The following is a 288,358-nucleotide window of genomic DNA, read 5'->3' on the forward strand; positions in this document are numbered from 1 at the left end:
ATAATAGTATAAATACAGGGGCCTTAAGCCCACCAGTTCAGTTTAGTTCCAACTGACTAAGTGGATACATATCTGCATTTTTTGAGATGGCATCAAGAGGCTGCAAGCATCTGGCAGACGCATTTTGCTATGTCTGCGGCCAATTTATCAAGACAAGAGCGAAAAAGTACTCTGTGGAAGCATCTGCTAAGATGTGTGAGGCCTACAAGGCATATTTTGGCATGCCTGTCAGGGATGAAGACAAATCCTGGGCACCTCATTTCACCTGTGAGCAATGCAAAAAAACTTTGTAGTGTAAGATGGACAATTGTTGCTCGGAATTTTATGTTATAAATGTTACTTAAAATTGTAAAAATGTTTAATTAAATTTTTTTTACAGTTTTAAATGTTATGGAAACAATATATCATAAATGAAAAGTGTTGCGATAATCTCTTACACTTTAGTCATGGGTGAAATAAATGTATTTTTGTAGGATGGTACAGAGGGGAAAAGAGAGCCATGACGTTTGCTATCACAATCATTTGGTGGGAACCCACTGACCATTCAAGCAACTGCTATTTCTGCATGGTGGACCCTTTCAAACGTCGGGACTGGCAAGAATGCACCTGCATTCACATATCCGGACCTTCCTTCATCCATCGCCCCAGTGACACACTGCCATGAGCTCCCCGTACCTACTCCTCGGGAGAGAGAGAAACCGTCTTTAGAAGAGAGCAGCAAGTCAGAGAGTGAGGAAGACGTTTTCAGAGGTGGAGCTGAGGAAAGAAACTCATATTACTCCAACCAAAAAAACCTCAAAGACTTGATCAGAGATCTTGGTCTCAACAAGTCCAATGCCGAGCTTTTGACGTCTAGGCTTAAGCAGTGGAACTTGTTGGATGAAAGTGTGCAAGTCGCAGATCAGAGGAAGCGTCACCAACCTTTTTGCAGCTTCTTCACCCGTCAAGATGGGCTCTGCTTCTGCCACAATGTAACCAGTCTGTTCGAGGCAATCGGAATTGCCTGTAACCAGAATGAGTGGCACCTCTTCATTGACAGCTCATCCAGGAGCCTCAAAGCCGTGTTGCTCCATAATGGTAACAAGTACCTGTCTCTTCCCCTGGCTCACTCGGTGCACCTCAAAGAGGATTACAACAGCATCAAGATCTTGCTGGATGCCTTGAAGTATGATGAGTACGGCTGGGAGGTCATCGGAGACTTCAAAATGGTGGCATTCCTGATGGGTCTCCAATGCGGTTTTACCAAGTTTCCCTGCTATATTTGCCTTTGGGACAGCAGGGACACCAAGGCGCACTACCACAGGCGGAACTTGCCACTGCGGACTGAGTTCTCTGTGGGGAGGAACAACCTCAAGTGGGAGCCACTGGTGGACCCCCAGAAGGTGCTGATGCCACCACTGCACATCAAATTGGGCGAAAACGTATGTGGAGCTGATTGAGACTCTGGTGAAAAACTACGACACAATGGGCTGTAGTCTGTCCCTCAAAGTCCATATGCTTGATGCTCATCTTAATAAATTCAATGAGAACATGGGAGCCTACTCGGAGCAGCAACGCGAGCACTTCAACCGGGATATACTGGACTTTGAACACCACTACCAAGGACAGTATAACGAGAACATGATGGGAGACTACATTTCAGGGCTGATTTGTGAAAGTGATTTACAGTATAATCGTAAATCTCGAAAAACTACTCACTTCTAAATCTTTCGTAGTAAAATTTGCGTTACTTTAGTATAAATCCGTGTTAATTTTGATTAATATTTTTTTCTGACTTTATGTGAACGAAAAGGCACAAAATTGTTTTGTCATTGAAAATAGGTAAATTTCTAAATATCAATGTCCTGGTCACAAAAGCAAAGCTTGTGGGGAATAATAGCCATTTTCTGTACTTTTGAGGCATAAGCAATTAGGAAATAATACTTACTACTCAGGAACAAAAATTGTGTTACATAGTGGGAAATTCACCATGCTCGTCAGTGTAGATTGGTGAAGTTGGAGGTCATAACCAGTTCAGATATCACTGGTCATTGATGTTAACCCTCGTCAGGATTCAAACTCAGGTCGCTGGATTCATAGCACACTGTGCTAACCACTGCGCCAATTTTCCACCCAAACCTACTTGAATATAAAGGTGCAGCCCTGAAATCTTTTGTTCAAGCCACTGCTGGTATGAGCTCGAGAGAGAGTCCCACTCCAGTGTGTGTTCGGCCTGTTCTTCCGCGTAATCTAGATTCCTTGGAAGAAGTAGGAGTACCCACAATTTACTCCACCACACATGATCTTCCGATCAACTAAATCTAGTATACTCATACTCCTGAGTGGACTTAGGTGGGGGGATTTAAGGAACTTGCACCATTGTTCCAACGGCTGCGCCGAGAGATCAAACTGGCAACCACTGGACTGCAAGTGCTGTGTGGAAACATTCTTCTGTGACAGCAATACCAATGCGTACACATTGGTCACAAACCCACTTGCCATTCTGCCATCTCCTGGTCAAACTCACAACTCATTCGGACTCTCACACACATGATGACCTCTGCGTGAGCCACCAACTTCATCTTCAAAGCGCTGGATTTAAATTGTGTGCATCACCACGGCTGCTGCAATTTGGTTGTCAAGTCACGGATTTACTCGGATCGTCAAGGTCACTCAACTCAAACGTGAATAAAACGTAATTAGAATGAACAAAATTAACTAGTCATCACTCATTTATGCTATTGTTTCTGAAGGGTGCTTTATATATTTTCCACAATAGCATTACTTGGAATTCTAAATAGATTACCATTGTTGTCATGTAATTGTTTGTAATATAAACAATATATAAACATACAGTGACCTATTACATTTGTTTCCTACATTGTATAACAAACAATCAAGAGCTTTTACTCAGAATCAGTTGAAATTAGTGGTGGCAATTGTGATTTAACTTCATGGAATTCAGTTGAAAAATTGTCAGGGTTGATTATTTCATTGTGCTGTGTTTTTTGTTTTTGTTTTTATAATTTTGCAATACGACACAATGAGTTTTAAATGTTTGTATGAGTCACGTTACATCACTGTATATGTATAGTGGGTTTACGGAAGGCGGAGACGAATCCTTTAGAAGCAATACGTTTATTCAATAACGTTAACGGTACAGCAGAGTCTTTCAAAAGGGCAACGGGCCCTTTCTGGCTACCGCCTGGGGAGGTACGGCCTCCGGACTCGTGTGCCCTATCATGGGGCTACGGGCTCTCAGTCCTCCAGCTAAGAGTGACATAGGGGAGGATACACTGACCCGACCCAGCCAAGGTACGGGTACCACTGGCCCACTCGAACCCAACACTTACAAGGACGTCGGGCCGGGGTTTCCCAGGATCTCACCACTGACCCACGGAGTCCCGGCCCTTACAAGGACAGCAGGGCTAGGGGTCCCAGGGTTCTAAGCTAGCTGGTCTTCTGGCTTCGGTCTTGGACTGGCCCTGGATCCTTCCAGAGGTCCGGCTTTTATACACCTCCCAGGTGTGTCAGCCCCTGGCCACGCCTCCCTTCCAGAGAGTTCCAAGGGGGTCTAGGGGATCCTAGGACACCCCGCAGCCTCATCCTATTGGGAGGGGTCTCGGAGGATCCGAGAACACCCCGCAGCCCTCTGCTGCTTTGGAGCTGGGGAATATCGCAACCCACATGCAAGTTACTGCCCCTGATGGGCCGTGTCTGGTACTGCAAGTAAGATCACGCAGCCAATTTACAGCGCTACATATGTAATATTATAGTCTTTAAATTTAACAATTTACTTGCGTGGTGAAGTATTGTCAAATAAATCTTGTGGCTGACCTGGCAACAGTAAACCTTAATTTAGCATTGGTCTGAGAGAGAGGTGTAATACATATATGCAGTGGCGGCTCCTGCAAAATCTCTCAGGGGGGGCAAATGTCTGGATAATTGATAAGGATAAGGTCCACCCATGCAATGGATAAATTAACAGCTTAAGCATGTAAAGGCAACTTCACTACTTTAATATTAATGAAAAATAAAGTGACTCTTAAATACATCTCCTTGTTTGTGTCTATACTCACTATTATTACAATCCACTCAGTTTCTTTTATTAAAGATTCCACTAGGTGGCGACAAATAATATTGTTGGATGAAACGTGCTTACGTATGATTACGCAAGCACGTTAGTGCGAGCCCTCCCGGAAGCCATAGAGAATGCATTGCAGCGCCCGCCGTTCGAAAAAAAAACATCTTTGAATGTAAGTCTATGGGAACACTCTGGGCGATTCTCAGCCAGAGTGAAATCGCCCAAAAAGAGGCGGTACTCCACAGAACGTGACATGACGCTGATTGGACTATATCCAGAGGCACAGTGACGGCTAGCGTGACTCTGTGGTTGAATGACATTGGTGGTGCGTCGCCCAATCGCCCTAATGAAGAAACCGCCCCTGCATATATGTATTATACTGAGGAAAATTCTTAAAACAAATAACTGCAATAGCATTCACAATGTATCACGAAAATTAAACATCACATCTGTCTCTCTGCTCAAACAAATATAAGACAATGCTCACCTTGTTTGGTGGTCCAACTCCACATGTACATGGCAGGAGCCAATCGTTCTACATTTCAAAGACGACTCACTTCTCACAAAATGGAACGTCATTAATAATTTATATTCACCGGACGGATATTTGATTTGCTTGTAATCGTATTTCATTTTACCTTGAATGGCAATGTGTGTTACATTCCGCTCAACGACATGGACTCGGGGAAGCAGAGGGGGGCGGTGGAAGGGGGGTGAGATGGTGGGAAGGGAGCATTACAAAAATTCCAAGCTTTTAAAATACGTCCATACAATAAAAAAAAATCTACATATTGTCTCTGGTTAATAACAATATAACACCACATTTTAACCTATCAATGAGGGTTGTAATTGCCCCCATCGCAGGGAAGGATGGGGAGCTTGGCAGAGTGACATTGAGTTTCCTGGCTATGCCTGGGGCATAAGACAGGTGTGACGTTGAGGCAAGAAAAATGGGTTCATTTTGATTCATACACCGTATACGGTTGAGAAAACTCAGTTGCTAGTCCAGAGGCCAAAAACACGCCAAGCGTCCAGCTGCGAACAGCACAATTGAAGGTGTAAGCGATAACAGTGAAAACGTTTCTTAAATCGTGTTTGGTTGTCAGAATTTGGGAGGAGCATTCGCAAGTAAGGCAGTGTGAGGACAGGAGAAGAAGAAGAGAAGTGTCCTGCAGTGCGGTGCCTGAACAGTGAGGGTGAGATGGAGCCGTCGTTTTTGTGGACAGCGTGCTCCACATGGGCGGAGAAATCATTGACTGCTGCTCTGTGATTCACGTGCTTTTGCATGGCCTAATATTTTAGAATGTATTATGCATAAATAAAAAAGAAAGCCCTATATGCTGTTGAGGCAAGTGCTTTCAGAAATCACCGAGGCTTTTACAGTAAACGAGGAGTTTGGTAACCTCATTTGCCAGTAAAAATATGATCATTGGTTTTTTTTAGCGTCATCTGGTCCAACCCATGTGAGACTAGGCTCTTAGGAAAGCTGTCTCGGGTGTGGAACAATCAACTTCAATGACAGTGCACATTATCAGAGTTATGTCTTTTGTTTGTATTATGACTGCAGGTATTGCGGTCTATACAAACATGACTCCTTGTAAAAAGGTGTCAGTTTTGTTGCCAGATAGAAGGGTAAAAAAAACAATTATCGAGGAGTTTGGTGTTGAGAAGACCGCACCCAGCCGCCTACCACGTTGAATATTACCACACTGTTTTAGGCAGTTGCTTTAGGCTCACATGCAGGAGACTGGGTTTCGTTGATGTCTTGTAATGGGGCGAATTTATAGAAATCAAGACTATGTGGCAATAATTGTAACACAAGTGAAAAAAGGCACCCCCACCGATGTTGCATGTTTGTATTATACATACGGTTGGATGCCTTGTGCCTGGTAACTGCATCGCAGATGTGATTTTTATCGTGTTAAACATTGGCTGAATGGGACTGTTGAGCAGTGTGCACCAGTGTATTCTTCAGAGTGGAGAAGGTGCACATTACACTGAAAATGTTCTGTCCCGAGATACCTTTATTCCAAGAAACGTGGATTACCCCCGCGGCATTCTAAATAAACTTTGGTGCATTCGTCAAAGGCATTTCAACTGTTGAGTCGACGTGCCTTCCAGCTCACATGAGCACTAGGTGGTTGCCCGCCTCTTTTGCAAGCCCTAGCATTTCCGTGGAAATAGCACCATTTACATAGTGGGGGCCAGTCTTTCCATTGAAAAAAAAAAAAACGGATAATTTTTTCAACGTGATATTTGGTTTTATCAAGCCAGACGGAGGAAAAGATTCGTCAATATAAGGGGGACAACCAGCTAAGTCAAATGTGAGTTCAGCATTCTAACTCGACATTGCAATTCTGTATTTACAATATGAACTTTATTATTTTTAATGGAAGCATCCAATTACTTTGCTGAGTAGACACAGCAAAGTACATACTTGCTCAATTGCACGAGACACAAAACCAACTCTTTGTACTCTTATTTTTTTAAGGATCACATTCGGAATGACTGCTAACAACATCGCTATTTGTAATAATTAAGCTCTTAATGCCCATACTCTTTGGTTATTTCGGTAAAGTAACGTAGAAAAATAATAATAGATCACGACGTTTAAATCGCCACACAAGCGGTCGTCCTCAGGTGGCTGAAGGCACTCCCCATCAGGTGTTCTGCATCCTTCACTCGTGTTTGTGCCACATCAATTGTGTTGCAGCCTCCAGCTGAACAAAAAAATCAATGCTCTACCCCCCCCCAAAGAGAGTATTGTAGGAGCATAATAATAATAAAACCCACCACAGAGCCCCTGTGAGAATCTTGCATGTTTTGTCTTCATAGGAGGCTTGCTGCCAGGAAGATGAATCTGCCGTGAACAAACGCGAGGCCTTCTGACAAATGAAATCTGCGAGGCTTCACCTGCCGCCCAGTATCGTGCAGACACCAGGATACCGCGCAAAGGCTAAAGGTAAAGCGCAGGTGGGAGGGCTGGCAGGCCAGCTGGAGATGGTGTGGTCGGAGCAATGGAAGCTATCCTCACGTGATTCTCTTTCTCTTTGTTGGACACTTCATACCGAGTAGTGTCGCCAGAAATGCACTACTTCCTCTCTCTCTGTTTGTATCTGCACTTGATTTCAACGTTTGCTATTGGAGAACGTGGCTTGGTGGTTTAGAGGTCTCGAAGCTGGTATCTCTGAGATACTGGGTACAAATCTGGGCAACTGCCCATGACTCAACCTCAGGCCAGACTGCAGTAACTAAGCAACAAAAATAATCATTTTAGTTTTCACTTAAATCGGCTTATCCCAGCTCTGAGAATAAAACATATTGGTTTGACAACATTGTAACAGAAATCTCTCTGTAGTGGTGCATGTGAGAATGTTTCACCCCATCCTGTGTGGAATCTCAGACACAATGCTATGAATGCTCCTTCCGCGGTCTGTTTTCTAAAAAAACACATGTGGCAACGTACTGCTCTGTTAGCACACCAAACGAATAAGTTGCCGGTAGCTGTTGGGATCTGTAGTTCCCATTGATTAATGTGATTTCATTTGGCAGTGGTGTATGTGTAACGACTCTAATGACGATATAATAAGAGCCACTTTATTACAACACAGCCACAATATGGGATCCTAGGCTTTGATCTTGTCTTCAGCTTGTACCTTCTTTAGAACGTCCCCACTCCTCGTGCTTTCCCCTTTTATACTCAAGCCCCCGTTATGGAACCTTCTGTCACTGTTTTTACCCGAGCTAATCCCGTCCTTCCCCTCTAATGGATCCCAACCATCGCCTCTGGGATCCTCTCTGTTTCCCGCCTAATCTCGTTTAAATCTTATTTATCCAATCCATATTCTTTGGGTCTTTTGGTAAAGTCACGTGAATAGGTTCAAATTAATGAAAATAAAATAAACAAAAAACTACGACGTTTCGATCACAACACAAGCAATCGTCATCAGAAGGAAAACAGAGGGGGAAAGCTGCCAAAAGCAAACTGTTTTAAAGGTTTAAAATGGGTGTAGCCCAGGGGTCATAAACAACATGGGCGGGGCTAGTGATGTTAATGTGAGAAATTAGCATGTGAATGTCAGTTCGGCGAGCGGCCTCCATGCCGAGCGCGCTGAGGAGGCTATATTAATGTGAGAGATTAGCATGTGAATGTAAGATCGCAGAGCCGTCGCCGCATCGAGGTCGGCGAGCGGAGGTGGTTGTGTTGGTGTGAGAAATGTACTTGTTAATGTAAAATCGGAGAGCCGAAGCCACGGGGAAAATAACAACTAACATCGGAAGGTGGCAGGATGGGAACCTCACAGCCAGTGATGACTTAAACTGGTTGATAACGTCCTTCCAATGATTGCTAAGTTTGTACCCATCTTCTCGTTTGAAATTGTGTTGTGTCTGTATATATGGATGGCTTCATGAACGAATCTTTGTTGATAGCCAGTTGGCTTACAAAGTACCTTTGTCTTCGAGAAATCAGTTTTGCGTGAACCAACTGCACTAAAACAATGATCAGCCACGGCTGACGTGTTGGTCCTACCATGTTTCAAATCTGCCTTATGTTCACAAACACGGTCCGAGTTTTCCCAATGTAACTACTGCTGCAAACACAGCTTAGTTTGTAGACACCAGGGTTTTGCATATTGGAGATCCTATCCTTCACAGATGGGATCAGATCGCAAATGTTACATACTGTGTTAAATCGAGCCTGGATCTTGTGTTTGCTCAAGATTTTGAAAATCTGTTTGGTGACCCCTACTATGTATGGTAAGGTGATAGTTTTGATTGGGTACTCAGATGTTATTACCCAACGGTTGGGGTGATAGCTTTCCGGATTGTGTGGTCCGAATATCCATTCATCTTGAGAACTTGGTGCATGTGTTTCAGTTCGCTGGCTACGTGATGATGGTCGGAGATACATCGAGCTCTATGGTATAGAGTTTTGATGAGGGAATTCTTCTGGAATGGATGGTGGTGGGAGTTAGAATTTGGTAGGCATACGTATGAGTTGCTTTCCTGTAGACAGTGTCCCACTGAGCCATCTGGTCTCTTTTCAATTAGAACATCCAAAAATGGTAGCTTGTCATCCTTTTCCACCTCCATGGTGAATTTGATGGCTCGGTGTATGGAATTAATGTGGTTGAGGAATTGGTTCAGAGCTGGTCGGCAATGTGGCCAGATGACAAACGTGTCATCTATGTACCTTTCCATAAGGACGGACATAGAGTGGATGCCTGGATGGCGTCTGTCTCAATAATTTTCAAGAAAACAATGACTACAACCAGAAATAATGGAGAACCCATTGGGGTGCCTTCAACTTGTTTGCAAAATGTTCCATTCCAGGTGAAGTATATATTGGTGAGGCAGTGTCTAACCAGGGCCGGTACATCAGCATGCAATCCTTTTTGGACTAAATATTCAATTATTGCAATGGTGTCAGGCACAGGAACTTTAATGAACAAAGAAACTACATCGAAACTAACGAGCAAATCACTTGGCCTTAGTGAGATGTCCTTAATTAAGGATACCAAGTGAGCCTAGTTAAGTACAGATGAGATGGTCTTACCAGTGAATGGTTGCAAGGTCTCAGACAGAAAGACCCAAAGACCATAAATTCCTGCAGTCACGAAAGCATTATGTCAAGATTCTCAAAGTCTGCCTCCCAACCAATCACCGTGGAGGCCTCTTTCTACCAATAGGAGACCTTGTTGATATTTGAACCGTCTTTAGGCTGGACATTTGCTTGGGGTGAGTGGTCATTACACATGCGCACCAGAGTCTATGTGCCATCCTATGGGATGGGAATAAAAGACAGGCGGAATTTGGACAACCACACTATGCTATTGCCTGCATCAGCTCATCAACTCTCCGGGGTCAATTAAAGTAAGGCCAGTTAGACCCACCCTTGCCATACGAACGTGGAAATTCTACAACTGGCATAGGACTATAAATGGGAATAATGCACATCTTCAATGCTTATGTGAGCAGAAAATTACTTTTACTTTAAATACGGGTGAGACATGAAAACATCCCATGTGTAGATATTGAACGTGCGTGGATATAGTATATCCATTTGCTCTTCATGTCCAAGCTGAAGTACGTTTGCACACAGGCCAAGATGTCCTTTATAATTCAACAGCTTTACACGGGTGGATTATGCACGTGATAACACAAAAGAAAGCGGTTTAAAAATCTATATTTTACCTGCTACGTGTTGATTTATATTAACAGTGCCGCAGCAGAGTGCTTAACTCACAGTTGGGAGGTTGTGAGCTCAAATCTCAGTTGGGGTCGACTTAACCCCTTAATCCCTTTGAGGTCAATGATATGAGTACTGCTTTGTTGGAAGTGAACAGCAGTTGTGTTTTTTATAACCTCGCCCCCACGACGTGTGCCTCAGCAGAAAGAAGCTGCTGGGTTCTAATCCTGATTCGGGTACCTTTCTGAGTGAATGTTGCATGTTCTCCCCCTGTCTTCCATGGGTTTTTCTAGGTTCTTTGGTTTCCTTCCATAGTAAAAAAAAACATAGAATGGAACTGGTATCGGTCAAAACATCCTAATGCTGAAATATTACCTGCAAATTACTCGATTGGGATTGCACATACCAATGCCACTACGACTGCAGAGACTTGGCAGGACCTTCCTGAAATATAGTCTTGAGACTCAATGAGGCTTTTTCTTGGTAACAAGTGTAATATAAATATATTGCCATGGAGAAAATCAGCTACTGGCTCAGAACCAAAAGCATATTTGAGTAGCTCCTTGTGATTACTGGGCAGAGAGGTACAGTAAATCATATATGCATTCATGTCGTTATATTGTTAGGGAGGTAGCAGGGGTGAGTTTCAGATTTTAACTTTTCAGATTTTGTATTTGAGACCTTTCAATTCCATATCTAGGCCTGATAGTTCACATTCATCCAAACATTGGAAACACATCCCGAGTAGGTAGGTGGATGTGTTCTTAGACAGCATGGCAGGTAAATGGGTAGGTGGGCAGATACATGGGTAACTATGTAGATGTGCTGTTCGGTAGGAGGCATGGAAATCGGTCGATGGGTAGGTAAGGGGCTAAGTGGGCAGATAAGTGGGTATTGATGCAGTTTAGTGGGTGGGTAGTTAGCTATGTGAATAGTTGGCCAGGTAAATGCAAAAGTGGGTATATAAGTGGGTAGTCAGGCAAGTGGGTAAGTGGACAGATAAGTGGTTATTTGGACATGTAAGTGGGTAGATAAACAGGTAAATTGGTATAAAGTCAGTTGAGTAGGTAGGTAAGTGGGAAGTTAGGGAGGGGAGTGGATATGTAGGGATGTAAGTGGGTAACTATAGATATAAGCGGGTAGGTGGGCAGACATTCAGGCATGTGGAAGGGTAAGTGGGTTGGTTGGCAGGTACATGGATATGTGGGTCGGTAGGTTTTGACTTAAAACTTTTGTGACTGCAGGAATTCATATTCTTGGTTATTTCGGTAAAGTCATGTAGATAGAAAATACTAATTTATTTTTTAATAAAATAAAAAAATAGTAAATAAAAAATAATAAAGGCAATAATTCGCTTGTGTTGCGATAGCAACGTCGTAGGGTTTTTGCTTTTATTATTTTTAATTTATTATGAGTATTTTTAATTATGTATTTGTTATTGTTATTATTATCTACCTGACTTTACTGAAAGAACCACGAATGTTTGTGGGTAGGCTTTAATTCCATTCAGGATTACTTATTTTGCTCAAAATAAAGTATATTAAAACAAAACTCCTGTAAAAGTTTGTTTTGCGACAGAAAATGATGACGTAATTCAAGCGTGTATAAAATAGGTCAGAAGGCAAAAAAATTGTGGGTTAAGGGTGCTCCGAAAATAACTGCAGAGTTATGGGTGCCATTAACAAGGCATTTATCATATAAAGAGCAGATTGTAGTGTGATGAATGAAACTGCCAAAGATCATCTCCAGGAAGCTTACTCACACATCCATCATCCTGCAAGACAGGTGGCTCAGAGGCCTTGCCTATGCTAGTGCCTTCATATGTTGGTAAAGTAAATCGGCTGATAAAAATGTTGTTGTTTTTTCTCTCTCTTTGAAACAATCTGTCACATGCGCTTTGTTGTATTTCATTGATTCAACCACATTAGTCAACATTTGAATTCCAGTTGTTGTCCTTTAGAGACACCCCTGTCATAGGAATGTGGAATTTCAGCCATAAGCTCTGGGCCACCAAAAGAGATACTTTGCCTTGCCTTGTTAGATAAAACTTACTTGTCCTATAGCCTACACGTTTATTTGGGAGCATTGCGTATACTCTTTGGAAAATGTCACTCAAGAGAAAACCGAAGGTTAACCTGATCTGTGTAAAGTATAGCTTCAGTCAGATATTATCTATATCTGATTGATGCCATGCTAAGCCCTAGCTCAGCCTTGCCATACAACTGGTTATCATTAAAGTAACTGGGCTCTGGAAACATGTCATCCACGATTGCTATATGTGCGATTCAGTGAAATACTGGCATTCCTCTATGTTGTAAACACGCCGCTTTGTCTGCTGTGAAATTTGTGGTTTTCATGAGAGACGGGTGGATGCTGTCCTTACTAACAGGAGTCAACCTTCTCCTCATGAATGATTGTGTCAATGGACCAAGATGATATCTGAAGGAAACGTGCGATGTCACCGTGATTCCCATGCCCTAGGTCGCGGTAAAGGTCACTTTCAAGGATCCCTGTGCTGAACTTAAAGCGTTGCATTCTTCTCGCGTTGACAATGCCACATTTTCATGCAAAGAATTCAACTTTTCACATCGCATTGACTTTCCGCAAATATACGACTACATATCTGTTTACAGTCATGCACTATAGCTCTCTGGAATATTCGGGTTGTTTCGTGTGTTGTCATGACGTCCGAAGTTTCACTCCATGCGCTGGAAGCTCCCAGCATGTGGAGTAATATGTTGTACCTTGTGCCGAATGATATGCGGTGATACGCATTCAATGCACCGTCATGATATTAATTATTGTTACATGTGTATCAGAAACATGGCCACTGGCAATATTTGTGATGGAATGACAGCGAAGGCAGGGAACATACCTCAGAGGATGCCCATCGTGGAGACGGGACGATAAAATCATCTCATGTGAGCGAGCAAGATGGATTGTGCCAATGGTGATAGATGGGGATGACTTTCTCCAGCAGTGGATAAAGCTAATCATGACAATAATGATGATGGGCTGAATTGCACTCTGACTTACGAGTTGAGTGCTCTCTACCTGTAGTGCCACCTGTGAGTCAGGGCTCATGATTGCTTCCTCTCACATGGAGGAAGGATTGCATATAGGATTACAGGGTAGGTCTGGACATGAAGCCTTACCACACCAGTCCATTGTTACATCACGTGTGCTCCTAACTTACGATAATGATTGTGTCAAAATTATGTGGGTTATGTTGGCGTGGAAGCAATTGTGGTGACTCTAATAGGGGCCGTGACCGTAATGCATTTCAATGCGTATTTATGAGTGGCATGAATATCACATGAACCCCACAATGGCATCGGAAATTGACACCCGAAGTTTATCTTGGCAGCGTTGGATTTTGTATTTAATTTAATGAATATAATACGCCATTCCGATTTTGGATCGTTGACATAATGAAAAGACTTTTTCATGAATCGCTTGCTTTCATTCGGTTGACATCAGCAGAAATATAATAATTCCGACTTCAAGCCGTTGTGCGATATGGGTGTAACCAGCTGTGTGCCAAGCGGTTGTTTCGTGGGTTATGTCATTTGTCAATGATTGTAGTCGTAAAGCAACATCCCACCCTTGATTTTACACATTCCTCTTTTACAGATAAACAGATTGAGGTAAACCCAGGACGTATCAAGTAACATGTTCACAAGTGATGGCTGTTTTTATAAATAGGCTTGTTCTATCAATAGTAGCATTCAACGCTACCGATAATTGTTGATGTGTATGCTTTTAGACCAATATTACTATTCATAATTAGTAACATTTTTGGGTTTTAGATCATCGTGTAGGAATAATGTCACTTTTTTAATATCACCATCCACCACCTGACAGAGTCAATCAAATCAAGTTGTCACGTGGGCAAACGTGGCAATTGATTAGATTTTTCAGTGAACCGGAGGAATGTCGAAAAGTGAATACATTTTACAAAATTGTCAAAAAAATGTATTTTTATCATTAAAAAAAGTAATCATATTAACTTTGATTTGTCATTTAAATCGGCTCAAATTTGAACACTGATGATTACAAAAAGATCGTATTCACTGCAATGTGATGAACATGTCTCTGCATGAGGGCACGTGTTAAACTGACCCTCATGTGTGGATAAAAAATGTCACTAGACAGGATCTCAGAAGTAGTTCTGTGATATCTCCTACCACAGCCTGTTCTCTAACACATGCGGTGATGCACTTCTCTGTGAGTGTAGCAAAAGGATTCTTCATTACTTGATACCGGTCAAGTGGGTCAGGGGTAAAGTTGGTAGCTCACAATTGGAAGACAGCGAGTTTTAATCCTAGTTGAGGGATTGATTCAGCCCATCATCCTTATTGGGTCGATACAATAAGTGCCACTTTGTCGGTTAGTCAGAAGTGGTTGTCCTATGGAGAGACTCACTGATACCATATGAGTGGGACATTTTCACCACTGGCTCAGGGATATAAAAATGAGGCACGCACTGCCCCAGTGCAGGAAATAACTTTGACTTTTTACTCTGTATCGTCGGAGCAAGATATTCTCTTACATTACATATGATACTCTACTTGTGAAGGATTCTGCGATGACATTTCATCTATTGACACGATTCAAATATCACAGTTGGAATCTAATAACCGGTAGCACAAAAAAACCCAGTAATAAATATCCCGGTATTCATGATAGTTATCCATCAAAACATGTATAAGCTTTTACAGATAGCGGCCAAGGACGTTTTTGTGAATTGAGTGCACAGCGTAACACATGCTCTTCCAGTCTATGTTCATAAAGTGTGGCTGGATTATGCTTTGATTAAACTGCAGACGTCCTTTGTGCAAGTGTCCTTACACTGATTCTCTTGAGAACATTGTGTAATTATGGGTAATAAAGTTTGGCATGACACAGACTTCACACTCGTGTACTTGAAAGTTGCAACCAATTCAATTCACCTTCACTCATCTCCCCGTGCCTCGTGGTCCCGTTCACTTTTTATGTGTTTACATTGGTCTTCAAATTCAGATGACGAATAATACATTTGAAACAACATTGAGCGGATTCTGGTGTTCGATATTTCAGCGATTGTAATGGGATTTTAGTGCCTATCAATAGCAGCCTCGAGTCTTATTGCTTGCACACACAACTGTTTGCAAATGCATTGTAATTACACCTCTTAAAATGATCACATTACAGTCGGTTGCCAGAATAAAACTAACTAAAGTGTGTTGTTCGTTCACACCTCAATTATGCTAAAATAGTTCATCATTATTATCATCATCAACAGCCATTATTAGTCCACTGCTGGATGCCATTGTGTTCCGTGATCCAAAGATGCAACAATCCACCCAGAAAGGCATTGAAGAATACTGTACACGGATTAAGATACATTATGCAGGTTAACCACATCATTGAAACTGTTAAGACCTGTAAGTGGTCTTGGCGAGGACACGTCACTTGAACAGCAGACAAGGAATGGAACAATGTCTGAGAAGACTTCTGAAAGGAGAGGGGGCAATGAAACCAGCCCGTGTGCAACATAGTCATTCATTAGAAATTTAGCCAATTGGAATTTTACGTATGAGAGTCATATTGTTATTACTACTACTACAAAAATGACAAGTTTAAGTGCCTCAGCGCCGCACAAGCATGTGGTGGCACTTATTTCCTACTGTGGCCCTGAGCCTGCCATGAACATTTTATATTTGCATGATTACTACCTTTGACCTCTCGCATAAAATAATAATGTTCAGCCCTTTCTCAATCCCTTATCAATCCAATGCTCGAGTAAAGCCTCCACATGCCGTGGCAGTCACGGGGATTGTTTTACAGCCTTGGAATCTCCAGGCACCACGTGTTAGATACCTATCACCGCAATTCATCTTCCTATGAATTTTTTTTGGAGCCCAAAAATTGAGTTGTAACTTCAAGCAGAACTTTGTTTTATCTCTCTTTCAACAAAAAAGACGTACGTCAAGTTTAATTTCCTACATCACATTGCCGCAATATCTTAATTTTCTTTTTTCTCAGATGGCCCTGGACACTTTAATTAATCAGGCAACTCTCGGTGGGAGTTTGGAGTCACCAAAGGCTCCAGTGCTGAAGCGTAATTAAGCAGGCGGCACCTGTTCTGTTCGAAAGGCGTTCTTGTGTGAAGCAGGGGACATATGTGGTGCCACTCATGGGGGAACGCAAACGCGTCGCAAAGCCTTTTAAACGGCATGCGGTCACTCCTTTGACAGAACTTATTAAACAGCGGCTCCGCTGCCCCTTAAGCATTTTCATTATCGGTTCGTACTTTGCGTGCAATTCCATAAAGGTGAACGTCACAGCAATGTACATGTAGCAAGATACATTGAAAACGCCACTTCCAAATGCATTTGACACATATCCTCGTCTTTTTACACCTTAGTATAATAGCCACTTTATTTCTGTTTAATGTTTCTGTAATCTAATTGTCCTCTGATCAGTCTAAAATGTATCTGCCCGAGCCGACTTACACAACAGAAATTTTACTATTAAATACAGATTTTTTTAATTGTGGAGTATTTTTTATTTCTCATACGTGTTTGCGCTAATTTATGTTTGCTTCATTATTACTATACTATATTTGTTTTGCGTTGGTCACTTTCATAATCAACGTTTTTGGGTTTAGATCGCGTTATTTATAAATGTGTCGTAACCCTCCACCACCCGACACGGCCAATCAGTAAAAAAGTGTCACGTTGACAAAGGACAAATAGTTCACTGCTTTAGCCCACCGGTGTGTTGAAGCGTGAAACCACAACATTTACAATTTGAGTACGACGTTTCGCTGGTAATTGCATCCAGCATCATCGGGCAATTCGCCACTTTAGTAACCCAGGTCAATCTTGCAAATGAAACTCACGTGGTGAAATAAAAAAAGAGTGGTGGCAAAGGGAACGATACCAGACCAGATGAAATAACTGTGGATGTCGTCAAAGAAAGTGTGGTACTAGCTGTTGCATTAACATGAGCAAAAGTATTACATTCGATTCCAAATTAGATTTACTGACGACATGGTCATTATAACGTCCAATGAATATAAACGGCAGAAAATGTGAGAAAAACTCAATGCAAAAGGGTGCAAAGTTGGGCTCAGATTATATTTTTTTAAAAAGTTTGTTAAACAGTTAAATATGTCTGTTAAAGAGACACAACTGGTTGTCTGATCATACTTCACCACTCTGGTTAGTTTAGGTTGGCTATGGGATAAAGGGGATGGGAACACGACTGCTTTAGACCTGACTCATCACACGGATGTTAGTCCTGACTTGGAATTGAATTCAAGTTACTAGTATCATTGCGTATCATGCTATCAGAATTAGAATCATAATATTGATTAATACTGGAGTTTAAGTAAACACAGATGCCCAGTAGGGGCAGGTCAGAACGTTACAACAAGAAACAATACAAACACACCATAGGAGTGAAAAGTATAGGAAAGGTAAGCAAATCACTTTAATAAACATATAAAAATACAACTAAACTATATAAATATTTTTATCTTACAAGGCAAAGCCCAGTGAGCTATTAGCTTCTTTTTCAAAAATGATCTGGCCACAAACGATAGCTCAACGAAGTGGCTTACTACGTGGACATTTATACATGTTTCTCAATGAATCTAGTAACTTGAATTTAAGACTGATTCATACACTGTTTAAAAAAAATAGTTTGTTTAAAATAAGAAAACCATATAGCTGCTTTAAAATGTGGTTTAATCGCTGCCAGCGAAGGTGTTAATGCGCATGTCAGTGAGGTATTAACTCTGTTATTTAAAAATAATCTCTTTAAACAATTCAGAAATCCAATATGAGACCCCTCTACACCCCCGTATGGTAATTGTAATATGATCATAATTATTACAGAGCAGAGGTAATTTGTTTGTTGCTGAAGTAGTGTGCAATGTAATAGCAGGTTGCAGGAGTGTTACTGTCTAATTTCCATTGGATAATCTATGAAATTGACCATCTGGAAGTGGCACATTTTATATGTTCATTTAACCTGAGGTTTGCATGCTTAATATTTCTAGATTGTATTTTAATAATGTTATGCAAATTGGTTTAATTATGTATTCCCTTCTATTTTTGTCTGTGAGGTTGAATGCTGATACAGTTCGCTTTAGTTTTTTTTTCGAAAGCTAATATTATTACAGGGGTGCCACGGTGGTAAGATGTTAACTCTGCCGCTTGGTATGCAGGAGGTCGTGGGTTCGATCCCGACTGTTATGTCTGTATATTTTGAATTTGCGTGGTCTCCCCATCATCGCGTGGAATTTTTCCCAGGTTCCCCGGTTTTCCCCCCCACATTTAGAAACGTGCATTTAGAGCATTTGGCTGCCAGACATTCCCACGTGATAAGCCACTTCGTTGAGCTATCATGTGTGGCCAGGTCGCTTCTGAAAAAGAGCGATATAGTTCAGTGGACCTTACCTGGTAAATAACAAAAAAAGTTTAAATTCGCATCAAATTGAAGACATTCGTAGACTTAAATACGATTTTAGGTTTGATCGCGTGATCGACAAAACTGTTAATTTTGGGGTGGGTCGGAGCTGGGGGATAAGAAGGGTGGCAGGGCCCAATGATGTCGGCTATGATAAACCTACCATTGAATCGTGTAGCGGATGCCTATGCGTTACGTTTCAGTGGTGATTCTGGTCAGTAACGGCCAATTGGTATTGAAATTGACGACGAGGACGACAGCAGCGACGATTAGCGAGGTCACCGCAATTACAATCAGAACCAACGAGACTGCTGGTGGGACTGCCAAGACTACAAATTGGAACCTCTGGGGCCACCGTTGGGACCACCACAAGGACAAGCGTGGCCATCGAAACTACCAACTGGGCCACTGCGACTGCTACTCATATCACCGGGACTACCAAGTAATTCGATTTGTTGTACTTATGGTGATTTGCTTACCTTCCCCACATTTTGCACTCTTATCGATTTTGTTTTACTGTTTGTCATTGTAACTTTCTGACCCGTCCCACTGGACATCTGTGAAAAAGAGCTTCATAGCTCACCGGATTTCTCCAGGCTAAATCAAAAATATGATTCTGGATTCTCACTCACTCATTCACTCACAAACGGATGCACGCACTGGCAGAACAATGCCCACCTGCGGGCCAGTGCTGTTTTCACCTTGTGCCATGCAGGGACAGTTGCTGTTAGGGGTTCCCCGAGGCTGAAAACTAGGATCAAAGACGTTTAATTTGATTATGTTATAAGCGCAATATAAATGCATGTATTATATAATATTTCTGAGTGAGTAGGTGAGTAGGTAAATTATTAGGTGAGTCAGTAGATAAGTGAGTCCGTGAGGAGTAGGGTGCCACTCAATAAAAATCAAGTCAGAGTATTAGATGCATAGACACAGAGGGGGGGATTATGAGCAACCTCTAAATATGAACGCAGTACAATTAAATTTTCAGGCCTTGACTTTTACACCAAAAGTAGTAAATTCAGAGGAGGGTATGATCCACAAAAACTGAAACTTATTTTTTCCATACGCATATTGAGTGGCACCCGACTGTGCATTCCATATTAAAATAGGAATCATGCACAGAGGAAAGCACGATATTTCCAGGCTGGAAACATCGAAATCAAATGTGATTCCTGCTGAAATTTCCCAGAAGTAATTTCCACTCAACAATGCAACGCATGGCAACAGGATTTCATTAACATGCATTAGAAACAATTTTCATATCAAATAAAAAGCAGATGTTACGTAGAAAAACACACCCAGAATGATTTTTTTTTTATGATCATATTTAAATTATCAATGATGTTTAAGAAAGTGCACTTGACATGCACAGCCGAATGGTGTTTTTCGAAATGTCTCCAAGTGTGGAAAGGCCATTCTGATGAGGTTCGTGAGAATTAGCGCAAACAAATGATTTCCCCAACGTTGCTGTCAGTCAGAATTTGCCCTGCAAACAAGATCAGGTGCTCGGCCTATGCATAGAGAAAACATACTCAATCACGAACACGCATGGACGCACACACGTAATTATGCACTCCCACTTGCTCCCCAGAGTGCGGTAAGACACGAATGTACTGTTTGTGTGTGTGACCTTTAGCGAGGAACCATAGGCTGTTCTCAGTGTTTGTTCATGGGTAAAGGTGCGGCCCTGCAAAATGGCTTGCCGACGCCATTGGTGGCAGGAGGGCGTCCCCTGGAGTGAGCTCTAGAGAACCCCTTTGGAAATAATTTTGGCCTCATATTTCATGCCTGAAATCTGATGACAGTAATGCTGCACTAGTATGGTAATGCAGTGCTCTCAGATTGTTGTGTAACATGGAAATGTGTATTGGTCAAAATGGATTCGCCTCCATCTTAACGCAACCTTACATAATCCAAAATTGGGTCTACTTTGAAGTAAACACGTTGAGGTCTAACGAAGAGAAGACAAGACATTGTGTTCTGCTGGCTGCACTTTGAATGTTTGACTTGAAAAATAAGGTTATTACCATCCTGTTTAGGTTTAATAGCGTCTTGGGGAGTTTCGCGAGTTCTCGCGGCTTGGTGATTGCATCACATTTGCGAGTGTGCTAGTGTTGGTGTACATTCGGCACACCAATAAACTGCACAGCTGTCTTAAATAGGTCAACCCAGGTGGAAACATTGATTGTGAATGAGTAAGGGGAAGGATTGCAATAATGCTCTATTGGCTGTGTACATGTTTAGCGAATATTCCTCCCCGGGTTTACAACACAGAGCACTGTGACAAATGATTGCTACGGAATCGGAAAAGGCGCCGGGTATGCTACACATCATCAGCGGCTTTGCTTTATTTTTTCTTGTTGTGGTTATGAACGTTTTGTGATTCAAGAGACGGGACCCTCGCGGAGAGGAAAATGGACTTTGAGGCACCTTGTCATCATAGAACAGCCGATCCATATTAAATTACCCACCGCCTTGTCTTGTAAATAGTGACAAATGAAATGCGGACAGCAGAATGCAGTTTAGAACGCGTTCAAAACAGCATGATTTATGGCAAGCTGCAAGTAGTCATTGTCTTCATTATATTACTTTTTGTCATTGATTAATATTGCACGTGGCACATGCACACACGCACGCACGTCTGTCTCCCTGTGTGTATGAATATGTATCCAGAGAGAAGCAAAATTGTCTTACAATGGATGCGCAATGTAAGTGATTAATGCAAGCCGACTTTGAATATTTGTGGATTTGCACCAATTTATATTGGACATCTGTCATTGAATGACAGTGTCAAGAAGAATGGTTGTATTGTGTGTTATTTATATATATATAAAGTATTTGAATAAAACAGTGTCTTTGTTTGCGTGTTCTATCGCCTCTGAAGAGCTGTCAACTAAATATATATATTTAAGTTTGTTGAAAAAAAAAGTTTCCAATTACGTTTTCAGAAGCGCGGCTTTCAACTCTTTTTGCACTCTCTTAAGCCCTTTCTTAATAGATGTGTGAAATAAAGATTCGTTTTAATTGTATCAGTTGATAATAACTTCTTCATAGAGCCCAATAACTAGTCTGCTTGAGTGCAGAACGTACAAAATGAATTGCAGACTTTTCTTTGAATCAACGACGCCTTTAATACCCATCCATTACAGCCAAACAGGATATGGATCTATACATCATTATCTGCATGGTATTAAGATGAATACACTTGGATCATTACTAGATTGAGGGCAAACTCCGTCATTATTCTTTATGAGAGATACATTTTTTTGGGTATATACAGTAGATGTAGTGGTTTAACGCGCGCCAAGGGCGGTAATTGTAAACACGTGCGGGTTGGGAACAGTGGGGTCGTATCTTGAAATGCTGGTGTTGCTGGGGGACAACGAGTGAGACGGAGACGGCCCGTTAGGCAATAATGGATGCAGGGCAGTGATTGGCCGGTTGTTATTGTCAGGGACATGGTGGCGCCTTTAAGTCTGAGAATGGGGACAGGTGGCGGCGGGGGCCGGGGGCGCGGGGTGTTGGGGGGACGCCAGTTAATTAATTGGAAATTAATAGGGATGGGGATAAATACGTGAGCGTCAGAGGGAGACAGGGAGTTGTGCTGGGAGCTGGACGGAGACGGTCAGAGCAGAAGAAGAAGATACGAGAAGTATAGAGTAGCAGTGGAGTAGAAGAAGAAGTACAGGGTAGCAGCGGAGTAGAAGAAGTATAAGGTAGCAGTAGACATGGAGACGAGGAAGATATGAGAGGTAGAATAGGGTATCGGTGGAGCAGGGGAAAAAGAGGTGACGAGAGGACGGATAGGCTAGCAGTGGAACGGGAACGAGAGAGACAGTCGGAGTGAGAGGGAGAAGCCGAGAGAGAGCGACGGCTGAAGTGGGACGGAGACGCCGAGAGGGGAGTCGGGAGAAACGGAGAGAGAGAGGGAGGATCGGAGCGAGTGAGGACGGCGGAGCGCGGCGAGCGAGCGGAGTGCGCCTTTTGGCGTCATCTGGTCCAACCCATATGAGACTAGGCTCGAAGGAAAGCTGTCTCGGGTGTGGACCAATCAACTTCAGGGACAGTGCACATTATCAGAGTTATGTTCTTTTGTTTGTATTATGACTGCAGGTATTGCGGTCTATGCAAACATGACTCCTTGCAAAAAGGTGTCAGTTTTGTTGCCAGATAGAAGGGTAAAGAACCAATTATCATCGCAGTAGGCAGTTGACAAGGGATGCAGAACGAATAGGGTTGTTGCATACTGAGACGTCTACATTTCCAATTCGCCCGCTGAATAAATACATATATGTACATGTACGTCTATGCACGAAGTGCATAAAATAAAGAATGATGCGGGCTAGCTGGGAGGGAAGCCTCCCATCGTAACCTTTTGACCCTATGTCAGTGAATACAGGGCTTGCTGACAAGATAGCTGGTTCACGGTTTTTTTCCAGCACAGGATGCTGAATGTGGGTAGTACGTTTTTGACACTGAGGTAAAAAAACTACACGTGGCCACATACCCCAGCTTGTGTTTTGTTAACTTTGGAGAACAAAAAAAACCAGTTTTACGACGTGCAACGTACAAAATGTTGCATTTCTCATGAAAAATGGCAGCTCGGAACCGTTCCTTTTTGAATAAAAAGTGCATGGTTTTTCGTCATTTATCTTAAAGTCTTAAAGTCTTAAAGTCACTTTATTGTCAAGTGTGTTGCATGCATGACATACAACACAGATGAAATTACAGTCCTCTCTCTTGATCCCACGGTGCAACCAAGCAATTAAAAAATTAATCACAATTAACAGACATAAATAAACAATTGGCGATCAACACAAGATAAATAATCAAAAATGTAATAAACTTAAAATAAACAACAGTCAAGAATTTTTAAAATGTAAAATATTATTTAAATAAAGTATTTAATGAAATAAGATCTATGCCACAGCTTCCGTGAACAATATATCGCATGACTATATCATACATTGCCACCGTTTTTATGTACGTATTTCAGCAAAAGATTGCATGACCGGGAACATTGACGAACAAATGACAACAATATCCACACGATTCCGTCTTGCAGTTTTTTTTGCTGTTCAATGGCTGCAGCTTCCATTCTGTTGCAAAGTCTGCATGAGTTGCAACAGTTGCCAGGGCAACCTTGAAGCAGTGCTGCTTAAGTGTGATGTGAGCGTTCACACTGCGCTATCTCTCACTGTCGGAGCAGTCGGCTTCGTCTCATTTTGGCAGTAAAAAACTCCGCTCACCGGAATTTGCGAGGATGCAATAATACGTCCAAATAATTTAAAACTTATAAACATCAAGGTGGCTAACATATCAGCCCTGATATTCTTACTCAGATAGGTGGGGGACAGCATTTAATAATGGCTTGCCTTGAAAACACTGTGAAAAAAAACATTTTTGGTTGTTTTATATATGCCAATCATAATTGCCCCTCTGATGCAGAAGGCCAATTAAAGTTTGGTTTATTTCCTCGATGTAAACTAGTGTAGCTTTGTTCAGTTAACGTCTCATCGACAAAGGTAGTTGCAGGGTTTAGTATATTCGCTTCCACACAGCCTTCCTTATTCAGGGACGGGTAGACGCGCACTGTTGCCTGTGGTCTCCCAAATACACTCAGCTGAGGTGTTCGTCTAAAACTGTGCACGCATGACCTAGATTTCGTTGGGTAGGTCAAACGCGACGGTGTGGGTCATGGAGATTATATTCGCAAGCTGCATGGTGAGCCACCCTTGTCTCTTTTTTGGTATGGTGGCTCCCCCAATCAACACCACTGGTCCCTGTGCCTGCCCCCACCTCCTGCCCCTGTTCAACCACAAAAAAACACAACCAAAGTTACGAAGGCCGCAATGCGGAGATCACATGTGCTCGTCTCTAATCAACACGGTTGTGGCATTGTGCAGAGATGATATCCTGGCTGTGTGTGTCCTCATTACATTGCGGGTGTTTAAAAAATAAATAAAATCATTACTATTGTACCTCCACAATCCTTTGCAAGGAAATAAAATATTTCATATTTTAACTACATATCCATTTAAAACCATCACAAGTGTTAGGAAATATATTTTCTAAACAGAACATGTATGTGTCTACAGAGGAAATTTTTTTTTAAATCTGTTCTATAGGATGACGCAAACTGGTACCATACAGTTTTAAATGTTTGTGTCCATTAAAGAAAATCATGTCCATGTCTTTCGATATCTATATTTTGTTGATATTATTTTGAACATCACATGATTAGCACAAAGAAATGCGGATTAAAGAAGGAGAGCATATATGGGCTAGATTCCCCATAAGCATGTGGTTGGAACTGTTTGGACAATGTTGGCCAAACGTCCCATGTTTACTCGGGTATAAAAGAAACATTAGCAAAATCACAAATCGCATCTTGTTAAGGCCACATCCGTGCCGCTAATTACGAGGATAATGAATTAGACCTTGTCCTCAATTGTTCTAAATTGCCATTCGCTCAGTTGTTACGGTGTGCCGCATACCAAATGGCCTGTTTTGTTTGTTCCTGGGACACTTATGGATGAACTGGTACCCCTATATTAAAGAGAGGGTCTTTGCCTACTGATTCAAGCAAGCCTGACTTTGCTGATGAGACAGTTTAGGTCGAAACTGGGCCAGATTTTGAACTATGTGAAATTGTTTTCTCCCAGAGGGCCAATGGGTTGTGTAAGAAATACTTTTATTTTTTATTTGGAGATACAGATATAGGAAGGAGACATGTTATACGTGTATCTATTTTGCTATTTATATTCGTCACGATGCTAATGATTAATTCCTGATAGATATTGAGGTCGTTAGTCTGCCTGTGATAGTTGGAGGAATCACAAGATCTGCCCTCTGCAGTAAAATTTATAGAGAGTCAGCCTATGGAAGGTCCAAACCATATCTACATTTTAGGTGCTACTGATGTTGCACATGGCCAGGATCCAAACCTGGCTTCTCTTTATCGTACTGTGGTGCATCAACCGCTATGCCAAAATGTATCCTCTTAAGTGTATATACTTTATTTTTCCACCAAAACTTCCTGATTCTAGAGTTCATGTATGTGTATTCATTTAGAGCGATGCATTTGGATGTTTGGCTAAATAAATGAATGGCAGTTTTGCAAGTGGGAGTAAGCTGGAGCATAGCACTTAAAGAAACGTGATTACTATGAAAGTCATGCACAGATGAATTCAAAATTCATTTGCTGTCTGCAATCCCCTGACCACCTCACAATTTGGTAGGTTTGGCAGTTTCACCAATCTGCGTAATGCACCAAACCTCGCCCTCAATGTATCTATTAAAAGTGCATGCCAATACCCCACTAATACGAAGACACTCGCTCACATGTTCTTTACACAGTGCATTGCAGACTTAAAAATGTCCTTGCGACCTACGCTATTCTACTTTGTTCAATGTGAAACTTATAAAGAGGATGTCTTTTTAAAGACACCCAAATGTGTAGGCCTGAAACTGCCTTAAAATAATATTCATATAAATATATAGAAGGGTTCACACATATATTCTCACTTAACTGAAATAAATCTCAACCTCCCATCAAGGCAGCTCACATGCAATGTGAAAGAAATATTATAGTGATGTGCATATTTGATGAAGGTAAATTTTGCAAGACCAGCTTTTGTAAAAAAATTCACATTGCGATTCACATGTTGACAGTCGGTAGGGCACACAGGTATGTGGCTGCTGTCGCCACAACATCAGATATCGGCACGGAACTGTTAAGCCTCTCATTTGCATACCCCTGAATGTTCAGAAACGACCTTTAGTCTTATTTTTATTTTGAGCCAGAAATGTGCAAGGCTTCTGTATTGCTCATCACGTGATGTTTGAGTTGGTTAAATCAAATTACATCATTAATGGCGTCGGTCGCAAGGACTTTTTTTTATTGTAAATCTTTACACAATGAAACACAATCCTGACCCCAGCATTGAACTATTTTTTTTCTCTTTCCATTGCAGGATTAAAAATAATGTTGAATGGTAACATCTGCTCACGTACGTCTTAGTTGTTATTCATCTGGAATGATCTATTTCACACATAATACCCTTTATATCATCTTGGCAGTCCTTATCTAAGATGTTTTCCTATCTTATCAGGCTCTTATTTGCTCTTCAATCATGCGTGATTTTTTTCACTTTTCACATTATTTATAAAAGTTGAGAATCAAATGTTTTTGGATATTCTGCATGAACATCTGTTATTTATGGTTTTGGAAGACAGCTTATGAAGTCTAATTGTAAAGCTCCATTTAAAAATATATAATGTTTTCCAAAGCTTCCTCATCCCTTGTTGTTTTTCCTTTTGATTTACTTTAATTGCAAATAAGTTTTTCACATTTTATTGTAAGAACCCTTTAGTTTAAAAATGTCAAGACAATCCATGCGAATGCTTTTTGTTTTGAATATAAGCATGTTTCAATTTTCTCAGAAATAACTGATGGAATTTATTGATTCATATTTAATTCAATGAAAATACCGTAATATAAATTCTGTTCACATGTGAAAATATCAAACATTTGCACTACTTTATCCTCTGAAATTTGCAAAGCACAACTTCAAGGATTTACGCATTCCTTTGTACTCTCGTTGACATCACAAATATCTGGCTGTTACTTCTGGAATCTGCTTAGTGCGATATATAAAGCAGTCCCAACCATTAAATACGACATCACCGAATTCAAATATTCCAGGAATTCGGACGGTGTGTGCTTGCCAAAGTCTCATGAACATGAAAATGCTTGACAGCGTGTCTCTACATTCATAGCTCAATGTATTATTATGAACCAAAATAGAGAGATATTTTCATGAAACGGATTACTATTTATGAAATATTCATTTATTATTAGAAACCAAGAGATGCATATCTGTTTCGCAGAATGAAAATACTCAGAGCGATGCAGTTCAGATGCCAAATTTACAACATCCCGTAAAATACATTAAAATACAAAATATAAGATGCCAAAATTGTCTCGTAACATGAAAAAAATACAAAAAATATAGAGTAATGATTTGTTTTTAAATAAGTAGCATTGCTAGAATTAGTAGAAATATATAACTAAAATCAAACACTGTTTATTTTCCTATCAACTATTAGATTTCATACTCGTTTAAAAAATCATACATCACATTGACAATTTTTCGATTTAAAGCTTTCGTGACTGCAGAGATTCATCTTCTTGGTTCTTTCGGTAAAGTCACGTATATTATATTATTTTATTATGTTTTATTTTTATTGTTTTATTACTTCCCTTCTACGTGACTTTACCGAAAGAACCAAGAAGATTGACAATTTTCACAACTCATATTGTATTCAAAGTAGTATTTTTTTACATGGCAATACAGTACTATTCTGTATGCATAGTACTTTTTACAAACAAAACAAGACCCTGCGGGGTCATTGGAGGTGCAGGCTATCCCAAAAATATTTTACACGTGTGACATGTCATAACTAGTTGTATGTTTTCATGGTAGGACTATCCACTATGCAACACTTACCTTTGACTAAAGCACTGCTTAAAAAGCACTCACACTAAAATTGCACATGTTAACACGTTTTTAATTATTCGAATTGTTTGTACAATGAAACGACAATGATTGAAGTGGCCGCACTGTTTACCGTAATACTTTCAGTGGCTTAACAAGTGTCTACCAGACGCGGAATCATAATTGCTGAGTCCCTTAGGCCGCTGCTATTAGCTGAGCACTATACGGTCGCGACCATGAGCTTTGTTTCAAACTCCCAATGGCTTTGATGCCAGGAGGCAATGGCGTTACCGTAGTGCCGCTATTGTCTGCGCAGTGTGCAATCTACCAGTGCTAAAACTGTACAGGGGTAACTACCGGTCCAGTAGCTGTAATATGATGAGGTCGAATGCCGGTAAGCCTAACAGTACGCTTACTTACCAGTTATGTGTTGCTTAATTATTGTATATTTACTTTTGTTACTTATTTACTGTTTTAAGTTCACTCGTTTCTGGTTAGTTTGGTTTATTTGTGCACGTTATGATTGTAATGTTAACAATTGATAGTGGAATGTATTACAAATATAAACTTTGTATTAATATGATGGAATTAAGCTGTCGTAACGACGTTAAATATATGAATGCATGCGGGGTATATGGAGGTGCGGGCTATCTGACATTTGTTTTACACAAAACGCTATTTTTGCGGGTTATATGCGTATGCAGGCTATATGCGGGAAAATACGGTAACATTAATAAAGATACTGAATTCCCTTTAAATTACTTAGGCAATGAATCAAATCCTGCACCTGTCCATCATGCACTCCAAGTGCCCACGATCAAAGCCGCATGCACCATGAGTCTCCGTCCATCATAAGTGTGTACAGTCGATGGACACCTGTTGCATGAAACACAACAGGGCACATCCATAAAAAAACATTCTCACCGAGCACGTGTTTTTATGATTTCATGTGTGCACAGAACTTCCTGTGATGAAACATGTCGTTGAACTTTCCAGGACATAATTTTCAAGGACATCAAATATATTTAAAGTATTTTATTATCATTTAAATTGTGTTCAATTAATGCATTCGTGCTAACAACAGTGGCATCACATGATCATGACACCACGGTGACACTACTTTTGAAAGCGATGTAATGTGGAATTATCAAAAACATTAGTTTTTTTTGGAACATCTGAAATTTATTTTATTTACGAGAATAGGTTTTCCCCTTTTTTCTGGCAACAAAACAGGTGTTGAAATGTTAAAACACCAAACTGAAACCTTTTACTAGGAATCATTTCTGCATTAACCACAATACTTGTGGTCAGAATGCAAACAAAAAGCATACTCTGATAATATATGCATTGACACCAAAAGGCGTCCTCTGGTCTAACACCGCTTGGGAAAAGGCTCAAAAGAAAGCTGTCTCTGGTATTGACCAATCAGTTTTAAAAAAAACAATGCATATATTATCAGAGTATTTTTTTTTGCATTCTGACCACAAGTATTGTGGTTAATGGAGACGTTATTCTTTGTATAAGGTTTCAGTTTGGTGTTTTAACATCTCAACATCTGATTTGAAGTTTTCGTGACTGCAGGAACCCATACACTTTGGATTTTTTTTTGTAAAGTCACGTAGGTAGAAAAATAAATAATAAATCACAACGTTTCGATTGCAACACAAGCAATTGTCATCAGGTGGAAAGATACAGCAGTAGAACTGCTGAACAAGAAAGGGCTGCTGCAACAAGAGGTTACATATAGGTTTGAGGTGGGTGTCACCCAAGGGTAAGTAGGCGGGGTCAGAGATGGAAAGGAGTCCCGTTGCCGCACGCACGCACAGCAGCTGTGTTAAAGGGAAAAATTGGCATGTCAATGTAAGCGAGTTTATTGGGAAGATGGCAAAGAGTATCTCAACACCTGTTTTGTTGCCAGAAAAAAGGAGAAAACCTATTCTCGTATTTTTGTACTGGCAAAGGAGGTCCCATTATTGTTTTATTTAGGCTCGATTTTTTTAATTTTTCTGATTAATCCTAAAACCGCAAACACATCATTAAAATATAGTCCCTTTTATTACGTACTAATCTTCACCACGTGGTGGTTTGGTGGCTGCTAAGAAAGCCACTGAGACGTAGCTGCTCCTTTCCCATTGTGGATGATATTTGTCTGCCATAGCCTCTCATCTGCTTTACGTTGTTGTAACGATCTAAAGCCAGTTTGCAGGAAATTACAAGGGGAGATTTTGAAGGTTGCTTTTTTGATAGCGCAATTGCTAGCAAAAGGTAAGGAACTGATCGCGAGGCGCGGTGACATTAATGGCATTGTCTATGATTGGTCATTATTCAACCAAATATATTTTTTTCCTGTAGATGTCTGGGAGACAGCCGAGCGCTACCATCACATTAAGGCTAAACTAGTATGGCGTGCGACGGAGCTCCGATTCAACTTTGCATGAATCAACACTCCGCATCTGGTTTCCTTGGAACTCTGCTTTTGTTGCCATAGTGATCAAATTGGACACTGCGGTGCTTAGTGAGTCTTTGAAGGCTTCATTATACATACAAGAGAGAAAGCTTGGTGGTTTACAGAGAGCACTCCATCCCACGTGACGCGCTTAGCAATTGGCGCTGTCACGTGGAACACAGACAGCTTAATTTAAATCTGCTCTATTAACCAATGTTGATGATTTCAACGATATGTTATATTATCTTACAGCTAAAGGTAACATTTGTTTTCACAATAGTACTATAATGATAGTGACATAACAGTTAAATACACTTATATTATAAAATTTTGTATAACAGAGGTGGCCAAACTCCCTGACCCTGTCAACCCAGTTTCCTGTGCTGCTTAAGCTTCCACGGAATTCTCCTGTTTCAAATGAAGTTGTATTGTGCTCTTGAATTCCTCGGGAGCCACATGCGGCTCGGAGTCCGTGTTATGTCCGTTTTGGAATGTAATATTGTTAAAGCTGACCTCCAGTGAATAAAAAAATGGCTTATGCAGCATTGTTATAGCTTTGTGAGCATGCACTTTGGTAAACCCCGAGGTTGGATATAACTCGAGTGGCGAGTGCTACGCTCCCCCGTGTTATATGGATAATCATTTCGCATTCACCAGCAATGGTGAAATTTTGGTCACACATTTTCCTGCAATAGTAGCACAGTCTGAACCACCACCCTCATTCACCTATAAATATCTGTTTTTTTCACGCATGATGTCAGCAGGGTAGGGGGCAGGAGGTTTGTAAGCATCAACGGGTATGGACAGGACACCTTGATTTCATCCCTCGTATAGCCTTAACAGACTGTTGGGGCAAGTGCTGTTAGAGAGCACCTATGAAGGCCGGCACGACACACGAGGGGGTGGGTGGTCAGCACCACGCCCATCCGCCTTTGTCTCCCCTGTGGCGATGTTTACACACCACACCAAATATTAATTTGAGGCTGAGTCGACATAGGAGGGGCTCAGGATCGGTTGAGATAAAATCGTCACTGGTGTTGGCCGTGAGTGGGAAGGGAACGCGGGTCGCCGGGTTCGTAGCGCAGTGCGCTAACTGCTACACCACCGCTCCCCAACAACAACACACGTCCACACGTAGCCGCACACATCTTATTCTGTCCACTCTTTTGAGGACTTGATGATGAATCATTAACGTTCAAGTGATGGCGTGAGTGCCGCCGAGTTGGCAGAGTAATGAAGACGGGGGTTTTGTGTTGAGATGAAATAGAAAAATAGTGTACACACACAAGAAATGGAGAGCGACTCGGCATCCTTTAGGAAAATAGCAAGGGTGGAAATCATGTATAATGAATTAATTTCTGACCCAGGAACGCAACCCTTATTCCCCATATTAACTACTATAATGAGCCAAGAATGTCTGTGTGTCCCACGCGTGACGTCAGTCCACGTCAACCAGCCCCCCTCATTAATAAGCATGATCAGGTTATGTCATCCACATGGACCCCCCCCCCCATTCATAATAATTAGCGAGTGACGTCACTCCACATGGGAGGGGTGAGGTGCCTCCTCCCCGCTCCTCAGCGTCAACTTACAACCCTCACTACAAAAGCAGAATCCTCATGTCACGCGATCTCCATAACGCTATTGAAACATCGAAGTAAAAAGGACGTCGTTATGAACAAGGGATCATAACCTTTAAGTGAAATAAGTCTGTGTCACCGACGCCTTACAAATTGCACACGAATGGATGCAATGAATATATCATGTCGTGGTCTGCTTTTCACTTGCACATTTCAGATTTGCTGCTTACATCCATCCTTGGACGGGCAAAACGCTAGTTGTATATTATTTGTCGAAAGCGGTTTTGGCCAAACCGACATTTCCCAGGAACATAACCCCTGAGTTTATAAGGTCTTCCTATACTGCATTAAATGTGTCGATTATATCTGAAGAATCGTGCCTCGTCTCACTGGAGACCAAAAAATAATTGACCTAAAATAAAATGAGACATCGTTGCCCCCAGTGGGATTACGTCATCGCGAGAGTTTAATTATGGGGCAGTGGAATTCTGGGAATGAAACACCAGATTTGCAAAAGTAATTGGCTATGTTGGGTGGTGGAGGGTTATGACACATTTATACTTACGCAATCTAACCCAAAAACCTTTATTATGAATTATATTGGTCGCGAAAGTTTACACGTTAAACCGACATCTGGTCGTATTGCCCATAAAACGTTGAAGCTAAAACCACTCCAAATTTATACTCCAGCAACGAGCCATGGTGATGAAGTCGACCAAATGTATATATCAATTAATTTCTCATTGAGGGTAAAAACACAGGAGAACTTTGTGATGTATGGAGTGAGAAATACGTGACGTCGAGCATCAACTGGAGTTAACAGCCAGCAGTAACGTCAATTCATGAGCACCGCACCTTGTTTAAAAAACGGAAACTCGGCGTCGGTTGTGGAGGAGCCCACATTTAATCTAACGGACATATACCCCACATTGCAGGAGACGTCTGTTCTCAAATAATATCAACACAGGAAGTGATCACAGGCTTGGGAGATGCAAGCTGCTCTTCAACATAGCCACAGAGGGCAAACCTTACATCAAACACTGAGGTCAGCAGGTAGTTGATTTTAGACTAATAGATTAAAATGCCTAGAGGAGGAAAGTGATTAACTGGATGTCGCCAATTTACATAATGCTTTCATAATAGTGCCGGGTAAAGTTGATTATGTTTATTAGTTTAAATATGCAAGGCAATATGCACGGAAGTAGTTAAGCATAAATCACGTAAAATTGAAACTATTTAATGAGAAGCATTAGAAATTAAGTGCAATTGCAGGTTTCCGAGCGGGTTGATAAGGCTTAGTTTCGTACAAATATTGTCAATCAGTGCCTTCACCGAAACACTTTTGAGAACCAGTTTAAATTCAATAACACTTGAATTTAGATGCTTCATAACTTAAAATGTGTACCATAAGTTGGCATGTATTTGCAGGATAAATATTAGTAACTGTAAAGCAAAGGAAGATCTGTGTTTATGGATGGATTTTGCCCATCCAATCAGTTTACTCTGCTAACAAAACTGATGGAAGTCAAAACGCGTCCAGCGTTTTGACATGTTCGAAGTAGCCACTACTATAATACATTGATCCATAGGTACCACTGTGTTCTGATAATAATGCCATGTTTTCAGCAATCAAACACTCTGTATATTATAAACAAGCTTTGCAATCATGAGTGGGGGCTGGTACTCATCTCAATGTCTTGCCATGGTGCCAGAGCAGGGTGGCCTGGTGGTAACATGTGTGCCTCACAGCAATAAGGGCCTGGGTTCGATCCCTGACTTGAATGCCTTTTTGTGTAGAGTCTGCGTGTTTTGCATGGATTTCTAGAAGACAAACACCGGAGGAATCTCATAGCTAAAAACACACACACAATGTAACTGGTATGGGCCAAACAATTCCAAATGCTGCAAAATTACCTGCATTTACTCAATTGGGGTTACACATACCAACATCAGTCCCAACCACGGAAATGTGTCAGGACGTGAGACCCGGCGAGGCTTGTATGAGTAAACAACTGTAAAACAATAATAATAATAATTGTTGTATGTGGGGAGCGGTAGTGTCGCGGTGAGCGTGCTGCGCTAAGAGCTCGATGACCCGGGTTCGATTACCACTCATGGTCAACACTAGTGACGAATATCTGCACCGGTCCTGGTCCTCCCTTAGGTTGACTCAGCCTCAAATTACTACATTTCTGAGACAAAGGCAGCCGGACGTGATATTTGCGACCCACCCTCTCGTGTGCAAACTGCTCCGACAGTTTGATAAGATTAAACGGAGGATCTTTGTTATATAATCTATATCTATTCTTTCCAGAGACACCTGTAAAATATAGTTGATGGTTGAAATCACACTGATTGTTTAGAACACATGTATATTCACCCAAATGTAGGTAGACATCAACACATTTGTTTTCAGACTTAGGATACTACCATAAAAAATAGATCTCAAAAGCCAGATGTTATCAGTGACCATTGCTCATGAGATGCTGAAACTGGTATCTTATGGTGTCTTTTGCAGTAAAAAAAAACATCAAAGATGCCAGAATCCTTTAAAACATAGTTTTGCCTTGTTAATGTTTTGCAATTTGTTGACATAATTTCATTTTGTAAATCAATGAACCTAAATTATATAACTGGACAGAATAATTTTTGTATTCATATGCATCATTTTGAAATTCTGTGGACTGGTTTATGTTTTGTTTGTATTGTGTTATTTATTCTGAGAGAGATGATAACGGATCAGAATTTAGTCAGAGTTAAACGTGCAGGAAACCACACCTGTTTCAGATTTGACGAAGTGCATCATCAGTGGTTGAACGGAAGAGCAGTCAAATGGCAATGCACAGCAGGTCGTATGGCTACGTGATGGGATAAAGCCCGGGTACTCTCCCACCTATTCCTAGATGTCTGGCCAGCACGTGGGTGAAATACCTTAGGAGGGGGTTTCTGGAGCTCCCTCCAGTGGGGGCTGCACTCTAAGAATTAGAAATGACGAACCAAAAAATACTCGTGTGTGCGGTGTCAACCAGTTCTGCAAAAGTCACACTTTGGGAAACAAAAACCGCTAATAAAATATCCTGAGACACAAACAAAAAGGTTGAGAGTCCCCACCGTAAGTCACGATGGCACAACTGACACAGCTCCGCTTCGGAATAGGTCAAAGCGTTAACACTGAAGCATCGCCACATAGAAGGGAACCCGCATCACAGCGAAGCTACATTTGTGGACAAGCAAGCCACTCATGTATGTGTAGGGCTGTTACAGAGGGTCTGTTTGTGTAGGGCTGTTTACATAGGGGCTAATGGAAAACAGACACAGTGGGCGGGGTCTCCGTGAGCACACGGGGTGGTGCCCGCAACGACGTCCGTACTGGACGGCGTGAGGGGGGTTTCGATCCTCTAACGGGGTATAAAAAGGGTTGAGCCAGAGAGCTCGGGGCTCAGTCTTAGAGTAGTTAAGAGAAGAGAGAAGACCAGCCAGATAGGCCCTGGACTCCCCCTGGGACGCCGCCCTTGTAAGGGCAGTGCAGGCTGGAGCCAGTGGCGTGGTTCCGGAACCAGAGTCAGACCTCTGGGATTCCGGGTACCGTAGCCCGACTAACCAGTGTCGGGCCAGACAGCCTCCCCTAGCCCGTTAGCGGAGGACTCAGCTAGGAAGGCTAGCTAGGGGTGAATTCCCAGTTGTACGGGTGAGGGGGCCGATACATCCCTCTAGTACTGTAAGCCCTTTGTGTAAATAAATACGTGTGCCTTACCCCGTTGTCCACGCGTCTTCAACAACACTTCATCTGGCGTCAGAAGAACCAAGAACATGGACACGCGCCAAACAGCTCGAGCCAGGGAACAGCGGGCGGAGGACGCCGCCGAAATTGCCGAGCCCGAGATGGCTCTACTAGACGACGTGCAGCCGGGGCCGGATGCGGGCTTACCGGAGCATCGCCATGAAGAGGAGCAGCGGGGAGACGACCTGAGGCTGGCTCATGAGAGGCTGGCGGAACTGCTCTACGCCGCTGCCGCTGCGCTGGGGGACATCACACGGCTGGCGGCTGGTGGTCCACCGCGGGGCGAGAGGAACCGGCGTGTGGAGCGCCTTCCCGCCATTTCTGAAGATTTAAATTTTGAAATTCCCGCCATCGACGCAGCGACCGCTAGGGGCGTGGCCAACCTCAACCTGGGGTCCGACATCGGCCGCGCTGGGGCTGCTGCATCAACGACGGAGGAGGGCGCGTCATCAAAGCTGCGACAGGCGATGCCATCTGCCATTCGCGCCGAGACGCAGCCGAGTCGGGGAGGCAGCAGTCCACGGGACTCCACGGCAGCCGCTGCGCTACACCAAAGGCTGCCCCCGCTTAAAGAATTCGTGGGCGCAGAGGGCGACTGGAGCGGCTTTCAAAGACGCTTCCTCGCCCACCAGGAGATGGCTAAATGGACGGACGAAGAAGCTCTCAGCGCCCTGCCGGCGCTCCTGGACGGCGACGCGCTTGCCGCCCTAACATCGGCACCAAAGGAAAGGCGCTCCACGTTACCGATGGCGCTGCAGCTGCTGGGAGGGGTCTACGGACCGTCGGCGGAATGCAGACAAGAGTTCTATGACCGCAAGCGGGGAGAGAAGGAGTCGCCCTTAGCGTACCGAACGAGCCTCCTGGCGATGGCCAAGTCGGCCTTCCCCCGGATGGATGACGACGGCATCGACGCTATGGTAACGGAGAAGATACTCCTCCTGGCCGACGATCTAGACATCGCTGTCGTCGCACAGGAGGACGCGGAAATGACATCGCTCCAGGCGGCGCGGCTCCTCCACGTAAACCTCCTGTCGCTTCGACGCAAAGCCAGCAGGGCATCGGCGGGGCGTGCGGTGGCTGCAGCCACCCTTCCGACGGAGGAACTCTACGCCGTCGACCACCGACGGCAACAGGCGGCGAGTGCACGGCCGGGCCAGGACGGGTCAGGCCGTTCCGACCACTCGTCACCTCCGACGTCGCTCCCGCGGTGTTATAACTGCGGCGTCCGGGGCCACGTCGCCTCGGGGTGCCGCTCTCCTCGTCAGCGCGGGACGACACCTCACCGGGACGACGGGCCTCATCCCAAGCTCCACCGTCAAAAACCGGCGAGTCGCGGCACCCCACACGTTTGGCCCACACACACACCCGTCACGCACTCAAACACCGCGACGAGAGGGGGGCCGGTATCACGCACCATCGCACCATCACGCACCACTCCGGGTACCCATATCGAACCCGGCCAGTGGTCCGTGCTGGCCGATCGTGTGGTTGCCGCATCGTCGGGGTCGTCGGCCGTTGTAGGATATATCGACGGGGTGGAAGTGCGCATCCTGGTCGATACGGGGGCATCGGCGACTATTATTTCGGAATTAATTTACAATATTCTCCCTGTCCGGAGCCGTCCTTTGATGCCTGTTAACGTACCATTCTATGCGGCTAACGGGGGCTCACTTGGCATCATCGGACAAATTCGTGCCCAAATTTGTATTGGGGAAATTAAATTGTCTGGGCCGATTTTTGTTTCGTCCTCGCTGGCGGTTCCGTGCCTGCTGGGGACGGACTTCCTGGCCAAAATGCCGATTGTAATTTTGATCGACCAGGGGTGCATAGAACTTCCATCGGGCAGACGCATGGCGTTCCTGCCATCACCAGTTGCGACTCGGACGGCGTTCGCGACGGTGCCGGCGTTCGTGGAGAGAACGGTACGCGTTCCTCCGGGAACGCAAATGTTGGTGCCCTTGAAGCTTCGGCGGCCCCTCGTTAAGGGTGCCGGGGCGCAAGGGGTACTGTTGGGACCGTCTAGGGCCGGGGTTAGTGGACCTGATTTACTACCGGCCCAGACCATAGTGAGAGGGGATAGTGAACCCTTCATCGCGGTCCTAAACGTGGGCTCGCGGACGGTGGTGCTCCCACAGGGGACCGTGCTTGCTCACGCAACGCCGGTGCCGTGTGAGGAGCCCGCCGTCAATTCCGTCAACACTGTCCCTGCGTCGCGACCGCGTTCGGACAGCGATGAAGGGTGGCTCGAGGCGCTTTGTGCGGGATCGACGGACCTGTCCGATTCAGAGCGTCAACAACTTAAAACGCTATTGCGAGAATTTTCCGACGTTTTTAGTCGAGATAAATATGATTTGGGCTGCACTCACTTGCTGCGTCACCATATTGACACGGGTGACAGCGCGCCAATTCGCCAAAATCCGTTTCGGTTGAGTCCCGCCGAAAAGGAACATGTCAAATCGGCTGTTGATGACATGTTAGCCGCGGACATCATTTCTCCTTCCACCAGCCCTTGGGGAGCGCCGATCGTCCTGGTTAAAAAACAGGACGGTTCGTTGCGGTTTTGCGTTGACTTCCGGCGTCTTAATAAAATTTCGGTTGCCGACGCATACCCGCTCCCTCGGATGGATGAATCGCTTGACGCTTTGGCGGGAGCGCGATTCTTTTCCACACTCGATTTACTTTCGGGATTCTGGCAGCTTCCTCTGGATGATGAGTCTAAGTCTAAAACTGCTTTTCGTACACCGCACGGCTTGTTTCAATTCAACAGGTTGCCGATGGGCTTGCACTCAGCGCCGGCAACTTTCCAGCGGTTGATGGAATTGGTTTTGGCTGGACTGCAATGGGAGTCGTGCCTCATTTATTTGGATGACGTTATCGTCTTTAGTAAAACTTTTGATGACCATCTCCAGAGGTTGCTCCACGCGTCTTCAACAACACTTCATATGAAAGAAGCATTTCATGTCTGTGAGTCACACGGATAATTTATATTTGTTCAAATGGAGCTATGTAATTTCAAGAAGTATGCTCTCACGTGGCAGACTTCAGGTCAGATTCAGTTGTTGTTGGAACAGATTTATTGCAAATAATGATGAGTCCCGAGGTGCCTCATCTTTCCGCGGTCCAAGAGACGTCTCTCAAGACGTTCTTTTTCGTCATTCACAACGTGCAGACGACTTTCGCAATCGGGCTCCCTGTCAGTCCACGGTAGAGGTACAGCCCCGCAGTTTCTCGCTCATGCTACTGCTGGCAGAAGTTTCCTCGACTAGACGGAGTTTTGGAGAGTACCATTATCAGAACCGACCACAAATCCAGCAGCCGGGCAAGCGCATGGAAGCCATCCCACTTACTTCGCTTTTTTGAGCAACCATGAAACGTCTTCTTCTTGGTTCTTTCGGTAAAGTCACGTAGAAGGGAAGTAATAAAATAATAAAAATAAAACATAGTATAATATAAATTTGTATTACTTCCCTTCTACGCGACTTTACCGAAAGAACCAAGAAAATGAATCCCTGCAGTCATGAAAGCTTTAAATCCAAATTCAACCATGAAACTCTTCATACTAAAAGCATATGAGTATACTTTTTTTTTTACAGATGCCATCCCAGTGGTGGATCCGGTTGGGAGAGGGGGGTGGGGGGGATTTTCTCTCCCTTTAGACCGAAAACTGTATAAAGTAGTTCATCGATATTTACCAGTGAGAACATATTTTGAATTAGTAATGATGTAGGTCCCTATTTCAAAAGCTTGGAATATTCAGACGACGCCCCCCAACTACGAAGTTTATAGATCCACCGCTGCACCATCCACACCAGAGCTGAGAACGAAATCCTTTCAGCTATCTGTCTGAAGTCTTCTTTCACAGTCGGGTATACCATACCCTCCAGTTTAAACAATGCGTCCGATATTATGACGCGTTCCTAACTTTTGGGTAATTAAAAAAACACATTTACACCGTACCCATAAATACCTCGTGGGTAAATGTCCAGCATGATCGCACGTGGGCGGTGCCCCATACGAAATATGGCGCTCGCCATAGTACAGTCTTCCCTGTGGTGCACAGCGCTAGACGCTAGTGTCAACACCATCACAGTTATCGGGAAAAATGTATCAGCAAAAACTTTTTATAGAAAACATATCACAGTTTGGAGTGGGCATATCGTTTGATAATCAAGGGGAAGACCTAAAGTTGAATGGAGCAATACTTTAAGAGCAGCATCGAAGGTCAAGGGTCAACTGTGCAATATTTTCCAGATCAAGCAGATGGAAGGAAGCTATATAGTGAGGGATGATGACATCTGGCATATTGCCTGTGATAATAAGCTATTGATGTTTGTGGCACTCATGCAGGCAATTGGAATGCACTGTGTATAAACGAAAATGAATAAAAACACGTGAATAACCGAAAACAAATCACAGCAAAAATAACATGAAGTGCGGCTCGACAGAAATCACATTTTGGCTTTTCAAAAAATCCAGCTGCACTTGATGCGAAGAGCCCTCTGGTTGGTTGTAGTAAAACAACAACATGCCCTTAGCTGTTCCAGGAACCCTCATCGACATTCCAGGCACAGAGTATGAACAAAACCTGCACTTGCGTGTTTTGTGCACAAGCCTCGTGGATTTCTCCGTGGTGAGCTTTCCCCCGGAGCGAGAGGCTTGTGCATGCCGTGAAGGATGCGCTATTTATTTTGAATCACGGCCCTTTGCCACACGGATTTGCTTTGAAAAACACGGCGTGCTTGAAGATGTGTGGCGCAAACAAGGCTCAAGGGCGATGACATGTGCGCTCGCCACGCTTGGCACACATCAGGACGTGCTGGATTGCGAGCATCCCTCACCTTGAAGGGAAATGTGCAACTCAGCGCACATCCCTGTGCATATCCTTTGGCACTTTCCGTGATACATAAACGTCGCGCACCTCCTGTTAGCACGGTTGGCTATGCACGGTGCAAAAAAAAGTTCAACACAATGTGCATACATACAAATAAAGTGTTATATATGTATTACAAAACAAATAATCTGTGCAAATTTTTACTTGCTCCGTTTATTGTTTTGGGTTTAAGTATAAATGCAGAATTTGTCATTGTACATTCTTTGCCTTGCCTTCAACGAGCTCTCCAGCTCTAAATTACGCTCGTGTGTCTGTGTAAACCCTAATGGCTAAGTTTTAAATAAATGTTATTTATTCAGATTTGTATTTTTCTATATTTTTCAACAGTTTTTAGCTCGTCCAATTAAGATGTTTTTTTTCAGATGGTGTCCACAGAATCAACGATATAAAGCAAAAACATGCGCTAATGTAGTCATAACAAACAAATACCAGGTGTGGTAGTAGTAATAGTAATCTGGGTGACAGTGCTGATTTAGCCCTTGATTCACAATTGAAAAGCTCTGAGTTAATTTCCCTGTCAGGAGTTAAGTCAGCCCATCCATCATCTCCTTGAGCCTGATAAATTCAGTACTCCTTTGTGAGATGTCAGCAATAGTTGTCTTATGGAGGTGTGGAGGTTCAGTAGCTCACTGGCCTAGGGCCACCAACAGAGGTGAGTTCTGCAGTATTGGTCCTTTACACATCAAACACTTTGGCCCGACTGAGTCATTTTACATTTGTGCTAAAATTGAAATGACGTGCAATGGATAATGTCACCTTATGCAATGCATTACTGCAGCAATCCAATAGTTTGTGGCACACTGCAGATGTTGGTGCCATAATCCACACATTTAAATGCACCCTGGCGCGGTGTGCAATTCAAAAGCAAATCACATGACAAGCGGCTCTATTCATCTGGAATAAACTCACTGATTATAAGGTCAAATATCTTTTAAAGCCCAAATGGACCAAATCTGCCACATGGGTATGTGTTAAAGGATTGTTTAGGCATGGATATCGAGTAAAATAAATGCAAATAAACACTAGCATAGCGAGTCTGTGATGATTTCAAACTAAAAAAAATGCATTTCATCTCAACAACTCGCTGAGGTGGTGAGGAGATATTATTTCCCTTTAACACGTAGGCTTTCACGACCAATGTTATTCATAATCAACGTTTTTGGGTTTAGATCGCGTTATTTATAAATGTGTCGTAACCCTCCACCGCCCGACACGGCCAATCAGTAAAAAAAGTGTCACGTTGACAAAAGACAAATAGTTCACTGCTTTAGCCCACCGGTGTGTTGAAGCGTGAAACCACAACATTTACAATTTGAGTACGATTGGCCGTGTCGGGTGGTGGAGGGTTACGACACATTTATAAATAACGCGATCTAAACCCAAAAACGTTGATTATGGATTATTTCCCTTGCTATGCAATAGGGCATGGGTTCGATCCCGACCCTAACAACGCCTGTTGTATATATGGAGTTTGCCTGATATCTCTCCCCGTGGCCGTGCAGATTTTTCTCTGGGTCCTCCGGCCTTGCCCTTCACATTTAGAAACATGCATTTAGAGTATTTGGCTGCTACTATAAATTCCCACATACGATGACAAGCCACTTCAACGAGTTATCATGTGTGGCCAGGTCGCCTGTGAAAAAGAACTCCAGTGGGCTTAATGATTTTTTTAGCTTCTATTTGCAGCTCCACTATTCAAACACTGTACAGAGTTCACATTGCAAAAGAAGCCCGGGGCGTCTTTGCAGGCTGCAGCACTTAAAAAAACGAATAAAATTACAATTAAAAAAATATAATTTTAAATATGTTTTTTTTTTTTGGTGTGCTGCAGACTATGGAATGCACTAGGTTTAGAAATCAGATTTTTCTCGGATTTCAGGATCAACGGTCCTGTGGATTGCGGTAATCTGCATATTTTTGAGATTTGTAGATTAAAGAGCAGATTTTTGGAGTTCTGCTGTGTATCATACTCAAGAACAGTGGCACTGTTTGATACAAATTAAAGACAATATCCCATGTTCAGCCTTTAACAGACTGTTGAGGTAAGTGTTGTTCGCGAGCCCCCATGAAGTTCAGCATGGCACACAAAGGGCTGGTGGTCGCAAACACCGCGCCTGGCCGCCTCTGCCCCCCAATTACTAAATATTTACACATTGAACTCTGTTCATTTGATGTTGAGACTATCTTCGGGGAGGCCAATGACCTGTTCAGATGATCACCCACTGATTTTTAACCATGTCCAGAAATCGAACTTGACCCTGCCCCACCGGGTTTATTGCACGGTGTTCTTACCACTACGCCACCACTACGCACATTTATTGTTTTATTGACTGCCCTTATCACAAATGCACGCTTAGTAACATGCACTTTTTCAATTGAGATATGCCATCAACAGCATTCCTCTTCCACTTCAACTGCCACATCTCCCACAGGCTGTGCTGAATGTTTTAATGTTAATAGAAAATACTCCACGCATCCTCAAAACGTATGGCGGCAATAGTTTGCCTAATTTGGTTTTACAGGCACTGCCATCAATAACTAAGACAAGGATAATGCATGAAATAATAATAGTAACCTTTAGCAATGATTGTAATTTATGAATGTGTACAGTGTATACTACGTGTAAGCTTGTTATTTGTGGAATATATTTGAGTATGTGTAAATATGTATTTTCAAAAAGAATGGTGATACCCCGTTGCCAGTGGTGCAAATACACGAATAACAAACACTCTAATATTCATTCATCAAGAACACTGCACTCATTGGACACAACATACACATATATAATATAATACATTATGGGCAATGAGCCTTCTATTTGCCATTGCCCATGCTGTCTCCTGTTATATATATATAGTATAATATTATTATAGGGCAGTGTTATTGACAAATGTTTTGAATATATATGCTTTATACAATACATCAAATATCTATACATTTTATAGATGTTTGGTTGCACATCGTATGGTACATGTCCATGGGTAAATTAACGTTGCTAAAATGTGCACCACTTAGTCCTGGGTTCGACTCCGGGTCTTAGCCACCCGTGATTAAACATGGTTCTCAAGCATAGCAAGTTCATGGTTTAAGCCCATTTATTTAAAAAATACTGAAATAAAATTATTTATTTTTTATTTAAAAAAATATGTACATATCTAAAATGCATAATTTAGCTTATCCCAGGCCTGATGCTTAAACAATTGTCTTTGATTAAAATGTGGCAAACAAAAATGGTCTAAAAATGTGAGCCCAAAGTATATGCAGGCCAATTGAATTGTCTTCAGATGTAGTTCTGTGATTCCATCTTTCAGGGTATATCTCTGACACAGGGTGATGCATTGTTAACCGCAGAGCCCTGAATGGAAATGTATTGGTCTCATTGTATGCTGCCGATAGCAAAATTGTAAACTACTTGGGCGAGTAAATCTTAACATCTTAACACCTTATTGGCTGTGTCGGGTGGTTGCGGGTTTTAACGACACATTTATATATTTACGCGATATCACCCAAAAACCTCTATTATGGAGTCTTTTTACACGTAAAATTGCTTAAAACAAAAATAGGATTAAGAATATAGTCATATAAGCCTCAACACAAATAAAATTACTGCATCTGAACCACATGTAAGATTACCTCCTGAGATATACTTTAAGAACAGGTTTACCCTTTTTTTATTGCCATAAAGGATAAAACCTATTATTATATTTTGATACTGGCAAGGGAGGTCCCATGATACCTCATGATAGTTATTAATTTTGATTATCCTGCTTATTTATAAATTCTTTAAAAGGATGCACACCATTAAGGATTTGGCTCCATGAACTGGTGATCAATAGGTCAATTAGATTAACACTTTCATTTATTTTTACTGAACTCAGCAAAATAAGCATTCGTAACGCAATATGTAACGCTTTAGCCAAAAATACTCAGAACAGCATTCTCGTAAAAAAAAGGCTTGGTGAGGCTTTCCTGAGTAAATACATCACTATTGTTACTCATTCTTAATCAATATATCCCAGGGACTCAATGTATATTTTTAAAAATTGTATTGTTCAGTAAATACGTTGGTAATAGTAGACTGATTCACTGCAGTCACTCGCTCATGAGCGATCAATCATCTCCTTACCATGCTTACATCCCTCCTAGCACCTCTGATTAGCATGGCTGGCTTACGTATGGTGCGAAAAAAGTTTAACATATATACATGGCTACTATTCCCGCCTGATTGTTTCATCCACACTCTATTCAACCTGCAGGTCATGCTGCTCCACTTTGTAAATCCCTTCCATTGTCTCTTATCCCAAAATCTTATAGCAGTGGCTTAGTGACTACATGATCACCTCAGGGGGTTTCGCATGGTCGCACCTAGTCTGGATACGGTGGCTCTTGCTGCCTATTCACATCATTATGCTCACCGTCTCGAACATTTAACGCTGTGGGAGTGCTCCGTCTTTGCAAATCAGCTTTATTCTTTTACACTGTTGTTTAAAACACATCTCATGGTGGTTGTCAAGGGGGCCCCAACTCGTCACTTTGGAAACCAGAGGGGGGGCACTTTAGTTATGCTTATAACCTTGCTTAAGAAATGTATTAACTATAATCTACTACCAGCTTAATAGTTACAGACTGCTATGCATTTTGGGCCATTGAGCTTGTGCTCAGCAACCAAGGTTCAAAAAAAGAAAAAAAAGTGCTATTGTGCTATACACTGACTGTGGTCTTCATATATACGGCGACCCAAGTTCGATTCCCGCTCATGGCCACCACCGGTGACGATTATTTGAACCGGTCCTGCGCCTCCCCTAGGTCGACTCAGCCTCAAACGAGTAATTGGTGTGGTGTGTGAACATCGACACTGGGGAGGCAAAGGCGGCCGGGCCTGGTGAATCCAAATCCCGGGCGAGGCCGGGTAGTAAAGCGAGTTTATATTTATATATACGAGTGTAAGGTTGAACGATGAGGTAGGACTCAACAAAATAGATCTTGTTTAAACTTAACACATACATTTTCGCAGCCAATAGTATGATTCGTAATCGATTTTGGGTTGGACCACGAGTAATGAATGACCTGGTTCAATTTCTGTGGTAAGATGCCTCCTCCACTTTACACAGCCAGACAGATTACAAGCGCTTAACACAAATGATTCTTGTCTCAGCTTCCCTCAAAAGGTAGGTTTGAAGAACAATTCTGTCAACCAAATATATCAATTACAAATATATGACACTTCGCTTGAAACTACGCCAAGCACCTTCAGGAAAAAAAGATCCAGGAATTGAGAATAACACTGTCACTTGACCCTGTTTCTAAACAGGTGCCATGACATCAAAAGATCAACACATAAAATGTTCACCAGATTTCAACCATTCAAAATGAATTCATTATTATTTTATTCTAATTTACTTGGGCCAATTATTCATAGCATATGCATTACTCATTACAACTACTGCTGAATATACTAGCCTTGTAGCAGGATAATGTAGAGAATAATGTTTTATCGATGGGCTACACTGACTTTGGCACACACACGTATATATACGCGCACACATAAATATGTACAGAAGCAAGCTGAGGTGTGAAGGAGCACGCGCTCAAGAATGCAGCCCCCGTGCAGTTCAATTGAATGGAGCAATGACAAATGACTGTCCACTCAGGTCTCAGCCTAGTTAGAGTAGGGGTGAGAGGCTGCTGAGAAAGAGGAGGAGGGCGGCAAAGGTAATGAGAGGCGACGGGAGAATTCCAAGGGCGAAAAGGCATTAGGAGAGGATGCGTCTAGCAAGCTTGGGCCAGCACTGTGCGAGGAGAGCGGTGACAATCGGGAATTAATTGGAGCAGAGGCATAAGTGCTTGGGCATGAGAGAAGAAAGGACCTTGGAATTTTGAATGCAAGCCACGGGTAATTTTGAATGTTATGAGAGGCCAATGCAACTGCACTACTGGGGCGCACAGCGCGCATAACGCAAGATCACCCCGCATACAGGCTTCATGGGGAAGTTTTGAAGCCCTGCCTCTTCGTGTAAGATTACTTGGCGAGCTAGTATTGAACATTCACGGTTCGTGGCTGTTAGACTAACAGGGTGCAAATGAACAAGCTTCGCTTCAAAGGAGGAACTGTAATATGCTGCCGAGGTTTGAATTTGTGGTCAAAGGATGTCGAAATTTATCATTAATCGTACAACACTTACTGCAGAGGTATTTATTTATGCATAATAAAATTGTTATTAGGAAGTCGTGAAGGTGACATGGGGTGATCGACTGTCAGTAATGTTTTCACAGTGATGATTGTGTGCGTTTTTTTTTCTGTGGAAGTCCAGTAAATGTTGTTTAACCTAAATGTAAATTTGTTCAGCTATCACTCAGCCTAAAATGAATAATTTTCGCATTATGACCCGGGCGACCTGTGGCCAATCAATAATCAAATTTTTTGCATACTCTTATTTGATGCATTTTCCCAAGGGTATCAAAGGAGAATCATACGTCCTTCAAATATTTATCTTAAAATGTAAATGTTTTGCACTCTGTCTTGCTGCAGTGTATTAATTATTTTACATTATATGTACTGAACTTGGACGATTAACTAAAGAGGTGGATTAAAGTATTTTTGAAACCTGAATTTAATCTCGAAGCAATATATCAATGGACATAAAGAAGAAAGTTTTCCATTACTGTATGTTACCTGCGATGACATACAGATTAGAAAGTCGGACATTTATAAAGAAGCATGCATAGGTATATGCTTAGAATCACACTGAGAGACATCAAGAGGAAGCCGTGGATTAGAGAACACACACAAGACAACATATTGACTGTTAAGGAAAGTAATTGGGCTTGTGCAGGACATGTCGTTGGAAGGGATATGAGCCATGGTTGAAACTAATGGCAGCGTAGCAGCTAAAGGAGGAAACACGCTGGGGAGTACATCCACTGTAGAGATGGAGCAATGAAATCAACTCTTGTGCAGGATGAATCGTTTCATCATGAGACCATGACCAATTAGACAATGCTTAGGGAGACCTTTGTCCAGCAGTGGAGAGATCACGGCTGCTGCTGATGATGGTTCACTAAATAATGCAGTCCAACCAACCATTGTCGGCCTAGGAATTCAAGATGCATACTTTATGACATTTCTCTACTGTAAGTGTTGTTTGCCTAATACCCATGAAAGGTTCTCTGCTAGAAACATCATCTTATCATTTGACCTAAATATTTACATACATGAATTGCATTGTGTATTAAAATTTATACAAATTATGTATCAATTAAAAACGTTTCACAGCGTCTCAGTGATTGAATACACATGAATTAGTGCGCATTTCATTATAATTCCTAAACCTGTTGTGAAAACTCCACGTTTCTATGACAGGGGCAAGTTCACTCTTAAGTCAACCACTGCTTAATTGAGGTAGTGCTCATATTGGTGACTAAATGAACGATGGGCTGATGGAACTCCATACCAAGATGCATTACTTCATACACGGTACAAAGTGTACATTTATGCAGCTGTTCGTTTAATTATCTGACAGTTCACGTAGTCGCACTCAATTTTTTTTATCGGAATTCAGATTAGTGCGTTGAGATTATTGCATTTGGGTTTCTATTTAATTGACATAAGCTCGTGCAGAGGGGAGAGCTGGATTGTTGGATCGCAAGACCATGAGACATGACACCTGTTTGGGGAGGAATCCTTCAGCCAGCAGCGGAGAGCTCAGGGCTGATATTTTATCGTCGTTTTACCAATAATGTGAGCAGAGAGAAGGCTTCGTAGAAAACTAAGAGACAGATGGCAGAGGTGGGTGGGGGTTTTTGGCGTAGAGAACGCTGCTGTTGGGTTGGTAAGGCCACTTAACTGAAACTTGAAATCTCGATGGACGCTCGATTCCTCAACTGTTGAGAAGAGTGAAACCTTCTTGAACTATCTGCTGAGGTCACGTGACCCTTACGGGCTTGCTAAAAAAAGGGGGGAAGTGTTGGATGGGCCATGAATAGGTGCTGTGCTTTAAATTGAATGATGAATAGTGGTGCTGCTGCTGCTTGTGGCAAAACCTATAATGGGTAAAGCAGAGATGGATGGGTGGCATTGGTGGGATACATTTGATGGGTGGGTAAGGCTATTTTGGTTTGTTTAATTTCTAAGAGATGTATTATTGCATTTTTTAATGCGTCATCCAATAGCGGAGGGTAATTTTTGAGCTGCCCTTAAGAGCACTTCATGCAAAAAAAACAATTATTAACCAGGCATGAATCAAGCCCTTCACAAATCTAACCTTTCCTGGCACAGCTGTTTCACATTACATTGCAAATGCATTCATTCTACAGTGATGTCTATTATTCAAAGTGCGGTGGCCTTATTTATTTTATTTAAGACCTTTTAAAATTGTATTCTTATCACATTTCACATTTGACTCTCAGTTCTGCTCTTCACAACTCCTGACAGCTGTCTTCAGATGTGACATTTGGCTGGGAAACATGCAGACTCCTATGCTTCCCCATTCCCAAAACTCACTGATGCAAAGTCGGCCTCTCTGCACTGTTATTTTTTTTCTCAGATGCTTTCACTGGCAGGGGAATTCAATTTAGAGGCAAACAAGTACACCGAAGCCCTCCTCGGACTTCATTACTTGCCAAAGACATGACCTGTAACTGTCCCACAAGGAAGAAACCACAACTATATTCGTGATATGAAAAGTGCATTTTTTATTTTGACCGTTACTATATCGACGTATTATTACTTCGTTTCATTCTTTATTTGTGTGTATATACTTATTGTTACACTTTCGCATTACTCGTCAGAGGTCAGCGATGGCTGTGTTTTGCCTGATTTTGTATTACAGCAATGATGAAATTCGTTTCAAGCAAAGCCGTAAAAGTAAAAAAAAAGTTTTTAAGCAGACAGTTGCCTCTATTATTAAAGTGAATGTCAACGTTTGTGAATCTCTATAATGCAACAATTATGCAGCATTGATTGAGGTTTTGCCATCACTCCAAGGCAAGCCCCTGGCACTTGTTTTTGTATGATTTCTAATTTAAATATAAATACTTAATGCTGACACATCAGTCAAACAGTTGCCTTTCATAAATAACGTGTCATGTATTAATACGCACGTCCAGGAAACGATGTATGCACATTTAGCTTTGTGTGTAAAATAGTTTCTGGTTAAAAAGGCCAAGTGCAAACGTATTTATGGATATGTAGATAAGGTAGATCAATGTAAAAGAAAAGCATTCTCTAGAAAAGCATTCTGGATGCAAGCTTCTGGGTTTTTAAGTGGATTCAAAACGATCCCAAACTTACACTCTACGACAGCGGTCCATAACCTTTTTGGCACCAGGGACAGGATTCGTGGAAGACAATTTTTTTTATGAACCGGGGGGGGGGGGGGGGTTCATCATTGGGTCTTTCCTCCTTTTCAAAGAAGCTCTTCAGCGACGTTTGTTAAATCCTTTATATTAAGTTCGCTTGCTTGCTTAGGACCGTGCAAATCTTTCGGTCGTTTTTTAACCCACTTCCCGTGATCCAATCGAGCTGACATTTTGCACACAGACTCGTTGTGCGAGACAATGAATTTTCGTGGAAAAAAAAATTCCAAAATTTTACACTGTTTAGGGAAAAAAATTTAAATATGTATTTACCAATTGGTTAATGCTGGCACACAATCTGACCCATAGGTGGCAGCCACCTCAAGCCAGAGGACGAGAGGACTCTAGCCGCCCCGATGCCACGCATATAAAGGATTTATAGTGAAAAACTTTGTTTTTACGGGTTACATTTTTTTTTACTCATTTTGGCTACTAGGGGTTAGCTTGTGGCCTCACCAACACTGTGACTTGAGACAAGTGCGCAGTGCGGGAAAGAGGCGCGGACGTAAGTGTTAAATAATAAAATAATGGGGGCAGGCCACACCCGGACTCACCGCTCACCTCCTACTGTGCATCCCGGTTCCTAACAGGCCACGGACCGGTAATCGGTCTGCGGCCCGGGGGTTAGGGACTACTGCTCTAGGACACTGAAAATGTGTGACTGTTAAGCTTTCAAAGTGTCAAGGAGAGACGGTTTCGTTTTCGATAATTGCAAAGATTGTATGCTTTCAAGACCATTATTAAATAAGAATTGCCATTACCACATCGAGTTTTAGACTGGCGTTAGGCATCCAGATGCTTATTACATACCATCAACACATTATTTCAAAAGCAATTGCTATGGCTAGTATTCAGACATAAATTGACATGTTTTTTTGTGCAAGTCTTTCAAATGTAATATTGTATGTTTCTTTTTACAAATGAGGGCTGTGAACACGTAGGGATACAATTCTAGTTTCATAATTGATTATATATCAGTTTGACTTTCGTAAACAAAAAAAAAGCTATTTGCAAAATCAATTTATATATATATGATTGGGCTGTGCTGGGATTAGCCTACATGACAAAACCATCAAAAGAAGGGTGTGACTTAAAATCCTGGCTGGGTATCAACTTGAAAATAGTAACAGCTTGGATGCTATTCCATTGACCAGAGCAGATATTGGCACCACTGTAGGTGGATAAGCTTTAGCCCGGCCGATTTATTTATGCAGAAAATAAGAGTCATTTACTTGATAAATCACTAATTTTAAGTGGTTATGACAAGATTCACTGTTATTGGCCACGTACATTAATTGGAATAATTAAAGTTATACCATCTCAGCTGGTACCGACAAGTGAGATATTTTATGTGGGCTCAAGGAGTATTTCAATTATGCTTGTACATAACGAATGTCTCAGAGAACAAACGTCTCAGCCCATCATCTCCCTGGGTTTCAAGAGTTCTGAGTGGATTCGCCGTATGACATCCTGCCAGTCACACAAATGGAATGAATTTGTACAAAAAGGACAAAAATAATTTAAATGTGCAGGTGTTCAATTCTTCTTACTCTGTCTGATTTAATTGTACAGGCTTAGGTTTTATCTGCTGTAAAACAGAGTTACTAAAAACGGTGTTCTGTTTAAGTTGTGATTTTAATTGGGGTGGACTTTTTCCTGTGATGACATTGCTAAAGCTGTGCAACAAATCACGCACGTTTACTTACCTACCTGAACATGAAATCAAAACAAAAAGCCATATACAGTTTGGGAAAAAAGTATTTGATCCCCTGCTGATTTTGTACGTTAGCCAATGGTGGAAACTCAACCAGAGGATGGCCATACAGTACACGTACAGCCTGTTTTTTTCTGTTTTCATCTACTGCTGGATTATGGCATCTTCACACCTTTTGGACCGTGAGGGTTCGTGAGGGTTGTCGCCATGCTGGTCAGTCTGAATTTGTGAATGTTGGAGAGTGAATTTTGCTGCACTGCCCTCTACTACCCACGACACCTCCTACACCTGTCTGTTGTGCATGGACATTATCAATAGAAACACTAACTAGCTACTACTGACCAAGACTAATTAAATAATCTATCGAAATTGAAATAAATAAAATAACTTTAACCATTCAGATAGCTACCGCCTTAGTGCTGTGTGGAAGCGAATAATCAAGTAATACATTATTTAAATGGGTGCCGACAAAGAGCAGCATACTTCAATAGGGATTGCTGTTGGTACTGCTATTTTAATACGTACAATAGACAGGAAGGATTAGTTCATAGGGCTCGCATAATGCACATGCATAATGTACGTTGCCTCAGTAATCCCCCCTCCCCCCCCACATTGCGCAACAGCGCAGAAGGGTGGTCACCACATCTGCGCCTCTATATAAGGAACGAAACAGTTAGACTTCTTCACAAATCTGGCTGTCGCCTGATGAAGCTATTTGTAATTACTGGCGAAACGTCGTACTCCAATGGTAAATGTTATGGGTTGGTCCTCCAACACACCGGTGTGCTGTACTAGTGACCAATTGGCATGTTGTATTTACGTGACAACCCTTACTAGTTGGCTGTGTCGGGTGGTTGCGGGTTTTAACAACATATTTATATATTTACGCGATCTAACCGAAAAAAACCTCTATTATGAAAGAGTGCCTTATAAACAGTACGAACATAACCTCACCCATCATCTCCAGTGTAGTCACAACTATCAGTAGGCTGTTTGGGTAATGCTCACTATCCGTGATTCTCAAGAAATATTGTGTTTCGTGTTGTATTTTGGTGTGTTTTGTGTTAGTAAGGTTTTTGTTTCATGTTATGTATGGGTGCGTTTTGTGTGATGCATTTTTTTCCACGCTGTGTACCAGTGTGTTTCGTGTAAGTAGGGCTTACGTCATGCTGTGTATCAGTGTGTTTTGGCCGCTGTTACTCCCCGCGAAGACATTCTAAATTCCTCCTGCACGTTATCCATGCCGCAGCATCTACCTCCACTGAAAGGCGTTCACCCCCCCCCCCCCTTTCCCAGGGGGTGCTCTCCTCCTATGCTTTGAACACCGCTGAACTATATCTTGCCTTCCTCTCCGTGGCTGAAAAGAACACGATCCTTATTTTGCATTTTACGTGCCATTTATTGTGCAGGTTCACTGAACGTGGTCGATTATTGCGAATTGGCGTATTGAGTCTGGGCTACTCCTAGGCCGTATCGGTGTGATTACATTGCAATGGCAGCACAGCATGGTGGCTGCATAGATAACGTGCGCTCAGATGACAAGAGATTTGGCAAGGCCGATGGAGTTATAAATGGGCCCCGAGCGAAAACATTGTGTTGCGTGTGTATGTGCATGCGTGTCAAGGAAAACCACCTCCCAACCATCTTCAAAAAGTACAAATTGTTTACTCGAGGGTCAATGGGGATTGAGTCATTCCTCCAAGTGATTGAATCTTGATGATTTTTTTGTTATCCGATTTATTTTAACTTGTTGAGACATATGGTATCGAGCCAAATACATTCTAAAATGTTGTGATGGTCGGGGGAAGTCTTTCGATATGAAACCCATCGTTGTCCTTTTTCAAAGTTATACTGAATTTATCGACCCCAATGAGATGATATATATTGTAGTGGGAGATGGGAGATACAAAAAATTGGCCATTTTAAATGTACATATTTCACTATGGGAACCTCATTTGCCAGCAAAAATATGATAATTGGTTCTTTACCCTTCTATCTGGCAACAAATATATTTCGTCGATTCAAAATCCATTAATTCAATACAAAAGCTGTCTTGGAAATAAAGAGATGGCATTTTTAGTGAGCAAACATCCTTCATTTCTGGCTACATATTTTCTGAACATAAGTCTGCCTCAAAGATGTTTCTGAGCCATGGACAATGACATTGAAAGAAAAGGATTATGTTTATGAGTGTCGAGAGGACTCATCTGTCAAGCACAGCCAGCAATTTCAATCAATTGTTATACGCATGCACATAAATTGTTGATTTGTTCCATAGGCTCATCATCAGCAACCATGTTCTATCTTCTGGTGGATGAATGCCTACCGTTACCAACCCTCATGCTCTTGCAATGCCATAATCCATCTATGTTTTAAAATATAATATCATCAATAGTATATATGAGGACGAGAGAACAAAAATGAGTTTTTGTTTTAAACTCCCTTTGCTCATGAAGTATTGGAATTGATGGCAGGAACTTCTTGACGGGTAACACACTTTTATTAAATCTTTACGTTCACAATACAACGTGTGGTCTCCTTTCTTCCGACTACACACTCCACTTAACTCGTGTAGACTCTATGGTTCTGACTACACCCAATACACTTGACTCGTGTAGACCCTATGCCTCTGGCTACACACAATACACTTGACTCGTGTAGACCCTATGCCTCTGGCTACACACAATACACTTGACTCGTGTAGACCCTATGCCTCTGGCTACACACAATACATTCGGCTCGTGTAGACTCTATGCCTCTGGCTACACACACTACACTCGCCTCTGGGTTACACAGAGTCCCGGTCCCGTTAGGACAGCGGGACTAGGTACCGCAGGGCCCTAGGTCTTCATCCCCGTCTTCATTCTTCGCTGGTTACATACTGCCCTTACGCCTGTGTGCATCCCCTTTTATAGCCCCTGCTCACGAGAGACGGAGCTGATCCGGACGTCGACGTGAGCATCGTTCCCTAGTGAACCAATCACGACGCACTCTCTCTACGATCCGTTTTCCCAGCGCGTGTTAACACTCCTCTACCAATCACACCGCGCTGCCACCCGATCACTCCCTCTCAGCGCGTCACGGGCCCACAGCCAATCAGTACCCCGTAACCCACGACCCCGCGCTGACCCCTGATCCTCCACCGTCAGCGCGCGTCACCACCTACACAGCCAATCATTACGCGCTGGCATACGATCCCTAATCCCAGCGCGTATCACCTCTACATCACCCCCTCCCACATAGCTTGCAGCCGGCCCGGCTGTTAACCAACAACACAACCTAACGTCAACGCAGTAATAAAGAAACTCCACCTCCCAGTGTGCCCCGTAACGCAACAACAACAACACAACACAACACTTAAATATGAAGCAATATACAGCCCGACGAACAACACAATAAGAGCGAACACCCGAAAACGAACGCGCCACGTGTCTCTGTGACTAAACGCAGTGCCGAGGCGCTCCGTCTGCCACGACTCCTCACATGGTAGGTCACACAAAGTAGCGCGACCTAGCGCGAGTCCGTCTGGCCGGTCCGTCGTATGGGACGGGACGCTGGCATACGTCCGGTGGCTCCGGCAGCTCTAGACGGCGCGGATCGGGCCTGGAAGGACCGGCCCCGCCGCGAAGATCCGGCCGCCGGTGGTCGGCAGCTGTCAGTTCTGAGACACCTGGGAGCGGATCAGGCGGAGACATGTGAGGAGCAGGCAAAGACAATCCCCCCTCAGGGTCGTCGGTCACGTCACATGCTCGGCCCTCACGACACAAGGGGAGGCCATATGGAGGCGAGAACGGTTTTAGTCGGGAGGGGTGGACGTACCAACGGCGTTTTCCCCATTTTATCTGAACGCACTGGGGGCGTGCAACCCGCACGACCTCCACGGGTCCCCGCCATGGCTTCAACAATTTAGGTGACGTAGCCAAAGGTGCCTGAGGGCAATGCAGCCAGGCCCTGTCACCTGGTTCCCAGTTGTGCACGGACACCTTCCGTGCACGCAACCGCTCGTTAGCAATTTGGCGAGCCCGCGAATTAAGCCGTGCGGCCTCCCTTGCCTCTGTCAGCTTGTGAATGTTAAATTTAATATGCTCTGCCAATTTCGAATTAGTCCGTGGTGCGGGCAGACCCAGCTGCGTTTCCATGGGCGGGTCGGCTTCCCGACCGTACATCAGATAAAACGGGGAAAATCCCGTAGCTGCATGGGGGGCCATTCTATACGCGGCGAGGACCCCAGGAACCTGCAGGTCCCAATCAACATGTGCCTCACACACCTGCTGGCACAGCATAGAAGTCAATGTCCTGTTGAGCCTCTCAACCATCCCGTCCGTCTGCGGGTGGTACGGGGAGGTACGCACCTTCTTAGTACCCAACAGGTCGCACACCTCTTGCAGCAATTTACTCGAAAAATTTTTCCCTTGGTCGGTCAGCAAGCGTTCGGGAGCCCCCTTGTCCAGGACGTAGCCCTGGACAAAGGCGTCCGTCACAGCCGCCGCCGACTGGTTGGCGAGTGGCCACGCCATAGGCCACCGGGTAAAATATTCGACCCCCACCAACAGGTACTTATTACCCCTAGGCGTGACTGGAAAAGGCCCCAGAATATCGAGTGCAACGAGCTCGTTAGTGCGCGAGACCTGAATAGATTGCAGCGGTGGATTAGCTGCCACAGGCGGTGGTTTCCGTCTGGCGCACTCAACACAACCCTTCAGAATATTCACCACGTCACCCCCCATTCCCGGCGAATAATAGTCACGCTGAAGCAGGGCAAGCGTTTTGTTAACTCCCAAATGCAAGAGGCGTTCGTGTGCGGCCAAGACAACCTTCCCCCTCACAGCAGAAGGCACCACAATCGCGTGCCCGCCCGGGACAAACTGTCCCATCTCATTAACAGGCCCTGCTTAAGCACGTAGGAGCCAGTTCGTTCATGGTCACCTTCGGAACCCCCCGTCTTGCGGCGCAATGCTAGCAGGGAGCTGTCCGCCATTTGGAGACGGCCCCACTCAATCAACGGCCGTGAGAGCAGCGAGTCCTGACCCCCTGGGGTAGCGGGAACATCCCCAATTGGTGTGCCCGCGGTCGCAACCAACTCCTCCATACCTTCCGTAACTGGCGGTTTACAGCGCGCCGATCCCGACAAGCACGCACATTTGTGACAAGGCAACAACCGCGACAGGGCATCGGCATTTGTGTGTCGCAACCCTTTACGGTATGTAGTCGTGAACTGATAGTCCTGGAGGACTTCCAACCACCGCGACAATTGGCCCGAGGGCTGGGCGACCCGCAATGAATACTGGAGCGCCGCGTGGTCCGTCCGGACCGTAAAATGACGACCATAGAGATATGGCCTGAATTGTTGTACGAAAAAAACAATGGCAAGCAGTTCGCGACGGGTGACGCAGTAGCGCTGCTCTGCCGGCGACAACACCCTGCTACCATAGGCGACCACTCGTTCGACCCCTCCAACGACTTGGGACAGCACTCCCCCAATGCCCGTGTTGCTAGCATCCGTGTCCAGCAAGAAGGGACTCGCAAAGTCCGGATAGCGCAAGGGTGGGGCCCTTACCAAGGCGTCCCGGAGGGAGCAGAATGCAGCCTCCTCCTCCGGTCCCCATCGGAACTTCACTCCTTTCGCCGTTAGAGCGTGCAAGGGTTTTGCAATGGTGGCGAAGTGCTCAACGAATCGGCGATAATATGATGCAAAACCGATGAAACTGCGCACGTCTGACACTGACGTGGGCGTCGGCCACGAACTGACACAGTCCGTCTTCGCAGGATCGGTAGAAATCCCCGAAGAGTCGACAATGTGACCCAAGTACCTCACGGATTTACGAAAAAGGTGGCATTTGGCCGGTTTAAACTTTAATTTAGCCGATCGCATTCGCAAGAACACCCCTCTCAATCGCTGGAGATGTTCTTCAAACGTTTTACCGAAAACAATGACATCGTCAAGGTAAATGAGGCACGTATCCCACTGCAAGCCCGACAAAACCAATTCCATAAGACGCTGAAACGTCGCAGGAGAGGAGTGAAGTCCCATGGGTAACCGGTTAAACTGAAACAGGCCCCCCGGAGTTCGAAATGCAGTCTTAGGCTTAGACTCTTCGTCGAGTGGCAACTGCCAGAATCCGGATAATAAATCAAGAGTCGAAAAGTATCGCGCACCAGACAATGCGTCGAGAGACTCGTCCATCCTGGGGAGCGGATACGCGTCGGCCACAGAGATCTTATTCAGGCGACGGAAATCGACGAAAAATCGCAGGGACCCGTCTTGCTTTTTAACAAGCACAATAGGTGCTCCCCAAGGACTGGAAGAAGGCGAAATAATGTCGGCTTCCAGCATATCGTTAACTGCCGACTGAACATGTTCCTTCTCAGCAGGACTCAATCGGAAGGGATTTTGCCTGACCGGTGCCGCATCGCCCGTTTCAATGTGGTGGCGTAGCAGGTCCGTGCACCCAATGTCATACTTATGTTTACTGAAGACATCCGAAAATTCAATCAGCAACCCGCGCAGCGCACTCAACTGTACCACTGACAAATCGTCAGAGTCCGCACACAGCGAATCAACCCATTCGAGGTCCTCCTTCAATGTTACGTTTTTCGTGGGGCTCGGATCAGCCTGCGCAACCAGCCTCTCCTCCGCAGGGACCCGCGCCGCGTGAGCTAGCACGGTGCCCTGCTGAATGACGGCCGGCCACGCCCCAGCATTTAAAACCATCACAAACGGATCCCTGTCAGCCCCAACCAAAGTGTGAGCCACCGACAAATCGAGACCTCCAACAGCCCTATTAGAAGGACCCAAAAGCATGCCCTGTTCCGAGGCCTCCCTCACCCATGGCTTCCGCAACCGGAGGGGAATTAACATTTGTGAACCCGGGGGCACGTGCACGGTCTGTGTCGCTAACGCCTGTATGGTAGCGCACGCCGTCCGAATTTCATTAGGGCTCGTCAAAAATGAAATACGGCGACCCGATGGTAGTTCAATGCAACGCTGATCAATGAGAATTTTGATGGGCATTTTTGCCAAAAAATCAGTGCCCAATAGACAGGGAACCGCCAGGGAGGACGAAACGAAGACGGGTCCCGACAATTTGATATCACCAATGCAAATGGACGCCCTAATCTGACCGATAATGCCCAACGATCCCCCGTTAGCGGCGTAAAATGGCACATCCACCGGAAGAAGCGGACGACATTGTACAGGGAGAATGTTATAAATGAGATCCGATATAATAGTCGCCGATGCCCCCGTGTCCACTAACACCCTGACCTCGACCCCATCAATAGATCCGGTAACGACGGATGAACCCGCTGAGGCAGCCACTATTCTGTGCCCCAACTCCGACCATTTAATGTCCCCCCGGTCCCGGCCGAACCCCCCTCTCCGAACCGAATCCCCGAACTCTACTCGGCTCTCCCCCGCCGCAACGCGACGACCCATACGTGTCGAGTATGCGGGCCGAGCATGTGAGGTGCCGCGACTTGCCGGGGTTTGCAGGGATGACTTGGGGCCTTGTTCGTCGTCCCGCCGAGGTCCCATGGCGCGCTGACGTGGGGCGCGGCAACCGGAGGCCACGTGGCCCCGGAGGCCGCAGTTATAGCACGTGATGACAGTCGTCGGAGATCTCGGTTGCTCCAGCTTGCGGGCCGCTCGCAGAGGCGAACGGCCCCCCGACCTCCAGTCCCCGGTCGTTCCGCGATGAACGCCTCCTCTCGTGGGCTGACGACTTGGGGCACGGTGACTACCGGGCCCGGAGCTGAGGCCACGGCAGCGTTGCAGACGACCCCCTGTTTACGTTGAAGGACCTCGTGCGCTTGTATGCTCGTAGCGACCCGTAAGGAAGAAATATCGGTCTCGTCGGCCGTGTTGATGGGGACCCCCAGGTCCTGCGCCAACTTGAGCAGTTGCTCCAAAACCATCGCATCTTGGCCCTCCTCGTCCATACGAGGGAACGCGGCGTCGGCGAGAGCAAGCAACGCCGTGCGGTAGGCGAGCACAGTCTCCGTGTCCGCCTTCCGTCTTGCATAAAAATGATGGCGGCACGCCGAGGGAGGACCATAGACCTTGGCCATGAGAGCCAGCGCATCCTTGAGCGTGGAGCGGTCCGACCTGCGTGCGGACGTGAAGGCCGCGAGCGCGTTGTCGTCCAGCATGTCAGGCAGTGCCCGCAGTGCCGTAGCGTCGGACCAGGCGGACATCTCCTGATGCGCCAAAAACCTGCGCTGAAATTGGCTCCAATCCCCGCCTTCCGCCTTGAAGGCTGACAACGTGGGAAGGCGCTGTTGAAAGATGAAGTCGTCCTCCTCCTCGTGCTTCCTCTCCACCGCCCCGTCGGTGTGTAAGATGGCGGCCCCAGTGGCGGGTGTCTGATGGCGGTCCGCAGCGCACGTTGGTGATGTAAGCGGGCGCGCTTGGAGAACCGCTGCCACGTGGTGATGGCCGTTCCCGCCAAAAGTCGGCGCAGATGAAATGGCGGGAATCGCCAAGTCGTTTTGGCGGGAATCTGCGGGGCGACCCTGCAGAACGTCCGCCGCCGTCCCCGCTCCTCCCGACGAGCTGATCTCCGCCAGGATGGACGCGGCGGCGAGCAGCAGCTCCGCCAGGCGGGAGTGCGCCTCGCGAAGCACGGCGTCGGTCCCCCGTCGCTCGTCCGGCGCCGTCGGCGGATCCTGCAGCGTGGGCAATTCCTCGTCCTCACCCCCCGATGCCAGCTGGCCCGAGTCGTCGAGGTTGTCCCCGCGGTCAATCCCGTGGGTCCGACGGGTCTTCCTTGTCTCCATGCTTGGAAGACCATTTCTCTTCTGACGCCAGTTGAAGTATTGGAATTGACGGCAGGAACTTCTTGACGGGTAACACACTTTTATTAAATCTTTACGTTCACAATACAACGTGTGGTCTCCTTTCTTCCGACTACACACTCCACTTAACTCGTGTAGACTCTATGGTTCTGACTACACCCAATACACTTGACTCGTGTAGACCCTATGCCTCTGGCTACACACAATACACTTGACTCGTGTAGACCCTATGCCTCTGGCTACACACAATACACTTGACTCGTGTAGACCCTATGCCTCTGGCTACACACAATACATTCGGCTCGTGTAGACTCTATGCCTCTGGCTACACACACTACACTCGCCTCTGGGTTACACAGAGTCCCGGTCCCGTTAGGACAGCGGGACTAGGTACCGCAGGGCCCTAGGTCTTCATCCCCGTCTTCATTCTTCGCTGGTTACATACTGCCCTTACGCCTGTGTGCATCCCCTTTTATAGCCCCTGCTCACGAGAGACGGAGCTGATCCGGACGTCGACGTGAGCATCGTTCCCTAGTGAACCAATCACGACGCACTCTCTCTACGATCCGTTTTCCCAGCGCGTGTTAACACTCCTCTACCAATCACACCGCGCTGCCACCCGATCACTCCCTCTCAGCGCGTCACGGGCCCACAGCCAATCAGTACCCCGTAACCCACGACCCCGCGCTGACCCCTGATCCTCCACCGTCAGCGCGCGTCACCACCTACACAGCCAATCATTACGCGCTGGCATACGATCCCTAATCCCAGCGCGTATCACCTCTACACTCACATGGTTGGTTGGCCCCTGCATTCATCATTCGGTTCTTTATGATCGCGTGGCAATATGCTGAGACTGTAACTCTTAAAATCGTTTTCTCCCTTTTAAGTTAAATAATGAAGGATGCATTATACCACAGTCCAGGTCTTTCACTTCTGTGAACACTTTTAGAAAATAGGTCCAGTTATTTCGATCTAACACCTTGTTTCACTTGGTAGGTGATGTCTACCATTTTTTCCATCTGGTCTGTCAGTTACCCCACTTATTCGTACAGCAAAAACCAGTGGTTACATATTCAAATGCAACATTTGGAACATCCCCTCCTACTTCTATGAACCATTATTTGCATCCTGCAGTTTATGACTTTCTTTCTGTAAACATCTACAAAGTATTCTCACAAAGGTTTTATGATTGTTTCTCTATCATGCATCACAATTCCAACTTGCTCCCAAAGGACTCTATTTATAAATGACCAACCATCAACCTCCCTTTTTGATTCTCTGCTTTTACGATCTCAGTTAGTTTTTTTTTATAACTTCAATGAAATAAATACATATGAAATGTATGCTGCAGCAATCAGCCATGAAGATGTATAAAGAGACAACATCCATAATGCAGTTTTTTTGGGTTAGATCGCGTATATATAAAATTAGATCGCGTATATGAAATATATGACTATTGTTCGCGAAAGCCTACGTGTTAAACCAAAGAGACAACATGTATGATCAAATTAACGAGCTATTTAATGGTCGCAAAACACGCGACAACAACATCTGGCGGGATGATTTCACGTCAAAGGTAGGTGACAGGTGCAGAGAAAAGAGGATGACCAGTACATTTGGCAAAGTAGTGAAGAACGGTAAAGGAGAACACCTTATTCGAGTTTGCAGCCAGCAGGCACATGAAAATACAATGGACATTTTTTACTTTCCAAGATTAGGCTACAAAACGAGCATAAAGGAGCCTAAACAGAGTTATGAGTAAGTTATTGCAGACTGGAGCAATGCAAGTTACACATTAAAATCGTTAAAAATAGGAAGGCTACACAACTCAATACAGGCAGAACCAAGACAGTTAACATAAACAAATGTAGTTCATAAGGTAGGGAAATGCTCACTGGTCCTTATTCAAACATTCAACTCCCGAGAATCAACATCCGAGAAAGAAGCAAACTTATTAAATATATGGCGTAACTTTCAGTAAATCATGAAAGAGGGGAAATGTAGAAAGGGATGAACAAACTGAGCACAAGACAGAATACACACCACTCCATACAATCATTCGGGGAAAGAATGTTAAAATAAATTACATTGAAATTGTAAACGTAATTAAACAATTAGTTACACTTGGAGTGTCTTTAGGAAGAATGCTAAATTGCCTGCCGCCGCATTCATATGCTCTTGTTGTTTCTGTGGATGGTTGTTTTTGTTCGCGCCCACATGCATATAGCTACATACTCTCAGCAAATGCAATCACGGACACTGACTGTGTATCTTCTGTGCAATTTGCGCACCTGTGAATGGATCCTTTGGACGTGATGTTAGGGATGACAAATGTGCAACAGCATCAAATGCCGAGACGCGGACGAGTGAGCTCATTACGTAATAGCGGTGGTGTTGCTCACGTGCATGCATGTGTGACTCCAGCACTAGTAGCCATTAGCTCCGTGCATGTAAGCCGTCATGGGATCTGAGTGACAATTGACACGTTATGAGAAGCCCACAGCAGTGTAATGAAAGCGGTTGCTTACAGGGACTCGCGAGGAGTGGCATCCCGTTAATGTAAATTATGTGTTGTGTTGTAGCCGGGTCTTTGCTGTTTGTCCGGCATTTTTTGAGCATTCTACATATGTATTATTTTGCCAGTCGACAAGAATCAGGTTTCCGTGACGGGAAGAGCGTGGAAGTGATCTTCATCTCTATTTGCAGGCCTGAACAGAGTGTGATTTCAAGATTTATCAGATGAGTATAGAGGCAGTTCACACTACTGAGACAGTGGTGGAAAATTCCACTAACCGATGGCAATGGTGTGAAACTCCTCCACTGGTATGTATGAGCCATTAACTGTACGATGATTATTGTTGGTTTTTACAAATTAGTATTTATTATATCCAATTGAGATGAAAATACATGTAATTAAACTGCTCTCGCCATAATGGCAGCCCGCAGGATTGTATCTCTAGTATTGAGTCCTATGTGTGATTGCGCATCTAGGATTGCATTACAGCATTTGTATATAATGGAAACAAAGGTGCCCGCTAACATTGGAGTAGGGTGCTACACTTATGTAAGATCGATGGCAATACAACTATCACTGGGCATAGACCCCGGCGCCGGCCCATGTACACGATGGCGGGACGATGTCGATCGGTTGGCCTGGGAACACCTGGGAATTCCCCAGGATGAGCTATAGTAGTGTATCATGTAGTGTATAATGTAATGCATAGTAGTGTAAAATGTAATGTATAGTAGTATGTAATGTAATGTATAGTAGTGTGTAATGTAATGTATAGTAGCGTATAATGTAATGTATAGTAGTGTATAGTAATGTAGTAGAAAGTTAAGGGGAGAAGCGGGTGCAACTGAGGTCGAACAGGTGCTACATTGTGACCGGAAGTTTCGCCTAGGAGACGGGAGATGGGGCGTGATGATAAGAGATTAATGGGACAACTGGCACCGGCCTGGCGGCAGCTTAAGTGAAAGCACGTGAGGACTCAGGAATAATTTGGAGTGTGTGTGAGCGAGGGGAGTTGTTGCCGAGAAACCAAGAGTGAAGACATTTCGCCGCTGCCACTCCAGCCATCAACGGGACCTCAACCCTCACGCCGTCGCCGGGTGGGTGTTGGCTGAACCCCCTGCCCGGGACAGACGGGTAAGCGGGTCTGAGGGAGCGTAGGTGAGTGCAGCGGTGGAGATGCGAAGTTGCTGTGTGTAAAGTCGCTGAAGGCGCGGAGCTGCTGTGTACAGAGTCGCTGAGCGCGGAGCTGCTGTGTGTGGAGTTACTGAGTGCGAAGATGCTGTTTGCGGAGTCGCTGAGTGCGAAGACGCTGTGTGCGGAGTCGCTGAGTGTGAAGACGCAGTGTGCGGAATCACTGTGTGCGAAGACACTGTGTGTGGAGTTACTGAGTGCGAAGATGCTGTATGCGGAGTAGCTGAGAGCATAGCTGCTGAGTGCAGGATAAGTGAGGTGCAGATGAGAGTGGGGAGAAGTTGAGTATTTGTGACCGTACATATAGTTATGGTAGTAATATAGTGTAAGCAGGTGACTTGTTACAACGTGTCGTTGTGAGTATTTTTTAAGACACTCCATCTGTATAGTAGTGTATAATGTAATGTTTAGTAGTGTATAATAATGTCGTGCTAGAGTCTGTCAACAGGGAAAGGAAGGTGTGGACCGCCCGACTCAACATGTTGCTGCCGCGACCCTCCCCGGGACAAGCGGATTGAGAAATGATCGAACAAACAACTACCACGCTTCTCCCTCAAATCTTGCACAATTTTCAGAAAATTGCATCAGAGTAGATTAACGGTCTGGACTGTACCTTATGTGTCTCAATCCACATTGATCTTCCATTCGATGCTATCAGCAGCATCTGTCATTGTCATTTTCAAGATCTGTTATCATTTTCCCCAGCCTGTTCTTAGATCAGCAAAAAAATGTGCCCTTCCTGGTAAAGTGGACACTTTAAAGTTTCATAAAGCCATTTATCGATATTCTTCGTTGAAAGGTGTATTCCAGGGACACGAGGAACAAACAAAAAATGAGCCAATTTTGTTGTCACTCTCAGCACTTAATTTTAGCCAGAGATGTCCATTTTATCAATTGTAGATGAAAAGGCCCCACGTGGCAGGATAAAGTGTGGGTACTCCCAATTTCTTCCAAGAAGTTTGGCCACTGTGGAAGATTAGGCCAAATACACTCTAGAGGGGCTCTCCTGGGCTCCCTCTGACATAGGTCCTTCCACCAGCAGTACCCCAAGCAAGTCATTGCGGGGCTGCACCCTTACCTTTTATTTACTCTAATCCCACAGCTTAGCTTTGGTTTTTTCACGAGTGAGTTAACATCTCAGTTGCTTCGGTGATAAGGTGCGGTGTTTGTTTACAATGTTCCCTTAACACCGTAACCAATGGCACCAAAGATTTACTTCGATGAACTTGACTCCGAGTGGATTGAAGCTCATAAAGGTGCCGTCTTAAAATATCCACAGTGACACCTTGTCAAGGCGTATATTTATGACGATCGTGTAAGTGTCATCAGTGGATTATTAAGAAAATATATCTACAGTACTCACCTTAATGGGTCATATATTTTGTATTATATATATTAAAACATTAGAACTGTTAAATCCTTGCGTTTGAGCCAATTGACCCACTAAACCTTGCGGCCCTTACAAGATATGGTTCATTCCCCCAGCACAAACGGTATGATTGAGTGCAACAAATGTGCATTGCATTTGTGAGGTTTAATGTCATGGCACGGGTGCAGGTCATAAACCTGTCAATATTCTGTTTCCCTGTAGCTGTGCAAAGGGCGTCAACCCTTTGCCTCACCGTTTTCTCATTTAACATGGTACAAGTGTGCAGCCGGGACCAATAAATAAGGCCGTGAAGACATGATGCTGTTTATAACGTGTCTGCTGCTTTAGTTTGGCGGGGGCGGGGAGTTGGCAAGGGTAAAATTTGCCTTGTGTCACAAGGATGAAATTCCTAATTTATTAGATTCTGCTCGAAGTAAACTAAAAAGAGTGGCCATTGCAGGCTCATACATATTCCTAGCCAACAGCAAAAAACATTGAATGGTCCTGATCTAGCGGTGCAAATTCCACATTCCTGTAATCGTATTGATCCTGCACAGACAAAAATACTCCTAACCATAGCCTTCTGAACATGACACAATGGCTCTCAGCTGCCACTGCACCAACTGTCTGGACTAAATGTTTTTATATACTGTACTTTAGATGACATTAAATGACTGACTGATGTATATTATAATGCTGTTCCAGAAGAGTGGGAAAGCTGACGTTGGGAACAAATATTGTCAAGTCTAAGCTTATAGAAATTATGTCTTGGCGATTTATGTATTTTACTCATCGGGCTAGGTCAGTTCAACGGCAGGGTCAGCTCATGATGAACATAATAATAGTCAGTGAGCCAAGTAATGTGCATACGTGGTGCGTGATGCTGAAGCCAAACCTGTGTAGAAAACGCATTTCTTGTTTTAAAATGACGTCCACGATTGTGGTCATTTTCACATAGTTTGTTGCTGTGCACACTTGTAATACACGGACATAATCTGATTAGTATTGTGTGTTCACCTCTATGCACTTCTTTTAAAATATCAAGTATGTAGGCTTTGCAAATGAAACAATGCAATCATGATGCTGACTACATGTAATGGATGATGCCATGATGCAATGGGTAGCGCACTTCAGTTGCAATCTAGAGGTCACTTGTTTGATCCCCCGGCATGGTAATTGAAACAATGGTCCAAGTTTCTTAAACCCCACAGAGGCTGTGTTGGCGAGAACTAAACTACCTCGCCTGGTATGCAAGAGGTCGTGGGTTAAATATCAACCCTGACGCATGTATATTTGTAATTTGCATAATCTACCCATAGTCGTGATACTTTTCTCCAGATCCTCCAGTTTTTCCCTCTGCATTTAGAATGAACATCTGTTTAGAGTATTTGGCTGCTATAAATGTCCACATGATAAGCGACTTCGTTGAGCTATCATTTGTTTCCAGGTCGCTTCTGAAAATGAGCTATATAGCTCAGTGGGGTTGAACTGGAAAATTTTAAAATAGTTTTCAATGTATCCTTTAGAAATGGGTTCACAGCACAGTTACTTAATTGTCAGGTCCTGTGGTAGAATAAGTTGTAGAAGTGGGAGCTTCGTGAGATTTGCTCACCTCTTCAAAGATGTCTGGGCAGCGTGGAAGAGTAAGCCAAATGACCCTTTGCAGGGGCCCTCCAGATCTTGCTCTAGTGGAGACTCTTTCACCAGCAGTAATGCGAACAAGCAATTGCAGGGCTGCACCTTTATCTTTTAAAGTTGCACATTTCTTTGCATGGAGGAAATGCATGGGTGCCACCGAGTTATAAGAATTCAACTTTACTATTTACATTCGCTACATTTATCAGCCTGGTAGGCAATTATAGGGCAGGGTGCTCTGAAATGTTTTCGTTGAGAATTATGTCAGCCAAATTGTCACCCACTACATGGCCTTAAACGTTCAATTAAAGTGAGTTTTTTGTTTGTTATGGTGTTCTAAGTTTTTTGTGATGCAAGTCCATTTTCCTCGGGAAAGACCTTTCTTAATTGTTTGATAAGTAAAAAGCACTTCCCATCATAGGTTTAGAGTAAACATCATTAACAAGAGGTATACCTCTTTTCTGAAAACATTTCGGGAATAAAATAATTGGAATTGGCATTGCAAACAATATGAGTCAATGCTGTATTAATATGTACGTGTGCACATGGTGCATTTACGTTTTATCTTGACAGTCTAATTTCCGACAGCCTAAAATCAGTTCTAGCTAAAGGGTTGAATTTCACAGTCACACCTAAACAAATCCCAGTGGATGATATCATTGCCCAGGTCGATGTAGCCTTTAAGGGTGTGGGACACATTACTGCAGACGTGGCAAGATCGGAAATCGCTGCAATTCTCAAAAACGCTAAGACACCTATTAGCAACATCAGTAAAGATGATCGCTTTGAGCTGTCCCAATTAAAAAATGGAGACATCATCATCCTCTCAACCAACAAGGACAATGCCACAGTCATCATGGACAAAACCACATACAATATAAAAATTTAGGAACTACTTAACGAGATTCCACCAACAGCCTCGTTATGAAAACCAACAATATCATCACCGTTTCAACATCTTTAATCGAACCAACCTAGCGGTTTTCCTTAATACGCTCTGCTGCGAAACCACCCAGATTGTATGGCTTACCAAAAATCCATTAAGAAGGTACACCCCTTCGTCATATCGTCTCCACTATTGACTCACCCACCCACAAATTGTCCTGATTTCTTTCTGAGACCTTACAACCATTCACTGGTAAGACCGCCTCAGTTGTACTTAACTCAGCTCACTTGGTATCGGTAATTAAGGACATCTCACTATCTATCGGTGGTATGCTCGTTAATTTCACTTGTGTTTCTTTGTTTACCAAAGTTACTGTGCCTGACACCATCGCAATCACAATATTTTCATGGAAAAATTTGAGACAGATGCCATCCAGGCATCCACTCGACGTCCACCCTTGTGGAAGAGTAACAAAGAGAAGAGGCTATAGTTGTGATGTTCAGGTGGGGGGGGGGGGGTACTTTTAACAAAGAGAAGAGGCTATAGTTGTGATGTTAAGGTGGGGGGGGGGTTACTTTTAACAAAGAGAAGAGGCTATAGTTGTGATGTTCAGGTGGGGGGGGGGGTTACTTTTAACAAAGAGAAGAGGCTATAGTTGTGATGTTCAAGTGGGGGGGGGGTTACTTTTAACAAAGAGAAGAGGCTATAGTTGTGATGTTCAGGTGGGGGGGGGGTTACTTTTAACAAAGAGAAGAGGCTATAGTTGTGATGTTCAGGTGGGGGGGGGGGGTTACTTTTAACAAAGAGAAGAGGCTATAGTTGTGATGTTCAGGTGGGGGGGGGGGGTTACTTTTAACAAAGAGAAGAGGCTATAGTTGTGATGTTCAGGTGGGGGGGGGGGTTACTTTTAACAAAGAGAAGAGGCTATAGTTGTGATGTTCAGGTGGGGGGGGGGGGTTACTTTTAACAAAGAGAAGAGGCTATAGTTGTGATGTTCAGGTGGGGGGGGGGGTTACTTTTAACAAAGAGAAGAGGCTATAGTTGTGATGTTCAGGTGGGGGGGGGGGGTTACTTTTAACAAAGAGAAGAGGCTATAGTTGTTATGTTCAGGTGGGGGGGGGGGTTACTTTTAACAAAGAGAAGAGGCTATAGTTGTGATGTTCAGGTGGGGGGGGGGGGTTACTTTTAACAAAGAGAAGAGGCTATAGTTGTGATGTTCAGGTGGGGGGGGGGGGTTACTTTTAACAAAGAGAAGAGGCTATAGTTGTGATGTTCAGGTGGGGGGGGGGGTTACTTTTAACAAAGAGAAGAGGCTATAGTTGTGATGTTCAGGTGGGGGGGGGGGGGGTTACTTTTAACAAAGAGAAGAGGCTATAGTTGTGATGTTCAGGTGGGGGGGGGGGGGTTACTTTTAACAAAGAGAAGAGGCTATAGTTGTGATGTTCAGGTGGGGGGGGGGGGGTTACTTTTAACAAAGAGAAGAGGCTATAGTTGTGATGTTCAGGTGGGGGGGGGGGGGGGTTACTTTTAACAAAGAGAAGAGGCTATAGTTGTGATGTTCAGGTGGGGGGGGGGTTACTTTTAACAAAGAGAAGAGGCTATAGTTGTGATGTTCAGGTGGGGGGGGGGGTTACTTTTAACAAAGAGAAGAGGCTATAGTTGTGATGTTCAGGTGGGGGGGGGGGGGGGGTACTTTTAACAAAGAGAAGAGGCTATAGTTGTGATGTTCAGGTGGGGGGGGGGGGTTACTTTTAACAAAGAGAAGAGGCTATAGTTGTGATGTTCAGGTGGGGGGGGGGGGGGTATTTGGCACGTTCGTCAGATGGCAACATGGCCGACCAGCTCTGAACCAATTCCTCAACCACATCAATTCCATACATCCAGTCATCAAATTCACCACGGAAGTGGAAAAGTATGGCAATCTACCATTCTTGGATGTATTAATCAAAAAGAGACCAGATGGCTCAATGGGACACTCTGTCTACAGGAAAGCCACCGCCTACCTAAAACGTGACTCCCACCACCATCCGTCCCAGAAGAATTCCCTCATCAAAACTCTACACCATAGAGCTCGATGCATTTCCGACCATCATCACCTAGCCAGTGAACTGGAATACGTACACCAAGCTCTCAAGATCAATGGATATTCAGACTACACAATCTGCAAAGCTATCACCCCAACCGTTGAGAAAGAACCATCTGAGGACCCAATCAAAACCATCACCTTTCCATAAATATCAGGGGTCACCAAAAATATTTCCAAAATCATGAATAAACACAAGATCCAGGTTCGATTTAACACAGTACAAAAATGTGTGATCTGATCCCATCTGTGAAGGAAGTGATCCCTGACATGCAATACCCCGGCATCTACAAACTAAGCTGTGTCTGCGGCAGTAGTTACATTGGGGAAACTAAGTGACATGTCTCGGACTGTGTTTGTGAACGAAAGGCAGATCTGAAACACTGTAGGACCAATACCTTGGCCGTGGCTGATCGTTGTTTTAATGTGGTGGGCTCACACGAAATGTATTTCTCGAAGACGAAGATACTCTGCAAACCCACTGGCTATCAACAAAGATTCGTTCATGAAGCCATCCATATATATAGACACAGACACAATTTCAACCGAGGAGATGGGTACAAACTTAGCAATCATTGGAAGGACGTTATCAACCAGTTTAAGTCATAACTGGCTGTGATGTTCTTTACCTGCCACATTCCGATGTCAATTTTAATTTTTTTCCCCGTGGCTTCGGCGCCAACGTGGCCACCTACGGATGCCGACCTCTGCGTTGCGGTAGCTTTGCGATCTTACATTAACATGCTAATCTCTCACATTAACACAGCCACTCGCGCAATTGTCGCGGACGCCGCTCTCCGATGTTACATTAACGTGCTAATTTCACACATAACATCACTAGTCCCGCCCACTTCGTTTATGACCCGAGGACTACACCCTATAAAACAGTCTGCATTCAGCAGCTTTCTCCTGATGATAATCGCTTGTGTCGTGATCGAAACGTCGAAGTTTTTTTTGTTATTTTCTTTGAACCATCTACGTGAATTTACCGAAAGACCCAAAGAACATTTACGTTTTGTTGACATCCTTTTTTACAATTTGGAAACATCTCGTGTGGGTTATGTTGAGCATTAGTGTGCACACTTTCAGGGTCATTCCATGGGCAAGATTTTAATTAACAATGCAAGCTGACTGGAAATGGAACTGTGCACATTCCCAGATATAACATGGTATAACATGGGAATTCACATCACCAGGGATATTCATGTCAGAAACATGTAAATAAATGGCGGTGTCCTTGGAGGCCGGCACAGCATGCATATGAATTCTCAGCAGGCGTTATAAATTATGCACATCTGATGCCACGCTGACATCACAGACCACCCCTGAAAAAGCAATTGAGAATTTCATGGAGACAAAAGTCACCAGTAATGCCCATTCTGACTTGATTCCCAATCTCCCAAAATTCACGGCAAGATTGGTAATTGTGCTGTGACCATGAAACTAAAGCCGTTGGGGCACTGACCCTAAACCATTGAGAAACGAACAAATAATCTGTATAACTTGTCTCTCAGCAGTGAGCCGTGATTGTATCATATCAGCTGCTCATTCTGGGTAATATCAAGGGCTTTCCACTTTTATTTATATCCTGATTTTGCCCAAAAGATCAAATTATACATTTCAAAGTATATATTTTACACAATTGAAATATATGGTATGATTATAAAGATGATAAAAGCTTGGCCTTCACGTGCCATACATTGGAGTTTTTTTTTTAATTCACCATTGCTTCAAAGGGTCATACTGAATGCTACCTCAACAGTAGAAGATCGATTTTATATCTGAAGGTTAGCAGGCATGATGGCAATGGTGATGAAGTTACAGATAACCTTTCATGAACTAATTACGGTATATTTAAATGAATTGATGGAAAATTAAACACTACAAGACATATATTGATACAATGATAACGAAACAGTTAGGCTGTTTCTGGCTGTCACCTGATGAAGCTAGTTGTAATTACTATACTGGTGAAACGTTGTATTAAGATTGTAAATGTTGTGGCTTGGCTCTCCAACACACCGGTGTGTTGTACTAGTGACGAATTGGCATGTTCTGTTTACGTGACAACCCTTACTAGTTGGCTGTGTCGGGTGGTGGCTGGTTTTAACGACACATTTATATATTTAGGCGATCTAACCCAAAAAAAACCCTCTATTATGGATGATATTGGTCGCGAAAGCCTACGTGTTAAAATGATAATCTACTTAAATGTTGTAAGATCATCCAGGGTTGAAGAAATAAAAACCGTTTTGCGGGAAGTCAATGCTTATTGTGCTGTAACGAGACTAGCTAATTCCATGGGAATGTGGAATTTTCACCACTGGTTAGGGGATACCAGAATAGATGAGAATCGCTCCTTGCTCATCGGTACAGAAAGACAATTTGACTTTGACGTGGCCTCATATGTTGAAGGAGAAAATAAAAAAATGTCCCTGCTGTCTGTAAAATTTTGATGTGGGGAGATCACTGTACTTCTTAGTACGTGACTTTTGTTGGTAATTTGCTGCACAAACGTTGCACGCATAATCAATCAGACATCATTATGAGAATAACTGACAATCTCTCTCAATTGACCCTTCGTAAGTACTTTTCAAAGACCCCTGTTGACTCACAAAATAGTAATATGAATGGAGAGATACTTGAAAATGTATTCCACAATGATGGAATTGCTCTACTTACATGTACGTGATGTCCAGGGTAGAGACTTGTTTGCAGACCGTTTTTTTTGTGGACACAGTTTGAATGCGGAAATTCCAATGCCCTCTTGCACCTCGGAATATATGTTTAGTGCAGGTCCAGTTCTATGCAGGGGGCTCTTAAAATTACTACATTTTTTATATATGCTCTTAGCTGAAGGTGATTCTTAACAAACGTTCAAGAAAAACAGGAGTATTCGCGTTGAGACAAAGCAACGTTCCATGACTGTTCAGCGCTGCACACTTGGGAACATCATGGCAACAGGTATTTTGCCACACACGTTTATCGACAGATCACAACTGGTTAATTTTCTCACAATCCTGAACTTTGCTCTTTACAAAATAATTCACATGATGATCTTCAATACCACATGCACCGCTTGCGAGCATGGCATCCCTTTAATTTGCGTGGATATGACAACCATTGTCAGCGCTCAGGTCGATTGAATGTGTCTGACGCTAGAATAAATGTCAAATAGGAGATTGGGTAAATGATTTTGATGAAAGAGTGGTCCACATAATAGGATGGGAAACAGAAAAAAAACGCAAGTTATAGCAGAGCACTAATGAATACAGTTGATTTCCCATAATGCCCACTTCTAATGTCCACATCTAATTTACACACTGCAATGTTTCACAAGTAGCATTACGTTTCCAAGTTTTGCAAGTGACTTAAGTTTCACATCTTCTTTACGCTCATACTTTTGAAGATGTTTGATTCTGGTTAAAGTGACAAAGGTCTGTTTGTGGGAAGGATTGAGTTTCATCATATTATTCAGAAATGTGTCACATTTCTGAATAATATGTAATTTCTTCTCCCTTTGATTTCCCTCTCCTGTTTGTGTTTTGAGCGTGTTAATGTCATTAACTGTCATTTGGCCTTCCCATGGATTTGTTTAGGACGGTTATTCCACCTCAGGTCAAAAGACCACCTCTTTTTTTACAATAGAAGCAATATTGTTGAATAGTTGGTGGACATTGATTCGGAAGCTTTGTATATTGGCTATTGTTATTTGCCTAGATTTCAGATTCTTTTGCAAAAAGTCCGATGAAACTATTGCATGTGTGTGCCATATTCAGTCACTATGTTTTTTTGGTCGTATGGCCGCGTCATGTTGCTCGACGTGTTGTTTTCAGCTGCACACACTACTTGCCTGCTGCTGATGCTAAAAAAACATAAAAATGGAACTATACCTTGATTAAAGTAAATTGGGGTGGACCCGATAAAAAAAGATGAGTACACAGGGACACATAGAGAACACCGTTCTCAATCAAATTATTCACGCGATTTTGTAGATCACCAGATGGGAATGTAATTTGAGTAACCCATGCACTGTGGCGGTTAAGAATTGCGCTTTGGAAATATTGCTGGGCTGCAGTGAGGTACCATTCCAAGGCAGCTTTATCCCGGCACAATATCACAAATTGACTTTCGACCGTTTAGGGACATTTGAATCAGCATCAAGTGCTCAAGGGCACTGCGATAGGAACATTCTGCCGCAATGCCTCTGGTGCACTCACCCAGCAGGTGGCAGAAGCTAATCGCGTATTCAGATAATCTGTATTATCTCTTTTACATTCCTCTAACCTGGAGAAAATAAAGTATCTAAAAAAAAGCAAACCATCACATTCTATATCTCCAGCAGCCAAGCTATTTTTCCCCGCTTATCTTTCCCGTAGACTCCGTGTCGTAGAAGTGACGTTTGTCACTTCCCGAGTATAAATTCACATCTTTAAGGCACAGACCATCACAGTGTGGGGCTAAGATGATACAAAATGATACATTGAAATATCCGAATGCATTTTATAGAATTCTGCGAGCATCCCCCCCCCCCACCACACACACTTTTAGTGGCACCTGCAGTGTGCAATGTGTGGCGCTGATGGAAATGCGCAAGCGCAGGGATCAGTCGACAAGAGATTCGCAGGCACGAGATTCGCAGGCACGAATTTGTGCACCGGAAACGTGGTCAAATCCAGTTGTGATGTTCCGTGCAGGATTTATTAAGATAATTCTCACCGCAGTGTTTTGACATTGTGGCAATCATGGAGGAAGCCCTAATGAGTCAATCTCTCCCACGCGGTATGTTTAGCAACGGGCATCATTTACTGTACTTGGAGGTCCGGCGAAAATAGATTTCGGTCATCCTGCCAATATCTGCGGAAGCTGACTGCCGATGATGTGCTTTCTTTGTGACATGTTCTATTCAACCCGTAATTACTTGAAACAATGCAAAATTAGACATTTAGCGCTTGGGCAATTTAACAACTCGCAAAATGTGGGGGGCATGAAAATTAGGCTTAAAACATCCTAACTTTATTTGACTAAATTGATGAGAGGTGTATGTATTTGAAACATTTTGTTATTGAAGCAGCGATAACTTTTTTAAATTCGTTTATGAAAGTAAATTTGCTGCGCACATGCGCTTTTTATAATACAGAACGCTATTTGCAAATAACACCGTTTAAAATTCACTTTGCAGCTTTTGGCCACCAATTTGGCATTTCTAAAATCAATTTAGTGAAAGATAAATCGTATTAGTCTTATCGACCGGTATATTTAGAGGTTAATTTGCAGTCGTGTGGTGTGTGCCATTAGTGGGTAATGCAGATTTTGAAAATAAAACATTTCTTAGGTTTTTGTTATACACATGAACGTCAGCCCACAGCAAAGCGCTGGGTGACAAAAATCAGCCGGGCAACAGGATTAATCTGCGAGGCATATGCACCCGACGTGTTCGATCTATTTAAAGGGGGGGACAGTCAACCCCGGGGGGGGGGGGGTGGTGGAGGGGAGGAAGATTCGAGCACTTCATTCCCATATGTGTGTCGCGCCGGTGGGCAATGCCGCTTTTTTGTACGGTTAACCAAAATACCCCATTGGCGATTGCCTGTATTTATGTCTAACGGCATAGCAGGTCATCTCTTGCGCCTTTTCACTGTTTGGATCAGCATTACCTGTGGCCTTGATAGGTTTTTGCGAGTGTTCCCCCCCCCCCCTCTGGCACGCTCGAAGGATTTTCTAAGGGCTTGAATGCTAGGGAGGCTGAATCTAATCACCGCACATGGAATGGTATTCTGTCTCCTGCGATGGATTCGGCAGTCATCAGTCAGCCAAGAATCTCTGGAGAAATTCCTCTGAGGAGCTGTGGACAGGTTGAGCAGTTTCAATACATGACACAGACGACCAGGGGCATTGTCGTTATTAACTTTCTATCAGTGCAGATGGCAGGCGGAGGATGGTTATTTCATTTTGTTGTTGACCCACACAAAGTTGCCTCATCACATTTTTTTTTTAACTCTGACACGCTTCAAGCCCCGACTGGCTGGTGATCAAAGTTTCGAAATCTACGTCGCTAAGGGCGGTGGAATGAAAAAAAAAATATCCCAGCCTGACCATTTCCATCCGCTCAATTGTGCCGAAGACATTGCCACTCGGAGGTAGGGCCGTGTGTACAAGCGAGCTGGCTGGCGGGGAGCACACGGCCCCCGCAGTATGCCTCAGCACGTCCAGGACGCAACAGCAAGGCGGTTTATTTTGACATCTGCCGACGCAGTTCCCACTATTTTTTTTGCCGTACACACGCGGGCGCCCTCATGCTAATGGAAACGCTCTCCCCGTGTCGCTTACCACTGTGCACAATCTCTTTTTGAAACATTCAATTAGTTAAAGCAGCTTTATTTATGTATCGAGGTGCTGAATCGTTGTTGAACAAAGTAAGAAATCGCCTCCTGTGGTTATAATTTCCGGAACACGTTGTTGTTGTATGGCAAGGGTGGAGAGTGGGAAATGACATTATTTTATTTACAGTTTCTATTTTTATTTCGCTTACAGCACTTAATTGATCGATCAAATCTAACATAAATAGGATTTTGTAGTTGTAGAGAGGTTCCGTTGAAAGACATGAATACATGTTCCGCATAACATGCATACATATCCAGTATAATATTTCATCATTACAGCTTACGATTATTATTTGTGTTATTAATTGGCTGGGTGGTACTGTTGTTCGAGTGCTTGACTCACATTTTGAAAGTTTCTAGTTGAGTTGCTAGTTGAGAGCCTCGGTAAATAAAGTGATTACCGTTTAAATTTCGATTTAAAGTGATTACCGTTTAAATTTAGATTTTTTTACGTGGTGGTTTGGCTGCTGCAGCTTCTTACTATTAAAATTCCTTCCCTTTATTACTGCTAACCCTACTTCCTCCCTTTGTTGCTGCCAATCCTACATAATGCACGGGCATTATATGACTTTGAGACCCCCCCCGCCTCCTACGCATTCCACAAGTAGTGACTAATCCCATAATTCTATATACCATAAATATGCAAAATTCCTCTGTTGATATGCAAATTCCTTTGTCAAGGCGCCCTTCCCCCTCCAACTCAGCTTAAATATACGCTACCAAGCTTGGTGGTGCTCATTCAGACGCTGTCTTTCCGACAGACCTGTTCTTCACCTGAGGACGGCTGCTTGCGTTGTGGCCGAAATGTTGTGAAAATTGTATTTTATTATGTTTTATTTTTATTATTTTATTATTTCCCTTCTACGTGACTTTACCGAAAGAACCAAGAAGATGATTACCGTTTGTCAGAATTCAACAGCGTTCAACCTATGGAGAGACTGGCTCCAGCCAGAGGAACGTAGACTTTCCACCATTGGCTCAGTGTTGCTAATGGGAGCGAGTCACCTCATAATTGCTCTCTTCAGAAGGGGAGCACTTTTATTAGTTTTTGTTCATTATGTATAGGGTATTTGATCACACAGGCAGCAATGCTACTGCGATATATTCGCCCCGGACCTTCTCATTCGTGCACTGAATGCCCTTTAAGGTGATACAAACCCTTGGGTTGCACTTCCCGAACCTTGATAGTCAAAGGGCCCAATTCATGTATAGTTTGTAAAATGAGCATGACGTGTTACGTATCCCCATCAGTGGCATTGCGCCAGTGGTGGAAATTTTACACTCCCTGTAGTAGGACCAGTCACTTGACAGGATGGACACCAGAGGGATGATGGGATGAGTGAATTCCTACCCCACAACTTGATTTTTTATTTTTTATCAGTGGAATATGATTACAGTGTGAAGTGTTATTTGTTTACCAACCTCTCTTCCTCGAAAAATGTCAGTCATGTATTTTTGTTGAACAGCATAAATCATAATTTATATTATAACCATGTTTTATTCGTGATTTCATATGTATTAATAATAATGGTAAGTTAAGTCATTGTTGTCATAATCAAGATCCAGCCTACTCCAAGACAGTTTAACACCAATCGACTTCGTCTCTCACCAGCGTATCCTTTGGAACATGCAGGGGGTGGAAACTAATCAAAACGTATATGAATAAAACAAATAACCTTAAAAGCAATTATACATTTACATTTTTGTTCAACTGGGATATTTCCTTTGCACAGAAGCCATTGTTCGTGTGACTTTTTATAGTTTGCATGCGAGTGATGGATTGCCTCGGCTTACTGTTGGTGCCCTTCAATTTTGGAAGTTTTTTTTTTCCTCTGCAATAGCTTTCATGATTGCCTTGGCACACATCCCTGGTAGTACCGATCGCTATGCTCAGTTGAGCTAAAATCTTGTTACATTTCTGCCCCGTCTGTTTTATTTATCGGAAATGGGTTTTATATTTTTAAAAATGTGGGTGAGAAAAAAAGATACGGAACAGATGAAGATATTACGACCCAAATATGAAGATTTTCTTGATCAAGCATGGTGAAACGCTGGCACATGAACATTTATTGGGTTGTGCATGTTCGCACATTGGCATTATCTGCAAACAATTTTGGCATTTTTTGTTTAATTTACGTGCAAATGCACGTTGTTATTTAATTGTTCTGCTTAAATTGTCGGTGCTGTTTGTGATGCTATTAGGAGTCCATATTTTCATGATAAAAAAATGCATGCAAGTTTAAACATCCTTGATGCATGAGAAAGATCAAAATCCACGCACACACACAAAATAAATCTTGGAACGGTTCTAATCTGTAATTAAGAAATTGATGCATGGAAAAGCGAGGTTTAGAATCTAATGTCAAATTAGTGGAGCGTTAAGAGTCAAATAAAGCTGAATTGTTGCTCGCAATAAAAAGGACACCTGCAAACAATCATTATTTGTGATGGAGCATGAAGTGCGTTGTTGTGTGTATTGATGTTTGCTCAGACGCGGCTATTTGTTATGTAAGGATAATGCTGCCCTCCTGTTTTAACTCTAATGCATGGGCTGCATGCTTGATAAGGTCAGGTTTGTCCCCCACCTATTGGGCTAACGGGTTATAAATTATGAATGGACAGTCCTTCAGGACACCTACTCACTTTATTTTCTTTATCGGTTTTCAGTTGTCTCCTTGTAAAGTTACAATTGATAGAATTTCCATTAAAGTTTTCGTGCAAACACAAAGTATAACTACAAATCGTGCTTCACTGATAGATAGATACACTTATAAATCAATGCATTACAAAACGTGAACGTTGCTTAGCATAGAATGATAACATTTAAAATAATCAAATGCAATTGTTTAAATATAATTATGTAGACTTCGTATTGTGAAGATTAATCTTGGACTGCTTGAAATGTATAAATTGTGGCTTAAGAGATGCTTGACAGAATATCAAGTGTGTTAGAAGAGATATCTAGAATGGTTGTGTTTCCACGTGCATGCCGTGGTGTAACGGTTAACACACTGGATTTTAAATCCAGTCGTCACCGGTTATAGCTCCAAGCATAGCAGTTAACCTATCAGTACACTCACAGTTAGCCAAGCAGCAATAGCGTGCGGTGGGGTCAAGCGTGGGTACTCCCACCTGTTCCAAGGCATCTGGCGAAATACCCCCGAGCAGGGCTCCCGATAGCTCCTTCTAGCTTAGATCCCCCAGCGGCAGTGGCGTGAGCAAGCAGTTGCTGAGCTGCGCCTTTGCCATCAGATAGTACCTCACACAGTCAAGTAGACAAGTGCTGACCTATCTCAAAGTCAAGGTGGCCCCACGTGAGAATGAGCATTGTGCAGTGCTCACGCCCTCTTAACCAGTCTCTTGCCATCTATGGTTGTCGCATTTGGCACTGTGACGGATGGTGATGGACTGAGCAGGCCTTCATCCAGGAGTGTATAGATTATGATGATGTGATGATGATGTTGCTGATGTGGTCTCATTCATTATGATGTCCTCAGTTGTATCATATTTACCAATGTACCGTACTGCAAATGGCAAATGAATAGCAAACAAATCTTGACTTAAAGCTTTCGTGACTGCAGGAATTAATATTCTTTGGGTCTTTCGGTAAAGTAACGTAGATAGGTTCAAATGAATAAAAATAAAATAGACAAAAATACTACGTTTCTATCACAACACAAGCGATCGTCATCAGATGATGACTTTACTGAAAGGCCCAAAGAATATGAATAGCAAACAATAATGAAAACAAATTACAGGGAATAATTGAACAACATATATAAGAAGGCTACAAAGCTCATTTGATTTTATTTAACCAGCTGATAACTCAAGGGACCAGGGTAGTCTCATTTGCAAAAGTGACCTGGGGCATTTGTCTGCCAGGAGGGGGCAATGATTGCTGCTCTGTATAATCCTATTTAATTAATTTGCAGGTCTTTTTTTAATTGAATTTTGGCACAACATTGGCGTATTCTTGCGAATGACATCAGACAGTGTGTATTGTGACGTATTAATCAGGGGGGTTGCTGGTTTTGAACCAAAAACCTCTGCAGCAGCGGCAAACGCAATACCTCTGGGCCATGTGGTCACCGCACACCGTGTCAAAAGTCAAGTACTCTACAACTAGTTTGTTCACAAAAAATAAATATTGTGGAAAATGTACAGTAATATACATGCGTAGGGAATTTATTGAAAGCGAATAGGGCTCAATGTATTAAATAAGTATATGGAGAAGAACAGGATGTAATGCTTTTGAAATGTTAATTTGAAAACTAAAATCAATACTATTTTGCTTTCATATTAAACCAGCTATGTCGCATGAATCAGGAAAACAAACACAAAACAGAAGATATCAAACAAAAGCTGAAACATGCTCAAATTATGATGAAGAGATGCATGTTGAGATTTACCTCGAGAGGCAGGCATTGGAACATGTGCATTACACGAACACATGCAAAGCAGAGGCATCATATTGACTGCAAAGAGAACGAAGTTAGTTTTTTTTTTGTCGCAGGAGCACATCATTCAAGACAGATGATGGCTGATAAAACAAGATTGTTGAAGGAGTTACAACGAAAGAAGAGCATGCACCCCAGAGGACAACCTCCGTGAATATCAGCAACATGGGCCAGGAGATTAGTCCATGTGTAATGCGAGCATAAATGGGGTTGTTGCTGGGCTCGAGCCTGGTCTGCGGGGCGTGTGGGAGGGGCCACCGTTCACCTCGGCTCCAATGGGAGGTGAGGTGAATGGGGGCGGAGCCAGCGGGGTGGTATGGGAAGGCCGGATCTGAGGATCCGGAAGAGGAGGAGTCAGGGTCACGTGGGGGGAATGTATATAAGTGGGAGCCCGGAAGAGATCGGGGCAGTCGGGGAAGTTAAGAGGCTGAGCCACTTTGGGTGGTGAGGAAAGATCCGCGCCATCGGCCACGTGGCCGAAGGACCTCTGCACGCCGTCGGCCAGCGGTGTGCGGAGTGCGGGAATAGAGGAGCTAACGAAGGAGCGTGCGGGGCACGCGAGAGAGAGCGTGCGGGGCACGCGAGAGGGAGCGTGCGCGGGGACGCACGCGAGACGACACTGGTCCGAGAGGAGGCCAATGGGGGTGGGGAGAAGAACCTGAATAAAAGACAGACGGAGACCAGCAGTGCCTGACGGAGTCTTTTATTACACATGCACAGGGGGACCGTGAGAAATTGTGATGAAGTAGGGAGGCCTTCATCCATAATTGTATATATTATGAAGAATATCTTACCAAAATAGTATTACCTATATTATCCACCTCATAGGAATGTGCCTAACTGGCGCATTAACTAGTCATTGTAAGCCGTACACTCAATTAAGTGTACCACCCAACCGAATAAAGTTGATGTTGAATTAATTTAAAGTTGTTCAAAATGTTTTAATAAAAATCCGCATGTACAGCCCTGTTGTGCATCAATTAACTATTGGAAAAGGGCCTTCCCATTCCATGCAGATTGTGTGGGTTATTTGACCATACTTCACCATGCTGGCCAGTGTGGGATGGTAACTTCGGGGAGCTAAGACGTTTGAGCATGGTACAGTACAACAACAGATATTACTGCACTGGCCTCTGCTGACAATGTGGTACAACATAATATTTTATTGAACATTTTTCGTGAAAAACTCAGCCAAACCTGGTTTTATCATCGAGGCAAGTAGACACTGACAGGTATGTGGAATTACATCTATTAACTGTGGAAATGGACACCGGGTGATGAATGAATCAACTGCTACACAGGCTTTCTCTCTTCTGCTGTGTAGCTCTCCAATGTTCTTTCTGGTTATTACTGAGTGTTGTTCGGAGTGATGTCTAACATTTAGCTCCACATGCTGGGACTTCCTCAGCACGTGCCACGAAACTGTCAGGCATTGTTGCCGAAAAATACGCGGTACATCCTGTAAAAACACATCGAGTCCTCTGCCGGCATCATGCAGTCCTCTTGATTGTGGCCAGCGATGGACTAGGACTAAAAATCGGCCCAGGCATTTGTAAACACAGTGGCCCAAGTGCGGGCGATGAGATTTTTTAATTGAGGCAATACGCGGGCCCGTTACAGCACGTTGTGTGGCATGCACAAACCGTTAACATGAGCTAAACCGGTTATGGAAAGCAGGGCGGAGAAAGATGGGGAGCAGGCAAGCTGCCCTAATGGGCGGCATTTTTGTATGGCTTGCGCGACAAACTGTGATTTGCGATGTGACATATTAGCGTAATTTTGCCGTGCAATCTTATTGGCCAATTTTGGCTGCGTCCAAAAAACAAATGGGTGGCCGGTGAGGAAGAATCGTTGGAGCTCTCGAATATGGGACTTAATGCCATCTGAGAACGTGAATAAGCAATGAAACGTACACAGAGGAATCTATTTTAGCTTTACATTCTGACCACATTAGCAATTTCTCCACACAGACCGGCCCATCGGCTTTCGGAATGGACCGGCCTACCAGACATTTGCCCAGACTGCTGCCCTATGGCCAGTCCACGCCTAATTGTGGCGTAAGGAATGCACGTGCAACTCACTCTGAATCGAGGTGTTGCTTAGTCTGGACAGTTATACGTTAATTTGCTTTCCAGTTCATATATTTTGCATGCTGTGGTTGAAAACTATATTTAGAGACTCTCCACTCACATTGGTAATCCATAGTTCATTTCGTAATCACGCCATTCGTATAGTTCAAGGCCATTACGCAGGCGCAATGTTTTATAAACAAATATAGTATATTGTAATTTCACAACAGGGGGTGATGTTGCAATGGGAATTTACTCAATTAGGTAATTTGCGAGTCGTTTTCAACTTTGGCAATTATGGACTGTGACCCGAGCACAAATGGCCTATGCTTATTCGATTACCATAATTTGATCTCTGACGTCCACTGTAATGCAGATAGGGAAATTTTATGATTAATCCACCCCCAGTATTAAACAGGGTAGCTGCAGAAATCGAACATGGGCTCAAATCACGAACCTCTGCACTTCCTGAAAGTTACATGTTCAAATCTTGGCCGTGGGTTAACTCACAACCATTCATCTTGGGGTCAATAAAATACATTTTGAAACTCAACTGGAAAAACTGTCCGTCAACATAAGATTGTGGAAGCTCCAGGTCATACAGGTGAGTATTGTCCATTGCTCAATATTAAGTGAAAACACTTTTTCTTGTACTCCTTCTGAAGGTTATTTTACGTAAAGTGTATATTCCATGGTAAAAGTGACGATGAACTGAAAAAAAAACCCAGAACCTATTCCCATACATCTTGACCAATCCTTGTCGGCTCATTCAGTGACCTATGCAAGCAAGAGCTGTTTATGTCTTGTTTTCACTCAGCCTCCTTTCTCAGAGTTGAGATGATCCACTGGGAGCACACTTCAAAACATCTGCCGGTCATTGTCACCGCCCTAATGGAGCTGGTTTCCAGCTCAACAGACTTAACCCTCGATCTAGAGCATGATACTATGCCTTTCTGCAGCGCCGGCTGGGAATCGTGCTTGTGTGCTGCGCTGGCTTTGTTGGGTACTGTCCAGCACCATTTTTCGCCCACCGTCTACGAGCTTCAATGGATAACAGGTTAAGGTGCATTCCTGCTTACTCCACTGCTGGCAATAGGCCCTACACTAGAAAGAGCTCTAGAGACCCCTCCAGAGGATATTTTGGCCCTTTCTTTCATCATGGCGAAACCTCTTTATAGAGGTTTGAGCACCCACACTTTATCCTGCTGATCGATTGTCGATAAAATGGACAGCTCTGGCTAGAGCCCTGAGTATGAGATAATACCCGTCTCCTTTTTGTTCATGCCTTTTTATTGTATCTCTTAATTTACTCTGATGCAATTTTCTGACATTTGTGTGAGATTTGAGAGAGAAGCGTAGTAGTTGTCTTGCTATCAATCTTACATAAGTGTGGTACCCTACTCCAATGTTAGCAGACACCGTTGTATCCATAATATCCAATGCTGCAATTCAATCCTAAATACATAATTGCATGTAGTACTCATTATTATAGGTTAAAAATGTACTATCCTGCGGGGTCTCATTATGATGAGAGCTTTGATATACCGTTTAGATCCGTTCGTTTACTCTTGACTTCACTTTTTTTTATTTGTGTGACATTTTATAGAGAAGCAGAGTAGTTGATACACTACTTGTTGTAATCACTTGACTCGCTGTGGCATACCCATTCATACTGTTGGGTGGACAGAGGCAGAAGGATTCAAGACATTTGCGCCATATTTTCAGCCGCCATGCTGGAAGACTGAACCAGTGACTTCTGGATTACACATCCAGTGTGCTAACCATTGCAGCATGGCACTATTTTTTACGGTTTAACCTTTCTAAGTTAACATATATTTAATTGTAACTACTGGCTCCGACGTTGTATAAAGGGTTCTATACATCAGAAAACATCTCACCATTTGGTACTGAAGTAGAGCGATCGATTTAGAATGAAGATTGCTTGAGTTCAAAATATGGTATGGGGCTGAATCAGCACATAATTCTCAAATTGCTGACACAATGAGTACCACTTTGTGGGAAGTCGACAATGGTAATACTTTGGATAGACCGGTTCCCAACCACAAGAATTATGGATGTCCATCAAAGGCTCACGGTTGCCATCTGGGAAGGGCTCTCGCGAATGCTCGACTTGAGCATGGAGACACTATAATTTAATGCAGGAAACTCGACTGAATGTAACGACCTTTTTTAATGAGGGTTTTGCATTGGGAAGTTTGGGAAATTGCTTATTCAGTATTTTTTACGTGCATAATAGAGCCAATTCCATCTTCCATCATTGTAAACTGAGAGGTTGATATTTTGCAAAAAATATGCACGAGCGTCGCGAAGAATATAAGTATCAAAATAAGTAAGCAGACAAAATTCCTATTTCACGTATCGTTCCCTCCACGTAAATATGTACACCTTGTTTATACATCCAATCAGCCACAATAACTTCTACGAGTGCATAATTTTAGCAGCGTCGGTTCAAAACAAGTGAACTGGACCGTTTACTATATGCAGTGGCTCATCAATATATTAAGTTATTTGTGCAAATAGGTCCTTTTAAAGGAACGCGTTATACTTTCTAAATGTATGGCCAAAACCCTGACAAAAGACAACACCTTAAAAAGGTTACTTTAGCCAGGATAGAAAAGATGATATTATTTTAATGTAATGGTATCATGCTGACCTTTATCTTATTCTAATAATTAGCATAGGCTAATGAAGCCTATTAACAAGAGTAGGTTGTGTTCATCATGCTCTGGTAAGGAAAAGCAACATGCCTCCCACCTTACCACCTCAGACGTTAAATATAAATTGCCCCAGCATCTGTGTTAACCAGTTGTGCCCCTCCAACAGATATCTTCAATTGTGTTGCGAACTTGCTGTATGCAACTTTTTTTTCACCTTTACATTGAGCATCATTAGCCAACCATCTTAAATGTTTTTTTCAAACGTTTCCTGTATTACATCTATATTGTTTGTTCCAATCACTTGGGCAGTGGTGGCTATGCACACCTGTAATAAAGCACTGAGGAGGTGAAGGTTGGTGCATCGCTGAAATGTGTGAACTCCTTACCTGTGGGCGTTAAGGAGGGACGTATAACCTTGGCTTTCCAGGAGAAGGCAGTACAGAAAAATGTGGACTCCACCTGTTCTATCTGAATGAGATAGAATATTTCCCTCTTGCAGACAAGCGTTTTCGAAGTCTGAATAGTTTAATCAGTGTAAACACTGATGAATTGACAGATAACACCTTACAATGTTGAGGACCACAAAGCTTGGACAACTGCGAGCATCGGCTTATCGCGTTGCTCACTTCCAGCGTGTCTGTGTTTCCTGGCGCCCGAGTCATTTCCACCCCGAAAGAGTGAGCAAATGCTGTGTGCGTTGCAAGTTGACATTATTATTTATTATTCTCATCATATCTGAGATGCTGAGTGTTTTCTCCAGTTATGTTTATGCCTTCATATATCAATCAAACTTTCATGAAGTGTGTTCTACTGTTGATGTGTCATGATTATAGCAGTTATTGATGGTGGATCAGGATGAAATCAACATGCAGATGCTTTCAGAAGCCTGCACTTAATCAGCATACCAATGCACCCAAGGTGAAATATTTCAATGGGTGTGTATCACCGGATATGGTGTGCAGATAATAAACTTGGCCACTGGCAATGGACACGTAAAAAGATTATGAAAATTGTGCATATATGTATGGAGAACTGTATCTTAGGAATTACGCTGAGAGAGAAAGAGGAACAATACGGATTAGAAAACCAGCTGCGCTGCGACGGAGAGCAGAAATGCGAGGCGCCCGGTGAAGCTGCGCCACCCCTCTCTTTTGACATGACGAATTATTTTTCTTTAGAACTTCTGACGCCAAACGTAGTGACTAACTCAGAGACGATAAGACTTGGAGGCACTTCTTTATTAACGAGCACCATCAAGATTAACACATTTAATATTTAGTCCATCTATTATCATGCGACGCTACTCAGCCAGGACAGTTGGTAGAGATGGAGACAACGAGAAGAATGGTGAAAATGACGAGAATGATGGCGATGATAGAATTCAGCAGTACGACAGGGATCCCACTCCAACAACAGCCCCGAGGTCCCGCACAGGAGCCTCTCCTATACTGTCAGCATGGCCTCGCTCCGCCCCTGCCACGCCCCCTTTCTGGAACCTACTAGCGGGTTCCTGGTGTGCCCCTTTTGTGACCTTTCCCCTAGATCCCCCTCTGCTGACTTCAGGACTACCGCAGATCCCCTTTTCTGCCAGCAGCCAGTGCTATGCCACTACACAGTTATGAAATGCAATTTATAATCTGTCGTGCTGTGGATACATCACACCATCTCACAATATTTAAAAAATATCAGCAACATTTTAAAAGTACGTTTTATGTTTTAATGAGCATATCAATGTTGTATTTTTTTTGCATATAATTGGTCATTACCATTATGTTTTGCACTCTGGAAATAGAAGTGTTGAAGCCACAGTCACATAAATGGATTAATATGAGTAAAACATAATTTAGCTCAATTTGTACAGAGAGTACATTTTTAATTCTGGCCCAATTGTAAAAATAGATTTTTATTCAGTAGAAACTGTAAATAGTGACAGTGATTAACCACTCAATGTAAAATGTTAACTATTAACTTGTTATTACACTAATGCATTGAAACCATTCCACTCCAAATAGAATCCTACAATAGAGCCCCTTTTACCCTGTGGGCTGGTAAATGGGAAAGACAAATGTTTGTTGTTTGAATGTGGAGATAATGCACAGTGCACTTAAAGCATATTCCACATTGTACTGCATTTGAAATCACTTAACATTTCACGAAGGGACAATGCCATTGCATCTCCAGCTTCTGTTGGGTAAAAATGTATGCCACAAATCTAGCACTCTCGTAATTAAGCTCCAAAAGCCAATTTTGACCAACACAAAGCAAGTCGCCCTGAATTCTAATGCAGATAGACAGTTCAGCGTTAGCATTATTATTTCATTGTATCCAATGGACACTGTATATTCAGTAGGCTTAGTAATTGCACGGTGATTGTATTTGATCTGGGTGGTGCAATGGCTGAAAAGTAAAACTCAGAAGGATGTAAGGTCAATTCCTGGTTGGGGTCGACTCAGTCCATCATCCCTGTGGTGATCTATTTAATGAGCTCCACCTTGATTCGCCAGTCGATCGGCAGTTCACCTGTGGTGGGGCAGAAATGTGGGCACTCACACCACGGTCAAAACAACTCTCGAGACCGACACCGCATGGACCGGCGTTCATCGAGCAGTAGTTGACAAAGGGTGTAAAATAACATAATAAAACAATACAATTGTGGGAGAAAAAAAGCAGGAATAATGGGTTCCTAACATAAAAATGTGGAGTTTCCACCGGTGGCTCAGGGTCATGAATGGAAGTGATCACTTTCTAATGCTTCATTAAGAGGAACATGTATTGACACTACATTGAATGTGTACACACTAGATATATACTCTGATGAGGTTACCAAAATCAATTGTTTTGATAATTTTCCATATGTTTGGTTATTTAGAAACGAACGCATTTTCTCTCTTTTTTTAGTACGTAAATATTCGCTGACAAGTTAATTGGATCCAAAGTGAAACTTATTTTACACATTTGTAGGAAAGGCAGTTATTATTTTACGAAAAATGCTGTCTATTTTGTATATTCATGATATTATTGTAATTAAATGTCATAGTTCACTCCCAAAAAGCCTACTTGTTCGTTCCACTCAATCGCAAACCGAACTTAAAGTAATGAACAGTGTTGGCATGATATTGATACCATCTTGAGGTGATTCTGTAGCTTAATTATTTGATGGGCTCTGCCTAGTCACCAATGACAGCACGTCCACACCCACACAGAATATGTTACATTACATTTATTACCGCACTTCATTTGTCTAAATTTTAGATCTCAGAATTGAAAATATCAGTTTGACTGTCACGTGATGTACATTACTCTCACGTGGCAGAGCGAGTTGGTAAAGTGCTGCTCCCTACTGTGTTGACAAGAGTTCACTTAAAGAAAGTCTCACAGTGGCGCGAAGTAGCACTGTGAAATTCGATTCCTTAGGCCGTTCTCCAGCATGCCTTGCTGCGCGGTGGCAAGATGTTAACTACCTCGCCCCGGTATGCAGGAGTCCGTGGGTTCGATCTCGACCCTGACACCTGCATATTTGGAGTTTGCATGTTCTCCCTGTGGTAGCGTGGATTTTCATCCAGACCCTCCGTTTTTTTCCCCACCAGATTTAGAAATATGCGTTTAGTGTTTTTGGCTGCTATACATTTCCACATTTTAAGCCACTTCGTTGGCCTATCATTTGTGGGTATTCGCTTCTGAAAAAGAGCTGTATAGCTCAGTGGGTCTTACCTGGTAAACACATTTTTTCGTCTCATCACATGAAACCAAGAGCACAATCTGGATAAAAAAAACATCCATAAAATAAAACGTATTTATAATAAGTGTGCTTTCGCCGCTCACGTAAAAAAATTTTATTCTAATATTTTACCTGAAAAAAATCCATCGAGGTGTAACATTTCGTTTGCAAGGATGTCCATTGTGTCGATTGACACCATCGTAGCATGCACGCAATGTCGCGTAATCCCCTTGCCTGGTTTCTCTTCGTCCACAGTGAGCCTCTTTCCGGGATCAGACTGGCATAAGAAACGTAAAGGTGCAGCAATTGCTTGTTCACATTTTTCCTGCTAGAAGCGTCTTCACGACAGGGAGCTCTAGAGAGCCACGCTCGAGGATGTTTTTGGCCTGCTCTTCCACACTGACCAGTTGTCCAGGGATGTATTCGATTACCTACACGTCCCCACCACACACCACCTGGCGATTGATTTAACTGTGGCCTATTCATTTATATTGCAGGGTGAATAGGAGGTGTGGGTGGAATTTAAGAAACGTACCCATATCTTTAATTTCCCGCAGCTGTATGTACACCTATAAAGTGTTGAGTACTGTTCAAGTACAGATGCTGTATGCGATTTTGTTGGACTCTTCATATGTTTTATATGAGAAGGAAATCATTCCATGGAAAAAAAAAGTATTCCAGACATCAGCAGCACGAAAATATTTACAATAACGAACCTATTAACATTTGTACATACATCACAGAGTTGCGAGGCAGTTAAATTACCGGACATGACAAGCAGGAGCGTGGCTCATAATGGTTGGAATGTGAGCATTTATAACATCATCATGCAAAATCCATCATGTTCAAGGTATTAACAATAAAACTTTACAAATAGTCGCATTCATGTCTCCTTAATTAGCAATCAGAATGATAAGTTTGCATCGAATAGCACCAGATACAAACACATATCCTGCGGGAATGTGATTACATTCAACAAATGGCCAACGATTTATAATGATCATCAGATGATTACTGCTCATGGGGCCATTTATTGTAACACTTTACTCATGTAGATGTAAACTAACTTGATGTGGCTTTGCGATGCGAGACGGCCATGGGAAAGCCAGACATAAACAACGAACGAATGCCATTATTTAACACGTGCATAATGTAAACAAAATTATATGGAAATTTTAATAATGATCGTGTGCATGAGGTGGAAACATTTTTCTACTCTCAAATTAATTGAGTTTGTTTGCTGACATAATGTAAGCATCATTCTACAGCACCATTTTTTTCTCAAGCCTTTAATAATAATTAGAGATTATGCTTTATTTTCTTTGGCGAAGACCTGTACGTAACATTGCGACGTGCTCATTTGCCACGATAATATAGTGGTTATGATCCTTGAAAATACTATGTACTTTCCTGGTTTTTTTTACCAGGTAAGCCCCCACTGAGCTATATAGATATTTTCAGAAGCGACTTGTCAAAGAATGATTGCTCAAATAAGTGGCTTATCACGTGGAAATGTTACTGGTAGGAACCTCCTGGTTACACCAGCCAAAAGGGGATTATTGTGTCCGTCCGTCGTGCAGGAAGGGGCTGGGCGGGGAGGGTTGGGCTGGGTGGGGAGGGGAGGGTGGGGAGGAGCTGGGTGGGCTGGGTGGGGAGGGGCTGGGTGGGGAGGGTGGGGCTGGGTGGGGGGTGGGAGGGGTGGGGCTGGGTGGGGAGAGGCTGGTCACTCCGTGGTGCCCTTATAAAACGCAACGTTTAACCTACTCATGCCGCCTTGTGCCCGCCCTCACAGTCGGGCATATTTTCGGAATACACCACGCCGCCGTTGACCCTGGCCATTGACCGAGCAACCCAACGTTCCTACCAGCTCCCTCCGCAGGAATGTGTTCTCGCGGCCAAATACTCTAAATGCATGTTTTTAAATGCGGAGAGAAAAACCGAAGGACCCAGATAAAGATCCATGCAACCACGGGGAGAACATGCAAACTTCAAATTTCCAGGAGTTGTCAGTGTCAGGATTGAAACCACGACCTCCTGTATACCAGGTGAGGTAGCTACCGTCTCGCCACCGTGGCACCCACATAGAATGTCCAGTCGGGCAGCATTACGGCAAGAGCATTGATTCACAGTTACACGTCCGTGAGCTGAAATCACAGTTGCAGGTGGACTCAATCCATCATCCTTGTCGAGTTGAAAAGTCCAAAAAGGTAGTGCACAGGTGTCCGTGGTTGCGTTGTACAGCATGTTGCTCGGCACGACATCTGACGTTTCGCTTCACGTGGACTGAAACGTTGGACATTGATGTTCACCATCGCCAGGAATCTAACTCTGGTTCACTGGGAGAGGTGGTAACCACAGCACCACCACTCCAGCCCAAATTTCCTGAAGAGTTGGTAGAAGAACAATGCGTGTACAATGACAAGCCATATATCTATACAGGCGTCCATCCAAAAGAGAAAAACACAAACTCAAAAAAGCAATAGATTAATTGGGCCAGTGGTACAGTAGCTGATAACTATTGACATGAACGAATGTAGCATTCTTGACTCGTACTGCAGTATTTATTTAAAATTCCCCACAGCATTTTCACCCGAGCATCTGTTGTGACTGCCTTGGAACTCAGCCACTCGTTAAATACCTGCATTAGCCACAGCTGCTGTAGGGAATACAAAATATCCATTGGAGGTAATGTCGCTTGTTTTAAGTGAATCCAATCGTCTTTTTTTAAAGAACCCAACGGAATTGTTACATTAGTACAACTTCATGAACTTGAGACTTAATAATAATACTTTAATTTTATATAGCGTCATTTATGCCAACAGCATCCCACAACGCTGTACGTTAATTATATATACGGACCAGATCCCATACACGGAGTTGGCTACGTATGGCGCGAAAGAAGCCCAACACACACATATCAAGCAAATAGAAACCCGACTACCAAACAAAATCTCAAATTAATTAATAAAATAAAAAACGCCACCATACAAAAAGCTATTTACATGAATTCCTCCCTGCTGCTTTGTTTCATGTGTGCACATTTGCACAAACTTGCTTCTTGGGCCTCTGCCAGCAAGTATGACATTCATTGCTCTGATTTTCTCCGAGATTCTTGTCACAAAGTTAATACTTTCTTTAGTCATAAATTGGTTCTTCATCCAGACCTTATTATTCTTGCAGACAATGACAAAGGGCTGCAAACCATCGTTATTATGGTACAAAAATAAATATGTAGATATTATTTGGGTCTTTCGGTAAAGTCACGTAGATGGGTTCAAAGAAAATAACAAAAAAAATAAACCTGAACCTATCTACGTGACTTTACCGAAAGACCCAAAGAATATGAATTACTGCCGTCACGAAAGCTTTAAGTCAAAATATGTAGATAATACTCATTCTTCAAAAACCTGTTCTCCATCAACAATAGATGTGTTTTATACATCCCCATATCTCACAGAGGAGGTCCTTGCCTATAAACATCAGAATTTGGTTCAGTAGCGTGGTGGCTACCGCAGGATAAGCTCGTGGGGACTGTTAGGCCCCGAGGGGCATGCACATGATGATGATGTGATTCAAGCAAGCTTCACTGCTGATGAGACACTAAATGTCAAAACGGGTCCAGCGTTTGCTTACGTTGAACCAATGGTGCTTAAAATGATGCACTCCCAGTGCACTATGTGGCTGGTGGATGATTAAAACAACAATTTATTATTTGGAAGGACTAATATGGGAAGGAGGCGAATTGCCTGCTTGTTTATTTAGTTATATTCTCCACAATAAACTCATAATTATGTTTAATTATTAAGTCCCAAAGTCATTCCAAAATCATCTCAGAACTGTCGATTCACGACACTTGCGTGAATGCAGGCCCTTTGTAGCCGACTGGGTTCATTTGGAAAATTTACTTTCATCTTTCCAAACCCGATCTTTGAGATTCAACCTGTGCATAAAAGATTATTATTTAGAAGCGGCAGAATATGTGTCCGCTTTGCTTCCAAAATAAGATGTAGGGTTTAATATAACGTTTATAATTCATGATTGTGAAGCTCACTCATTTGTTATACATTTTAAATGAGTTTTTCACTCATTGACATTTTATCAATGTTAAATAAATAATTCACGTGGAACTTCACTTTCATTTTAACAATTTGTTATATAAAAAAATTAAGATCAAATGGGAAGAAAAAAAACAGTTGCTTTTGATGGAGGAAACGCTACCAAGCTTTCAGGCAAATATTACTTTCTTTCAGGATTCATTAAAAAATAATACCCTCAGCATAAAAAGCTTCAATAAAGCTAAATACTTGACTCATTCATTTCCATCAAACTCTCACAAGACGGAACAATACAAAAATGTGATTGCTAAGTGTATGTCTCATTGAAAGGCAAATAAACTTAGTGTCATTATATAGATTCCTAAATAAATTTTTTTGTAATAATTTACAGCCCGTCTCGGCCAGGCCTAGAACACGAACTCCCTCTGTGGCGAGGAGCAAGTGACGTCTTGATATCATGCGCAACTCGCTAGAGGAGCCGTGAGCAGCTGATTATTTAAGTACCAATACTGACCTATGTGAGCCTTATGGTTGTCAACGATCTAAATTGGACACCAAATGGACGAATCCTCAAAGGCATTTTAGGAGTCCTGTGGAGGTCAGTAAACTAGTCGGTAGGCAACTTAACTGCTTGGATATTTCAGTGTTGTCCCTTGTCGTGCATCTATTTGTTGGAAGGTTCTGGTTTATCCCTAAAAGTACTTCCTTGAAGTATGGAAATATGCATGTTTGGAATTATAGAGAGGAACAATAGAGGGACATGGATTACAGAATGTACGCAGATTGCAAGACAATTTAGACAGTTTAGAAAAGTAAATGTGCTTGTACAGGACATGGAACACAGCCAATGATAAATACTAGTAGCAGCCAATGAATTTCATTCATTTGAGATAATTCTAAACAGGGAGATGGAGCAATGAAATAATTTAGTGTGCAGGTTATATTTGAATTGTTACATCACTGATCGCAAGAAATGGTATTGGCTTGAATTGGCCATTGTCCAGCAGTGGATTGACCATGGCAGATGATGGTGAGGTTAATGATGATAAAAAAAAATACTGCAGACCGTTATTGCCAGCAACAAATTTCATGAATTAGTTGTATCGCAAATGTTAACAAATTATACCTCCCTGTGTAAATAGAGAACCGGTATTCATTTATAAAAGCAATATTTCCAAAAGTTATTATTTTTATTATGGGGGCACAATAACATGTTTTTTTTTTCAAGGAAAAAAAAAGTGAAATGGTCGCAGAGACTTAGCTTTTCCATTCTCGGTCGCCAGCGGAGGGATCAGCTCGTCGAAAAAGCCATAGAATGGGGGGTGGGGGGGGGGTATTTCCTTCCCTCATCACCTTCACCTTTCCATGTTGAGCCATAATATTTCCCTTGCAGGAAGTCCCATATGGCACCTTTTCTGAGATGACCTCATGACAAAGCTTTCTCACTCGCGAGTGCGTGTGCATTTTGATGTGCCTGATGTGAGTTGGCACTGAAACTACAGGATATAAAGTGTTCCCTTTCTGGATGAAACACAAGCCAGAATAATGTGATTAGCTCATGCTATTTAACTCCTATTCCCGACTGCAACGTGAATCTTTTCCTCACTTAAATCGCAATGTTCCTGTTTTTACTGGGCTGATATAGCATACATAGATCGCGTACGATCTAGTACACAGTGACCAGCCGGGCAATTTTGTGACAGGGTACTCGGCTTACAAGCGGAAGGTTGTAAAATTAAATCTCAACCAGAGACTGAGTCAAGTCATCATCCCTCTGGGTTTTTAATAAAACCAGTACCAGTTTGTATGAAGTCAACCATGGCCCGGCACCTGCCATATGAATGTATGTATCACTCCCATTACTGGTTCTGGGTCTCCAATGGATCAGCTGTCCAAAGCTCATTTGACCGTGGGCACACCTTGACTTTTTCTGCTTAACATTAAAAAAGACAAACCCCACTCAGAGAAAGTGAGATGTAAAATGCATTCCAATGTTGACTTCACTGAGCTTCTTACAGCTTGCATTGCTAAAGCTGGAATTATTATCGATGCGGTCACCACAGTTTGCAAGGCAATACTATTAATAATACAATTGCATTTCCTAGGTTTAGACTGCTAGATAATGAGACACGTTCTGCAAAAAAAGCGTGCAGCAGCAGCAGTCTCACACCATCTGCCAGTAATGCCAGCAGAATACTGGCCTTGAGTCTCATTAGGGGCACAGCCTTGTACAAAAAAAAAACTACAAAACCCCAGGGAGTCCCGTTCGACCCTGTGCGGCTGACAAGGGGCGTGCAACCCTCAGTATAATTCAGCTCGTGCTTTATAGCCGCTGGTGCCCGTAATAATCTCCGCGACCATTGGGGGGACGTCCAGACGGGATGGCGGTGCCACAATGAGATTAGGTGGGAAGTTGGTTAGGGGGGTGCAGAGAAATGGAGCGGTGAGCAGCTTTAACCTCCACACTGGCGGCTGGCTTGGCTGTGCGGGGACATGCAACTAGTGTTGCTGCACTGAGTACAACGTCATCTTATACAGGTTGTACGTATCGCAGGCCGTGGTGGCGAGCTGTTAACTCCGTCGCCCGGTGTGCAGAAGTCGTGCATTCGATCCTGACCCTAACGCCTGCTGTATATTTGGAGTGTGCACTTTCTCCCCGTGGTCGCATGCATTTTTCTCTGGGTCCTCCGGGTTTTGCCTCCTCATTTAGAAACATGCATTCATAATATTTGGCGGCTGTAAATTTCCACATGATCAGCCACTTTGTTATCATTTGTAGCTAGGTTGCTTCAGAAAAAATATTATACAGGCAGTCATCGACTTACGAACCGCAGACTTATGAACACCCGCACTTACGAACCAACTTCCAAGACGAGAAAAAAGTGTTCACATCGACATTAAAAGCAAACTCTCGCATGCAAACTGAGCGATCCTCCGCGAGATGTAATGAGTCAGCCTCGTGCATGGAGTGAGTGTTTGTGTGTGTGCACGCGCGTACGTGTGTTAAAATGAACGTGCACACGTGTGTGCATGCCCCCCGTGTGTGTGTTTGTTCGGGAGCAGTAGTGCAATAGTTAGCGCACTGCGATACAAACCCGGCGACTTGAATTCGATTCCCACTCACGACCAACACCAGTGATAATTATTTAAATGGGTCCTGGGCGTCTCAGCCTCAATGAATACCTGGTTATGCGTGTAAACATCCCCAAAGGGGAGTCAAAGGTGGCCGTGCGTGGTACTGGCCACCCACCCCTCTCTTGTGCCATTCCAGCCTTCATAAGCGCTGATCGCTAACAGAACTTTCCCTGACAACCTGTGAAGGCTACACGGGTATGTGTTTCTGTGCGTGTCTTTGTGTGTATCTGTGTGTGTCTGTGTGTGTGCAATTGTGGGGACTCATTGGGCAGCTTCTGACTAGCAAGCAAGTATCGGGATTCAAGATAAGTGAAATAAAAACTGACGTTTTTGTTTCGATTTATGTAACTTCATTTATGTTTTATTTACTTCACAGTGAGTATTACAGTATTACTTACACATGTACAATATTTAACATTATTCACGAGTTTAATAATGCTTCCCTTTTTTTGTTGAACCGTAACACATTTCATAACACTGACCTATGTGCATTTAAATAGAGGGTAGGACATTATTGTGTTCCGACTTACGAACCGTTCGACTTACGAACGGGTCTCCGGATCTGAACAGGTTCAATGACTGCCTGAATTCGATGACAGCCTGAATAACGCAGTGGGCCTTATCTTGTAAAATAAAATATAATTAATTCGAGATGGGCCAATTCCTGCAACGATTCGATTCGATTCCTACAATTAAACCCTGGACCATTCAAGCAGGTTTCGCGATTCGTATGCGGTTAATCCCCGCATTAAAATGCGTACACGCATACACACGTTTACACGAGTACATGCCCCCGTTGTGTAACGTTTAGCGCAGTAGACTTGCAATCCAGAGGGCAGGCGGTTTAATCTCCCATTGCAGCAGTTGAAACAGTGGGGGAAACATAAAAAAATACATCCGCCTCTATTCACCAAGCAGTATATAAATGGGTACACCACTGTCAATCATGTGGTGGGGTAAAGTGTGGGTTCTACCACTTCTTCCAAGGCGTCTTGACCAGCATGGAAGCGTAGACCAAATGCCCTCCAGAGGGACTGTCTAGAGCTTCCTTTAGTGGAGGCGCTTCCATCAGCAGTGGTGTGAGCAAAATAAGGGAAAGCCTCACCTTCATCTTATTCATCTGTGAGCATATATGTGCATGCATACATGAGTGAGTGAGCAGTGATCCAAATGGTAGTCCCGGTGATTATGGTGATACCGTTGGTTATTCTGGTGCTCCCAGTGATATACCTAATGTCCCCCAGTAGTCCGAATTGGTCCAAGTAGTACATTTGGTGATCCTGGTGGTAGTCCCGGTGGTCTCAGTAAGCCAAGTGATTAGTTACCCTGTTGGTCCCGGTTCTCCAAATTGTTATCCCAGGCCAACTATGGGGTCTTATGCAGCTACTTCTGGGCTGAGTGGGAGGCTTGGCTTTGTGGAACAGCTAATTGTATAGCCAAGATCTAGACTATACATATACAACTAAGGTCTTAATAGACAACCTTTATCTTCTTGGTTCTTTCGGTAAAGTCACGTAGAAGGGAAATAATAAAATAATGATATGCTAATTATTTTGTCAAGGCGCTCTTCCCCCTCCAACCCAGCTTATATATACGCTCCAAGCCTGGTGGTGTTTCATTCAGACGCTGTCTTTCCGACAGACCTGTTCTTCACCTGAGGACAGCTGCTTGCGTTGTGGCCGAAACGTCGTGAGAATTATTTTATTATGTTTTATTTATATTATTTCATTATTTCCCTTCTACGTGACTTTACCGAAAGAACCAAGAAGATGAATCCCTGCAGTCACGAAAGCTTTAAATCGAAAAGACAACCTTTATTCAAACATCAAGCTGCAAGTGCAACCACTGCGGGAGAAAGACTGCCACTAATGAATTGTCTTCACAGCCAGTTGCCACCACGGAACACAACACTACCAGCAGCATCTACTTTGGACACAAAGGAAAACAGCATCACGTGGCTGCCACATGTAATCCAGCACTGTGTATGTGATAGTCGGTGAATCACACACTTGTCATCAGAGGTGTGGACTCGAGTCATGTGACTTGGACTCGAGTCAGACTCGAGTCATGAATTTGATGACTTCAGACTCGACTTGGACTTGCATAACAATGACTTTGTCCCACCTCTGAGGTGTGGACTCGAGTCATATGACTTGGACTCGAGTCAGACTCGAGTCATGAATTTGATGACTTCAGACTCGACTTGGACTTGCATAACAATGACTTTGTCCCACCTCTGAGGTGTGGACTCGAGTCATGTGACTTGGACTCGAGTCAGACTCGAGTCATGAATTTGATGACTTCAGACTCGACTTGGACTTGCATAACAATGACTTTGTCCCACCTCTGAGGTGTGGACTCGAGTCATGTGACTTGGACTCGAGTCAGACTCGAGTCATGAATTTGATGACTTCAGACTCGACTTGGACTTGCATAACAATGACTTTGTCCCACCTCTGAGGTGTGGACTCGAGTCATGTGACTTGGACTCGAGTCAGACTCGAGTCATGAATTTGATGACTTCAGACTCGACTTGGACTTGCATAACAATGACTTTGTCCCTCCTCTGAGGTGTGGACTCGAGTCATGTGACTTGGACTCGAGTCAGACTCGAGTCATGAATTTGATGACTTCAGACTCGACTTGGACTTGCATAACAATGACTTTGTCCCACCAAGTTGTCATGAAACTCCTTTTCCATGGGCGTCGAGGTCACCATACTCTTGCTGGACAGCAGAAGGCAGTATAGTAAGTGGACGAAACTCCATCTGTTTCCATTCGCATGTTGATAGGACATTGTCACCGCCCCCCCCCCCCAACCCCTTGCACAAGTGGATTTACTCTGAGTACTTCACTTCCCTCCCACATGTTTAACCACTCAATAATGGAGTTGGCCAAAATCCCAACATAGGGCCACAGAGCTTGGGAAATTATTGGCGCTGGAAATGGCTGCTTTCCGAATTGTCTGTTGTTTCTGGCGCACCTCGATCAAATAATCGTGTATTTTTTTTGTTAGTTTAAGATGCATTTATTTATCTTAGTTGCTCTGTGCATTGCCTAGGCCTCCACTGGACCATCCAGCCTCTACATGTCCTCCTGTCTTGAATACATGTCAAGCTGGGCTCCATGCAGCCTAACGTGATTCCACGATTCCAATAACATTATAAATGCGATATCACGTGAAGTAATAATTCTAATTTCACGATGGTAATTGTAAGAACTCCTGAGCTATACTATAGCTACTTTTTATATAAGCTGGGTTTCACTGTGGTGAAAGCAGTCACCTCTCAGGCTGAATGTCACGAGGTGAGAACTCAACTGTTTGTCAACGCAGCCCATCATCCATTAGGGGCAATTAAATTGAGTGCTATTTTGTGGAAGTAAATAATATCCCATCGTATTGAGAGCCTTAATTGTTCCCACTATGGTATATGAAGGTGGAATTTCCACCACTGGCTCACGCCCATCAACAGAGATCCTTCTGCCTGCTGCTGATGTATGTATGGATATATATAGTGTATGAGGAGTGGTGGTGTAGTGGTTAACACATTGACCTACAATCCTGCACAAGTGAGCGTTATTTGAATTTGTTCTGGCCCCACTTGAGGTCAATATTGTCTCAAATGGGTGCCTGGAGCAATGTGAATATCAGGATCTGGGAGACAAAGGTGGCTTGGGTGTAATACTGGCTCCATCAACAATGTACGTGCTTGCTCCAATCTTACTAGCAGACATATAATGATTATCCCTCCCTCATGATTTGATGAATTGTCACAATCTGGGGCTACGATTCAATTTAGGAATCAATAGCTTGTTTTCTGAACATTGTGGTCAATGTACCACTGCTAGTGGCTGCAGGGTTCATGTGAACCAATTACATGCAACATATACGAATCACTTTATCTTGAGCCTGACTTTGCAACCTTTTCTATTAGGTTCTTCTAACATTTCCTGCAGCTCATTCCCATTGGACGTTATCATGACTATGTCGACAGCAAATCTGATATGGTTAATGTTTACTTCCTATGAGAAGAAAACAAAAGCCTTGTACAAGCACTTTGCTCCGCAAGTGGAAATACAACTGATTATTTGAGAATAATACATACATATTCCTAGGACAGTGGTTTAAGGCATATTGAGATAAAAATAATGATTAAAAGAGATTAGTGAAATCAGGTTTAAGGATAAGGAACTTTATAATGAAAATAAAAGTACCAACATTCCTAGAGATACAGGTTTACATTAGTGCGATATACCTCTTATGGCATATGGATCAGAAACATTGACAACAAATATTGAACAAAAACTGGAAATATGCAATTCTCAGAATTACATTCAGAGACAAAAGAGGAACGCGTGTATTAGAGAACACAAAGACGTTGGAGACACCATTCTCAATGTTAAGGAAAAGTAAATATATTTGGGAAAGATATTTCATGGCTAGAAAGAATGGTGGCCAGTCGTCAAGACTATACAGTGGCAATTAAAACTCAGGATAGCATCCAAAAGAGGGAAGGTGCATCAGAGTATGTCTAGGTGAAGGTTTTTAGATTGTTTTTTTTCTTTGGTGTCGGCTTGGTTAGGCCTTCACCCAGCAGCGGATTAATCGTGGATTATGAAACTAATTAAAAATGATAACTTTTCACATGCACGATTCAATCCGTGTATCACGAGCATAACAATATATTTTAATTGATGAGTTGATGTATCATTATCTGCCGGCTTAACAGGTGACTCCCAAAACAATTCTTTATCTACTGGCATAGTAATGTACTGGGCGATTTTTGTGGTTATGTTCCTTTGTTCAACAAAGAGTTGTTTCAGCCGATGTTTCATTTGCAGCAATGACACCACCACACCGATGAATATTGTGATCCTTTGACTCCATCTTTAATTGAGACCTAAGCACTTAACACTACACAGACACCCAGTGCGGCTAAGTGGCGAGAACACTCGACTCACAATTGTGCAGTGTAGTAGAACGACACTACTGTATTGGCTCGGTATGGGGCTGTAGGCAGGTGTCACGGGGGTCGTGTCGGGCCGTGACACTGCGTGAACCCAAAAGGACACGTGACCGGATAAAGGGGGCAGGGGCCCCAGGGGGGTCACGTGGTTGGGGTTCGGGCCTTCCCGAAGGATCGGGAAGGGGGGCGTGGCCTGGGGTGGAGCCGGCCACGCCGGAGTGGTTACAAGCGGGGCGTGGATGGAGAGCTGGGTTGTTCTGTGTTGTTCTGCTATACTGCTGGGTCATCTCTGGGATGAAGCTCTCCGGTCTCCGCTAGGGGGCCAGGCAGCATGTTGAGCTGTCCTGGTCCAGTGATGTAGTACCACCGTGGGTTAGCTAAGTTAGGAACGGTGGCTACCACCTTAAGTCGTTATCTTAAATGTTACCTGTTGTGTTAGATAGTAAATAATGTTGCCTCCAAAGTCCAGTGTGCGCCTGAATTTAACCCACTACAATTGGAAGAACAAGAGTAAAAAAAAAAATCGGTCATGGGGCAACTCAGCCCTATCATCCCTTTAGGGTTCATAAAATGAGTACTAGTGAGTTCTATAGAGTCGGGGTCCTCGAGGGTGCTGAGCCACCTTGATAAAGGCTCAGTCCCCCCCCCCCCCTCTTAATTATATCGTTTAAAGTTTGTTTAACATTGACTGTATCATAACCCGCCCAACCCCTGCCCTTAGTTAAAACAACAGGGTTGGTATCAATACGTTTATAGAGTATTCGGCTGCTACATGATAAGCCATTTTCGTTGAGCTTATCATTTATGGCCAGGTCGCTTCTGAAAAAAAAGAACTATAGAGCTCAGTGGGCCTTAACTGGTAAAATAAAAAAAAAATCCTATCAGTAATATACAATGCTATCAATGGAGGTTCCTATGGTGAAAGCATTTCCCATCATAGGATTGTGGAGTTTTCCCCTGTTATCTCCTGGATATTAATGGGATTGAGCTATTGCCCAACACTCATTTGAGCGTGGGAAATGTTGGACTTGACTATGCCGAGTTGAGAAGACTCCACTGATCCCTTCTCCACCGATCCCTTGCTTTATGTTGCCCCCTTGGAGATACGATTGCCAAAGGACTGAAGCTATCACGAGGCCCCATGATGTGATAATGATACGGCTTTATTTGTTTTAACGTACACACCGCTGAGATTAAATGCGATTTTGAAATAGCAATTTTGCTTCCCTACACATATTGACGTAAGTTGTGAATTAAAACCATATTTCAATAAACAACATTTGCATGTGTAACATGTAAGATAAGTGTTGCGTCCATAATGAACTCCACATACAGAACACTATGTATCAGTAAGGAAGATTAAGGGATAATTATATGTGGCTTAAAAACATAGTTTTGAAGACATTGGTCAGCATTCCATTGTGTCCGATAATCATTCATATAAACAGCAAGCACGTTCAAATAGTAAGCCCATTTGTATTGCATTATGAAGATTAATTGCCTCATCCAAATGGTATTTCACAAGTTGAGAGTTCAAAGCCAGGTTGTTGGTCAACTCAGCCCATCACGTCTCAAAACAATGGGAACATAAAGGCAGAAAAAAGCAATTGATAATTGGTAAATTAAAATTCGTGACTTTTTGAAATAAATATGGGACAATATCGCATATTGTAAAGAAATGAGTGGAATTTTTTTATGTAAATGTCTTTAGCAAAAATGCTTACATACCTTTGGGAAAACGTTTTTTTGTTTTATAATGATGAGGTGGTTTTTAATATCACACTTAAAAAATATGATTGGATGGAAAGCTCCTAAACCAAATAGAATAACTGTGGACATCATAACACATTTTTCATACATTTACACATACATGCATTACCTCAATTGTAAAATGATGTTTCAGTCATTATTTTATTCACAAGGGAGACAATTATTCGTATAATTACAGACCAGAGATTCAGGAGAACTGAGTAATGGACAACATAGAGGCCAATGTTTTTTTCTACCATTGGTAACATGCATGCTATAGCTGCTTACTCAAAGCTATAGATACGCTGGTATGTGCATTGTCTTTGTACTGTTCGCCGTTTGGCATATTCTGGTCTGACACTGGTGAGACTAGGCCATAAAGAAGGCTCTCTCTAGTGTAGGCCAATAACTTTCAAAAACAATGCATATGTTATCAAAGCTTGTTTGTTTAACACGTAGGCTTTCCCGACTAATATCATCCATAAGAGGTATTTTTTGGGTTAGATCGTGTCTCGGCCTCACTGTGCGCTGCATTGCACCACTATCCGAGTAGTTAAACTCGCATTCAATAAACCTTCAGAGCCAGGGTGAACATTTGACTCCAACGTATTTAATAAATCGAACGAGGTATATCTGATGGAAAAACAGCACAAAATACAGCATCTGTTAATACTTGCAATTTCAATACAATGAATGAACACTGCAGTATCATAACATTGTCTTAGATAACATGAAACTCAGCAATAGGTCCTGTATGGACCAGGCACCTACATTAGCACTGAAAAGCTATACAATAAGAGAATACTCTACTGTATTAACTAAGGTCACTTTCTGCCATCACCATACTGCAGTGCTGCACATAACACTGAACTATGGATGAAATACTTCTTCATCCTTGCTCTCAAGAACACATTAAAGTTACATGGGCACACGTCTGGCTCGACTTATCCAACTACAATTATCATTAACAATAATGCAAGTGGCGGGCTTCGTTATTAAAAAGGCCTCATATTCATCATAACAATTTAACAGATTCCAAAGAACACAGGATGAGATGTTATTATCCTTTGTGCAAGCACTTCCAAGAGTTCATGAACAGTGAGCCTGGTGAAATTTGGGGAGCGCATCGTCAGTAGTGAACCTTTGGGTCCTAGGGTGTTTCGGCCTTTCATACTATACACCCTCCCCAAAGGCGGCCAGCGACAGGGTGATCAATCCTACGCTTGCGTCCCATTCCCAATTAGTCATAGGAGTTGCCTTGTTGTTGATAGCCAACATCCCATGGGACTATGCATGGCAGGGGCGTCCTCATCCCTGAGTCAAGCATTGTTGACTGCATACCTCCTGGCCCTCTCACTTTGGGGCCCAGCTGGGGTCTTTCCTCTTCATCCAGAGCCACTGACTGCTGCCTTCTGCCGCCTCCGATACAGCTCTGATTGCCGAACGCTGGCTCATTATGTCAATCCTAACATTGTAACAGCATTCTCAGTATTATAAGAACATAAAAAAAAAACTTACAGACAATGCTTTTTAAAGTCCCACAATGAACAGATGCACCTGACTTCACTGAGACGCTATTTGTGCCTCCATTTTGTACTCTGTAAAATGGCTGACACCCCTTCCTCGTGGCTTCCTGGTATTGCCTTGCATGCCATCATTCACGGCGTTGGATTGTGGGCCCAAAAGGTTTCGATCACGTTGGTCTGATCCCTTTATGTGACTGTCTTGAATGTGTGTCTGACCTGATGCATCCTTGTCTGACCCCACATGTGCGACGCTGAGTCGGTGATTAACTGCCAGGGCAGGGTATGCATTTCCACCATTCCTGTAGACAGCATTCATGTCCACTCGGCATGGAGGCGGTGATGCCTTGACATCCACCTTTTGTTCAGTATCGGTTGGTTGAGTATTGGTGCATTGTTCAGACCAGTCCAAAACATTTTTTCTTGTAAGTTGATCATGGTCCTTGACAGGCATCTGAGTGCCAAACTCACTCCAATTCCCTTCCTTATCCAGATTGGATGCTGCTTCGAGCACCTCTGCCTGGGCCTTTGAAGCATCTGCTTATTTTTTGAGCTGTAGGGTGCTTAACTTAGCATCCAGCTCAATTTTTTTCAGTGAAGCAGTAGCCACTAATATACTCTCTTGCTCTTCTTGTTCTGCTTTCTTCCATGTGGCAGCAATTGCCTTGCTTGCTTTTTCTTGTATGCGGGCATTTTTAATTAGCATGGCTTCCTCTTCAGCCATGTAGGAGATACAAGTGTTTGCTGCTTCTGCTGCTGCCTGTGCCTGAGCCGCTGCCATACTGGCAGATGATAACTGTGAGTGTGCTGAGCTTATAGATCTTGTGGTGGACTTGGATGAGACAGAGTGCTGAGATCGTGTTTCTATTCAGCCCTCCACGTGATCCATTGCATCTTGTATCACTGCCTTCACACTTTCATCAAGCAGTTCAAGGAAGTGCTCTTGAATGCACACTCCCTTGATGCCCTCGTCTGTCTTCACCTTCTTCATGAGGGAGATGTATTTATTTGCCAGCAGCTTGTAGCTTAAACTGCTGACCTTCACTCGATGTATGGCCCGCTGAATTGAGGCCACTGTGTCTGCGGCGTTTTGAGCTTCAGATATATCTGCTTCAACCCGGTCCCATGCCCTTTGTATCCTGGCATCAAAGTCTTGCTTCTCAGCGTCATAGCTTCCAAGTCCCGCTGTGTCAGCCTGACCTCTCTTTGGGGCCTTGAAATCCCTTGGTCCTCTTGAGGCAGGATGGGAGGTCCTGGATTGCTTAATTCACATGCTTCAGCATGTCTCCCTGCTGAACTGTGGAATTCAATGCTGCGATGCTTGCAACACAAGGTTAATGTAGACTCACTGCAGAGCTGGCTGCTTGAGAGCTCTAAGCCTGAGGAGCTGGCTGGTTTAGATCTCCAAGAAAAATGTCTTCTAACTATCTTGGCCTCGCTGTGCACTGCGTTGCACCACTATCCGAGTAGTTATCCTCGCATTCAATAAACTTTCAGAGCCAGGGTGACTCCAATGCATTTAATGAATAAAATGAGGTAAAACTGATGGAACAACACAGCACAAAATGCAACATATGTTAATACTTGCAATATCAATACAAGTAATGAACACTGCAGCATCATATCATTGTTTTAGATAACATGAAACTCAGAAATAGGTCATGAATGGACCAGGCACCTACATTAGCACTGAATAGCTATACAATAAGAGAATAATATACCGTGTTAAATAAGGTCACTTTGTGCCATCACCACACTGCAGTCGAAATGCACAGTGCTGCACATAACACTGAACTGTGGATTCTTGCTCTCAAGAACACATTAAAGTTACATGGGCACACGTCTGGCTCGACTTATCCAACTACAATGAACATTAACAATAATGCAAGTGGCAGGCTTCGTTATTAACTAGGCCTCATATTCATCGTAACAAATTAACAGCATCATAAAGGCATTTACAGCATTATGTCAATCCTAACATTATACCAGTATTCCCAGTATTATAAGAACATAAAAAAAACTTACAGACAATGCTTTTTAAAGTCCCACAATGAACAGATGCACCTGACTTCACTGAGACGCTATTTGTGCCTCCATTTTGTACTCTGTGTAATGGCTGACACCCCTTCCTCGTGGCTGAGAGAACCTTAAATCGTAACTTCCTGGTCACGTGACCAAACTCAACACCATATCAGGAAGTCCCTGTGTAAGCACACCCCCATATCTGAAGTGGGGCAGAACAGATCGCGTAAATATACTCACATTGTACATGTTGTGGCTTGGATCTCCAACACACCGGTGTACTGTACTAGTGACGAATTGGCATGTTATGTTTACGTGACAACCCGTACTAGTTGGCTGTGTCGGGTTGTGGCGGGTTTTAATGACACATTTATATATTTACGCGATCTAACGCCCCAAAAAAAACTCTATCATAGCATGTTTGGTTGTATGTTCAAACATCGACTTGATTTTATTGCAAAAGGTATCTATTTGGTGTTTGAACATCTTCAAACCTAATCTTATTTTTCATAACATGTGTGCCATTTATCATATCCCATGAAAAAAACTACTTTCAAATGCCACAATGTTTGGCTTTTGTGGATTATAGAAATATATTTGATGAAATAGAAAGAAGTGCATTCAATATCACATAAACCAAGGTGTTCATAATACATATTCAGAAATAATTACAGCAATTTATGAAGTCGTGACGCCATCTGTGAGGGTGGATGAAGAAAGTAAAGTAAAAAGTACATAAATCATCGAGGGGCCAGAAATGGAGATGCACTCACCAACCCGGACTGAACGGCATGGTGGAGTATGGGCAAACAACCCCCAGGGAGACAATGTTTGGAGGCCTTCTTTCATCCAGCAGCGTTTTCTCTTTCCAAATCACTGTATAGACCTATTATTATCATTGTTTTTAATTATACTCGATGCAATTTTCTTACTACAATGTTTTCTGCACTTTTACTTGTTTAAAATGTGTTTAAAGTTAAAATATATTCTAGCACGCACAATTATGCGCGTAATTGGATGCATAATAGACGCCCAACATAAATATGTACCCAGTAAAGACTCGCAGGGGCTGCGATGCATATGCAAGCCTGTTTAACTGTGGTCTCATGCAGTCTCGCCATCCAATCACCTCTCAGGTTTAATGACTCGCAGTTCATCTGCCTCTCTTGCCTTCCCTTGTATTCTCCCGTCGGCTAACGAATGAGCGCTCAGCGATTCTGTAGTTTCTCGCAAGTGCGGCCACTGTTGGGAGGAATGTTTCCGTTTCAAGCACTAGCCTTACAGCGCGCTCTCTTCTCCTTCACCCGTCCACTGGCAGAGATACTAAATATTATCTCGACTGGAAAAGCATTATGATAGCATATCTGTAAACTGTAAAAAAAGAATAACCCAGTAACGAATCTTTTTTGCATGAGGAAATTCGTTTTACATTAGCCATACTGTTTAAGCATGGTCTTGTGCATACCTAAAAACGCATTGAATGAAATGGTGAGCATGAATCGGTGACAAGTGTGTCAATCCTTGCATGTACAAACGATTCAGAAAGCCATTTACTTGTCTAGATTACGTTTGACACGAGCACTTTTGCCCCACATTAATTGCGAAATGTGAAATGAGAGTACAAATTTATGATGTTATTCCTCCAAATCTAGGCAGAATTATTACAGAAATAGCATTAGCACTGGGTGTTCTATAACAATGGTTAGCCAGGCAACGCTTGCCTGGCATGAGTACAAAACTCATTTATGTCTCTTTGTGAGAACAGAACTCATCCATAAATAAAATATCTCCTACACTGCAGTGAATGAAGTCCTCTTACGCCTTTGAGAGGCTGTCATTTCACTGCAGGATTGGTGATATTTTAGTTATTTTAGATCTCTTATCATATGTATATGGAGATTGTCTTAGTTAATTGTAAAAAATATATATATATAGCATTTAGTTATGTTGCTTATTGAACTTCGTTTGTGGATCGTGCTTAGGCAGGATTTACTTAACATACATAAATGTCTGTGCAAAGTGTACATAGTACAATATGTGTACACTCATTACTGGGAGAATGACTTTAGAAAATTACAGTAATCCATATGATTTTGCATTACTCCATGTTTTGGAATGTAATGTAATATCATTCTGCATACGGCACCTGAGAACTAGTCAGATTGTGTCATCATGCATTGGCAATGGTGCACAAGTACACACATTCTTCAATAACACTGCCCTAAAACAAATGTGTAATAGACGGCGTTTCAGATAATGGCTCTGCTTCATAGCAGAAGACATTCCCAACCAGCTTGATAGCAGATGCAATTGGAAAGTTGCTTAATTTTTCACGACCACTATCTATCCAGCAATTTAAAATATAGACACCACGATCAATGGGTATGGTGGGTTAATTTTATGGGCACTTCAACGTCTTCCAAGACGTCTGTCCAGCATGGAAGAGTAGGCCAAATGTGCTTGGGGGATCTTTAGAGCACCCTGTAGTGGAGGCTCTTGGGCAAACAGTTGCATCAGCAAAATATTGCAAGACTTTGCCTTTACCTGTGTAATAAAAGACTCGGACGCTTCTCTCTGTCCTGTGTCCTTTATTTGGGTTCGATCTCTTTTCCCTCACGGCACTCCCCCTTACTCTTCGCTCTGCAGCCCCAGGCTGCTATCGCTCACGTAGCCCACTTCACAGCACTCCCCTATATACTCTTCGCTCTGCAGCCCCAGGCTGCTGTCGCTCACGTAGCCCACTTCCCTCCTTGCAGACCCGCTGCTGTCTCGTCGCGCAGACCCCCGCTGCCGAACTCCACCCTTGCAGACCCGCTGCTCTCTCTGCAGTCTCCTCGCTGCTCCTCCAGCCCCGGGGTCGGTCACCGTTGGCCGACGGTGCAGATCCTCGGGGTGTGTGTGTGTGTGTGGCGATCTCGCCACTCTCTCTCTTCCCCACTCCGCCCTGCGTGGCCTCACACCTTCCCAGTCTCCGATCACTCCTTACTGCTTCCGGTTTCTCCCCTTATAGACCTGAACCCTCTCCCTCACGTGACGTAACTCCTCCCCCCATGACGTCACCTCCGGAAGGTCGTCCACGCCCTAATTACACCTGCATGGTGTACTGCTACCTAACTGTAGAAACACTCCAGTTGTAACGGACTCCTCCCAAACGGTCATTGCCACTGTTACACATGGTAACACTGTTACACATGGTAACACTAACAATCTTCTTGGTTCTTTCGATAAAGTCACGTAGAAGGAAAATAATAAAAATAAAACATAATAAAATAATTCTCACGATGCAAGCGTTGTGAGAATTATTTTATTATGTTTTATTTTTATTATTTTATTATTTTCCTTCTACGTGACTTTATCGAAAGAACCAAGAAGACGAATCCCTGCAGTCACGAAAGCTTTAAATCGAAATTTAACACTAGCAATGTTTTTTTTCTGTACGGGCAGCATACTTTTCCCATTTAAACTATTGCTGTCAATGTCACATTACACAGGAAGATACTTACTCAGTTCACCGGTGATGGGAATGGTATAGTTATATATGTTTAACTTGAGATATAAATACATTTAGAATGTTCGGTTGACTATGGCCGATGAAACAAATTAAACTCTCTAGGCCATAACCTTTGAGGGCCTAATTGACGTTTAGATATTTCTGTTTGTAAGCAGATTCGACTATAATTACGTGAAATTTCAGCGTATAACTCCTTCTACAATATTGCTGAAATTTACATTATCGTGTAGAATTGCATATCCAGTTGTGTAATCATCAACATCATCATCATCAACCATTGTCAATAGTCTGGATCTAGGATTTCCATAGTTGCCTCTATCTCTCCTAATCCTGCGATGTAGGTGCATGGAGAGATGCGTTCTTGGGAAAATAGTCAAGACAGAGAGAGGGACTCACGGATTAACAGTAATAATACTTTCATTTTATATAGTGTCATTCATGCCAAACGCGTCCATCAACGCTATAGATTAATGCGGTTGACTTCGCACGGCACGAAATAAGCCCAACACGCACACACATATACACCAAGCAAATGAAACCCCGATGACCAATCAAAATGAAAAGGGAATGAACAAATTAAGAAATTGCACTAAACCAAAAAGCACATCCCAGACTTCAATCCCAACTTCCCAACCAAGCCAGGAAACCTTCACAGGAGGGGCGGTGGAGTGCACAAAAGAAAACGTGCACAGCTTAGAGACATCATATTGACTGTTTAGAAAAGTAAGCGAGCGTGACCAAGACGCGTCTGTACAAGGGATGATGGCCAATGGGCAACCATACCTACTGAGTGGCAGTCAAAGGAGGGAAAGCACCTGAAAAGCTGACCACCTTGTAACTTTGAGATGGTGGCTTGAAATTGGCCCACGTGTGGTGGTGATTTGGGGAGATTTTGATCCAGCAGTGGATTGATTGTGGTCGATGATAATGATGAGTCACAATCGTCTGTCTACAATTTCCCTTTTTTGTTGCTGGTATGTAAAGAAAACTAAAACTCAATACACCTCGAATGTTGCTTCTGTAGAGAGCAGCATCATTGCTGGAAATAATTGCCCTCAAACATGTTATAATTTCCCAACAAATTCAAGGTTCTTGAAAAGTTGTTCATAGAAATATCTCGGTGCAGCCGAGGCATTCGAACGAAGGTCGTCCGTTCAAAGCTGTAATGTACCGTTGCCTTCGTGTGCTTACTCCTATGCACTTACACATATCGGCATTCTAAGAACTAATCACGCCATGTCAGTGGTCTTACGAATTTGAATTCCAACTAATTAGGAATTAATCACGCTATTTCCGAATGCACTGATTGAATGTGCCTTTGCATGAATATGTTGCTGCCTTTCATGGATGATGCATCTTTGTGCAGTATTAAATGCAATGTGTCTGCTAATGATGTGGACTTTGTTGGGTTATGAAATGTAATCACTCCTTTCAGATAGCTCAAGGACAAAGTGCGCGTGTATGTCACACCAAAAACAAACATTTATTAAATACCACTGTAAGTGACCATATGGTCATGTTTAAAGCCGTGCTCATTTTTCATTCAAAGACACGTGTCAGCAGTCATTTTACAAAGGAGATGTAACGTTATGACCATGAACAAAAGAAGTGCCAGTACACATGTTCATTTCTGCCCTCAATAAAAAAAGATATCGATATTATTCTCACAATTAAATGCATCGAATTGTTTATTTAGGAAATGGCCACTATTATTCCGATTCATGCATGTTCATGGTTTTAATGACAATTTAATTATATCGATGTATACTCATATATATTTCCACATTGGATATAAAGACTTCAATTAGGAAAATAAATGAGAGAACACAATGCAGCATCAATTGTGGACAAAATAGAGAGCAATGGGAGCAAGAACGCAGCTGACGTGAGGTTGAATATTTGCAATTAATAAATGGTAGCGCTTATGGTTAAATATTGAACCATAACTCACGAGAGAGAGAGAGAGAGAAAATGTTACATTTAGTGAATGTATTTTATTCCGATCTTATCAGTAAACGAAATCACATTGCCCACAGGAATCATTGACTATCAGATGAAGAGCAGGACGTTTCAGATGTCATACTTGAGCAGTCAACTCCGCTCTTCACAGCACAAAGAAGTGGACCACTCCTGGACCAGATAGAATAACTGAGGCCATCATCAAAGAAACGGGACCAATTGTTCAACTTGTTCGCAAAGTAGAATGATGACACCACCGCCTTAAAAACCCCACTCTTTATCTCAACCACTCTCATGTTATGTATGATTTTACAATTGCTGTAAAGTGCCTAGCAAATAATGTGCTTCATAAATCTACGTTAGGTGAGATAAATAATGCCTCAATCTTCTCTGCAAAAAGAGTTTGAAACCTCACGTGAAGAACTGCACACCAACTGGCCTCTTATCGCTGGTATGCATTTTATTTTAAGGAAGTTGATCGGAATCAGGATAACACAACTTATAAACTGCGACCAATTGTGGGAGCAGGCAAGGTTTAGGATAGGTTTCTCTACCAGCGACTATATATGTACAGTTTAACACGTAGGCTTTCGCGACCAATATTATCCATAACAAATGTTTTAAGTTAGTTCGCGTACTTGAAAATGTGTCATTAAACCCGCTACCACCCGACATTTATATTTACACGATCTAACCCAAAAACCTGCAGTACTTGAATCCGGTTATGGACTATGGAAAAACATTAAAATCAGTAAAAGTCTAGTTAGCCAAGCTCCCACAAAGCGAGGCTTAAACTAATCATATTTATAAATAAAAGCAACAAACTTTTATAATAAAAATTAGCCACACTAAGATGATATGAATGCATTGCCAAAGTATGTTAAAAAAGTCGGTAATAAAGAAGGCTCACTAAACAATTGGGGTTACTAACCACAAGAACACGACTGTAAGCTTTTAACAACACCCTGGAATGTATAAAAAAGCACACAGCCTTTGTACATTATACCAAAAGCATCAGCTTATCCTGAAGAAGTGCCTTATGGTACTCTTGTCTTAAGGTCACCATCACATTAGATTTGAGCAAATGTGACCGATTATCAGCATCAGTAATGCAGTGATAGACAACTGTGGACTGATTTCATACTCATTAGGACACATCAGCACAGTGTAAGACTGCCTCTGGAAACCAATCCCCACTTCCAAACTATGGTGCTAATGCTAGCTTGGCTAATGCTGGAAAAAAACTCACATTTTTTTAATAACGAGAAAAAATCATCACAACAGAATAATTGTACATGTTGGAATGCAGATCATGGGTACGTCGACAGTTGTTGAAAGTGGACAGGAATAAAATTAGAAATAAAGAGGTGGACAAGTCAGTTTAAGCATTTTAAATAGCTGAAATTTTTAACGAAAGGCAACATACCGCTGTGTCTAAAGAAGAAGGGGTTTTATCCAAGCTTACGATATGCTAGGACATGCGCTTCAGAAAAGCTTATATCAATAAAAAAATGCAACACACATTTAAAAGTGTGCAAAAGAAAGGACATCTACCGACGAGATGGAGTGATTAAATCAGCCTATGTGCAGTTGCTAACTAGGTAATCCGGAATTGAATAGATCATTTATGATAATGATCATGAGATTTCACGCACATTTGGAAATTCATCGCAATATTCCCTTCCCAGTGCATCATTCTCTTTAGTAACTCTAAGTCAAGTGGACTCGGATAGAGGACCTCGGAATTCACTGGTCATACCGAGACACACGTAGGGTTGCCAACTCTGAGGTACAAAAACCAGGACATATCTTCTTAATCTAGATTGATATCTTGTAAAGAAGAAAATCTCACAATACCAGCAGAAGGGTGAAATACATGCGAATGTGCTTTCCCGAGTTCTGTATTTTTATGCAAGTGACAAAAACCAGGACTTTTAATGACCCAGGAAGACTTGCAGATGTCCCAGGACAAGCTACCTCAAAAAAGAGGACCATCCTGAGAAAGCCGGTACAGGTGACAACCCTCGTCACTCAAGTGGGAATGCGAATCCGGGCAGTGCTGGTGATGCTGCCGATGCAAGACTTCGGTCACTCCTGTACCGCTAAACTCAGTGGCAATTTGTTGTCGAAACAGAATTCGAGGCTCCGCGTCAAGTTGTACAGGCTTGGGGGCAGACCCAGATGGTATGAGTTTACAGACCAGCATGATGAGCAGTTTCACTACCTGAATTTCTCAACTGATCCAACTTGCCGTTCTTTTGCCAAACTTTTTTCTCGCAAAAAGTGATTTAAAAAACACAAATATCTCTTGTGTGACATTCTCGCAAAAAAAGTGATATAAAAAAACACAAATATCTCCTGTGTGACATTATGTATGTATGTTGAGTTTCTTTCGCACTGTAGCCAACCATGCTAATTGGAGGGGCGCAAAATTATAGATTGCGCACACGTGCGTGTGTGTGTGAGCACGCACACGCAGAGATCATTCGTTTTTTTGCTATTTCTCGAAAATGTAATATAAGTGGAGCCAATTGTAATTTTTTAACCGGTAAAATATTGAACACCCCATTTCCTTTATCTGCATGAGGTTAATTAGCGCACGTTGTGTGTCTTTTAGAAAAATGCAGTTGGTAGGCGTTGACCTTGTCCCCAACTTGGCGGGAGTCTTCTTACAGCTGCAAGGACGGAATCTCTGGAAAGCCATTAAACGCCGGGCGTCTGTGCAAGGGAGGCTGATGTGTGAGTAAACCGTGGCTCGGCGACATTGGGATGTGTTAATAATTAATGTGTCACCCGGCTGGAGATTATGCATCTTGGGGAAGCACTCTCTCTCTCTCTCTGCAGGATGGATATCGCCAATTTATTTTCCGTGCAGCTGTCCCAGAATGCTCTTTGATTTGGAGAGAGAATTGGGGACCCTCAGTTCACACTGCCTGCACTGTGTTTATGATACAGTAGCAATACATAAATGCGAGTGCACAGGATACACGAGATGTGGCCACCCTGATCGACAATGCAAGCCCGACTATTCAATGTGCGTCCATTCGTGTTTTGATGGCGCCACGAACCCAGCTAAGTTCGATTTCCGCTCATGAACAACATCAGTGACAAAAATATGAACGCACCTTGGACCTCCAATATTTTTATTCCGTCGTAAATGAGTGCCTGGTACCAGGGGCGGTTTCTTCATTAGGGCGATTGGGCGACGCACCACCAATGTCATTCAACCACAGAGTCACGCTAGCCGTCACTGTGCCTCTGGATATAGTCCAATCAGCGTCATGTCACGTTCTGTGGAGTACCGCCTCTTTTTGGGCGATTTCACTCCAGCTGAGAATCGCCCAGAGTGTTCCTATAGACTTACATTCAAAGATGTTTTTTTTCTAACGGCGGGCGCTGCAATGCATTCTCTATGGCTTCCGGGAGGGCTCGCACTAACGTGTTTACGTCATCATACGTAAGCACGTTTCAGTCAACAATATTATTTGTCGCTACCTAGTGGAATCTTTAATAAAAGATACTGAGTGGATTGTAATAATAGTGAGTATAGAAACAAACAAGGAGATGTATTGTAGGAGTCACTTTATTTTTCATTAATATTAAAGTAGTGAAGTTGCCTTTACATGCTTAAGATGTTAATTTATCCATTGCATGGGTGGACCTTATCCTTATCAATCATCCAGACATTTGCCCCCCTTGAGAGATTTTGCAGGAGCCACCACTGCCTGGTACAGTGTTTTAGAGTTTTTGGCTGCTATAAATTTGCACGTGATAAGCCACTTCGTTGAGCTATCATTTAGGCCAGATCACTTGTGCAAAATAGCTATATAGCTCAGTGGGCCTTACGTGGTAAAATAAAAAAAATAGTTATAGTGTGAGAACATCATCACTATGCTGCTCGCCACACGACCCCTCGCGTGTCGTTTTGGCATTCATAGGTGCTGGCAAACACCACTTGCTCCAACAGTCTGTTATCTAGATCGAGGATCTACATCATGGGACCTCCTTTGCCAGTACCAAAATATGATAGCAGGGTTTTCCCCTTTTTTCTGGCAACAAATCAGGTTATGATTCAAAGCTTTCGTGAATGCAGGGATTCATATTATTGGTTCTTTCGGTAAAATCATGTAGAAGGGAAATAATAAAATAATACAAATATAAAACAATAAAAATTATCACGACGTTTCGACTACAACACAAGCAATCATCATCAGGTGTGAAATCCACAGCAAGAACATTTGAGAAAAGTGGCGGTTTTTCCTAACGTCAGCACCAAACGGTGTTTGAGACGAGGTGTTAAACCAGAGAACGTCGTTTGAGACGAGGCTCAAAAGAAAGCTGTCTCTGATGTGGACCAATCAGTTTGAAAGATAGTGCATATATTATCAGAGTATGTTTTTTGTTTGCATTCTGACCACAGGCATTGTGGTTAATGCAGACATGATTCCTTGTAAAAGGTTTCAGTTTGGTGTTTTAACAACTTAACACCTGATTTGTTGTCAGAAAAAATGGGGAAAACCTATTATCATACATAGAGGATATTCGGCTACGTGTTTATCATAAACACCAGTCGTTTTTTGTAATAGTTCAGGAAGGTTGAGGCAAATGGAATTTAATATGACTACAGTTATTTTAGGCGGTGACATTTTTTTCACGTTGGAGAGTTTAAGGAATTGGTCGATTTGTTTTGTTGGTCTAATTTACCCACAAACCCCGGTCAAAGCAGCACTTAATGATTTTCATTATCGTGATATTTTTGGTCCGCTTCTCCCAACTGTCTGTTCACTTACCAATCCACCTGCCTGAAACTATTGCAATGAAACCATTATAATGTATATGCGATTACTTCACGTGGTATTTTTATTATTTTTTCAGGCAGAATGAAGAATTAAACATGCACATGAACAAACACACTAAATGTAAAATGTATACGTTTATTTTAATTTATTAGGGTCAGTATCGAATAAAATCATTTTGAACATCCACTTCCATAATATGCAGAATAAATTCTCATCGTGATCTAACAGTATTTATTAACAGAATAGTTACGTGAATAATTCAATTGTTGTCTCCAAGTTTTATTGCATATATACATTCAGAGTGGCTTAATTCTTTTTTATCAAATAAGTATGGTGTGGAGCACATCTTTATGAAGAGCTGTGAGCTAGTGGTGGAAATTCCCCAGTCCAGTGTTGAGGCCGCTACCCTCCATAAGACAACCACCACTGAATTCTCTCAAAGCGGTACACATTTTATTTCCAGAAAAAGGGGTTATGGATTTGAATTCTCAAGTCAGACGATTTTGAGTCATGTGCTGTAACCACATTGTCACTCAGGATGATCGGAATAAAAAACAATATTTAGACTGAAAAAATCCGATGAGCTATGAAGTACAGTACAACGTCGCATATCCGATCGTCGCATATCCATCCTGACCAAATAACTGCCCATAGCCAGTCTGGTATTTGTGCATGGTGTAACTATTATTGTATATCATTGTTCACAAATCTGATGTGTTTTACACGTGACAATATAGTTCGTTGATCTCACATGCATTTGCAAACATCTTAAGTAAAGCAACGCACGTACAAAGATAAAATAATAAATTAAATTAAATACTAGCATACGACGTTTCGATTGCAACACAAGCAATCATCATCAGGTATAAATTAAATAGAAACACAAATCTAGTATACTTAGAAATGTAATGTAATACAACAGAGAGTCGGATAACATAACAGTCAACACCCTATCTGGTTGATTACGTTCTTCCTGAGAATGCTAAATTTGAGAGAGAGATTAAACACAGAACCAGAAACATAGACAGACATATAAGCAGACAGATATCACAGAGATACATAGAGAGAGAGCAAACATAGGCACAAAGAGAAACTAAGCCTCTGTGTCGAGGCCTTAAATAGAGAAAGGGGGGCGGGGGCGGGGAGAGAGGGAGGGGTTAGAGACATTAGCATGTCCATGAGTGGAAACGGTGAGTGGCAAGGTGTAAAAAGCTTGAGAGAAGGGGGCAGGGGCGGAGAGAGAGGGGTTAGAGAAATTTGCATGTCAATGAGTAGCACGATGAGTGGTACGGTACGAACGCTATTTAATTTATACCTGATGATGATTGCTTGTGTTGCAATCGAAACGTCGTATGCTAGTATTTAATTTAATTTATTATTTTATCTTTGTACGTGACTTTACCGAAAGAACCAAAGAATAATTCATGCAGTAACGAAAGCTCCAAATTAAGTTTAAAGCAACGCAGTTTGTGCTTTATTTTTGTTCAGTAACCTATTTGTGCATGATATAACTCATGCTCTATACAGTAGATGTTCACACGAGTAACCTTTTCACATATCCGCCTCTACCTCAATCCCCAGTGAGCCATTGCATTGTGAAGTTGCACTGTATTTTCATTTCATATATGGCAGTGTACTTTCAAATGTAAATGTGCCATAATTCTTTCCAGCTCGTAAAATAATTTGCCTGGCCCATATGCACTACCGTTCAAGCTAGATCATCTGAAGAATCATTCTAAATAAAAACAAAACAAATTATTTAGCTCATGAAAATGTAACATGCACGTTATAGATGTGAGGCAGCACGAAGCTGTGTGTAAGTCATGCATGCATTAATTTACTGCATTTATTTTGTGCACTTATCACATTACACCATGACACACAATAAAGATGAAATAGATCCTATACAGCACAGCTCCAACACAGTCAGTGGTCACATATCACCGGGTACAGCACGCATATCTCATGTTTATGCTACATTAGCTGCTCGCTCAGAGCCATTACGCTCGAGAAACTGGCTTTCTGATTATCCGGCATTAACGCTAAACCCTACGAATTATAAGTTATCCAGCGGCTGTAATATGTATTAGTAATTGTGGATTTCATGCAGTAATGAAGTGACAAACAGACTTGGTGCATGTGATAAAAGGACATGTTGCCAACTAATGGGAAGCTATTGCGTCACCCCATATGCATACAATATATTCCACTTCCCAGCTTGTCTGATTATATTATTATTCTAGTTTATATGCATTTCTTACAACCGTAAATGAATGTGTGCTATCAAACATGAACACAGGTGCTATTGACTTTTAAAACATATTCTAAAGAGGGTAGCATCTTACAGAAATCCATTAATCCTAAAGGTCAAAGTCACAGTGACGCTATGCTCAAGCATTGGGTGGCACTCATTTCTCTTGCAGGCCGTGAGCCAGTGGCGTTGATTCCACATTACTTTGCCTGAGCACAATCAACTCACAGAACATCGAATGTCGACTTGTGACAATGTGGTACCCATTTACCACGAATGTGTTCACAGGCATGCTGCTGTGTACCTCTCTAATGTGTGTCTAGGTTGCATCGCGTGCTGCTCGGAATAATGTTTGACATTTCGCTCCACATGCTGGGTGCTTCTTCAGTTCCTGGTACTTTTTTTTTTCACCGGAAAGATTCGTTGTGATTCGAGGGCTCGAGCAACCGCAGAACTTCTTGCGCATCGTACGTAGCCAACCGTGCTAATCGGTGGTGGCTATGCTAAAAAGAAAGCTACCCTGCTAGATGAAAGTCAAGATTGTGTCCCAAATCATGCTTCAGAAATGGACGTTGATAATGCTCACCTTCACATGCGTAGAATATCCACTGGAATATGTACAACTCCTTATTACCGAAAGTATTTTGCCCAGAAGAATAAAGGCTGAGAAAAGTCAGTGACATTTTGGGCTGAGACATCTATCACAGTGTCCTATTTTTATCTCCGCACCATTGCAACAGATCCCAGCAGTGTTTGTACTTATATTAAAGATATGTACACACATATGTACATCAGAATATAAATACTTCAAGATGTTAGCAATTCATTCGATTGCATTTTTTAAAGTATGAATTAAACTACTACATTGCTTATAACACGCTGTATTTTGTATTTAACGTTCGATATTTGATGGATAAGAATATAACTGAGTCACTTTATTTTTTAGGTTCATAACGTTCTGTGCTGCAGTGCTGCAATGGTTAGCACACTGAATGAACTTGTATCCAATGCAACACATTTGCCCAGATGAATGTACAGCCAAAATCTCTGTTATCCAGCAGTTTACCGTCTGGAATGCTCTATTAACCAGCATCTGTCAAATACACCAAGACAAATCTTCCTTCACGTATCTGGAAAAATTGCGAAAGTCATCCAATATCTTGCCATGTAGTTCTCATAGATCAGTTGTTTCGAGGAGCTTCAGTGGTGTCGCTAATGGCAAACTCAATTGTAAACATCCACCAATAGGATAGCGGTGTGCTTATCCTGTATCGTGACTTTGTATACTGTGCTCTAAACGGCCCCACTGCTTCTCTACAATCAACTTAGAATGCCCAGCAACTGACAAGCGAGCACCTCCGTAAGAGAGTATATGATTTAATATGTCACAGTTCAAATGTAGGCTTGGGTTATTTCTTGAAAAGTTGTATGTACTTGGAACATTTGGTGAACCATACATATAACTCTCCGATAACTGGCATATTTCATTAACCGGAACCCTACATTCCCCATTATGCCTAATAACAGAGCTTTTGCTGCAGTTGGCCGGTTTGTTTTCAAAGAGCAACATTTTGGCCTCATTCCTCGTGCGGGATTGTTGGAGCCCCCATTCCGCAAAAAAGCTAATCAGTGGCTAAACAAAACCAACCAATCAGACACCACTTGTCTCAGACACAAACCCACATGTGCTAATGTCCATACGTCGTTTCCTCTGCTCTCTGTCAAGGTGCAATATGTCGAGCTAAGACGGAGATGGCTTATTTCCAAAAGATCATCATTCCACCCAAAGTTGATGCAATTGCTCATGTGTTGTGCCAGCCTGAATAGATACTTTGGAACGGCACTTGACCCAAATGTCTGGCAGGCTAAACTGGGGGTCTTGTTTTCGCTTTAATCTATATGCCAGGAGTTTCAAAGGGCAAACCCCATATATTCCAGGTTGGTTGCTATCATACCTGTCAACTCATATGGTTTACCCGTATTCTTGTACTGGGAAATTTAGTTTTCAGGTCCATACAGCGTACAGCCGTTTCAATATGACATTTGTTTGTGTTTCTCCCTTGTGATGGTACTTTGTAGGATGAACGTTGATATTTAGAAGGGCACGGGGTGACCAATAATGTCTGAATTGGTCTGCAATAAGGTAGGCACTAATGAAGGGTTGACAAGTATGTTGCTATAATTTAAATTGTTATGCTTTATTCATTTTCAAGCTGTGACGTGATGGCAAAAACTGCGCTAGGAGGCCACGCCACTTAAGTTTGATTTCCGGTCGCGGCTAACATCAGTGGTGAGTGATATCTGGGTCCCCTCTTCCACCTCTTCACCAACCTGCACTGGCGGACACGATGAAGTACGATCAAACAACCTCCGGATCAAAAATATTGTAGATAAGCCTTCATCCAACACTGGATTAGCAAGGGACTGTACTTTTATTATTATTGTTATATTTTCAAGCTTCCTTTGATTTTCCTTATTTATACTTTGTTTGCTTTTAGTTATATATATATAACATACTGCAATCATGATTCATTTTCAAGATAGCCAAGTTCTTTTGAAAAACCACCTTGTTTGATACAAATGAATGATGTTATACATATGTAAATATTTACCTTACCTAAATAATGTAAAACTCTACATTTGTATATTTTGTCATTCTACATTTACATCTTTATTCCACATATCACAATATGTTAAATTAAATGTTGACTCTAAATGCTGCATATTTCATTCTACATTTGCCACAGTGCCAGGTGGCACTGCCAGGTGGCATGATCGCAAAGTGTCTGACTCACAAGCAGAAGGTCGTTATTGCAAGTCTCAGGCAGGTTTTCGTTTGGCCCATAAACATGCCAAGTTTAATAAAATAACATTAACGGTAGTTGTTTTCTGGAGAGATGGACCCCAGACATAATAATGTCGAATTCCCACCAAATACCAGGGGCACAACCACACTTTGGAAGTTGGGAATGTCCTGCTAGTGAATGGTCCCCATTGGTTAATGATTGGATATGAGATAGGATCCACGTTTACCCACCTTACTTTATGACCAATAAAAATGTTCCAGTGTACTATGATGCTATTAAGTCAAAGCAACTACTGGGTACTCTTTACTGAGACGAGTGTTCATACTATGTCTTTAATAGTTCCGTCATCAGCATTTGTGTCATCACATTAGAGGGTAAATTTGACTCATCAATACCATGCTTTTTGTCCAAAATGACGTGGTTGTCTCTTTTCCATGTTTACACATTTTTGGAGGGTCCAGACACCCATGATTCCCCACAGTGGCTGTGCCCCTGTCACTGACCCGATGGGAGCGAGTTCTAGACAGCCTGTCGAGGTAGTATTTTGACCTAGTTTTCCATGCTGGGTAGACATCTTTGGAGAGCTATGGACAGTTAACCTCACAAATTAGGAATTGTTTTCGTCAATACGTGTGGAAAATAGGATCTGCCATTTGCACCCCCTCCGCCACACTCCCCCATATCAAGTGTTGTTATATTTCTATTAACATATTCGTATGTAATTACTCCTGCCCTGTAGGCATATCTGCAGGCAGGCATGATGTTTTATTTTTAGTACGATGTATGCACAAATGCATAGAGTATGCAATTACATCCACATAATTTAGGAGTTACAATAGACCGAATTAGTGCAGCCATTGAAAACTCCCACAGGCATCAAACACTAAGGGATCGGCTGCTGTGGTGTTGCACTCTTTCTAAAGAATGAAATAAACTCGGTGACGTGCGTGAACATTTCTTGTAATTGTCATGCTGTGAATAAAATTAGCTATTTAATTCCCTCGCTTTTGCAACTAGATTTTAATTTAACAGACATTGCTGTCCCTGGTGTGGACCAATCGGTATCAAAGACAATGCATTTACTGTTAGAGCATGTTTTTTGGTTGTATTTTCTCCACAAGGTTTCAGTTTGGTGTTTTAACATCTTAACACCTGTTTTGTTTCCAGATAAAAAGGGGAAAACCTATTTAGACATTGCATACATATGCACAATTAAATTTGCATTGTAACCAGGATAAACATTTTTTTTTCAAATAATTTGAAATTGCTTAATACCAATCAAATTAAGTTGACTGATAACAACAATGTGGCACTTTTGGTTCGACTGCACTCTCCCAACTCACTCCACAATACACAAGCATTGTGCCCTTGGCCGACACAGGAATAGTGTATTTCGCACATCAGGTCTAAGAGATTTCCCCCTCCCAACTGGTGGAGCTCAGGGACACTGTATTCTGGTTAGACTGCCCCCTACTGGAGTAATCCGGACGAGCCCCCACTAAATGTGGAACTTTTGGTTCTACAAGTCTTCAAGGCTCAACTTTATTGCCACGGCTATTACATTTTTGGTCAGGCAAGTCACGCTCGTGTATAGTGTGGGTCGAGTCTAATTAGTAATGGATAGAAAAACTGAGGTGATTTAAGAGGGTTGGTTCGTCTTAAATTTTATAGACAAGCTCCATCTGCCTGTACTTTCTGGTTCTTTCGGTAAAGTCACGGACGCTTGTGTTGCGCCCGAAACGTCGTGATTTATTTTATTTTACACCTACGTGACTTTACCGAAAGAACCAAAGAGTTTAGATCCCTGCAGTCACGAAAACTTCAAATCTAGATTGACTTAGAACATGTTCTGCCATTTCTATGTTACAATCCAAATGTAGCAATTTGTGAGTACATTTTGTGAGTACATTTTCGTCAATAAAAAAATGCATTCGCATTCTACAACCTGAGTTTATTTAATTAAGTGTATTTCTGTTCTGAAATCAACATAGCACCAAACATTCAAATTTTCAACAAATGTACTTCAACGTGATTGTGTGAGCTTAAGATGAAATGTGTGAGACAGTACACGTGCCATGCACGCGTGTACATGCGCCTGTATGTGTGTTGTTCGAAGCATGTGTGGTATCTGCTTGCAAGAATACATGTAAACTATAATCACAAGCAAGAATTAAAAAGACACAAATAAGCAAAATATGACACTCTACGTTGTTAATTAATGTCGTGCTATTTTGGTAATATTAAATGTGCAAAGCAATGGAGATAATACTCTTGTCCTTTACAAGGACATGAGCCAGTAACTCTGATCCTTAGTTTGAGGCCCCAGGGTGGACAAGTAAAATACGAATGTTTTCTTCACTGCCGGAAAGTGTGCTCATGTGCAGCCTTTGAATTTCATGGTCTCAGCGCCAGGAGCAGTGCCAGATTTTCCGAGTAGGAAAGTAGCTACATATGCTACGGGCCCCGCACTTTCAAGGGCCCCGCGCTAAATGTTTTCAAGCTATCAATTCCAGTTCAGTGATTCTGTACTTGCTCTATTACTATAGTATTATACTGCCTTCAAATTTTATGAACGACTGGGTGTTTAAGATTAGCAATTTGTTGTATTATCTGGCAGAATAGCAAATAAAAAAATACAATTGCTTTACTATGCAAGTAAAAAATTGGTGTTTTAATATTTACGTTTTTTTTATTTAGGGCCCCTTTATAACATATGGTGCAGGCCCCGCACTAGCTTAATCCGGCACTATCCAGGAGTGATGGATGTCTGTACATTACTACATTTGTGTGTTGGTGCTAAGACAAAGATCGCCCATTTAGTCTTGTGTTCGATGTATTGTTAGCAAGCACATTAAAGGGCTGGCGTGATAAAACGGCACTCGTGGCGCCTAGACAGTACCATTATGATTTTTAATTCCCAATGCTGATTTGCAAAAATGAAACGTACGTTATTTTATTGATTTTTTTGTCCCAGTCTCAAGACTTAATTTTCAAGGAAACTTCTGCAATGGGATGATTTCCCGGTTACTTCATGAGTATTGTTGCAATCATGGGGAACAAAACCGGAATGCACAAAGGAAAAGCCACGCGAACACACAACAGTCATCACACAGGTTTACAATCTACTTGCTGTGCTCACGTACTTTTAAAATAATTGTTCAAGAATATAATTTTAGGCTCCATTAACTCAGGCGAGACCCACACCATATTGAGATACCAGTTTGCAATGATGTGCATGGCTTTATATGTAATCATGGTAATTGAGATTATCAAGCGCCGCAATGCGTTCACTACAGATACCCGTGTAGTTACGCTATGTGTGTGTATGCCAAACGTCGAAATGCCGGTGACTTTGAGCTGTTGTTAAAAAATTACACATTCGATACGGGAGCCAGTACAGTATATCCAAAGGACAGCCGCTGTTGACTCGCTGCAATTGATTTGCTTTATTAACCTCCAACATAGCTGCAGGTAAAGTAAAAAAATGTTCTTCAATTAAATGGATTTTATTCAGTACATCAACTTTATTGCTATAAAATTTGGAAATGTCTGTTGGATACCTATATACTCACTGATATTACTTATGTTTCTGTTTATTCATCATTTTCTAAAATATGCAACGTGCATGCACATGCATGCATGTGGCTTCATCGACACTGTGGGATCGCACTCATTACACACAACACAAATGAACCACAACACAAATGAACCACAACACCTTGCTTTTCTCATCAAGGAGCATTAACCATCACGCGAACTCCGGCCATCCTCGCAGTGGCTTTTGCTTAGTCATCGAACAAAGATGGTCACAGCATCGCACGCTTTCAGATGCATTTCTGTGGCAGTCTGGAATGATCTTCCTTCTGATATATATTCGGAAGCCACTGGGGTTATGCACTTTTAAGTCGAGATTTAAACTAATTTCTTTAAAACTGCTTTTTGTGTTTAGTTTGTTGTCTGGTGGTGGAGGGTTGCGACACATTTATAATAACGCGATCTAATCCAAAAACCTTTATAATAAAGATTATTTCTAGTTTAAATTATTGTGACTAGCACCCCACCTTTGTTTATCCAGTGCCGATGTTCGCACATCAGCCCAATTACTTACTTTAAGGCTGAGTCGACCTAGCAAGAAGTCCAGAACTAGTTCAGATATCACTTGCCACTGATGATAGTCATGGCCAATAATCCACTCAGGTCCTCGGGTTTATAGCGCATTGTACACATCACTATACTATAACTCCCTGGACAATAATTCACACATATGCACCCTGCCTGTTGTCAGAGCGCTTCATTCACAATCACCTTGCAACACCATAAAATAAAATGTAGCATTTATTGTGGTAAGTTTATCATGTATTCACGACCCATTTAATGCATTCTACATATTTGTAAGTCTATACAAACAAGAATGATCATTATAATATAATGCATTTATCCAGCCTGAATATTTGTTCAAGAGGGTCCTGTATTGGGATATTTCATCTCATCAGAGGAATAGAGAAATTCCATCACTGGCCAAGAAACACTGGCGTGCCACTCATTAATCATTTGAGCAGACAGGTGCTTTATCTTTGGTATGCAAATTACTCTTCACTTTAAAGCGTTCATTTCTTCCTAGGAAGATAACATCTAAATGTATAGAATAGAACCTGGCAGTGACTAAGTGAAACAGCAATAGACCTCATCAGCAGTGTTTTTGAAAGCATATTATATAAAAGGAGGTGACCCTTGTCATGTATATCAGTCCTACTCCTTCAAATTGTCATTTGATGTAAAGGTGAAACCTTCCCACACCCTGCAGTTGCCAATAGCAGATGTATTTTTCACTAAAGGCTCACATTTATTGGTAAACCAGGTGAGGATACCAACTTTTACGTACATCCATCCCTTCATGTTCACAAGTATATGTTGTGGGTGAGTTTCCCTCTTTGACAGTGGCTATTCATTATTTAAGTTATATATATATACATAAGCACAAATACCATGAAAAAGGCTTGCTTCAGAACATTTCAAAAATGTACTTTCAGTCATGTTGTTACACGAACATCACTAAGCCCAGCATGTTTGGAAGTCACACATTTGTCACACGTTTGTACAAAGGTTCAAACCACCAACGCTTTTCTCAAACAATTTAAGCAGTCGGGTGTGTTTGAGTGCTAAACAAGTTGGATGGGCAATGTATGTATGTATGCATGTTGAACTTCTTTTGCACCGTATGTTTCGGAGGTGCGGGGGGAAGGACAACAAACTCAACGCGAAAAGCAATTCTCAAGAAATGATGACAGGTGGTGCAATAATCAGCATTTTGGGTGGAGCACGTTTCAGGGTGGGGAAAGAAATGGCCGGGCGGAGGAGGGTGGCAGTTGAATGGAGCTGGGGCAGGTGGGCTCTATGGAGCCTGCATCTTGTCATTCGAAGCAGACACGGTCAGAGGTTCTTGAGTGGAACGGGATTCAATGGGGAGGGGGGGGGGGTGACTGGAGTTATTGGGAGGCTCCGGACTTGAGTCATTTGGGGACTCGTGGGTGGAGTTGTAATTCTCATGTTTAACGACACTCGTGGCGGTACTCCATTCACTGTACACGCACGTGGTTGCGTTTGTGTCATGTTCAGCACAGTTGTACACCCAGACACCATTACACATTTCACACGTGTAATGGTGTCTTTTTGATTACACTTTTTTTGATGTGTAGTGACGGTATATCCGCCACTAGGGGGATAGAGCGCTGAACAGGGTGAAGGAAAGGCGTAAGGATGATCGAGGGTCGAGTGTAATGACGGTATATCCGCCACTAGGGGGATAGAGCGTGCAACAGGATAAAAGGGGAGCGTGGAGATGATCGAGGGTCGATTGAGTGAGTAACGTCCGGTGGGTCGGGTCACGTCGTGGAGCTTCAATAGCCTCGTGTATAGGGGGTTACGTAGTGACAAGAACGTCTACACCAGGGGTCGGCAACCAAAATAACAAGAAGAGCCATTTCTTTCCAATTCGGTACAAAATTCAGTATTTCAAGAGCCGCAATGCATCTGAGTACATACGTACTCATCGTCAAGAAGCAGCCCGTGAAGAGCCGCATGCGGCTCCGGAGCCGTAGGTTTCCGACCCCTGGTCTACACCAAGTATAGAACCAGCTCCGTAAAGGTCCTGATTAAAGGAAGTGTTTATAAACGGATTGCCTCCAACCACGTAGTGTGTGTCTTCATTTAAGAGCACTACACATGTATTGTGTGTACCACCACACGATCAGTTTGAGTCGTATCAGATTACGTCTTGTCGCTTTTACATCGTTCGCAAATAAGGGACATTATTATTGCTCTTAATTTAAGTCGTCGATCAGTTTTACGTCATAGACAACATTTTTTATTATCACGAGTAAGTTGCTCGATCGCTCACTACTAGTTTGTGTGTTTGTGCTACACGCGCTTGCTCGTGTGTGGCCAGCGCACCGCTAATTATGAGTACCCTCGAGTGAAATGCATAATGCTCTAATCACATCGCGGATGTCACTGTATGGTGCCGGGCCTAGAGGGGTAGGGCGTGCGATGTACTCACATCGCGGACATCACGTATGTAGCAGCATCGTGCATGTCTCTAGCAAGGCACGGCGTACGATGCACTGTCATCGCGGACACCCCGTAGGTGGGTGTAGTACCAGCCCTAGTGAGGGCTTGGTGAGCGCTGGGATAGTGTCAGCCCAGGGACAGGGTTACCCTGGGCCATGGCACTCTGGTTGACCCCGAAGGCACGTGACCGGCAAAGTCTACAGGGGGGCCCCCAGGTGGGGGCGATGGGGTGGTCATGTGTCCGGGGAAAGTTGTCTCAGGAAGAGTCGAGAGAGAGACAGAGCTCTCGAAGGTGGGAGGGGCCAAGGGCGGAGCCAGCCCCGACCCGGGAACATATAAGCCGGGTCTCCGCAGGGACCGGGGTTCGTTGTTGCTACCGTCATTTGAAGATCTACGTTCTACATCCAGAAGAGTCTCCAACACGTGGTCCGGAACCCGAGCCGGGGTCCGGTTTGTTGTAGCCAACTCCCAGTGTGTTAGTGCAATTATTCGGGTGGTCCACCACCCTAGTCTGTTATCTAGTAAAGGGGCAGCTACCCCTTTGTGTATTGCCTCAAAGAAGTACATCTGCGACTCAGGCCCATTACAACTACACAGCATTTAAATGCCCTATACATGATAGCAATCATATGTATTCTATAAAAATGATATCACTGTGTGAACAAATTATTTGGCGATGCTGCTGCGTTGGCAGTGGTGCACAAGCACCATTATATATAAAACTCAGCGCATTCGTCAATAACACTGCCTAAAGGGAACATATATAATAGGTGACGTTTTGGGCAATGACCCTTCTTCATAGTATTATAAATGATTTATATGTATTTTATGAACTGCATTGTTTTGCATTTTATATGCTATGATGAAGGGCTATAGCCAAAAACGTCACCTATTATATGATTAATTTCCTTTAACGCAGTGTTATTGGTTGATGCGTTGAATTTATTCGTTAATATATCTATCAAATTGTATTTGTATTTAAATAGCAATGTTTAATTGAAGGACCCGGAGAAAAATCCACAAGACCACGGGGAGAACATGCAATCTCCAAATATGGAGGCGTCAGGGTTGGGATTGAACCCACAACCTCTGGCATAACCAGGCGAGGTTTGTCGCATCTCGCCACCATGACGCCCCAATAAACACAGCTACGGTCCATCTCTTTGTTGTGTTTTGCCATGAACTCTAAAACACCTTTGTCTATTTTATTCTACCCCCCACCTCGCTGTCCTCCCTTACCTTGCATGCCTTCCCCCCAAAGACTTGAGCGGCAGTTTATTAACGCACGCCCCACTTTTACGCTACGTCTGTCACCAGAAGCCAAAAAACGTACACGGAGAGATATAATAAGACATCATGATAGATATGCAGGCCCTGCAATGTCACTGGCTTTCAAAGCCTCACCCGACCATCCTTTGTCAAGATAAAGGCATCATTTATTTATTTTATTTTGCGATTTAAAGCGGCCAAGTGGGTCACAGGTTGTTACTGAATGCAATATTGTTATACGGCAGTGATGTGTTTTAGCTACCCTTTGTTTACAAATGTACTTGAGGCTATACTAATGAGATATAGCACATGCACTAAATAACAAAAAGTAATTGCTTGACATTGTGTGCAGATACATTATTATTTAATTCGCTTAAAGCCACTTCCTGATGATACAAGCCAAGAGGTGGTACTCATCCTAAATTTTGAATCTGCGTTTGGGTGGCAGATATTGATATGTACAAAAATATGGTGGTAATATTGTGTAGAACTTTATTGTAGTACACATCACAATTGTGATAGATTGAGGCTGACTGAGAAACATGTCTGGGTTTGGATTGTGGACAAGGTGACATTCATAGTGCTCATCTATGGTAGAGGTTCCACATTCACACGACGGCAGGGAGGCATCCGTCACTCATATGGACTCATTAGTTAGTTCTACTGACTTCTGCTATCATGATCAGGTGCAACTCCTGGCCAGGATTTGAAATTGGAACCTGTCGATTGTGAAACATGCACTCGAACCACATCACCTCTAAATCACCATGATAACCTCACTAGCTTCTCCATAATTTAATTATTATGCAATACATATTTTCTCTAGATGTGAAGTTTTCGTGACTGCAAGGATTCATATTCTACGTGACTTTACCGAAAAAACCTAAGAATACATATTTTCTCCATACATTTCAAGTAGATGTATTTCCTATACATTATTTAATTGTTCATATAGCAAAGCCAGGAGGTGCGATGTTTGAGTCTTCAGTGAGGTGTTTTTTTCTGGATGTCCGCGTTGTTTCACTCTGTTTGCTAGCGTTCTTCCAGATCCAAGTGAGATTCTAGGATGGTGACAGTGAGATACAAGAAGGGTGATCAGGACTTGATTCAGCAGGTGAGGTTAATTGTTGAGGTCTTGGTTGATTGGTAGGTAGTCGTTGGCAAAAAAAATGTGTTAACTCCCTGGAAGTTTTAATGTCTCTGCGGATATTTGGTGAGGGAGCCAGGATATTGGTGCTGGTGTCAGTGTTTCTGTTACGATGCGCATTGCATTATTTAGTTGTGCATCTAGCAGTTTTGTGTACGAGCTCTCAGCCTAAGCTGGATCGCAGTATTTTGCGACTGAGTAGATCAGCGATAGGGCAGCAATTCGCAGCACATCAACTGTGTCAACCTGGGTTGTTTCTCCAAGTTAATAATATATGACAATAACATACGATCCTTTGTAAATCCACAGCTGGATGAAGGGTTCCCCATGCCGTGTTAATCATGGGGGTTGTTTCACTCTCCACGCTGGTCATTACTGGTGGGTGAAGGAGAGAGGCCCAGGATTTAAGCCTATGGCTGAGAACTCAACAATAGATGACTGGATTCGTTATGCAGTGCATTGACAACCAAGCCACCCCGAATACTATCTAAAGTCGCAGCCATTCGATTGCTTATTGACATCGCTGGTAAAACAAGGGCTTCCATTCGACAGAGCTCTGAGATGGTCGAGAGAGTCCTTTTAGATTCCCTTTAGACTCTAAATGGACTACCCACACTTTATCCTACTACACGTGACCTGCTGATCAAACTAACTGTGGTTTCCTCTTTGTACTGCTGGGTGGGTGGAGGTGTGGTTTTGGGGGATTTACAAAACCTTAAATAATACCTATACAATGCAGTCTATTTTGTTGAATAACTTGCTCAAAGTCGCGTTAAATGAGTTCAAATCCCAGTCAATGTTTTTTTCGCAGCCCATTGCCCCTTCTGCATTGATCAAATGGATGCCTCCTTGTTAACAATCAGTGGTGGGAAGTCAAGAGTGGTTTTCCTGTCGAGATAGAGAGCACTGCCATAATAATTTGTAATTTACTGTCTTCGTTCTGCCAAAGTAAATAATGTTTGTTTGGTAAATGCTCAGTTAATCATTGGGAAGTAGTTCCGCTGACTTTTTTTATTTTAAATAATAAGACTGCTTTGATTTTATGGTCACAAACACCAATTTTTCCAAATATCTGAAATCTGGCATGCTGATAGGGACGCTCAGGTGTGATCAATGACCCTGTGAGCGGTCAAGCGTCAGTGACGGCAGGGCAGTTGGGCAGTAATGGATTGGTGACTTTTGAGCGTGGTAACATGAATGGGCTTAATTTATTACGCCCCTTGAGGGGACACGAGAGCTCGTGCTCTCCGGTCAGTTTTCCAGCCAATTCAGAGAGGGGCCACTTTTCACTTTTTCCCCAATTCGTTAAATTAGTGAGTGAGAATTGTACGCACATTTCCCCAATATCAGACCGGCTTGCAGTGCTAATGACGATTCACGGCAGGGCTATTAATACGTCAGGTTTCATTGGACGTTAGGAATTCGCTGCACGTCAATGTCTGGTAGAATCCTCGATCACTCTTTAGAAATGGAATACAATTTGCCCCTTACCGCTACATGTTTTGTACATTGCTAAGTTCCAAAAGACAGAGCGATGTGGCGATTGAGTCATTGTTTTCATTGCGTATTGTATACAGTCAACACAATTTTTCAGCATTGCCTCTTGCACCACATTGACGGTATGCAGTTAAGCGTATACTGTAGTGCAGTTGTGCCCCAATGTAGAACTGTACACAAACTCACGATGTTGCCATGCGGTATGATGGGTAAGAGCAAATATAACCAGAACTTCTATCTGTCTCCACATATAAGTGCAAATATATATTAGTCCATGAGCTTATTGGCTTTCCAAAGCAATTTTATTGAGCAGCATTTGTTTAAGCAATACAACTCTGGACCGGTTTTCAACCTTCAGGGTTGAATAGTTGTTTTAATGTGTGGAGACAAAACATACTTATTCTTCTTCTTGGTTCTTTCGGTAAAGTCACCTAGAAGGGAAATAATAAAATAATAAGAATAAAACATAATAAAATAAAATTATCACGATGTTACGGTCACAACACAAGCAGCCGAAACGTCGTGAGAATTTTATTTTATTATGTAATTTTTATTATTATTTTATTATTTCCCTTCCACGTGACTTTACCAAAAGAACCAAGAAACGAAAGCTTTAAATCGAAATACTTCTTCTTGTATATGCTTTAATATAAAACTAGCAGCATTTGATGTCATAACATAATCGAGTACAATTAGTCATGTTTGGTATCTTCTTTGTTTTCTGTAAAATCATCAACCAAATAATTGTTTCGCTTTCGTTGCTCAGACACTTTACATCAAGACACATAATTGCTTGCTGTTTAAGTAAATCAACGGGACCGTTTCTCTACCTGTCTTGTCAAGCCTGGCACTTAGCTGACATGAATGATTGTCGTATCCCACACAGTGGCCCTCATTCGCCAGCTGTCCCGGCTTCTCCCTGCATTTGGCTGACAGTGCATAGTATCATCTGCCAAAATGCAGTTTGCCCTAACGCTGCGAACGTAACAAAAGAACAATATCAGCATCTGGTCTCCTCTCCCTCTTGAAGAAGCCATCGCTCTCCCATGAGTTTTGAGCCGGATGATGAAGTGGAGTCTGTGTGTGGAATACAAAGGCATGATGAGAGGCCACTCCATAAATATATATACTAGCTTGTTTGCCCGTCCTAGGACGGAAGCTGTAATATTTGCTAAAAAATTGAGCAGAGTTTAATTGTTTCTTGTGTAAATTTAATGGCAGTGAATCTTGCACGAAAGTATGTCATCAAACACTTCACTGCATCTCACTGTAGCACTGTATTAATGGCAATGATTCTTGCACAAAACGAAGTCATAAAACACCTCACTTCATGTCACTGTAGCACTGTATATAACTGACCTTCAATTTGTTTATTCTCTTCTGCTTTCGGTCGCTGAGGTTGAAATTAATTTGAAATCGACACAATATCTGGAAAATCACCGAGAAATGTCTATTTTACCATAATGTAGAAGTATAAATTAAACTTGCCTTTTGACTCAAGTGCTGAATAAATAAATAAAGACACCAAATGCACTTTGTTGCTGCGTATAAATATTTATTAGATTAACTTTCAATAAAGAAACGTCAAACTTAAAGCGAATTTGCAAAAAAGGGGTTTTATTTCCACTCGACCTTCTTCTGCGTGAGTGTAAAAATCCACCCGCTCATGAATATTAATTGCGGGGGGGTGCGGCATGTCGAGTGACGTCACGCGCGGAACACACAAACAGACATTCTTGGCTCATTATAGTAGTAATGCTCATGGTGGTGGCAAATGGCACGAGACAGATTAAAAATGGAATTGAAACATTCCATTGTTTGACTGTGAAAGTATTGGAACTATGACACTGTTATTCTTGTGTTCTGCATCAAAGCCAAATTTGAATCTCTAGATTATTATGCAAACATGTGTGCACTCCGTACACTGCCCGAGTCTATTTTTTAAAATATATTTTATGGCACTAACATATTTACAAGAAAAAAAAGTAATGTTAAGTGAAATGGTGTACACGCGACCATTGTTGGGTTGTGTAATATCCGTCACACTGTTGCATCATTGTGTTAGAGTTGGAATATTGCATGAGACATGGTATATGGGGGTTCATTATCCCACTTGGTCTACAGTCACGTAATCAGCTCAAAACCCGCAGGATGTTTCATAAATCTCGGCTGCTCCACCAATGATTGCCTCCAATCGCACCACTGCCAATGAGTGCAACCCTGTCGCTTGGCCAGGTTTGAAGAGAGGGGGGGGGGGGGCGCAAACTACAAATGACTCCACAACATGCATTTTGCAGACCGACTGTGGTGTACTGGGTAGACAAGTGGGGGCATTTAACTTGCTCTGTTGTTTCAGCTGCCGCACCAGGGGGATCAAATCATAATACAGCAATCTCTGGATTGGAAATCCGATGGGATTACCGTTACACCGTGGCAAGCTTCCTTTTTATTTTAAATAATTTGTATCTGCTTGATACTCAAAGAGGCTCTTCGTGGATAAAAAATAACCCTACGTGGTTATTACGACTTATTATTTGTCGATTTTACCAGCCAAACGGCCTTGCTGAGCCGCGGTTGACTATATAAGTTGAAACACATCCTGGGGCTATCTCTGGCGATGGTTGGCATGACTGTAGGCGTAACTTCCCTGCCAGCCTTGGCAACCTTCCGCTTTTCCCCGGACAGCCAGAGCATTGCGCTTTGGTCCCCAGAGGGCAGCTGACACACGGAGCTCCAATTAGCAGTGACTTGACGGCCAATTTTAGGTGGCAAGGAATCACGGCAATCACCTGAGGACCAAGGCTCATAAAGGTTATGCAAGCATTGTGGCAGTTGTTTGCTGTCAGCAGCATCTGCTAACAAACCTCTGAAGTTAATTATTTTTAAGATAGTTACTTTGAATTCATACCTATCTGTGCATAGTTATGATATTGGATGATCTAATGTTTTATTTCATGTTGATGTCACTTTCGTGATATCACTCCCGAGCTTTCCCCACCAAAATATGTCACGTGGCATTGGTTGAGATCACTTTTGTAAGTACGTTGATATGTATTTATTAGCACCTTGATGCAAGTTTTCCACAAATGCAAAACATTCTGAAAATGTTCTTAAATTGTCCTTATACACCCATTATTTTAAAAAGATCAAATTACCCTTTTTTATAATCCAAAACCAGGGGTGTAGGGAGCTCTGGGTAGAGGTAGTACCTTTGTTTTCTGGTAGCTGCACTCAATTTTTGAGTGGACGGAAACACTGGTCCTCATCCATCTCCTAAATCTCTGACGTCTGGCTCCTAGTGCCACACCCCGGTAAACCGCTTCAGCTGGCGGGCTAAACGACGTGAGGGGGTGATGTCAACACTGCATCACTGGGCGAATGAACTCCCACGACGGAGTCACCGGCCAGGGCGGAAGGGTCTCGTTAGGACCCAATGGCCAAGTGTTCGGGACTAAGGCGCACCACTTCGTTACTGTGGACTGCGGCTGTGGCCTACCAGCTATGGTTTGAAATAGCAGGGAAGGTGGATCTCTTCAGCCTTGGAAGGCCGTCTACCTAGGAGAAGGAAACTCTGATGTAAAACCTACGGCCCGAGGACCTCGCTGTCACCGTCCCAGCTTGCTAGGCCATGGCAGACGAACCCCGGGTTTAAAGGGTGGGGTCAGTTCTGCGCACACTGCACTCCACTTGAAAGCTCCTTGCGCAGGCAAGAAGGAAATCTTCACGTCTACCCCCCCCCCCCCCCGGTCTCACTAAGTCCTGTAGCGATGGGAAAGGGGTGAACTCGGCAGGTGTAAGATGACACTGGCAGCCGCAGTCTCAATCCTGCATGCAGGCGGCTCAGGCGCAAGTGGTCGTCTGATGATGACCTGGAAACGACATCATCACCCGGCAGCACCCTGAGCGACCAAGCAGCCTTTTCTAGGGACAGCACTGCTTGCTCCACACGGAGAGGGGCCTAGAAAAGGTGGCCTAAACAAAGCTCGTCTCCTCCTCCCTCAGTTGGCTTACCGCGGTCAACGGGCATCTTCATATGCGGTCGAATTACATCAAAGAATCGACGGCGCATCCCACTCGCCTTAAAAGGTGGGAAAGGACTCACTGCTTGCTGCATCGATCACCGTCAGTGGGCAACACAAGCAGCTGATCGCAACTCCTGGCGGCACACAGTCCACCAGGCCACCTCCTTCTTCGAAGATACCCGCAGGGCCCGTATGGAGGACAAAAGGAGAAGAAGGAGGAAGAACCGTGATCCCTCAGCACCCATCCCAGATGAGACCTTCACTTGCAGCTGTTGTGGCAGGACCTGCCTGTCCCGCATAGGCCTCTTCAGCCACCAGCGTGCCTGCAGAAGACGTGGATGTCCTTCCTAGATCTTCGTTCGCGAAGCCAAGCCATGATGAATCCAAAACCAACCCCTAATAGTTACCAAGCATGTCATCCATTAAAACATTCAGCCACTTGCTCACTAGTTGAGCGTGCCTTTCATATTCGTGTGTGGTTGGTTACTCTGCCGATCTTTGTACTGAATGAAATTGAACTTGCTTTATTTTATTGTGACGCAATGTGTTGATAGTTGCAAAGTCAGTGCGACTTCAGACATTTGTTTCATTAGAACCGTTTAATTGGAAGTGCTGTCACCAACACATATGGCAATCAATGCCATGCTTTGTATGGCACTCACACGTGTGTTTTTGCACTGACTTCCAATTAACAGTCGTTGTCATGGTGGAGTATATCCTGTGCAATATCGTTCTCTACAATACACTATTATGAGCCATCATCTTGACCAACCCCATAAATGTGGGGTTGGTCGCTTGGACTTATTAACAGACTAATGCGTGACACACTGAATGTTTTAATATGGGATGACAAAACGATAATAATCATGAACCATCATTGCATAACATATTAATAAGAAAATAAATCATGCCTACTTACAATATTTGTCATATTTGTCTGTCCACAATGGTTTTTGCTCAACCAGGACCCATTTATAACAGAAAGGTCCATGTATATGAACACCAGCATTGATTCAAACATTCCTGACTGATGATTTTCCTCTGAATGTCAATACTGGTCCAACATTTTATTGTATTGAACTATGCACCTGATCAGATATACTCACAGAAGGTTGTGTGGCTGATGGGATGTGTAGATTTCCAAGCATGTTTTTTTGGTCAAAAAAACGATATTGGTCAAAAAAACATGCTTGGAATTTCAGGGATAGATTCACTGGTGATCAGCTTGGGTTCTATATGGAGAATGAAGAAAATTGCCACATTGTGTAGGCATGTGAAAGAATTCAGCTCACGTCGTGTTCAGAAAAGGTATCCTTGTTAGATAACCCCTTCTACGTGACTTTACCGAAAGAACCAAGAAGATGAATCTCTGCAGTCACGAAAGCTTTAAAAAGTGATGACAACACTTGTGCGCTCTTCTTGCGCGAAGTGGGAGAGGGGTTAATGAGTCAACGTACATTATGCATGTGCATTATGCGAGCCCATTGATCTTGTCCTTCCTGTCCATTGTGTATACTAAAATAGTCGTGCCAATGGTAATCCCTATTGAAATATGGTGGCCTGTATAGACATGCATTTAAAGAATGTTTATTAGATAATTCGCTTTCACGCAGTACTAAGTCTAGTAGCTATCCGAATGGTTACAATTATTTTTTATTTATTTCAACTTCGATAGATTCCACTATGTAACACAATTTTTGTTCCTGGGTAGTAAGTGTTATTTCATAATTGCTTATGCCTAAAAATGATAGAAATTCACCTATTTTCAATGAGAAAACGGGAAAATTTGTGTCTTTTCGTTCACATAAAGTCAGAAAAATACATATGAATCAAAATGTATATGTATTTATACTAAAGTAATACAATAATGACTAAAAAAGATTTAGCATTGAGTAGTTTTCGAAATTTACGATTATACTGTAAATCACTTTCACGAATCAGCCCTCAAATGTAGTCTCCCATCATATTCTCATTATACTGTCCTTGGTAGCGGCGTTCAAAGTCCAGTATATCCTGGTGGAAGTGCTCGCCTTCCTCCTCCGAGTGCGCCCCCATGTTCTTCTTGAATTTATCAAGATGAACATCAAGGATATGAACTTTGAGGGACATCCTACAACCCATTGTGCCGCAGTTCTTCACCAGAGTCTCAACCATCTCCACATAGTAATAGTTTTTAACCTTTTATCTGGCACCAAAACTGACACCTTTATACAAGGGATCATGTTTGCAATAACCACAACACAAGCAGTCAAAATGCAAACAAAAAGAGAAAACTCTGATAATGATATGCACTGTTCTTGAAATTGATTGGTCCACACCCGAGACGGCTTTTTCTTAGAGCCTAGTCTCCACTGGTGTTGGATCAGATGACGCCAAAAGGCGTACAACTCAAAAACAGCGCACTATCAGAGTATTGAGAGCTCGGGGTAAGCATTTACATTATGAGACCTCCTTTGCCAGTAGTTTTCGACCTTGTGATTGTCTAGGAGGCCATGCACGACTGCGACAAAGCTGTCCAAAACCGTTTTCTCCTTACTAGTGAGCTTCTTGGGGATTTCATTGCACTCCAGGATTTTCTTCATTTGTGGTCCGACCAAGACACCGGCTTTGACCTTTGCCTCAAACAGCTTAGGTGAAAAAGTCTTGAAGTTACTTAAAGGCTGCCGACTCCTTATCTACAGCCTGTAGTAGTGCACATTGGTGTCCCTGCTGTCCGAAAGGCAAAGATAGAAGGGAAACTTGGTAAAACCGCTTTGGAGACCCATCAGGAATGCCACCATTTTGAAGTCTCCGATGACCTCCCAGCCATACTCATCATACTTCAAGGCATTCAGCAAGGTCTTGATGCTGTTGTATTCTTCATTGAGGTGCACTGAGTGAGCCAGGAAAAGAAATGGGGAATTGTTACCATTATGGAGTAGCACGGCTTTGAGGCTCCTGGATGAGCTGTCAATGATGAGAGCGCCACTCATTCTGGTTACATACGATTCCGATTGCCTCGAACAGACTGGTCACATTGTGGCAGAAGCAGAGCCCATCTTAACTGGTGAAGAAGCTGCAAAAAGGTTGGTGATGCTTCCTCTGATCTGCGACTTGCACACTTTCATCCAACAAGTCCCACTGCTTGAGCCTAGATGCCAAAAGCTCGGCATTGGACTTGATGAGACCAAGATCTCTGATCAAGTCGTTGAGGTATTTTTGGTTGGGGTAGTATCAGTTTCTGTCCTCAGCTCCACCTCTGAAATTGTCATCTGGATCTACAATGTCTTCCTCACTCTCTGACTTGCTGCTGTAAGCTCTATGGAGGAGTGGGTATGGGGAGCTCATCGCAGTGTGGCACCGGGGCGATGAATGAAGGAAGGTCCGGATACGTGAATACAGGTGCATTCTTGCCAGTCCGACGTTTGGAAGGGTCAACCATGCAGAAGTAGCAGTTGCTTGAGTGGTCAGTGGGTTCCCACCAAATGATTGGGATAGCGAACTTCATGGCTCTCTTTTCCCCTCTGTACCATCCTACAAAAATGCATTTATTTGACCCATGACTAATGTGTAAGAGATTCTTGCAACATTTTTCATATATGATATATCTTTTCAATAACATTGGAAATTTTAAAATATAAAAAAATTAAAAACTTTTACAATTTTAAAAATGTTAACCAATTTCATAACGTAAAATGCTGAGCAACAATTGTCCATCTTGCTCGCAGGTGAAATGAGGTGTCCAGGGTCTATCTTGTTCCCTGACAGGCATGTCGAAATATGCCTTGTAGGCCTCACACATCTTAGCAGATGCTTCCACAGAGGACTTTTTTGCTCTTGTTTTGATCAATTGGCCACATACATAGAAAAATGCGTCTGCTGGATGCTTGCAGCCTCTTGATGCAATCTAAGAAAAATGCAGATATATATCCACTTATGCAGCTGGAACTAAACTGACCTGGTGGGCTTAAGGATCCTATATTTATACTATTTATATTACTGGAAAATTCAAAAATGTTCTCGAAGTTTCTCCAAGTTTAGTCAGCACTGAATCTATCTGGAATATTCTGGAAAATAGGTAAATTTCAAAATATCACTGTCCTGGTTACAAAAGGAAAGTTTGTGGGGAATAATGGCCATTTTCTGTACTTTGAGGCATAAGCACTTAGGAAATAAGCCAAGCTGATTATCCTCCAACCCTTATTATGCCAACCAACACAAACTCCTGTCCCATGTGAATCAACCAACCCTTGCCTCTGAAATGCTGAATTACAGATATGCAAACACCCTTTTTCCTCCAATTTTTGTATCTAAGACATAACATAAAATACCGTTTACAGTTTTATATATAGACATGTTTTCCACTAAATATGTTTTATGTAATGTATAATTTTGTCTTAATTCAACAACGTTCGGAAATCATCTCAAATTATGATTTCAGTCTACTGAATGTACTTACTGGGGCAAGGGGAGCACATTAATGTTCCATTTTGATATTGATTAAAAGTACCTGACCGTTGGCGTTTGTAATAATAATAAGTTGATCTAGATGCAGCCTTTCTATCCACAAAGCAAGCAATCGTAAGCCAAGCTGCCAATCAGCATCGGTGAAGGAGAAAGCAAGAGCTGGATGCTAGATTGTATGTTTGCGTGGCTGATTGGAGACTCTAGGACAGGAAGCTGTTAATCAACATGAGTCAGATGATAACCAAATATTTAAAGATTTTCCAGGAAGATTGACCATTCTTTGTCATAAATAAGCACAGTGGACATATTTTGTTCACTCTTTTTGACGTTTCGAAGGCAATCTTTGTGAACCTATGAACATGAATCTAGCTTTGAAGCCATTGTTCTGTCTTGTGCAGACAATTATTCATCAAGTGGCTTCTTATAAATTAAAGGACACGTGGCATTTAACAAAAAACTGAAAAGTCAAAGTGTCACTGCTCAAACGAGCAGTGCTCCTTTTCAGTGACTCCACTCAGCCAATGGTGGAAATCCACAATGCTGAGGTGGGGACCAAACTCACCATAGGATAAGCACAACCACTGTTTTTTTCACAAAGTGGTTCACATTTTTATCATACCCAGAAAAAAAAGTAACGTGCTAAGTTAAACACCTTCTGGGATATTAACTCAAAAACCCATTTCCAGTTGCACGGTGTGTAATATTAAACGTTATTAAATAACTCAACAATAACTGCAGAATTATGTTTCTGTCAAATATAGCGGACCAGCGAATAAGCAAAAGACATTGACAAATACAAAAAAATCACTGTGTTTAGCAGGACTAATGAGCCGGCAAAACAATTAACGAGCCACGTGTTTGGTTTGGTTAACGCCAGCACTATTATCGCTGGACAACCTTCACAGAAGAAGCCACCCTGTAAAGTCTGTGCACTGAAGCGTTATGATCTCATAGTAGTACATCATTAGTTTTGACACCAGCCAATGCTTATGCATTTTCATTCTTATGTTTATGTGCTCTCGCCTATGCCGGTATGTGCTTTCTAACACACACACACTTAGACTGGTACATTACTAGGTACATGGATGTCAATCTCCCATGTGTATGTGTTTACGGGTTGTGCCCCATCACAAAATACACAACTGGGCAGTTGGAGATTCGGGAGAGTGGATGTGCAGGACATGGTTTGACTGTTCTAGATTATAAGTTTTCGTCACTGCAAGGGTCCATAATCTTTTGGGTTTTCGGTAAAGTCACGAAGGTAAAAAATTAAATAAAAATAAATTAAATCACGACGTTTCGGAGGCAACACAAGCTTCCATCTTCAGTTGGCACCGTCACAGAAAAATTACTGTATTACTGTATTGATACAGTAATACTGTATCAGCAAAATTACTGTATTACTGTATTGATAGAGTAATTTTGCTGTGACTGTGCCACCTGAAGACGGAAGCTTGTGTTGCCTCCGAAACGTCGTGATTTAATTTATTTTAATTTAATTTTTTACCTACGTGACTTTACAGAAAAAACCAAAGAGTATGGTTTGACTGCCTTATTTTATATTTATAGAGCGCCTTAGTTCAAGGCGCTTGGCATAGTTTAAAAAGTGGTAACAAACATATGAGTGATGTAGATGGCAGGTGCGTGGAAGGGCCGGGAAATTAGTGACCATAATAGAGGGCAGATATGGGTCACGAAAGGGGAGGGGATGGATGGAAGGGATGGATGGGAAGGAGTGGAGGGGTGAGTTGAGGGAAGATTATGGGAATGGGCACTGTAGAAGAGGTGAGGCTTTGAGAGAGAAATGGAAGGAGATTAAGGAGGGTCACTGCCTAATGAACAGGGAAAGTTGATTCCAGTGGAGGAGTGCATGGATGGATAAGGATTGCAAACGAGGTTTGGCACAAAGTGAGAAAGAAGGACACGGAGAAAGAGGGAGAGAGAAGATTGTGAATGAATGGGACCAGAGGGGACGTAAAAAGAGATGAGAGAGGCAAGATAAGGGTGGGCAAAGCCACGGAGAGATTTAAAGATTAGTGTAAGGTATTTGAAAAGACAGAAATAGTCAACGGGAAGCCGGTGAACCTCTCACTATAGAGCGCAATGCTACAAGGCTGGCACCGGATTGCATTAAAAAATGCCATCACACGGCCATATTTCATTTTCATTTCATTTATTTGGCATAGCCCTGTGAGCCATTCGGCTCTTGAATCGGTTGCAACCGCAACAAACAAAAACAAATTTATGAACAAGAAAACATCTTAAAGTGACTATGTACTATGCCAAATAAATGAAAACAAAAACATATTCCAGAAAAAGCACCGTACACTAACGCTGTGTGCAAAAATCCAAGTGGGATGCAAGTCAAACAACAACAACAACAACCACAAAACAGCTTAGATTAAGGCCATCAGTCTAACTCCGTACTACTACAAACAAACATAACCATAGCCACCAAAACGGAGCTGAGCACCGTGTCATACTTATTTGAACATGGAGACACGATGACTTAAAAAGCAGAATAAATGCTGATCACAATTGCACGTGCTACATCATTTGGGCATCTGACCAATGCAAACTTTTCTGGCAAGATTAGTCTAAGCTCGTCACCGACTGATGCGAATTCATTGTCGAATGCACAAAAGAGGAAAAAGCGATGAACACGTTAAATGCATTAAGGCGACACATTGCGATCTGTTCACTGCGTTTATGAAGGCCCATTTCCCATGGATGCTCACTTTAGTTCTATGGACAGCATTACTCATGACAAGGTGAAGAAAATCAAGTCACTTCTTAAAAAAAGGTGACACTCTGTACAAGCGTCCCTGAGATCACAGTGTCAAACACTGTTAAATTTGATTTCCTGAGAGCAGAAGGCAGATTGGGGTCGGCTAGACCTGTTAAATTCAGAGCATCTGTTGACATCACAGTCGTGTTACTTTGCAAGCGATAACAACCACGAACTTAATTAACCAGCTATTATTTATTTTTTACAAGCATGAAAGGTTAAACATGTAAAAGTATGCTTCCTCTAGTTGTTTGAAGTTGGTCCAAAAAACCCCATGGTTTTTGTCTGTATTATTGCTTGTATTAACACACAGTATTAATCTTACTTTATCCAGAGGACAATCACAAGGTTGAGTGCAGACTGTTGTGTGCTATTAAGGGTTCGACAATGCAATCAGAATAGTCAATGGAAGAAATAAAAGGTCAGCGAATATTTAGCTATTTAAACAGCTTGATACCTATTTAGTAAGGATCTGTGGCACACCATGGGGAGCGCTTGACTATTGAAAACATATTGGGTTTGTGTGAAGGATGGAGTCCTGCATACTCACGCTTGTCCGTTAAGTATCACTGTATGGTTCAGTGCACCGGATGTCACCACGTTTGGACGATGTTCATGAATCTGGTCACATTCACGCGCACATTGCATTTACAGCAGTTCCGCAAGCTGAATTCGCGCAAGAAAGTTTAACCAGCCTTGTTACAAGTACAAAAATAAACGTATTTTACGATTATTCATAATTGTTAATGGTTAAATGTATTGAGTGGTATGTGTATATATACGCAGATGTTTGCAGTGGTGGCATAACAGCAGTTTGCACACTTCACAATGAACATGGTGACCTGAGTTAGATTTAAGGCCATGGCTTGCATGAGTGCTGAGTGAAATCTGAATCAATCCTGGGCCTTCACCTTTCATCAAACCGGGCTGATCAGCGTGGTGAATCGTTGTTAAACGTCCATGACCAACACACCTTTGGCAGGCCTTCATCGAGCAATGGATTGACAAAGGGCGTATTGTTTACGTGCAGTATTTATTGACATTAATGTGCAGAAAGTTATAGATAGAACAAGTACTGTACACTAGTAATTATAGACTAAGTTTCTGGCCTTTTTAGCACAGGCACACGTGGGATATGGTGGAATTTCATCTCAGGATTGGGGCAAGAAACTTGGAAGGTCAGAGTAGAGCGTGGAAGGAAAGCATTTTAGATGTAATTCGGAGGATAAGGTTTTGATGGGTAGGACACATGTGCAGGATGGAGGGCAGATTACTGAGACAGGTGTTAGAGTGGCACCCAGAGGTTGATGAACAATAGGAGGCCTTAAAGCCACACTTGCGTTACTTTGAGAGCACCCCTCAGACGTTGGATGCTGACTATGCAACACATATTCATAATAAAAGTGTGTGGGTTATGTATGTATGTAGCCAACAGTGCTAATCTGAGGTGGGGGAATGACAAGACACTAAATACTAACAAACATATTGCGTAAATATAAATGTGTCGTTAACCCACCACCACTCAACACAGCCAATTAGTAAGAATTGTCAGCTTGTAATCACCAGCAAAACGCCGTACTCAAATTGTTAATGTTGTAGGTTAACTTTCCAACACACCGGTGTGCTGAAGTGGTAACTAATTAGCACGTTTTGTTCATATGACAAACCTTGCTCATTGGTTGTATTGGGTGGTGGTGGGTAAACGATACATTTATATTTATGCGATCTAACCCAAACACTTTTATTATGGATAATATTGGTGGTGATAGCCTACGTGTTAAACTGTGCAACACTTGAAAGATATAGCAGAAGGAAGGAATAGCAAGTGTGGTGATTTTACTGCCATTGATTGTAATCATGTCTTGTTATTGGATAGTTCAAAATGTTTCTATTATGAAGAAAGACACATACTTACATGTTTGAGGAACAGCACAATTGCCCTTTCCATTTAACTTCGTAGGCTATGTAAAAATAAAAGTACATGTCATATATTTATTTATATAAAACACGCATTGAGATTTGATTTTCAGCTGTGGCAGTTGCAAACTGTCTAATATGAATCCTAAATTTGCATTCAATATTTACAGCATAAGGGATGGGTTCATTTGCTTTCTCTATGCTAAAAAATGTTTTCATTTGCATATCCTAATTATTTCAGGTGGGAGATGGAGGGAGTGAAAGAAACAGCTGTTTGCCATTCCAGGCATGACATTTGAACACTGCATGCCATTCCATTTTCTGGCTGCATTTTTCGTGGCACAAAGCTTTACAGAAATTGTAGCACTGTGTGGTTTTTATCAGACGACTCGATTTGTTGCATGCTTATGTAATTTATTTATTCCACACTGATATCACGTTGTTAACAAATGTGCACACTGTGCATTCGATTAGACTCTCTTGTAGTCATTGACAAATGGTGAACCTGTAGGTTTGTTCAGTAAAGAACACAACATGTATCATGGGACCTTTTTTGCCAGTATCAAAGTATGGAAAATAATAATAAGTTTTACCCTTTATGGCATTAAAGCAGGTGTTAAGATATTCAACATCAAATATATACTTTTTGCAATGAATTAACTCTCCATTAACCACAAGTACTTATGGTGAAAATGCAAAAACACATTCTGATAATATATGCACTGTCTTTGAAACTGATTGGCCTACACCAGAGACAGCCTTCTTTATGGATTAGTCTCACCAGTGTCAGACCAGAGAACGCCAAAAGGCGAATAATACAAAGAAAATGCACGTATCACAGCATTTATAGCTCGGGTTGAGCAGCTATATTATGGGACCCTCTTTGCTAGTGTCAAAGTATTAAAATAAGAATTTTTAAAAAAATCTTTTTTCGGCAATAAAACAGGGTAAAAATGATTATTATTTTTCAACGTATCATGTATCTCCTTTCCCAAACAAGCAATGGGGGTGATGTACACATACATAGGTGGCTCCAGATCAACGGTGGAAAATTCCATGCCCGTTGTCCAGGGCCCAGTTGTCTGTAGAACACAGATTTCTGTGGAATTGTCAATAATGCGACAGTATATATATTTTTTTATCACATCTGGGATTTGAATGACCAGGATTTGAACTTGCAAACTTTCTCACGCAATAACTCTGTTATTTATATGTGTGCACTTATCTGAGTCTAAAACACTTAAAGCCTTTGCTCATAATAAATGACTAAGATTTGAACTTGCAACCTTGCGACTGGAAGTCGGGTGCTGTGCCCAAAAAGTTACAAAACTGTGGTCACAACTCTTTCGTGAGAAAACATTACAATCGTACTTTTGGGGATACAACTAAAGCTCTAAAGGTCACATGTCTTGTGTAATTTGCAAGAACACACTATTCTATATTTTTTCTGTCACTTTCTGCTCTATAATTTGTCACAACTACATGTTGAATTTTTATATATTACCAAAACATTCTCGCTTGAATAAAATAATAAAAAAATAATGTAAACATGCGCTTATCTGGGCCTCAAAACACTTAAAACCGTTGCTCTTAAATGCATTTAGCCTGTTAGGACTGCGATTTGGATCACCATAGTGATGCATAGGAGTTGTTCAAGGTCGTTATGCACATTTTGTTTGAGACAGGCGCATATTACAACAATGCAGAGGCTGTATGTTCCTGTATTTTCCATGTTATAAGGCACTCCGGAAAGTAGAACGCACTGCCACACTTGAGCCCGGTGTCAAATAAAGTAAAAACTAAAACTTAAAACAATATATGGTGCAACCTATACTATAATCATTTTTTTTTATTTTACCAGGTAAAGCGCACTGGGCTACATAGCCCTTTTTCAGAAGCGACCTGGTAACAAATGATAACTCAACGAAGTGGCTGACCATGTGGAATTATATAAGTGCTAAATACTCTGGACGCATGTTTCTGAATGTGGAGGGAAAAACCAGAGGACCCGGAGAAAAATCCACACGACCACGGCGAGAAGATGCAAACTCCAAATATAAAGGCGTGTTTTATAATCTGGAGAATACGGCACGAATACAGACACGACTGATGTTGCCATAGTGCAATGGTTAGCACGCTGGAAATGTAAACCAATGGTCGCCAATTCGATTTGATCGCTTGGCGCGGCAGTTGAAACAATGGCCGAGTTTCTTGAATCCTCCCGACTCTGTGTTAAAGTGTGGGTCCTCCCACCTCTTCCACAACGTTTGGCCAGAGTTGAATGGTGAGCCAAAATCCCCTCAAGAAGGACTCTCCAGAGCTCCATGTAGTGGAGACGTTTCTGCCAGCAGTGGCTTGAGCAGGTTTTTGCAGGGCTACAGATTTACTTTTCAACATACACAAAGACATGCTGGCAAAATCTTACGTGACATTGAAGCCCTTTGAATTCTGGGTATATGTACGATGACGTTATCTCCTGTATCTGTTGCTATGGAAATATGTTGTTAAAATGATGATTATTGTTATTTGAGAAACCAAAAATTAAGTATGTTGAATAGAACATTAGTGGAGTGACTTAGAAATAACTGAATGACACAGAACCGTTACTCAGCAAGAAAGCAAACCCTTTCAGGAGGATCATGAATTTATTACAAATGCAGTATGCACACAGCTGCTGACTGCTATATCTTAACACATTAAGTGTGAAACGGCCGATTTTTTTGTTTGCAATTATCTTATAAGCGTGCGTGACATTGCAGCACAAAGGACAGGTCGACGTTGGAAGTGCCCAATCAATAATTTACACTCGCTTCCCCCTTCAAGTTAAACTCAGATATGGGAACCTAAAAGACACACGTGTGATCAGACAATGCAACATTCGAACAATTACTTCTGACGTTCTCAAATGCTACAGGAGTAAGAGGTTGATTTGTGACTGACATTGCCGCAGGGGGTGACACACGGATGCGTCACTGAGTTGCGGCACTCATGTGTGCAACGGCGACGATGGTTTTCCATCCATTTGAGTCCCCAAAGGAATCATTTGGCGGAATTATGAGTTTGAAAGTGATGATGCCGTGAAATAGGATGTCATGAAAGAGTTTCTCCTTTTCTTCTATGTTTCTTTAATACAGGTATTTCCGTACATGTGGGAAACATTCAGGGGAGACATATGGAAACAGTGGCAGAGTGGTTCGTGCACTGCACAACGAACTAGCAATGGGTTTGATTCTCAGCTACAGATAACATTAGTAGCACTGACCAACATTGGTTAAATATGGTCAAATAAACTGTCATGACCAATATGTTGTGGGGAGGTCTTCGTCAAGTAGTAGATTGACAAGGGGATGTAATAAAAAAATGGGATTACGTGGGAAATAAGTTGTTCCAAAGGAGATGATGGAGAAGTCACATTCCCTGCCCTTGAGGTCATATACTGTAGGCGTGGAGCTCACAGACACCCACGCTGAACTACACCTCCAGAGCGGCTGCAGGCATTCTTTAGTAAGAATCGGCGCTGGTGAGTGAACTCACATTGTGTTTTATTTGCAGAGAAGTTTCAGCACACACGGGAATAGACTTGGTAGGTCTTCATTAATATGAACTTGTGAACGGAAGTCCCAACAGTCAATGAGTGGAGACTTTCCAGAGATATTCAACTCAGATTAACTCATGTAGAAAGGTGGGCTAAAGCAAGCTAAGAGCTCTCTTTGCCAGTCTCTTATACTGTTTATTGTATTGTGGAATATTCTTATTTCCAAAAAAAAATAGTTTGAACACCAGAGGTGGCAATCCTAATGTCCATTATATTCAGTCTGCACTGGAGCATGATTGGTTATATAATTACGATTTCTCTCTGAAATTGTATATGTAGTAAACTTGCGTGTTAAACTTGCGTGTTAAACTTGTGTGTTAAACTTGTGTTGCAATTCAGCGGTTGTCATTTGTCGGCTTCATAGTTGTCACCAGAAGAAAAAAACACGGTCTGTCAAGGTTCTATTCCTTCTGAAAACGGTCATAAAAATGAGAAAACATATAGAGAGATGTTAAAACATGAGCAGCTCCGCCATGCAGACCATGCAAATACTTTGCCACAGGGAACATTCATGTGTGATAGAGAGCTTCACATATCTTGTCATTCCACGTGTTGACGTCAATAAAAAACGCATGTTACTGCTAAACCATCTCACCCAGTATATGGTGGCACTGATTAATTTCATATCCTGGGGATAAACCACAATCAGAGTGAGGCTGCTAAGTTTCGCTGTGGCGGATGCATCATATAAAGCATACAGCATATGTTTAAAAAAATGTATGGCAATGAAACTGGGTACTGAGTGAATTTCGCACATGTAATGGCAAGGTGAACATTTAGTTAAATTTACTGAACCTCATCTGTTATGAATTTAGGCAAATGGTGAGATGTTAGCTACCTCGCCCGATATGCAGGAGGTCGTGGGTTAAATCTCAACCCTGATGCCTGCTGTATATTTGGATTTTGAATATTCTCCTCGTGGCGGATTTTTCTCCAGGTCCCCGTTTTCCCTCCACATTTAGAATAGTGCATTTAGAGTATTTGGCTGCTTTTAATTTCCACGTGAATAGCCACTGCCTTGAGCTATCATTTGTGGCGAGGTAGCTTCTGAAGAAGAGCTATATAGCTTTGTGGGCCATATCTGGTACAAAAAATAATGTTTATCCTTAACTGGATGAAGGCATCCCCCACATCACCATCACCCATGAACTCCAGATGCAACAGTCTATCTTGCTCTTGGACATGAGCTCATCTCCATTGCTCCATATCTGCTGTGGTTATCTACTCAGGGGCGTTTCTTGCCTTTGGCTGCCATTCCACCGTCAATCTCGACCACTGGGGCCATCATATCGTCCAGAGTGACGTGTCATCCCTAAGCCCACTTGATTTTAATAACAATCTAAGCGATGATGTCTCTAATTTTTGCTTGTTCTTTCCTTCCTCTTATAATTATAATTGCTGCCCGGGGAGATCTATAAACGAAGCGGCGACCTCCAGTGTGCTAATCGTTAGACCGCGGCAGCATCCCCGATGAATACAATGCAATTTAATCAACCACTGGCTGGCATGAATAACGGCACGTGCTCGTTATGGTCATCGTCAACGGTGGGGTGGGGGGGAGTTTCTTGCGCATGGGCCATGTGATGAGGAGCGGGCGGTAGGGATGGAAGATGTTTAATTTTTGTGGTGGGGGAAGTACGCAGCAGATTACCGATGATATTGATATTTAATCCCTCTTTAAAATTGTGTTCGTATTCCATTGGACCAGCAGATGGCTGCACTGGATCACAGCATAGACACAGACTCTCAAATCCGCCGTTGTTAATTACAGGAATTAAACACTGCGACTTGGGATGGATCATCCTCGGTTAAATTTAATTTAGTTTTCATGGAAAGGAGGCATAACTACTTTTAATGACTTAAACATGTAATTGTTTATTTTAAAATTACCTATTGTCCATAAATGATGGTTAAAATTAAGGTTTTTCTTTTAAGGATGATTCGGTTTTTTTCCTGTACACTAAGGTCCTACATGAAATGGGTGTGCGTGCCTGTAACACTGATGCACTTTTTTGTTATTATGCAAACGCTATCAGTCGTCCATACACCGCAGTGGCTCAGACTCAATTGCTGAGCCATGCATAACATCAACAGCAATTGGCTCTTGATGCCTCAAGTATGTCAATTAAGACTTCGCTCGGTACTTTGTGCAGTTGTTTGATGATCCGCATATAGAAGGCCACGTGAATATAGTGCTGACCTCACCACACTCTTGTGTCCCTTAACAATAGGTGCTCGCTAACAACACTATACAAGTTAAAGTAGTCTGTAAGGATTCATGAGGGGGTGGGAGTTCGTGGAGATATTTGGCATCGAGATATATATATTCAGCACCATCATTGTTACTTTCATTAACAGTACTTGCACGTACAGTACCTATAATTGCTTTACATATTTTATGCTGTTGGATTTTTTAAGGCTAATAAATCAATGTGATTTGCATGAGCAGAATCTATAAGGAATATTTTATGGCCAAGGACCAGCCAGCAAATAACGTGACTTCATTTTTTTTTCTCCTGCACAATGTTTAGGGCTTATTGGCGACTCTCGAGAGAGGGCACACCACTAAATAACTCCTACAAAATATGGATTGTTCCTTAGTTATTGCTTGCATCTGCACCCAGCAAACTATTAGAAAATATTGCCAATGCTGGAAATGTTTCAGGGCATTTCATATTTTAATAGAGAAGACGGTTGGGGAATGGGATTGAGGCTTCTGAAGAGGTGTTAATCTACTTGGGACACATTACTGCAGACGTGGCAAGATCGGAAATCACTGCAATCCTCAAAAACGCTAAGACACCTATTAGCAACATCAGTAAAGATGATCGCTTTGAGCTGTCTCAATTAAAAAAATAGAGATGACATCGTCATCCTCTCAGCCGACATGGGCAATGCCACAGTTATCATGGACAAAACCACATACAATAACAAAATTCCGGACCTACTTAATGATGGTAGCTATACCAAAATTAAGAGATCCCACCAACCGCCTTGTTATGAAAACCAACAATATCATCACTGATTCGATATCTTTGATCGAACCAACCAAGCGGTTTTCCTTAAAACCCTCTGCTGCTAGACTACCCAGATTGTATGGCTTACCAAAAATCCATAAAGAAGAGACACCCCTTCCGTCCTATCAGTCTCCACCATTGACTCACCCACCTACAAACTAGCCAGATTTCTGTTTGAGACCTTACAACCATTCACTGGTAAGACCACCTCAGCTGTACTCAACTCATCTCACTTGGTATCGTTAATTAAGGACATATCTTCAGGTGATTTGCTCGTTAGTTTCGATGTGGTCTCTTTGTTTACCAAAGTTCCTGTGCTGACACCATTGCAATCATTGAAGATTTGGTCCAACAAGGACTGCATGCTGATATACCGGCCCTGGTGATATACTGCCTCACCAACACTTACTTCACCTGGAATGGAACATTCTACAAACAAGTTGAAGGTACACCAATAGGTTATTCCTTATATCCAGTTGAAGCCAATGTTTTAATGCAATATTTTGAGACAGATGCCATCCAGGCATCCACTCTACGTCTGTCCTTGTGGAACAGGTACGTAAATGACATGTTCGTCATCTGGCCACATGGCCGACCAGCTCTGAACCAAATCCTCAACCACATCAATTCCATACACCCAGCCATTAAATTCACCATTAGGTGGAAAAGGATGGCAAGTTACCATTCTTGGATGTTTTAATCGAAAAGAGACCAGATGGCTCAATGGGACACTGTTTACAGGAAAGCCACCCATATGGATGTTTACCTAAAACCTGACTCCCATCACCATCCATCCCAGAAGAATTCCATCATCAAAACTCTACACCATAGAGCTCGATGTATTTCCGACCGTCATTACCTAGCCAGTGAACTGGAACACGTACACCAAGCTCTCAAGATGAATGGATATTCAGACTACACAATCCGTAAAGCTATCACCCCAACCGTTGGGAAATAACCACCTGAGGACCCAATCAAAACCATCACCTTGCCATACATAGCAGGGGTCAATAAAAATATTTCCAAAATCAAGAGCAAACACAAGATCCAGGTTCGATTTAACAGAGTACGTAATATTCGTGATCTGATCCCATCTGTGAAGGATGTGATCCCTGACATGCAATACTCTGGCGTCTACAGACTAAGCTGTGTCTCCAGCAGTAGTTACATTGGGGAAACTAAGCGACATGTCTTGGACCGTGTTCGTGAACATAATGACGATCTGAAACATGGTAGGACCAATACCTTGGCCGTGGCGATCATTGTTTTAATGCGGTGGGCTCACACGAAATTGATTTCTCGAAGATGAAGGTACTTTGCAAGCCCACTGGCTATCAACAAAGATAGGTTCATGAAGCCATCCATATATACAGTGAAGGAAAAAAAGTATTTGATCCTCTGCTGACTTTGTACATTTACCCATTGACAAATAAATTATCAGTCTATAATTTTAATGGTAGGTTTATTTGAACAGTGAGAGACAGAATAACAACAACAAAATCCAGAAAAACGCATGTCAAAAATGTTATAAATTGATTTGCATTTTGATTAGGAAAATAAGTATTTGACCCCTCTGCAAAACATGACTTAGTACTTGTTGGGAAAAACTCTTGTTGGCAATCACAGAGGTCAGACGTTTCTTGTAGTTGGCCACCAGGTTTGCACACATCTCAGGAGGGATTTTGTCCCACTCCTCTTTGCAGATCTTCTCCAAGTCATTAAGGTTTCGAGGCTGACGTTTGACAACTCGAACCTTCAGCTCCCTCCACACATTTTCTATGGGATAAAGGTCTGGAGACTGGCTAGGCCACTCCAGGACCTAAATGTGCTTCTTCTTGAGCCACTCCTTTGTTGCCTTGGCCGTGTGTTTTGGGTCATTGTCATGCTGGAATACCCATCCACGACCCATTTTCAATGCCCTGGCTGAGGGAAGGAGGGTCTCACCCAAGATTTGACGGTACATGGACCCATCCATCGTCCCTTTGATGCGGTGAAGTTGTCCTGTCCCCTTAACAGAAAAACATCCCCAAAGCATTAATGTTTCCACCTCCATGTTTGACGGTGGGGATGGTGTTCTTGGGGTCATAGGCAGCATTCCTCCTCCTCCATACACGGCGAGTTGAGTTGATGCCAAAGAGCTCCATTTTTGTCTCATCTGACCACAACACTTTCACCCAATTGTCCTCTGAATCATTCAGATGTTCATTGGCAGACTTCATACGGGCATGTATATGTGCTTTCTTGAGCAGGGGGATCTTGCGGGCGCTGCAGGATTTCAGTTCTTCACGGCATAGAGTGTTACCAACTGTTTTCTTGGTGACTATGGTCCCAGCTGCCTTGAGATCATTGACAAGATCCTCCCGTGTAGTTCTGGGCTGATTCCTCACCGTTCTCATGATCATTGCAACTCCACGAGGTGAGATCTTGCATGGAGCCCCAGGCCGAGGGAGATTGACAGTTCTTTTGTGTTTCTTCCATTTGCGAATAATCGCACCAACTGTTGTCACCTTCTCACCAAGCTGCTTGGCGATGGTCGTGTAGCCCATTCCAGTCTTGTGTAGGTCTATAATCTTGTCCCTGACATCCTTGGAGAGCTCTTTGGTCTTGGCCATGGTGGAGAGTTTGGAATCTGATTGATTGATTGCTTCTGTGAACAGGTGTCTTTTATACAGATAACAAGCTGAGATTAGGAGCACTCCCTCTAAGAGTGTGCTCCTAATCTCAGCTTGTTACCTGTATAAAAGACACCTGGAAGCCAGAAATCTTTCTGATTGAGAGGGGGTCATATACCTATTTCCCTCATTCAAATGCAAATCAATTTATAACATTTTTGACATGCGTTTTTCTGGATTTTGTTGTTGTTATTCTGTCTCTCACTGTTCAAATAAATCTACCATTAAAATTATAGACTGATCATTTCTTTGTCAGTGGGCAAACGTACAAAATCAGCAGGGGATCAAATACTTTTTTCCCTCACTGTATAGACACAGACAATTTCAACCGAGAAGATGGGTACTAACTGAGCAATCTTTGAAAGGACGTTATCAACCAGTTTAGGTCATAATTGGCTATGATGTTCCGATCCTACCACCTTCAGATGTTAGTTGTGCTTTACGCCCATTTCAAACTTGCACTTTCACAGGGTTCACACTAGTGCGCCGACCCCTTAGTTGTGGCTCTGCGATCTCCCATTAACATCCTAATCTCTATTTAAAGCTTTCGTGAATGCAGGGATTCATCTTCTTGGTTCTTTCGGTAAAGTCACGTAGAATGGAAATAATAAAATAATAAAAATAAAACATCATAAAATAATTCTCACGACGTTTCGGCCACAACGCAAGCAGCCGTCCTCAGGTGAAGACCAGGTCTGTCTGAATGACGCTGTCTCCCCGACAGACCTGGTCTTCACCTGAGGACGGCTGCTTGCGTTGTGGCCGAAACGTCGTGAGAATTATTGTATTATGTTTTATTTTTATTATTTTATTATTTCCATTCTACGTGACTTTACCGAAAGAACCAAGAAGATTAATCCTAATCTCTCTTTAACCTGCTCATTTTCACCTGGCAGCCCTTTGATTGTTGGAAAACCAACCACCGTCAGGTTGGCTGCCCACCACTTACATTATCATTGGCTGCTGATATTTGGGCTACGTCCATTTTAAACCCTTTTAAACAGTGTGCCTTGGTTAACCCCCCTTTTCCTGAAGATGACCGCTTGTGTTGCGATCAGAAAGTCGTAGTTTTGTTCTAGATTTGAAGCTTTCGTGACTGCAAGGATTTATACTCTTAGGTTTTTTCGGTAAAGTCATGTAGGTGACTTTATTTGACAGGTACAATTCTACTTTACCGAGTTTTGACATCCCCAGCGTTTAACAGTACTGCTTTTTTGTTTTTGGATTGTCAGCCAACACCGGCCGCAACCCCGAGTTGAGGTGCACCAATTGTTCTCTTGAAGCCCCCCCCCCCCCGTTCCATTCCCTGGCTACCACATTCAAATAAGCCCCTCCCCCTTAACTTGTATTTAAGAGCTTGTCTTTTGGATTTTTCCTCACTTGATACAGTAAATTTAGCTGTGACGGTTCCATCTGATGACGGAGACTTGTGTTGCCTCCGAAACGTCGTGATTTATTATTTGATTTCTATTATGATTTCTGTTATTTTTATTATGTATTCTTATTTTTACCTACGTGACTTTACCGAAAAAAAACTAAGAGTATGCTGTATTTTTGTTGTTACTGAAAATGTAGGTTAAATGCTCATTTGCTGTTTACAAATTAGCTCATTATTTATTCAAATAAGAATGTTTCCAGTTCTTAAAGGGCTTAATCAAGATAACTGTACTTTAATGTATTACCCTACCATCTCTCTATATATACAGCCTGTAAAACTGTACCATATGTGAAATTTCGTATTATATTTTCACGTGAAATTAACACAGAAACAAATTAAATGTCCCCTATCCTCTCAGATTGTTATGGATGAGGCGATGGCACAGAGCCCACTGAAAAGGATCTGCTGACTTGCCTTCTCATGGAATACTAAAACGAAAACGGCTTCTCTCCGTATTATACATTTGATTCATCACGTACATTTCTTATGATACATATTTGTAGCGAGCGTTTTCACTTTATTTTGCGAGGGGGGTTGACATTTATTTTGCTCAGTCGGTGTTAGCCACTGAGGTCGTGACGAGTTTTTGGTTTTATCTTTCTTAAGGCTCCATCCCCCTGTATCATTCCAGTTCTCTAGTAATGCTGCACCGATGCCTACTTTATTGAGGGCGATATCGGCACATGGAATAAAGATTGATGCAACAGTTTCATTGTTGGTCTATTCTTTTTTTCCAGTGGTCACAATTCTTATTCTTAAGTGAACCAAAAAAGACCAAATTTCTTCTAGAATTTTTTTCGGTAAAGTCACGTAGGTAAAATAAAAATAAAATTACTAAAAGTAATAATAGAAATAAAATAAAATAATAAATCACGACGTTTCGGAGGCAACACAAGTCTCCGTCATCAGGTGGGACCGTCACAGCTAGATTTGCTGTATCAAGTGAGGCAGAGATTCCAAGATACAAGTTCTTAAATACAAGTTAAGGGGGGAGGAGGGAGGGAGGGGCTTATCTGAATGTGGTAGCCAATGAATGGAACGTATTGGGAGGGGGGGCGGGGCTTAATGAGAGTGAATGTGGAACTGTTGGACCAGTTGGTGCACATGCTAGAAGAGAACGAAAATGCCCATGTTGTTTTACTCCGTGTTGGTTGACAATCAAATACAAAAAGGAGAGTACTGTTAAACGCTTGGGATGTTAACACTCGGTAAAGTAAAATAGTGCCTGTCAAATAAGATGGTCCAAAAATGTGTAGTTAAATCTCTTTTTATGAAACTGAGTAATCCAATGAAACTGAGTAATCCAATGATTACTCAGTTTGTACCCATCATCACGGTTGAAAATATGTCTGTGTTTGTAAATCTGGATGGCTTCGTGTACAAACCGTTGATGGTAGCCAGAGGGTTTGTAGAGCACCTTGGTCTCGGAAAAAACAATATCATGAAGGCACCCCGCTACGACCCATCGTGTCGATGATCAACTCTCCTACCTACAAACTAGCCCGTTCAGATACTCTGCTTCCCTTCACAGGCAAGACCTCTTCGGCAGTACTCAACTCAACCCAATTAGTCTCTATGGTTAAAAACATGGTACTATCGCCTGATGACATCCTCGTCAGTTTTGATGTAGTATCTCTGTTTACCAAAGTTCCAGTGCCTGACACCCTAACAATGTTCTAGTGTGTGCACCAACAGGTCCAACAGTTCCACATTCACTCTCTTTTAGCCCCGCCCCCCCTCCCAATACGTTCCATTCATTGGCTACCACATTCAGATAAGCCCCTCCCTCCCTCCTCCCCCCTTAACTTGTATTTAAGAACTTGTATCTTGGAATCTCTGCCTCACTTGATACAGCAAATCTAGCTGTGATGGTCCCATCTGATGACGGAGACTTGTGTTGCCTCCGAAACGTCGTGATTGATTATTTTATTTCTATTATTACTTTTAGTAATTTTTAACTCGTAGTTTTGTGTTATTTTTTTGTTATTTTCTTTGAACCTATCTACGTGACTTTACCAAAAGACCTAAGTCACGAAAGCTTTAAGTCAAGATTTACTTCCACCATCTGAACTGGATTCCTAAGGGAATTTAGAGTTTATATTAAAAGTTTTTTTTGTTCTTAATTGTCCAAATGCCCTTGTGTTAAGGCCCCACACCAGAGTAGTGTAATACATGTATATTCTCGATTAGAATTAGTACACAATAATTAATTTGATTCTTGTCAATGTGACCTCGATAATCATTTCAACAGGATCTGCACGACCATTGTGATCATCATTATTTGGCTGGGGTGGTATTGTAAGCAGCCATTGCTTTACTCACAATCTGAAGATTGCATGTTCATATACCAATTGGAGGTTGACCCAGGCCAGGGTAAATAAAATGGAAAAGCAACAGGGATTGTTTTATGGAGAGATACGAATGTGGAATTTCCACTGCTGACACTTCAATGATGACAAGCGAATTCAACAAAGGGTCTGGGTATCGGCGTCCTTTAAATAGGACAGGGGTGCTAAGAATCTCCGAGCTTGTGTCAAAGAACCCTTTCAAAGTAACAACTTGGAACGTTAGAAGTTTACTTCAAGCAGGAAAACTAGCCAATGTCATACAAGAAATGGATCGACTTAAAATCAACATAATCGGTCTAAGCGAAACTAAATGGCCCGGAACAAAAAAGATTATATCGAGCGAACACCACATCTTCTGCTCCGGAGGAGAAGAAAACACCAAACAAACATACGGTGTCGCCTTTATAGTACACAAGAAATTAGCGAATAAAGTCATCAACTTTACCCCAGTATCAGAACGAATAGCACTACTACAATTAGCAGGCAACAAAGTTAACGAGAACATTCTACAGGTTTATGCTCCAACAGCAGACAAACAAGATCATGAAATCGAATCATTCTATGAGCAACTAACCAACACGCTGAAACCGCTGAAGAAGCAAGACATCACTATAATCCTCGGTGACTTTAACGCCAAGGTTGGCCACGGTCGAATGCAGAACATTGTCGGAGAACACGGAATATGAACAAGGAATGGATGAGGCGACAGACTGGTTCAATTCTGCCAAGAAGAACGTTTCAGTATTGTTAACACGTGGTTCCAATTACCACCTCGAGGAATGTACACGTGGACCTCGCCGCAAGACTCCGACAACAACATCGTCAGGTACCAAATCGATTATATCCTAATTAACATCAGGTTTTAAGTCCAGTGTGATTACAGAAAAAAACCTACCCTGGAGCCGATATATCGTCAGATCATAACCCAGTAACAGCTACAATAAGACTCAAATTGCGATCAATACAATGTACAAAGACGAGCAGACCTGGAGAAACTGAAGAACAGCGCCGATAAAAGACAAGTACAGCAACATCTCAACGATAGCATCCACTCAATAACAACAGAAACAGCAGATGTTCAGGAGTACTGGCGCTCGTTCAAACAATGCATCACAGAAACAACAGAAGTCATGCTGGGACACCAGTCACCGAAAAAGAAACAACGATGGATGACAATATATTCTCGATCTAATGAGCAAACGAAGAATGTACAAAAATAACAACTTGGAGAAGTACAAACAAATGCAACAGAAGATCAGAGAAGCAATCCGACAGGCAAAAGAAAAGTGGATGGAAGAACAATGCGCCGAGATTGATGAACTAATTAAAAAACATGACAATTTTACTCTGCACAAGAAGCTCAAAGAAGCTGGTAACATCTACAGACCAGCCCCAACAGCTACCTTGTATGCGGACAACAACCAAACAATCCTAAATAAACAAGAAAAAATGGACACCTGGACAAACTATATACACAAGCTCTATGGCGCCGTGAGAACACCTGCAGAAAAAGACCAACAGAAGTCGAAAGACGCTCTACACATTTTAATATCAGAAGTAGAACATGCAATCAAAACAGCTAAGCCAGACAAAGCGTGCGGGCCCGACACAATCCATGTAGAATTGCTCAAGCTATTAGACAGCAATAACATACGACAACTGACTAATTGGTACAATCAAATATACAATGGCAATACAATTCCATCCGACTGGCTACAATCCATCTTTGTGGCCATACCAAAGAAAGCAACAAGCCGGAAATGCGAAGACTACAGACTGATAAGCTTGATGAGCCACGTGCTGAAAGTCTTCCTGAAGGTGATCCAACAGCGCATACGCTCCACATGCGAAAATGCATTGACGAACACACAGTTTGGCTTCTGCAAAGGATTAGGCACAAGAGAAGCAATCTTCTGTCTACAGATATTACTACAGCGATGCTACGAACATCAGAAAGAAGTGTACATCTGCTTCATAGATTACGAGAAAGCCTTTGACTCAGTAGACCACGACCGACTAGCAGCTCTATTAAAACAACTGGGACTAGATAAAAACAACATCAGCTTCATCATTGCTCTTAATTGGAAGCAAACAGCCCAACTCCGATATGACAACGAATTGACAGACCCAACACCAATACAAAAAGGTGTACGACAAGGCTGCCCACTGTCACAGAGTCTTTTCAACATCTACTCGGAGCAGATTTTTGATCGAACACTAGCAGATAAAAACATTGGTATTAAAGTCAATGGACAATACATCAACAACATCAGGTATGCCGACGACACTGCACTGCTGGCCGATTCGGAACAAGACCTACAATAAATCTTGGACGAGGTTGCCACAGAGAGTCAAATATGGGGCTTACGAATTAACAACAAGAGAACAAAGGTTATGAAGGTCAGCCGAACTACAAGCGAAATAACAATCAAGCTGGGCAGCGAAAAATTGGAACAAGTACACCGATTTAAATACCTTGGTGTAATCATTGACGATCAGTTGAACCATGAAGTCGAAATCAAGAGCAGAATTGAACAAGCAAGGCAAGCATTTATTAAATGGAAAACACTCCTTGCAGACCGCAACTTGAGTACATCACTGAAACTGCGCACACTGAAATGCTACATCTGGTCAATTTTGCTGTACGGAGTAGAGACGTGGACATTGACAACAACAGCAACAAAAAGGCTCGAAGCTTTCGAGATGTGGCTGTATCGAAGAATGCTTAAAATCCCATGGACAGCCAAAACCACCAATACACAAGTTCTGCAAGATATGGGCACTGACAGGCAACTGCTGAAGACCATCATTAGCAGGAAGTGTTACTACCTAGGCCACATTTCCCGAAACGACCACAAATACCAGCTATTAAAGCAAATCCTGGAAGGAAAAATCGAAGGGAAAAAACGACCAGGACGGCCAAAAACGACATGGCTCAGTAACATCAAAACATGGCTACAATTAACAACAGCACAAACTCTACACGCCGTGCTAGACCGGGACCAATATCATCGTGAAGTCGCACACGCCGTTAGGCAGCACTAAAGAAGAAGACATTAACATCTCATGATATGCCACCAATATCACAATTAGAATGCATTTGGAGGGGGGGGAGAATAACAGTGCAATCTGCTACTTTCAGCTCTGGAGAAGACCGATTGCCTGAAGTATTCGTTTACAGTATTGTATGTTTCTACTGCAGGGCAGAGTTGATGATGAAAGGGGTTAGGTGTTGTAGATATCTACCTGCAATTACATTTTCGCATAAAATGTAATAAGTGTTCCCATGGGCACCCATGGCTTTTTTTGTAATAATGAGTAAATGTGATTTTTTTTACCTGCCTAAATTAAATATTCATCAGTCAATTGAATTACCTAAATGATGTTTGCAGATGAATATCTGAATATTCACCTTCGGGAGCTGAAACAGAAATATAAAAAAAAAATGTTCCATGGTTCCTATAATCTTTTAAATGTTTGCAACAAAGTGGAATGTGTTGGTGAGTTCGGAATCCCAGGTTTCAATGGAAGATAATGGTCTTGAAGCTGTAATATTATGTAATATCACGAACTGACAAAATTGACCTTCACTGCTATTTACATGATATGCTAAGAAGAGTTACCATGGGAAACAATTGTCCCTATCACAGACGTGTAATGGAGAATCCCCAAAGGAAAGTGTTGCTATTTAGGAATTGTGCAAGTCAGGTAAATGCGTTCATGCCAGATATTTTATTGAGCTATAGTTGGACTTCAGCCAAAACAGTAGGGCTAAAATGCATGCCCTTTATTGACAAACGAAACAGAATACTTGATGTCAAGGGTGTGCGGACGAGACCTTGGCTTGATGTCTCATCAAAGGCAGCTTTTGCAGCCCGATTACACTTAATATTTTGTACTTGTGTCCATTGAGCTCGCCTAAAGGGCATGGAAACACGCCTAGCAACCAATACCGTATTCTGCCCTACTGTATTGTTTCTGTACTCTTTGGTTATTTCGGTAAAGTCACGTTAATAGAAAAATAATAATAGATCACGACGTTTCGATCGCCACACAAGTAACCGTCTTCAGGTGGGAGTGAGAAACAGGCTGCTGAAACAAGTCCTTATATATATAGAGTCGGGAGGGGGGGGGGGTTGCCACATCGGGCAAGAGGGCATAGCTTCAACCGAGAAGATGGGTACAAATTTAGCAATCATTGGAAGGACATTATTAACCAGGTAAAGCCTTAACTGGTGGTTGATGTTTCCATCCTACCTGCCATTGTCAGCAGTTTTTTTTATGACTCTCTGAGTTACATTACCAATTTAAATGTCTTTACTTTGACGGGATAAATGTCTCACTACCAAAGCCAACGTTGTCCCCTTTCCCTTGATGTGGCGGTGGCTCTCGTTTTTTAGCAGACTATAACTGGCTGTGATGTTGTTGTGTGTGCCTCTCTCTCTGTGTTGTCACTTTGTGTGTGCGTCTCTCTGTGTGTGTGGGTGTGTCTTTCTGTGTGTCTCTCTCTCTGGGTGTGTCCCTCTGCGTGTCTCTTTATGTGTCTCTGTGTGTGTGTGTGTCTCTCTCTCTCTCTGTGTCTCTCTAGGTGTGTCTCTCTCTATGTGTATCTGTGTCTCTCTCTCTTTCTCTGTGTCGATCTGTGTGTGTGTCTGTCTGTGTGTCTACTGAACCGGTCCTGGGCCTCCCTTAGGTCGATTCAGCCTGAAATGAGTACCTGGTGCGGTGTGTAAACATCGCCACTTGGGAGACAAAGGCGGTAGGGCGTGGTGCTGGCCACTCACCCCCTCGTGTACCGTTCCGGCCTTCATAGGTGCTCGCTAACAGCACTTGCCCCTACAGCCTTAAGGCTATACGGGGGATCTTGTATCTTTGTGTCTACCGCTGTGCGCTCTATCCCCCTAGTGGCTGATATACCGTCATTACACTCGAACCTCAATCATCTCCGCGCTTTTCCGTCACCCTGTTCAGCCCTCTATCCCCCTAGTGGCGGATATACCGTCAAGACACATTGATATGCTAATCTCGCATAATACAATGGCCACCTCCTCAGCACAAGCTCCAGCCCCCACCCTCTTGCCTGATGCGGCAACCCCCTCCCCCCCCTCCCGGCTCTATATATAAGGACTTGTTTCAGCAGCCTGTTTCTCACTCCCATCTGAAGACGGTTGCTTGTGTGGCGATCGAAACGTCGTGATCTATTATTATTTGTCTACCTGCGTGACTTCACCGAAACAAATAAAGAGTATGGATCCCTGCAGTCACGAAAGCTTCAATCAAGATTGTATTGTTTCTGTCTATAACCTTCCATCTCAGAGTGCAGAAAGTTACATGCTCACATGCCAGCCAGAGTGGCATTGCCTTTCACCTCATCTCATCTTCTCTTAAAGGTGAATAAAATGAGTAACCACGTTACATGTCACTTAATTGGTGGCCTTACGGAAATGTAGAATTTCTACTTCTTGCCTTGGGCTTTTCTATGCAGACGAACACCACCCTATAGCATATTCCAGCCTGTATACTCTTTCACATTTTTCCATTATTTTTTACCATGTTATGAAGCAAGTTATGATTTTGTTTTAGTTATGTTTGAAATAATGACCAGATTCTACACCACTCAAACGTGTTTGCAGTTCTATCTTGTTTTATGTACACACTTGCTCGTGCCTGGAATTGCATTGGGGGACAAAAAGAAGAACACGTGGATTAGATAACATATGCAGGATGAAGGTAATAATTAAAAATGTTGAGATAAGTTAGTGGGCATGGGCAGGACACGTCATGGCTGAAAGGGATGAAGGTCAAGAATTGTAACAGAGTGGCAGCCAAGGAATGGAACGTGTCCACAAGGAAGCCCGTGGAGCGATGAAGTCAGCCCGTGCACAAGTGCCAGGTGGATTGGAACGTCACAGAACTGAGCGATTAAGATGACCTGTGAAGGTCTTCTTCCAGCAGTGGAGTGAGCACGGTTGAAGACGACGATGGTGACAGTTGCATTTGATGACATATTTACCACAGATCTTTCATACAAATTCCCCACTCGGTGTGCTATTGGCAGTTAAAGTCAGTGCATACACTCACAATTCAATTAACTGTTGTTGATTTCATATGAATGACATATGCAGTATACATGCACAATGCTATTCCCCTGTATCTGGGCATTGATTTTTTAGAGCAGCTGCAAATTGGACAGTTTCAACAACATTCCTATCCAATTCCAGTAGTGTCATGAATATACCATGAATTCCATTGCTATGCCTCCAATATAATCAAGAAATCAGAATTCATACGCCATCCCCTTTTTCCAAATTCCTCCGTGTGTGTGTGTATTCCGTACAGATGTTTAAAGTATTGGAATTCAATGAATTACTTGAGCAGCAAGAGAATGAAGCTTCCTTCCAAACTTGCGTACTCACGGATCAGGACAGGAGGACAATTCAAGGGCAAAACCAAAGAGTTTTTGACCTTGCACTCGGTGTCTCCCGCAGCGATCCCCTTGACCTTGCAACTAGAACACGGTGAACTGTACACTTTTGACCTTGAATGGAATGGCTGCAGAAACAAATCCATTTCTCTTTGGCTTCCTATAAATTTCAAAGACAGCTTTTTGGCTCAGGCAGCTGTCAGCAAAGTACAATATTTCCATTCACGAAAGCATACCTGTTATGCTTTTCTCTTCTGACCTTAGGTTTTGATGTGTGAAATATATATATATTTTATATATCCAGTAAATGGTGACAATTTCCCCTTTCACAGCGTTAAAGAGATTATGTGAAATATATTTATTTTAAATTCGATTTTGAATTGGCAGATTTGGTTTCTTTTCTTCTCCTAGGTCTTTGAGAAGTAGAAATGTAACATGTAATTTTGGAAAAAAGGAAATATATTTTTTTTGGTCATAAAAGAAGAGTAAGGATTACAGTGGTCAGTTATTATGGATTACAACAACTCAAAATATGGCCTCCGATTTACGAGAAGTTTTGATCCAACTATGGCACAATAGTATAATGAACAAAATGAACAAAATTTGCATAGGCCTGTGACAACCTGTGTTGTGGTGTGAAATAACAGTTAAATGTCAGTTAAATGGCCCTCCAATGTTTTTCTGGGTTGTACCGCGTGTTGTTCAAGTACAATGTTTGACGTTTTGCTCCATTTGCCTTGAATTCCAGCAGAAGCTCCTGGCATGTGGAGTGCAATGTCGGACATCATACTGACCACCCGGGAAACACATTGGAGAGGTGTTTAAATCATATTGCACACTGTAACACAGGTTCTCATGTCAGGGCTATGAACCGCTTTGTATATTATACAGAACTGCAAAAAACTTTGCATTATTATAAAAAAAACATGCATTCGTGTCATTCGGTTTCATTGCATGTTTATGCAGGACTGCCATTGATATATATACAAGTTATTGTTTGCTATTATATATTGTCACTGTTTCAACGGCAAAACTTATTTTTTTTGGGAGAGTTGTCGTCTGTGGTTAGTGTGTCGTGATTGCAAGTCGGAGGTCACCAATTCAAATCCTGGTCGGGAGTTGAATCAGCAAATCACGATTGAGAGATCTATGACATATTTACGGTTTAAGTTTGTGTGCGAAGTAAATAGTAATTATTTTACGTATAGACTAACTCCTGCCATAGGAATATTGAATTTACAAAATTGGAAACACTTGCAAGGAAATGAAGTACATCTTCTTTAATTAAGGTTAGCACTCAGAGACCACTATCGTCTCATTTGCAAGATTTAAATTTTTTTTAATAACCTGGGTCACCAAAACGATAGAAGCAAAACAAAACGAAGTACATCAATGAAGCGAAATATGAAATAGAACATAAACTGCTGTGTCATATGATAATTACAAATGTTGAATACACATAAATCAACGTAACATATTAAATCCCCCGTAGAGTGAGTCGTCTTGGGTGGAATATTATTTGTGTGTGCATTTCATATTTACAGCTTTTTGTATGTTGTATTTAAAATAAACTTTGCAATGTCTGTATGCTCACAATTATATATTTAACTAGTGGGATCCTACATTTGTCAACTTGTCTTCAAGACAAATGCTCAGTGTGCGGCAGAATACCTGGAATTCTATTTCATGATCAGCACTTCATTTTGAATGTATTTCGCTTTGAAACACAGAACATCACTAAAGCCTGGAGTGCCCAATCATCAGTCCAGGAGGGAAAGATTGTTCGTACATGTTTCTGAGGAAAGAGCCAAGTGGTTTATGCTTAATTAATTTCAGTAATGAACTGAAAATTATAGCATCAAATAAATAAAGTAAATTATTACGCAGTAGTTTAAATTATTAGTGGACAGCTGTGTATAGGAATCTAGAATATATACAATGGCATACATAGCATGTATTCCCTGTGATCATTATGTGCTTTAATCTGCTATTTTTTATGCCAAATTTCAAATTAAGCTTTGTTATTATATATTGATATACAGTGTCGACAACAACAGTCACCTCACTGCAATTGGAATACAGTTTGATTGCATTTTAAGATCTTTAGTAAATCAACATCATCATCGTCACGATCCATGGGCAGATAGCCCGAATGGTGTCCACTGCACATTTTGTCATGTATTTCCACTGTCCTCTTACTTGTGCCAATATACTTAAGCAGTGCACATCTTTCTGGCACCAATCTCTTATGTCCTCCGGCCATTCTCTGACAGGTCTTCCTCTCTTTCCATTTCTTTCGATTTTTCCAAACAACACACTTTTACTTTCCCTGTTGTTTCCATTCTACATATGTGTCCAAATAATTCCAGTTTCCTTCTCATCACTGCCTTCATCATCAGGTCTTCTACTATGTGCAACATTTTTCTTACTTCTATGTTGGTCACTCTTTGGGTCTTGTTTAGATTGAACAATCCGACTTTGCAGTAAAATGCCACAATGTGTTTGTTGAGCTTGCAGAAATTCCAAGCATTTGGTTTGTTGGGAGATAACTGCTGCCATAACTTATACCAATCGAAAACAGAAACAAAGCTCTATTCACCGAGCTTTAAATACAAACAATGACAACGTACTAAAAATTTCGATTTAAAGCTTTCGTGACTGCAGGGATTCATCTTCTTGGTTCTTTCAGTAAAGTCACGTAGAAGGGAAATAATAAAATAATAAAAATAAAACATACTAAAAAATAAATGTTTACTTATGGAGCCTTTTGTCTACGGCTGTCTGTGTTTGGTATGTTTAAGTGCCTTCAACATCAACAAAGGCAGCTATCTCAGCAATGATGTCCATGCAACAGATAGTTCCCCCCTTATCAAAGGTGTAACGAATTTAGTTAACGTGGACGGCTTTCCAGTAGTATAATTCTACAGGACACTGCCATATGACGATTGCTTATGGTCACAATCCGTGTTGTTTCAAAGCTGTTTTGGACCACGAACAAAATTGACCACAGCACTCATAAGCTAACTTATGCACATGATGTCAGATGATATCAGTTGTGCATATCCCACTCCTCTAGTAATGAAAAGGCACAGCTTGTGCTCCATAGCACTTTCAAATATCTATAGAATGGCTGAAAACTAATTCTCTGAAGCTTAATATGCGAACAGCATGTATGCAGTCCGCAAAATTTTCTGACCGATTGCTATGAGTAAAAAAACCCATAGACTTTCCAAATATATGCATAATTCGATAAAGTCATACAAATGAAAGGTGCTTTTTAAATCTAAAGTAAAATAGAATATAACTCTTATATTCTCCAAACTAAATTTCATAATAGTTATTTCCTTCTCCTTGCTGAAGCACATGCATAAAACTTCAACGAAGAAGAAATACTGCAGCCTCACGTATATACAATACAACAAAAAGGTGCATGTCACACCACTATAATTATTATAATACAAATCTTAATCATCTGCTTAACTGGTTACCATCTGATTTAAAATGTCAATACAAGTTATTCTGATAACGTATAAATCAGTAAATGTTTTTGCACCTGGCCACTTGCAAGACGTAATTGGATATTGTCCTGTACAACTTACACTGCTCACATGAATTTTCTCCTAAACAGCACAGTAACTCTGAAAGGGCCTGTCCATTGCGGTTCCAAGATTCTGGAATGGTCCCAATTTTTTGTAAAATGTGCTTCAAATATCTGTACATGCAAGGAAAAATGAAGCACTCGGCATTAGATGAGTTATGCCCTTTGCCAAACATAATGAGATGAACATCAAACTGAGCCACAATTGTCCTGATAGTGCACATTTTCTTCGTGCCGTTTGCATTTTGGCGTTCTCTGGTTTAACACTGTTTGGGACTAGGCCCTAAAGAAGGCTGTCTCTGATGTTGACCAATCAGTTTCAAATAATGCATTTATTACCAGAGCATGTTTTTGTTTGCATGTTCACCACAAGTATGTGTTGTTAATGCAGATATGATTCCTTGCAAAATACTTTTGTTTGGTGTTTTAACATATTAACACCTATTTTATTGCCGGAAAGGGTAAAACCTATTCTTATATTTTGATATTGGCAAGAAAGGTCCCACGTTAATTTGTTACTTGTTTTAGTTTTACACTCACAGATGTTTAATCTTTGTTGCATGTTGTAATGTGCGGTATATTAAATATTTATATTCCTTGTTGTTTTACCTAATTTGCTTCAATCGTCGCTGATGACTTTCATAGTTCCAAATGCACTTCAAGAGGACTGAATGGTTATCGTCAGTGTGTTTATGGTCAAATTAATAACTGTGCAGTGCCATTGCCAGAAGTGCACATGACACATTCCCCATGGTCAATCTACTGCTGAATGAAGACCTGCCCAGGCCATGCCATCTGCCACGTTCCTGCGATACAACAATCCAACCAGCACCTGCACCATAACTAATTTCATCGATCCATCTCCTTGGTGTAAGTATCCTCGGATGCACTCTTTTGCTGCCACTCTATTATGATTCTTGACCATAGTTCATAAGATATGTCCCAACTTATTTCTGCTATTTCGGTTACCGATTCAGCAAGGTTTTATTTGCTATAGAGAGTCCGTGTGTTGTACCTGGCGGCAGTCAAATCCTGAAGGTATCCTTCTGGCAGCCACGGTGGTAAGATGTTAATTTCCTCGCCTGGAATACAGGGGGGGAAGGACATCCACCCTGCGTCCTTCTCTGTGGAAGAGGTATGTGGATGACACTTTCGTCATTTGGCCACATGGCCTCCCAGCATTGAACCACTTCTTGGACCACATCAATTCCAAACACCCATCCATCAGATTTACCATGGAAGTGGAGAAAGATGGCAAACTACCATTCTTAGATATTCTGTTTGAGAGGAGACCTGACGGATCCTTGGGACATTCTGTCTACAGGAAAGCCACCCACACAGATTCCTACTTGAAATCGGATTCGCACCACCACCCATCTCAAAATAATTATCTCATCAAAACGCTATACCACAGAGCTCATGGCATTTCTGACCAACACCACCTGGCCAGTGAATTAAGACATGTACATTGGGCCCTCAGGATGAACGGATACTCTGACCGCACCATCCGCCAAGCTGTTTCTCCCACCATACAGAAACAGCCACGTGAAACTCCGATCAAAACTATCACGTTGCCATACATAGCAGGCGTGACCAAAAATATCTCCAAGTCCGATTCAGTACAATACATAAAATCCGTGATCTAATTCTATCTGTGAAGGATGTCATCCTTGACTTGCAATATCCTGGAGTCTATAAACTGAGTTGCAGCTGTGGTGATTGTTACATTGGGGAAACGAAACGTCATGTCTCTAATCGTGTACGCGAGCACAAGTCAGATTTGAAATACGGCAAAAATTGAGTCTTCCGCCGTTGCCGATCATTGCTACAACCCGGTGGGCTCTCATGCTATTGTTTTTTTCCGAGACCAAGGTGCTCCGCAAACCCTCTGGCTACCATCAAAGGTTTGTACACAAAGCCATTCAAATATACAAACACAGACATAATTTCAACCGTGATGATGGGTACAAACTTAGTAATCATTGGAAGATGTTATTAACCATTCAAAAAAGATTTAACTACACATTTTTGGACCATCTTATCTGACAGGCACTATTTTACTTTACCGAGTGTTAACATCCCCAGCGTTTAACAGTACTCTCCTTTTTCGTATTTGATTGTCAGCCAACACTGGTAAAAAAACAAAATGAGCATTTTCGTTCTCTTCTATCATGTGCACCAGCAGGTGCTTGTGCACAAACATATCCACGTACACGTACTCCTCGTCCTCTCTTTTAGCCCCCCCCCTTCCAATACGTCATCATGTGCACCAACAGGGGCTTGCACACAAACACGTCCACGTCGACGTCTACGCACACCTTTTTTAGCCCCCACCCTCTCAATACGTTCCATTCATTGGCTACCACATTCTGATAAGCTCCCCCCCCTCCCCCTTAAATAGTATTTAAGAACTTGCATCTTGGAATCCCTGCCTCACTTGATACAGCAAATCTGGCTGTGACTGTCCCACCTGATGACGGAGACTTGTGTTACCTACGAAAACGTCGTGATTGTATTATTATTTCATTTTTATAAATTTTTATTTCAATTTTTTACCTACGTGACTTTACCGAAAAAACTAAGAGTATGCATTTAGAATATTCAGCTGCATTTCCATGTGATAAGCCACTTAGTTCAGCTATCAATTGTGGCCAGGTCACTTCTGAAAAAGAGCTATATATCTCAGCGGGCCTTACCTGATAAGATAAAAGTATTTTTTTTATTGTATCAACTCCATTGGTTGACCAGGACAAATAGCCATATTTTCTAGCCGTTTGGCCTGCATGGATGCAGCGCCTGCAGTTGTAAAATATTTATTATCATTTGTCCTGAGCAAGAGGGGGGTGTATTGGCAAACTGTACTGTGAAATGGCTGCACGCTTAATGTAGAATCCACCGAAAGCATCCTGGCTGATGTGTTTCTTCATGCAAAGGTGCCACTAACATGCCACGATGAGTAATGGCTCCAGTGCAGCATTATATACAGGTGCTGCAGTGTTAAGTCATCCGAGTGGTAGTGTAGCGATTAGCATGCTGCACTACGAACCGGCGAACCGAGTTTGATTCCCATTCACGACCAATAACAGTAGTGAATATTTGAACCGGTTCTGCCCCCCCCCCACCCCCAAGGTCGACTCAGCCTTAAATAAGTACCTGGTGTGATGTATAAACATCGCCACTGGGGAGACATGGGCGACTGGGCATAGTGCTGGCCACCCGCCCCCTTGTGTGCCATGCTGGCCTTTATAGGTGCTTGCCCCAACAGTCTGTTAAAGCCGAAATGGGGGATGTTTTTTATTATTTGTCGTCTGTGCACTTGTTTCATCACTTGACCTAAGTTAGTGGTTGCTAAACTGTGATAGCTGCTGATGCAATTTACAGAAACCTGGAGTTGCTATTCAATGAATGCAAATATTTTAAATGCTCGTTGATAATGTGATTATTTGCACCCTTTACATTTAATCATAGAGTAGTCGATACGTTTGTAATGCGAGCAAGGATTGAGGGGGGGTGGAGTCTGGGTCACGTGGGGAGTGGGTGGAGTTAGGGTCACGTGGGGGGAGAGGATTTAAGGAGAGAACCGGAAGGGGAAGGGGGAGTTGAGACGGAGTGAAATACGAGGAGGCCACGCTGGGCAAGAGGGAGAGTGTGGCGCGGTTGCCACGCGGTGGGAGACGTCGAAACCGACGGCCATCGGTATCAGACGCTAGAGAGCTAGCGGGGCAGTGAGAGGCTAGCTGTGGAAGGGGCAGCAGTGACGCTAGAGAGCGGGGCAGCGGTGTGGCTGCAAGGATCGCCTGACGGGGCAGCAGTGAGACTGCATATTGGAGCAGCAGGGAGACTGCACAACGGAGCAGCCGAGGGCTGTGGAGAGGTCGTCGAGCGAGACGCGGGCCTGAGCGAGACGCCGTGGTACGGAGATTCTACGAACCCAATAAAGGACAACGGAGATCGACATCTGAGAGAGAGTCCTTTATTACACGTTGTTACATAAACACGCTGCAGTGGGAATGAAAAAAATAGTGTAAGAATTAATTAAGATGTGTTTTATACACACTACTTGCTTACATACATTTATAATTACGTGCTTATCCAATTTTAAATGTACAAAAATATACTGGAATAAATGTAGTGCATTGTTTTAAAACCTTTAAAACATTGTACAGCTCATAAGCAAACTACTGCAATCATAAATATAAATCTATACATCTCTACCAGTTCCTAAACGTTGGTTTAACTTAATGGCCAAATGTATAATTAAATTACCTTCAGCAACACATTCTCTGCCCTGTATGATATGCAACACTAAACATAGAAGTTCAATGTCAAACATTCCTGCACAAATGTTGTAATCTTAATACACGCTGCAATGGTAAGCCTTTAAATTGTAAAGCATTTGATTTGAATAGAATGCACGTTCATATATTTAACTCTTCTTACATTAAGTGTATGTTTTATATAACTATTTATACAACAGTGATATCAATAGTATCAAGAGTATTAAATAATGCAGATTTTGAATTCTTACAAAGAATCCATGTGAAAATGGTCACCTTCTTGATCTAAAAATAAATCTATGAATGTCATCATGCATTTACAGTCTGACAGCACTGCAATGGCACCATGTCCTCCTTCAATTCACACGACGAATTTATGCAAATATTTTCAATCTTAACTATTAACGCACTGGAATAAAAGCAAATTCTCCTGATTAATCTCTTCTATGGCTTACAATAGTAAATCGTTATGGATATGTAAAATATATCATTGGCTTTTATTCCCTGTTCGATGCTTGAGGAAGGCCTAGTGATTTTGTCGGTGCCTACACTGCTGCCATCAGTTCCACTATGTGTGCCTGTGGTTTTCTTTTTAATAAGTTGCTCACACCTGCCTACTCCCTGGACATGATGCATGGTATTGTGGTTAATAAATAATCTCTCCAGCTGTCTGGTTATGGTAGGCAAGAGTTTCATATCTGACACATACAATATATATTTATATTTCTCCAATTCAAAATTCACTGGATGGAAAAATATTAAATTGTTAGAAGTTCAGCCATATAAGTTCCATTACTTTGCTACCTTCACTGCTACAGCTAATTTAAAATGTGTCATGTAATGGGAAAAGTAAGTTTAGAATTCAACAAGATAGGTTTTAGCAGTTAATAGTATGAGTTATTGATTATTGATTATCGGGTTAGGCCACATAAAGATTGACCAAATATTTGTCGCTAAAACCCTCCACCACCTAATACAGCCAAACAAATGAATTGTTACATGGTGTACAATCATTTAACAGGTCAAATATTATTGTTTCAGCTCACCGGCAAGATAAGGAACAATTCTCACAATTGCAAGAAATGTGAAGAGGATTGTTCCAAGCATGGAATTGCCTGGCTGCACATTTCTGTAAAATAAAATAAAAACACAATAAACCTGAGTTTATACCAGAAAAAATGCATGCAGATCGTTCGCCAATTAACTTGCTACGCTGCATTCGACACAAACACACGCTTATATCATGTGCACGCATGGTCTCCGCATGACACTGCATACAACTGATGCAGGCATTTTTATTTTGGCTCATAATGCGTGCATGGGAAAAGTGCAGGGTAATGTAGGATCACGTAAGATTTGAAAGCATCTGCCGCGATGGTGTGGAAAGCTTCAAACCATCTGCAAGAAAATGCTGACAAATATGGAAAGCTTGCCAGTGATGTGATGATGTGTACAGGTATTTGTTATTGTCCCGTGTGTCCTGAGATTAAATGTGGATTGTATGTGAGTTTAGGCCGGCAGCTGTGAACTTGAAGCCTTGTAATTTATGTTACGTAAACTCGAATTGTAATAGTTGATGCTTATGGTATGTAATATTTAACATGATTATGAATTATTCATGGTTATTATAATGACATGTTAATAAGCCACGTTTTTTTATGATTATAATAAATAATAACAAAAAAATTTGCCTGGAAAGCATCACTGAGTTGTATGAGTCATCTTCAAGAAGTTCTGTTTGGCCAATTTTATTGTACCCACAGAAAATCCCACACATATTGAGAGGATACCACTGGAAGTTCCACACAGGCAGAATCAAACCACAGAGACGCAATCCATTGAGTAGACCAACTTTCTCTGTGGAATGCAACAATTGCTGTACTGCCATCTGGAACCTCTCAGCTCTTTCAGTCAAATGCCGACCACACATGGATGTACTCCTATTATTTTATCCCTGCACTGATTCCCTGTAAAGTATGTAACCGACTTTAACATTCTTCTTCTGATTGAGTTGGCTCCAAAATGTCTCACTGATCTCCTTAAGTTTTATATTCCACTAAGTAAACTTAGATCTGCTTATTCTGATCTATTAATCATTCCAAAGACCTGACTGTGTTATGTGGGACACAGAGCTTCTTTTGCAGCCGGACTTCACAATCGGTTCATTAGGGAATCTGAGTCTGTTACAATTTATAAATCGTGTCTTAAATCTCACCCGTCTTTACGACAGGATTGTTTCATAACTTAAGCTTCCTGTAAAGTGTTTTGAGGCCTTGTGAGAATTGAGCCTTAGAAAACTGAGATTATTATTACATGGTATGCACTGGTTGTCACCGTTCAATCACCTGGCAGACTCAACCCTTCTTGGCTTACGAGGTCCACTGTGATTGAACATGATGTGGTCAAAGCTGATTTTGCTGTAGATGGTCAGTATCGAGATATATTATTATATCATCACACGGTGTATCCATACACAAGTAAGCATGTGGCGGTGCGCATGTGCATTGGTGGTCCTGAGCTTGTGGTGGAAAATTCACATTGCTATTGCACGAGTCATTTTTCCATAGGATAACCACTGCAGGTTTGTGGCATGTTCTCAATGGTCATACAGCATCTGAGTTATCTTAATTTACTGCTGTTACACAAATAATGATTGTTGTTGGGATATTAGCAGCATAAAAGTATTGCCACACTGACAATAACAAACTCCATAACTCCCATTGAACAGTCTGCCACCAACTTTATTGCGTGATGGTCTTGAAATGGACACGTCAATAGTATGACTAATGGATTGTTAACCCAAATATTGACTTTGTATGTGTTTGTGTGTCTCTCTTACCCTCGCTCAGTGAAAAATGTGTCCATCCATATATTAGTATTTTTGGCCTGGTGTAATGTACCAAGACATGCATCCGGATGTGTTGGCGTAATCTCTCAGCAAACGGGCACCAGATTAGATACCTAGGTTTACAAAACATAAATTAACTAGAATACAGCAATGACCTCTAAAGCAACTGCAGTTAAGAAGCTGTGTAGCCTAAAGGTTAAAACTCCTGCCAGAGAGCCAGTTGGCACAGCTTTGTCCATCAGTATCCCATCGTCACTGGGCGATTTCAGCAATTCATTACCAATACACACTGTCTATACGTGTGACTTTTAAAGGTGCCTTGGTATTTACGGGAGCACACTTTCCTAATTGCAATGAATACGCCCTTTACGGATTCGGATAAGAATGAGCATTAATTGTGCTTAAATACCACGTCATTTTAAAGTGCTTTAAGGAAAAAAACTAAACATGACAGAAATACCCAATTTCACTGGGGCCAAAAATGGGAAAAGAAATAGCAGAGCACATAAAATAACAAAAAGAATCAAGGACATTAAAGATGCAAGGACGAATGACGATCCGTGCACAAAGACTGCAACAGCTGGCTAAAACGCAAGCATTGGGAAGTCCAAACAATGGCCCAGTTCAAAGTCCAGTCACCTGACTAAAGCGCCAGCATCCATCTCCATCGACGATCAACCCTTGCCACGACGACGTAACAGCGACGGGCATCAGGACAATCCCCCCTCCGTCGAGAGAGAGTAGCGGGAGGCTCTGCCATAGTTCCCACGTCATAATGGCAACATGGACAGGTGTGTGCAATGGAGGGCAAGTCCGCAATAAAAAGGAGAGGTAATAAAATATATATAAGAAAGGTAAAGGCCAGCCCTGTAATTGCTTGCTCACACCACTTCTGGTGGAAGGGTCGCTACTATTAGGAACTCTAGAAAACCTCTCTACGCTATATGTATTGGAACAGAACTATGCACGGCATCTCCGTCACAGCCAGGAACAACCACCGTGCCTAGAGTTGCCATCTGTCCAGTTTTTCCCAGAATAATGTTTTTTATTGAAGTAGCTGTCCTGGAAAATCTATACATCTTTTTGTTAAAAGTCCACGTGTTTTGTCAGTAGCATAATAATGTATGCAGTTCTCTGCTTTTCCGATATATTAGATATTTTTCTTCTCTTGACATCTCGTACCTCGGCTGTAGAAACCATAACCGTGCCTTTATCAAAGAGCGTCTCATTGAATGTCGAGATCTCTTACATTTGGTTATTGCAGAAATGTGTGAATATGTGTCTGTTCTAAATGTTTAGTATACTTCCCAACATGCAACAAACTTGAAATTTGGCATGTGGGTAGCTTCCAGACTATACACAATGCAAAAAGTATAACAATAGACTTTAGTATTTGGGGGGGGGGGCGCAATAATGCATATAATATATTGCACGGCAAATGAGCGGTGACGTCACATTTGTGACGTCACACCTGTGATGTCACCCGCATATGGCAGCACTACGCAATATGCCTGCTGACGTCACGCATCCCCATCTAGGCCGTGTATCCCGCACAAATGCGCGGCATAGCTGTCTCGATTTTCTAAGTCAACGCGACTATTTTCAGCTCGCTCTTAAATATAAAGCAGAAAAAACATCTGTTTGTGTGAAGCGGCAAAAACTCTTGAACGCTGACCTCTGACTTCATGAAATTTGCACAGCTGATGCTGTCTGGAATTTCTAAGGGAACGCGACAATTTTCAGCTCGCCACATCATTCACTTGCCGAGTTGCCTAAATCGACCTTGCTTATAAGTGGGTTAAGGTTGAATTTCCTTGAGTGAAAAACATCCGATTTCGTTAAATTGATTTGTTTCGGCCTTTTTCTTTCTTGCAAGCATCAATATTTTTCTGGGTTTTTCAATGAATTATGAGGGAATATGAAATTAATCCGAGACAAGAATCCAAGTCCCGGGTGAAGCCGGGTAGTAAAGCTAGTGATTGCATATGTAAGACACGCGGAAGATACCAGAGTACCCACAGTATAGCCTACGCTTATGAGGAGATAACTGAGATGAGCCAATGGATGCTGCAGTCGTATACCTAATTTGGGCTAACTAGCCGTGCTGCTTGGAGAAAGGCCACTGCACCAGAGTGGCGGAAGATGGTAGTGCAGGAAGTACGCCATCAGGAGGAGGCTGCAAGGTGGGCCAAGGCAGTCTTTCTTGCCAAACAGGGACAGTAGACTCGATGGGACAGTGTGGAGAAGAGGAAGATCAGCTGGAAGGATCTGTGGGCCATGGAAGCGTGGCGGTTGAGCTTTTCCATCAGAGCAACATATGACGTCCTTTCAACACCAGTTCATCTTCACCAATGGTATGGTGAAGATCCGGACTGTGCCCTCTGTTCCATGCCAGCCAACCTCAGGCATATTCTCACAGGGTGTAAAACAAGCCTCACCCAAGGACGCTACACTTGGCGTCACAACCAAGTCCTTAAAAACATTGCGTCCGCCCTGGAGGACAAGTGAGCTGCTACCAACTCCCTACCACCCCCAGCAGCATCACACCCCTTACGGACGACCTTTGTCCACGAAGGGGCTAAACCACCGAAGAGCGGCTCTACACCAATAGAGCGAGACCAGCTGTGCTTGGCCAGCGACTGGAAAATGCTAGCTGACATTGGCCGGCAACTTGTGTTTCCTCCGGAGATCGCAACCACCACCCTAAGACCTGACATGGTGCTCTGGTCCCGTTCGCTCAAGAAGGTCTTCATCATTGAGCTCACAGTACCCTGGGAGGACTCAGTAGATGAGGCTTATGAGCGAAAACATCTGCGCTATGCCGATCTAGCTGCCGAAGCACGGCATCATGGCTGGAACACAGAAGTCCGACCAGTGGAGGTGGGCTGCAGAGGTTTTGTGGCAACATCTACAACCAGACTGCTTAGTGACCTGGGAATTAAGGGCTAGAGCCAGTGTTCGGCAATCAGAGCTGTATCGGAGGCGGCAGAAGGCAGCAGTCAGTGGCTCTGGATGAAGAGGAAAGACCCCAGCTGGGCCCCAAAGTGAGAGGGCCAGGAGGTATGCAGTCAACAATGCTTGACTCAGGGAGGAGGACGCCCCTGCCATGCATAGTCCCATGAGATGTTGGCTATCAACAAGGCAACTCCTATGACTAATTGGGAATGGGACGCAAGCGTAGGATTGATCACCCTGTCGCTGGCCGCCTTTGGGGAGGGTGTATAGTATGAAAGGCCGAAACACCCTAGGAACCAAAGGTTCACTACTGACGATGCGCTCCCCAAATTTCACCAGGCTCACTTTTCATGAACTCTTGGAAGTGCTTGCACAAAGGATAGTAACATCTCATCCTGTGTTCTTTGGAATCTGGAGATCAAATAATACATGATAATACATTTTGATATGAAAATCAGTTGGATTATTTTCATATCATATTTTAAATACATACTAGTGATTTGGAACATTTACCCATCCACAAGACTGTTGAGGTTTAACTATTTTTTTACCAGGTAAGGCCCATTGAGTTATATAGCTCTTTTTCAGAAGCGACCTGGCCACATATGATGTCTCAATGAAGTGGCTTATCACGTGGAAATGTATAGAAGCCAAATACTCGAAACACATCTTTTCAAATGTGGAGGTAAAAACCAGAGGACCCGGAGAAAAAAAATCCATACGACCACGGGGAGAACATGCAGGGTCGGGATCTAACCCACGACTTTCTGCATACCAGGCGAGGTAGTTAACAATCTCGCCAATGCGGCACCCTAAATGAGGGCTACGCTCCTCACACTCTTTGTAAGCCACATTGGGTTTCCGGTGTCATTCCCCATGAAGCTCATTCACTCTGCTCCAAAGCTATGGGAGCAGTTGGTGGACATGCAATGATCAGCAGACTCATGATAGTCTTTTTTTCTTTTTTCATTATCGATTTCCGATTGTGCGTATCTCCATGTCACAATGAATTCGCATTCAAAACTGTCTCCTCGGGCCATTCCCTTGAATGGCTCATGCCCTACCGTGATTGTTCAATGCATTGATCTCACCTGTGTGTTTTAGTACTCGGAGCTGGAATAAATAATTACGTCAATCCAGTGGAGTCGTTGGCGACGAGTTTGAGACCATCAACTGACTTTGCTTCAGAATCTGATTTCATCTTGAGTGGCTGCCTGGATTTGAAAATTTGGTGCTGCCTCAGTGGACTGACTTGGTTTTATCCCCTTGGGCCACCCAAGCCTCTTGACGCTTTTAAATCTTAAACAGGCTCCTGTGGTTTTGGTAGGGCTCTGAGATGCATGCATATACGCCAACCTTGGCCGCTGTAGCCAATGCAAGTGAGATGCATGCATATATTCCGACTTAACGAAATAAAACCCTTACAGATTGCCAAGCACATGGCAGAATATACTTATTCACAGTACTTACGGAGACCCATTTAAACATCGGCTTGATATAATTTCTAAATAGAATGCGATTCATTGCAAGGGTTTTTTTTTGTGACAGCACACGTGTGCTTTAATATTGAATGGAATTAATGCCGCCTCGCTTCATTAATGTCAGATTTTCCGAATGGAGCTAGCTGAATAGACCGATATTTAATCAGAATCTTACAGGGCTGGACACATTTCAATAAAAAAAAGTCAAATGGCATATGCAGGCATGTCGTTTAATGTTTCGCTGTGCAGTTGGTTGTAACACGATTTTACTGTATTGAATAATATTATATTCTGCGAGTACTGGGTGATATATCTGTCTATTTTGCTTTGTTTTGGGCATTGTGGTGCAAGCCTGTGAGCCACCGATTTTCAGGAGGGTCTGGTGGACAATGGAGGTTGTCACGTGCAGTAGATGCCTCACCTGCAGTTTTTAGGCACGTGTATGGTGGTACATACGCTAGCAGTACTTACTGAAAGTGAGTTACCGACCTTAATGTCCGCATTTTTACAGCGTCATCTTATTACATGTGCAATGAGTCCGCCAGACGAAAAAGATTTAGACGACACAACTCTTCTTTATTTTCCGCACGAGGCTCGCGCCACCTGCGACGACTCCACTCCCAAATCCCACCAGGAAGCCGCACCCGATCGCCCCGCCTCGTCCGATGACGTCACCATTATCTCTATCTCCTCCTGGGCGTTCTCTCTCTCACGCCCTGCCTTCTCTTTCATTTCCGTTGTGACGTAATCTTGGATAGTAACTTGGGATCCCGTGGGTATTTAGAACTATATCTGCATGGGATTTCTCCAGGTGACATAGTTTTGTTTGCATATGTAAAATATTCGGTTTAGGATGATGATGAATTTTTTTTCTTTAAAATTTCCCCAAGTGAAGAACCTTCATCAAAGGAGGCTTGAGACGTCAGAGCCTCAATTCATGGAGAGTTTGTAGACGCACATTTGTGGAATTCTGACATCGGCTGCATATTCTGCAGTGGCCATGTTTCACATCCGTATGTCATAGTATGTAATACACACTCGTGCCAAAAAAAATACTTTTTTTATTTAGTAGAGAGGCCAAGATGTAATTTTGTTTAAAATATGAGACGACTTAAAATTTCACGAAATGACGATTATCGCGATATCTGTTCGTCTGAACTTTGTCATTGCGTTTCACATTATTTACATCGTTATTTTGCACTTTGTACATTGGCTAAAGATTGCCTAAATGTTATTCAACTTCAGCTCACTTAACACATGCTTGCCAATAATCATGGAACATTAGGCCAACGTTTGTCCAATAGTTACAACCTCATGGCATCGTTGGCCCAACTTTGCATGATTACTGGGTTGCCAGAAGTCATCTAATCATTTAATCTTACAATGTATAATGCTTGTAATGTATACGGATGTCATAAAACGATGACGTCATATAAAGCGCCATACTGTCAATTACTCCAGAAGATGTTTATTAAACAATCGGGGTGAGTTCTAATGCTCATAAAAACCAACATGAATGGCCAACTGTCTCTCGCTGTGTTAGAAACGTGGCCAAAGTGTCACTCATCTCTCCACTTGCACGAGGTCGGCTAGATGCGTGCTGGCTGCTATAAATGTCAGCGTCATAAGCCACAACGCTGAGCTATATAGCTCAGTAGGCCTTACGTGAAAATGCGACGACTCCACTCTCTTAAACACGCATCTAAATAAAACATCATATTGTTGGTCCAAGCAAGTCCCTTTCAAAATGTGAGCTATTGTATTTGCACATTAATACGTAAACGTTTGGCAATGCAGTAGCTGACCTCGAGAAGCAGATATATGATGAAGCCTCTCAGTGATTGTTATATGTGTATTTATTTATTTAATTGGTACTTGAAGGAAATGCATACTTCACGAGGCTGCTAGATTCAAAGGCCTTTCAGCTGAACTGTCACCAACTTTTGAATTAAAGTATTACATGTTTGTCCCATTAATCTACCCATCTTTCAGATTAGGTAAAGAAAGGGTATTGTTTAATTTTACCTCTTTGTGTGGTAATCTCAATATTCTTGGAACCACTCATGGCCACACGTGCTCAATAAGTGGCAGGTAATTATTTAATTGGTAAATTCAATTTCGTATATTTCGCTGATTAAAGTTATTTGTGCTTTGGAAGGCCACTTTTATACAATACTAGCAGAAGTACCCGGCGTTGCCCGGGTGAAAAATATATTTCTTAATAACCTTATATATATACACAGATACTAAGGTATTGTCAAAGCCCGGTGGGCTTTGACAATACCTTTCACCACTCACAACTCACCCTCACCACTCATCCTCACCACTCACCACTCCCACTCACTACTCACCATTCACCCTCACAACTCACCAATCTCCCTCACCAATCTCCCTCACCACTCACCCTCACCACTCACCGTCACCACTCACCAATCACCAAACACCCTCACCACTAACCCTCACCACTCACTCTCACCATTGACCCTGACCATTCAGCCTCACCACTCACCACTCACTCTCACCATTCACCCTGACCATTCAGCCTCACCACTCACCCTCACCACTCACCCTCTGCCTCACCACTCACGCTTACAATATTGTTAGAGTAAAATCGCGCATTTCTATCCCTCCCATCTGTTTGTTATTTTGAGCATAACCTCCTCTCCCTTAGTTTTTATTACAAGTTTTTTTGCCGCACAGTAGGAAACCCTTAAACATTCAGCTGCCCGTGAGCACAATCACATTTATGCACTCTCATTATCCCGTAAAATCTCACTGGATGATACTGCGGTTAGTGCACTTGACTCACAAAATTAAAGTTTGTTCATTTGAATTCCATTTGAATGTAATCCGATTTGATGAATGCAAGATGTTTAAATATTATGTATTCAACATGAATCGATGTAACCCAGGTCGCCGTTGCAAAAAAACATTGCCGGTTAACGTAACAATTAGTGTATTTTCGTTTCCTGGTTAAATAAAGGACACCACTAGTTCTAAAAGTAAATGCCTGTATTATGGATGGATTGGACCCTGCCGTGAGAATATGGAGTTTCCACTGCTGCCTCACGGCAGTGGCTTAAACGATGAGCACTTCTCCATTGCTCACGCGAGCAATGAGACACATGATACCCAATTAAGAGTGGAGTGCTAGGCTGATCTGCAAAATACCTCTTGATGAACAAAAACCCGAGGTTTCCCCAGTATTGTCCACCTCGACCTGTAAAGACCCAGTGGAGCCCAGGGCACTGGTGATTGAACCAAAGTGGGGAAAGTTTAAATTTTACACAGGATGATACTGGGAGTGGAATGAACTCCCTGACATTGCAGAAACGCACATTGTACACTTAAACCTCACCCAACGCGGCTTTTCCCATCGCAATTTTGAGCAATCACGCCAAATTTATTGATGTCCAGTTCACCGATCGAGCCCCCAGTGGCTCAGCCATTTTTGGTTGATCGCGAGATTCCTGTACAGTACGCATCGTAAATAAGTGCTGTTACGGTACTCTCATTGCACCCTGCTCGAGAAGATGATGATGCTGTCGAGATGATGATGCTGCTGCTGCAGAATACACACAACGCCTTGTCTCTCCATCTTGTCTCCCATGCAGTCCATCGTGGGTTCCGTGTTGCTCCCAGCGTCCACTGAGGAGGCAGTGAGATTAAGCCGCCCACAATTTTTTGTTCATACATTTTTTAAAATCTCCCAGTCTTTATATTTACTGTACAAGTTATGTTTAACACTGTAGCAAGTATTAATCGTAATATCAATTCGTAATGTTTAAAATATTATACGATGTAAAATCATGATTAATATTTTCTACAGTGTTAAATATAATTTGTGCAGTAAATATACATTGACTGCATTATGAACACTGTATACAATATTAAAGTATTTACTGCAAAACATATTTAACACTATAGAAAATATTAATCTATTTGACAGAAAAAAATACTTCCTGTTTCATGTTTTTGTTGATGTAGGGTAACAAAGCAAAACTAGTGGCGGGTGTCGTACGACAAACCGTAAACAAAACCAGAGTTTTTCAATTTTCCTTTGAGTTTGCGGATCATGGATTTGCCGGTTGTGGCTATTTTAAAAAAGTAATCCCCGCGACGGACAAGGGTTTGGTGTACTTAAAAAGGGACGTGATACGTTGTTTTATCCTCTACACCGTAGCGTCCATCATAATTTGAACTTCAAACCTGTACAGGGACTTCTGGACCCTTAAGCACAGAATCAGTAATGAGTATTTGGTATCCAACATTATTCAAGAAATCTGCAGCTTGAAGCGCTGCTTAATCCACAACACACGCAGGTGACATGCGTTAAGATTTTTACGACCATGTACGTGGGAACATACTGGAACACCCAGAGAAAAATCCTGCACATGTGAGAAGGCAACATTATGCCTTAGGGGCAGTCAATAAATGACGTCACGCAATTTTGAACGATTTTTGACCCCCCCCCCCTCGTCACACGGCGTCACAAAAAGTTAGACCCCCCCCCCCCTCAAATATGACGTCACAAAGCTCTGCCCTCCCCCCCAAAAAAATATAAAAATGCTTCAAATCGCTTTAAACTATTGTTATTGTAGTGCGTTTTAATGTGGCGCTGCACTCTGATGTTGTAGGAGAAAACATTTATTAAAAAGTATATTTAATTAAGTAGAACGTGTTGTCTATATTTATTTAAAGTTGCGCATTTTGATGTGACGTCACATTTCTCAACCCCCCCCCCCCATCGTCACATATCGTCACAAATGTCTGACCCCCCCCCCCAAGGTGCGTGACGTCATTTATGGACGGTCCCTTATAGATGGATCAGATGGAGACTAGTGCACAATGGCGGGTCTGCTTCTGGGGCAAGTGCTGTTAGCAAGCACCTCTTAGTGAAGGCCAGCGTTGCACATGAGTGGGTGGCCAGCATTGCACATGAGTGGGTGAGCGGCCAACACCACACCCGACTACCTTTGTCTCCCCAGTGCTGATGTTTTACACACCGGGTAGGCCCAGGACCGGCTCACATATTTGTCACTGTTGTTGATCGTAAGCAGGAGATTATATCGGGTCACCGGGTTTGTAGCGCGGTGCGCTAACCACTACCACTGCTCCCTACACAAAGACAAAGATCCCAAGAGTAGCCTAAACAGACTGTTGGGGCAAGTGCTGTTAGCGAGCAGCACCTATGCAGGCCGGCACGGCACACGAGGGCAAATTCAGATATTCGTCACTGTTGTTGGCCCTGAGCGGGAAGAGAACTCGGGTGGCCAGGTTCGCATAGCATGGTGCGCTAACCGCTAATCTACAGATCCCAACATACATTTGTAGTATACACATGCAAATTTAAATAAACATACCCACCTACCAAGATAAAAAAACATCCTATAGAGCCTTAATAGACTCACAGGGCAAGTGCTGTTTGCAAGCACCTGTGAAAGCAAACGCGCTCAGAGGGATAATGTGGCGAGCACCACACCCAATCACCCTTGTCTCGTCAATGCTGATGACTACACACCACACCAGGAACTCATTTAAGACTGAATTGCCCTAGATGAGTCCCATTATTGGTTCTGAGAACACACACTATGGATGTTAGCCATGTCCGAGACTAAAACTCCGAGTTTACAAGTTTGCATCGCAGTGGGCTAACCACCGCTCCCCATATGTACGTAGAAAAAGACAATATTCCTCCGTATAGCCTTTAAAGGTTAAGGCCTGTTAGCACGCACGGCGTACGAGTTTGTTGGTCAACACTAATCCACACATATATGCACACATGCAATAGACATGCAAAGACAATGATTCCCTGTAGAGTCATATAGGCTCCTGTCAAAGTCATGGTCTGGTGGGGGCAGGGATCAGCAACTGTGCAATGAAGCCAGTGATCTGTGTGTGGGACATGGTCACGCTTAATATCGGTGGGGAGTAATACCCGAATCAGTTTTGACCTCTTGCCCTCACCAACTTGCGATGACTTGCAATGTTGATATTGCTGTGATTCAGGCAGGCTGCCATTGGCGGCGTGACCACTGGCAGTGGTTTCCCAGTTCGATTCCCCGCTCACGGCCAACACCAGTATCGATTATCTGGACCGGCCATGGGCTTCCCCTAGGTCGACTCAGCTTCACATGAGTACCTGGTGCAGTGTATAAAAAACATCTCTACGTGTACCGCTAACATCACTTTGCTATACGGGGGATCTTAGTCTTTTTTGCTTACATATGTATGTGTGACTAGTAGTGGTACTGGCGGTTTCCACAATGTACTGTGAACCTCGTGACATGAGTTTGATTCCTTGCCATGCCTAATATCAGTGAAGAATAGTATTAGAACCTGTTGTGAGCGACACCAAGGGTAACTTGGCCTTAAATAGAAGCCTGGTGGTGTGCACACAACGTTGGCGTATTATATCTGTCATCCAGCCTTTGGAGGGTTAGGGTTGGTCAATCATTATCAGCTGAAGTGCCACCATCATCATTATAATCACCATTAATATTTCCATCATCATCGTGAACATCATAATCCTTTTTCTCTTTAACAGTATTATCATCATCTTTGTTTTTTTTTATTAGTGCTCAGCCGTTTTCAGCTTAGCACTACAATACTGGGCCTCTGTATAGGGCAGAAACATTTTCGCACTGACTCATCAACACACATTAGCATGTAGTCCTGGCTGGTTAGCCAGATTGTTTTGCCGAGTCTTTCTAATAAGAGGCATAAGCAACCGGGCAACTCAAGGGGCCCCGGAGTTATGAAAAAAATATAGAAGGGAACCAAATATGAGCTTGAATTTATATCCGAATAAATATTAAATTTCTCAGCTGTAACTGTATCTCTCTTCTCTGATCTCTCTGCAGCTCCATCACCCGTCCATGTTTCCCTTTCATCTGGCTGCATCTCTTTCTCCCTTGTCTAAATCGCTTCTGTCGTCATTAACCACGCAGGATCCCCTAAAAACATTTCTGTTTAGGCCTCCAATGGTCCAGCACCACCACTGGCAGCAGTGCTCCAACGTATTTTCGGGAAGTTCCTAATTTCTGAGTTTGGCGGGAGCCCTGAGGAAAGTCCTGCGGAGATGCTGCCCGCGGAGCAGAGTGCCGCGGAAGGCATGTCTACCCTGCAGCCGCCTGGAGTGGGACACCAGCCCCAGAATACGTGCCTCGCCGACCTATTGTCCGCCGTGGCAGGACTCGTGGCGTAGATGGTGATGGACGAAACAGAGGGGAGAACGACACCACGGGGAGAACGTGAAGCCAACCCGCCGGTGACCGGGGAGCCGCTGGCCACACGGGTTGCCGCCATTTTGCAAGCGTGGGAAACAGCCGCCATTTTGTCGGCGGAGTGGGAAAATGCTCCCACCACATCTGACGGTCCGCCACCTCCGCGCTCCGAGGTGCCCTTCCTAAGGAAGTGTCTACCCTTCGTTAAGGAATTCTCAGCCGTTGAGGGTGATTGGACAGCCTTTTGCAGAAGATTTACTGCTACATGTGAGCTGGCAGACTGGACTGATGCTGAAGCGCTATGCGCACTACCGACGGCACTGGATGACGACGCCCTGGGTGCCTTTTATGTGATTTCCTCATCATTGAGGACCACGCTGGCATCTGCTTACGCACAGATTGCAGCTATATACGACCCACCTTCCAGCATGCGATATAATTTTCCCACGTGGAGGCGGGGGGAGGCCGAGACACCTCTCGCTTTCTGCAGCGCGCTTATGTCATTGGTTCAAGCCACATTTCACGCGGGATTGGACTCCCTGGTCCTGGAACGGCTATTGGCATTGGCAAGGGACACGTACATGTTCTTGCCCGCCTCTGAAGATGAGGAAATTACTTTTTTAAAAGTGGCTCGCTGTCAACAAGCACACAGCAACTTGTGGCGGCGAGTTGGGGTGGTCGCGTGCACTGGGCTGCCGGGGGAGATTGAGGCCAAGCAGGAGAAGAAGGAGCTCCCGGGGGTCTGCGTAGTGCTGGCGGGGAGTTAGCGGACAGGGGCCGGCACGGGATGGCAGCAAGCGCAGCGACGGCGAGGGATGGTTCCTGCTTCCTCATGGAGGAAGCCCATCTCCTGCTTCAACTGCGGCCTGCTCGGTCACATCGTGGCGGGATGCCGCGCTGAGCCGGGACAGCTTGCCATGCCCTCGTCGCCATCCACCCCGCCGACCTCCGCTCCTCTCAGCCTGAAGGCGAGTTGCGGCGCACCAAACACCCGGTCTACACTGTCACCTCAGGCATCCTCATCACAGACAGGTTCGAGGAAACCATGAAAGGTCATTGCCCTCAGGTGGCTTTGGGCACGTTCCCCAAGTTCCATAGGCCATGGTAGGGCCCGGTCGAGGTGATAGAGGTGAGGAAACTCCAGTGTGTTCGGATTCAGGTTGGTCACCGGCACTGGTATGTCCACCCGTCGTGATTTAAACTGTTATATCCACCTTGTGGATAGAACAGTTGATGTGCCCGACAAGCCTGGGAATGTGGACACTCAATCGCTACCTCAGCGGATGTCTATTCCTCCACCCATAGGGATCTGGCCCGTGACGACCATGGTGCTGCCCGTTATGCCGTCGGAGAGCCCGCAGGCCAGGCAGAGAAGGAGCGATCGGCGTCCGCTTCTCCTCCCCGTCCATCTTCTGTCTTGCAGGAACTACACCCGGTTGGGCGACCATTCAGTTGTCCCTGGGGACCCCCGTGTGGTCATTCTAGTCCCGCCCAAGGTCCCGTCGGCGAGAACCCGATCTAAAACTGTGCAATTTCGATGATCGCCCCGGACGCTTATCTATTCTGACACCACCGGAAGAAGGCTGCAGCCGCAAGCCAGGCTGTGTTGCCAGGGGAACTGAGTCCTTCCTGGGCTCGTCGGCTGCAGCGGGCCGGTTGGTGTCACGTGTGTACATATTCCGGGGGGGGGGGGGGGGGGAGTGATGTTCATCGTTGCTAAAGGAGGTTCTCGTGTTGTGTTGTTGTTTTGTTGTTGTTGCTGCGTTATCATTATTGTTACGGAGGCTGAGTTGTTGGTTGAAGCATGTGCGGTTGCTGTTTTAATTGTCAGGTCGGGTCTGGTTGGGTAATTGGAGCGCCGCCTGGCCACGCGCAGGCAAGGGGTCAGCCGGGACGGCTGCGTTTTACAAAAGGGAGGGGGGGGGTGATGTAGTGACGTTATTCAGATCACTACGGCGCTTTGAGCTGTGTGCGTGTTATGGAGATAACTAGCAGGGTATAGTACCATGCACGTGATGGGCTGGGGTGAGGTATAGGGGTACGTGAGGACAAGTCACCCCGGCTCGGGTTAAGCACGTGACAGGATGGGTAAGCAGGTGCAAGGGAACTGGAATTGGCCGGATGGGCCGAGGGGAGGGGCGGCCGAGGGAGGAGCAGGTGCAGCGGGGATAGCGGATATAAGGCAAGTCTCGAGCGAGGTTCAAGGCTGTTCGGTGGTTGGTAGAATCCTGCTTGTCACCTGGGTCCGCGCTCTCCGACATCTTGGGTCAACAGCATGGGGGCTGCTCTGACCGGAGATAGTTATCCCGTACGAAGTGGGTCAACAGTAAGTGGCTGCTCTGACCGGAGATATAGGTGCGGAGAGGATAGGTGTACGTAGCCATCCGAGTGAGATAGGTGATTTAGTCCTGTGTGTAACGGTTTAGCGTTGTGTTAATAAAAGTTGTTGCCTCCACTACACTTGTGTTATTTTTCTCCTGGTGTCATATGTATCGTCTTTTGAGAGATGGGATGGCAATTCACTTTAAATACTGGCAGTAACTATCCACATCAATCATCATCTCTTAAACCAGCGTATAACTTGTACACGTTAATACTAAATTGGGCAATAATAAATAAACAAACTATGCATAGACTGTTTGCATGAAATATATCTTTCTAAATGCCTGATTATTTTTGCTTGGTTTATACAGTCTAAGATTTTTAGGCGTTTGATAATAACTACAGATGCATTATAGCATTTTTATTTCAGTCAGGCTTGATCTTTCTAAGATGTGGTCAAGCGAGAAATTGGACACATACAGTGTGGTGTTTAAATGGGACCCCAATCTGAGGTCAAACTTAAAATCAATACCTGCAGATTCCTATGGAGACTTTTCACAAGATAACTCGATCCTCTGCTCAGAAGAACTAACAACATTGGCTTTTTACCACTGCTCTGAACATTATCAAAATATATATTGCTGAAACATGCACCAACTGGACAGTATTTCAATAAGTTTAAATTAAGAACCAAAATGCATTGCATATAAACAAAGCCTATTTATGTTTAAAACGCACAACTGATTGACGAAGGAACAAAATGAAGCATTTCAATCGATGACCTTTGCCGGCATTAGCTACCTGGTCATATTGAGCCAATTTAACCACTGAGAGGATGAACATTTATTAAAGATGTGTATGGTAATGCCTTCTTCTGTGCGCACGTGCCGCCAACCTTTGTTAACGATGCACCGGCACGTGCGCTGGCCGCAAGTAGGCGGGCAGATAAAAGCCAACGTTCCCTCCCGGTGGTCTGACCTTCTCCTTGGCAAGCAGCGCCGCCAGCTTCCCCAATCGATAGGCACGCGCACGGCGCAGTTGCAGGTGCGCTGCAATGATAAGTTTATCATTTGCACGGCTGGATAAGTGTGTGGGTGCACAGCGGCCGGATGGGGGGAGTTGGGCGGCGGGACGATGGTCTTTTGTGGCTTTGCGGAGGGTGCAGACTGTAATGGATTTTTCGCTGAAGCGGTGTGTTTAGCCCACTTGTTTCAAAGGCAAAGATCCTCCGTTTAGGCGTCCAGATCACCGTTACAAGGTGCTGTTAGTGAGCACCGGGCAAGGCCACTTAATGCCTCCCAAGTGCTGATGTTTGCACATTCATGTTTACATAGGGAACCAGGATTGAGCTCAGATACCGTTTGTCACTTACGTTGCATATGGGCCAGAAATCGAACCCATGTAGCAAGGATTGCATGTATGTTCAACTTATTTTGCACCGTATGTCGCCAACCGCACTCATCAGAGGTGGAGATTGTTGCACAGTACGCGAAACACTGCACCGCTACTTATCGACAGGGCCTGACTTCTCATGGAATATCTTCCGAGGCCCCCTCAACCTCCCAGACACCCAGATCCTCCACCTCCCCCAATAACCCCCCACGCCCCCTGTACACCACAACTGAGCCCCAGATAGGGATAAACTTAAGCCCCGATTCCTGATTGTAGACCACGGAGGCAAGTGCAGTTCACAAATACATATTAAGGATGCCATGGGATGTGACAAGAGTGCTTTGGTCAGCACCACTGCACCAGGTGCATACATGTCCATTCACGATGTGTATATATTTTGCGCACGCTTATGTGTGTGTGCCGAGACATATATCTTGTATTGAGCCTGGATAGACTGGCGGGGCGTTTACTGTTAGCAACTATATAGTAGTCACGTGAATAAACGTGCTGATTTATGATTGCTTCAGCGCACCGGTCTGTTGGAGAGCAATCGTTAAACACTGTGGATTGATCTTTAACACAACACGAGTGGATTTTGGATTGCTTCGATTTGCACTGTTGGCTATATACAGTGGCGAAATAAGTTCTGCACACATGCAGTGCTGAAGCAGTAATACATCGGCATGTTTGTTCACATGACGTCGCTGTGTTGGGTGGAGGAGGGTGTACAGCACACAATTTACTCACGCTATCTACCTCAAAATCAATTGTGAAGAGACCCATTTGATTTTTAATTGTTTTTTAAATCCCATTGCTGCTGAACATATATTAATAATAACCTTGATGCAGGTATTTCAAGAGGCTGCATTCAAATAATAAATCATATTTTTTAAACGGGGAGAGCATCACTGAGTCTCATGTTTTGCAGTAGTGGGTGATGTTGCTATTTGCTTGCCAATGGAGTAATTTGCAAGGATTTGTTGGTGTTGCAAATTTAGCTAAATTTGAACCATGATGGTAGCACGCATGGCCTACTTTTTTTTCGAAGGACATCATGGTATCTTGAATGTCCACTATAAAGCAGAAGATGCATAATCTCTGTGGTTAATACACCTGCATTGTTAAGCAGGACGACTTTCGGGCTCGAACCATGATATTTTGAAACAAGCAGCAAATGCAGTAGCGATCAGCTATGTAACACATATAATGCAATATTTGGCTATGTGTCTATGAGTGTTTGTATAAATTTTGAATACACTTAAATATCCTAACAAAAACGTCGGCGACTTACTTGCTGTTTTTGTATATTCTGGCTACCTTGTGTGTAAAGTTTTGTTTTAGTTAAACTTGACATTTTCAAGTACATTTAGGCTGATTCAACTCAGAGAAGAGGTCCAGGGCAGATTCAGATACCAGTTGTCACTGATTGCATCCATGACTGGGTTGAAACCCAGATAATTATAATTGTATCGCATTAAACAAACCACTGTACCACTGTTCCATGCACACAAATACACGGACAATGTTTGATCATGGTGAGACCTATCTCAATGTAGCACAGGGGGCTAAAGCCTGCGTGCAAGAACTACATTCTTATTGGAAGCTAGGTTCCCCGGTTTAATGTTATGCTACAGCGCTCGGTGTGTGTGTGTTTGGAATGGAAATGTTAATTAAATGATGCTGATAGAAGCACAATTGGAATATACTTGGGGGCAAAGACATCTAAACTAATAAGGGAAAAATGTCTCCACAACAGGCTTAATTGGCATGAGTGACAGTATTACCATTGCTTTATTTTATTTAACTTACAAATGCAGTTTTGGCCAACCTTTACCAGAACGAACTTTTCGAAATTGGTATATATAAGGCAAATGGACATCTACTCTGAAACGAATACCTGTCAGGGTCTGATCAGCCCTTGTGTTGAATCTGAGGTTGATAAAATTAATACTATGTTGTGGAATGTCAATTTGCCACTCTGTTTTCATTATAATTATCCTTTAAATGCATCTGGATACATAACAAAATGTGCAGCATTTTTTCTCACAATCCCCAGAAATATGCTCATCCTACGTATATGTTTGTATATTTCTGCTTGAAACCTCATGCAAATCAATAGGTATTTACGAGTTAAATGAAAACAGATATATGCGCAGAAATGGCAGGAAAAGTAGCATTTATATGAGCCTAAGACCAGATATCTTGCACATTTTCAATGGCAAATATAGCCAGTGTTTGTATTCTGGCACGGTTGGCCTCTGCCATAGAAATGTAGAATTTCCAACACTGACTGTGTTGGAAATGTAGATCAGGCCTAGTTCATTTGAGAGGGAGAGACGCTACATTTTTTCGACCTAAATGCCATTCATTTGCTTGTTTATATTCCATTAACTGATTTGGTTAAATTGGATTGTAAAGTGAACAATTATGTTAATTTTGCACTTGTTAGACGTTGCACAAAGTCTGAATATATAGCAGACATATTGTCTAGACAATAAAGTAATTAGCGTGTTCAATGCCTGAGCCAACAATTTAAAAATGCACCCATGCTTATTTAATACATTTGTGGGTGAAATCAAATCTTACCTAAAGTAAATGTATCGTATACAATTCATAATCAGACTAAACTTGGAGTAAATTGAATTAAAATTTATAGAATTTTTTATTTGAAAAGAACTAATTTGAGGAGACGGAATTTATTTTGCATTTATTTGTAAAACCATCTTTAGTTGGCAATCGTATATTGCAGCAATGTTGGTTGATAATTGCAGCATTTACATCAAATCTCTCGAATATACCGAATATCAGGGAATGATGCACATATCAGTGTCGTATCAATTAAACAAAAACAGTTGCATTTATTGTTATAGTGTAGAATTTTTTTCATTTTCGAATGCTGCAGACGATGTTTTATTATGAGACAGCTTAATTCCGCAAGTGTTGATACACTGCAAATATAATTTTAAAGTCAACGCGATGCATTTTTGGCATACATATTTACACTTTCTGGAAAACTACTTGCCATGAACACCATGAAGTGAACTGTCAAACGCATTGTTATGGCTTAGATAATTTAAGGGTCTGAATATATGTTCACCTTGAGGCCGTTTTGGTAAAAGCCAACGTGCAATCATTTATTGGCGGGTCAGTATATCATCTTGCTATTTATATATATATTTTTTAAGTTCAACAACGTAGTTTATTTTAAAACAAATATAGTTTAGGAAAACATTAGCTGGTATTGAGATAGAGAAAATCCACAGTCTATGTTTGCAGAGAGCGTGGTTTGCAAAGCCCCTGGCGATAAGTGTGCCGAGGGTGGCTGTGCGGCTCTCTGGGCTCACGCCTATTTTTAAATCCTTTATATTAAGTTCGCTTGCTTGCGTGCTTGCTTGCTTGCTTAGGACCGTGCAAATCTTTCACTCGTTTTTAACCCACTTCCCGTGATCCAATCGAGCTGACATTTTGCACACAAACTCGTTGTGCGAGACAATTAATGTTCGTGAATTTTTTTTTCCAAAATTTTACACTATTTAGGGAAAACAAATTAAATATTTAATTACCAATTGCTTAATACTGGCAGACAATCATCTGACCCATAGGTGGCAGCCATCTCAAGCCAGAGGACGAGAGGACTCTAGCCGCCACGCATATAAAGGATTTATAGTGAAAAACTTGTTTTTACGGGTTATACTTATTAAATCCTTTATATTAAGTTCACTTGCTTGCGCGCTTACGACCGTGCAAATCTTTCGGTCGTTTTTTAACCCACTTCCCGTGATCCAATCGAGCTGACATTTTGCACACAGACTCGTTGTGCGTGACAATTTATTTTTGTGAAAAAATATTTCCAAAATTTTACACTGTTTAGGAAAAAATAAATTTCATATTTAATTTAAAATACCAATGTGATAAAAATGAAATTCTTACTCAAGAAAAACAGAAATGAATAATAAAATCAAACCGATGCCACGCACATAAAGGATTTATAGTGAAAAACTTAGTTTTTACGGGTTAATTTTTTACGGTTCTGGACCAGCACCCTTGAGGTTCAATTCAGTAATTAACACGAGATGATGAAACGATGTGATGGTTATCATATTGGTCACAAATGACTAGCCCAGCCACGAAATCATTCTCACATACACACTGTATTGGCAAGAGCTCTTTAGCAAGCACCTATTTCAGCTGGTATAGTGGTGATTTGGGCAGCACCACACTCTTCCACAGAGCCAATGTTTACACACAGCATCAATGTTTACACACAGCATCAATTTTTACACACATCATCAATGTTTACACACAGCATCAATGTTACACACAGCATCAATGTTTACACACAGCATCAATGTTACACACAGCATCAATGTTTACACACAGCATCAATGTTTACACACAGCATCAATGTTTACACACAGCATCAATGTTACACACAGCATCAATGTTTACACACAGCATCAATGTTTACACACAGCATCAATGTTACACACAGCATCAATGTTTACACACAGCATCAATGTTTACACACAGCATCAATGTTTCACACAGCATCAATGTTTACACACAGCATCAATGTTTACACACAGCATCAATGTTTACACACAGCATCAATGTTACACACAGCATCAATTTTACACACAGCATCACTGTTTACACACAGCATCAATGTTACACACAGCATCAATGTTTACACACAACATCAATGTTTACACACAGCATCAATGTTTACACACAGCATCAATGTTACACACAGCATCAATGTTTACACACAGCATCAATGTTTACACACAACATCAATGTTTACACACAGCATCAATGTTTACACACAGCATCAATGTTTACACACAGCATCAATGTTTACACACAGCATCAATGTTTACACACAGCATCACTGTTTACACACAGCATCAATGTTACACACAGCATCAATGTTTACACACAGCATCAATGTTCACACACAGCATCAATGTTTACACACAGCATCAATGTTACACACAGCATCAATGTTTACACACAGCATCAATGTTACACACAGCATCAATGTTTACACACAGCATCTGGTACCCATTTAAGGCAGAGTCGACATTCTGGAGACCCAGGACCAAATCAGGTATTTGTCACTGATATTGGCCCTGAGCGGCAATAGAACTCGGGTCGTCAGGTTTGTACTGCAGTGCGCTAACCACCGCATAATTGAACACACACACATTATACACAACAATGGCCGCCATTAACCCCCATAGTGGAATTATGTTACCATGGCCTGGTGCCAGTGTTAGGTGCACTTTGAGGAAACCTTCAAGTGCTTATAACTTGTTGACAGGAGATATTAGAGCAGATCTATTTGTTTTGACTTAAGTGGCCAGAGTTACTGGCATATGTACCATCACTCGGCCCACTTAATGCACATGACACTGCTTGTTATGAGCATTGCTGCACTACCGCTCATTATTTCTGGAGAGCGGCCACTACAAGCAATGCTTTCGCAACTTCCATATGCACCTTTCAAAGCAGCTGATCTAAATACCACGAGTACCAGCTGTCAGTAGATTCAAATCAACCTCAAATCCACATGTGTATCAGCCCATATTTTGCATAGCCCATGCTGATCCCATTTATCCCCTTCTATCTGGTGAAGTGGGTTTCGGCGAAGCATGCCAATGAGTAGCATCATGGAATGGAAGGAGTCTGATATAAAATCCAGGTACTACATGGATGTTTGCATCACAAGGCTCTAAGAGATGGTGGCTTGGTAAGGCTGTCATCCAGCAATAGTTTGACCATCCTCAAGCAGAATGAGCTGCTTGAGAATGTGGGTGGCTGGACATGCAAGCTACATGATCTGCGCAGGAGCCCATCTGGTCTCTGTCCAGATTCTAAACACACATCTAAGCACACACAAGTAACCATTCACCGTTATATGGGAAAACATAACAATGGTTGTGCAAAGTATGGTACAAAATACTGAGTGATGACAGCTCGCTGGCTGGAGGTCATGGGGCAATCACAAGTGTCATAGCTTACCGGTATCACGTACTTTGTTCAGAAGAGCAAATTTTTGTCGGGTACAATTTGTGAGTTCATTCTGGGTGATTGACAATAAATTACCCTTTACACATAGTAACGTTTTTTTGTGTTAGGTCTAGTAAATTTAAATGTCGTTGAGCTCGCCACCACCCAGAGCCAATTAGTAAGGTTTGTCACGTAAAAGAAAGTGCCAATTAGTTACTACTTTCAGCACACCGGTGTGTTAGAGAGTAAACCCACAACATTTAGAATTCGAGCATGATGTTTCACTAGTGATTACAACCAGCTTCATCCACTAGAGCTCGCTATAGTGGAGGCTCTTCCACCATCTTTGGCACGAACAAGCAATTGCAGGGCTGCACCTTTACCTATCTTACCGTATAGAGTGCAACGAGGAAACCTACACATATGGGGGGACAACACTCAAACATCCACAAGGCCAGATTTGCAAATTATTTTGACACTGGGGCAGCAAGTGAGCCATGGGGATAGACGTTGAGTAGCCAAGAGGGCCAATGAGGGCTGCTAATATGCAGTCGAGGCAACTCCCCTCTGCCCCTTATGTTCTCACAGACATAGAGACAAACGAATATCCTACTTGGAGGAGGGCCCCCTTATTCCACTCACCACAGGCCTCTTGTGGGACCCTCTTTCGTGAGGCCTGGGGCAAATTTCCCCCCATTTTGCATGTTCACATATATTCTTTCTCCTCCTCATGCATCGACTGTTTTTTTTGTTATCCTTCCCACCGGCAGGCTGGGGTATAATTGACGATGTTAATATGTACTTGAAAGACAGTGACAGCCGTGCGGCGTTCCGCTGGAATGTGTCAAGCGCGCGCATCTGCTGCCGGCTCCTTAGAGGACGCGGCTGCTGTCCGTCAGCGACTCGGAGTCGAGCCGGCGCTGCGTACCCACGTGTGCCGGAGCACCGAGAGGAATGTCAGCAATGACAGCGGCTCCTTAACAACAACAACAATAAACACGCACAGGGATGTTAATGGGTGTTCATGGGGGTCCATAACGTGTGGATTGCACTCGTGTCGGTGCACTCGAGCGGTGACGCTAATGTTCGTGACTAGAAAACTCAAAATGCTGTGTCGTATTACGTTCTGGAATGAGCGCTGATGGATTTTAATCAACAAATGCAACATTTAGTGCTCTGCTCATATGACAATTGTGTGCGCTTACGTATCTATGTTGGTGGTCCTCAGCAAGTGATCACACGTCTGATTAGCACGGTTGGCTACATACGGTGCGAAAGAAGTTCAACATACATAAGTGAACTCCATATTCTGCTGGCGAGGGCCACTTCATTCATTAGGATAACAAATACAGTATTGTCCTCTCCCCAATGGTCGGTGTTTTTTTTGCCCCAGAAGGATTAGGTTCTGAGTTGTTCCCTGACCAGAATTCGACCTTACACCCAAGCGATTTTGTGGCAAGAGATTTTCCACAGCACCACCTCAAAGGATGCATATGTATATATGTCAGTTTACTTTTTATAATACGTGGTGAAGGATTTGAACAGTCTGTAAACAGTAATTGCTAATGGTGTGATAACTTTTATTTGTTTATACCTTTTGTTTTTATACCATTCTTGATATGTTTATTCAATGTTCTATGTTCTGAGGGTTTAATTTACTTAATAATTACTCCAAATATGATTTAGCCCTGAATGTGATTCTGCATATAATTATTTAAAATAAAATAATTGTCTCTAATGTTTGTTTAGTAATGCGTTTCAAATACACAGCGAGTTTATTTTGAATATTTAAATTCAAATCAAATCTTTATTCACGTGTACATGGCGGTGATGGTATACTGATGTTAACAAATGGCAACAAAACAAAATAGACGTAGAAATATGAGGGGAAACATGAACACATGCACGCATGTGTTCATGTGCACATGTGTGCATCCCATGATACACGCATGTGCATGTGTGCATTCACATGCGTGCATCATGGGACCTCCTTTGCGAGTTCCAAAATATGAGAATAGATTTTCCCCTTTTGGCGTCCTCTGGTCTAACACCGTTTGAGACGAGGCTCAAAAGAAAGCTGTCTCTGGTGTGCACCAATCAGTTTCAAGGACAATGCATATTTTATCAACGTATTTTTTTTGCATTCTGACCACAAGTATTCTGGTTAATGCAGACATGATTCCTTGTAAAAGGTTTCAGTTTGTTGTTTTAACATCTTAACACCTGTTTTGTTGCCAGAAAAAAAGAGAGGAAAACCTATTTGCAATGTAGTAGGTAGTATGACTAGTTCTTCTAAACCATACGTCTTGTTTTTGCGTGAGGTCGGCTGCTCAGATTTCCTTTCACCCTGTGCATCTATTGCTATGGTGATGAGCGTTGTGGTTAAAGTACTAAACTCGCAAAACCTTGTTGGAGATCGACATCTCGCCACGGTGGCGAGATGTTAAATATCACGCAGGGTATACAGGATGTCGTGGGTTCAATCCCGACCATGACGCCTGTGTATTTTGAGCTTGTATGTTCTCCACGTGATCACGTGGGTTTAACTTCTGGTCTTCTGGGTTTTCCCTCCACATTAAGAAACATGCGTTTCGAGTGTTTGGCTGATATAAATTTCCACGTGATAAGCCACTTCGTTGAGTGATCATTTGTGGCCAGGTCGCATCTGATAAATAGTTATATAGGCCTTACCTGTTAATATAAAAAAAAATAGTTTGTCAGTTCGCAGTTAGTGAGACTCAAGCCATCATTATCCCTCCATGTTTCCTATCACTAACAAAATATAATAACAATGATATACTTGCATTGATTGGGTTGTCATCAAACCGGGTGCTCGAGCATAGGGGGTCACTGGTGTGAATCTGGTCAACAACGACAGAGATGCAGGGACTTGCATTGAGTATTTGGTGGTGCTTCACTCGCAGTGGTGCACGATGACTTACATAGAGATTTATAAACTCGCACCAGAGATATGTGCTTTGACAGTGATCATCCTATGAACATACTTGTCCGCTGCCATAGTAACGTGGAATTCCCACCTCTAGACTGTGAGTGCCAATGCGTGCCATTCCATTGCTCTTCTCGGTCGAGACACTTTGACTCGGATTGGCAATGAAAGTATGAGGTCCCTGCCTCCACTCCCTGTAGTGAATCTCATTTATAGGCAATCTTCGATGTTTTGTTGGCGCCGTGTGCAGAATCCCCGGGAGAGCACAATGCAATGCCATACAAAAACAAGGCTACTCATGCATTGCGGGGCGATATGGCCAAATGGGTTGCACGATCCTGCCCTGGGTCAAAGGGCGATCATCGAAGTGGTTCATTGCATCCGACATGAGCTGCGCTTCTCTTGCAGGTTTCTTCGGAGGCGGCCGACTGTTAAGTGAAAACTAAAATGACGCTTGCCATTTTTCTTTTTGGATCTGCTTTTTTTTATCTCTGACATAAACAAAATCCATTTATGGGGTTGGTGTATAATGGGCCATTTTCATTTTGCTCCAGTGGGGGCGATGTACGCCTTGGCTTTGTGTGGCTGTGTGTGGCTGTGTGTGGCTGGCAGAACACAAAGTAATAGTTACTCCTTTCCCAGCATCTGGGGATGCCATTGGTCTACTGAAGGCTCATCTGGCTACGCAAGTACTGCACCTCTTCTGGGCGATATTACCCCAGTAGGGGGTCAATTGTGCAGGGTGTGAGTGGGGTGTCAATAGGTGGGAGGTCAGCAACCAAAATAAATACCTGAAGCCGCATGGTTGGATATTGTGAGAACAGCCCGAGGAGGATTGGTGTCATTTGTGATATGACTGTAGGCTCTAGGCAGAATGAGTGAAGAAACAGCATCTTGATCTTTAGTGGCAAAAATCTGCGGGACAGTTGCCATTGTAAGTGTGCATTTTCGTGTTTAACGATTCAATACATTGTCACAATTCAAAATTGTAGCATATCACATGGCTGTGGAGATATCATCATATATGCCATATATATAATTCATATACATGTGTTACAAAACACATTGTGAACTTAATACTCAATATTAATATATTGAAGAATTGGTTCACTTTACTGAACACACTCCAACAATAAATTACCATAATAATATACATGATATGCACTGTATGTATATTGAACTTTGTTGACCAATATGAAGGCTGTTGATTGTCTTAACATTGAATATATGTTGCTGCTTGCTCTGTAGGTTACGGCATTTGTCTTGGTCAAGGCCTCATTCTCAATGCCATCCTTGGAAAGCTTCAACCGTGGTGTCTGGATATTAAGATTCAGCATATTTTGCATTCTTTACTTACCCACGACGAAGCAAACATTACATGGTTTGTGCCATTGAGCAAAATGCCAAATGTTTTTAATAACATTTACATGATGGCGAATATGATGTTGGAAATGAAACAAATATAAGACAGATATATTAAGATTGGAGATGGTGCCGTGGTGTAATTGTTAGCAGACTCGACTCGCAATCTTGCACGACAGTTGAACCAACGGTGCAAGTTTCTTAAAATCCCCCCGCCGCTGCCCACCCAGCCGTAAAACTAAACTATTTCATATGCTACCAGGTAAAGCTCACTGAGCTATTTCCCATAAGCGACCTGGCCACAAACGATAGCTCAACGAAGTGGCTTATCATGTGGAAATGTATAGTAGCTAAATACTCTCACACGTTTCTAAATGTGCAGGGGACATGACCACAGGTAGAGAAACATGCAAACTGCGATTATACAGGCGTCAGGATAGCGATCGAACCCACGACCTTCTGCATATCATGCGAAGGAGTGAACATCTTGCCAACATGGCGCCCGAAAAGTTGGTACGCCAACAGTTAGTCGATCGGCAGGTCGCATCTGGTGGGGTAAAGTGTGGGTATTCCAACATCTTCCTTGATGTGTGGCCATCATGGAGAGTAAGACAAATACCCCCTAGAGGCATTTTCGAGCTCCCTTTAATGGGGATCATTTCCACCAGCAGTGGCATGAGTAAGGAATCGCAGGACTGCACCTTTATCTGTTTACTATATTAGGATTAAACCAGGGATATGTGTACGTATGTAGATGCTCAATTAGGGAGCAGTGGCGCAGTGGTTATTGGACTGTGATCTTCGACAACCTGGGTTTGATTTCCAGCCAGTGGTTAAATGCTGTCCAAATAAAGCATGTGTATCCCTTACAATGACACGGTCTTAAATGAGCAGATGGTGCCATCGCATAAGAATCAGTGCTGTGGAGATGGAGGTTGCCAATTGTATTGGTAGCAACACCTAACTTATTGCGTGTCATTCTGGACTTATTAGGTGATCACGAACAGCACCTGCCCTTATGGTCTGCAAATCTAGGTGGAGAATCTGTATTTTGTGCTTATTTATTTTATAAAAAAGAAAGAAAAATTATCACGTTAAAATGGAATCTGAACCCAAGGTCTCATTTCCACTGGTCAATTGGGGCAGCTACCCCTGACTAAATGTAGCTCTCAAATGTAGCAAGTTTTTCGGCGTCAGCCTGGTCACCTAAGTCTGAACAAAACAAATGTTACGTAAATTATATTGTCACGTTCCTTGGGTGAGATTTACCTCCTTGAACACGCAAAAATGTGTCTGTTGGCCATATGATAAACATCAGAGATAGAATCAAAATTTCTACTCAAGGCATGGTGCTGATCATGAAGTTGGAAAACATTGCAAAAATTAAATGTACTAAATGATGAACCCCTGCAATTGTTTGCTCATGTCACTGCTGGTGGAAGGGCCCAGAGGGAGCTCAAGATAACCTCTTTACATGGTATTTGGCCTACCCTTCCACAACGGCCAGACGTCTTGCATGGGGTGGACATATTCAGGTTTTTCCCACCATATGCGACTTGCTGATCAACGAACTGTGGTGCATATATGTTGCCTGCTGGGTTGACAAGCGAGGGGGATTAAATAAAAAAACGTGTTGCCACTGGACACATCTGAAAAATATATCTGGGAGTTATTTAAACCTTTCGTATTCAGACATATCAAACAGTGGCATTGGGTCATGCACAATGGGAAAGTTAAAAAGTAAAAATTTCAGTCAAGAGGCCATTAAAACTCATAATCTCTCTGGTGTTAATACAATGAGCAGCACTTTGTGTAACGTTTATATTAGCCCACAATATAGTTTAATTGGCGGAGTTAGATTGCGTAAATATAAATGTGTCGTTAAACCTGCCACCACCCGACACAGCCAATGAGTAAGGTTTGTCACGTAAACAGAACATGCCAATTCGTTACTAGCACAGCACACCGGTGATTTGGAGAGCAGATCTGACTGTCGCCTGATAATGCTAGTTATAGTTACCGGCGAAACGTCGTACTTAGATTGTAAATGTTGTGGATTTGTTGTGCAACACACTGTTGTGCTGTACTCGTAACGAATTGGCATGTTCTGTTTACGTGACAAACCTTACTAATCGGCTGTGTCGGGTGGTGGTGGGTTTAACGACACATTTATATTTACGTGATCTAACACCAAAAAAACACCTATATTATGGATGATATTGGTCGCGAAAGCCTACGTGTTAAGTTTAGATTAGTTTTTGGTTGCAGGACTGTGGAATATGGAATTACCTGCACTGGCTCAGAGCCACAAGTGAAGATGGACACCACCCAAATATTCATCTTGGCAGGGACACATTTTGGGTGAAACCACTACACGACCACTTTTCATTGCTATCAATGGGCAGTCAATAGACAGTCATAGTCACTACACATTCACTGCAAAGTGACTGCGGACTCACAGTCGCTCCACAGTCACTCCACAGTCACTCCAATGGTTCCCGTTCATTGCTATCATTGCTATCAAGAGACAGTCTCTCCAATTCACAAATGTTCAGCAGCTGCTCTTGTTCTGTTGACATGTTGTTTCATTTAGACTGCTGAACTGTCAGCAGGTGCAAACGCAGCTATGTGGTGGCCAGCATTTTGTAATTCAGTGCCCCCCCCCCTCTCCCACTCCCTCCCTCCCAAGATCTTTATTTTTGATAGATTTCAATACAAATGTGTCAAAAAATATATATTTTTTAACAAGCTGCCGTATTCATATTATGCAACCTTTACTCAATCCGATTTTCTTGATTTTTTTGTAATGGTATAGTTCTGCTGTACAGTTTACTGGACAGTGTTCCTAAGAAATGACACCTCATGAAAAAATATACGTACATATAAAAAAAAACAATTTGTATGCACTTTTTTTTAAAGGATGGATGATCTTTACTCAAGCCGACATGATGTATATTAGTTTCGCAAAACGGGGAGCATTTTAATTACGAACTGAAATGAATTGTCACAAACACTCATCGTTGCATGTTGACAACCAATTACAAGAACCATGGGACCTTTTGCTGTAAACATATTACAGATATTATGCATTGGCCAACACCCAGCAGTTCACTGGTGAGCTTAATTTCTCCTAAGCAATTACTGCTGGAAGCATTTTTGTGACATTTGGTTACACATTTTTTATTTTTTTTGAGCTACTACAAATAACAATTAAACACCACTTCAACAATACTGTCAAGGATGATTAAACCGCTTATTCTGACGTTAGAAACAGCCGTGCTTTTAATAACAACGTGCGTTCATGGCTGCTTCAAACCATTGCCTTGAAATTGGTGTCTACGTCAAGTGGATGTCATACCACTGCATTGATTTTTTTTCGGTTATGCCATACAGCTCTCCGTGGTGCTTTAAGGTTGTACAACATAGTGTTCGGGATGGATTTCATTCAATTCCTGACAAAGCTTCCAGCACGTGTAGTGAAACGTCGCACATCGTGCCCAACAAAACGCGATACAACCCTAAAACAGATGGGAGAGCTAAGTGGGTATTAACTTTCTTTAACCTCGTGGTACTTTGGCTATAATGCATCACACTCAATCTACAAACACTACTCTTCCCAATAACATCTGGCATCTCAGCAGTATTTATTTGACAAGCCTGACTGCTGATGAGTCCCACAAGATATAGTTTATTTGCTTAAAAACGTATGGTGCATAATAATATTGTTCTGGAAAGCTAATCTTATGATGGAATAAAAATAATAATATATAAATTAATATATCAAAGGACAGAAGGGAGTTCTGCTTGTACATGCTGTTGCACAGTCTACAAGGTCAAAGATCAACTCAGTCGTCATCCTTTCCAATGAGATCAAAGTAGCACTGCATTGTGGGAGGTCAATATTGTTTGTCATCAGGAGATGCTGGCTCCCGTTGTGAGCGAAATTTACAGCATTGGTTCAGGGCCACCAAAGGACATGGGTTCGACCGATACCCATTTCCACATGGAGACATTTTGATGGTTTTTGTTTTTAAAGCTTGATAATAACCTGTTTCCAGAAGTAGCTCACAGCCCATGTGGCAGGTCAGACATCGCGTTGAAAAATACATGGTGCAACCAATACTATAAACTATTTTTATTTTACCAGGTAAGACCCACTGAGCTATATAGCTTCATTTCAGAAGCAACCTGGCCACAAATGATAACTCGATGAAGTGGCTTATTACGTGCAAATGTATGGAAGTAAAAACCTCTAAACGCACGTTTCTAAACGTGGAGGAAAAAAACGGAGGACCCGGAGAAATATCCACACCACCACGGAGAGAACACGGAAACTCAAAATATACAGGCGTCATGGTTAGAATTAAACCCACGATTTCCTGAATACCAAATGAAGCAGTTCACATCTCGTCACCTCAGCACCCGATAATCTGCAAATACATCGGAAAGATGTATAGCACAACTGCGAAGCACGTACGCAGTGGTGTAACAATCTGTGGCACATTGGGACCAGGTGTGGAGGATATAAAAAAAAACGCGTGTGCTTTTGTTTTTAATTGTAAAGTTTCGTCATGCTTAATTGAGTCAGTAAATGTAAATTTCCGTGTGTTGAAATGCAGCGTAGTAAACACTGCCATTTGCCACTGTTATCAGTTACCAGCCTTTGCGATACATTTATATGTATACCAGTGTGAATTTAGATTCACAGTCAGGTCAGTGTTGCATTGTTTAAACGATCATTGAAGTTGTGCTAATGTTTAATGTTAACAGCACTTGAGCCAGTGTTGGAAATTCCACGTTGTTATGGTAGAACCAATAAACCATTACTCATCGTTACTTACTCATATTTAAGGATTCCACCTTCCTGTCTTTGTTTGCCTTCACATGCGTAGTTGGTAAATGCCATCACATTGGTCAAAGTGCAATACAGCGAAAGGCATGCACTCTAATGGTGTTCTAGTGGGGACTGTGAAACCGGTAGCTGTAATAACCAAAGGTCAAGCAAGTAACATGCAATATTAAACCATTTCTATTGTTCATCATTACTGCATTGCGCCAAGCTCCATCTACAAATGGAATTTCTAATACTTCACCCTCTGCGATATCTTTTGCTGAATCTTAATGGAAATAGGTGTTCTGTAAACAAATCATTATGAAGCTAGGTATACAAGACACTGAAAGCATGCAAAATGAAGGCTATACTATTGTCGTTTGTATGTTTGTCTCGAAACTCATATGAAATAAAATTGCCTGAGTTGAAATGGTAAAATAATATTTTTTTTTTCAATTTTAGAAACCAATAATGCATTTAAAGAAGGTGAATAAATCAAAACCTGATTGAGAACATTTCCTTTTCATTCCTGCAACACGTATGCAGGAGACGGAATGTAATTCTAATGTGAATATGAAATGAAAGAAGGAATTGGACCCGTGCACTTAAAAAATAATTCTAACAAAACAACGAACGACAGTATGTATTTATCAAGTGGCTATCGTTGTATCATCACCTTTTTTTTCGACATTGAAATAGTGTCTTCTTGTCAGATTCCTCTTCTGATCTATATATGTGTCAGTTTCTTAATGCAATTTCAGTGGGTATGTTCCATTGTTTTTAAATATTTGTTATTACGATAGTTTAAGATTATTTAAGCCTTGCTTTTCACGAAAGTTATTCACAAAAACATTATTGGATGTGACCTTTTTTGCCAGTACCAAAGTGCGAAAAAATAAGAATGAGTCTTACCCTTTCTGGCAATAAAACAGGTGTTAATATGTACTCTGGTCTGACACTGATGAGACTATGCCCTAAAGAAGGCTGTTTCTGGTGTAGACTAATCAATTTCCAGGACAATGCATATATTATCAGAGGATGTTTTGTTTGCATGTTCACCACAAGTACGTGTGGTTAATGCAGACACGATTCCTTGCAAAAAATGCATATTTGGTGTTGAATATCTTAACACCTGTTTTGTTGCCATAATGGGTAAAACCTATTGTTATTCATGGAAGTTTATGAAATTCGCTGAGGTAAATAAAGCGATAATAATGCATGGAAACAAATATTCATAATCTCACATTTGCTGATGATTTAATCATTCGTGGAAAATTTTGAGGATCCTTGTGTAGAAAGCTGCTGAAGTGGGACTCCATGATGAATATGAGACAAATATAAAAGCTAAGTGAAATAATATGGCGAAAACAATAGCAGATCTCTGTTGTGGGGATGCAACTGGAACACCCATCAGAATGTATAGGTGTAGGGCAGTTACAGAAGCAATCTTGGGATCAGTGTGGTGAATATAGAGGCACATGCAGTAGGTTGGAGTGTTTTTAGGAAATCAAACATACCCGATTAGCCACGGTTGGCTACGTATGGTGCAAAATAAGTCCAACATACACTAAATAACGTTGTTGTATCATTGTATGTTACCTGCTATGCCATATCAGAAACATAACCGATGACAATTCATATAAAACAATCGGTGAAAGAAACACAAAGAATAAATGATGGAGAGATGCATGGTAGGAATTTTCCATCGTCTGCTTCGCCAGTCGATTTTAAACATCATGTGATATCTGTCGCAAGAGTAGGTCATTCTATGCAAGTGTCCTGGTCCAAATTTGCCTTGCTGAAAACACAACCCACATTACTAGTTTGGGAATATACATATCAAGTATTCCCCCCACCCTTACTGGCAGACGACAGAGCTTTGGCAATTGTTGGCGTGGGTTTCTGGCTGCCGTCCAGTTTGTCTGTGGTTTCCTGCCCTATCGAGCGAAATAGACCGAATAGCCCAGAAGTTCAGTATGCATACATATATATGAATACTCTCATTAGGACACTTTTTGATGTTCTGATATCCTGAGAGACAGAGGAACACATGGATCAGAGAAAATGTGTAATTTTTAAGTTATGGACGTCACTGGTAATACAACTCCGGTATTGAGGGACTGTGTGTTGTCTTGTTGTGGTCTGGGACTGGTTTTGCTCTTGTTTTGATGTCTTGCCCAAGCTGGAGAATCGGTACACTCATGCAATTTTAACTAATACACTTAATACATTTTACAAATTAATTTTCAGTGTGTCTACCTTTCCAATACGTTGCACTCCTTTCGTCTTTGTATTGTTAGTTATTTTCTTGTGTTTTTTCTTTAAAGTCACGTAGGTAAAAAATGTAAATGAATAAAAGTAAAATAAAAATAAATAAATAACTATATCACGACGTTTCGGAGACAACACAAGCTTCCGTCTTCAGGTGGAACCGTCACAGCACGCTTGCTGTATCAAGTAAATGAGAAATGTATTTTACTTTTATTAATTAAATTTTTTTACCTACGTGACTTTACCGAAAAAACCCAAGAATATGAATCCTTGCAGTCACGAAAGCTTCAAATCTAGAATTGTTAGTTATTGTTACTTTTTTGACCCGCCCCTAATGGACATCTGTGGGAAAAGAGAGCTTCATAGCTCATGAGATTTCTCCAAGATAACTAAAAGTTAGCTTGGGCAGGACTCATCACTCGAAGGCTTGATGGCTGGTGGTTGAGTTTAATGGCAGAGTGGCGGCCAAAGGAGAGCCCATGCTGAGAGACTCTTTGCGGTCGAGATAAAGCTGAGGTCGGCCAGTGTGAGGGTCTACGCAGCTTGTTGTGATATTCAACTATGAGGGAATGGCGACGTCTTGGGCAGGCCTTCGTCTAGCTGTGGATGAATCATGGCTGGTAATTATCTTTAAAAAAGGAAACGCAATTGTAAAAAAATAACGTTTTATTTAAAAAGCTCAAAATGTGAGTGAAAAGTTAAATCTCACTGCATTGAAACGGCAACTTGTTTTTACATTATATTGGGTACTACACTGCCTTAGTGTGCTATCCTGTGATATTTTAAATGGAAGCGTTACGTTATTTATGCTTTTTTTTATTAATCTGTATTTACTTTTTTATTACCTTACATGGATTAAATAAAATAATCATATATTATGTAATTCCTCGTCTTTTACAGGGTCTGGGGCTATTGGAATCATCACAGCCAGTAATGACTTTACGTGGTTAATAACGTCCTTCCAATGATTACTCAGTTTTTACCCATCTTCTCGGTTGAAATTGTGTATGTTTATATATCTGTATGGCTTCATGAACACATCTTTATTGATAGCCAGTGGGTTTGCAGAGTACCTTCGTCTTGGAGAAATACATTTCATGTGTGCCCAGTGTTAACAGAATGATCAGCCACGGCAGATATGTTGGTCCTACCGTGTTTCAGATCCGCCTTGTGTTCACGAACATGGTCCGAGACATGTCGCTTAGTTTCCCCAATGTAACTACTGCCGCAGCCACAGGTTAGTTTGTAGACACCGGGGTATTGCATGTCAGGGATCACATCCTTCATAGATGGGATCAGATCACAAATGTTACGTACTGTGTTGAATCGGACCTGGACCTTGTGTTTGCTCATGATTTTGGAAATATTTTTGGTGACCCCTGCTATGTATGGTGATTGTTTTGTCAAATTCGATGTAGTTTCTTTGTTTACCAAGCTGAAAGCTCAACATCTACAAGTGGGAAGCTGAAGCTCTCCATTTTGCGAGGCAACCACGTGGTCGGATACCCGAGTGATGGTACGACCCTTCTGGGCCGGCACCATACAGTGACAATCCCGATGTCACTACGCATACATTATCAGAGTATGTTTTTGTTTGCATTCTGACCACAAGCATTGTGGTTAATGTAGACATGATTCCGTGTAAAAGGTTTCAGTTTGGTATTTTAACATCTTAACACCTGTTTTGTTGCCAGATCAAAGGGGAAAAGCTATTATCAGATTTTGTAACTGGCAAAGGAGGTCCCATGATGTACTGTAGATGCTCACCCCGAGCACTCATTACTCTGATAGTGCATTGTATTCGGGCTGTACGCCTTTTTTTGCATCCTCTGGTCTAACACCGTTTGAGACGAGGCTCAAAAGAAAGCTGTCTCTGGTGTGGACCAATCAATTTCAAGGACAATGCATTTGACATGTTAACACCTGTTTTGTTTGCCAGATAAAAGTGGAAAAAACCTATTATCACGTTTCTAAATGTGAAGGGAAAACCAAAGAACTCAAAGAAAAATCCATGCGACCATGGGGAGAATATGCAAACTCCAAGTATCTGGGTCGGGTTTGAACCCACAAGCTCCTGCATACCAGGCAAGGTAGTTATGAGGCAAGGTAGTTCATATCTCACCATTGCGGCACCACAGGTACGTCAAATGGGAGCATTTATATAAAATCACAGTTACACCATGCACATATATGTATGTATGTTGAATTTCTTTCGCACCATACGTAGGTTACTGGACACAAAGAGAACACGGACCGCTTTAATCACAGGTAAAGGCTCCACTGTGCTCTGTAAGCAAACATGTGCGCACAAGATCAAGCATACCTTACAATGTGTGAAATTGCTGGACATGTGAACGTCGACAGAAAATGACAGTGCCCGCCCTGCACATCACTGCACTGGCTGTGAGCGTTGGAGTGGTCGATGTGGCTCTATGACTGTCCAATATGTGACGTACTGTAAACGTTTGAACGAATCTATGGAAATGATGGACTAAGTTAACTCCTGCCTGGGATTGAACCAGTCACTTTCCCAACTTGCGGGTGGAGCACTGGGCTACATTTCCACCCATCTGGATAGCACTGCGAGTGGTATACCACATTTGTAAAAACACACAAACATTGCAATTTGGAATTCAAATGAAAACCAAATCCATGAGGTTTAGGAAGCATTTCCTCATTATCCACCTCCCAACACCCCTTGCTGCGTGCCCCCCTTCCCTTCAGGCCGACTGGTTTATTTGTCTCGTTTTAATGCACTACTTCAAAGCTGATTACGGCAAATGTCAGTCATGCCATGTTCATTTTCTGTGACGTGAAGTCGGTCCACGTGAGCAATTTTAAGACGAGGAGGGGCTCTACCAGACAACGCATCCTCCTCCTTGCAGTTCCAGCGGTCGTTAGCGTTTCTCTGGCTGTGTCCCGTGGTGATTGGTAAGGGCAGCTGTCTCGAAATCTTGGCCAGGGGTCTCCTCGTCCCTCCCATACCGATAATCGGGAAGTGGTGGAGCTTGCCTCGAATCCAGGCGTGGGTTAATGAGTCGCACAAATGGGGTGAAACTCCTTTCCTGGGGGGCGTCGAGAAGTGGCCGTACCCTAGCTCGATAGAAGGCAGTACAACAACAAAATGTGGACTCCAACCTGTGATGTCTGTATGCGATAGTGTTCCCCCTGACATGCGTGAGTTTTCGTCCGGGTGTTCCCATTTCCTCCAACATGTAAACACTCATGAATTGGCCAATAACAACTGAACATATAGAGAAGTCCAGAGCTTGGGTAATTGTTGGTACCAGTTCAATGTCTGGCTTCCTTACCGCTTGTCTGTGGTTCCTTGCGCCCGTGAGTATTTTTTGTTTCTCTACGAGAGTGAGCGAAAACTGCAGGTTATTAGTTTGAAATTATTATAATGCATGTGCACCCCTTTATGGAAAGTCACCAATAGTTGTCATATGATGTTGCAAGGTGTCCACAAGAGATATGTGGACTTTCCACCACACACGTAAGGAATCGATCGCCGTGAAGTACTCGTTTGAGCAGGGAGAAACATGACTTAATCATTTACCGACGTTTGCAGTGTTCCACGTAGGTTGCAAAGAAACTGATTTTTATCCAAAATGTCGGTTAATCTTGCTGTCAAGGTCCCAATGTATCTAGGAGATATTTAGTGGACAACGTGTGGAGGTACATGTCCAAGTGTTAAACGGAAGTGTTGGCGTGCTCAAATTCGTGTTGGGCATTTGCTTGCCGCTGTACTTGATTCAAAACATTTATATTCTTTATTTTTGTTCGCAATGTTGACAGCGATTTAGGGTGTTTCTATGACGTGAAAGCAAATTCAGATTTCCTTTCTCGGGGTGTACCTGCGTAGTGATAGCGATTTTATGACAAGGACTTGTTAATATTAATATTTCTCATATATCACACATACACAAATATTTGACAGCCTTGTTCTACGTAAGCTTTCAATGGCAGCGTGCCCTAGAACTGTTCCTTGGTAATAAGCAGCAGATATAAGCTGCATTTCTCAGACATGTCCGATAAGAACTACAACAATAATACGAAATTTGGAAAATGCCACTTGTTCGTATACATCAAAATGTGTCAATGCCATTGCCTGGTGGAGTGTTGGGTTGCCATACGTATTATGGATGGTATTGTCATGACTCTGAATGAATAAACGTAACGGAGTGAACAAGTTAGACATAACGCTATAAATCCTTGTCATTGTACTTTTAAACTAGTATTTTGAGTTACAAATGCCAAGCGTTTAGAAGTGGCCGTCTGAACATTTCCATTCGTGACTTATTTTAATTAAAATGATTGATGCCGTCAATTCCAAAGGCCAGTGACATTAATGCACGCTGTCATTTAGAGTAATTTCGATTTTGCCTGCACTTAAGGATGTGTCAATTGCAAGATTAATTAGTCGGACTCATCTGGAAAATGACTGCTCGTGTACTGCCACCGCTGGCGGGCGGCGCTTCGGTGACGCACTGCATTTGAAGGTGATTTGCCTTGTTATCGGCACCTTGCTTAACAAACCCGTACACTAATGGGCCTCGCATTTCTGAAATATTAAGGATAATTACACTGAGGGATGAACATTCGGTGTGACCTATTAAGACATGGCACTGAAATTGTTTTGAAAGCCAGTATAGATGTAAGACTTAAAAAGACTATGAGCTCTATTTTTCTGACCTTAGAACTATTAACATTCGACACTTTCCTTTTTATTTTATCAACCATACAGGAATGATGGGCTGTTTCCATCTCCGACAAATATTTGAACTTGCAATATTCTGTCAATTTTAGTGTGCAATATTCATGGGATACTAAATAGTTCCTTAAGGAATGAACTACAAACTATATATATATATAACCAATATCATTTAAATTCAAGCCGTTTGGAATTATAGATTGTGTTTGCTGATAGTCCTTTAATTAAAGATGTTTAGGTTTAGATAATTTGTGTCATTCAATAAATACAAGGCAAATGGCAACAGGAAATACTTATCAGTCCAACAGTGTTGTTATCTCGACTTATTATGCACGATTTAGTTCAATTAACTTTTATATATATAAAAAACATACAATTCACAACGTAACAGCCTCAGGACGTTACATCTTCGCACAACGATTTGGCCAAATACACACTCAAAATGGCATTGCAATTAATACCTAAATAAACAGAACAGCTCGTTTATTCTCATTTGGAAAACAAAATAAACATAAATTCCTTAGGAAATGTATCTTTACATCATTTATGAGTTGTAATAGGTTGCCTTACTTTGTTTGCATGTTGAGCACTTAAGCTGAATGCTAATACAGATTACCTCTTGGATTGGTTTAGCTTGTCATGGCTCAAAGAGAGTAAACACACCAGGTGTAAAGATTCACTATTTTTAATGCTTTTTATTTATCGTTATGTTTCTCTCTTCCTCCCAATATTATAATTATGTAGTTTGTTACGTCACGAAACAGTGTCAATTTCTAACTCTTCCAGAACAGTGCATCACCCCACGTTATAGAATTTTCCAAAGAAGGTGATTTGACAAAACAAATTCTGAGATCTCTTCAGGTGACCTCTTAGCCACACTCGGAGTCATATTCTTGGTTTTTTTTCGGTAAAGTCACGTAGGTAAAAAATTAAATAAAAATTAATATATGTTTATTTAATGTTTTACCTACGTGACTTTACCGAAAAAACCCAAGAATATGAATCCTTGCAGTCACGAAAGCTTCAAATCTAGAATCACACTCGGAGTGTTGCACTTTCGCCTGCATTTTACTATTGTGGCGCTCAATCTGACTAACGTATTTAATTTGCAGTATAATCAACGAGGAGACAAAGGCAGCTGGATGTCATATTGGTCACACCATTTCATTGTGTCATGCTGGCTCCCGTAAAGGTTTGCCAAAGACACTTTTCCTTTGTACCATTAGTGGATAAATCATTCTTCACATGTATTTCAAATGTCAAGCACAACATACTTTAAAAACAGTAAAAAAAAGTTAAATCGCTATTTTCAATAAATAACGTCCAAAATACATCGTCATAATCGACCTTAGTCAATCCACTGCTAAATGAAGGTCTCGTCCAAGCCCCCGCACACCTTGACGATCCTGCAAATACTCGTGTCAATGTAAACATCCACCTAGCATCCGCTCCATCTCCTGGGAGACGTTCTCACGGATAAGTTCCATTTTTTGGCTGCCACTCCATCATTCAATTTCCCTGCTGTTGTCCATCCTTTATATGCGTCCAAATATAGCCACATTACATGCAAGATACAAATCTGCCGAGAGAGAATGTTCTTAATCAATGTGCACTCCCTGTTAGGCATACATGTGTAGTGTTGTACAGACGGACTCTTCAACGTCTTTTGTAGCACACACCTTTTATTGTCTTATTAACACAGTCCCTATCACACTGAGGGGTATACGGTCCCCTCACCCGTTACCCTCAGAAGGTACAAGCCTCCACACCCTACAGGCTACTTAATATCCCACTCTTTCAGTGTCCTCTGACTGGACCTAGGGGATCTCTCCCCGACCACTGGTTACCCTGAGCCCTAGCCCTGATAAGGGCTGGAGGACTTGGTCCAGGGTCCTAGACTTCTTCCGCCGTCTTGGGTCTTCGTGTAGCCGAACCCCCTCAGAGCTCTCAGCGCTCTGGCTTTATACTTGTTCGTGGCCGGGTTGTCCAATCCCCGGCCACCTTGTGGAACCCTGTGATTGGTCGTTCCTAATCTGCTTTCGGATCCCAACTCACCCTATTTGACCCTGACTGTTTGGTTGCGCGGGAAAACCTTGTTTACGATCAGCTCTCACAGATTGTGAGACCCTGACCGTTTGTTTGAGCGGGAACCCTTGTTTACGATCTGCTCTGACAGTTTGTGAACATCGAGTAGTTAACTCTACTACACATGGTACCATGACACAATAATTGACAAGAACAACAAAAACCCTGAAAAGTATACAAATAAGCATGGAGAGAAGCATGTCTGGAATTTCACTGAGAGAACACATGGATGAGAGTACACACAGGTTAACGACATTTAAAAAAAAATAAGGAAAAGTAACTGGGAAGGAGCCATCACTTGAAGAGATGATGGCCGATGGTTTATAATGAAGTGTGTTGTTTGGGAATAATGGAAGGAGTCGAAAAAAGAGGAAACCCTAACAGAGAATGGCTTGACTACGACATAATAAGAGATTGGTGCCAGAAAGATGTGGCACTACTTGAGAATGTTGGCACAAGACATAGTGAAAAGTGGAAACAAATGACGAAATGTGCAGTGGACACCTACGGACTATCTGCCCATGGATAATCATCATGATGATTTAATTATTAAATTCAGCTTTACTAAAGCATTCCAACCACCTCTCCTGTGCGTCTTTATTTCATCATTTAGATTCCAAGATGCACATTCTCTGGTGTTTTTCAGCTGTGTCCCTTCCACCAACGTCTCAAATTGTTTAGCGACCATGTTGTACACGAGCTTTATTTTTTGCTCGGAAATATATTGCAAAATTAAATAGAAACTGTTCTTAGCAAACTTATGCATGTGCCTGCTCGTAACAAACCTCGTTACTTTTACTCTATGACACAGCTGGCATGTGTACACTATTCAAAATCTCCCAGTTATTCCACAGAACAATGCAATGCTCAATAACACTTTGCAATACTACGCGTAATAATATACACAATACCACTATACAAAATTAAATAGTGGTAGTGTCTCTAAAATACAACTCTAAAATAGTGGAATTGTGTATAGTGGTATTGTGTATATTAATACAGTTTTTTGTGTTTTGTTTGTTGTCCTTCCCATTGTCCTTCCCCCACACCTCTGATCGTCACAGTACGAAAGAAGCTCAACATACATACATAAATACTGTACGAAATATTATAGAGAATGAAACTAAACACCATACACAATACTAATACAGTATACAGAATACCACGATAAAATAGGCAAGATGGAAACTCATAACAGGTTTTTTTGTTTTGGTCACAGAAATAAAAGATAATCTCAACATTTTGGATAATTGGCATTCTTCGGGAATGTAAATAATGCAATTATATATATATATATATGCTAATGTTAGGGATGTGAAGATCAAAGGAAAACAAATGTTTGAATTATTCCAAGAATGTGAAATTACATTAAGTGATATCACTTCCATGTGCTCTGTGCTTTTCCTGCCAAAAGTGACACCAATTTGGCGATATTTGACTTGACCAATGCTTTAATTATTAATGTTTGTTTAATTAATGCACCTTTATCTAAAAAAAAAACATCAAACACCAATATTTGAGATTACTACATTTAGTTCATAATCATGCAATCTCTCAATGTAACATACCTATATTAAGAAAACCAAAGTAAAATCTGAATGAGTATAAAAGTCTGGAAATATGATATATGAAGAAAAAAACTGAAACCCGTTGCCACCACATGTTGGAGGAACATGCAGCTGAAAAAAACATTCAAATAAATATTTGCTGTACATTATATTTTTCTTATTTTAAAATGAAACCTAACATTACGAATGTATTTACAATAAAAATACTCAAATATATGATATTAAATATTTTAAATGTGTACATTTGTTTGTAATACTACCTACTCCCGACGAGTTAGGATTTAAGCATTTCAGATGTTCAAGGACAATGTCAGATCTTTTTGGGGTATTTTTTAGTTTTTATATAATTGAGAATTTAATTAAATCCTTAATGCTATATCCACTTAATTGCATTTAATGTCATGATAAATTATTTAAATTGTTCGAATTTGACATGCATTTCTATTATATTTTACAACATCATGTACTTTTAGAGAAATTATACAAATTGCAGCTATACTAATTGCCGCTAATTTTAATTATGTGCAGCAGGTGTTCGTATTCTTGTCAGTTTTGTATTTATATGTTATTTGATTTCTGTGTTCCTTTTTTAAATACCTGCTTGCTTGTAAGTGCAGCACAACCATCTACAGTTCCTGAGAAAAAAACGAAATTAACTTGGTGTTATGACATTGACACTTGAAATTACTGATATTGCTATTATTAATTAGTTTTGGCTGCCATCAATCATATTTGACTGTGATTTTAAGAAATTGCCATGGTGGTCGATGTTTTATCAAAGACGGATTTATGCCAGAGGAAAAATATCCAACGTTGCAAACACATTCACATCACAAAATGCATTGTCTTGCTGTTGCAACAAGTATCAGTTGATAATTTTCAAGACTCATTGTATGACACACAATGGGGTATTTATCTAAATGCTTCGTAAATGCGGCCTTTAAATATCTGTATACACAACTAGTTGCTCCATTACAGTGACAATTCTTCATCGCAGACAGCAAGGTCTGGTACTTATTGGGAATTCCCTGATTTTAATAAAATAGACACTTGTAAAACAATTACGGATATAATATTTACGAAATAATATTTAATTAACTGATTTTTACTTTATGTGGCTTTTACCTCGATGCTTATGTCAGCCTATAGGATTGGAAATCACAGCTTTAATAACAATGGACAGATATTTTCAGGAAACGACCATCTTCAGACCATGTCGGGAATGAATGCAAATGCTGTTGTGCGTTTTTTTAGAGTTCTGTTTGTGCACCACTGCCAACGATGTATCACAAAACCACATTGCTTACTTTTGAACACTTTTGCTGCGAGTGAGTTGCACTAATTAAAAAAATGGTGTTCAATAAATGCAGGATTAATCCTTATTCCCAGGATTAACGAACGCTTTAGAGCATTGATGGACCAGATATTTTCTACGTAAAAAAAATAACAGTGTCATTGAGAAAACTGGTTGCTTTATACCATTCGACCACTGATATTTGATCACCCCCTCATATTTATAGAGAAGCGAGCACTGAAGTTCTCGTGAATATGGTTATTGATCGAGTGTGGCGTTACGTCCGGGCAAGCTAAGTGTCATTAGCAAGGGCGGGCGTGCTTCCCCTTGACAGTCCCCTAGACACTGATTGGCCGCAAGGCTTCGTTGTGGAATGGGGCTCCACCCATCGTGCACGGTGAATTAATTTGGTGGCACGGCCGATGTGGAATATCTGGCTCATGCCAGAATTCCATGAAAAAAAACAAATATACTTGAAAGCTAACACCACATTAAACAGCTCTGTAATATATTTTAGGGTTGCAACATGTGTTGTTCGTTACAGAGTTATACAGCACGAAAAACAACCGATGCAGTATGACTAAATGAACCAGGCTCTGAACATTTAAACTGGCCTTGCATTTGCTTCTTTACATGCACACTAATGGTAATCACTGGAAAAGAAAGTCCATTAGTTGATGTTCCTGAACGAATTTTTATTCTTTTTGTAGCAGAAAAGATAATTGTCTGCTTACCTTGTAGATATATTTTCTACCCACAAATCTACGAAGCTCATAAATAAATAAAAAACATAATTTGCCGTAGCAAACAAATTACACAGCAGTAGCGAACATCACCACTTTGGCAGTGGGTTTATGGGTCAATTATTTTATCACACTGCACTCTTGTCCTGTTGCCACATAACCACTCCTGAGCACTTGACATAAAAGCAGGGAATCAATATGCACCTCCAATTAATACGGTTGGCTATGCATGGTGTGAAAGAAGTTCAACATATATATAGTTTTTCAGTCATTAAATTAGAGTACACTTGATACAAATGGCACACATTAACAGGAAAAAATGAGGTCCCTGACCTATCTGCATATATGTTGAGTATATTTAGTTTCCCAACAGGTTGAAATAGTCAATGAGGAATTGGCCAAATATCCCAATTAGGAACTTGCTAAAACTATTTTTGATTGCTCTGAATACAAATTCATTGGCTGAAAACATAGTAATATATATGGAGGACTGGAGAGCTCAGGTAATTGTTGGCATTGGCTCCCGCCTGGCTGCCTTACAGCTTGCCTGTGGTTCATCAGCAATATGCATGAATGACGCAATATTAAAAAAAAAGTTATTGCAACATTAATCATGCAAATGAAATTACGCATATAGATTTCATGTTTGCAGGGGTTGTCTTATCTACGAACTAGGTTGTTGGGGGGCGCCTATGGCGCCTGCGGCGCCCCCGCACAACCACAGCCTGTGGCGGCCCCGAACAGCCACAAGCTGCGGCACCCCCCAACAACCACAGCGTGCGGGAGCCCCCAACAGACTGGTCAAGTAAATCCTTATGATCCACTCACACAGCGTGCGGTGGGCCTTCATCCAGCAGTGGATTTAAGCACCAAACAAACTCGAGTACTAATGTAATGGACAGAGCACGGCTCTCCCTCAGGGCAGCAGTGGACAGAGCACGGCTCTCCCTCAAGCCAGCAGTGGAGAGCACGGGGGTCCCTCAGGGCAGCAGTGGACAGAGCACGGCTCTCCCTCAGGGCAGCAGTGGACAGAGCACGGCTCTCCCTCAAGCCAGCAGTGGAGAGCACGGGGGTCCCTCAGGGCAGCAGTGGACGGAGCACGGCTCTGCCTCACTCTGACTCACCCGTCTCCTCTGAGCAGCATGCGATTGTGTGTGAGTGAGCTGTGTGTATGAGTGAGCCGTGTGTGAGTGGATCGACCGTCAGCTTTCCGTGGCTGCGTCTCCAGCGCTGTGGCCATGATGTTGCTGCTTCTCGGGCCTCCGAGGTGTGGGGCACACCACTACAACACGAATTGGCCCGCTCGCTGTCACGTGACGCACTTTAACAAATCCGGGGGCGTACATGTTTTGGAGGGGCACACCTCTGGTTGGCTGCTTGCTCGCGGTCATGTTACGCACTTCAACCAATCCGGGGGCGTTAATCACAGTCACAGAAGGACAGATCTGGGCTATTATATATGTGTATAGGTAACTGTTCATATGCCAAATTAAGACTTATTCTGGAAATATGCTTTATATACATTTTCAGCAGCTCCCCATGTCATATAGTGCAGTCTCCAACGAGTATTCACTCCACCTCTCTGGCCTGTATGTGCTATAAAGAAGGGCCATTGCCCAAAACCTCTACTATTTTAAGGAGTATTATTGACGAATGTCTTGACTAAAAAAAATGCGATTCATAGAGGCTTCTATCGATTCAGGACATGTTTCCATCTTCTAGCGTATAGGAAGTTTGTGTAAATTATACGTCCAGGGTTAGGTTTGTGAGCTATGTGATTCGGGAGAAGAACAACTTAACACTGTTCGGTCCTCCGGACAGCGGGTGTATAATGTAGATGTTCACGATGTGATCCATTGTATTGGTTCTGGTCGGAGCGATCACCTTTCCATCACCTGTAATTTCCCAATTGTAGAAGAGGCACGTGTAGCGACCAGAGTCAATGTTCTGAAGCAGTTGATGGAACGCCACAGTTTTCTTGACAGATCAAAGGATATATTTTCTGGGTACATTGCCCGGTGGCAATTTTCTTTAAACTCAACTTATGAGCCCATGAGATTATGGGCATAATTTTTGACATTTATGTGTGTTCCTCTGGCAATTTCTAGGATGATGCGCCGAATTTGATCATGTATCCTCATGTGCAAGCCAATTTCTTACAGCAAGATTTTACCCCGTGAAGTTGGTAAACAGTATGGGAATGTTATTGCTTCATTTAATTGAAATATGGGTTTCCCACTTTCTTTCACTGAAACTCCCAAGCCACATGACCCTACATGACCCCACCATGACTTCAAAATGTGCCATGCCAAATATCCGCGTGTCAGTTGTGCCAACAATGATGCTTCGGTACCAAATGTTCGGGGCATTTATTTTGGCACATTTGCATTTGGCACAGTTAATTGGCACGACACCATCAAGCTTCACTGGATTGTGGGAACGGTTTCAATGTGGCACAATTTAATTTAGCCATTTACGAACACGAGGGAGTAAAATAAAATCATCGTTTGCTTTCTACATATTTTTCTCCGGCAGCGAATGATAATGCAATACAAAAAATATATAAATCAAAATGACGACGGTTTAACATGACATAGATTGAAGGCCTGATGCATAATCCATTTTAATGAGGTATGTGATCACTTAAAAATAACCAAAAGGATGCATGCATTTCTGGCACATCATGAAACAAGGGAATGTTTGACTTGCAAAGTGACGGTTGTGTGTGTGTGGCATGGCGATTTAGCGCTCTGTGCTACAATCCTGAAAACTTAAATTAATTTGCAATGTCAGGAGCACAGAGTATCACAGCTTGTCCTGTGCCTTCCCTCGGTTGACTCAGCCTTATAATTTACTTGGCGTCGTGGGTAAATGTTTCCATTGCTTAAAAAAATAACTGTCATAGATGACTCTCCAATCTAAATCGCAACTTGATACTGAGCCGTCTATTCTTTGCAATAACGTCTCTTGCAATTGCATTTGACACATTGTCTGTTTACATGTTAGTTCAGTGGTAAGCCTATATACTTTTACATTTCGATATCTCATGTTACACAGTTGCTGTTGCACTTCGTTCGGACACAATTTCAACCGAGAAGATGGGTAGAAACTGAGAAATCATTGGAAGGACGTTATTGACCAGTTTAAGTCGTAACTGGCTGTGATGTTTCCATTCTACCTGCCGATGTTAGCAGTTATTTCCGACTCTCTGAGTTACATACACGCTAAATGTCTCACTAACACAGCCACCGTTGCTCCTTGTCCTCGAGTTGGCGGTATCCCTCGTTTTTTAACGAGCTGGATGTCTCACTAGCACAGCCACCGATGCGGCGGTTTGCTTACATTAACATCAGCTCTCCGATCTTACATTTACCCTGAGGCTAAACCTTTTTCAAACCTATATAACATCCTGCTTCAGCAGCTCTCCCGCTATAGTTTTTCACCTGATGACGATTGCTTGTGTTGCGATCGAAACGTCGTGATATTTTTATTATTTTTCTATCTACGTGACTTTACCAAAAGACCCCAAAAATATGATATACTCTATTTAATTAGATTTGCCTTCATCAATTTGGTGACAACCCAGGTTATTTATTACCAATTAGACTTATTGTCTTTAAGGACTGAATGAGGTGTCTTTGTATTTTTGTGTGTGTCTTGGTGCGTTATGCTGTGCTGTTTATAACATTGTGTTGATAACAATATTCAAATATCTAGATTTACTTCGTTTTACGTTATTTTTTTATATATGTATTGAACTGGGTATATAAACTTTTCATACTACCCCAATTTATCATAATATGATGTTCTTACTGCACAATAAATTTGTGGAGTTACATGGTAAATACGACTTTAATTTGGTCTCACATATTTCGTCAACCACCTTAGCAATGCGACCTAATTTACAGCATCTGCTTTTTCCTTATTTATATGTGTATATGTAGCAAACAAGACTAAACAGATATGTTAAACATAAACATGAGCAAAACTAAATTCAGGTTCAACAAACTCACTGAACAATATGCAATATTCATTGGAAGGACACTAAACTGTAAAAAACACCATGTATATACCTATGGCAGGTGTTCAAGATGGACTGTAATCAAAACTTTTGAAATAGTGAGGTGAGCTAGAACATGTTGGAATTACACTATGGGGACCTCATTTGCCAGTAAAAATATGATAATTGGTTCTTTACCCTTCTATCTGGCAACAAAACTGACACCTTTTTGCAAGGAGTCATGTTTGCATAGACCGCAATACCTGCAGTCATAAATACAAACAAAAGACATAACTCTGATAATGTGCACTGTCCTTGAAGTTGATTGGTCCACACCCGAGACAGCTTTCCTTCGAGCCTAGTCTCATATGGGTTGGACCAGATGACGCCAAAAGGCGCACAACTCAAGGACAATGCACCATCAGAGTATGAGAGCTCGGGGCAAGCATCTACACTATGGGGACCTCATTTGCCAGTAAAAATATGATAATTGGTTCTTTACCCTTCTATCTGGCAACAAAACTGACACCTTTTTGCAAGGAGTCATGTTTGCATAGACCGCAATACCTGCAGTCATAAATACAAACAAAAGACATAACTCTGATAATGTGCACTGTCCTTGAAGTTGATTGGTCCACACCCGAGACAGCTTTCCTTCGAGCCTAGTCTCATATGGGTTGGACCAGATGACGCCAAAAGGCGCACAACTCAAGGACAATGCACCATCAGAGTATGAGAGCTCGGGGCAAGCATCTACACTATGGGGACCTCATTTGCCAGTAAAAATATGATAATTGGTTCTTTACCCTTCTATCTGGCAACAAAACTGACACCTTTTTGCAAGGAGTCATGTTTGCATAGACCGCAATACCTGCAGTCATAAATACAAACAAAAGACATAACTCTGATAATGTGCACTGTCCTTGAAGTTGATTGGTCCACACCCGAGACAGCTTTCCTTCGAGCCTAGTCTCATATGGGTTGGACCAGATGACGCCAAAAGGCGCACAACTCAAGGACAATGCACCATCAGAGTATGAGAGCTCGGGGCAAGCATCTACACTATGGGTACCTCATTTGCCAGTAAAAATATGATAATTGGTTCTTTACCCTTCTATCTGGCAACAAAACTGACACCTTTTTGCAAGGAGTCATGTTTGCATAGACCGCAATACCTGCAGTCATAAATACAAACAAAAGACATAACTCTGATAATGTGCACTGTCCTTGAAGTTGATTGGTCCACACCCGAGACAGCTTTCCTTCGAGCCTAGTCTCATATGGGTTGGACCAGATGACGCCAAAAGGCGCACAACTCAAGGACAATGCACCATCAGAGTATGAGAGCTCGGGGCAAGCATCTACACTATGGGGACCTCATTTGCCAGTAAAAATATGATAATTGGTTCTTTACCCTTCTATCTGGCAACAAAACTGACACCTTTTTGCAAGGAGTCATGTTTGCATAGACCGCAATACCTGCAGTCATAAATACAAACAAAAGACATAACTCTGATAATGTGCACTGTCCTTGAAGTTGATTGGTCCACACCCGAGACAGCTTTCCTTCGAGCCTAGTCTCATATGGGTTGGACCAGATGACGCCAAAAGGCGCACAACTCAAGGACAATGCACCATCAGAGTATGAGAGCTCGGGGCAAGCATCTACACTATGGGGACCTCATTTGCCAGTAAAAATATGATAATTGGTTCTTTACCCTTCTATCTGGCAACAAAACTGACACCTTTTTGCAAGGAGTCATGTTTGCATAGACCGCAATACCTGCAGTCATAAATACAAACAAAAGACATAACTCTGATAATGTGCACTGTCCTTGAAGTTGATTGGTCCACACCCGAGACAGCTTTCCTTCGAGCCTAGTCTCATATGGGTTGGACCAGATGACGCCAAAAGGCGCACAACTCAAGGACAATGCACCATCAGAGTATGAGAGCTCGGGGCAAGCATCTACACTATGGGGACCTCATTTGCCAGTAAAAATATGATAATTGGTTCTTTACCCTTCTATCTGGCAACAAAACTGACACCTTTTTGCAAGGAGTCATGTTTGCATAGACCGCAATACCTGCAGTCATAAATACAAACATAAGACATAACTCTGATAATGTGCACTGTCCTTGAAGTTGATTGGTCCACACCCGAGACAGCTTTCCTTCGAGCCTAGTCTCATATGGGTTGGACCAGATGACGCCAAAAGGCGCACAACTCAAGGACAATGCACCATCAGAGTATGAGAGCTCGGGGCAAGCATCTACACTATGGGGACCTCATTTGCCAGTAAAAATATGATAATTGGTTCTTTACCCTTCTATCTGGCAACAAAACTGACACCTTTTTGCAAGGAGTCATGTTTGCATAGACCGCAATACCTGCAGTCATAAATACAAACAAAAGACATAACTCTGATAATGTGCACTGTCCTTGAAGTTGATTGGTCCAGTTATGTCTTTTGTTTGTATTTATGACTGCAGGTATTGCGGTCTATGCAAACATGACTCCTTGCAAAAAGGTGTCAGTTTTGTTGCCAGATAGAAGGGTAAAGAACCAATTATCATATTTTTACTGGCAAATGAGGTCCCCATAGTGTAGATGCTTGCCCCGAGCTCTCATACTCTGATGGTGCATTGTCCTTGAGTTGTGCGCCTTTTGGCGTCATCTGGTCCAACCCATATGAGACTAGGCTCGAAGGAAAGCTGTCTCGGGTGTGGACCAATCAACTTCAAGGACAGTGCACATTATCAGAGTTATGTCTTTTGTTTGTATTTATGACTGCAGGTATTGCGGTCTATGCAAACATGACTCCTTGCAAAAAGGTGTCAGTTTTGTTGCCAGATAGAAGGGTAAAGAACCAATTATCATATTTTTACTGGCAAATGAGGTCCCCATAGTGTAGATGCTTGCCCCGAGCTCTCATACTCTGATGGTGCATTGTCCTTGAGTTGTGCGCCTTTTGGCGTCAATTGGTCCAACCCATATGAGACTAGGCTCGAAGGAAAGCTGTCTCAGGTGTGGACCAATCAACTTCAAGGACAGTGCACATTATCAGAGTTATGTCTTTTGTTTGTATTTATGACTGCAGGTATTGCGGTCTATGCAAACATGACTCCTTGCAAAAAAGGTGTCAGTTTTGTTGCCAGATAGAAGGGTAAAGAACCAATTATCATATTTTTACTGGCAAATGAGGTCCCCATAGTGTAGATGCTTGCCCCGAGCTCTCATACTCTGATGGTGCATTGTCCTTGAGTTGTGCGCCTTTTGGCGTCATCTGGTCCAACCCATATGAGACTAGGCTCGAAGGAAAGCTGTCTCGGGTGTGGACCAATCAACTTCAAGGACAGTGCACATTATCAGAGTTATGTCTTTTGTTTGTATTTATGACTGCAGGTATTGCGGTCTATGCAAACATGACTCCTTGCAAAAAGGTGTCAGTTTTGTTGCCAGATAGAAGGGTAAAGAACCAATTATCATATTTTTACTGGCAAATGAGGTCCCCATAGTGTAGATGCTTGCCCCGAGCTCTCATACTCTGATGGTGCATTGTCCTTGAGTTGTGCGCCTTTTGGCGTCATCTGGTCCAACCCATATGAGACTAGGCTCGAAGGAAAGCTGTCTCGGGTGTGGACCAATCAACTTCAAGGACAGTGCACATTATCAGAGTTATGTCTTTTGTTTGTATTTATGACTGCAGGTATTGCGGTCTATGCAAACATGACTCCTTGCAAAAAAGGTGTCAGTTTTGTTGCCAGATAGAAGGGTAAAGAACCAATTATCATATTTTTACTGGCAAATGAGGTCCCCATAGTGTAGATGCTTGCCCCGAGCTCTCATACTCTGATGGTGCATTGTCCTTGAGTTGTGCGCCTTTTGGCGTCATCTGGTCCAACCCATATGAGACTAGGCTCGAAGGAAAGCTGTCTCGGGTGTGGACCAATCAACTTCAAGGACAGTGCACATTATCAGAGTTATGTCTTTTGTTTGTATTTATGACTGCAGGTATTGCGGTCTATGCAAACATGACTCCTTGCAAAAAGGTGTCAGTTTTGTTGCCAGAGAGAAGGGTAAAGAACCAATTATCATATTTTTACTGGCAAATGAGGTCCCCATAGTGTAGATGCTTGCCCCGAGCTCTCATACTCTGATGGTGCATTGTCCTTGAGTTGTGCGCCTTTTGGCGTCATCTGGTCCAACCCATATGAGACTAGGCTCGAAGGAAAGCTGTCTCGGGTGTGGACCAATCAACTTCAAGGACAGTGCACATTATCAGAGTTATGTCTTTTGTTTGTATTTATGACTGCAGGTATTGCGGTCTATGCAAACATGACTCCTTGCAAAAAGGTGTCAGTTTTGTTGCCAGATAGAAGGGTAAAGAACCAATTATCATGTTGGAATTACTTCGGAGAATTTACTTTGATATCGAAAATCTAGTTGCATAGTAATGTGCATAAAAACGAGGATATCAATCGGTGCTGGCTACCTGGAATGACATAAGGGTTACAAGTGTAATGCGGGCGTAAACGACCTCCCGGTGGTGACGTCATGAGGGGAGGAGTTAAGTCACGTGGGGGAGAGGGGTCAGGTCTATAGGGAGAGAAACCGGAAGAGGAGAGGGAGTGACGGGAGACTAGGAACGAGGTAGGCCACGTAGGGCGAGAGCGGGAGAGTGGCGAAATCGCCACGTACACGGGGAGCGAGGTTCGGCACCGTCGGCCAACGGTGACCGACTCGGAGCAGCGAGGAGGCTGCAGGTGGCAGCGGGGGTCTGCATACGGAGTTGGCAGCGGGGGGTCTGCACACGGAGTTGGCAGCGGGGGTCTGCACACGGAGTTAGCAGCGAGTCTGCAAGGAGAGGAAGGAGGCTACAATAGTGATAGCAGCCGGGGGCTGCAAGCAGAGTATCTATAAGAGAGTGCCGTGAGGGAAAAGACAAGAACCCAAATAAAGGACACGGAGTCAGAGAGAAGCGTCCGAGTCATTTATTACACTGGAGTCAGAAGTGAAACGGCATGGCAAAACAACTCAGAAAAAAGAATATTCCGTCTCCGGCATCGGCTTCATCTTCCGACGACGATGATCTTCCTCCTGAAGTCGGCCTGACTCTGGCAGAGGAAGAGATCCGTGCTGGGACGAGTGCGGGTCCGGGGGTCCAAGATGTCGCCGTGTCAGCGGACCCGTCTGCTCCAAAGGACGCGGATTCAAGATGGAGCCAGATGGCGGAGCAACTTGTAACTCTCAAGAACGTCATTACTCAGTTGTGTGAGCTTGTCACGCCGAGGGCGGCATCGGAAGGAGATGTTGGTGGTCCGCAGGAGTCCGGGTTGTCTTCGATGTCGCCGCCATCGGCCACGCGGCACGAAGACGCCATCTTGGGCGTGGCGCACGACGAAGAGCGGGAAGCCGCCATTTTGGGACCTCCGCGACGGTCAGCCGCCATCTTGTCGACACCGCGTTGCGACGCCATGTTGAATTTGCCACCGGAGGAGCCAGCGGCTGGAGGGAGCAAGCCAAGGAGTCGCAGTCGTCACCTAACAACTGTCAAGGAATTCTCCATCGGGGGCGATTGGAGTGCGTTCGCCTGTAGATTTCTGGCAGCGGTACGCTCAGCGAGGTGGACGGACGCCGAAGCACTGGAGGTTCTTCCGACCCTTCTCAATGATGAGTCCGTTCGTTTTTTTCGCTCTATAAAAGCCGCGAAGAAGAAGACTCTGCAAGGGGTGTTCGACGAAATGGCGGACGCGTACGAGCCGCAGGATGATGCCCATCGCCGGTTTGTGCAACGACAACGCGCACCCGAGGAGTCACCGGTAGCGTATAGGGGCGTGGAGTTGGAGCTAGCTATGGCCGCTTACCCGGAGACGGAGCCTGACCTGCTGGAACCTCTCATCCTGGGGAAAATGTTGGAGTTGTCCCGGGATCTCGGCATTCCTATGCCGGTGTGCGGTCATGAAAAGCTCACGTCCCGGGCCGCGGCGAAGTGTCTGGACGCCCAGTTTAACCTTCGCCGCTGGAAACAAGTTACGGCGTGGACAGGTGGTCCTGTCGTCGAGGGGGGTGCCTTAGGGTGGGACCCTAAAAAGGCCGTGTACGTGCCGGATGGGAGCAGCCAGCAGGAGCTGTCAGCTGCCGCCGCTCCGTGGCCGGCCCAGGGTGGGCCGGGGCCGCGGGCTGCGCCGCCGATACGGCCGCGTCGGGACGGGGTGCCCGCTGCGCGCCGCAACGACATCGAGTGCTTCCGCTGCGGGCGTCGGGGCCATTATGCCAGGGACTGCTGGGCCCGCGTTCCGGGTCTGCCCCAGCAGGAGGCCTCGACAGTGGATGCTCCCAAGAAAGATTCTACAGCACAGGCAAGTCGGTGCGCACCAGACACCCGGCAAGGCTTGACACCTCACTCATCGCCGTTGTCGTGCGAGGCGGATGTTGTTAAATACGGGAGGCCATTATCTGCGCCTTGTCGCTCGGTAACGCAGTGGCGCAAGTTGGCTCGGCGGGTTGTCGCGGCCGCTACCGGTTCGTCCACTGTACCCGGGTCGATCCAAGGGGTGGACGTACGTATTTTGGTGGATTCCGGTGCGTCCGCGACCATCATTTCGGACGTGATATTCCACCTTTTGAACATTCCACCAGGGGCCGTGAGGCCGGCTTACGCTTCTTGCGTCGCTGCGAATGGGGGTAGCATGGGCATCGTGGGCCAGGTGGACGCTAACATATCTATCGGGGGAGTGTCGGCCTCGGGAATTGTGTTAATTTCGAGGTCCCTTGCGGTTCCTTGCCTGTTGGGTACTGATTTTCTGGCCAAAATGCCCATTCTAATTCGAATCAATGAAAACTGCATTGAATTACCGGGGGGCCGTAAAATGGCATTTTTACCGTCCGCCTGGGGGCGACCTGCTCCTGTCGCCCAGGTGCAGGCGTTATCGGAAGTTTCTGTTGATATTCCACCTGGCTCACAGATGCTCATTCCCTTACGATATCGGAAGCCGGTGCCTGGTCGGCAGGGAGCTTTTGGGGTTTTGCTGTCGCCGTCTGCCGCTATTACGGGCGGATCGGCGCTGGTGGGGGCGCAAATTATTGTCCGGCCAGATCAGCGGCCGTTTTTGCAGGTGCTTAACGCGAGTACCGAAAGCGTGTGTGTGCCGGCTGGTACCGTTGTGGCACATGCCACTACGGCGTTTACGGCTCAGAGTGATCTGTCCAGCGGGGGGCTGGTTGGGGGTGTTTCACACGATGGAGCGGTGGATGATCGTTGGATCACTGAATTGTGTGGGGAGAATTCAGCCCTTTCCGGCGAACAACGTTGTGCGATTCATAAATTATTATGGAGTTATTCGGATGTGTTTAGCTCCGACGATTTGGACTTGGGACGCACCTCGCTGCTTTATCATCATATCGACACAGGGGACGCTGCCCCTATTCGCTTAAACTCGCGTCGGATGAGTCCGGCTGAGCGAGAGCATGTTCGAGGGGCAGTGTACGACATGTTGAAAGCGGACATAATATCTCCGTCTAACAGCCCATGGGGCGCGCCTGTTGTGTTGGTTAAAAAGAAGGATGGCAAATTGCGATTTTGTGTCGATTTTCGAAAGTTGAATAAAGTGTCGATAGCAGATGCGTACCCCCTGCCGCGTATGGACGATTCTCTCGACGCCTTGTCGGGGGCCAAGTTCTTTTCAACGCTAGATCTCTCTTCGGGCTTCTGGCAGCTCCCCCTTGACGAGCCCTCGCGAGAAAAGACTGCTTTCCGTACGCCGCAGGGGTTATTCCAATTTAACTGTCTTCCGATGGGGTTGAATGCGGCCCCTGCCACTTTTCAGAGGTTGATGGAGTTGGTATTAATGGGGTTGCAGTGGGAGACATGTCTGATATATTTAGACGATATTATCGTCTTCAGCCGCACATTTGATGAGCATTTACTGCGGTTGGAGGCTGTATTCACCAGGATGCGTTCTGCTAATTTGAAATTCAAGCCAAAAAAATGTCACCTACTGCAACACTCCGTTCGATACTTGGGGCATATTGTTAGTGCGGACGGGGTGGCCACTGATCCGGAGAAAACTGCGTGTGTCCGTGAATGGCCAACCCCGGCCACGGTGGGTGATGTGCGTCGGTTTTTGGGGTTCGCCTCTTATTATCGGAGTTTTGTTCCAAATTTTGCTACAATCGCGAGGCCTTTGCATCTCTTTACGGGGAAAGGACACAAATTTGCTTGGGGACCGCCGGAGGAGTCGGCGTTTCGAAGCCTGCGCGATCTATTGGCTACGGCACCGACGTTGGATTATCCCGATTTTGAACATCCCTTCATTCTGGATACGGATGCGAGTGACACTGGCATTGGGGCGGTGTTGTCTCAGTCAAAAGGTGGAGTTGAACGCGTGGTGGCGTATGGTAGTCGGGTTTTGTCTCCCGCGGAAACCCGCTACTGCGTCACTCGCAGGGAACTTTTGGCTATTGTTTTTTTTCTCCGCCAATTTCGACTGTATCTGTACGGTCGGTCGTTTATTGTCCGCACGGACCATGCGGTCTTGCAGTATGCTCTTAAGATGGACCAGCCGTCCGGCCAATTGGCAAGGTGGCTGGACACGCTGCAAGAATTTTCCTTCCAAATTCACCATCGGAAGGGGGTGCGTCACGCTAATGCGGACGCGCTATCTAGGTTGCCGCAGCGATCCCCTTGCGCGTGTGCGTCGGGGACGCATAGGTGTGGACCGATTCAGCACCCCCCTCAGCCTGTCGCGCTGGCGGTTGATGTGCCTGAAGCTCCGCTTAAGCCGAGACCGGTTGATGGGGGACCGGCTGATGGGATTTTGCATCTCCCGAGGTCTGTGTGGATTCGGGAGCAAATGTTGGATGATTCCTTGGTAACGTTACGAAAGCGATCGGAAAAGGCGAGTAGAGGACTCGGTGCGGGTGGTGCGCCGGAAACCGCTCTCCGAGATGGGTTGCTGATGTGGAGGGAAGGGATACAGGAACGCTGGCGTCTGGTTGTACCGGCATCATTGCGGTACGAATTGATTAGGACTCTGCATTGTGACACACTTTTACATCTGGGGGTGCAGAAGACCCTATTGACGCTGCAGCGAGATTATTATTGGCACGGCATGTCGACAGATGTCGTCGGTCACGTTCGCGCGTGTCCCGATTGTGCCCGCCGGAAGCCACCTAAACATCCATATGTGCCGCCGATACAATCTATTCAGGTATCTCGGGTTAATGAATTGGTGGCGTTAGATATTTTAGGACCCTTTCCGCCATCCGCTAGGGGAAATAAGTATTTGCTAGTGGGGGTGGAGTACCTCTCCCGCTGGACGATGGCCTGGCCTTTGCCGGACCAGTCAGCGGCGTCTATCACAGACGCATTTCTATTTGGGTATGTTATGGACAAGGGGGCGCCGGAGAGGCTCCTTACAGACCAAGGCCGGAATTTTTCGTCTAAATTGTTGGGGGAGGTGTGTGCGGCTCTTGGAACTAAAAAGATACGGACATCCCCCTATCACCCACAAACGGATGGTATGGTGGAATGGTTAAATCGGACCCTGTCCGCCATGCTGTGTCATACGGTCAGTGAAAAACAATCAGATTGGGATTTGCATATCCCTGGGGTGCTTTCGGCGTATCGCATGACGCCGCACGCGGCTACTGGATATTTGCCGTTCTTTCTTATGTACGGCCGTGAAAACGTGCCGCCAATCAATGAGCAGTTGGGAACCGGAGCGAGGGGACCTGCTAAACCTCTTCCTGATTATATTCAGGACAACGTTCGCCGTGTCACTGAGGCGAGGGAAGGAGCCCGCGTGGCTACGGCCAAAGCCCAGGCCCGGAACGAGCGGTGTGCTCGACGTTCAAAGGGGGAGTGCCCCTGGAAAACGGGGGACCTGGCCTGGCTTCATTGCCCACAGGTGCGGCCAGGTACCTCTCCTAAATTACATAAACCATGGCAAGGACCGGTCCGCCTCATCGCGGTTCCCAACCCACAGTCGGCGCGTGTTCGGGTTGGTTCGCGGCGCTGGTTCGTACATACATCTCGTTTGAAGCCATACATTGCCCCGCGACCTGATGCGTCATCTCCTGAGGTTGCCTTGCCGGGGTCTGTTGCTGCCGATTCGCCCTTGCCTGTGCCTGCTGACCTTGCAAGAGCGCCTGTCGTACCCCTTACAGACAAGCCGGCCGTGACGCCGCAGGAGGGAGGACGCTCCGCTCGCGGGGTGCCGACCAGGGCCGCGGAATCTCCGGGACCTGCAGCCCTTCCTGCCCCGCCACGGACGAGATTACGGGACGCCTCTGAACGGGACCGGGACGGTGGCAGGCCTCCAATGGCGACGGACGAACTTGCTCCTGTCGCCCTTAAAACCCTGCCACGTTCCCGCTCGGCGGGAGGGCCGCCGACCGTCCGGGACGGCCCGGCTACCCGTACTCGCTCGAAATCCCTCACATTTCGTTAACTTGTGTTGTGTTCTTGTTATATTGTTGTTGTATGCTTCGTGTCCTTTAATGTATTGGTCTTTTACGCTCGCATTACTTGTTAAGTTGTTGTTCAGCCGAGGTCGGCTGGATTTTCTCTACGGGGGAGGGTGATGTAATGCGGGCGTAAACGACCTCCCGGAGGTGACGTCATGAGGGGAGGAGTTAAGTCACGTGGGGGAAAGGGGTCAGGTCTATAGGGAGAGAAACCGGAAGAGGAGAGGGAGTGACGGGAGACTAGGAACGAGGTAGGCCACGTAGGGCAAGAGCGGGAGAGTGGCGAGATCGCCACGTACACGGGGAGCGAGGTTCGGCACCGTCGGCCAACGGTGACCGACTCGGAGCAGCGAGGAGGCTGCAGGTGGCAGCGGGGGTCTGCATACGGAGTTGGCAGCGGGGGGTCTGCACACGGAGTTGGCAGCGGGGGTCTGCACACGGAGTTAGCAGCGAGTCTGCAAGGAGAGGAAGGAGGCTACAATAGTGATAGCAGCCGGGGGCTGCAAGCAGAGTATCTATAAGAGAGTGCCGTGAGGGAAAAGACAAGAACCCAAATAAAGGACACGGAGTCAGAGAGAAGCGTCCGAGTCATTTATTACACAAGCATGGGACAATTACAAAGAAAATTTTAACGAAATGGAAAAGGCACAAAAATGCATGCGAGCTCGGAATTAGAATGAGAGAAAAGAGAAAACAACTAAAATACCCTAATTATAAACGTGGGTTTAGTTTGTAATACACGTGATCTTGGGCAGGATAAATCACTAGAAGGCATGACTGCTGATCCGTGAGACTGGTGATAGAATTCAGCCGAAAGGAACATGCGTGAGAGGATGATCACTGTGGATATAAAGCATTGAGATCAGCTCATGTTCAGAAGCGAAATGGATCACGCTATTGCAAGACAATGAAAGATGATCATGCCATGGGGAAGCCAACCAATCATCATGGTTGATGATGATGTGTGCAGTCATGTAAATGTGTTTGTGTGTCGGTCCATTTTCATGTGTATGTCTGTGGGCATATGTGGAAGCAGAAGTGGCGAGCAGTCGTGAAGCGGTTAGCAAGCTGTGCTACGAACCCGACGACTTGCGTCATCGTGTTCATAGCCAAACCAGTGACGATTATCTGAAATAATAACCACAACACAAGCAGTCAAAATGCTCTCATTATGGTTATTGCAAACATGATGCCTTGTATAAAGGTGTCAGTTTTTGTACCAGTTGAAAGGGTTAAAACCTATTACTATGTTGAAGTTCTTCTTGGTTCTTTGGGTAAAGTCACGTAGAATGGAAATAATAAAATAAAAATAATAATAAATTAATATAGCAATTCTCACGACGTTTTGGCCACAACGCAAGCAGCCGTCCTCAGGTGAAGAACAGGTCTGTCAGAAATAAATATGTTGATCTTCTTTAGTATGGTAGGTAGCCAACTGTGCTAAGCGAAGGTTCGGGGGAAGTACAACAAATGAAACACAAAAAACAGTTCTCAAGAAATGAGTTCTCAATCTAGATTTTAAAGTGCAAAGCTCCAGTGGCCTCCTAATATAGGAAGGAAGAGCGTTCCAGGCGGCCGCAGAAGTGCATCTGAACGTGCGCAATGCAGTGACCATCTTTGTTCGATGGCTAAGATGGCCGGAGTTCACGTGATGGAGGCCTTAATGTGTTACTTTTACCACTTGCTGTTCACAAGTTTCAGTAGACTATACAGAGGCTATTTTTGTACACTGCTGAATCAAAGTATGTCCATTTTTTTGAACTGATGGTCCTGAGCTCAATTCCAGAGCACATGCTGTAAGCTCACAATGAATGGGTGGCATTCCTTCAATTATTCCATACGCAGGAGGCATTGTATCCTTTATTCCATTAAATATATATGAATGTCATTTTTGAGGGCTCACAAAGGCATTCCCAAAGATGTGTATAGTAGAATCAAAAGTACCAAAAAACCACTTACTCTCCTGTTTCTCTGTGTCCCTTCATGCATAATTAAAAAAAATTTTGTTTAATAACACGATGTGACACAATATTTGTTCTTGGGTAGTAAGTGTTATTTCGTAATTGCTAATGACTAAAAAGTATAGGAAATGTCTATTATTCCCTACAAACGTTGCTTTTGTGAACAGGACAGTGATTTTTTGAATTGTACTTATTTTCAATGAGAAAACGGGCGAATTTGTGTCTTTACTTTCACGTAAAGTCAGAAAAAAACAACATATGAATCAAAATGAACATGTATTGATACTAAAGTTATACAAAAATTACTACAAAATATTTAGAAGTGAGTAGTTTTTCGAGATTTACGATTATACTATAAACCACTTTCATGAATCAGTCCACAAATGTAGTCTCCCATCATGTTCTCGTTATACTGTCCTTGGTAGTGGCATTCAAAGTCCAGTATATCCTGGTGGAAGCACTCGCCTTGCTCCTTCCAGTACGCTCCCATGTTCTCCTTGAATTTATCAAGATGAGCATCAAGCATATAGACTTTGAGGGATATTCTACAGCCCATTGTGCTGTAGTTCTTCACCAGAGTCTCAACCAGCTCCACATAGTTTTCGACCATTTTATTGCCCAGGAAGTCACGAACCACTGCGACAAAGCTGTTCCAAGCTGCTTTCTCCTTACGAGTGAGCTTATTGGGGAATTCATTGCACTCCAGGATCTTCTTTATCTGTGCTCCGATGAAGACACCGGCTTTTACCTTTGCCTCAGACAGCTTAGGGAAGAAGTCTTGAAGGTTATTGAAGGCTGTCGACTCCTTATCTACAGCTTTGACAAATTGTTTCATAATGCTCAATTTGATGTGCAGTGGTGGCATCAGCACTTTCTGGGGGTCCATCAGTAGTTCCCACATGATGTTGTTCCTCCCCTCAGAGAACTAGGTGTGCTGTGGCCAGTCCCGCCTGTGGTAGTGCGCCTTGGTGTCCCTGCTGTCACAAAGGCAAAGGTAGCAGGGAAACTTCGTAAAACCGCCTTCATCAAGAATGCCACCATTTTGAAGTCTCCGATGACCTCCCAGCCATACTCATCATATTTCAAGGCGTCCAGCAAGGTTTCATACTCTTAGTTTTTTCGGTAAAGTCACGTAGGAAAAAAATGAAATAAAAATTAATAAAAATAAAATAATAAAAATTACGACGTTTCGGAGGCAACACAAGTCTACGTCATCAGGTGGGACCGTCACAGCCAGATTTGCTGTATCAAGTGAGCTTCAAATCTAGAGTCCAGCAAGGTCTTGTTGCTGGTGTTATCCTCTTTGAGGTGCACCGAGGGAGCCAGGGGAAGAGATGAGTACTTGTTACCATTATGGAGCAGCACGGCTTTGAGGCTGCTGGATGAGCTGTCAATGAAGAGGTGCCACTCATTCTGGTTACAGGCGATTCCGATTGCCTCGAACAGACTGGTAACATTGTAGCAGAAGCAGAGCCCATCTTGACGGGTGAAGAAGCTGCAAAACGGTTGGTGATGCTTCCTCTGATCTGCGACTTGCATAGTTTCATCCAACAAGTTCCACTGCTTGAGCCTAGATGCCAAAAGCTCGGCATTGGACTTGTTGAGACCAAGATCTCTGAGCAAGTCGTTTAGGTCTTTTTGGTTGGGGTTGTATGGGTTTCTCTCCTCAGCTCCACCTTTGAAATTGTCATCTGGATCTATAACGTCTTCCTCATACTGACTTGTTGCTCTCATCTAAAGACGGCTGCTCTCTCTCTGGAGGAGTGGGTACGGGGAGCTCATGGCAGTGTGGCACCGAGGTGATGGATGAAGGAAGGTCCGGATACGTGATAGCAGGTGCATTCTTGCCAATCCGACGTTTGGAATGGTCCATCATGCAGAAGTAGCAGTTGCGTGAGTGTTCAGTGGGTTCCCCCCAAATGCTTGGGATTGCAAACTTCATGGCTCTCTTTTCCCCTCTGTCCTATCCTACAAAAATACATTTATTTCACCCATGACTAATGTGTAAGAGATTCTCGTAACATTTTTCATATGTGATATATTTTTTCAATAACATTGAAAATTGTAAAACATTTTTAAATTAAAAACTTTTACAATTTTATTTTTTTTACAAATTTTATAACGTAAAATTTCGAGCAGCAATTGTCCATCTTCCCTTCCAGAGTTTGTATGCATTGCTCGCAGGTAAAATGAGGTGCCCAGGGTTTGTCTTGATCCCAAACAGGCATGCCGAAATATGCCTTGTAGGCCTCACACATCTTAGCAGATGCTTCTACAGAGTACTTTTTCGCTCTTGTCTTGATAAATTGGCCGCAGACATAGCAACATGTGTCTGTCGGATGCTTGCAGCCTCTTGATGCCATCTCAGAAAAATGCAGAAATGTATCCACTTAGGCAGCTGGAACTAAACTAAACTGGTGGGCTTAAGGCCCCTGTATTTTCCTTCTATTTATATTACTGGAAAGTTCTAGAATGTTCTAGAAGTTACTCCAAGTTTACTCAGCACTTAATCTATCTGGAATGTTCTGGAAAATAGGTACATTTAAGCATATCAATGATCTGGTCACGAAAACAAAGTTTATGAGGAATAATAGATATTTCCTGTACTTTTGACGCATAAGCAATTAGGAAATAACACTTACTACCCAGGAACAAAAAAATTTGTTACACAGTGTAATTATTAGACAGTGTACTGTGAAGTACAGTATATTCAGATACATGTGTATTGATTGAGATGTATAATACAGCCAATACTCTAAAATAACTGCTGATGGGTCCATGGAGGTTACGAGGAAGGGAGCTTACCATGATGTAAAGAGCAGTGGCATCCAGATGTTGGTGACAAAGAAGGAGACTTGAAGAAATATTGTTTCAAAGTGTAAGGTTATTTTGTTTAACCAGGTGACAACTCAAGAGACCAGGATAGTCTCATTATAAGTGACCTAGGGCACTAATCTGCCAGAAGTTGGCAACGATTGCCATGTATAGTCCCAATTGAGTGATTTGTAACATAAAGGGGTTTAATGTATGAGGATACCTTGAAGGTTGTTCTAGCTGCAGATCCGTTCCAGCAACTTGCAAAAAAAGGGAGTAATAGTTTTTCAGTTTCATTTCATTTATTAGGTATAACCCTGTGAGCCATGCGGCTCTTCACTCGGGTGCAACCGCAACAAACAAAAACATGAACAAGAAACATCTTAAATTGACTACACGCAACAGAAACATCCAGGAAAAACAGCAAAGTCTTCCAGAAAAAAAACACCATATTTCAACGCTATGTGCAAAAATCCCAGTGGGATGCAAGTCAAACAATAACAACCATAAGACAATTTAGATTAAAGTTATCAGGCTAACTCTGTACTCCAACAAACAAACAAACATGGATAAACCAAAATGTTTAAAAAATCGCCAAAATAAAGCTATAAAAACAATGTAACAGTGATCATAGGAACTGTGATTCAAATTTAACAAAAAACGATATACATAACATGTACGACCAAACGTTGCAGCCATACCTGGCTGCATGAATCACTCCATAATAGCAGGGGTATCAGTAGCAGTATAAAACATTTTCAATACACCTCTAAAGATCAGCACACTATAATCAAAACTCAAGATGAAACTTTGCAGCGGTCATCCGGAATGACATTTGATTTCAGGCCATTCTGAATAGCAGTGGCAGCTATGGGTGTACAACTCCTCTAGAGCAGTTTTGAGTGAAGATCTCACAGGTAGTGATCCAAGTTGCAGTTTATTAGCGATAGCATTCCAGACGCTGGGGGCATTAATAGAAAAGGCCCTTCCTCCAGTATTTGTACGGCAAAAAGGAATGTGAAGTTGGTAAATGAGCGACGACCTTAGGTCACATTTGTTCTTCGAAACAGTGAGGACATCCAGCAGGTAGTCTGCTGATTTTTTTGTAAGTGCATCGTGAATAAATAAGATCTGATGCACAAGCCGTCGATCACTAAGATAAGTTAAGTTTGACTCAATGTAGAGATCGCATTGGTGGGTCCTATATGAGCAGTTCAATGCAAATCTTAAGGCAGAGTGATAATTGAGTCAAGCGTCTTCATTTGTGACCTTGACAACTCAGCCAACAATGCCACATGGTACATGCCTCAGAATTGCACTTATCCAACACGTAATCTTTGCTACTCCAAATAACCAACGTTTACACTTGCCCGTACGTCTTGGAGATGATTGGCCTGCAATTGCTTGCCCACACCATTGCTAGATGGTGTGGGCAGACATCTTGGAAGAAGTTAGTCCATGTATTGTGCTTATTTAGCGAATGCTTTGTACACGTGACTTTTACACAGATCACCAGATACACAGCCCACGTAGCCACAGGGCCACGTGACAGCCTCCTCCTCCAGCAAGTGCAGAGCAACCAGTCCGCTTGGCACCCCCTGACGGACATCACAGCCAGAGACGATGTACGCCATGGTCTCCTGCTCTCCGCATTCACACAGTAGCGCGCCCCATCGATGTTCGGAAGTGGCACACACACCGCCTGGTCACAACGGAAGCGGTTCAACCGAACCCACTGGTGCCTTGGGAGGTCCAAGCTAGGTATCAGGATAGACGGATCACTGATGAGGTCCTTGTTAGGCACATTCACGAATCTCCATTCCTCCCCCCAGGCAGTGCGTGCATCCCACATACTCGAGTCTTTGGGCTGTGGTGATGCCACACTGGGGATTCCCACACTGGTGATGCCCACACTGGCGTTGCCCACACTGGCTGTCGGGACTCTAGATGCACGGGTGGAGTGCCACACGAACCTTGTCCAGCATCTTGACCAATACAGCTTCACTGCACATTATTGCCAAGGGGGTTTTGTACTGTAAAACAAGCATAGTGAGTTTTGTTGAAATTAGAAGGACTTTTGTAAGATGTTCTGTGTTTGAACAAGTATGATAATTGTAGTTAAATGTCCTACAACTATGCCTGCCTAAAAGCACATCCATTAAATTCACACTTCCACCACTTTGATGTGACGTTAAGATTATTCCACATATACAATGGTACATTTCTTGACTTAAAGCTTTCGTGACTGCAGAAATTCATATTCTTTGGGTCTTTCAGTCAAGCCATGTAGGTAGAAAAATAATAGAAAATAATAAATAATTTTATTTTACCAAAAGACCCAAAGAAAAATAGTATATTTCACAAATGTAATGCCATATACCATTCTGGTTGATTGTACAACCAGAATTGATCATTTGCTTTAATTCATGTTCCCTTAAAAGTGTATTTTAACTGTTATCCAGGGACATAATTATGCCTTTCACATGATGTGTTGATGGTGTGCATAGAATCAATTAAGTTTTGTCGCGTAATAAAAGACCAAGTGTTGTAGACACCTAATTACTTGAATTGTTTTGTTGACTGTAAATGCAATTGCATTTAAAATTACAAAACTGTTACGTGTTCGCATATTTACACGTGGAAAGAATTTACACTCATGTTTTATAAAAAAAAAACTTATGATGGCACACTAATTGTGAACTGGAAAACTATGAAATAATCATTATTTTTGAGTGTCAGTTTTTGTAAAATTTTCTATAGTATTTTAAGTATGATGCGTGTATTATTGATGTGCATAACCCATATGTACCTGCCCGTGTACAACAATTGGGTCAGCTATGACTATGTGTTTAGGCACAAATTAATGCGCGGCGGAATGGTGCAAACATACACATAAATTAGTAAACACTTCAACACGCGATACAAATACAAATGTGAAAAGAAAAATTATTGATGGTATACATGCATGGCCTGGGTGACTTGAAGCCCTTACCTTATTCTATTGCTGTACTGAGCAAAAATCATGCATACATTTATCAAACTGGATTTTTTTTAACAAAATATCCTAAAACAATATATGCACTTCCTTTTGTTAGCTTTAAGCAGAAACATAAAGCGAATGTTCATGATGTTCGAAACAAGATGCATGTTTCTGTCGTACTTTTAAAATAACTGTACCTTCACAGCCTTATAACAACTGCAAGTCACCCTGACAAAAGGTTTATCTTAGTGGACGTTTTGCCTGGTTATAAAAAGGGGTCATTGATTAATTTATTGATCGTTTGTGTACATATTCCTGTCAGCTCGTACTGCGGTTAGACTATTGGAAGCACATTTGGAATGATGCACGTTCCAGATCCTGAATGCTGGGCAACAATATATTAGAAATATCAGGGCAGTTTCTACAAATTAGGAAATTCTGAAAAAAAAAATTAAAATAATTCTCATCATACCTATGGAATGATAATTTAAAAGTAATTATCTAGAGTTAATAAAATGCATATTACATCTTAGTTATGGATTAAGTCAATGATTTTGACACACATGAAACTGAATCCACAATCACCGTCTCATGGAGCATTGATTGTTCGCTTATCAAGAAAGGTGGGTACATAATTACTGTCTGAAGCACACCCCGAATTGGTTGGTGTACTATTCTCCAAGTAAAACGTCACTTCACAATGACACGAACGATTAACCCACTTGTTGTCTGAAAAGTGCATGAGAATACGTGGAGATGACCAACAGCATAAGCAACAGTTTCAATGTGCATCGCATGTTCATACAAAGCATCTCAAGACTTAATAATATAATTATAATCAAATAAAGACACTGACTGAGAGCAAACAGGAAGACGCCGGGAAGGGAATGAAGCTGAATTAGTGGGGAAGGTGAGAGTGGAGACACATTGTAGAGATAAAGAAGCAAAATGCCATGATACAATTAATGTTATCACAATTGATAATAACATACCCCTAGACAATGTAAAAGCCAATTATAACTTGGGATTGATGTGACAATCCACTGATTCATTGCTTTTTGGAATTCATTTAATGATCTTGAATTCATAGAGATGGAATAACTGTTCTTGATGATCATCGATGAGAATTGCTCCTGATCTTTTGCATAATAGTTTTCCTTGATTACACGTGTAATAATTGACCAGTAATCATTCTCAATGATCGCGCCATAATAATACAGTAAAGACATTACACAATTCACTTTTAAAAGTTATAAATGAATAAAAGTAAAAACGTAATAATGAAAAGTAATAAATAAATAAAAAATATTAATTCATAATCATATAATCAACAAAACATTATTTATAATAAAAAACAATAATAAAGAAAGTAATTTAAATAAAAAAAGTGATTAAAATAATTGATTTGGAAATTAATTATTAAGTAATACATTTCATATCGATGACACTAGCCCCTTGACACATTTTACTACTACACCATAGAATTATCAATTCATATTTAATGTAGTTGTATTAATAATAATACTTTTTAAAATAAATAACATTAATTCATAATTTTCATTTTGACGATCACCCAATATACACAACACCACCAATCCCACGTGTCCACAGAGATACATTTTTACTTTGCGTTTGCATAGAATGTGCAATATGTATTGATGTTTTTGTATGTATATGTGATGCACGTAAATCTTTGCTCACAACAACAAAAAATTCACACGAAGTTTTACACATTACCAGCGTAACTTGTTGACCTTTAGTTTTAATTGGATAGTTTGGCACCTGCTGTATTTTAGATTTTGTTTGTCTCTTTGCTTGAATGCCAGTCAATTTTTTTTTTACAACTGTAAAGCACAGTTGTAGCCAATATTTTAATGACATTTTTTGAGACAGATGCCATCCAGGCATCCACCCTACGTCCTTCCTTTTGGAAGAGGTACGTAGATGACACGTTCGTCATCTGGCCACATGGCCGACCAGCTCTGAAAAAATTCCTCAACCACATCAATTCCATACGCCCAGCCATAAAATTCACCACGGAAGTGGAAAAGGATGGCAAGCTACCATTCTTGGATGTTTTAATCGAAAAGAGACCAGATGGCTCAATCGGACACTCTGTCTACAAGAAAACCACCGATACGGATGCCTACCTAAAACCTGACTCCCACCACCATCCATCCCAGAAGAATTTCCTCATTAAAACTCTACGCCATAGAGCTCGATGTATTTCTGACCATCACCACCTAGCCAGTGAACTGGAACACGTACACCAAGCACTCAAGATGAATGGATATTCAGACTACACAATCCGTACAGCTATCATCCCAACCGTTGGGAAAGAACCATCTGAGAAACCAATCAAAACCATCACCTTGCCAAACATAGCAGGGGTCACCAAAAAGTTTTCCAAAATCATGAGCAAACACAAGATCCAGGTTCGATTCAACACAGTACATACAATTCGTGATCTGATCCGATCCTATCTGTGAAGGATGTGATCCCTGACATGCAATACCCCGGCGTCTACAAACTAAGCTGTGTCTGCGGCAGTAGTTACATTGGGGAAACTAAGCGACATGTCTCGGACCGTGTTCGTAAACATAAGGCAAATATTAAACATGGTAGGACCAATCCCTCAGCCGTAGCTGACCATTGTTTCAATGCTGTTAGCACACACGAAATAGATTTTTCCAAGATGAAGGTACTCTACATACCCACTGGCTATCAGAAAAGATTCGTTTTTGAAGCCATCCAGATACTGTATATAAACACAGACACAATTTCAACCAAGAAGATGGGTACAAACTGAGCAATCATTGGAACGACGTTATCAAACAGGTTAAGTCATAACTGGCTGTGATGTTTAGTAGTTATTTTTTACTTTCTGGTGTTACATTAACAGGTTAAATGCCTCTACATTAACAGGTTAAATGTCTCACTAACACAGCCACCGTTGCTCGTTTTCCTTGTTGTGGCAGTGGCTTTACGATCTTACATTGACATGCTATCTCTCACAATACAAAGGCCACCTACGCAGCTTCGTCGTCGTGGAGTTTGCCTAGGTCTCTTCAATCTTACATTTACATGCAATTTTCTTCACTAGCCCCGCCCATTTCGCTTATGACCTTTGGGCTACACCCATCTCAAACATTTATAACATCCTGCCTCAGCAGCTATCTCGCTATTTTTTCACCTGATGACGATTTCTTGCGTTGCGATCGAAACATCGTGATATTTGTATTGTTTTTTTCTATCTACGCAGCTTTACCGAAAGACCCAAAGAATATGTAAAGCACACGTTATTCTTACACCTTAGTTAACCCAAACTGATGCATCCACCTTTGATGCATATGGTATTTTCGCCCCTCAAGTTTGGGAGCAAAAAATCGTCTACAGTAATTGATGCTTAATAGTGATTAACATGTCTTGTGTTTGAATGCTGCTATTCGTTCTGAACCCACCTGTTTACTAATCTGATGGGAGTAAGGCATGCATGTGACACTCGTTAAGCCAGTGTATGCTCTTTTTTCACGTCAATCTGTTGGCTGTATTATGTTACTCTGTGCCTTGTTGCTCATGCTGTCATACAGTTTAATGTTAAAATTACATGTTAGTGCACACTATTTAAGCGTGTTTTTTTCTGAGCAACCTCAGAATACATATACTATAGCACTGTGTCATAAGGTTTGTGGATTGCCAATCTGCTTGTATGAATGTGTAATGTAGCTCTCAGAGACACCGTCTTGTTCAGTTATATGTATATTTATTGTGAATAAAGTCGACTGACTCACCGATAACTTAACGAGTAACCCTGAGTGACTATATTCACTTGGGTAACTTATGTGACTCTACGCGACGCTCCCTATGTAGTTGGCTGGTTACACAGGAGCGTATGCGTAGCAGTCATGGAGACAATATAACTCTAGCCTTCCAAGACTACAAGGTGCCTGATCCAAGATGATGAAGACGACCTGCTCCAAGATGACGACGATCACGACGGCGACGGCAGTTCCTTGGTTCCCCCACAACAGGAGTCCAGAGCCCTATTCCACTCCGGCTTTTATCCCCCTCTCGACTCGACCGCGCCCCTTTTCTCGAACACTCTCTTACTGCACCTGGAACTGTCTGTCTCTGTCCCAATTACTGTTTACGACCATTTAGGTCCCGTTCTTATCCTCACGCGACCCTTTCAGCGCCCGTCGTGTCAATCATTATTAACAACCACTTAGGTCCCATATTACCCTTACGTGACCCTGTCAAATTCCCGTCACGTTAATTAGTAACCACGGCCATGGGGAGTCGTACTGTCCTTACATCACCCCGTACTGTCCTTACACATGCCTGCGAGCTGCTCTCATCACTCCATCTCCAGGTTGAGCATCTCTTGGCCTGTGTTACCTCACCTTAGCTCCCACTCGGTTGTTATTTTGGGTTGTTGATCTTGATCGTCAGTCATTTATTCCGTCGAGCCACGTGTCCTGCCAAAGTCGACTTTGTTGCACAGTTTGGGTGACACCATTAATCTGCATTTGTTCTCTAATCCATGTGTTCTCTTAATTAATTTCCAAGCATGCACTTCTCCACGCCTCTCTCCACACTTTTAAATTTTGTTCTATTTTCCTTCATTCATGTCCTTGATTCTAATCCGCATACTACAGCAGGCAGTGCCTGTTGATTAAAGATGTTCTCCTTGGCAGATTTGTGATCATTTTCATTGTCAAGTTCAGTGTTTGCAAAAGCACTCCTAGTTGCTCTCATGTGCCTCTTTATTCCATGATCGTAATTTGGATCGTTGTCAATAGCTGTCCCGGGTACACATCCTCGACTGTGTGTTCCACTTGTGTCTCTCCAACCGACATCTCCAATTATTGAGTGGACTTTTGTTTTACATGATGATTTTTTTTGCTAATTTATCCTGAGCCCAACTGTTCAGTTTTATTAATTCCGCTATTCAAATATTTCCTCGAGATTATTCTAATTATTCTAATTTGATGTTTTATTTACTATTTCGTCAGCCTATCTGAGATCGTTAATATTTGCTCCATTAATACTTAAACATTTGTTTTTCCACCCAATTTTCAGAACATATTTTGTTACTGAATAACTTTTCCAAATACATTCCACAATTTTCGACTCCGAGTAATTTACGTTTTGGTATTTTCTTCACGTAATCTAAGTGCTAGTTCCTATTTGTAAATGATTTTCATTATTTAGGATTTTTTTTTGTTTAAGAGTTTGGAAAACTGCATCGATTTCAACTGAATTGAATGCTTCTCACACCGCATGTAGGTAAGACAGAATGGTAATTGGAATTCGTTGGTCTTTACTTGGCGACTGTAAGTATGTAGTCAGTGGTAGAAATTCATTCCCTAAATCCGACTTGCTCCTGTGGTTGTTCGGCTTCAATTTGTTTTTGGAATAATTACGTTCCTAATGCTCTTCATTCTTTTTAATGTAATACTTGTTTATGTTACACTCGTTACATTTTTATGTATTTATTACATTTTTCATTTTATTTGTATGTATTTGTTTAATTGTAAATTTTAAGGTATTTATTATTTCCTTGTCTGTCATTCGTGGTATTCATTTAAAATGTCCCTATACATTACAATAAAAATGGAGTCTATATGTAATGTTCATCAAGGCCATTGCTTATTTTCTATAAAGTTGCTGTAATGAAACGATGTATGTAATTAAATTAATATACTGTACACAGTACTGTACTAAACCACAATGCATCAAAAGCAACTTCCTGCAGTTAAAAAATATATATATATTACTGGCAGTTTAGATACTTGACTGCCTACAATCATTCCATATGCGCTGCCAACAGCAAATTGGAGGCATCATGTGGTTTTATAGAATGAGGAATGCTGAGGTTTGCCAGGCAGACTGGTGTTCCTGTGTCACGATGATTCAGCAGCGATGGTGTGCGCTGTATGGCTGGATAGCAAAGTCAGCCTGGACCGTGGCATTCCACCAGGATAGAGGCGACCAGGCGAGCATTTGCGCACCACCTGGTTCAGCCAAGTCTATAAAACTAAACTATTAACTATTTATTATTTTACTAGGTAAAGCGCACTAAGCTATATAGATCTATTTTTTCAGAACCGACCTGGCCACAGATGATAGCTCAACGAAGTGGCTTATCATTTGCAAATTTATAGCAGACAAATACTTTAAACACAAGTTTCTGTATGTGGAGGGAAAATCCGGAGGATCCGGAGAAAAATCCACGCGTCCATGGGGAGAACATGCAAATACTAAATATACATGCGTCAGGGTCAGGATCGAACCCACGACGTCCTGCATTCCAGGCGAGGTAGTTAATATCTCACCACGTTGGCGCTCCATGGGAAGGGGGATACTATGGTCTCACAATTGCAAAACAGCTGAGTGATATTAATCAAATAAATGACCAGTAAATATTCGGCCATATCCCTAAGATGGTGTAGGTGGCATAGGTGCAGCCCTAAAATGTCTTGCTCACACCACCAAAGTGAGCTCAAGAAAGCTGGAACATGTTGGTCTACCTTTCCACAACGGCCATATATCGTGGAATAACCCACCACATTCAGCCTGCTGAGGCCTGGCACTTGTCAAAAATGTGTGAACTGATGAGAAAATTAAGTGACGTTTAGCACGAAAATGCAAGTCCATGCTCTGCACGTGCAATGGTGAAATTGGACGGAAACATCCAGCATACAGCCTACACAGAGCCCCCTGGGCTTCCATCCAAGAGGTGGTGACATGATCGAACAGCCGTGACTTGTACACTGCGAACATTAGGTTGGTTAGGATTAGGACAAGTGTATTTTGGTAGAAGGTGAATTTTTCAACAAATAATCATAACAATACCAACAAATCTTATTTACAACCTAAATTTGTATTAAAAAAATGTAGTGTTTTTTCTCCAGAGATACTTTTCTGCATATTAATTGTAGTTGCTTACAAACAAACAACAAAAGCTGGTGCTCAGGGGGACATGAATAATGGGAACATAACAGATTGCATAAATCATATGTTCAGTTACAGTAACATTAGACTGGGGCTATGCGGCAAAGTGTCGAATGTACTTTCATGGTGGCATTGTGTTGTTTAAAAGTCTCAGCCCTCAAGGGATGTTGAATTTGCAATTTTTATTCTTTTGGTATATTTCTTATAACGCTAGTCTTGGTCATTTGATTGCAGTCTTGTAATATATCCTCGGTGCATTCTACACGTCTCGTGCATATCTGCCAAATGCTAAAATCACAGAGGTTGTCAAAACAATTCAGCTGGCATTTGGGGGAGGAAAAAAAACAATCCCAATGTTGATGCCAAGGCTGTCTCGAGCAGGACAGCTAAAATTCTAGCAGTACTTATACATAAATGGTTTTGACGTCTCTTCTCTATATCAATCCACTTGACTTTTCTGTGATGGTCTGTACAGCCAGCAATAGACAGAGTCGTACAGACCCGTCATAACTTTAAGTGTACGTTCCTCTTTGCTTTTACGATTGAAAGCAAATTGGCGAGATGTTAACTCGTTTGCCTGGGATGCTGCAGGGCATAGGCTCGATACCGACCCTGGCACCTGCTGTATATTTGTAATTGACATGTTTTCCCCGCGATAGCGTGGACTTTATGCCGGGTCCTCCAGTTTAACACTCCACATTTAGAAGCATGCATTTAGATGATTTGGCTGTGGTACATTTCCACATGATAAGCCACTTTGTTGAACTATAATTTGTGACCAGGTCACTTCTGAAATAGAGCCATATAGCTTAGTGGGCTTCTCTTAGTAAAGTAACAAAAAATAAGTTTAATTAAATTGACAAAGAGATGTAAATTATTATGATCACAAAACAGTGATATTGCCTTTGCTGCATTCAAATTATGTAGTCTCTTCTAGTGCACGTTTGCACAAATCAAATGAAGCACGGAATCAATCCTCATTTCTGAATCTCAATATGAACATTTCAAACAGCATGAAGAGTAGTGATTTGTGTAGAATTGAGGAAAGTCAACTACGACAGAATTATGTTTATTGAGTATTGGAATACTCCCTCCTGTGCTACTCCAAATTATTTAGAAAAATAAAAAGGTGCTGCTTAATGGTAGACAAATTCTCACATCTGCAACAAGAGTGTGAATTAACGTCCGTGACTTATACACGTGCTAAAAATGTTCTATTCGGCCAATTACAATTAAGTTAGCTTTCTCACATCGATGCATTTTTTTAGATTTTTGTGAGCAACCTCCATAGCTGAGCATGCAGGGCTTTTCACGGTGGTATGTGTGCAGTACGTGTGCAGAACGAGTGAATCAGAAGTAAGGTGTGTATCAGCAGTTCCCAACCTGCGGTACCCGTGTACCCCTGGGGGTTACGCGTGACATCTCCCGTTGATACGCGAGACAAATCACCTGATGGCGGTGGGCATGTGAGGTACGGTCACGCGGGGTTACTCAGTGCAGTGCTGATATCTGCATGTGTGCACTAATAATTGCTGTATATACCAATATGTTGCATGGAATTACGTAAATCCGTGGACTTGGATGCCTCTGTTATCCAGGTTTTATTTACAAATGCACAAAATAGATTCTTCAACCCCTCAGAAATTCTCTTCCAGTGGGTTCGATCCCGATCCCAACATAAGTATATCTTGAGTTTGAAAGTTCTCCCCGTGGCCATGTGGATTTATCTCCGGGTCCTCCGGTTTGTCTCTCCATATTTTATAAACACATGTTAAGAGCATTTGGCTGCTATAACTTTCCACACGATAAGCCACTTCATTGAGCTATTGTTTGTTGCCAGGTCGCTTCTGAAAAAGAGCTGACCTGGTAAATTTAAATAGTTTATTTTAGTTAATCCATGGAACTTCAACCCACCCTCTCTGCTTCATGGTGATGGCTTGGCCTAAACTATACATTATTGATATATTTGTTAATGCAGCCTAAATATTACATAGTTATACATAATAAAGGTTTTTGAGTTAGATCGCACAAGTATAGATGTATTGTAACCCTCCACCACCCGCCACAGCCAGTAAGGTTTATCACATAAACAAGGCGCCAATTAGTTACTACTTCAGCCCACCGGTGTGTTGGACAGTAAATCCACAACGTTTACAATTTTAATACAATGTTTTGCTGGCAATTAAATCCAGCATTATCGGGCGATTTGCCAGAATAGTGTAGCAATCCACCTGCTTGACGTCATCAATGAACCCATCAGGTGCAGAGATCAGAGGCGGAGGTGGGTGGGTATTGTCATCTATATATATAAAATCGTGCATGTCTGTCTGTCTGTGTGGATTTCGTACCATACGCACTTTCATTGGACGGCGGTTGCCCCTGGCAACGGCTAGCGACGCCTTCGCCGCTTTCATTGGACCTGGCAACGGCTAGCGACGCCTTCGCCAAGGGCTGCAGTTTCATTGGACGGCAGTTGCCCCTGCCAACGGCTAGCCACGCCTTCGCCACTTTCATAGGCTCCGTAAATAATTAAATAATAGCCATTACACAGTATTGTTGGAGCGCTGAGGGGGGGGGGGGGGGGAAGGCACGCCACCCGTACCCTGCCTTTGCCGGCTGGACAATTTTGGCGAGGCCGCAGGCTCTGCACGCTACTAGGCCTCGACACCCACCACGCCACTCTGAGGTAAATTCATTAAAGTTTTTCCTACTATTCACTCCACCCCCACCACAATGTGTGCAATTTATATTACTTTTAAACCCAACGCGCCAACAATCGATTACTTAAATGTTCACTGTACAAATAGTCATTAAGCTGGGTCAGCGTACTGCCAGTCTATCATGTAGACTGTAGCCTGCTTATTAAACTCGGTGAGCGTACTGCCACTCTATCATGTACACTCTAGCCTGCTTATGAAGCTGAGTGCGTGTACTGCCAGTCTATAATGTGGACTGTAGCCTGGTTATTATAATCGATTCTTTATATGTTCTTTGTACAAATAGTCATTAAGCTGGTTGAGCGACCCCAGTTCCATTCCAACTCACGCCCACCACCGCTGACGATTATTTGAAACGGACCTGGGCCTCCCCTAGGTCGACTCAGCCTCAAACGCGTAACTGCTGTCGTGTGTGAACATCGTCACTGGGGAGACAAAGGCGGCCGGCCATCGTGGATCCAAGTCCCGGGCGAAGCCGGGTCATGTGTATGTGTGTTTGTGTTTATGTGTATGTCTGTGTGTCTCTATGTATGTGTGTATGTATGTGTGTGTATGTGTTTGTGTGTATGTGTGTGTGTATGTATGTCGGTTTTTTTGTATGTCTTTATGTGTATGTCTGCGTGTCTGTATGTATGTGTGTATGTACGTGTGTGCATGTGTTTGTGTGCATGTATGTGTGTATGTATGTGGGTTTTTTTGTATGTGTTTATGTGTATGTCTGCGTGTCTGTATGTATGTGTGTATGTACGTCTGTGGATGTGTTTATGTGTATGTATGTGTGTGTATGTATGTGTGTTTTTGTGTGTATGTGTATGTCTGTGTGTATGTATGTGTGTGTATGTGTGTGTATGTGTTTGTGTGTATGTGTGTGTATGTATGTGTGTGTATGTGTTTGTATGTGTTTGTGTGTTTACGCTCGCATTACACAAATGTCTTGCAGGTCTAAGGCGTTCCTCGCGCAGCATTGCCGCTTTATTATTGCAGTCGTTTACTGCCGTGCGCACCCTGAAAGTCGTGTGTGTCTGCAGCAAGCGCGTGTATGTGTTCCTATGGACGCGCGCGCGTGTGTTGTGTAGGGGGAACGGTAGTGTAGTGCTTAGCGTGCTGTCTGTGTCTGTGTGTGTGTGTCTGTGTGTGTGTCTGTGTGTGTGTCTGTGCGTGTGTGGTGTGTGAGGAGCGGTGGGTGTAGTGGTTAACGCTACGCTGCGCTACAAACCCGGCGAACCGAGTTCCATTCCCGCTCACGGCCACCACCGGTGACGATTATTTGAACCTCCCCTAGGTCGACTCAGCCTCAAACGAGTAACTGGTGTGGCGTATTAACATCGCCACTGGGGAGACAAAGGCGGCCGTGCGTGAGTGGTGAGGGAGGGAGAGTGGTGAGGGAGGGACTCAGCCGCAAAACGAATAACTGGTGTGGCGTATTAACATCGCCACTGGGGAGACAAAGGCGGCCGGCCGTGGTGGATACAAGTCCCGGGCGAAGCCGGGTAGTACAGCTAGTGTTATTATATATTAGTAATCAGTTAATTAGCATGTGTTTCCTCTATAAGGAATACAGTTGTAAGGGGCCGTCCATAAATGACGTCACGCGATTTTGGACGATTTTTTACCCCCTCCCCCCTTCGTCACACGGCGTCATAGAAAGTCAGACCCCCCCCTCAAATATGACATCACAAAGCTCTGCCCCCCCCCAAAAAATATGCTTTAAATCGCTTTAAAACTATTGTCATTGTAGTGCATATTTAATGTGGTGCTGCACTCTGATGTTGTAGGAGCAAACATTTATTTAAAAAAATATATTTAATTAAGAAGAACGTGTTGTCTATAATTATTTAAAGTTGCGCATTTTGATGTGACGTCACATTTCTCAACCCCCCCCCCCCCCTCGTCACATATTGTCACAAATGTCTGACCCCCCCCCCCCCTAGGTGCGTGACGTAATTTATGGACGGCCCCTAAAATGTATTATTATACTTCCAGGACGAACACCAATCACGTGTATAGCTCTTTTCATAGCGGATCCTAATCCTGCGCCACGGTGTTTCTGCAGAGCGGAAATAGAAGCGAACGTGGGCTGCAGGACAAATAGGTTTAATAACAGGACTTCTACACTCACATTTTGAACACTGGGTTACGGGTGTATTGACAGTCGATACAAGGTACGTGACAGAAAGAAGGTTGGAAACTACTGGTGTAGACGCCATCAGTCTTTGCTCTTGTAAGTTCATTTTAACTCGCTATTGTAATTAATGTTTAGGCACTGTCTTGATTAAGTGCAGCGTAGGATAAGCAGCCAGCAGTATATTATTCGGAGGTTAGTCTGTTTGATTATTTACTCTACTAGGATGGGGATGCCATTTTTCCTGGTGTGAGCTGTCCAAGTGACACTGCCTGCTGCCCTGTTCAAAGTAATGAGATGTCCTCCTAGATTAGAGTCCACGTAAGTCTCGTCACAATGCGTCTGCCCTCGCAATGGCGCATTAGCAAACAACAAATTGATGCACGTACACGTATATTCATCATCGGTAATGTTTTCCAAACGCGCTTAAAATGCTGGTCCTTGAAGAACAATGTTGAATTGTACTGCCGCTGAATTTTGACCTTAATCCACTTTACTCCGCACGTCAATTGACCCATCTTTCAAATAAAGCGCAGATGTGCAGGCACGAGCGGTGTGGATACTGTCAGCTGTAAAAAAAAAAATACGCACAAAAGTTGGCACATTGTCTTGCATAGCAAGTGTCTCACTTTCACAAAAATGTGAGATTTTTTCCACCTTTCATTGACCCCCATTTCCTGGCATGTCTCCGCTGTCACTAGTGACAGTGTTGAGAAATGTTCGTCTCGGGCCAAATTTCACAATTACACACGTATATCTGTCTTACGTGTACACAGTGTGTACATATATACCTGGTTATATTATCCAGTTTGTATTATGCAATATGTAATTGTGGGTGGCCAAAGAAGAGCACGATATCAACACGGTTTCTGGTATACCTGTCCCAGAGGTTGTTGTTATTAAGTATGTAACAGTGCATCGAAGTATAAATTGAAATTTAATGCTCACAATGCATGCAGAGAATATGAACATTTATTATAATAAATGTTCCACGATTTTTGTTACTGGGTAGTAAGTGTTATTTCCGAATAACTTATGCCTAAAAAGTAGAGACAATGGCTATTATTCCCCACAAACTTTGCTTTTGTGACCAGGACAGTGATATTTAGAAATTTACCTTTTTTCAATGAGAAAACGGGCAAATTGTGTCTTTTCATTCACATAAAGTCAGTAAAAACTACATATTAATCAAAATGAACATGTATTTATACTAAAGTAATACAAAAATGACGACAAAAGATTTAGAAGTGAGTAGTTTTTCGAGATTTACGATTATAATATAAATCACTTTCACGAATCAGCCCCCAAATGTAGTATCCCATCGTGCTCTCGTTAGACTGTCATTGGTAGTGGCGTCCAAAGTCCAGTATATCCTGGTGGAAGCGCTCGCCTTGCTCCTCCGAGTACGCTCCCATGTTCTCCTTTCATTTATCAAGATGAGAATCAAGGATATGGACTTTGAGGGACATCCTACAGCCCATTATGTCGTGGTTCTTTACCAGAGTCTCAACCAGCTCCACGTAGTTTTCGACCTTGTGATTGCCCAGGAAGCCACGAACCACTGCGACAAAGCTGTTCCAAGCTGATTTCTCCTTACGAGTGAGCTTATTGGGTAATTCATTGCACTCCAGGATCTTCTTTATCTGTGGTCCGATGAAGACACCGGCTTTTACCTTTGCCTCAGACAGCTTAGGGAAGAAGTCTTGAAGGTAATTGAAGGCTGTCGACTCCTTATCTACAGCTCTGACAAATGGTTTCATAAGGCCCAATTTGATGTGTAGTCGTGGCATCAACACCTTTTAGGGGTCCACCAGTGGCTCCCACTTGATGTTGGTCTTCCCCACAGAGAACTCGGTCCGCTCTGGCCAGTCCCGCTTGTGGTAGTGCGCCTTGGTGTCCCTGTTGTCCCAAAGGTAAAGATAGCAGGGGAACTTGGTAAAACCACCTTGGAAACCCATTAGAAATGCCACCATTTTTAAGTCTCCGATGACCTTCCAGCTGTACTCATCATACTTCAAGGTGTCCAGAAAGGTCTTGGTGCTGTTGTAATCATCTTTAAGGTGCACCGAGTGAGCCAGGGGAAGAGTCGGATACTTGTTACCATTATGGCACAGCAAGGCTTTGAAGCTCCTGGATGAGCTGTCAATGAAGAGGCACCACTCATTCTGGTCACAGGTGATTCCGATTGCCTCCAACAGACTGGTCACATTGTGGCATAAGCAGAGCCCATTTTGACAGGCGAATATGCTGCAAAAAGGTTGGTGACGCTTCCTCTGATCTGCGACTTGCACACTTTCATCCAACAAGTTCCACTGCTTGAGCCTAGACATCAAAAGCTCAGCATTGGACTTGGTGAGACCAATATCTCTTTTTCCAAGATCTCTTTTACCAAGATCTCTGATCAAGTCGTTGAGTTATTTTTGGTTGGGGTAGTATGGTTTCTCTCTTCAGCTCCACCTTTGAAATTGTGATCTATATCTACAACGCCTTCCTCGTTCTCTGACTTGCTGCTCTCTTCGAAAGACGGCTGCTCTCTCTCTGGAGGAGTGGGTACGGGGAGCTCATGGCAGTGCATCACCGGGGCGATGGATGAAGGAAGGTCCAGATACGTGATAGCAGCTGCATTCTTGCCAGTCCGACGTTTGGAAGGGTCCACCATGCAGAAGTAGCAGTTGCTTGAGTGGTCAGTGGGTTCCCGCCAAATTCTTGAGACAGCGAACTTCATGGCTCTCTTTTCCCCTCTGTACCATCCTACAAAACACAGTTATTTCACCCATGACTAACGTGTAAGAGATTCTCACAACACTTTTCATATATGATATATTTATTCAGTAACATTGAAAATTGTAAAACATTTTTAAATGTAAAACTTTTACAATTGAAAAATGTGTAACAAACTTTTTATAGCATTAAATTCCGAGTAACAATTGTCCATTTTACCTTCGAGACGTTTTTTTGCATTATTCGCCGGTGAAATAATCTGCCCAGGGTTTGTCTTGATCCCCGACAGGCATGCTGAAATATGCCTTGTAGGCCTCACACATCTTAGCAGATGCTTCTACAGAGTACGTTTTTGCTCTTGTCTTGATAAATTGACCGCAGACATAGAAAAATGCTTTTGTTGGATGCTTGCAGCCTCTGGATGCCATCTCAGAAAAATTCAGATATGTATCCACTTAGGCAGCTGGAACTAAACTGAACTGGTCGGTTTAAGGCCCCTGTATTTATGCTACTATTTATATTGCTGGAAAGTTCGAGAATGTTCAAAAAGTTACTCCAAGTTTACTCAGCACTGAATCTATCCGGAATGTTCTGGAAAATAGGTACATTTCTAAATATCAATATCCTGGTCACAAAAGCAAAGTGTGTGGGGAATAATATCAATTTTCTGTACTTTCGAGGCATAAGCAATTAGGAAATAATACTTACTACACGGGGAAAAAAAGAAATATTTCATTTTTAATATTTTACTCAATGGAAATCAGTAAACACCTGAAAGCCACGAAAGACGCAATTTCTCCACTCCAGTATTTTAAAACAAGAACTACTTGTTGAATACACATTGACTTCGATAGATGATAATCAATTGAATCACGAATTATTACTTGGCAAGTCATTAAAACTATCTATATTATTTACCAAGGAAAACATCAACGAGTTTTAATACTTTTCAGCAGGATAATGCTGTGGGTCTTCATGTAGTTTTCTCCTCACCCCAATATGTCAGTGTGCCAAAATACTCATCTGTCATTGTATGTAATACGTTGAACTTCTTTCACACCTTACATAGAAAACCGTGCTAATGGGAGGTGCGAGGAAGGTTGGAAGTTCAAATCTCGGTCAGTGTTGACCAAGCTTGCCATCCCTCTGGAGGTGAATAAAACGGGGAACCACGTTGTGAAAATTGAATAATGTCTGTCCTCAGAGACAAAACATGTCTTTGCTATAGGAATGTTGAAGATCCACAGTTGGATAAAGGCATCATCGTGTTTGTTGAGTAGTTGCACAATCTGGAATAAAACAACTCGCGTATAATAATATCTTACCCCTTTTTCAGGTAAATTGCATGAATCTAAGTGAGGAAACATAGAAAGTTTGAAGTATCTTCTTGCGTAACGACAGAAAACCAGATGATTAGATGCTGTTTTGAAATATCAAGGTAGATAGATAACTGAGAGTGAACGAAGCAGCAAAACTTGTGAAAGAAATAGAACTGCAGCGGCCGTTTGTTCTGTCCCATCGTCTAACAAGCTGACGGCAAGGACAGGTGACGATATAGGCCACAGGTAACAGCGGCGGTTCCCCCCACCCCACAATCCTCTTTGAGAGAGTGCAGAGCGTGCGCGCCAGTTTTGACGGATCTGTTTGCAATTTGCGATAGGTTACAGGGAAAATATCACAACTGGTTACCTGGAGAGACCAGAGTCTTAAGGTGAACAAAATGTCGGGTGCTTTCCTGTGGGTGCTGTCGGCCACATCACACCTCCGGGTTGGGGATGAGTGAAATGTCAGGTGTGGGACGTGCTGAGGGACAATCTGACCCAAATGCCAGCGAATCTGCCCTGCCCACCGAGCTACCACGGTAGCACCTCCACAGAGGCATTTCATTGCCATGCTTGCTGAAGCCTGCCACACAGATGTAACATCAGCTGACCTGTTTGCCCACGTGTGTGTATGTGCGTACAAAAGTGTCTCCACGTGCAGTGTAGTGGCTCATCCACTGCGCTATGATCCCGGTGACCTGAGTCTGACTCCTGACAATAAACGTCGGTGACGCTTTGTATCTGGACCTGTTTTGGCCTTCCCCCAAGGCAACATAGAGAGGAGGGCCCCCTTGTTTGCCACGCGAGCCTCATTCGTGGTTAATATCAGCACGTGTCCCAACAAATTAACGTGGCTAAGATGAAAATGTGGATTTATTGTGTGTTTGTTTATCATGTATTTAATCACTTACGTGGCATGTGGGGTACGTGTCATGTGGAATTCATCATCAGCAGCTTTTGGTGAATTTACTGCTGAAGGAAGACCTCCTAAAGCTGTCACTATCTCTCACGTTCCTGCGATGTAATGACCAACACCACCTGCCCATTAACTGATTGCATTGCTCCGTCTCAAACGAGATCCAATTTTTGTGGATTACAGATTTCTTTTTTAAGTCACAGTCGAAATCACACTCATGGATCAACTTCGCCGATCATTCCTCGAGCATCAATATCATGCGTACCATTTTGTGGAGAGTCAAGTTTGGTCATGGCATGGCCTGATTTAAGTTTCAGATTTATTGGACCAGGAGAGCAAAGTTTTCAAGAGTCACCTGGGGCATTTATTTGCCAGTAGCGAACGATGTGTAATCCCCATTGAGTCATTTTCGAATTTACCAATTTGGACCCTGACGCTGGCAGACAATTGTCAACTCTTGTGAATGCCATCAGGGAATCTTTTACATATTTTTTTCTTGTCATTCAAGAACTAAGAAAACAAAGTCGATTTCACGTGAGGGGATCTTTAATGTCGGCTGTGCAGTAAACAACATGTATTGTGGGTTTTAAACCTGCAGTAACAACCAGTGTGACAGCTGAATTCATACAATGAACTATTTGCGACAGGCGGTGAACGCGCTTGCCGCTTATAGGCCATGTCAACGCTGACGATGGCATCCCTCCTTTGGGAATGTGGAATGTCCGAGACTGTCTCAGGGCCATCAACATAGATAAGCACTCCCACACTGTCCCGTTTGATCACTTTTAAGCACCAGTGGTTCTCATACAGCGCTGCATCGTCTATTTGTCAACGTAGTTTCGTGTACGCGGTGTGCATTCAGTCCAAGTCAAGTTGGGCGTTGTTACATATATATATTCATAAGGAACCTGCCCCCAACAGCGTCAACGTAGGAATAAATCAAACTCAAATGGACCGAAGCAAGACGGTGCAGATTTCACTGACTTTGACTCTAACTTGATGGGAGTAATGAATTTCATACTGTTGGGTTTTTTTCCCTGAATTTTTATGAAGCACTTTTATGATACAATGTATGGCCCGTGTGCGGTGGGCTGCGGCTTTATTTTGGCCCGTCGTCGTTATTTACAATCCTCCTCGCAAAATTTTTATGCTCTGTTGTGTTGCTTTATCGTGCTCTTTAATAACTTGAATTTAAAACATCACCTTCACTCACTTTTCTTCCGAACGCTCCCCTTAAAAAATTGGTCTCGGATGTATTTCCCCCTCGCCCCCCCCCCCCCCATATCAAGAAATACGGCAGTAATCAATTCGAAGTGGTTCAAATATTGCGATAGCATGACCAGGATTTCTCAATGTCCACACCTTTACTTTCAATCTCGCAGTCATTACTATTTTCAGTTTCATTGTGGCATTATGATGCAGCCAGCAGCCTCATTGTCTTGAATTAATATTTTCAAAGGGCCCCTTAAGACATTTAACAAATGCCGATATTACAGACGTTGTTTTAAAAATGCAGTTGGTTGCATTGGTTATTCACTTATTATCCAGTGGGTAGTGCTGTCTGTCTGTGGCACACTCAACTCACAATCGGAATACTGATTCCTAGTTGGTGATCAATGCACCATTCAACTGTCAGGGATTATTAAAATGAGTGCCACTTCCTGGTTTAGCAATAGGAGAACATTAATACAGAATGGCCACCACGATAAAAATTGAATTTCAACGACTTACTCGGAGTAGCGAATCGAAGAGGAGCACTATACCCCATATACCCGTTTGAGCAGAGAAGCACTCTGACTTTGACTGGTAGTGTAACATAGTGTTCTGTTCGCCTTACGTGATTGCACTGCAGTTCCGCCTCGATTCCTTAGAGTGCAGCATTGCCCACAAAGCAAGCAGCCTGTTGATTTTTTTCTCGATTACACAAAAGAGTTTGCCAAAAATTAACCACTAACTTGCTGAGCTCGTCAAGGAGCATACACCGTCACGCGAACTCCGGTCATCCCCGGAGTGTCTTTTGGCTGCCCATCGAACAAAGACGGTGACTGCATCGCACGCTTTCAGATGCGCTTCTGCGGCCGTCTGGAACGCTCTTCCTTCCGATGTTTATAAGCCACTGGAGCTAATGCACGTATACATCATCTAGATTGACAAACTTATTTTTATAGAACTGCTTTTTTACGTTGAGTTTGTTGTTCGGTTAGCACGGTTGTCTACATACGGTGCGAAAGAGGTTCAAATATACATCCATACTGTATGCCTGGATTTAGCAGCACTGACTAGACTGACTGACTAAGCACATGCGGCACACAGCAAGGGTTATTGTATTGACTGCGTTGTTTGAGGCATGTTGCACGTTAACTCTCCCGTGCCCGTGACAGGCAGCAATTGCCGAATTTCTGCGAGATTGAGCATCGAGACTTAAGACTCAAAAGTTTGATAACGTGAAAAGACCGCTCAGGACCGAGCATCATTCCCTTGCTGTATAAAAGTAAACCCTTCTCTCCTATAAACTTTGCTTCATATCCCAAGTGTAAAGCTCGAAATAAATTATTAATGCGCAAGCGCAGGGAAGACAGCTCAATATTTTATGATTCTCAAATATCGTAGCTTTGATGGGATCGTGTTTATACAAAACAGGAGCTTATCTCCTCACACCCATACCCACTCGATTTTATTTTTCAGTGCCAAGCCGAAGGTTATCCTTTATTCTCCGGATTATAAGACACTGCACACTATTATGCACACTCAGCTTGTGCCCGATGTCAATAAAGTGATAACAATTTGTCACATTCACATACACACACACACATACTGGATCATAGGATGCACCTCGAATGTTTACTTTAAATACAGGAGCAAAAGTGCATCTTGTAATCTGGAGAATATGGCAATTCTAATTTTTAAATGTCCGCAAGTAAGTTGAAAATGTATGCATAATAATTTTTGTTTTTTTGTTTTTAGAAACTCAAATAGTTTCATGGCACTTGGCTGACATTGTAGAAAGGTTAAGGCGCAGCCCTGCAATTGCTTATGTAGTGCCACTGCTGGCAGAAAAGCCTCTACTCGAGCGAACTCTAGAGAGTATTTGGTCCTACTCTTCCACAGTTGACCAGACATGTTGGAAGAGGAGGGCCTATTCACACTTTACCCCACCACAAGCAACCTGCCGATCAATGAACTGTGCTCGACGCATTTGCACTGCTGAGTGGACAGAGGTAGAGGGATTTCAGAAGCTTGCACCGTTGTTTTAACTGCCTCGCCAGGAGATCGAATAATACCAGGGACCTCTGACCATTGCATTACGGCAGCTGCTGAGGCTTAGGTTTTCCTTAATATGTGAAGTCGTATCATGTTGCTATTATGTTAAGATGGTCAAACAACCCCCAAAACGTACACAGTGTGAAGAGGCCTTCACTCAACAGTGGACAGACTAAGGCCTGGCAATGAAAAATATGCGTTTAGAGTAATTTGGCTGCTATAAATGTCCACGTGATAAGCCACTTGGTTGAGCTCTCACTTGTGGCCAGGTCGTTTCTGAAAAAGAGCTATCGAGCTCAGTGGGCCTTACGTGGTAAAAAAAAATAGTTTAGTTTCTTAGTATATTTTGAATGATGCTTTAACAATAACCACATATCCAAAATGATGTAACAACCAAAAAACATTGCACCCTTAGAATAGAGTAAACAAAATCAGTGTCTCCAGGGCCATCGGAGTGTGAGGCTTCGCTTGTCTCCTGATGTGGTCCTGGTCCAGCAGTGGAAATTCCACTTCCCTTTGGTGGTAGGCATCCTTTCCATAAGATGTGCGCGGTGAGGACTCTATTGTGTTCTACTACAGTCGAAGCTGTACACTGAACACACTTAATACAAGCACGGTTCTCATATAGGCAACACATGCTTACTTACACCCATGGGGAAAGGCAAAGGGGAACTTCGGATAAAAGCACATCTGGCCTTACTTCCAAAGGGGTGTGCTTATACCCAGTGTAGACTGTATCTATATATATAAAATCGTTCATGTCTGTCTGTCTGTGTGTGTGTGTGTGGACTTTGGCCCATACGCACTTTCATTGGACGGCGGTTGCCCCTGGCAACGGCTAGCCACGCCTTCGCCGCTTTCATTGGACCTGGCAACGGCTAGCCACGCCTTCGCCAAGGGCTGCAGTTTCATTGAACGGCGGTTGCCCCTGCCAACGGCTAGCCACGCCTTCGCCACTTTCATAAGCTCCGTATTTAATTAAATAATAGCCATTACACAGTATTGTTGGAGCGCTAGGGGGGGGGAAGGAACGCCACCCGTACCCTGCCTCTTCCAAGCCGACAATTTTAGGCGAGGCCGCAGGCTTTGCACGCTACTAGGCCTCGACACCCACCACGCCACTCTGAGGTAAATTCATCAAAGTTTTTCCTACTCTTCACTACACCCCCACCACAATGTGTGCTATTAATATTACTTTTAAACCCAACGCGCCAACAATCGATTACTTTAATGTTCACTGTACAAATACTCATTTAGCTGGGTGAGCGTACTGCCAGTCTATCATGTACACTGTAGCCTGCTTATTAAGCTCGGTGAGCGTACTGCCACTCTATCATGTACACTCTAGCCTGCTTATGAAGCTGAGTGCGTGTACTGGCAGTCTATAATGTGGACTCTTGCCTGGTTATTATAATCGATTCTTTATATGTTCTTTGTACAAACAGTCATTAAGCTGCTTGAGCGACCCCAGTTCGATTCCAACTCACGCCCACCACCGCTGACGATTATTTGAAACGGACCTGGCCCTCCCCTAGGTCCACTCAGCCTCAAAAGCGTAACTGCTGTCGTGTGTGAACATCGTCACTGGGGAGACAAAGGCGGCGGGGCATCGTGGATCCAAGTCCCGGGCGAAGCCGGGTCATGTGTATGTGTGTTTGTGTTTATGTGTATGTCTGTGTGTCTCTATGTATGTGTGTATGTATGTGTATGTATGTGTTTGTGTGTATGTGTGTGTGTATGTATGTGGGTTTTTTTTATGTCTTTATGTGTATGTCTGCGTGTCTCTATGTATGTGTGTATGTACGTGTGTGCATGTGTTTGTGTGTATGTATGTGTGTGTCTATGTATGTGTGTGTCTATGTATGTGTGTGTATGTGTGTGTATGTATGTGTGTTATGTGTCTGTCTGTGTCTGCATGTATGTGTGTGTGTATTGTGTATGTGTTTGTGTGCATGTATGTGTGTGTTTGTGTGTATGTGTATGTCTGTGTGTATGTGTTTGTGTGTATGTGTATGTCTGTGTGTATGTGTTTGTGTGTATGTGTGTGTATGTATGTGTGTGTATGTGTTTGTATGTGTTTGTGTGTTTACGCTCGCATTACACAAATGTGTTGCTGGTCTAAGGCATTCCTCGCACAGCATTGCCGCTTTATTATTTCAGTCGTTTACTGCCTTACGCACCCTGAAAGTCGTGTGTGTCTGCAGCAAGCGCGTGTATGTGTACCTATGGACGCGCGCGCGTGTGTTGTGTAGGGGGAACGGTAGTGTAGTGCTTAGCGTGCTGTCTGTGTCTGTGTGTGTGTGTGTCTGTCTGTGTCTGTCTGTGTGTGTCTGCGTGTGTCTGTGTGTGTGTGTGTGTGCGTGTGTGGTGTGTGGGGAGCGGTAGTGTAGTGCTTAGCGTGCTGTCTGTGTGTGTGTGTGTCTGTCTGTGTCTGTCTGTGTGTGTCTGTGTGTGTGTCTGTGTGTGTGTCTGTGCGTGTGTGGTGTGTGAGGAGCGGTGGGTGTAGTGCTTAACGCTACGCTGCGCTACCAACCCGGCAAACCCAGTTCGATTCCCGCTCACGGCCACCACCGGTGACGATTATTTGAACCTCCCCTAGGTCGACTCTGCCTCAAACGAGTAACTTAACTACTGTAGCGTATTAACATCGCCACTGGGGAGACAAAGGCGGCCGGCCGTGGTAGATACAAGTCCCGGGCGAAGCCGGGTAGTACAGCTAGTTACATATTTACTAACACGATATTTCCAGGAGGCATTCGCTTATCAATATGACGAGGGCTTCTATAACCATTCCAATTTTACATAAGTCTCCGCTGGACGCAATTATTGCCGGTTACTGGATAACTCTAAAGACCCAATAGCATTCTTGACACGGAATGTGTGGTGGATGTGCATCTCTAAGTATATCTCTAAGTAGGGCGTCGAAGATATATTTTTTTGGGCAATCCTTGTTGGATCCCTGCTGGTGTTGAAATAATTTACTTAAACCAGCGCGATTAGGACTGAGATTAACCTGCACACTATCCAAAAACCACCTCGCAGAGTGGAACTTGCGATAATCTCCATTTCAGTGGAAGTGCTCAATTTAATTATTCGTTGAATAATTGTCCACGTAACCTGGACGAAGCCACAATAATCCCTTTTATTTAAATAACTCTGAATGAGAAGGTATGCAATTATGGTTTGTGGATTTTCCATGACCTATATTCTTTTTTTTCACTTATAACCTTTTGCATGAATGTAAATCGAATACTACTTGAAAACTTGAATGAATGTTAGCTTTGCAGCTTTGTTGGCAGCTTTATTAAAAGTATGAAAAAATAAGAATATGTTTTACCCTTTCTGGAAATAGATGTTCAAACACCAAATAGAAACTTTTTATTGCTGGAAATGGAAAACCTATTCTTATTTTTTCATATTTTTGATACTGGCAAAACGGTCCCACTTTGTATATTTAATCATGGTCCTACAATGACAGGATCTGTAAAAAAAACTGAGTAAAATGCTTGCAGAAGGATGACCAAAATATATTGAACGCTAATGGGCTCCATTGTATTTTTCCCTATAGCTGAAAAATCAGCCGGTCACATTCATATGAAGCGAAAACTGCTTGGAAAATAAAACACACTTAGGAACTTTGTTTTGCATTCTGAAACATATCTAGTAAGTGTCGACCATTACTTGTTTTAAAGTTTACTAATGTTAGTATTGTTCCAGAATCTTTCGAGAATTTGGCCTGATTCGGGAATTGTTTCCAAAATGACATTGACAGCCTGTTGTACAGTTTTGCAGATGGTATATTATTCCGTGATAAAGGTGGCACATACGGAAGATCTAATCAGTAAAATTACCAAATGTACCACACTAATTCAGTCTACAATGATGATAATAGCTACAGATTTTGTATTTTGGTTCCCGTCCAGTGACATTACTCAAGTTGTTAGATCAATTCTAGAATTGTGGAGATGTAATGCAAATTTCGACAGTTTGACAGTAAGTTTAGGATGCCAAAGACAAAACTTGAACAATTTTACATGTCCATCAAACACGTATAGATCCATAGAGCCATACAATCAGCGTGACTTTGCTGAGACAACTGATAATTAGTAACTTCAGTAGGCTTTCCAGTATGAGCTGATTCGTGGAAAGTCCAATGGCTCAATCAGTGATGTAAGACATGCATGATGCAATGGCAATATAAACTGCATTTCTTATAGATGCAATCGTCAACCTGTGCTTGGCTCAGGTGACAGCCGCCTGTTAGATTAGGTGCCGGCACCGTCAATGAGAAAGTTTGTTTTGTTTATGTTTTAATTTTACCAGGTAAGGCCCACTGAGCGATACAGCTCTTTTCCAGAAGCGACTTGGCCACAAATGATCGCTCAACGAAGTGCCATATCGTGTGGAAATTTATGGCAGCCAAATACTCCAAATGAATGTTTCTAAATGTGGAGGGAAAAACCGGAGAACCCAGAGGAAAAGCGACGCGAATTCGCAGAGAATGTGCAAACTCCAAATATACAGGCCGCAGGGTCGAGATTGAATCCACGACCTCCTGCATACCAGGCGAGGGAAATGAACGTCTCGCCACCATGGCACCAGAGTTACACACTTCATAGCAGCATTTGTCTGCCACGTTTTGCAGAGTTGAACATCGTATTGCCAATCCAGTCTAAATCACGTGTTGATGTTGAGTAGCACTGCATCCTGTGTGCCCCCTCCCTTGCTGTCAATACCAGATCAACAACAGAGTATCCTCATGTGAAAATGAGTTTGCGGATTCTCTAGTCGCCATTGGTGGCCCTGCGCCAATGGTGGAAATTCCATATTATGTTCGTTGTGCTCAATGTCTCACTATAGATTGGTCGCTGTTCATTTTTCAGAGCTGGTACTTTTGTTTTCAACCCTCGGGGTTTTATGGGCTGGGTGGTCTCCTACACTTCGATGTGAACGTGCAGCCTTTCGATTGTGAGTCAAATGTTCTGCACACAACAACACCCGGTTATGTTGTAATCGTGATATTAATGTTGATCCCGTTGAGTTAAGAAGGCTGATTGGCAAAGGTGTGGACTACAAATCCTCAGATGGGTAGACCTGGTTGTAAGATGTACATATTATCCACTTTTAAATATCACGGACCTTTAAATATCTCATCAGAGTGAACCAAATGGACTATTTATGAGCATCATGGCACTCTTTGTAGCTGTGCTATACAGTTCACCAGCCCTTTCCCTGAACTTACAGTATTTGTACCACTGGCTCAGTGTCAGAGATGAATGCTGTCCCATTGTTTGTTTGAGCAGGGTGACACTACAATGTTTCAATTTGTATTGTCATAAGATATGACTAAAACTAATTGGTGTTGATATGATTGCATATTTTACTGCTCAGGTCTACGCATGATATGTGCTCATAATACGTGTAGGTGGTTCCATTCATTAACATTTTAACTCTTTTAATAGCTATCACTGAACATTGGAATGCACAATACAACATTGACTGACCGCAGTGTAGTTTGACAAAAACATATATACACCACTTCAAATGCCTTCGCTTTGAATGTGTTTCTTTACCATATCCAAGTATATGGTATACTGCCATAGTGTCAGGGTCGGCACACTGGACTTACAATCCAAAGGTTGCCAGTTAGATCTCTCAGTGTGACGTTTGAAGCGATGGGCCAGGTTTTTACTTTTATCTCCACACCAACATTTCTGTTCACCCAACAGTAATCTGAAGGTTAAAACACAGCCGATGAGGTCGCTCATGTTCGAGTAAAGTATAGGTACTCTCACCTCTTCCAATATACCTGGAGAGAATAGAAGTGTAGATGGTCTCTCTTGTGGAGTACAGGGCTGTACCTTAACGCTTTGTCTTTAACCTAAGAATGTTTTTGTTTTTACAAATGTACATGTCCCTGTTTAGGTGCCACCTTACATACAGCGCTTTCACAGATGGTGGAGTGGTTTGTGTTTTTTTTATTTACTGGAAAAAGTGCAAATATGCGATCAGCAAACTTTACTGAAGACCTATTGCGTGGTCCCTGCTTGTCATTGCTCTCTGATATTCAAACATTCTCCACATTGCCCTAAGCGAAATTGTTCTCATGAACTAACATTTTCTCTGTATATGCATAATACCTTCAAATATGAAATAGCATCTTGCCCTGATTTTATTGCAAAGAAATAATACCATTACCTCAAAAAATTATTTTTATTTGATACATATGCATATACCTCGTTTGCTATATATATCTAACGCTTGCCAGAATATGCTTAATGAGAAAAAAAACACAGTTTGCATACGTTATGAGCTAACAGTGATATTTTTTTGCCAAATATGCAGCTTTGCCATGCCTGTGTTAGATTGAATCGGTATTTAGTTCCATTTAAACAGACCTAACTATTGTGTAGTATTGAACAAAAAAAAAGATAGCCATGCACAAAGGTCATGGTAATTTCCACGCTGCAGTCATTTATATGTTGGCGGGGAGGCTCATTGGCTTGCATATTACCTGACTGGGCAGACGCTTCAAACGATATCCCTTGCTATGCACACGCATGGCCTCATTATTAGCCCACACGAGCTTCTGCACAACATGTGGACAACACTAAATCGTCTTCCAACGGATTGCCTTCTTAGGTGCAAATGCATTTTTTCTCTTCGCAACTCTGCCATTTCCTTTTTTATCATCAGGAGGTAAGCCGGGGGATATGTAACCTGCGGGAACGTAATCAAATCGTAATCAGGTGAGCATTGCGAGTGCGTGTTATTCCTGCGCGCCTGAAACCAGAAGTCACCTAATTGTCTCGTGAAATGTGCGAGCCTGCCCGATCATTGTCACACATCTGCCAAGATCAATAATCGTTCGTGCTTCATTGTGCGCGGCAAGCCACGGCACTGCACTTGGCAGGTGTGTGTCGCTCGTATCCGCCACAGAATAAGAATTCTCCAGCCGATTGGGTTGTGCCAATCGTTGTCCCCCGTCGAGAATGCAGAGAGCGCACCGACATACTAAGCGTTGAGCGACTGTCAGGCGGTTTATTTACAGCTACACCAGGGGTCGGGAACCTTTTTGACTGGGAGAGCCATAAAAGCCAAATATTTCTAAATATATTTCATTGAGAGCCATATAGTATTTTTAACGTATAATAAATTAAATATGTCTTACTTGTAATGCGACTTCTGGTCACGGGATCCGTGACCCGAGAAATTTTATCTTCAAAACTAATTTCTGTTTACTTTAAAATGACACAGTATTATTAAGCAATATCACAAGTATTTTAAAATCAGTTCCAAACTGATTTTTTTATTATTATTTTTTTCAACTCAAAATTGTCTGGGAGCCATATGCCGTCACCGGAAGAGCCATATATGGCTCGCGAGCCATAGGTTCCCGACCGCTGAGCTACACTATGGGGAGCTACGGAACCGTTATAGGACTCGCAGCATTGCAATAATGCTGACGGCGCTTCATTCGGCCGTCAATGTAAGCAGTACTCTATTTGTTGTCGCCCACGGATTGGAAACGCTGAGTAAGCCATTTGGTAAAGTGAGCCTTTTGATTTTTTGGAAAAGTCAAGTTTGAGGCATATTGCTAGAGGCACATCTGATTGTTTTGTTGCATGTTATTTACTACCAGAAAAAAAAATCACACTGCTTCAACTCCTCCAACAAGTAAACCTGCCATTAATGGAAGTTCTCCATCAGCATGTATTTATAAGGACAGTGGATACAGTCAGACTTGTATCTGGCAATGATGCAATAATTCACATATGGGAGTGGCAGAGTGACTCATTGGGTATCACACCGTGCTGCGGTGACCTGAGTTCAATTTCTGGCCAGGACTAATATTCGAGACGAGTGATCACTGAACTCGTTCTCCCTACACCAGGCTCCCCTACTTCACCAAGCCCCCTGTCCCCAGTGTGAAGCGTGGTTCAAACCACTTTCATGACCAAAACGCATTGGAGCGGGCCTTGACTCAACGGTGAATTGAAATGAAGCCGTATAGACGTATTTATGTATTTGCATTCATTGCACATATATCATAAAATATGTGAATGTTACGCTGATAAAATTGCGCAGTGTTTTAATTCCACTGGTGGTCTTGGTCTGATGATTATTGTTCCACATTCCCATAGTGTTGACCATATGTTCACTATTTTATGTACCTTGAAGCGGTCATTGGCTTAGTTGGCCAGTGACGAGGATAATACTTTGCTACTTTCTGCTTTCTATAACTAAACAAAATAAAAAAGTATAACCCGTAAAAACAAAGTTTTTCACTATAAATCCTTTATATGCGTGGCGGCTAGAGTCATCTCGTCCTCTGGCTTGAGATGGCTGCCACCTATGGGTCAGATGATTGTCTGCCAGTATTAAGCAATTGGTAATTAAATATTTAATTTGTTTTCCCTAAACAGTGTAAAATTTTGGAAAAACATTTTCACGAACATTAATTGTCTCGCACAACGAGTCTGTGTGCAAAATGTCAGCTCGATTGGATCACGGGAAGTGGGTTAAAAAACGACCGAAAGATTTGCACGGTCGTAAGCAAGCAAGCACGCAAGCACGCAAGCAAGCAAGCGAACTTAATATAAAGGATTTAAAAAGTAAGCAAATTTTTTTTATTTTACCAGGCAAGGCCCACTAAGCTATGTAGCTCTTTTTTCAGAAGCGACCTGCCTACAAATGATAGCTCAACGAAGTGGCTTATCACGTGGACATTTACAGCAGCCAAATACTCTTAACGCGTGTTGATTTTAAATGTGGAGGGAAAAACCGGAGGACCCGGAGAAAAATTCACACTACCACGGGGAGAACATGCAGACTTCAAATATACACGTATCACGGTCGAACCCACGACCTCCTGTATACCAGGGGAAGGTAGTTAACATCTCGTTACCGTGGTGCTCAAACACAGAGTCACGTGGCCACATTATACGTTGCTGCATATGAGATAAATCCCTGTATGCAAATTTAAATGAATATAGCTTTAAAGACGAAGTCATCATGATAATACCATGAATATTGTTCTATTTCACTGTTGGATGAATGCTTCCCTTTTTCATTTCCATTTTCACACGGTCATGTGATGCCGCCATCCATCTCACTCTTCACAACAACACATCATGGCCTTCTCTTTCTAGCCATGATGTGTTGTTCTCAAGCTCAATTCACTGTCAATATTTTGTCTATAACTTGTGTTCGTTCATTCATGTTGCTTTATGGCCCTGTACCACCCCCATTCTGTTGTAATGTGCACTGATGCCTACTTTATTGAAAACGATATTGGCATGTAAAATAAGGTTTGATTGAATCATACGTTTCGTTCCAGTTTCTTATGTTTCATTCCCAGCATGCGTTGATCCTTTGCAAGCTTCCCATGATTCGCTGCGCATTCTTTGTTGAAGTTCATGTTTCACATCCATATTGCATGGCAGATGAAAGTAATGGTTATTGTCATGAAAAAAAATATTTTTTCACAAAGCAATACTTTTGTTTTAAATTAATTCTGTGGAAACTGATGCACTCATTCGAGCCTTTGCGAATACAACCCTTGCATAAGTACGTATACATTATCAAAACCTAATACTGGTATGAAGATGAGACATCGACAGGTAGATTTCATGTAGTTACAAAACACAATGAGAAATGGTCTCTCAAGGCTTTTCGCAATTGTTAGAATATCTTTTCTCAAAGCTGGCTTGCAGATGATTGCATAAACATGATTAGAGAATGTATTTTTAATTTCCAAATCACGGACAATAGAGTGGAATGTAATAAAATAGATAAAGAACTATGCACAGGAAATTATTACATGATAGGAAATTTTTGCAAAGTCGGGTTCAAGAGATATTGCTAATACGTTTCCTGAGCAAAAAAAATGTTGCAGAGACACAATTGGAAAATATAACAGAATATTATAAAATACAAAAAAAATATCTGGCAATAAACATTAATTACTGAAGCTATCGACAGAAGGTGTGTACCGGATTCATTTATTTTGTAACCAATGCTATGTTGGTCAGATGGGACGAATGATCAGCATACGACTAAAATAACAACAAATAAATTGAAATACTCTCAAACAAACTTGGCAGTTGCAGAACATACCTACCAACATATACATTCAATGTATTTGGATAATATTGATGTTTTGTGTAAAACTAATGACTACTGGCCAATACTAATTAATTAATCTATTGAAATAGAGATATATAAAATATTAATTTTAACCGCTCTGATAGCTACAGGCTTAGTGTTGCTTGAAGAGTATTATCAAGTCATACACTATTCAATTGCATGCCTACCATATGTTGATCAACTGTGACTGAATGTATGCATGTATGTTGAGATTCTGTAGCGCGATGTTTGGCCGAACGTGCTAACCGGAGGCGCCGGGCGAGACAATAAACGAAACATAAAAGCATTCCACTGTATGTTGATTCACTGTGAATAATAGTTACTGAATGGAAATATTGTGGGTTTACTCTCCAACACACCAAAGCGCTGAAGTAGTAACTAATTGGCACGTTTTGTTTCCGGAACAAACCTTACTAATTGCATGTGTCGGGTGGTGGCGTGTTAAACGACATTTATATTTACGTGACCTAACCCAAAACAAAATACAGTATATATAGACAATATATATACACCGAAGGCAATTATTGAAGACACATGAGGATACAAATAATGAAACAGGTAAATAATAAGAATACCAAATTATAAATAAGAATTTACATTCAGTAGACAGAATACATGTTCTACATTGTAGATGTTATTTTCTTGCGAATCATTGAACAACACCACTATGATTAAGACAGAATTTGCATGCAAGCAATGCAGTGCAATATAACACAACAGGGTTTTTTCATGGAAATTAAAAATAGACTTTAAGGTTGCAGCATTTAAAGAAAATAGACCATTAATCTTTATGCAACATTGTCCATATGTAAGTTATGATAACAGTGGATCGTTATCAATGTTAAAAGATAGCAAAGTGAATAAACAGAAGCAATTAATGTCCACATTTCTTGGGGTTAATGGTAGAAAAAGGGTAGGACCATTAGAACCGCCTCTGCGCCACACACACACTGGCTATAATAATGCAGTTGTTTATATTGTTTATATTTCCCGTATATTTTATTGCCTCAAGGCGTCCTAGTATTTTCTGAGCTAAGATTTGTAGGGGCATTGGCTCATAAAGCAGTCGCAGAAATAACCTTCAGTAAATTCAGCTTTTAAAACTCATTATTATTACAGTTTACCTCGGGTAATTTCTACATGATATATAGTTCTTGGATGGTTTAATATGTATGTTTACTGCCAAAGTTAGGATAGGAAAATTTTAACTGATATGGCAGCAGAATTAATAACTTTCTCACATCACAAATATAAAATATTTCATTAGTAAGAAAAAAGATTTAACATTGTTACTTTTTACATTTTTAGGCAAAACAAATATTGACTAGTATACTATGACGGGAAGAAGTGTCTGTTGCTCGCACAACTGTATTTCCCCTCATGGGTAATTGTAGAATAAAATGTCTTGTGCACGTTTAGTCGTTTGTATAGTGGGCACTTGGGAAGGGTGAACTGCCAATAAAAAAAAAATATTTTAGCTTTCCACTTAACAAACCGTTTATCTGGCTTTACATACTTTCAAATGTTTCAACACAAAAAAAACATTTTGTCTTTAATTTCAAAGTAAACTTTCGTTGATAGAATACCTACGTATTATCTACATTCAGTATATCAGAAAAAAGTATGTATCGCGTAAATAAAGCTGATGTTAGAATTTGTTGTGGCGGTTTCGTACTTTTGTATTGCATTCTTCCAAAATACAAAATCAATACGTCCTTTCCCCCCTTCAAAACATGTTTCTTTTTGTTGCAATCCTTATAATAACAGAGCACACACGGACTGGAATGGTGTTTGGCGAAGCAATAACAGTAATAGAGCAGTGACATATGACACCGTTCACAGAACTTCATGGGAAGGCCGCGTGGCTCTTGTTGATGTTTTAATAATCGCCCTGACTAGCGGCGGATAGTTTCAAATAACACGTACGAGGACACGCGGCGTATGTTGATTGCGTGATGAGCTTCTCTCCCAGTCGTATCGAAGGAACGTTTCAGTGATCCCGTTACTGAACAAAGAGGAAACTTAAGGGCAGAGTAATGGCTCCTGTCTCCCACTGTAAACGGTGCATTTATCTTGATGCCACATTGCTGATGAATCAACACTTTTTCTGGACATCCTGTAAAGATTAATTGAAGCCTAGTGACCTAACTGAACTAATATCTGCCTTTGAGTCTTTCATTGTTTTGGAGGTGTACGTGTGTTTTTGCAAGTGTGTGTGCGTATTTTTAATTATTGTAATCCACATATGTACAGTTGTTGGCACACCTAACTGCAGTATTGGTGATCCAGGTTCAATCCTGGATCACAGGTATTGTGAGTGGCATGCAGTAGCTAAAGCTGTCCTGGACCTCTTCTAGGTCAGCTAGGCCTTATATAAGTACCTGGTGCATTGTGTGAACACCAGTATTGGGAATAAAGCTTACCAGCCACGCCTTCCCCTTATGGGCCACGCTGGCCTTCACATCTGTTCACTAATATATGTTTCCGCTGTAACAATCGAGCCATGCCAGAAGCCGAGCTAAGCCAGTCCAGCATGCCTCAAGAGATGCTAGATTATTTTTCCACTGTAGAAGTTGAGCCATGCCACTGATGTTGCATGCAATGAATATGTAGATGACGCGGTGACACTGTGTCTTAACAGTATAATGATTGATGTTACATGTGTAGTGACATCGTGGATGTCACTGGGTAATGCCGGCTCTAGTGAGGCACGGCGTGCGATGTATTGCTATCGCGAATACCCCGTATATGTGGGTGTAGTACCAGCCCTAGAGGGGGCTCCGTGAGCGACAGCGCTGAGTGGCACCACGCTCTGCGAACAGTGCTGACCCCTACAGGGTAGGGTGTGAGAGTGCGGGCTGCAGGAACGAGGTTACTGTGGGCCATGGCATTCTGGTTGACCCCGAAGGACACGTGACCGGTAAAGCCTACAGAGGGCCCCCAAGTGGGGGCTAGAGGGTGGTCACGTGTCGGGGCGAGATCCTACAGGAAAGGTCGGGAAACGACAAGAGGTTTCTCAAAGGTGGTCGTGGCCAAGGATGGAGCCAGCCACGACCCGGGAGCATATAAACCGGGTCCCCACAGGGACCGGGGTTCAGCGTTCCTGTCGTTATCTGAAGATCTACGTTCTACATCCGAGAAGATTCACCAATGCGTGGACCTGGACCCAGGCTAGGGTCCGTTCCGTTGTAGCTACTCCCGGTGTGGTTAGTGTAGTTTAGCCTGGTGGTCCACAACCATAGGTTGTTATCTGATAAAGGGGCAGTTACCCCTTTGTGTTAATGTGTTGGTGTAAATTAATGTGTTGTCTCCAAGAAGTACGTCTGCGACTCAGTTGAATCCACTACACATGCAATTAAATGCATCATTAGCCCCACCCCTGGCCTTGCTTGGCCCAGAGCCAGTATCTTGCAAGGCCAGTGCATAACAGTTTGGTTTTAGCTCAGGGAGGTAAGTAGCCAGTGGAAAACCACCAGTGAGGGCCCAGCGTTGGCTCAGCTCAGATGTGTCAGTGGTAAAGGGTTTTAGCAGCACTTGTATCTGTGGGTCAACAAGGCTACATGTTTGTGCTTGTGCATGAGAAACATAACAGAAACAAAACAAACTCGACCTGGAGGTACTCACTTTGCTAAACACGATCTCCTGCATCCCGCTATTATCATGTTCCACAATTCTGTCACTCCGTGTCACGCAATCCCTGTGCCCCATTGCATTGGTCCCATAATTGCATTAAGTGCCAAAAGGAGTACACAACATTTCGGCATATGGAACATCTTGTTTCATCTCTAAAGTACCTGAAGGTGCACATGATCACATAGATAGATAGATAGATCGTTTATTGTCATTGTCACCAGTACAACGAAATTTAAAATGCTCACCAGTCAGGGCCTCATTCATAAATTTAAATTAAATAAAACAAGAAAATAAAAATAAAATTAAATGAAAGATAATCAATTTATACTATATATAAAAACAGCCCAAGTATACCCACATACCCACATAAGGTTACATTTTGTCATTTCACATCTCTATTTCACAGTCAATTGTAAACGCTATTACTTAATAATTAATTCGCATTATTGAGTGTGGTGATCGCTGTATGTTGCACCATATTTTGTTTCCGAATGCATGCACTCCTGTGATTAATGCAGCGAAAAAAAGTCAAGTTCTGGGTCTCCCGACTCAGACGAGCAAGGGGACAGCGCCCATCTACACCGGGTCCTTTCGCCGGGGTTGCACAAGGCTGCAAATGTTTCTGGTGTGAAACAGTTATTATTATGCAATGTGTAATTTAATATTAGTGCACTGCTATTTAAGTAAATTGCTGGTTTAACTGAGAAAATATACATTTATAAAGTATAGCGAACAATGTTAATCGTAATTTGCAACCGTTTATTATAAATTCACTGCCCGATGAAGGCCTCTCTGTGCTGTGTCGGCCATAGGGATTGCCTTGACCATACTTCACCACCCTGGTTGTTATGGGTTGGTGATGGTGGGTAGGAGGGACCACGGGCTTTGTTTAGATATCAATCGCCGCCGATATTAACCATGGTTAGGAATCAAACTCGTGTGTCTAGGTTTATAGTCCCCTGTGGGATTCCAGAACTCTATGGGAATACTGCTCCACCTCCATCCCCTAGAGAACGCTTTTACCATTCAAGGGGCACTTTGGCTACAAAACAGTAGTTTGCATTGTTGGTCTCAGAAATGCGTGCAGGATTAGTGTATTGCATTGCCCCAATGCACATCCTGTTCATTTTTGTATTTTCTGGAAACTCAATGTTCTCTTTAAAACATTTTTTTTATTATATTTCGAGTGTTCAAAAGTTGGCAGTTTTTACTCTTGGTAAATACTGTTTTGTGTGGTTCACGGGAGATTTTTCTTTTTTATTACACAATCGAACGAAAAAAAACATAAGAGAAGTTAAAAAAATGTAAAGGTGCAGCCCTGCAATGTCTTACTCATTCCACTGCCGCCAGAAAGGCCTCGACTATAGGGAACCCTGTATGAGCCTCCTATGGGGTATGTTGGTCTACTTTACCGCACTGGCCTAACGTCTTGGAAGATGTCGAAGTGCCAACACTTTACTCCACCACGCATGCAGCCCACCCACCTATCGACTGACAACTGCGGTGTACCTATTGTGTTGCCTGGTAGACAGAGGTGGTCGGATTTAAGAAATCTGCACAATATTTTCACCTTCCACACTGGGAGATAAGATTATTTCATTCAGGGAAGTTTCATTGACTGTGTTTCAACAAAATTCGGGCTTGGCAGCCGCCACGCAACCCATTACGTTCTAAACAGTGTTGTTATACTTTCTCTGAAAAGCTTTTTTTTTACATTGTACAAACTGCAGAATGTACAAATGCCACTGGCCCGGGCATTAAAGGAAACAGCTATTGCTCATTTTGTCTCTGCCCTCACCCTGTCCTGACCCTGTCCACCATGCCTGCCATAGGCCATTGAGGCGTAGTCAAGAGATATTTTTAGCGGGCCATCGAACAAAGATGGTGACTGCATCGCGCGCTTTCAGATGCGCTTCCGTGGCCGTCTGGAACGCTCTCCCTTCCAATATTAGGAAGCCACTGGAGCTTTGCACTGTTACATCTCTATTGAAATTGTATTTCTTTCCTACAGAATTTGGTGTATAGTTTGTTGTCATCCCCCCACACTTCCAATTAGCATGTTTGGCTACGTACAGTGCAATAGAAGTTCGATGTAAATACAAGCCGTGGCGGCGAGATGTTTAATACCTCGCATGGTCGTGGGTTTCATGCTGACCCTGATGCCTGTATATTTCGAATTCGCATCTCCATCCTGTGTCCGTGTAGATTTCTCTCCGTGTCCTCCGGTCTTTCCGTCCACATATAGACACGTGCCTTTAGAGTCTTTGGCTGCTATAAATTTGACTTGAATAGCTGCTTCGTTGAGCTATCATTTGTGGCCAGATAGCTTCTGAAAAAAGAGCTATGTAGCTCAGTGGGCCTTACCTGGTAAAATGAAAACAAATTTGAATAGTTTCCCGTTTAACTTTCAACGGCTGCCTGGATTCAAGCCCAGGTCCCTTAACAGTGCCAGTTCGGTGCTCTGACCTCTGCATCACCCACGCACCTATGCGACAGATGCATTTGAAAACACATTGCAAAATGTAGCAAAAGAATAGGCCTGAATGTTGCCCAACCACATATCATACTTGTTGCCTACCCTTATTTAATAATCGTATACAATGCTGTGTTTCACATATCCCACCTGCTTTCCTGGTCAGGATGTGTCACACTTGATTGACTCCACAGAAGCTTATTCTGTCAGGATTATCCTTGCAAAAACCAGGTTTGTGTCTCTTTATTTTCTTGGTTCGCGCGATTTTATATGAGATTATAAAGTACATCATTTTTCATGAGGAAAATAAAAACCCAATTTAAAGATGTGAATCAATACGTGCTGGGAATATATGTTCATGGGGGGGGGGGGGGGATATTACAACATGGTCAATGCTTTGGCCAGGAATCCATCATTAACACTGCTTTAAAAAAAATATCCTGTTGACTAAACTAAAGACTATAATGTTTTATCGTATGTGCTCTGTATAGGATTCACATTTATTTGAACTGTTAAAAAAAGTCATATCCCATATATGAATACGTCTTATTTGTTTACTATTTTTACAATTCTAATTAAATGTCAACTGTGTTAGGATGCTACCGTGGTGTAATAGTTATCACACTGGACGTTTCACGCAGAGGTCACCGTTAGGTTCGATCTCCCTGCGTAGCAGTTAAAATAACGGTGCATGTTTATTGTATTCCCTCGCTTTGCCAGCCCAGCAGTGTAAATGAATACATCACATTCAGATTTGCAGGCCGAGTGTGGTAGGGTAAGGTGTGGGTACTCCCACCCGAACTCAGGTGTCATTGCCAGTGCAGTAAAGCAGGCTAACATACCGTGGAGAGACGCCCTCTAAAGATCCCTTGAGTGAAGACCATGAGCAAGACATTGCAGAGCTGCACCTTAACCAGGTGTTTCAGTGAAAATGCCAGAATCAGTCTCCATATTGATATCTTTCTGCCTTCCTTTTTGCTCAAACATGTGTATCAATGCTTGTCACCGGGAGTATATCAGGGGCAGCGGTATAACTTACACATCGCCATGGCATAAGATAACCATTGGTGGTTTTCCACAAAGTATAATAATTATATTGATGCCAGCGGGTAGATGTGCTGCATCAATCCAACTGAAATCCTAACTCACATCGCTTATGATTATAACAACTATATTATCATCGTTCCATATCCTCCGGGTTTGACCACACTCCGAAAGGTAAGACGCACCACAAACTTGTACCTGGTGTCAATAAAGTTATACAAATCCTGTCTCACATACACAAACACGCTTGCCGGATAATAAAACACAACCCCAGCTTTAAAATACAGGGGAAAGAGTGCATCTTATAATATGGAGAAATAATAATCCCTATGTAATTACAGTGACCCTAAGACAATGCATCTTAGTGGCGTATTTTCCATGTTTAAGTAAGACAATTATTTCGAGTAAGACAATTATTTCCATAGCTTCATTTGGATATGAGTGAATGATATGGGAGATACGACGGTATGGGCACAAGTTGTGTTATTATACAACCTTGCATATATAGATATCCCCCCTTTTTGTGAAAAAAAAACAATGTTTGCTCACTTGGTTATTTATAAAGAACTCAATTTGGGTTTCCCACAACCAGCTATCTACTTGACCCTGTCTTTAAATAAAGAATCCGCACATGGGCCCTCAAGGTTAATTACCCACGGCTGAGTGTTTTCAATCCAATCTCCTTGCAGAGCAAAGATGGAATCTCTCTTTTGGAATTTAAACACCATGATTGCTATGAATGCATGGCTTATTTTTGCTTCCAGATATATATATATCTCATATGGGAAAATAATTATTAATTTCCCACAATCACATTTGGCTCTGTGTGTTTCTGTGCGCATGTTGTTAGGCAGAACTTTTTTCATCCAGGTTGGTTCCCAAAAAATATTTAGCATGCAGAATACCATATCCAGCGTAACTTTCGGGATGGTCGTGGCTATTGCCACATCCCTACCCCAGTCTACCAGCGACCCATACCATATTCAGTTCGAAATTGAGCACTGGTTAGGTGACTTATTTGCAATGTGGTAAAACAAATGCTATCAGCAATCATTTAATTGGACATCCTGGGATGTTTTGAAAACTCCTTTGTTCATATTTTTTCATGTTCGTAAGAAATTAGAGCATCTGGAGACAACCCATGCATATCAGAACGAACACTCAAACTCAACACAGATAGGTTAGCAACACTCTTCTGCTTCTTTCATATGGTGTTTGCAAAAAGCAGTAAGGATACGATTGTATTTTTATGCCATGAGCCATTCCACCGTATGCAAGGTGGCTCGGTAGAGTTTGTTTGTTCCACCAGAATACACGTGGTGTGCACCTCACCGCATTTGCAGTTTGGTAACTCCTTGATCTTCCATTTATGGAAGATGTATCCGCACGTCCACCGCCTCTTACAGGCATATTGTCACCTTGCAGGTGGCCATCGTACTGCATTGATTCAAGATACGCACTACCACGGGTACCAGCAGCATCATTATCATCTGCAAATAACTTTGAATTCAAATTAAAAATGTCGTGCAGATTCTATGTTGTAATAAACTTACTGTTGTTGTAGTACTCAGTCTATAGTGGCAAACTGTGGTAAAAAAAATCTAATCTTAGTGATTTCTTTATCAAATTATATTATCATGAAGGCGGTGCTCATTCCCTGGTTACAGCTGAGCCAGTCGTAGACATTCCACGTTCCCATGGCAAGAGAAACAGTCGATCCATATGTTGTGATCAAGCTTCTCACCACAAAACTACTGTTGACTTTACACAAAGTAGTCCTTATTTTAAGTACCCCAGATAGATGATTTGGCTGAGTCAATCGGGATTTGAATTCGCAAACCTTCCGGATTGCGAGCTGCTCGCCCTACCATTGAGCCACCGAGCTGGTTAATATGTGCTCATTCCACATTTAATTCTATCCAAGGGACAACCAAAATCAGTGACACTGACTAGGGTCAAAATAGGAGCATTGGTTCATGGCCGAAACTATTCAAGTGTATACACATAAGTGCAAAAAACCCCTAGGAATAAATGTATTACATTTGAACTGCTTTCTTAGTCTCCTAACAAAACAATACAACTTCCAAAGAACATTACAGTCTGCCAGCCAACACTTGAATTCCAATCCCATTGCCCGGTGAAAATTATTTCGCCTGGGTTGCCAAATAAATGTCAATACTACAATTTCGGGATGGTTGTGTGCCAAGAACTGCAGTCCATACAAATGCACTCGTGCTCACCGGAGCAGAATGCATTTCAATTGTTTCTCTCTGAGCTGGAACGCAGAACAAAAGACCCCAGGGTTCCATTCGTTTCTCTCTCAGCTATGGTAACTAACCAATTCAACAGTTTTGAAATGCAGAACTTGACAAATAGTAAAAAAATCCACCTAATGTTTTTGCCAGAGTGCTTTCCATTCCATGTGCTGCATAACTAGGTAAATTGTGAGTCTGCGCCTATTTGAAAAACTTACTTTTTAATCAGCTTCATGAAAACAAAAGCCGCCTTTTCTTGATATGCCGCGTGTTTAAATGCCCGCTATATATTTGTTTTATTTTAACTTGGATGCGCACACCTGTCATCAGTCGTGTGACGTTACTGTATGCTGAATGCATGTAAACAGCTACACGTAACGGTGATGAATACGCATTGCAATGTCAACATGCAAATAAGCAGCTCCGCATCGCCAGACTGTAGAGGCAAGCGCTTTAAGCGAGAATAAATCAAGGTTGGCACAGCAAGCAATGTTGTGATTGGAGCCAACACATCACTGAGCTGCCTTTTGTCTCTCCATTACAGATGTTAAAGTCACATTCGGTATTTAGGGTTGAGGCAACCAATGAGAGGTCTATGAATGATTCAGATACCCCTCACCACCTGACACTGCATGGCAAGGAATCAATACGGAGATCTCACGGAGGAGGGGTCATGAGGTCTCTCCGTTCATTAAGATCAGATTACATCATATAGGGCACCGGTAGTTTTACTGCGCACATACACATGTGAACAATTGACTCTCACAAAGCCGCTGAGAAGCACTAGGCCAGCGTTGCCTGGATCCAGATCCTGCGAATTCCAGGTTAAGAGGATGGGACAAGAGGCAGTCAGAAGCAGAGGCTTCAGTGGCTCAGTCATTAACTCAGGGTGGATACTGCTCGGACTGAATTTGCATGGCAATTTTATGGGGCCCACCAAACTCGACCTCGGCAGTGTGGATGAGTGGGAGACTGCGGAGAGGCATAGGGAAATATTTAATATTTTCTGGAGTTTAGCAATAGACAGACAACTCCAGTTGAAATGAAACCCTGGATACCACAAAGAGGTTACCATGAACTCGATACAATGGAAATCGACAGGGGGAAATGAGAAAAGAGGAAGACCTCGTAGACAAAGGCTTGGCACAATGGGATCTAACAACAATAGTAGTGGAGAGACGGCGAAAGATTACATGTGGTGGAGGGAATATTTTGTCGACAACACATGTGGAAACGCACAGTACTCATTCGATAATGAGGAATCAAAACTTGCTGATTGGGATTATAACAATACGTACTAACCACTACCTCATCACGAGCAACACGCACACCTTTGATATAAGTGAGGAAAGCTCAAAGCACGATGGATTACATGTTTGCACAAGTAAGAGGCCACTGCACCTTGTGTAACATATCTCAACTACGACTGAAAAACAATTCGAATTCACTTCATCATCTTCACTCGACTCGATTCCTGAAACTCCCTCATCCTCGGTCTTCCCTCGTATGCATTTAAACCACTTCAACAAACGCCTGGATCATCTTCAATCTCCTCTAGCACTCCCACACATCGCCTCTCCTCGTCTGGCAAAACTGGCTATACACTGGCCTTCCATCTACTATCATTGCCTTTTCAAATTCCTCACCCTAATTTATAAATCTCTCCATGTTCTCGTCCCAACCTATCTCGCTTCCCCCAATTCATTATATGCTCCGTCTAGCCCTCTCCATTCACAATCCCGGCTCTCTGTCTGTTCCCCCTCCTTGTACCCAATCACGATTCTGTGTTTTGTCGCTCCAGGCCTCCTTACACTGGAACAACCTGACCATACATGTCAAACAATCAGCCTCACTGACTATCTTTCATTCTTCCTTTAAAGTTAATTTATTTTCCCTTGGTTACACAAACTCCCCTTACCCATCCTTTCGCCATCCTTAACACCATTACTCTTCTCAACTTCCCTATCCATTCATCACACTCACTCAACAAAAAAAAACACTAATTGTCACCTTAATCATCGTTTATTTCACGCACCATCATCATATTCGTCAGGTACTACCATCCTTCTCATCAACTCGTTTCACCACACTCTTTTGCTGTACAAATGTCTCATAATTTTTGTTCAGCGCCTTGGTTAGGGTGCTATATGTATTTAAACAAGATAAGATATCCAGGTTTTCATATTCTTGGGTCTTTTGTAAAGTCACATAGATAGGTTCAAATAAAATAAAATGACAAACAAAAAACTACGACGTTTCGATCGCAACACAAGCAGTCGTCTTCAGGAAAAGGGGAGTTAGCTTCCAAGGCAAACTGTCTATAAGGGTTTGAAATGGGCGTCGCCCAAATGTCAGCAGCCAATGATAATGTAAGTGTTGGGCAGCCAACTCGACGGTGGTTGGTTTTCCACCAATCAAAGGGCTGCCAGGTGGGTCGGGTTGGCTGTTCACCACTTACATTATCATTGGCTGCTGACATTTGGGCTACGCCCATTTCAAACCCTTATAGACAGTTTGCCTTGGAAGCTAACCCCCTTTTTCCTCAAGACGACCGCTTGTGTTGTGATTGAAACGTCGTGTTTTTTTTGCAATTTTTTGTTATTTTCTTTGAATCTATCTAAATGACTTCACCAAAAGACCAAAGAATATTAATTCCTGCAGTCACGAAAGCTTTAAGTCAAGATATATTCAGGTGTATTGATATAAATGCATGTGTACGGTGTGTCCTTGTGTCTGAAATGTAAACAACTCTGAGCACTGCGCACATAACGACATCACAATGGTCGCACAGCATCAGGGTGGCCATCTTGAAACATGATTCGGCTGGAATGGGCGACTGCTCCTTCGACAGCAGAGTGTGGCAGTGAGGCAAAAAGTCATGGAAGGTCCTCTCCTATTCAATCGGGAGCGCGGGTCTCTGACTACGCGTTTTTGTTTGCATCCTCACATTTCGTCACGTGCTCATGCACTCCACCATTGTTAGTCACATCCCTACAACAAGGTCTGTGTAGATTTTTACCTCTACGTGATGTCTTGAATGTGCGGTTGCTGCCGTGGCGGACCTGCGATTCACAGATGCCTGGGCACGCCACAGTTAGTCGATCTCTTAAATACTTCTGGCCAGCGTAGAAGTGTAGGGGATCTCTATAGCTCATTGTAGTGGAGGTCCTTCTGCCAGCAGTAGCGTGAGCAAATAAATTTCATGAATGCACCTTTACCACCGCCACTCTTGCTTGGTTGTTGGATGCATGAAACACATGTTTCTTGAAGCTACATTACCTAGCCATTATAGGGAATGTGTCGGCTGCATATGCTTTTTGTAAAGCCACCCTTCATTGGAACGCCCATATGTGTGATTACCATGTTGTCATTTTTAAAAATGTCACAGTGGTCTTTTTGACGAAGGTGCAATTCAGATGAATGATGCTGCACCACCAATAATTTTGCAAGATGAGCATCTGAACATGTCCTTTGCTGTGCTCCCATTGCGGCCTATTAACACCTTTCAAAACACCTGATATCTGAATGTCACTTTGAGTGAAAAATATTCCCTTCCATTGCTTTTCCTCGAGCTTGCATGCCATCCGAAGATAAAAAAAATGAGGCAACTTAAAAAAAAACTAGCACGTGCAATTTGTTGTGTCAGAATGATAATACAATTCATATGTCAATGCACAAAGGTTTCATATTTTAGAAGTATTACAAGCAGATGTTGAATTTAATAATTTTAGCATTGCTTTTAGGTATGCTAAAAGTATCAGCAACGATTGCTTGAATGCAAACCAGGACTTATATTTTCATCTTCATGGATTTGAATGTAAATCACTCAGGCATGCTCGCCGTAGCTATATTAATGTACTTCTAAATCTACGTTTTTTCATTTCAGGTTTTTAAAAATATATTTTTAAAACGATGCTTTTAGTAACGTGACATTACAAAGGGCACATTCTCTCTGTGTTTCCTAGCAGTCCATAATGACTTGTAATTCAATCGATGGTTGTGCAACAGATAATTCACTAATGTGGCACCAATGGCTAAATAATGTTGCCTACTGTGCTTAAGCAGTGGGTTATTCGTAAAAGGGTTAGGGTTCATAATGAGTCAAGTCTTTAATTCAGGAAATGCTAAAGCAACCACTGTATTTTCTTTGCACCCATAAATAACCATGCATGAGACGCGTGGAATCAAGTTCGGAGTCGCACGAAAGGCAGCGCAAAGATATGGTAAGGTTCTCTTAAAAGTCGATGTAGAGAGACCGCTGTTGCTGATGCTGCTACTGCTGCTAACGAGCACTGCCACGGAGATGTTACTCACCACCAATGTTAGCCGTGGCCAGGAGTTGAACTCAGCAGGTCAAGTTCATAGCTGCTTACCACTGAGCAACCCTCATGTACTCAAACTTAAATAACCTACGAAAAACGACTCTGATAAACGCAATAGCACGCTATTAAATAAGTACAAATTTAGTCGGCATATTAGTTAGTTGACAAAAAAAATTTAAGTTCTAGTCTGTGGCTTACATTTAATATTTTTTTTTATTCTAGTGCAGTCTAACGTTTAGTCCAATCTTCATTGTAAGAAGTTGGTGTGAGGATTGTCCACCCCCCCCCCCCCATAGTCTGAGTCAGCCAATAAGTGAACTTGGTAAATCTTTCTCGATGCATTTATAGTTCGCTTTAATATTTGGTCTTCCTCCATGTATTGCAGTCATTAATGACTCAATTACGTGTTTGTGTTTTTATTCAGACAACTTGATTTCATCTCTTCATACTCCAACTTTGGTCTTTGGTGGGTTTGGTAGCAGTCATAGTCATCTTCACCTTGATTTCTATTTTTTTCCCACTCACCGCCATCGCTAATGCATTTTAATAAGTAAACAAATACATATTGTGGCCGCAAAGTGTTTTTTTCTCACAAATTTCGTTACCAAAATTAACACAGTATTTTACTTAGTTAAACTGCATCAAATAAACACAATTCAACCTAATAATGGAGGCGGTTGCACTGGTGTGTGCGCGTCAAGCTGAGGTGGAAGGACTCGTGATCATGCTTGCCCATTGGGGACCATGAGCAGAAATAATTTATGGTTGCATTACTTGACTATAAACGTGATTTGATGAACAAGTAAGGTAATTATTTAACAGTTGCCTGTAATAATTAGTTTAATAGTGTAATTATTATACATTTAATTCAATGCAGTTTTTTTTATAAGGATCTGAGATTGAGCTGATATATCATGCTACTATTTCGTTCCTCCTTTAATTAATCCGAGTCCCTTAATTTAATTGTTGCTCTAAACTCTCCTCTCAACACTAAACACGACTTATCATCACGACCATCGTTACTGTCCCTATGAACTTCACTTGTTTATTTCTCCATCCACACTGGACAACCGCCAATACTGCTCTAATCTTAAGCTCTTATAACGTTTCACAGTTCAAAAAACGTGTTACCTCTTATCCATGACAACTTTAGGAGTGCTGTTTGCTGCTCGTCGCTTGGTGTTTGTGCAATTGGGCCCTGCGCTCAACAACTTTGTAAAGCAATTGCTTGGATTGTTTATCCACGGTGGTGAGATCCTCACCTGACGCCTGTATATTTGGAGTTTGCATGTTCTTCCCGTGGTCGCATGGATTTTTCTACTGGTCCTCCGTTTTTTTACTTCCACATTTAGAAACATGCGTTTAGAGTATTTGACTGCTATACATTGCCACATGATAAGCCACTTCGTTGACCTATAATTTGTGGCCAGGTCGCTTCTGAAAAAGAGCTATATAGCTCAGTGGGTCTTATCTAGTAAAATAAAATAAAAAAGTTTTTATTTTTTTTATTTTACGCCTGGAGCTACCACTAGAGATGAACATCCAGGGCAGTATTCTCCCCCTGTGGAGCTCCTTGGGGAGGTAGACTGATTTTTTTGTGCGCCTGTGAGATACATGTTGCACAGCTGATCATATCTCGGCAAGTGCAAATAAAGTCGAAAGTCAAATGGCTAAATGAGACATAATCCATAAAACGTGTTACTTCTGACACATTACTGGAAGGGGAATAGAGTCAAGGATATGATAAATGGGAAAAAAAATTATGTAATGGATGCCAGGTGGAAGTCCCCTAGATGGACAAAAAGGGCTCGGCTCAAGGTGAGCAGCGGAGATAAAGAACGAGCGCTGGGCAGGAAGAGGAGGGGGAGAAGGAATGACCGGGCCAAGATGTCAGAGGGCTGGTGCAGAATATGGGTGGCCACACGTAGGTAAGGTGATTCACTGGGGGCGTGAGCTGATTTACATATATTTAGAGCTGTTGCATATACAGCCTTTTGTCAATCCACTTCTGGATGAAGGCTTCCCTGCACTGTGCGTGTCGTGGTGGTTACTTGCCCAAATTTATCCATGCTATGTTGGTAATTATGGTGAGCAGAGCTTAGACTTAGAAGTACAGCACAACAATATATTGTTTTGCACTGCCCTGCCTACGGTCTGACCCTAAAGTCCATAATACCTGTCACGCATGTTGGCCCCCCGTCCAAGCACTGCTCAGCTTCTGAGAAGAGATTGGGCACATTCTGGGTGATTTTATCATAAACCATAATGCATTCCTATGATTTTAAGTTAATTCTGTCATCGTACAGTCTCCATAAATAACATTCCATTCTATATTGCAATTTCTTTCAAAGTGTAAAGTGTATTACAGGCTAATAATTATACGTCTTATGATTATGATTAAATGTAATTTATCTATAGGTTAAATTGAATTCCATAAAAACGAAATTTGATCAAAACAATTAATTGTGAATGAATACAAACTATGTGGATCAATGAAAGAAAATAGTTTGAAAGTTTAGAGAATTAATTTATATAATGCGCAACCTTTCAGAACGTCTTCATAGTGGGACATTAATCATCATGACCTTCCAAAACATTCCATCGCATTCAATCACTGTGTTTATTAT

General features: G+C 42.5%; 1 long non-coding RNA gene across 1 annotated transcript; it reads right to left on the reverse strand.

The window, feature by feature from the left end:
* Positions 1–253,754: 253,754 nt before the first annotated feature.
* On the reverse strand, positions 253,755–256,803 carry LOC133349309 (uncharacterized). The gene is made up of 3 exons (XR_009755937.1): positions 256,576–256,803; positions 255,135–256,386; positions 253,755–254,204 (listed from the first exon to the last, which is right to left on the reverse strand). It is a non-coding gene; the product is annotated as an uncharacterized LOC133349309 (long non-coding RNA).
* Positions 256,804–288,358: the final 31,555 nt, after the last annotated feature.

Source organism: Lethenteron reissneri, chromosome 29 (genome assembly GCF_015708825.2).
Source record: "Lethenteron reissneri isolate LAM-NWPU_2019-01 chromosome 29, ASM1570882v1, whole genome shotgun sequence".
Classification (NCBI taxonomy): domain Eukaryota; kingdom Metazoa; phylum Chordata; class Hyperoartia; order Petromyzontiformes; family Petromyzontidae; genus Lethenteron; species Lethenteron reissneri.